Raw genomic sequence first — 288,358 nt, 5'->3', positions numbered from 1 at the left:
CACATTTAAAAGGGGAGACCAGGAGGTGGCTTTCCTTTTACGTCAGCCGCCTCAGATTATTTCTTTCTCTCTTCATGTTTCTTTGCCCATTTGCTCTCTAATTTCTCAAAGTAACTCTATTTACAAATACATTTTACTAATTCAGTAATATGTAAGCGCATTTCTGAACAACACATCGTCTCATTTGCTTCATTATCTAATTGTACCCTGAAACTTTTTTGAAATGGGACACTTTTGAAATATTGACTTCATATATACTGGTCAATTCAGTTAATTTATCACGTGTAGTTGCTGCACACCTAGTCATTTCTTTGTTCAAATAAATCAATTATTTTTCCTGGTATTGATTAACATGTTCAAGATCTAAACATCTTTTATAATCTAATTCCCCTCATATACCTTTCCTCCATCTCTGTTGTTGCTGATCCCATTCACATAATTTTTTACTTCTCTTTTTGTTTGTCTGTGAAATTTCTCTTTCTCTACAATGAGCCATTTTCTCCCAAGCACTTAGTGCTTCAAATTGTGTAGGTTTAGGAGGTGGCTTCATGTCACAAAGTTTGTTTCTTAATCTGTCAATAATTCTTAATTCAAACGTACCCCGTCTTGGAAAGCTCAATGTATCCTCTTTTTCAGTGATCCTGCACCATTGACAATGCAAATTCACATTTGTGAATTAGGTTCCACTAACATTAATCGACATTAGTACATTCACTTCAAATCATTATGGTATGTATCTCAAACATGCAGATGACGGTACCTCACGAACTGCACCACATATCTTTAGCAGACAAGAAAAACACAAATCAACTCTTCTTTACCTATGATTGGATCTTGGACTACTTCTTGGTTCGATAACCTCTTCAACATCTTGACAACAAGTGCATAAGCATCAGCATTTCATTTAACATACATTCACCAATACCAATACTTGAATAAAACCACAATAATCAAAGCAATTGTGAATGATAACCCTATTGATACTCACACCTCCAATTCTTCAGCTGCTTTATAAACTTAGAAACCACAATCCATCAATCTTCAAAGTTCGGGCTTTGGGCAATGGGACATGGGCTTCTCTCTATCTCAGGGCAATTAATTAAAGCTCCTCTATCTCATTACATAAAGAATCCTCTCGCTACCAACTTTGGTGGAGCAGCAATCTCAATTAATTATTGGTTTATGAAGTAAGGCTTACCAACAACTCATCAGGGTAGAAATTCTCACGTCACAGGCAGACCGACTTTAGACATAGGTTGAGATTAACCAGGAGCTACACATCAATTGAACAATTATTACAATTTCAATTATTATTCTCAGTCAAAGATGACAGTTCTTGTTAGTTCAAAAGCTTTATTTATGTCTTTTTAATTGCTCAAATCTTTATTGAAATCACCATATAGTGTCATCAGTATCAGTCAATAATTGTGTGCCAGGAAGGAAAGAATCCCTAATCTAAAATGAAGAATGATTTTGGGAAGGACGAGAAAAGGTGTCAGTCAGAACCTGTAAAAAGCTCCAAATAGAGAGGTTAAAGCATAAAGCCTAAGAATCAAATATAATTTATCAAAGACGAACTTCGCATAAAGAGCTGTTTACAAAACTCAGTAGAGCCTCAGAGCAGCACAGATTCAGGCAAAAGGCTGTGTGACATGGAATGAGCATAGAGAGAGTCTCCTACAGAGAGACTCTAGGGAAGAATGTCCTAACCTTTGTCTAGAGCTGACCTTCCTATCACCTGCACTGAGGCCTATGTCTCTCAGGTCTGTCCTACTAACATGGCAGAGCACAGTCCTCATAGATAATTTAAACTGCCCCTCTACATATCATGGCCTGACCTGTTTTTAAGGGTGAGTTAGAAAACAAAAAGTACTTTATTTGGTGTGACACACGTTGCTCCTGCTGCACACATATGGAAGAGTGTGTGAAGTAACAAGCTATGTTGAAAGGGTTCTGTATGTAGTTCATAAGGTTCCAGATAAACCTACATGCAGACTGCACAATAGATGTGAAAGCGAGCCAGCAGTGGGGCTAAAGGGGAAGAGTGCTGGGGCCACGTTCAACCAGCTCAGCTCCAAATCTCCTGGGAGTTCCCCAGCTCAGATATAAATCTCCACTGGTTTTCATTCTGTCAGAAAAGGTTTTCTGTCAGTGCTTCGAGGGGGGTAAAAAAAAGTGAAATAAAAACATCAACAATAATCCTTTACAAAATACATGAACTGTTTAATTAAGGGTGTGGGATAAAATATATGAACTGGAGGCGTGTGACTGGCACAGCATGCCACCGGACCAATATTTGGATGCTTCTATGAGTTTTCTGTTAGTACACTTTAAAGCACATTGGCAACTCCTGCTATAAGAGATGCAAAATGAAGAGGGACTCCAAGGCCCAGTGCACCTTACTGCTATCCGTGAGGCAGGGCCTGCAGTACTTTAAAGGGAATCAACAACTCCTGCAGCATGGGACATATTCGGGATCCACCCAGGCTGTGCTCATCATCTCCCGGTAGAGGCTGGACTGGGCCACCCCCTTTGGTGTCAAGGGCAAAGCATCATTTGCGAATGGTGGTCTAACATTGGTCCCTTGTAAAGGTACTGATCTCTAATGACTGTTAATTTCCCCACGACTTTGTATTTTCATACATTTAGATTTGCCTTTATCCATCTGCTGATTTTTATGTTTTTCCCTGTTTGCTTTGCATGGAATCTTGATTGTTTTACCAGGGATATTAGCAGGCTGTGGTGGGCTAGTAGGTCTACAGCTGATGGGCGATGGGAAAGAGCAAGATGTCCGGGGCAGGTATGAAGCTAAAACCCCAAGTGAGCCGCAGGGTTCCACGTTGGATTCCTTTTTAAAGAGCTATGGGGATCATCTCTAAAGAGATTGACCTGGCTGAAAGATGATTATCTTTGGTTCTTGGTGAGCACTTGATCATTTCTCCAACTAATCACCTACTACCTGCTGTGCTCGGTGAACCTTTGAATATTTGCAATGCACCGACAGAGGAAGCTGCCACCTTGACCACGTGCTGTTAAGAGGAGACTTAAACAACTTGACCCTTTCAAATACCAGTGAGGAGGGGTCCCTCATGTAAAAATAAAAAGGCAGTCAAAGCGCATCTGTAGCACAAAAACTCATGCTACTAAAAGTATAGGCAAGAGTCTCTCGGTCCATGAACAGAATGAATCCCTCTTGAGTTCAGCGGAAGAAGGTACCAACTTTTATTGGGACCAGGCCTTGGGAAAATAAAGGCCCCTATTGACAGCTGTGTTACTCCCTTGGTGGAGAAAATAATGAGTTTGGAGAGTGCAATCTTAAAAATACCTAAAGCCCATAAAGAGGAGCCAGGGAAAATCAAAACTGACCATGTAGGGTCAACAAACACCTCAACTTCCACAGAAGGGACTGTATCAACACCGTATCAAGGGCCTTCTGTTGCTAAAACGCATAAATGCTTGATTGATTGTATCTCCACTTTAAGGGAAGATGGGGAATAAAAACAATGGTGCATGGAGGATTAGGGTATTCCTCCAAAGAGTGGCTTAGAAGGGAAGAACTCGCAAGAAGACGCCACTGATCAGCAATGCCTTAATCTCACCCCTGAATATTGTCCCTATGTAGCAGTTATGTTTAATGTCCCACTCCTGTCTCAATCTGCAGTGGAAACAGCCTTCCAAGTTAAAAACAAGGTGTAATTGGTTAACCTGAAACTCAGATTTTCATATTTCGAAGGATAAAGGCATTTTTGTTTGTCAAGAGAGTAGAATCGACTGCTCCTTCCACTAACCAATTCAAGGGGTACTGCATAGTCATCAACTGTAAGAATTTGAATGTAACCTGCTGTTTGATTTCATCTAACAATCAAAGCGTTCACCTGAATTCTTTGAATAAACATATCAATATCTGGCTGCTAGGTTATTTCTGCAGTTACGTATTGGGCAGGTTGGAACAGTGCACTGGCTGCACCACGCACACACACGCACACATTCCTGCAGAACTGTCAATTTTCACATTTCCACTGGAAATAGATTACCCCCCTGTTGGATATGGTGGTCTTAGATTGACAGCCACTAGACTTTATCCAGTTCAAGGTAAAAAATATACCTACCTAAAGATTGCACTAACCCTGAGGGGTTGTCCCATGGTGTGGCCCACCAAACAACCCTTAGTCATATCTAGTTTGCAGGAACATCTCTGGTTATAGTACAAAGCATCTGGATCCCAGCTGCCTGGATGATATTTTGAAATTTTACGTTATAATGGTGCAAGAAACCTGGGGCTACATGTATCAAAGTTTTTGTTTGCGACTCGCAATTTGTGAGTCGCAAAACCGTATGTAGTATAGTGTCATTGACACTATTTGCGACTCGCAAGGGGGTCGCAAATCCCTACCTCATGATTATTCATGAGGTAGATCGCAATTTGCGACCTCCCTTGGGAACGGCGGCCCTCACAGGGAAGGTGACGTGCTGGAGATGGAAGACCACCATGTCTGTGACTGCTTTTAAATAAAGCAGTTTTTTTTTTAATGCAGCCCGTTTTCCTTGAAGGAAAACGAGATGCATTACAAAAACAAAAAAAATAAACGTTTTTGTTTCATTTTTCTCTGAAAAAGTGTTTTCAGTGACATTCACAATGGGGAAGGGGTCCCATGGGCACCCCTTCCCGTTTGCGAATGTGTTAGCACCAGTGTGACACATTTGCAGTCCCAAAACAATCATACATGGGACTGCGAGTCGCAATTAGGAAGGAAACACCCCTTCCTAATTGCGAGTCGCAATCCCGTTTTGCGATTCGGTAAAAAGTTTACCGAATTGCAAAGCTGGGTTTGTGCATCGGGAGGTGCATTTTTGCACGTCGCAAACAGACAGATTAGCTGTTTGCGACGTGCAAAATCGTTCGTACATGTGGCCCCTGGTTCCTGGAGGATATTGCCTGGGATGAGTTAGAACGTTTTTCTGTATTTGCCACTGCCTTTGCTGGGTGTGGAACACAGCGGCGTTTAGCCACAATGATTTGTTTTTCAAAACTTTTTAAGGTTGTCCTAATTATTTGTAACCATTCTGGAATACAAATCTTATGGGTTGTTTTTCCAAATAAGTTTAATTTTTTCCTATAAACTTTTACATCTCATTTCAAGATTAGGGCTGGTGGATTGACACGTCATTTGGTGTACTAGCCATTTTAGGGTTCAGATCAGGTAGGTTACTAAATTACTTTCATGTTTTGTGATTTTAATGCAAAACTGGGTAACAATACCATGTTATATGATCTCTTTCTGGTTGCTAGTAACACATCACACACTCAAAGAGCAGATAGCATGGGTCAGGAATTATTGCACGCCCTCCTTAACTTTGACCTACACAACATAGTTGGAATTGTGGGTGATCTTTCTAAACTTATTCTCACCTTTGTCGGTTCGTGCCAAGGTACAATAATTGATTAATTGATTATATTTTCATCTCGAAGTGTATGGACTAGTACGTGCATTGGGGGGCACGACCGAAAACGGTCATAGTGATTATAATTCCAACTAGTTAGTGCTTTGTTTGATGGCTAGTTCACGACCCTCTATGCTCAAAGGTGTCTCAGATCTGGTTCAAACAGATAAGGGGCTTAGGCTAAGATGGCGGGCAGTGCATATTACAAATGTGTTAATCAAAACTGTTTGGAGGAACTTTGAGCTACTCTCGACCGTTTGCTGATAGTTAATCCTCTGGCATTAGATACGATTGAGGCGTTTGCTGAATTAAACAAATTCACCAAAAACTCCATAGTAGGACCCCCCGCATTTGTATGGCGCTCACAGCCGGGGCGGTGGCATTAAGTCCCCCGAGATTTGTATGGTGCTCACAGCCAGGTGGTTGGATAATATGTGTAGGGTCGCAAATCAACACCTGAGTACTTCCCTTAATAGCAGGCCCATGATTAAGCTTCTTATTGCAGAAGCAAGGTCAGGCTACAAACAGGCTGTAAGAAAAGAAGTTGTCAATTAAGGAACAATCATGGGAATGTTTAATACAAAGATGCAACAACAAGGGTACCCTGGGTTTCTGGAAAATTGTAAATGGAAGGCAGCTAATATAGTAAAGTTTGAAGAGTGAGGGACTTATATCAAACCAGACAGATGGGTAGATAATTTTAAACACAAGTGACTCATTGTTTCTTCTTGAGATCAAATTTAAACTTGAGGAAGTTATTGCAGCTATCCCTCCAAGTCCATCCAAAAAGGCACGCAGTTATGACGGGGCCTCTATGGACCTCTACGAGGATAATATTGCTCTGTGGGTTCCTATAATTACTAATGTTTTGAATGCTGCATTAACTGCTAACATTCCTGCCTCTTGGCAGACCGCTTGCATGGTTCCAGTTTTTAAGAAATGTAACAGGCAGGACTCTTGCTGGTATAGACTCATACCACTGTTAGACTCAGGAGTAAAAGTAGTGAAACATATTATCCTCCGTGGGAGAGAGGAATGGGTGCAGCTAACTGGTCCTCTTTAGGGATGCAAGAACCGTGTTTGAATCTCCACCGAACATAGGGAACCACACAATTGCTAAAAAGGGATCACTCTACCTTGCTTTCATGAAGCTAAGCAGCATTTCATACCATGTAAATCGCTCTAAATTATGGAATATCCTAAACAATATATTGTTTACTCCAGCCCTCAGTAGAATTCTTGCGTGCACTGCACCATGGGGTTACCATGTCAGTTAAATATAGTGTGGGGGTAGGATGTACTGAACCTTTTGGTCTATCCTGAGGCATAAGTCAGGTCTGTGGATGGCCCTGTCCTACATTTCCTGTATATAAATGGCCTAAACTCTTTTTTCAATATTACAAGGGAAGTATTTGTCCAGGGTGAAATCTGATTTTTTTCCCTGCCTTGCTCTTTTCTGACAATGCTGTCCTGCTCTCACTTACACCAAACAGCTTTCGAGGCCTCATAGATAACTTTGTTATGTTGATGCATAACCTGGAACATGAGACCAATATTGTAAAAACACACTAAATTGCATGTGGTCAGCAAAGCTGCAAAATTAGACCTATCACAATCAAGGGGAAAAACATCACAAGAATCAATGAATTTTCCTATTCTGGGGTAACATTTGATTCCCCCATCAGTTGACTCCCCTGCATTTCTGATCAGTGCCTTGTTTTAATCACTCTCTTGGGACCGTATTAAGATTGGCTTCTATTGTTGGCAGTAAGCCTATACTGCTATGCTGGATGATTATAGGCTCCAGTCGTGACATTTGGGGCTACTATGTGGGGGTTACCGCAATTTCTCTAAATCACAGCAGGCGGTTGCTAGGTCTAGACCCACGCATCCCTATTACATTCTTCATGAGGAACTGGGCTTAACCTATGAGGAAGATCATATAAAACGTGTGCCACGTCTTTTTTTGATTGCACTATGGGGGAAATCAGCACACCTCACTTAACTGTGGTGTTATTACTGATTGTCTTACTTGTGATTTTGGGTATAAAATTCTGTGGCTGAGTTGTATCATGAGAACTTCCTAAATGCTAGGTAGAGCCGACCTGTACACATCCCCTCATATGGTGGACAAGGGGGAAGATGCTGGATTAAAGGAGCTCTTTATGAAGTCTGCATCTGATGCTGGAGAGAGCATGGATTTGGAAAACACGTCTCTTAGAGATTACTTCGCCTTCAAAACATGTGTGGGGCTGAGCCCTATCTATCTTGGTGAAAAAAATGTTCTATCAGAACCAGCCTTTGCTTTTTATCTTTTTCTGTAAATTTTATGAGCATTTTAGATGTAGATATTTATTACCTGTTCTTAAAACATATGATATTGTCAATATGAACCTGCATTTTGTTTCTTCCATATGCTATCTGACCCAGCTGTGTTCCACTCTGTGAGGGGCGTCTTAAAAAATGCACCATGCTGGCACAATGCAATAGACTTCTAGCTTCTGCTAACACAACGTTATGCACTTTATGCCTTGTGTTTACTGTGTATTTTGTTAGTGGAAGAATTTCCCAGGGTGTGACTTCATATTTAACATTATGGTGGTTTTAAAATTGCTAGGTATTGCTTATAAATCGATTTGTATTACTTTGCTTTGTATTTTATTGTTGTTTTATGATAATGGTTTTAATAATTCAATAAAGATGTGTTAATTGAGAGTTGTTAGTAATCATTTTATTTGAAATCAGATAAAAGAGTAACAACTGCATTTTTTATTTAAAATCACTTTCTTCTGCAATCTCTCTCTTTCTCTCTCTCTCGCTCTCTCATAGGCACGTACACCCACTTCTCTCCACACATCTATGAAGTGGCGACTTCTGCATGTGTCACACTCCATCTCCTTTCACACATTCTTGTTCTTTCACTCTCTCCTCCCACATGTAATAATTTTCATCTCTTCGACTTCATCACCAACTTTTTCACACACACACACATGATATACCTATAATTATGAGGACCGGCCATCGACCATAATGAAGTATGGATTTACTATTATAACTCTGTGCACGCTTTGATAGTAGGCGCTAGACCTGACAGCCTTAGGGTGGTCATCCCCCAACTTTTTGCCTGCCATCTCCACTTTTCAGACACCGTTTTTGCTAGTTTTAGGACTCTGCGCACTTTACCATGGCTAATCCGTGGTAAAGTGCATATGCTCTCTCCCTTTAAACATGGTAACATAGGTTCATACCTAATTAGCATATTATATCTACTTGTAAGTCCTTAGTAATGTGCACTATATGTGCCCAGGGCCTTTAGACTGAATGCTACTAGTGGGCCCGCACCACTGGTTGTGCCACCCACTTAAGTAGCACCTAAACCATGTCTCAGGCCTGCCATTGCAAGGCCTTTGTGTTTCACTGCCACTTGCATATAGAAGTATTTGCCAGGCCTTAAACTGCCCTTTTACTACATATAAGTCACCACAAAGGTAGGCCCTAGGTAACCCAGAAGGCAGGGTGCTGTGTAGGTAAAAGGCAGGACATATACCTATGTGTTTTATATGTCCTGGTAGTGGAAAACTCCTAAATTAGTTTTCCACTATTGTGAGGCCTGCTCCTTTCATAGGCTAACTTTAGGGCTACCCTCATATCCTGTTTGAGTGGTAGATTCTGATCAGAAATGGGTAAACAGGTAATGTTTAGTATGGAAAGAATGGTAATACAAAATCCTGCTTATTGGTGAGGTTGGAATTTAAATTACATTTTTAGGAATGCTACTTTTAGAAAGTGAGCATTTCCCTGCACTTAAGATCCATCTGTGCCTTACAGCCTGTCTCCAATCCACGTCTGGGTTGGGCCGGTTGACAGCTCTCTTGTACATTTCACCCAGACAAACACAGGATACACCTGCACTCATCTGCATATTGAATGGGTCTTCCTGGGCTGGAAGGATGGAGGGGCCTAACACTTACATTTCAAAAGCTAGTGGCTTGCCCTCACACAATGAACTGCCAAACCCCCTACTGGGACCCTGGCAGACAGACCTGTACTGAAAGGGGACCTTGGGCACTTCAAACCCACTATTTGAAGTCTCCCCCACTTCAATGGCACTTTTTGGGTGTATAACCTGGGTCCCTGACCCCACAAACTCAGACACTTCCTCGGACAGACACTCTGAACCAGATCATGCAACCTGCCAAGAGGAGCTGCCTGGCTGCACAAAGGACTCACGTGGACTGCTTTGCTGTGAAGGACTGGTGCCTTGCTGTTGCCCTGCTGCCTTGCTGGCCTCTGGCTCTGCTGAAATGTGCTCTCAAATGGCTTGGATTGAGCTTGCCTCCTGTTTCTGATGTCTCAGGGCCAAAAAGACTTCTCCTCTTCAAGGAAACGCCTTGTGCAGCAAAAATCGATGCACGGCTTGCCAGAAACGACACACGGCCTGCCCTGCGGTGAAAGAATTGCTGCATCGCCGAACCGGAATGACGCAGCCCGGCTCCCTGAGTGGAGATCGATGCAGTGCCTGCGTTGTGACCGGAACTGAGCCGCACAGCCGCACTGGGTTGACGCATCGCTGCGCTTGAATGACACAGCCAGACTTCCTGCATGAGCAATCGATGGAACACCTACTGTGTGACAGACACTTCGACGAATCGCCATACTAGATCGACACATCTCCTGTGACTTTGTCCCACACACCCAGGATTTCCACGCATCGTCCCTGGGTGTCAAAAGAACCCGCTTCGCAGTGAGGATCTAAGACTGCGTGCCGGAAATAGACGCAAAGCCTTGCAGCGCTGAAAGAATCGAGGCATCGTCTGTGCCCCACCTGAAAATCCAACGCACACATTCCTTTTTCCATGCATCTCCTCCTCTGCGGTCTTTGTGGGTGTAATTTTGACGCATAACAGGTACTTTGTGCACACAAGAGGCATTTGTTGATTTATAAAGACTTAAGACTCTTCTTATCATTGCAAAAGTGATATTTCAAATTGTGCTTATCAAATCTTGATCGTTTTGACCTTAATTTACTCAGGTAAATATCTTATGTTTGTCTAAACCTGTGTGGTGTATTATTGTGGTGTTTTCACTGTGTTATTGCATGATTTATTGCACAACTACTTTACAGATTGCCTTCTAAGTTAAGCCTGACTGCTCAGTGCGAAGCTACCAGAGGGTGGGCAGAGGATAATTGTGATTGTGTGTGACTTACCCTGACTAGGATTGTGGTCCCTACTTGGACAAGGGTGAATACCTCTGCCAACTAGAGACCCCATTTCTGACAGTAGGGAAGGTTATAAAGCAGACCAAGGCAAATATAACTGCACTTTTAGTTTTTGGATGCACTCGCTAGAAACTACCTAAACACACTAGGGGGACAGGTCCTGAAAACGCAATGGTCCTCACAAGGATAGTGTTTGTCTGAAACTGACAGTGTTTACCCACGTTATGAGGACGAAACAAGTCCTCACAGTGTGGGCAATACATACCCACACCCAGACACACACACACACACACATGCACACACACACACACACACACACACAGTCTCTGCAATTTTTTTTGCTGTCTAGAGCTGACAGGGTTCTGCCGGTGCTGAGCACTGGATGTTTTAGACATAGGACATCCAAACACGTCCCTATCAGGCTCTATTTTTAAGCCCTGACCTATTTGTGCCATGCCCTGGCAACACAAACTGGTGAGGGCAGGCTTAACAGAGATGGCACATGCATCATCACCTGAGTTATATGTAATACTTCCATCATGAACCTGGAACGGGAAAGGTAACCATAAGAGGAGGGATGTTGTTTGAAGGGTATCCTTGCCTGCTGTGCTTCTTTTCTCTGCTAGAAACCAGCAGCATGGTAACTTTACATTGGAGCCTCGTGCAGCTGGCCTGTGTGACTGTGTTGGCCAGAAATCTCCTGCTACAAGCTATGACCTTTGCTTTGCAGCTGGATGTGGTGGTGTTCAGAACTGAAAGGGAATCATTCCCTCGACAGACACAGTATTAAAACAAGAATTGGAATAGCCAATAGGTTTTCCCTTTGCGATAAGTATTTAGCCATTCAGCACATTAAACCTTTATCAGAAATAAACTGCGTTTGTGCATTACTTTATAGACTTGGCATTATACTGTAATGGTCAGAACATCGCCTAGAGGGCACCATAATGAAAATAGCATTAGAAAGAAACATGTTCATGTAACCATATAGTCAGCCGGTAGAGGGCATAACTACATGAAACGAGAAGAGCAGAGAGTACTTTAGTGTAACCCTATTTTCAGCCTCTAAGGACCATAGTGCATTACACATTTTCAGGCCTCCTAGAATATTATTACAAACAAGGCCCTTAGAACACAAACTACTTTCTGCTGTAAAGCGAAAGCTCCAACTATGAGAGAGCTTAAAAAGACATTGAATGGTGGGAGAGGTTACGATTTTGCCCTCCCCAGCTTAGTGTGGGGACCCAGAAGAACTGGACAGAAAGAACATTTTGTGATGAACATTTTGGTAGTGTTCCCATTGTCCTAGGACCACCACAGGCTGAGTTATGGGCAACAATGTGTTGTAAAAGGAATGCCCCACATAGCATTATGGAGCAAGTTTCCCAAGTGCGGTAAATATTGTAGTATCAGCTCTCACTCTGTGCAGGAAGAGCCATGCTGAGGGTTTCCTTGTGGTTTTTTTCTATTTAAAAGTGTCCAGTTTGTAAATTTTTCAACTGCTGAACTTGGGAAGAATTTAGGGATGGGGCTGCAAATTTAAGCAGAGCTCATGTAAAGCGCTCCAATCTTCTGGTCGAGTTTGTGCTATAGAAATAAATGTTTAAAATCCCCCTCCAGCTTGCAGCCTTGTCAGGTGCAGACACGCAAAGAAACAGTGAGATGCCAGAGGAAGAAGCAACAGACTGCCACAAGAGCTATGCGGAGAGGCAAAAGAAAAAAGTGGTGAACTGACACTAAGGTATGTGGCTGATCGTGCAATAATCCATGTAATAGGGTCAGTCTACAAGGCGGTAACAAAACAGCATCAAGGTGGGACAAACCTGAAGCATTTACCTAACAATCCAAAGGAATTTTGAAAGGCAGACCATGGAATGAATGAAAGTGATGGGCGTGTAATGAGTGTGGTTAAAGCCCACAGAAGTAGATTACAGCATGTCAAGAGATAGCACATGTTTGCTGCCTAGGCTCAAACTCAAAATGTGAGTTACAGGTTGCACTTGGCTGGAACTAACCTAATTATGTAATGCTTTCAGGACCCTGCATATCCCCTTTTTGTCACACCTTCTGTTCTCCAGCACAACTGGTATTGCTGGAACACAAATGCAGTTGCAGTTTAGCCTTAGGCTGAGGTGGAGCTGTGAATGACTAACCTGCCAAGATTCAGCCATAAGAAACCAAGCTAGGCAGGGCATGAGCTGGGATTCTGGACGTTTACCAGATTGTATTGTAATGTACATGATATGGAGGAGAGACTTGTCTGAGGAAATTCATTGTCAATGTGTCATGCTTATTTATTCATTGCTCAAAGACAGGATGGTAACCTTAGAGTGTGTCAGGTCCCACCACCACACAATCAACAATGAGATGGAGGCTTGCTTTCAGCACAGAGCACACTGATGCTGGCGTGCTAGTTATAGCTATTGCACATGTTGTTAAGTACATATCGGAATTTACGGCATTACAGAGATGGCTAAGCTTTCCCTGGGGTCCCTTTGCTTTCTGCATGCATGTCCAGGGAGGATGTGTACTTGTTATCTGCTTTAGTCAGGATCAGAATGTAAATGAAAACCCTGCAACAAACATGTTTGAAAACGATAATTAAAACATTGCATTTCTTTAAAACAGAGTAGTGTCTCTTTAAAAGGCTGCCATGCTACAGCCATTTAACCTCTGTAGCCTATGATATTCTTTCCCTCTACATCTGCCTCGCTGCAGCCACTTGTTAAATAAAGATGCATAGCTTCCATTGGTGCAAGAGGTGCAGTGCAGTGGCATGGACCCCATCCAAAGATCTGAGGGGCCCACTGAACCTTTTTACTGGATTTTGCAGTTCAAACAGCAACTTGTATGCCCACACCCTTCCTTCCACTAGGGCCCATTACCCAATACCTACACCATTATTGTTTTAAACATAATTTGTGTCTCTTGCCTGGCTGTACTGTGCACAGGCCTCATTTAACGTTTACTATTGTATTACCCTTTGTTGAATGCGAATTCATTAGTTTTTTAAGCACACGATTCCAGTTCTCATAATTTAGGCCATGCTCCTAATGGTGTTGGCCTCACCCCTTCAGCAGGTTTACCACTCACCTTTTAGAGACCCCCAGTGGCATATTTAAGAAAAGTAGCACTGCAAACAGTGCAGCGCCACTTTTCTTGCGCCCGTTAGTGCCCCCTTAATGCCACCATGTCTGCGCCATATTTAAAATATGACGCACCATGCCGGTAGTTAGGGGACTAGTGTCAGAATTTTTTACACTAGTCCAGTGCTTTGCAGGATTAATGTAAAAAATGTTGACGCTAATCCTGCAAAGCATCCAGAGGCCTATTGTAACCAATAGAAGCCTCCTTTTATCGCCTGCTCTTAGCAGGTCGTTAAAAGTGCCAAAACAAATGACGCAAAGAAATCTCTTAGATTTCTTCGCACCATTTGTTTGCCCCCCCTCCCCTAACGGGGGAACACCCCCTTTGCATACATTATGCCTGTTGCAGGCATAATGTAGCGCAAAGGGTTACAAAGTGGCGCAATGCATGCATTGCACCACTTTGTAAATATGGAGTGGCATTTTTTACCTTCTAACGCCACATTAGCGTAACAAAAATGGCACTAATGTGGCATTAGACTGGCACTAGAGGCTCCTAAACATGCCCCCCAGTTTCTTCATCCCACTTAAAGCACTGATGCTGTCATTATACCTACAGCTGTGTACCTCCTCCATACATTTTCCCACAGAATCAGAAATTCCAGTGCACATGTTTGCTCTGTGGGCTATGCAGAAAGGCCAAGGTTTGAATGAAAATGTAATCTGAACACCTTTATGATGCAGTGTCATGGCACATTAAGACATCCACACTGCTTGCAGCCTTAGCTCCGGATCTCTTAATCATCTGGGTTGTGATTCCCATCCATAATACCCTGAGAGCTAGCTGTATGTGTTGAGTGCCTATACATTTGATCTTCACAACGCTTGCTTGAACTCAGGCAGAGTCATCTCTGCCTTTCATATCTGGTCCAAAAAGAAGCATCCCTGAGTTGGCTAATGATGCCCACTATCAACCACTGAAATATTTTAACTTTGGGGAGTGAGCTGCTCTGGTGTAGTATCTCAGAATGGCAGTGGCTATTGATTAGCATTGTTCACCTAAGCACAACACTCCCATTATGATAACAGCCCTGGCCAACACTCAGGGATCAAATCACAAAGCTTAAGTAGGTTTGTTTTACTCCGGTTTTAGGTTTCTCATAGGTGTGACATGCCCTTGAGTTTTAAGGAGTGAGGCTTGCTTATTCATGGTTTCCATGAGTAAGCAGGTCCTACCACTGAAAACTACTCTCAGAATTTATTTTGTATCTAGGTTGGGATATTCAGGTGTAACTTACACCTACGACAGGAGTAAGACAGGACTATTCATACAAATACAGTTTTGAATTCAGCCCTGGACCTGCACTCTGATAACCGGCAAATACACAGCACCCAAAATTACTTCAATTCGCATGCCTATTTGAGTCCGTTGATGTCCATGAAGGAACTCAATACCAGCAGTGGCAGATCATGGGTGACATCGGACCTAATGCAAGCAAGGAAACTAAGGCCCTGATTTATGAAAAGTTAGCACCGCCTTTGCGTCATTTTTTTATGCAGAAGCAGCGTAAATTTACAAAATATAATGATATTTTGTAAGTTTAGGCCACTTTTGAGTAAAAAAAAACGCACAAGCGGCACTAACATTTCATAAATCCGGCCCCAAATCTCTTGTTAGCAAAAGTCAAAAATATTTTGGGTACATTGGGCCCCACACACCTCTGGCCCCAGTGCATCTTCATCCTCTTCACTAACGATAGCTGCACTACTAACTAACCACATTTTTGTGACATCAGTTGGCAAGAGCACACATGGCATAACGAATGCAATGCAAGAATGTATGTGCCCCTTCACATTCTTGAGGTTTCAGTCTTGTGCATATGTACTGCATTTTTCCACTCCTTCATTTATTGGCTAATTATTCAATGAATGTCAAAACTATTTGCTACAATGAAATATCCCTCATATATTTAGTTTTGCTTAATGACTCTAATCCATGAAAAAAATCCTTCATTAATGGCAATCTGGGCAAGGGATTTAAAGCTCGTAATAAACCTGTGTGGATTAGGTTGGAGTGCTGGTGCGCCAACTGTCTACACTGCTGGTGCACATCTCATCTCCCCTTGTCCATTATGAAGAATTTATATATGGATTACTCTCATTTGGCCGGGAAGGAGCTTCTTCCATTATCCATTACTGGTTTTGCATGATTATCTTTGCAGGTCTGGCTTGACAACACAGCTAGCTGTTAGCAGACTTTATGTGATCACCTAAAAAAGAGCTTTAAGATGCACTACAGAGAGTGGGCTTTACATGTTGGTTGATCTGAGAACACAATTTTATTGGGGAGACTTTGAATACTTGCGCTGCAAAAGAGCACATGCTGGACTCATACTGGTTTCAGACCTAATATGGCTGCCACATTCAAACGTGATTATGTGACCATTTTAGATCCACTGTACAAGGACAGTCCTGGATGTAATTTTACTCTCTCCTTTGTATCCCCAAACTGTTGTTTGCTTGTTCTCTAGGTTTTCATGGACCAGGTAGTGCTCTCTGTGGTGTCTTATCAACATTGTTTTACGTATAGGGTTCAATATTCTGTGCTGTGGTACGCTGCAATGATGTGAAGTCCACAATTAACACAAATGAGCACTTTTCTCTAAGGAGAAATAAGAAATGGGCAATAAGGAAATGTAATTGGCGAGATGCTTTCTGAGCATTGATGGTCTGAGTCACTTTTAGTGTATGGTATGGACTCCAGGACAACGTGCCAGGGCTCATAATACAGAGGTGCACAGAGGCCAAAGCCTCTTTTCTGACAGTGCATAGAATCTTTAGTGATCTGTCCTGAGGCATGCGAGTGTAGTGTCTTTAAAGCTGCATTCTCACCTCCTTCTGTCCCTCTGCCTCCACTTGTGTGTGTGTGTGACCCTAGTACCTCAACTAACATGCCCATTTGCCACTCTTGAGAACCAGTTTACCCAAGTAGCACTCCAGATGTATGAGGTGGGAGAGATGAGCATGGGCAGACCATATTGCCGAGCCCTGGGAAGCATGAAGGGCCAGGTAAATGCTGACAGGAAAGCAAAGGAGGAGAAGGACATAGACTGGGGAGACTAACATGACCCAGAATCTACGGAATGGCTTCTGGAGGGACTGAAGCTGTTGCCTGGGATTGGCGACCCCATGTTCCACCTCTTTATGGCTTTGCTGCTCCATACCCCTGGACCACTGAACCCATAACAGTAGACTGCTCTGTCTTATGCATGTCAACTTGACCAATACTTCTGTGTGTCACTTGTATTCCTGTCTTAACGTATTGATCACTTATGTTTGGTTCTCTGGCCTGACTGTCACCTTCATCAGGTTTATCCCTCTTTTGCCAAGGTTCATATGCTGCTTCCATATCTTTATCGCTTTGAGCTATGTATGCTGAATGACTTTCACCTGTGCTCCTGTGTCCTATACTGTACCCTTGTCTTGTATGTTAAAGGCTTCACATGTATGCAAGATGTCTCCAGCCATATTTACCAGTACATTGCCCATGTAGTCTTTCCATATATCTTTGGTGCCTTGGCCCACCCTCTTCAAATTCTGCAGTCTTGTGCAGTCTTGTGCACCTCTGTTATTTTGACAGACAGTATCCCCTTTTCTGATGTCCTTCCAGGCACGTCGCGCTACAGCTCTTACGGCAAGTCATCACTACTGCCCACTCATCATCTCCCTCAGTCCGCAGGTGTTCTACTCCCTTCTGCTATCTCTTCATCCTGTGCACTCCTGCCAGGCCGCCACATTTCCACCATTAACTATACAAAAAGTGAAGGATTGAATGCTTGAATTAATCTCAGCTGCTGGTAATTACTTGTGCCACACCCCAAGCCATTGTTATTTTGTACACCATACCACTTCAGTTTGGACCCAGACATGTGCAAATCAGTTTTAACCCTGCTTCAGTGGGAACAGCCAAGCCTGAAACACCAAACCAGATCCTCCCTGAACCATAACACAAGCTACCTAAGATCGGTTTGCCCTAGTATTGGTCAAGTTGACATAAATGAGACAAGAGCAGTCCACTGTCAGAGACTCAGTGGTGTAGCGGTATGGCGCAGCAAAATCCTGAAGAGGGGAAACATGGGGTCGACAAGTACTCCATCCATCACCTTTTGCATATGGAGTTAGGAATAGTAATACTATACTCCCATAAATGCCCTTACCTTACGGTTGGACCTGGCTTTTTGACAGGGTCATCCCCAAACTTTTTGCCTCCTTCCTCCTATTTTTTCTGACCTGTTGTTGTTGGCTTTTGACCTCCGGGCACTTTACCACTGCTAACCAGTGCTAAAGTGAATATGCTCTCTGTGTAAATGGTACTATTGATTGGTTTATCCATGATTGGCTATTTAATGTACTTATAAGTCCCTAGTAGAATGCACTATATGTGCCTAGGGCCTGTAGATTAAATGCTGCTAGTGGGCCTGCAGCACTGGTTGTGCCACCCACTTCAGTAGCCCCTTAACCCTGTCTCAGGCCTGCCATTGCAAGGCCTGTGTGTGCAGTTTCACTGCCACTTCGACTTGGCATTTAAAAGTACTTGCCAAGCCTAGAACTCCCCTTTTTCTACATATAAGTCATCCCTAATGTGTGCCCTAGGTAACCCCTAGAGCAGGGTGCTGCGTAGGTAAAAGGCAGGACATGTACCTGTGTAGTTATATGTCCTGGTAGTGTAAAACTCCTAAATTCGTTTTTACACTACTGTGAGGCCTGCTCCCTTCATAGGCTAACATTGGGGCTGCCCTCATACACTGTTGAAGTGGCAGCTGCTGATCTGAAAGGAGCAGGAAGGTCATATTTAGTATGGCCAGAATGGTAATATAAAGTCCTGCTGACTGGTGAAGTCGGATTTAATATTACTATTCTAGAAATGCCACTTTTAGAAAGTGAGCATTTCTTTGCACTAAAATCTTGTTGTGCCCTTCAATCCACGTCTGGCTAGGTTTAGTTGACAGCTCCTTGTGCATTCACTCAGACACACCCCAAACACAGGGTACTCAGCCTCACTTGCATACATCTGCATTTTGAATGGGTCTTCCTGGGCTGGGAGGGTGGAGGGCCTGCCCTCACACAAAGGACTGCCACACCCCCTACTGGGACTCTGGCAGACAGGATTGAACTGAAAGGGGGCTTGGTGCATTTCTTAGACACTCTTTGAAGTCACCCCCACTTCAAAGGCACAACTTAGTATAAAACAGGGCCTCTGCCCTACCTCATCAGACACTTGCTGGAGAAGAAACCTGAACCAGAAACCACATCCTGCCAAGAAGAACTGCCTGGCTGCTCAAAGGACTCACCTGTCTACTTTTCTACAAAGGACTGCTGCCTTGCTGTTGGCCTGCTGCCTTGCTGAACTCTTGTCTGGCTGTAAAAGTGCTCTCCAAGGGCTTGGATAGAGCTTGCCTCCTGTTCCCTGAAGTCTCAGGACCAAAAAGACTTCTCTCTTCCACTTGGACGCTCCGTGCGCGAAATTTTCGACGCACAGCTTGTTCCGCGGCAAGAAAAACGCCGCACATCGACGCTGATCGACGCGACGCCTTCGGGACGACCGAAACTTTGACGCACGGCCTCGCAAGGACAACGCCGCCCGACTTCCCAGGAGAAATCAATGCGACGCCTGCCGTGAGATCAAAACTTTGACGCACGGCCTCGCAAGGACAGCGCCGCCCGACTTCCAAGGAGAAATCGACGCAACGCCTGCCGTGAGATCAAAACTTTGACGCACGGCCTCGCAAGGACAACGCCGCCTGACTCCGAAAGAGAAATCGACGCGACGCCTGCCGTGAGATCGAAACTTCAACGCGCAGCCCCGCAGAACGACGCGCAGCCGGAAAACAAGCAGGAAAATCCACGCACAGACCCGGGACATCTGGTACTCCCCGCGATCCACAGAAAGAGACTGTCCGCGCGGCGTAAAACGACGCACGACTTCCCGCGTGGAAAATAACGACGCAAGTCCGTGTGTGCTGAGGAGAAATCGACGCACACACCAGTTTTCCACATATCTCTTCTCCTGTGGCCCTCTGAGGAGATTTTCCACCAGAAACCAGGTACTTTGTGTTTGAAAGAGACTTTGTTTGCTTTCTAAAGACTTAAGACACTTTGGCCCTCATTCTGACCTTGGCGGGCGGCGGAGGCCGCCCGCCAAAGTCCCGCCGGCAGAATACCGCTGCGCGGTCAAAAGACCGCCGCGGTTATTCTGAGTTTCCCGCTGGGCTGGCGGGCGACCGCCAGAAGGCCGCCCGCCAGCCCAGCAGGAAACACCCTTCCATGAGGATGCTGGTTCCGAATGGAGCCGGCGGAGTGGAAGGGGTGCGACGGGTGCAGTTGCACCCGTCGCGATTTTCAGTGTCTGCATGGCAGACACTGAAAATCTTTGTGGGGCCCTGTTACGGGGGCCCCTGCAGTGCCCATGCCATTGGCATGGGCACTGCAGGGGCCCCCAGGGGCCCCACGACACCCCATACCGCCATCCTCTTCCTGGCGGCCAAAACCGCCAGGAACAGGATGGCAGTATGGGGCTCGGAATCCCCATGGCGGCGCAGCAAGCTGCGCCGCCATGGAGGATTCCCCAGGGCAGCGGAGAACCGGCGGTACACCGCCGGTTTTCCATTTCTGACCGCGGCTGTACCGTCGCGGTCAGAATGCCCAAGGGAGCACCGCCAGCCTGTTGGCGGTGCTCCCGCTGTCGTTGGCCCTGGCGGTAAAAACAGAATGACCCCCTTTATATCACTTTTCAGTGATATCTTTACAAATTCATATTGCAACTTTGATCGCTTTGACCTGAAAATACCCAGATAAATATTATACATTTTTCTAAACACTGTGTGGTGTATTTCTGTGGTGTTATACTATGGTGTTGTATGATTTATTGCACAAATGCTTTACACATTGCCTTCTAAGTTAAGCCTGACTGCTCGTGCCAAGCTACCAGAGGGTGGGCACAGGCTGATTTTGGATTGTGTGTGACTTACCCTGACTAGAGTGAGGGTTCTTGCTTGGACAGAGGGCAACCTCACTGCCAACCAAAAACCCCATTTCTAACACTTACGATATTTTTTTACTCGATAATCTATCCACGACGCTCTTGCATGTCGATATTCTTGGGCTCGATTTTCAGTGGTGCAACCAAAACAGAACCGGGGCTTAGATAGAGAGACCTGGACACAAACATTGATAAAGGAAGATGCTTATGAAGACTTGACAAGGAGAAACTAGCGTTTGGAACATTACATCCACAGTACTGGATTTAGGGAAGCTTGCAAGCCCTAACTACTACCATGTGAGTTCGACCTACAGGCAGTGTAAGTGTCAATAGTGCATACAACAAAATGCCTATAACAAAATAATTCTAGCACCTCCTTTTTAAGTGATGACTCATTCCAGGGTTTTAAACATCTTTCTGCTATTGGCTGCACGCTAGATACATTTAAATCAATAATTTCAGCTTTTTTTATTTTTGCGTTTTGAGATCGGGCATCTACAATTATTGCACGTAGAGGCTGTTGGGATATCTAAAGAGTCCATGAACGCACTTCTACTGCAAAAAGTAAACAACAGTTCAGGGTGTATAGTGTATGATGTTTATGTTGGTTGTTTACTTTTGTTCCGGCAGCAAGATGATGATGCGGATATGGTTTACCCACATGTGATTCTCTGCCCTCCTCAAAAAGTGCTTTAATATCACTGGCAGCCACCGATATTCTGCCTTTAATACGGTCTTTAACAACGTTCACGTTCTACTATGGTTAATTTGGGTTACATTTCCTATTTACATACTTTCGGGACCAAAATTAGTATTATGCTTTAGCTGTGCCATTTAATACTGCAGTACTACATCACAAAAAATAATCTTTCTACTTTAGGTTATTATTTTCTCATTTAAGACTTCATACTTTTTTAAACTAGCAGCTCTCATGGGGCCATAAACCTGGCTTTCAGTAAACTAACATCGCACAAAATATGTTCACAGCGTTACACCCCTCATAGGATTATGATTTGACAGTTCAGTCTGTGATGGTTTTCCCATTCTAGGAAAAAGAGACCTGAAGTTAATTACCAGTAGCTTGTTTGCGTTATTAGATTCTCAGTTCTCTTGACTGCAAATGTTCGGATGGAGCCTAAACACTATCTCCATTTACATCTATGCATTTTTGTCTAGCCTAGATCTAGTGGGACCAACTGTAAATTTACAAGTCATGACATTAAATTGAAAGATGAAGATAAATCATTTTCCTCATTGGGGGTTGTGTTCTTTTGCATTAATCATAATGGCTGGGCTAGTCGCTAGACGCCTATCCTAATCTTTCTTATTTTTAGAAATGGCCAAGAGACAGCTTGAGGCCAAACATACTGGCTTTGTCAAGGCTTGTTTATATTCATATCACCTAATCAGTGACCATATAAAGGGGCATGATTCATAGTCTCATTAGCCAGACAAAATGGGAATTTCTTTGGTTCTGGCGAAAATTCAAAAGTCCTCTGTAGGGCATACAAGTGGGGTGACACATGTTGAGCTGCACTGTAGAGATAGTAAACAATACAATGTTCCCTTTTTCTTTTAGTGTTTAACTTTTAATAAAGACCTACATGTAGTTCTTATTTTTTGGTAATTTTCCCTCACACCTTTAGAATCACAGGATGACCTCTGTGGTACTGTATTCAACAATTGTTCATACCATCCCCTTCTCAAGTACTTCCTTTGGAGGATTAACTCAAATGTGTTCAGTACAAGAGTAAGGAGAGAACCATATCCAGGAGAAGAGGGCCATATCACGAAGGATGCTACATAGTGTAGGTAAGGACGTAGCATTACTGTATGAGAAGTGGGGCACCTTTCAATAGTGACCTTCTGAGAGATTCATTACTATCCTGTATAAGGATGTTCACATGACATTCCTTATCAGTGCTCGAGAGTTCTTGTGGTTCACTGATGTTTATCTTAGAGGGATGTACTCTTTATGATGAGTACCTTTCTCTCGTAGTGCTCGTGGATTACCCCTAAAACCCGGGTGTAAGCCAACAGTGTCCCTGGTTTACTCCTGAAATTCAGGTGTAAGTCAGTTATAAAAGAGTAAATAACTCCAAAGCATGTGTGAATTAGGCCAAATATCTTCCTTAAAAGTATGGAACTTTTTTACCACAGGAGACGGACGCGTTCCTCCGCGTCTTGACATTTTCATTAAGATTAGGAATTTATTCAATTATGTATACAACAACTGCCTTACACTGCTGAATTTTGTCTCAAGGCCTTGAAAAAGCTCCGGCTAACGCGCCTGGTGGGGCGAAACACGTGTTGGCTGACCCTCATGTTTCTTTTTGGATGTACTTCTGATATATCTTGCTTTGGAAATTCCTTTGTTTTGGAAATCATTTGATCTCTCCACACAAAATAAACCAATCTATTTGGATCAATTACAACGTTCTCTGTAATCTTGTCCATTTGAACTTACTGCATTCATGATATCTGGACTTTAAATATAGACTTTATTTATGTAGTGGGACTTTACCACTTTCCTTTGATAATTTATCTCGTCTTTGAAGGACTTGGGTCCTTGTCCGCCGGCAAAGTTCCAACACGAACTCAATGAACCAGGCACTTTTTACAGGAAGTTAGTGTTTTTGGACCCTCTCCATCTCCTGGAGTTTGTTAAGTCAGTATTAAAAGTATGGAACTGCAATCCTGCAGCATTTCACCTAACTCATTCTCTCCTCGTGCAGCAGCAATCTGCAGTTTGCAGTGTCCTTGCACTGCCTTTTTCCTTATTAGTGATTACTCCCTCTCTTCAGTGCAGAAAGAGATGTTATTTAGTAGCTGACCTTTGCGGATTAATTTAAATGCTGGGTTAGCAGAAACCCTTCATTTTAACCCTGGATTTCCCACTGAGTGCATAGAGTAATCTTAGGCTCAGTGAATACACAGTGGTGTCATTTTAGACCTCGAAATCTTCGTGGTCCGGGGAACCCTGAGTTCCAGGGGGCCCCTAGCACAGCCGGCACTGTGCACGAGCGGTAGGCCCCTGGCCTAAAAGCTCCTGAGTGGGCGGGGACTCATCCGTGTACTTTGCGGAGAGGGACATCAAGTTTCGTTAGACTACTCAATGCATACGTCTTCCGTGTACCTTAGATTCCTCATCTAAGGCAACTGACAGCGTTTAGAGGTCATCTGTTTTAAAGCAGAAACGGCACATATACACACTTCTGGACTTTACTGGATGCATCACCATATTCTCCTCAGTCCTCTCACCATGCCCTACACATTTAGGGTCGACTGCCATTGCACGATGATCAATGCTTTAAATGGACAGTTTCTCACAGACACTGAATACCTGCATTTCCTAAATTTGAAAAAGGAGTGTACCAGTAGTTTTCAGATTGCACTATTTGTAATAGGAGAGTACTAGCACTTCCCAGCAGACAACACATAATCTGTCATACTGAGTACCTGTACTTCTATAGTTTAAATTCAAGCAATGATGAGAATTTATCCTTGCTAGTGCACACGCAGATACTGACCCTTGTGTTTTTCTCCCAGTACGCTCGTAAAGGGGAGGGTGGTGTTGGGTTTTCGTGCTAAGATACTTCAAGCAAATAAGCATGAAAAACAACTTTATAGGGCAATTCCAGCATCCTCATCCTGGGCAGATATAAGAATCTTCAGCCTGAACAAGGTGTGCTAGTTCTTCAGCTTCCAACATTGTTTACCCTTTGTGGCACAGCACTGCCTGCTGATGCACCTTTGGCAGCATTATTGGCTCCCTCCTTATAAAGTAAACTAACTCTCTAGGAATAGTTAAAAGGAAAATTCCTCTACAAGGATTATGAGACAAAAGCAGCAAAATGTGCAATGACTTCTGGCCACCACACACCACAAAAGACATCCGTACCCATATTCCATGGAAAGGCTTTATATTGAACCTACCATTATAACCAACAATACCATTTTTGTTTGCTTACCATTCTTGGTGGAAGTTGTTGAGGTTGTTGGGGGGGGTGGAATTCAGCTCTGCTGGTGAAGTTCGCGGGTTTTGCCCACTCAGCGCTCTGCTTGCAGTGCGCAGTGTTGGGAAAACTCTATCAGCCACCATGTGGTGGAGTTTTTTCTCGCTTGTGGCTCGCCAATGCTAAGCTGGCAAGTGCGAGCGAGTTTGCGTTTCCTAGCATGATTTCCGAGATTTCGCAATGCAGGTGGTCACGGCAGGTCAGGACCGATTGCACTGAGAAACCTGCAGCTTGAGTAGAAAATCTACTCAAGCAGCAGAAAGAAGCAGTGTTCTGTGGTGCACTGCTTGGTGCCATTCGCACTGACTTTATAGTGCAAACAAGCTGCAGGCACTAAAAATCATTATGAGCAGTGGAACGTGACCGAATTCCATCCACTAATGGAATCTTGCAGAGTTTTCATATAACTATATGGAATTTTGTGGAGTAAAACTCTACAAGTTCCTCCCAGGCCTAATATATATCTCTATCTATATCACTTAAAAGACCAAAGGTTACAGGGACTTTATAGTTAGGTTCACATTTTACTCGCACCCCCGTTATGCACAGTTTTCTAATCAATAATTTTACTGCAAATATTGCAGGGATATTTTAAATGATGACATAGATGCTTTGAGTGATCTCATGTGGGGTAGTTAGCAGAGCATGGTGAGGGCGTGACTTATAGTTATTTGAGCTAATAATAACCATTACTGCTGAATTTCTTTGGTTTCGTGTGAGTAAAATGTGAACTTAACTATTACACCCCGCAACCTTTGTTTTTTTAAGTACATTTTTAAGTTTTTCAAACTTTTTTAAATTCTATTTCCTAACTATAACATACCTGTAACCTTTAGTTGTTTTCAGTGTATTTCTATGTTTTTTTTACTGTTAAGTCATTTTAATTGCTTTATGCTAATCCAACAACTGCTTTTTGTCGTGCGCGGTGGGGGTTGGACACAGGGCCTGGCTGCGGTCAACGCCTGTAAGCACCAAACTCCATGCCAAGCATGGCCTTTGGCTGTACCCAGGGGGGATTGATTAGAGGGCCTGGCCCAGGCCAGGCCTTGCAGCCTATACCCTATATGCACCCAACACCGTGACATACACAGCCTTTGGCTGTGCACAGTGGGAGTTGGCTGCAGGGCTTGGCCTGCGGGGACGCCCTTCTGGCACCCAATCTTACATGGCCTTTGGTGCATGGCGGGGCTAGTCCGCAGGGCCTGGTCTGTGGCCAGGCTCTGCAGCCATAATCCCATTAAGCAGTCATCCCCACACCATGCACAGCCTTAGGAAACAAAAGAAAAGGGGGCAGTGTAGGAATACCCTAACACCCTAGCCTTGGTGCTTGGGTCTCTAGGGACCCCGCCAGGGCACAGACTCATTTTTATTAAAAAATCTTTGAAATGAAATTGTGGTGGATTCGTGATCTGTGACAATAAAAAAAAAAAAAAAAAGAACAGTGTGGTCTCCCCTGCATACAAACAAAGCCATGGGGGCCTGAGGGTTCTAATAATAAATGCTAGAGTAGGGCGTACAGTGCCCCCTCCATGGACTCTTTTTAGCCCAGGGGACCACCACCTCCTCTGGGCTTTATTATCAAATTGGATGAGGGACGCGCAGACCCTCTCCATTTTGCTAACAGTGTCCCAGGGACCACCACCTTCCTGGGGTTTTCTTTAATAAAGGAGGTGGGCCTCCTCCCTCTTTAAATCATTCAACTGGCCCCAGGAAGGTGGTGGTCCCCGGGGCCCAGAGGGTCTGCATGGCCACCCGCTTCAATGTTTAGTCCCGGAGAGGTGGTGGTCACTGAGGTTCAAAGAGCCCAATGGAGGGGGGTCTGCCGCCCCCCTCCTTTATAATAAACAAACCCTGGAGAAGTGGTGGTCCCCAGGGATCATATGAGCCTCAGGAGGGGGCCCCTTTTGCCCCCTCCATTATTTTTGTATCCAATGTAATGACTTCAGGACCTGGCCTACCCAGGGGCTTTGCAGTAAACAAGTGTGAGAGCCCATGCTTGGTTTTGAAAATATTTTTGCCACAGGGCCCCAGCACCAAGGTTAGGGGAACTGGGTGTTTATACCCTGCCCCCTTTTCTTTATATTATATTTTTGTTTGGGTGTTGGCTGAGTTTTAGTCCCAAAATGGCTGGCAACACTTCCTGATTGAAGTGCTGGCAGCCTATCAGATCTCTGCACCTTGATACATGAATTTGTTTTTCCTTTAGTATCCCAAAAACTACTGAATGGATTTACACAAAATGACAAAATGGTCGCTTTGTAGGCAAAGACTATTCTGCCATGGCAGTAGCCATGTTCAAAATCCCTATGGGAATTAACATGGGAAGCACACCTTTTGACCCTGAAACTTTCGATGCACAACAAGATCCAACTTGACACTTTTTTGGAAAAGATTTGTGAAACAGCACCAAAGATATAGCCAAGTCAAAACACGGTTTTCAAAGAAAACTAGGACCTAAATATAACTACCTACTGGCGACTGGCAGTAAGTGATATATACAGATCTATCTATCTATCTATCTATCTATCTATCTATCTATCTATCTATCTATCTATCTATCTATCTATCTATCTATCTATCTATATATATATATATATATATATATACACACACACATATATATTCACTAAAAAAAAACAAAGGTTACAGGTTCGTTATATTTAGGTTCAGATTTTAGAAAAAAAACATACAAATTCAGCTATTATAGTTGGAGTTATTCCAAGTAACTATAACTCATGCTATAAGGTAACCATTACTCGCGCCTTTGCTATGCACTGCTAATTATCCCAGCTATTACATCAGCAGCAGCTCGGTGAAGTCGTCTGATGAAGGCGTCGGTGAGACCAGGGTCGTGGCAAACTTCAAAGCAAAGTCTCAAGTGTTTGCAAGATTCTTCCTTGTCCAGGCCAGGCTCAAGACGCACACCAGGGGGTTGGAGACTGCATTGTGTGAGGGCTGGCACAGTCCTTTCAGGTGCAAGCAACTATTCCTCCCTCCACTCTAGCTGAGATAGCTCATCAAGATATGCAGGCTACACCCCAGCTCCCTTTGTGTCACTGTCTAGAGGAGAGGTGTGAACAGCCCAACTGTCAAACTGACCCAGACAGGGAATCCACAAACAGGCAGAGTCACAGAATGGTTTAAGCAAGAAAATGCCTACTTTCTAAAAGTGGCATTTCCAAACTAGCAATCTAAAAGATGTATTTTTAAATTGTGAGTTCAGACACCCCAAACTCCAAATTTCTATCTGCCCTCAAAGGGAATCTGCACTTTGAAGTTATTTAAAGGCAGACCCCATTTTAACCTATGAAGGAGATAGGCCTTGCAACTGTGAAACCCGAATTTGGCAGTATTTCACTGTTAGGACATGTAAAACACACCAGTATATGTCCTACCTTTTGAATTCACTGCACCATGCCCATGAGGCTACCTAGGGCCTACCTTAGGGGTGCCTTACATGTACCAAAAGGGAAGGTTTGGGCCTGGCAAGTGGGTATAATTGCCAGATCGAATTGGCAGTTTAAAACTGCACACACAGACCCTGCAGTGACAGGTCTAAGCCATGTTTACAGGGCAACTAATGTGGGTGGCACAACCAGTGCTGCAGGCCCAATACTAGCATTTTATTCACAGGCCATAGGCACCTCAAGTGTACTTTACTAGGGGCTTACTAGTAAATCAAATATGCCAATAAGGAATAAACCAATCAACAATACAATTTACACAGAGTCCATATGCACTTAAGCACTGATTAGCAATGGTAATGTGCCCAGAGTCCTAAAGCCAACAGAAACTGGTCAGAAAAATGAGGAGGAAGGAGGCAAAAAGATTCGGGATAACCCTGCAAAAAGGTCCAGGAGGCAATATATATATATATATATATATATATATATATATATATGTATATATATATATATATATATTGCAAAACAAGGTTGTCCTCTGTGAAAGCCCACTCCCAACATGTTATGTAATCAGGAAAATAGCAAAGTGAGCAACTCACATTGAATTCTTTAAGCATTTTCATTATTCCAGGCCTTGTGTTGTTAATTAATCTCTGGACACGTGTTTTTGGGTTAATCCCTTCATCAGCAGAGAAAAACTAAAAAGTATGTCGCCCTCGTAGGTGCAGCCATTGCTGGAGGTGTCCCAGACATCTCTTTACTTGTTCAAAGACCGAGTGCATGGCTCTTCAGCTGGTTTCATTGCAGCCACCTGATTAGTCTGGTTAAATATCAGCCTTGTCCCAGTGAGCCTCTGAAGTGAGTTACAAAGTGCACACTGGTTACAGTAGTCCTGCATATTATCCCATATTACCCCAACTGGGTTGCTGGAGCGAAACGAAATAATGAAAACAAAGTGCATGACCTATGTAGGCAAATTCAAAGTAAAATTGTCAGAATTGCTGTAAATGTACCGACCTGATGCTTGAAATGTGACAATCCATTTGAGTCACACAGTTTCCCTGAAAAAACTAAAGGTTACAGAGACGTTATAGTTAGGAAATAGAATTTAAAAAAGCATAGAAATTCAGCAAAAAGAAAACCCCAAAGGTTAGAGGGACGTTATAGTTAGGCCCACATTTTAAACGTACAAAACCATAGAAATTCAACAGTTATAGTTAGTTATCTCAAGTAAGTATAACTCATGCCCTAAGGTAACTATAACTTGCGCCCCCGCCATCACTGTTTTTTGTCAAAAATGCTGCTGTAAATATTACAGTTATATTATCAATTATGTTTTCAAAGATGCCATGAGTGCAGTAATTTGTGGGGTAATTACAGTACACTGACGCGCTGTTAGCTATAGAACATTCACAGCAAGAGCTGTAAAACAAAGGCTTCGAAGTCTGAGGGGGATTTCAACCCCGTTGGTCTCCGACCGGCATTTATGTTTTTTAATTAGAAAATTCTGCCCTCATGGGGTGGAATGTTTTAATATCCTAATAGTCTGCTGTTGATGGCTATATGGCCAATAAATGCCTACTCCCTTGTTAAAGGCTCAAGCCCAGACCTTCTGATATTAGAACATCAGAATGTTGAGAGCTCCTTTCAAGACAATGGAGCAGCAGCAGCCTATAATCACTGTGTAAGAAAACCAGACTTCTGCAGATGCCCCCTACTTGCCCCCATTTGGAATACCAGATGCCAGTTTCTCAAATCCGACTGTGTACTGGAACCTGGTAACCAGGTCCCAGTGCCAGTGTTCTCTCCCTAAATTGATTGTCGACTTAGTCATTCCCTGATTGGCTAAGACTTTACCCCCCTATTAGCCCCAAATAAATGGTACCCAGAGTAACCGGGGCATAGGTGGCAAAGGGGTCCCCAGGGCTGCAGCATGAGCTTGTGCCACCCTAGGTGACTCACACAAATTGCTGATTGCAAGCCTGCTATTGCAGATTGCAAGGGGGGCACAAATTGCTTGAGTTCAATTGTGCCCTCACCATGAGTGGCACAGTCCCATATACTGCCTTGCAGATATATCAGTCACCCCTAAGGAAGGTCTCTGTAGCCCAAGATGAAGGGTGCATTATATTCAAGATCCAGGCATTTAGATATAAGTGTATATGTCTCTATAGTGTCCTTTTCATTAAAGTACACTATAAGTGCAGTCTGGTCCATAGGGTAACATGTGACTTAAGCCCAAGCAGACCTGGGTTGCTAGTTCCATTATGGTACCGCCTAGATATGTAGGGTGTGGTGTCAAACAATGTGCATTCTTTCCCACAACACAAATCTGGTGTTGAGGGATGGCTGGCACGCACCCAGGTAGCAAAGTAGAGGTTTCCCATCTGTTTGCCACCCTTCTTTTTGCTCTGGCCATCCACCCTGTGCTTTTTCCTGTGCTTGCTGCTGCCACAACAGGTTTTTGACCTCCTGCCTGGTAGTGTGGGCACTCGCAGGAGTCAGGGACAAAGGCTGAGACAGGAAGGAGGTCACAACTCCCGCGCCCCCAGCCGGGCTAGTAAAAAGAGCCATCCGGTAGTGAGGTTCAAAGACTTCACCACCCCTGGTAGCCATCTGCGCTGTCCCCCAGCAGAGGAAACAGACTCTCCCTGCCCCCAGGCACCTTTGCTCATGGACAGGCAGGAAATTAGGTATGCAGGATAGTGAACACCCCCAGCAGGCTGACCACATTTCCAGGGTGAGCAGCCTGGTCTGTGCACAAAACTTTGATTTCTGCCATTTTAGGAGTTGCAGAATAGAGGACTGTGGGTTGCTAAAGTTGACCTACCCCACCAGTTGTGGTCACCTCAGCGATGGATTGGCTATAGGAGCTAGTTGCCTATTGACCACTAGTTTAAACACCCCTAACTCTCCTAAGTTCAGGATTTAAGGGACAACCCTGACAGCAGAGCCTTAGTTCTGATTGACTTAGTTTGAAAAAGGACAAGGAAGAGCTCTGCATCCCCGACGACCAGACTTTGCCCACTGCACCAAGGCAGAAGAGGGATACTCTGTCCATGAGGCAACAGACTGGGAACTGTGTGAACGACCCTTGTCCTTTCCTGAAACTTGACACTCCCAACCAAAGGGATCCTTGTGGAGACCAGGAGCTCCCTCAGACTCCCCTGGATTAGTGACACTAGTCTCCTGCAAACTGCAAGAAAAAACACTTGCAGTATCTGAAGTTTTACCGGCCATCAGGCCCATGGTGGGATCAACAAAAGTCAGGTGGTCCGATGTCTGCTGGGAGTTTTAATCTTGCCTGCCTCCAAGTTTCAGGCCTCTACATTGCTTCCCCAGACCCTGTGAAGTTGTCAAATGATTTCTGTACCTCTACCACTGCCAAGGCTTGTTGGTTACCAGTCCAGTAATTAACTCCCCACACTTGACACTGCAAGTGCTGTGTACATCGTGCTGCCGGCACTTGGCATCTGCAACCCAGCCTCAGCTGAGATTTTGCATCCCTCTGCTAGCTCTGTCATGTAAGAGGTAAAACTGCACCAGAGTGAGTCCTGTACAGCACCATGGACAGCCAGGACACCCGATGGCCTGGACCATGTGGAAGTGAACTGATTGTTGTGGCCTAGTCTCAGTACCTACATATCCTTAACCTTGTAAGGGTTCCCTCCAACTTGACCTCCCATTGATCTTATGTCGCTGGTTTCTCCCCCATTGACTTCAACATGAGTCCCGTTCAGCAGCACGGACAGCCAGGAAAACTCTGAAACCGGATGCCATGGGCCAGGTAAAACTGAACTGACTGTCATAATCTGGTCCTAGGGACTGCATAACCTTAACCCTGTAAGGGGTTCATGCAACTCGCTTTCTAAGTACTGTTTTACCACCAGTGATTTTTTCTCCATAGTCTTCAATGCAAACTTTAAATGCCAGCCCTGCTGTGATTTAATTTTGTTTTAAAAATCTATACACCTGGTTATACTGATTAAATTCTGTTTGTTTCAGTTTCTAAATTAAGTTAAAAATAAGTTTTATTTTCATAGTTTAGTGTCAGATTTATTTTGAGTTTTGTATGTTACTCATCATCCAATTTGGTGCTCGGAAATACTTAAGACATGCTCCTCAAAGTAAAGCCTGACTGCTCTTTGCCACACTACCAAGACTGAGCTAAGGATCTGCTAATGTGAATCCAAGGACCATCTTTGGGGTGTTGTGAGAATATTACATGCTGAGGACCAACCGCCATGCCACATAAATACTCCACATTCTTACACATTGGCTGTGAGAAAGTAGCCTCTTTCTAGCATGGTTACCCCCATTTGTGGCCTGTTTGTGAGTGTTTGTCAGTGTGTTTTTACTGTCTCACTGGGATCCTGCTAGCCAGGACCCCAGTGCTCATACTTTAAAACCTATTTGTCAGTGTGTTTTGCCTGTCTCACTGGGATCCTGCTAGCCAGGACCCCAGTGTTCATAGTGTGTGGCCTATATGTGTTGTCAGTATGCTTGACTGTGTCACTGAAGTTCTGCTAACCAGAACTCCAGTGCTTATGCTCTCTCTACTTACCAAATTTGTCCCTATAGTTTAATGACTCCAGATTCCAATTCTGATTGGCACACTGGACCCCCTTATAAGTCCCTAGAATATGGTACCTAAGTACCTAGGGCATTGGGGTTCCAGGGGATCCTTTTGGGCTGCAGCATTTCTTTTGCCACCCACAAGGAGCTCATACAAACCTTTCTTTAGAACTGTCACTGCAGCCTGAGTGAAATAGTGTACACACTATTTCACAGCCATGTTCACTGCACTTAAGTAACTTATAAGGCATCTTATTCACTGAAGGCTTGGTGCAAAGTTACTGTGTGTGAGGGCACCCTTGCACTAGCAAAGGTGCCCCCACATTGTCCAGGGCCAATTCCCCGGACTTCGTGAGTGCGGGTACACCCTTATAAGCGTGCACTACATATATCTCAATACATATATGTAGCTTCACAATGGTAACTCTGAATATGGCCATGTGAGGTGTCTAACATCAAGGAATTGACCCACGATCCAAATCTGGTATCGGGGGGACAATCCCATGCACCCTTGGGGCTCCACCATGGACCCCCAGTACTGCCAAACCAGCTCTCTGAGGCTTCCACTGCAGCCCCAGCTGCTGCCACCTCACAGACTGGTGTATGCTCTTGGGATTGAGCAGCTCAATCCCGGAAGGCAGAACAATGCATTTCCTTTAGGAGGGGGGTGTTACACACTCTCCCATTGGAAATAGGTGTTTCAGGCATGGGAGGGGTAGCCCCCCAGAGCCTCTGGAAATACTTTGAAGGGCACAAATGGTGCCCTCCTTGCATAATTCAGTCTACACCAGTTCAGGGACCCACAGTCCCTGCTCTGGTGCGAAATTGGATAAAGGAAAGGAGAGTGACCACTCCCCTGTCCATCACCACCCCAGGGGTGGTGCCCAGAGCTCCTCCAGAGTGTCCCTGGCTTTAGCCATCTTGGATTCCAAGGTGGGGGACCCTCTGGAGACCTCTGAGTGGCCAGTGCCAGCCGGTGATGTCAGAGACCCCTCCTGATAGGTGCATACCTGGGTAGGTAGCCAATCCCCTTCTCAGGGCGTTTCCTCAGATTCGGTTTGCAAGACTTCTCCAGGACTCCTCTGCTTCCTCTGATTCAGCTTCTGACCGTCGGATCAACGGCAGACTGCTCCAGGAACCGCTGTAACAGCAACAAAGTATTCAGGAAAGCTACTATGACCTGCAACTTCAGCTCCAGCCAGCAATTGCAACAGTTTCCAAGGTGTGCACACTCTGAGGACCGCCTGTCTTCATCCTGCTCCAGAAGAAGTGAAGGAATCTCTCATGGAGTGACGGAGTCACTTCCCTGCTTCAGCAGGCACCCTTCTGCGATGACAACCGGTACTCTGGGACTCTTCTCCTGGTGACGAACGTGATCCCTGGAAAACAGTTGGTGGACTGAAGTGACCCAGACTGTCCAAAGGTCCAGCTGTCCAAATTTGGTGGAGGTAAGAGCTTGCCTCCCTGTGCTGCGACAGTACCCCTGTGCACTGCGTCTTCTGCAGCTCAGTGGGCTTCTGTGCACTTCTTCCAAACGTCCTTGGTGCACAATGTAGCCCAGGTTCCTAGCAGTCTATTCTGCGATGCTCAGCTCCCTGAGTTGTTCTCCGGCGGCGTGGGACCCTCTAGTGCAGTGCTGCAGTGACCACACTTTGCATCTTATTTGTCCCTGTGTCCCGTGGGTGCTGCTTGGTCTTCTGAGGGCTCTCTACAGTGCTGAGAGCCCCCTCTGTCTCTTCAGTCCGAGTTGAGACCCCCAGGTCCTTCCTGGGTCCGGGGAGCTCCTCTTTGATGCAAACTGTGTATTGCCTTGAACCAAGGCTTGTTTGTGGAATCCAGTGACGCAAGCTGCATCCAACAACTCGACGTGGGACGTCTCCTGCACCAAGCAGGAACCCTCAGCTATCTTCTTTGGTGCATTTCTGTACTTTTTTTCCAACCGGAGAATCCACTTTTGCACCTTCTTCCAGGTCAGCAGGGACTCCAGTTCTTTCTGGACTCCTCTTCTACTTCTGGACTTGTGCTCCTCTCTCCACTGGTCTTCAGGTCCAAGAATCCATCATTTGTTGCTTGCAGTCTTGCTTTGTTATTGCACAATTCTTCATCACCACTTGTAGTGTATTCTGAGGAAACTTGCTGTACTTTACTCCTGCTTTCCTGGGCCGTGGGGTGGGGTATTTTGCTTACCTTTGGTGTTTCCCTTCACTCCCAGCACCCCTCTACACAGTACATTTGCCTAGGGGGGAATTCGACATTCGCATTCCACTATTTTAGTATATGGTTTGTGTTACCCCTAGGACCATTGCAATCTACTGTATTTTCAACTGTTTGCACTATTCTATGACTGTTTACTTACCTGATTTTGGTTACTAGTGTATATATTGTGTATAATACTTACCTTCAGGAGTATTGACTCTAAGATATTTTTGGCCTTGTGCCACTAAAATAAGGTACCTTTATTTTTGGTAACACTGAGTATTTCATTTTATTGTGTATAAGTACTGTGTAACTATAGTGTTACTGCAGGAGCTTTGCATGTCCCCTAGTTCACCCTTGGCCGCTCTGCTACAGCTACCCCTAGACAGCCTAAGTTGCTAGAACACTGCCTACATTTCTTTAATAAGGGATAACTGGACCTGGTATAAGGTGTAAGTACCTTAGGTACCCACTACAAACCAGACCAGACTCCTACATTGGCAATGTCCACTGATCTAAACATTACAATTTCCTAATACACAGATTCTGCCTCTTTCTTTTCTAGGGGTGGGCGGAACTCACAGAATTTACCTCCGCAGAATTCTGTGGACTTAAGTAAAAACTTTGTGAGATTCCACAGAGTTCCATCAATGGGCAGAAATAGGCACATCACGCTGCTCGTGCTGTGATTTATCGCCAGTCAGCCGGTAGTAAATCGGTGCAAATGGCACCACTCGATAAGGTGGAGGGCACAGCTACTCAAGCTGATTTTACTGCTGTTCAAGTAGATTTGCTACTCAAGCAGCAGCCTTCTGACCACGAATGCTCCCAACTGCCTGTGACTATTCATGTTAGATAACTCTTGCTGGATGTCCTCTTACTAACTGCAAATGGCTCTAGCGGGTGCTGAATCTCCCCAACTCTCACCAACTTACTGTTCTGCATCCTTGCAAAAAAAATAAAAAATTCCGCCACACACTGATTGCTAAATTTGGCTGGAGCTCTGCATTACAAGAGTAATGTGAGTTGCCAAAGTCCGCCAACTTCACTGGCGTAGTGGAATATAAACCTACTCTTTTCCCTTCCTCTGCAAAGTATGTTGGATGGGCAGGGGAAAAAGAGACTGTGGAACAGATAATACAGACGCTTTCCCCCTTATTCCTCACATAGCTCACAGTGTCGATGGAGCTTTGGGGAGAGTGAGGAATTCTGCTCAGGTTCTTGGTTTCCCTTGCTTGACTGAACAAGGAACAGCAGGTGGTTCTGAAAATAACCTTGTTTTATAGGGTTTGTTTAAACTTTTTTATTTTTTTAGTACTTCTTTTTTTTGGAGGAAAAACAGGGAAGAATTTGTGTATGAAAATGCCCTTTTCTGAGTGATCATCCACATTTTATTGCTAGATTTTGTTGCTGGTTTTTTGGCTGGGCCCACTGGGACCCTGCAGCCCAGTGCCCAGTGTATGTGCTCTGACCCCTAAAAACATGTCCATTTGGTATACATCAATTTAGCATATTTCACTTACCTATACACACCTAGTATATCATACCAAAGTGTAGCCAGTGACTATAAGTTAAATGTAGGGGTATGCAGGCAGCTATGCTTTGCTGACGGAGCTAATGGAGTTTTTGGAGCTCCATGCTACACTTGGAGGGCGGAGTTAGTCAAAAAGTGTACAAGCTCCGCAAGCGAAGCAGAGCTCACCCCGTGCACTGCTGTTGTCCAGTTATGGGCTGCACAGCACAAGTGCAGCCAGTCTGGGCTGCAGAACACACTAGAGCCCGAGAGCAGAGGCCAGAGGGAGGCAGTCGCTGTGGACTCATTGCCATCGGATGAGGAGGAGAGGGGGACTCGCTGGAAGATCCAGGTAAGTCCTTGTCTCTTTCTGTTGCTGTTGTTTGTGCACACTGCTGCACAAACAAGGAATGAGTTGGCAGCTTTGCCTGCCTACGGCCCTGATCCAGGGCCGTAGGCAGAGAAAACTGCCATTTCAGGCTTCTTGTGAACCAGCCTGTCCCATGTGTAATGCACAAGGGGCAGGCGGGTGCACAGCAGGCCTGGCAGCTTTCTTTTAGAATGTTAAGTAACACCAATGACAATGTTCCTTAGCATTCTAAAAGAAATATGGAAACCTTAAGCTAGTGCTGGAAGTCAACTCCTTTTGTGCTGCTGGCTGCCTGATGAATGACACTCAGACAGGGGTGGGGGGGAAGGATCAGAAAGGACAGGCAGTCCGGCAAGTTGCTTGTGACACCCACCTCTGTGACGGCGACAGACAGCACACTAACCCTAGCCTCATCTCAGTTAACCGCAGGACAGACTGGGACAGAACCTCTCCAACATTCTTGCTAGGTAAATTTAAAACTGTAAATATTTTATTTTACTGATCTTTTTTCTTAAGCACATTACAGATTCAGAAGGCAAGCTGTACAAAAACATGGTGTGTTTGATTTAATAGACTGTAATGTTGCTCAGCTATAGGACTGTAGCCCACATACAAAATTCACATGACAGTTGTCTTGCCTCATTGTGCACTGATGCTACTGTCACCAGGGTGGGGCAGAATGATTCTACGTTCTAGTGTAAGCACTGTTATTGTAATTAAATAATTAGTCTTCTCAGTCCGGTGCTATAATGTGAAATGATAATGTCAAAGCTTCTACAAGTTACAGAAATACATTTTGAAGAGAGTGCACTCTCCACCTTTGCAGTCCTGGCAAGTCGTATGCATCAGGGGTCAGACTAATGCTGGAATCCTCATCACCACACCAGAATGCATTATTCATTCAAAGTATAGCACCCCTGGCTCCCCACACCCTGAATGTTGCTGTTGTGAAACCTAAAGCTACCATCCCTCCTCTGGTCAGATGAGGCAGTCCTCCTCCTCTGCTCCCTACACCTCCAGGATTCTAGAGTTCGGGACCAGCTACGATTTAGGTATGGCCCACATTTTCCTTAATTTACAACTTTTAGGGGCATATTTTATGCACAAAGTGCGATGCCACTTTTCTTACGTACCTTAGCACTCCCCTAACACTACCATGTGTGCGCTGTATTTAAAATACGGCGCACCATGGCTGTAGTTAGGGGACTAGCTTCAGAATTTTTTACACTAGTCCAGCACTTCTCAGGATTAGAGGCAAAAATTCTGATACTAATCCAGCAAAGCACCAGAAGGCCCATTGTAAGTAATGGAAGCCTCCTTTTAATGCCTGCTCTGAGCTGGTGTTAAAAGTCCTAAAAAAAAGTGGTGCAAGGAACTCTCTTAGATGTCTTTGCACCATTTTTTATGCCCCCCTAACAGGGGAATGCCCCCTCTGTATACATTATGCCTGGTGCAGGCATAATATAGAGCAAAGGGCTACAAAGTTTTGCAATGCATGCATTGTGCCACTTTGTAAATATGGTGCAGCGTTTTTGGTCTTCTAACGCCACATTAACGTAAAAAAAATTATGCTAATGTGGTTTTGGAATGTCTCCAGAGGTTCTTAAATATTCCCCTTAGTTCTTTAGTTTTCCTTTATAAACGCATATAAGAACTTTAATTTTGGGCCATTTATCACAGAAATAGTGCTGAAAACTTCACTATAAAAACCAAGTTTGAAAAATTTTCTTGTGGGAGAACCTCCAAACTCCCCTTATAAACGTCAGGTCCGCACGTTTCACTCACTTGCTAGCAATACGCTTCACCACTTTAAAATTCCACCAGCCGCCACTGCAACCAAGTACCATTTTAGCACTTGACTATTTCACCATAGAGAAGAAGAGCTGTTCAAGGCTTACTAAGGGTAAACACAATGGGGCATATTTATACTCCGTTTGCGCCGAATTAGCGTCGTTTTTTTTTACCCAAATTCGGCGCAAAACTAACGCCATATTTATACTTTGGCGTTAGACGCGTCTAGCGCCAAAGTATGAGGAAAGAGCGTCATTTTTTTGCGTGAACGCCTTCCTTGCGTTAATGAGATGCAAGGTAGGCGTTCCCGTCCCAAAAAATGACTGCGACACAAATGCGTCGTATTTATACTCCCGGGCAAAAATCACGCCCGGGAGTAGGCGGGGCAAAAAACCCCGCATTTGCGCCTCTTTTTAACGCCTGGGTCAGGGCAGGCGTTAAGGGACCTGTGGGCTCAAAATGAGCCCACAGCTGCCCTCCCATGCCCCCAGGGACCACCCCTGCCACCCTTGCCCACCCCAGGAGGACACCCAAGGATGGAGGGACCCATCCCAGGGACATTCAGGTAAGTTCAGGTAAGTATAATTTTTTATTTTTTTTATATATTTTTTTGGCATAGGGGGGCCTGATTTGTGCCCCCCTACATGCCTCAATGCCCAATGACCATGCCCAGGGGACATAAGTCCCCTGGGCATGGCCATTGGGCAAGGGGGCATGACTCCTGTCTTTACTAAGACAGGAGTCATGTAAATGGCGTCTGGGCGTCGTTAAAAATGGCGCAAATCAGGTGGAGGCGATTTTTTAGCGTCAACCTGACTTGCACCATTTTTAAGACGCCCTAACGCCATTTTCCCCAACGCCGGCGCTGCCTGGTGTACGTGGTTTTTTTCCACGCACACCAGGCAGCGCCGGTCTGCTAGCGCCGGCTAACGCCATTCAATAAATACGGCGCCCGCATGGCGCTTCAGAATGGCGTTAGCCGGCGCTAAACTTTTTGACGCTAAACTGCGTTAGCGCAGTTTAACGTCAAAAAGTATAAATACGGGCCAATATGAGGAAAACACTGGAGCACTCAAATAGCAAATATTGCAAAAAAAGGGTTATAAAGATGTAGGTATTACATAAGTATATATTTGAAATTACAATATCCAAACAGCCAACACATGTTCCATCTTAAGGGTCTTTTTCAAGCCTACAACAAAATACAGTAAAAATATTACTAAGATATTGTTGAGATAATTATAATAAAATGTGGAAAGTGATGATGGAGACGATCCAAGTATAGGCACGATGTCTACATATACTAAACCAAATAAGTAGAGTAGCTAGATACTGGTGGTAGAAGAAATAGCCTGTTGACCCGAATAGTATTAACCACTTAACCTAAAACATTCTGAAAGACAAATATCCAAGAAACTATACCCATCCCAACCAAAAGTAGCGAGGTGGATAAAATGTATAGAGAGCAAACACCCAGTGAGGCAGTATGTCTCCTAATTTTGTGAGTATGTGGAAGAAGCCCAAAAAATATATAAATATAGAATGGACCTATCTTATTTTGTGAGTCCTGGAAAAATATAGTACTATCATAATCAAACCAAAATGCTGCAAGAAAAAAATACAGGTAAACTATATATAAATAAATAATGAGACCAGCGTGCTCTAAAAAAGTGGGGAGCAGAGAGAATACAAAAATGTATGTGGTAATTTGATGTATCATACCGTGCAATTATACTCTTTATTTCTTTTCTTTCTTTAAAGACTTTATTTTGGTCTAAGTAAACAATAAAACCACGTGTTAAAAATAGTATTCAAATATAGACATGCAAAAACTTCAAATATTCAGTACAATACAAATATTAAAAACTTAACAATCACAGCAAAAAATATTCTGAATCAAATCTAAAAACAGCCATTCGTCGAGGTCCAAGAACCATAATAGATGCCCATATAATGTACCCTCAGTATTTCATTAAATTACTAGAGGGGGGTGGAACTCATGGAGTATCACTCTGCTGAATTCCGCTGAGTTACTTAAAAACTCCATGAGATTCCACTGAGTTCCGCCAGCCCCTGCATAAGGCACTGTAAGACTTAAGAAGCAGACATGGGCCCTTAACAGAGGCTCTCATCTCTCCTTTCTAGCAGCAGGCTGTCAGTTGTCACAGGTCCGTATCCCTGAGGGTCAAGCACCTCTCACCCGTGCAGCAACACCCTTGTCAGCCCTCCCGCTCATGGATTTCAGACTTTTGAGTCTAAGAGGAGATGTCTGACCATGGTGGAGGTTAGGGCAGGAGGGAATCCTGTGAACTCCTACCAGAGTTCATGGCCCGAAAGCTTCAACCACAGCAATGAGGCCATCCTTGAGGAGGGGCTCCAGGGGAGGAGTTTAGTTGACAGCGAGAAAAGTGATGCAGCTTCGACCTGCAACATGATGGAGCTAGTGAGGAATTTCAGTGAAGCATGATAGCAGCCTGATTCAGGGAAGATGAGCAAAGTCTTTAATAGTTCTGCTCCATAAGTCCTGGATATTTATCGGCCACGGAGAAAATGTCACCCACGGTTGCCCCCGTCTCTGAAGCTGCTCTTGCTTGGAACTGTGGGTGGCATAAACAATGCCCCAGTCCACTCTCATTTAACCCAAGTTTTGCCTCTCGTCCTGTGGCCGCTAACGACTTGTACTGCACGGGGGATCAGGTTGGGTGCCAGCACCAGATGCCAGCTTTTTTAAATTCATGGTGCTGGAGTGTGTACACCGCATGCTGGGGGGTGGCTCTTCCTGCTGTGGAAGAGACCAGTTCCCATTACAGAAACTACAGAAAGAGCCACTGGCAATGGTGTAGCGAAGCCTGACAAGAACGTTAACTCAACTTGTATTTCCGTACGTCAAACCGAGAGCTGCTTACACCCCTGGAGCTGGGATGAAGACAGAAGAAGACTGCAGTTGCAGTTGCGATTGCTTGGCATGTAGATAAGTGAGGATCTATGTGAAAGCAGAGTTTAACGTTCTTGAATATACATCGAATGAATGGATGAGGAGAGAATGTGACCTGCTAGGGGTGAACACCAATAAACTCTGCCACGTGGCAGATGGAGGAGTTTTTGTCAAACTCCTTGCTCCAATCGGAGCTCAGAGTGGCAAAACTCCGTGAACGCCGCAGGTGGAGTGGAGTTTACCACTCATCCCTAGAAATTGCACCCAAAAAATGTCACACAAAAGCACCAGAAACATAAATTAGAACAACAGTGAATTAAACAGGGTTATGGCAGATTTTAAGAAATAACCAACCCTAATGCATACTTCCTCAGTGTGTAAGGAAACCAGCACTGCTCTGCATTTTTTTTAATCTGTACCCTTCTGTAAGACTGGAATCAAAAGACCCTTCATCAGGTGTTTATAATATCTACAAAAGAATACAAAATGCAGCGGCGGTACATCACTACCCATATTATGACCCACACATAGCAATCAGTCACTATACGGACACACACAGAAGTCCGCCAGCCCAAAGGACAGTGATAAACTGGTGATACCAAAGCCCTCACCGTTACGGCAACAGAACTACGCCCACAGCATTATGACCCATGAATCACCGTGGACATTCAACCGCAGTAAACCATTGGCAGTACATACCGCTGTGCTCAAAATACACAGTAACAAAATAATACTACATTGGTCCATTCAAACAACACACACCTGACACACATACACACACCACACCCACACACACCCACACCACTATAAAAGACACACCCACATTACCCACATCCCTTTATGACTAACAGTAATTGCCACTAGAGAGAGATACAGCAAGAGCACCCACACAACCAGAGCTACAGAACACCATCAGCCATACACCAACCACGTACCTCACAGCACACACCCCAACACATCACCCCACACACCGCCACACACACCACTCACACTACACCCATGGCACCACAAAGACACCCCAGGTTCTCAGAGGAGGAGCTAAGGGTCATGGTGGAGGAAATCATCCAGGTAGAGCCACAGCTATTCGGATCACAGGTGCAGCAGACATCCATTGCTAGGAAGGTGGAGCTATGGCGGAGAATCGTGGACAGGGTCAATGCCGTGGGACAGCAACCAAGAACAAGGGATGACATCAGGAAGAGGTGGAATGACCTACGGGGAAGGTGCATTCCGTGGTAGCAAGACACCAGATAGCAGTACAGAGGACTGGCAGTGGACCCCCACCTCCTCCCCCACAACTAACAACATGGTAGGAGCAAGTCTTGGCAATACTGCATCCTGAGGGCCTGGCAGGAGTAGCAGGAGGACTGGACTCTGGTAAGTCAAATCTCTATTACTATCACCCCCCTACCTGCATGCCATCACCTACCCCAACCCCTATCCTCACCCTCACCCCCATCACCCCACCACCTCACATACACCCCACCATCACAACCCACCCATCCCAGTACCCAGCACTGGATGCAACAACAATGCATGGACACCACTCACAGCCCAGCCTTGCATGGACACCCATCACCACAGTATGCACACTAGAGAGAATCACCTAGCCCACAAAATAACTACTCACATCAGGCAAAGCTTACAGGGCATTCACAAATATAGAGGACAAAACACCCATGCACAAGATGTCACACGCACAAACAATAGGAGGTGCAAGCAACATCCAGTCCCCCACACAGACGAGGCCCATAGTGATGACAGCAGCTCTGCTCGCCTGGATCAGGATGACCAACCTGGCCCATCAGGGACCTCCAGATAGTCAGTTACCCAGGCACAGTTCCATACCACCACAGAGCCTCCCCCCTCAGGAAACACCACCACAGCACCCACCCAGCGGGCCCATACCTCTGTCCCCAGGACATGACAATCAGCAGTGTGTCCACCACTACAGGTACCCCAGGCAACCCCACAAACACAGGATGATCAGGGACCTAGGGTCAGTGGCAGTGGGCACACGGTTCAGGGGACAGAGGCACAGGACAACAGGGAAAGTGGGAGGATTGCTGTACAACCGGGGGAGGACAGGCCCAGGGAACTGAGTCTCCAAGAGGCACTCAGCAACATCCTGGGAGCATACCACGATTCCCAGGAGACGATGGGCCAGATACAGGCCAAGTTGCAGGAGACCCAGCGGCTGTAGGAGGAACAATACCTGGGGATCAGGGAAGACCTGAGAGACATCTACACCACCCTGGTTACCATTGCAGGGGTGCTGGCAGACATGGCCCACACCATGAGGGAGGCAGTGGCACACCAACAGGCCCCTGACACTAGCCACACCGAAGAACAGCCCTCCACCTCCGCTGATGCTAGTGGACAGAAGGCCCAGCCACAGGAACAACAGGCCACCAGCACCCCACCCCCTGCAGAAAGAAACTCCACCACGCAAACGGTCCCTGCAATCCAGACAGAAGCCAGAAAACATTGCAAAGACCCCAGCCAGGAAATAAGACTCTCCTGATTGTCGCCCTTGTGTCCCACTCTGTCACCCTGTCCACCTTGAACTGCCATTGCTCCACTTCCTATGCCCCCTTGGACAATGCACCTGTGATACAAATAGACTAGACTCTATCCTGGACTCTCCTCATCACCCCACCAGCCTATAGCAATACCCCATCCACTTATTAGCACATGAATAAACATCCTTGTAAAAAAGCATTGAGTCCGTCAACTGATTGAACTATGTATTCATTTCACAATCTGTAGACATTGCAATTCAACTGTACAGTTATGTATACTTAGGTATGACCTGTAGTTTGCTGCAGTCAATACACCAGGAGCCAGAGTGGGGCACACATATCTATGAATAGACATGCCAAAGGGTACAGTAAGTGGCCATAGTAGTGGGAACATCAGCCTGCCAGTGAAAATTTACAACACAAAATTGCAATGGTAGGTGAAGTTACAGTGTCTTACCTGTGTGTCACTGGAAGTACTGTCAATTGATTACTGTTCTGTTGTCCACATCCTCATCCTCTGCCTCATTTTCGTCACTGTCCACAGTCTCCACCGCTGCCACACGCCCATCTCCAGCCTCATCCTCCTGCAGAAAAGGCACCTGACGACGTAAGGCAAGGTTGTGCAACATGCCACGATGATCTGGCACACCTTCTTGGGTGAGTAGCACAAGGAACCACCTGTTAGATGGAGGCACCGAAACCTGGCCTTCAGGAGGCCAGAGGTTCGCTCTATAATTCTTCTTGTTCTCCCATGTGCCTCATTGTAACGTTCTTCTGCCCTTGTCCTGGGATTCCTTACTGGGGTCAGTAGCCATGAGAGGTTGGGGTAACCAGAGTCACCTGCAAATACCGAGGGATACCAGTTAGTTAGACACTAACCCTTAGGGCCAACCTCACACCCATATACCAACATCCACTGGGCGGGGACCATGGGCTCACCTATTAGCCACACCGGGTGCCTCTGGAGTTGAGCCATCACATATGGGATGCTGCTATTCCTCACGATAAGGGCATCATGCACAGACCCAGGATACTTTGCATTCACATAGGAGATGTACTGGTCCGCCAGGCACACTATCTGCACATTCATCGTGTGAAAGCTCTTTCGATTTCTGACACCTGTGCATTTCTCCGAGGGGGGGGGACAAAGGCAATATGTGTACCATCTATTGCCCCAATAATGTTGGGGATATGTCCCATTGCATAGAAATCAACTTTCACTGTGGCCAAATCCTCCATCTGGGGGAAAACGATGTAGCTGTGCATGTGTTTCATCAGGGCAGACAACACTCTGGTCTGCACGTTTGAGAACATTGGCTGTGACATTCCTGCTGTCAAGCGCACTTTCACTTGGATGGAGCCAGTTGCCAAGAAATGAAGCACAGATAGGACTTGCACAAGAGGGGGGATCCCAGTGGGGTAACGGATAGCTGAGATCAGGTCGGGCTCCAATTGGGCACACAGCTCTTGGATTGTGACCCTATCAAGTCTGTAGGTGAGGATAATGTGCCTGTTCTCCATTGTTGCCAAGTCCACCAGGGGCCTGTACACGGGGGGATGTCTCCATCTCCTATTCATCCTCAGCGGTTGTAATCTAGGGGGCAAAACGATGAGCATCTGGTCAGTTTACAACATTTCCTAAATGCACAGTGCATTGCATGTTGTGACAGAAACAGTATGTTGATGTTTAGCCCCAAACTGTGCCTATGTGTGCTGTGAGGCAGTTAGGTGCCATGGCCTGCCCCCCCTGAAATGTCGGCCGCCTGTCCTGTGTGGATGAACAGGTGGAAATGAGGTAATGTCGCTGACATTTTGCACCATTGCGGGAGGCAGTCGAGAACCGCCGTTCAACTCCTCATTGGTTAACATTGGGCCCTATGGGTTACAGTAGCCAATGGTGATGTACGCCGGCGGTGACAGTACGCACCGCTGTGGACGTGACTGCCATTTCTATCTGTTCACTCACTTGCTACCTGACCTTCAAGAGGAGAGGACCAACACTGCAAGTGCTGCTGTGACCTGTGTCTGGAACCGACCATGGCTCGTGTCACTGGGGAAAGGGCCCCTGCCTTCACCGCTGCAGAGTTGGAGAGACTAGTGGATGGGGTCCTACCCCAGGACCAAATGCTGTATGGGCCTCCAGACCAAAAGGTGAGTACACTGTGAGCACGAAGCATGGGGCATGAATGCATGGAGTGCTGTATGTGAGGGCCTCGTGCAAGTGGGGGTGGTTGAGGGGTCCTGGGCAGCGTACTGTATGTATGGTGGGCAATGTATGTGCATAAGGGGATTAGAGGGATATGGTGGGCCATGAGTGTAACAGGTCAGACAGTATGACTGATACCTTTTTCTATGTTTATTTTTCTGCAGGTCAGCACCCATCAGAAAAAGGGTATACGGTGTGCCATTGGCAAGGACGTGCGGACCCAGGGGGTCTACGGCAGGCGGAGCACCCACTGTCGCAAATAGTGAGAGGACATGAGACGCTGGGCAAGGAAGACGGTGGAGGCCTAGCTGGGGATGGCCTCCCAACGAGGAAGGAGTGCCCGACGAACCCTGACCCCCCTGATGTTCTGCATACTGGCGGTGACCTATCCAGAGCTGGATGGACACTTGAGGGCATCACAGCAGCCACAAGGGGGTGAGTACAGTTCCCAATATACTACTTGCGCATGGTGGGGTGGTCTCTGGGCGGGGGATGTGCACCTGTTGGTGCCCCTAGGCCAGGCCGGACATTGTAGGGTAGGTTCCATGTTGGGCAGGGGCTGATGAACTCCACCTCCAAACCAGCTAGTGGACATCCACTACTGGGCAGTGCTCTGTGGGTCTCAGATATGCTGCAACTTGCGTTAGGTATTACTGCCCATGGCCTGATGACTAGCATTGTGACTGGTAGTGCATTGCCTAGTGCGTAGGGCTGTCCCCTGTGTGTTGTGTACGCCAACTGTGGTGTTGTTGCTGCCATTGACCAAGTGTATCCTCTGTCTCTTCCCCCCTTTTTGTTTTGTCATCCTGTCCTTCTGTGCATTAGCATCATCTGGCGGAGAAGCAGAGGCACCAGCGACAGAAGGAGCTGCATCCCACAGGACCCATGAGGCCGAATCCACCGACGGTGAGGGCACCAGTGGGACGGAGGGCGAGGGGAGCAGCACGGCGGAGACAGGAGGGGACAGTTCTGAAAGTGATACCTTCTCTGATGGAAGCTCCCTAGTGGTGGCGGACAGCTCTGTGGCCACCCCAACTACAGGTACAGATGCCACCCCGTACCAGCACCACCCTCCCAGCAGCCCCTCAGTGAGTTTCCCGTGCCCGCTCACACAGGAGGGTGGGCATCTCCTTTGCCCCAGGCACCTCAGGCCCTGCCCCAGTTAGCCCTGCTGCCCTGAGTGAGGAGGCTCTTGACCTCCTGCGATCCATCTCTATTGGGCAGTCAACCATTGTGAATGCCATCCAGGGCCTGGCAAGGCATTTGGAACATACAAATGCATTCCTGGAGGGCATTCACTCTGGCGTGGCGGCCCAACAGAGATCATTCCAGGCTCTGGCCCCCTCCCTCATGGCAGCCATTGTTCCTGTCTCTAGCCTCCCCCCCTCCAACTTCCTCTGCCCAGTACCATTCCCCTCAACCCCAACCTATCCCAAGCACACATTCAGACCAGCATGTACCCAAGACAACACACAGGAGTGGCTCAGGCAAACACAAGCACCACACATCATCCTACAGGCACTCACACAAACACCATCCAGATGTTGACATAACAACATCCACTGACTCCACAGTGTCCCCCTCCTCCTCCTCGTCCACCTCCCTCCCAGTAGCATCTCCACTCACACCTGCATGCACTAAATCCACATCCACTGCCTCCATCACCATCACGCCTATCACTACACGCCCCTCACTGACAGAATCCACCCCCCCATCCATGCACATGTCCCCTGTGTCCTCTCCCACTGTGCCTGTGCCCCCTACTTCCAAAGTACACAAAGGCAAGCACTCAGACACCCAACAGCCATCCACCTCACAACAGCATCCAGCCCATGCACCTGCACCCAAACACAGCAGACAGACACCTCCAACAACCAGTCCCTCTTCCTCCACGCCCAAACCTCTTCCCGTACCAGTGTCCCTAAGAAGCTTTTCCTCTCTGCCGTTGTCCTCTTCCCTACCCCTCCCCCTGTCCTTCATGTTGGGCTCGGGTGGGCAGAACCCAGGCCAGCACCTCAGCCACCCAGTCCACAGCCACTGTAGTTTCAGCAGCTACTGCAGGTATGAGAGGCTCCAAGGAGTCACCCATCAACACTGGCAGTGTGCCTGCACCAACTGCCAAGGGGAAGGGCAAGGATGTACCACCAGCTGCCAAGGGGAAGGGCAAGGATGTACCACCAGCTGTCAAGGGCAAGGAGGCACCACCAGCTTACAAGAGGAAGGGCAAGGTGGCACCACCAGCTTACAAGGGGAAGGGCAAGGAGGCACCACCAGACAGCAAGGGCTAGGGCAAGGAGGCACCACCAGAAGGCAAGGAGGTACCACCAGACGGCAAGGGCAAAGGGCCTGCCCCTGCAGGCAGGAGGGACAGGAGGCTTGGTGCTGTGACAGAATCTGAGCCCCCAACACCAACCATGGCGCTTCAGCCATCCGAGGCTGCAGGGGAAGGGCTGGAGCCTCCACCCACCACTGCCAGCACCACCACCTGCACTGTCATCAGCACTGTCACCTGCACCGCCACCTGCACGGCCACCAGCACCAGCACCTCCCCTGTGTGCTAGGCGGCAGTATTCACTGTGGTCGTCGTCACCGGCGTTGGAATTCCTGGTGCAGGAGGAGATAGATCAGCATGGGGAAGATCTGCAGTTCAGGCTCCATGGCGTCGTGGTAGTTCCCTGAGTCTCTAGAGGTGAGTCCTTTGACTTCTGAGATCTGTTTCCACCGTGCTTTGGTTGTTGTTGGTACTGCCCCGGAAAAGCTGGTGGATAGGCCTCTTGTAATACAGTGGGCGGAACCTTGTCTTTCACCTGACTGTTGGCGGTTACCGCTGCAGTGCTTGTTGCTACCGCCGTGGCGGTCCGTGTGTTGAAGTGGCTGTCTGTGTTGACGGTTTCCGCCGTGGTCATAATTCCATTTTGTTTTAACGCCAGCTTGTTGGCGGTATTACCTCTGCTTTAACACCAACTGCCAGGGCTGTAATGAGGGCCATAATCTCTTATGGAGCATTGGCCTCTGCCACCAAACATAGCTACTGCAGAGGTGCTGGGATCTAAAGATTCAAGGGTTTTACATAGATCATAGCTGGCTAGCAGGGGAAAGGTCCATAGACCCCTTAGCATTGTGGCTCTGGCAAAGATGTACATTGCTGGCACATCAAAGGATCACACCTCTGATAAAATGAATTATCACCCAATTTAACATTAAAATCTTCAGCTAGCAACAGATTAAAACCTCCTCCCTTAAGGAGTGGACTATTATACAACGTATCAGTGAAGAGTGAGCTGTAATTATTATTGTTATTAACAGAAAAGTCATCATTGTAAAAATTTACTATAATAACCCAAATTTTGAGGACCATTTTTAGTAAAATGGCTTGGTATAACATACTACCAGTATCTATATGAACAATTACACATTCTAAAGTAAACTTAAACCAGGCTAGAAGCTCAGCTCTAGCATTTCCAGAAGATGATGGTAGGGCATGTTGCGTGAAACTCACAAAGCAATCAGAAAACATGTCTTCTACAGCCCAGGTTTCCTGTAGCAGGACAATGTTATAACGCATAATAAAATACAGCCATTCCTGGGACCCCAGCTCAGCCCTAACCCCTGTTATATTCCAACGAAAAAGTTCAATGCTATGTTTGATTAACAGGGAATTATCAGCAAGATTTGCATTGTCTACATCTCTCATAATAGTTGAAGGGAGAATTGTACCAATTGTAATAACAAACAAAGATACTCCTGGAGTAAAGAAATTACTCTGGTTGTGAGATATTACCCTCAACGTGGCTACTCTAAGTGCCAGCTCCACAAGTTAATCCACCTCAGTCAAGTCTTAGAGTACCTCAAAATGATTCAACATGGGGATCCCCACTCCTTGTACTCTACTAGTTGGACCTATCCCCATAGCAATATGGCCACCCAAAGCTGGATTAAAATTTGTATAAAAGAAGGATAGTAACAAGAGCTTCTTCATATATGACTTAATCAGGCCTGAATTGGCCTGGTGAATTAAGCCATCCACTGCCTTTGGCTGATTAAAATTGACAATAATGCATTCACCTTCCAAACCTTTTCAACGGGTACCTACCCAACTGCCTCTGAGAACCATTATGATATTGTTTGGTGAACAGGTAATAAAGCTGACATTATGACTAACCCAATAGGTAAATTTGTTTTTCTGTTGTGTTTTGGGCTTAACTATCTTTTTATGCCAGTACTGGTGCATTAGATAAAGCAACCACATATGGACAGGAGGTGGATGACAGATGCAAGCTAGGTTTCCTCTTCTCAAGGGTTAAGCACTCCACAGCAACTGTTGTATGTGATTGGTCTCTATCCAAAGTGACACCCTTCCTTGATAAGGCAGTGCTCCCTCCCTTTCAGTGTCTCCACACATCTGATACCTCAGGAGTGAAGGCTTCCTCAGGACTGGGGACGTTAAGATTTAGCAGATAGAATACAATCTCCCCCATTAGCATTAACATTGTTGCAATTCCAGAAAGCCAGGATTCCAAGTTCTCGTGGCTCCGCCTGGACAGGTCAAGTACATCTCATAACATTGCACTCAAGTAATTTACCTAGGCTAAGTTCGAAAGGCCTCAGCCTAGTATTAAAGATTTAAAATTATCACCCAAAAGAGTGTTGAACTTAGCACTAAATAGTTTACAAGTTCATTGATGTGGCTCTGGTCGATACACTGTGAGCCACTTGTATGGTTCTCAGTCTTACCAGTAGACACTTTTCTTTTTGCCTTAATGGGTTTCTGTAGGAGGCTGGCCTGGCTTATAGTGGGTTCCTGATGGTACTTACACCTTGTGCCAGGTCCAGTTATCCCTTATTAGTAGATTAGTAGTGTTCTAGCAGCTTAGGCTGATAGAGGTAGCTATAGCAGAGCGGCTTAGGCTGGACTAGGAGACATGCAAAGCTCCTACTATACCACTTATATCATATAGTACTATACCATAAGAATCACAATACTCAGAGTTATTAAATATAAAGGTACTTTATTTTAGTGACAATGTGCCAAAAATATCACAGAGGATATACTCCCTTAGGAGGTAAGTAAAATACACAAAATATACACACAAACCAAAATCAGGTAACTAAACAGTTAGAAAAGTAGTGCAAACGCTGTAGAATACAATAGGATGCAGTAGTCCTAAGGGAAACACAAACCATATACTCTGAAAGTGGAATGCAAACAACGAAGGGACCCCAGGTCTAGTGTAGTGTGTAGAGGGTCACTGGGAGTGTAAGAAAACACTATGGGTGTCCAAGATACCCCACCCCAAGACCCTGAAAAGTAGGAGTAAAGTTGCCCTCCTCCCCAGAAACACACTAAAGTTGTGATAGGAGATTCTGCAAAGAACCACAACTGACTGCAAAGCACTAAAAATAGATTCCTGGACCTGATGCCCTGTAAAGGAAGGGGACCAAGTCCAAGAGTCACAAAAGTGTCCAGGGGGGACAGGAGCCCATTAAACCTCGGATGAAGGTGCAAAATGGCTGCCTCCGGGTGGAAGAAGCTGAAGATTCTGCAACAACAGAAGACGCCAGAAACCTCTCCTTTGCACAGAAGATGTCCCATAGCGTGCTGGAGGATGCAGAGTTGTTTCCATGCAGAAAGACCGCACTCAAGCCTTGCTAGTGGCAAAGGTTGCAGTTGAAGAAAAAGGGTGCTGCCCAGGCCCAGAAAGGGCCACTTGGACAAGGAGACAGAGGGGGCACTAAGCAACACAGAGAGCCAATGCAGAAGCAGGCAGCACCCGCAGAAGTACTTGAACACGGGTTCAAGAAAACTGAGCACGGCGGTCATCTCAACACTACAAAGTAGGGTCCCACGAAGCCGGAGATCAACTCAGTGAGATGAGCAATGCAGGATGGAGTGCTGGGGACCTGGGCTGTGCTGTGCTCGAAGGAATCCTTGCAAGAGTGCACAGAAGCCCTAGCAGCTGCAGTTCACGCAGTACACAGGATTACTGTCTGGCGTTGGGAGGCAAGGACTTACCTACACCAAATTTGGACCGAAGGACCACTGGACTGTTGGGGTCACTTGGACCCAGCTCCTGTGTTCCAGGGACCACGCTCGTCACGATGAGAGGTGACCCAGAAGACCGGTGAAGCAGAAGTTTGGTGCCTGCCGTAGCAGGGGGAAGACTCTGTCAACCCACAGGAGATTTCTTCTTGGCTTCCAGTGCAGGGTGAAGGCAGACAGCCCCCAGAGCATGCACCACCAGAAAACAGTCGAGAAAGCTGGCAGGCTTAGGCGCTACAATGTCGCTGGTAGTCTTCTTGCTACTTTGAGCTCTGGGCACCACCCCTGGGGTGGTAATGGACAGGGGAGTGATCACTCCCCTTTCCTTTGTCCAGTTTCGCACCAGAGCAGGGGCTGGGGGATCCCTGAACCGGTGTAGACTGGCTTATGTAAAGAGGGCACCATCTGTGCCCTTCAAAGCATTTCCAGAGGCTGGGGGAGGCTACTCCTCCCCAGCCCTTCACACCTATTTCCAAAGGGAGAGGGTGTGACACCCTCTCTCAGAGGAAATTCTTTGTTCTGCTTTCCTGGGACTGGGCAGAAGCCTGTCTGTGGGTTGGCAGCAGCGGTAGATGCAGTGAAAACCCCTGAGATCTGGTTTGGCAGTACCTGGGGTCCATGTTGGAGCCTCTTGGATGCATGGGATCGGCACCCCAATACCAGATTTGGCTTGGGGGGACAATTCCATGATCTTAAACATGTTACATGGCCATATTCGGAGTTACCATTGTGAAGCTACATATAGGTATTGACCTTTGTGTAGTGCACGCATGTAATGGTGTCCCTGCACTCACAATGTCCTGGGAAATTGCCCTGAAGTATGTGGGGGCACCTTGGCTAGTGCCAGGGTGCCTCACACTTAGTAACTTTGCACCTAACCTTCACCAAGTGAGGGTTAGACATACAGGTGGCTTATAAGTTACTTAAGTGCAGTGTAAAATGACTGTGAAATAATGTGGACGTTATTTCACTCAGGCTGCAGTGGCAGTCCTGTGTAAGAATTGTCTGAGCTCCCTATGGGTGGCAAAAGAAATGCTGCAGCCCATAGGGATCTCCTGGAACCCCAATACCCTAGGTACCTAGGTACCATATATTAGGGATTTATAAGGGGGTTCCAGTGTGCCAATTAGAATTGGTGAAAATGGTCACTAGCCTGCAGTGACAATTTTAAAGGCAGAGAGAGTATAAGCACTGAGGTTCTGATTAGCAGAGCCTCAGTGACCCAGTTAGGCACCACACAGGGAACACACATTCAGGCCACAATTATGAACACTGGGGTCCTTGCTAGCAGGATCCCAGTGAGACAAGCAAAAACAAACTGACACTCAAGTAAAAATGGGGGGTGGGGTAACATGCCAGGCAAGATGGTACTTTCCTACACAACGCCCCACCCCCAAACGAGCGACAATAATGCTGACCTTGCCCAGATGAGTCTTCATTGTCTAAGTGGAAATATCTGGTGAGTCCATCTGCATTGGAGTGGGTACTCCCAGGTCTATGTTCCACTGTATAGTCCATTTCCTGTAGAGAGATGGACCACCTCAACAATTTAGGGTTATCCCCTTTCATTTGTTTAAGCCATAATAGAGGTTTGTGGTCTGTCCGGTCAATTAAGTGAGTACCAAACAGGTATGGTCTCAACTTCTTTAGAGCCCAGACCACAGCAAAGGCTTCCCTCTCTATGGCAGACCAACGCTTTTCTCTAGGGGTCAACCTTCTGCTGATAAAACCAACAGGTTGATCCTGGCCCTCAGTGTTAAGCTGTGATAATACTTCCCCTACCCCTAATTCAGAAGCATCAGTCTGTACTATGAATTTTTTGAGTAACAAGGGCTTTTTAGGACAGGTGCAGGGCACATGGCCTGTTTTAGCTCATCAAAAGCCTTTTGACATTTACCTGTCCACAATACCTTTTTAGGCATCTTCTTACTAGTGAGGTCATTAAGAGGAGCTGCAATGGAGCCATCATTTTTAATGAGCCTCCTATAGTACCCTGTGAGGTCTAAGAAGGCTCTCACCTGGTTTGACTTGTAGGGGGAGTCCATTCCATAATGGTTTGGATCTTCCCCTGCAGTGGTGCAATCTGTTCCCCACCTACCAGGTGGCCCAGATAAACCACTTTCCCCTGCCTTATCTGGCACTTTGAAGCCTTGATAGTGAGGCCTGCCTTTTGCAGGGCCTCCAAACCTTTCCATAGGTGGACCAGGTGCTCATCCCAGGTGGAGCTAAAGACAGCTATATCATCTAGATATGCTGCACTAAAAGCTTCCAAACCTTGCAGGACTGTGTTCACCAACCTCTGAAAATTGGCAGGTGCATTCTTCAAACCAAAGGGCATAACAGTGAACTGATAGTGCCATCCAATGGTGGAAAATGCAGTTTTAGGTTTAGCATCTTCTGATAATTTAATATGCCAATACCCTGCAGTTAAATCAAAAGTGCTCAGATACTTGGCAGAAGCCAGCGTATCTATTAGCTCATCTGCCCTGGGTATAGGGTAAGCATCAGTTTTGGTTACTTGATTGAGACCTCTGTAGTCAACACAAAACCTAATTTCTCTTTTGCCATCTTTACTGTAAGGTTTAGGGACAGCACCACTGGGCTAGCCCATGGGCTTTCTGAAGGCTCAATCACTCCTAAGTCCAGCATTTTCTGTACCTCTTGTTTTATGCAATCTCTTACATGGTCAGGCTGCCTATAAATCTTACTTTTGACAGGTGAACTGTCTCCAGTATTGATTGTGTGCTCACACCAGGTAGTGGTACCTGGTAGAAGTGAGAAGAGGTCAGAGAACTGGCCTAGGAGACTTACACAGTTGTCCTTCTGCTCAGCAGTAAGGCAATCTGCAAGCACCACTCCCTCCACTAAGCCATCAGCTCCAGTGGTGGAGAAGAGGTCAGGGAGAGGGTCACTCTCTTCTTCCTGCCCCTCATCAGTTGCCATGAGCAGGGTTAGATTAGCCCTGTCATAGTAGGGTTTTAGACGATTAACATGGAGCACCCTACGTGGACTCCTGGCAGTGCCCAGGCCTACCAAATAGGTAACCTCACCCTTCTTTTCAACAATGAGATGGGGTCCACTCCTTTTGTCCTGGAGTGCTCTTGGGACCACAGGCTCCAATACCCACACCTTCTGTCCTAGGTGGTATTGGGTCAGGACAGCCTTCTGGTAATGCCATTGCTTTTGGAGCTCTTGGCTGGCCTGAAGGTTTTTACTGGCCTTTTTCATGTACTCAGCCATTCTGGATCTTAGGCCAAATACATAGTCCACAATTCTTGTTTTGGAGCTTTTAAAGGTTGTTCCCAACCCTGCTTTACAAGTGCAAGAGGACCTCTCACAGGGTGCCCAAAGAGGAGTTCAAAGGGGCTAAAGCCCACTCCTTTTTGGGGTACCTCCCTGCAAGCAAAAAGGAGGCATGGCAACAGAACATCCCATCTCCTTCTGAATGTTTCAGGGAGTCCCATAATCATACCTTTGAGAGTTTTATTAAACCTCTCAACCAGACCATTTGTCTGTGGATGATAAGGAGTAGTGAACTTATCAGTTACACCACACTCTTTCCACACAGCTTTGAGGTATGCAGACATGAAGTTACTACCTCTGTCTGACACCACTTCCTTAGGGAAACCCACTCTGGAAAATATTCCCAGGAGGGCTTTTGCCACTGCAGGAGCTGTAGTGGTCCTTAAGGGAATTGCTTAAGGATACCTAGTGGCATGGTCCACTACCACAAGGATGAATCTATTGCCTGAAGCTGTTGGAGGGTCAAGTGGCCATCTATGTCAACCCCTACCCTTTCAAAGTGCACCTCAAACACTGGAAGTGGAATTAAGGGGGTGTTAGGTGTGCCACCAGTCTTGCCACGGGCTTGGCAGGTCACACAGGAGCGAAAAAACTCCTTAGTGTCCTCTGACATGTCAGGCCAGTGAAACAATGGAACAATTCTGTCCCAAGTTTTGCTTTGGCCCAAATGCCCAGCCAAAGGAATGTCATGTGCCAAGGTTAGAAGAAACTCCCTATACTGCAAAGGGATGACCAATCTCCTGGCAGCTCCAGGTTTAGGGTCCCTTGACTCATTATAAAGGAGGTTGTCTTCCCAATACAGCTTATGGCTATCAGTGACATCCCCATTCTGCTGTTTGACAGCTTGCTGTCTTTAACCCTCTGGTGTGGGACAGGTCTGCTGTGCCATACTCAGCTCTTCCCTAGCAGGCCCCCCTGCGCCCAAAAGCTCATCAGTGTCTGCTGCCAGCTCAACTGGTGTAGGTTCTGCACAGGGAGAGGATTCCTCTTCCTCAAAAGGAGAATCTTCTGGACAGGGGGGATAGTAAGCAAGGATTTACCCTTTCTACCCCTAGCTTTTGGGAGCACTTCGTCCATTGTTCCAGGATCCAAGCTTCCCTGTCCTCTTTGCTTCTGGGCCTGAGCCCTTGTCAAAGCAAAGATATGCCCTGGAATGCCCAGCACTGCTGCATGAGCCTCCAACTCCACTTCAGCCCAAGCTGATGTCTCCGAATCATTGCCTAGTAAGCAGTCTACAGGTAAATCAGTGGCTACCACAACTTTCTTTGGAACAGTAACCCCCCACGTTGAGATTCACAACAGCCATGGGGTGGCTAAGAGTGTTGTTATGAGCATCAGTCAGTTGGTACTGCTGACCAAGTAGGTGTTGATCAGGGTGAACCAGTTTCTCAATCACGATAGTAACACTGGCTTCTGTATCCCTGTAGGCCTCAACCTCAACACCATTTATTAGGAAAAGGTGCTTGTACCTACCCATATAAAGGGAACAAGCAACCAAGGTGGCAAAGTCAATACCACCATCAGATACTAAAACAGCCTCTGTGGTCTCCCTAACAAGACCAACCCCAACTACATTACCAATGGTGAGCCCAGCGACACCCTTTGACTGGCTATTTGTAGTAGACTTCCCACCACCACTGCTATTACTAGGGGCACTAAAGGGCGCAGTTGTGGTTGTGGTAGTGGGAGCCTTGGTGTTTTTCTTTGGACAAGTAGAATCACTTGCCCAATGGCCTTTACTTTTACATAAATAACACGATGGCCTTTTGAGATTGTTTGAAGAGGATTTGGACCCACCTCCCCCAGAGGATTTTTGTGGGCCTGATGAAGACTCAGAATGCTTTTTATCTTTGTCCCCACCCTTCTTACCCAGACTTACCGTCCTTCTTCTTGCCATCCTTGTATAAACATTTCTGTTCACTCTTGTTCTGACCCATTTGTCTGCCTTCTTTCCCAATTCCTGGGGAGAGGTCAGATCTGAGTCTACCAAGTACTGATGCAACAAGTCAGACACACAATTATTCAAAACATTCTCTCTCAGGATTAGATTATACAGGCTTTCATAGTCAGTCACCTTACTGCCATGTAACCATCCCTCCAAGGCCTTCACTGAACAGTCTACAAAGTCTGTCCAGTCTTGAGAGGACTCTTTTCTAATATCTCTGAACTTTATCCTGTATTGTTCAGTGGTTAAGCCAAATCCATCTAAGAGTGCATCCTTCAAAACTTTGTAATTATTAGCATCACTTTCTCTGACAGTAAGGAGCCTATCCCTACCCTTACCAGTGAAAGATAGCCACAAGATAGCAACCCACTGCCTTTGAGGGGCCAACTGTACCATACAGGCCCTCTCAAGTGCAGCAAACCACTTGTTAATGTCATCCCCCTCCTTGTAAGGGGGGACTATCTTATGCAGGTTTCTGGAATCTTGTTCTCTTACAGGATTACTATCAAAAACACTGCTGCTGTCACCATGGGAAACTAACCCCAACTTCTGTCTTTCCCTCTCTACATCTAGAGATTCCCTGTCTAAGGCCAACTGCTGCTGTCTTAGCTTCAGTCTGGCCTCTTCCAAACTCAGCTTTCTGAGTTCCCTGTCTAGGGTGTTATCCTCAGGGTGGGAGGCTTGGGAATTCTAAGACACAGAGGAAATGTGGGAATGTGCAGAAGTGGACCTGTCTCTAACTACCTGAACCCTAGTTACCTGGCCTTTTGGAGTGAAAGGTGTCCTATTAGTGTGTGATCCCTCCCACTACCAGTGTCACTAGGGGGTTTGTCAGCTGACAGGTCTTTGGATGGACCCTCCCAGAGTCCTCAGGGCCCCCCCTGATTCTTGCTGGGTACCCTCCCCCTCTACCTCCCGATCCTTGGATGGGCCAGACTGATTCTGGTCACTTTCTAGGAGAAGGCTAAGGAGAAGATCTTTGGTAGGGTTCTTTCCATTGCTTAAACTTCTTTCTATGCAGAGACCCCTCAAACTTTTAAAGTTTAAACTACCATAGGTTGTCTGAACAATTGTGGGAGTGAGCGCTACTGCAGACATAGTTGTAAGAAAGAGTTTTAAGATAGAGAGCAAAATGTTTGGGAAACTTTTGAAGAAAAGAGAAACTTTTCAAAACTTTTGAAAACTTTTTAGAAACTTTTAAGAACGTTTTTAGAAAGAAAATTTAACTGTTTAAGTTAACTTTGTATATTTTAAAGTATTTGGAATATGTTTTTCTTATGAAAAGCACCAATGACAAAGTGGTAAAGCAGTTACAAGTACCTATTCCACCGCTGCCACCAATTTAGGCAGCTGGCCTGGCTTATAGTGGGTTCCTTATGGTACTTACACCTTGTGCCAGGTCCAGTTATCTCTTATTAGTAGATTAGTAGTGTTCTAGCAGCTTAGGCTGATAGAGGTAACTATAGCAGATGAGCTTAGGCTGAACTAGGAGACATGCAAAGCTTCTACTATACCACTTATATCATATAGTACTATACCATATGAATCACAATACTCAGAATTACTAAAAATAAAGGTACTTTATTTTAGTGACAATGTGCCAAAAATATCACAGAGGATACACTCCCTTAGGAGGTAAGTAAAATACACAAAATATACGCACAAACCAAAATCAGGTAAGTAAACAGTTAGAAAAATGGTGCAAACACTGTAGAATACAATAGGATGCACTAGTCCTAGGGGCAACACAAACCATATACTCTGAAAGTGGAATGTGAACCAGGCCTAGTGTAGTGTGTAGAGGGTCGCTGGGAGTGTAAGAAAACACTAAGGGTGTCCAAGATACCCCACCCCAAGACCCTGAAAAGTAGGAGTAAATTTACCCTACTTCCCCAGAAACACATAAAAGTTGTGATAGGAGATTCTGCAAAGACCACAACTAACTGCAAATCACTGAAGACGGAGTCCTGGACCTGAGGACCTGTAAAGGAAGGGGACCAAGTCCAACAGTCACAAAAGTGTCCAGGGGGGGCAGGAGCCCACTAAACCCCAGATGAAGGTGCAAAATGGCTGCCTCTAGTTGGAAGAAGCTGAAGATTCTGCAACAACTGAGGATGCCAGGAACTTCTCCTTTGCACAGAAGATGCCCACGGCGTGCTGGAGGATTCAGAGTTGTTTCCACACAGAAGACCGCATACAAGCCTTGCTAGTGGCAAAGGTCACAGTTGAAGAAAAAGGGTGCTGACCGGGCCCAGGACAGACCAGGAGGTTGCCACTTGGACGAGGAGACAGAGGGAGCACTCAGCAACACAGAGAGCCCATGCAGAAGCAGGCAGCACCTGCAGAAGTACTTGAACACAGGTTCAAGAAAACTGAGTTTGAGTTGAGCAATGCAGGACGGAGTGCTGGGGACATGGGCTGTGCTGTGCATGAAGGAATCCTTGCTATAGTGCACAGAAGCCCTAGCAGATGCAGTTCACGCAGTACACAGGATTACTGTCTGGCATGGGGAGGCAAGGACTTACCTCCACCAAATTTGGACAGAAGGACCACTGGACTGTCAGCTCCTGTGTTCCAGAGACCACGCTCGTCACAATGAGAGGGAACCCAGAAGACCAGTGAAGCAGAAGTTTGGTGCCTGCAGCAGCAGGGGGAAGACTCCGTCAACCCACAGGAGATTTCTTCTTGGCCTCCATTGCAGGGTGAAGGCAGACAGCCCCCAGAGCATGCACCACCAGGAAACAGTTGAGAAAGCTAGCAGGATTAGGCGCTACAATGTCGCTGGTAGTCTTCTTGCTACTTTGTTGCAGTTTTGCAGGCGTCCTGGAGCAATCAGCAGTCAATCCTTGGCAGAAGTCAAAGAGGGAGATGCAGAGGAACTCTGGTGAGCTCTTGCATTCGTTATCTGATGAGAAGCCCACAGGAGAGACCCTAAATAGCCCTCAGAGGAGGATTGGCCACCTAGAGAGGTAAGCACCTATCAGGGGGGGTCTCTGACATCACCTGCTGGCACTGACCACTCAGAGGACTCCATTGTGCCCTCACACCTCTGCATTCAAGATGGCAGAGGTCTGGGACACACTGGAGGAGCTCTGGGCACCACCCCTGGGGTGGAGATGGACAGAGGAGTGGTTGCTCCCTTTTCCTTCGTCCAGTTTTGCACCAGAGCAGGGGCTGGGGATCCCTGAACTGGTGTAGACTGGCTTATGCAAGCAGGGCACCATCTGTGCCCTTCAAAGCATTTCCAGAGGCTGGGGGAGGCTACTCCTCCCCAGCTCTTCACACCTATTTCCAAAGGGAGAGGGTGTAACACCCTCTCTCAGAGGAAATTCTTTGTTCTGCCTTCCTGGGACTGGGCTGCCCAGACCCCAGGAGGGCAGAAGCCTGTCTGTGGGTTGGTAGCAGCGGTAGCTGCAGTGAAAACCCCAGAGAGCTGGTTTGGCAGTACCAGGAGTCTATGCTGGATACCCGGGGATGCATGGGTATGGCACCCCAATACCAGATTTGGCATGGAGGGATAATTCCATGATCTTAAACGTGTTACATGGCCATATTCAGAGTTACCATTGTGAAGCTACATATAGGTATTGACCTAAATGTAGTGCACGCGTGTAATGGTGTCCCCGCACTCACAAAGTCCGGGGAAATTGCCCTGAACTATGTGGGGGCACCTTGGCTAGTGCCAGGGTGCCCTCAAACTTAGTAACTTTGCACCTAACCTTCACCAAGTGAGGGTTAGACATATAGGTGGCTTATAAGTTACTTAAGTGCAGTGTAAAATGGCTGTGAAATAACGTGAACGTTATTTCACTCAGGCTGCAGTGGCAGTCCTGTGTAAGAATTGTCTGAGGGTGGCAAAAGAAATGCTGCAGCCCATAGGATCTCTTGGAACCCCAATACCCTGGGTACCTAGGTACCATATATTAGGGATTTATAAGGGGGTTCCAGTGTGCCAATGAGAATTGGTAAAATTAGTCACTAGCCTGCAGTGACAATTTTAAAAGCAGAGAGAGCATAAACACTGAGGTTCTGGTTAGCAAAGCCTCAGTGATACAATTAGGCACCACACAGGGCACACATACAGGGTATACTTTTTTTTTATTTATTTTTTTAATATTTATTTATAGATTTATATAAATAACATACAACAAAAATATAAGGTTCCCTGTTCTGCCCTTACAGTTATAACTCAAAGCAGTTACTTTATAGCGAATCTTCGGCACTCCAAGCATTCTCCACGTCACACGTCTCAAGAATTCTCGACCATCAAGCAGAGGAAGACCGAAGAAGGGTGTCCAATGTCTGTATACCAGCAGTCCCCTGCCGAGTAGACTCAGCAGGCCGTCAAGCCCAATGGCAGGTCTCTAAACACATGTGGCAGAGAAGAAGAAACAGAAACCCCAAACGAGTAAAAGAGAAAAAAAACGGGAGGAGCAAGCAACTCTCTCAACAGCCGTTCCACATGGCTGCAGCCTATAGAAGCGGGAACAGCCCTCGATATATCAAGATACACATCCGCAACAGACTCTTCAGACAGACACAGATTCAAGGTAGGATCGAAGAGGCGTCCAGATGTCCCACAGCCTAGAGCCAACCGGTGTCAGCTCCCAGTAATTTGTTAATTGCTCCTGGCAGAACGCAGCATCCCGCAGCCAATCCGAGATCTGAGGAGACCGAGCCCGGCCCCAACAAATTGCCACCCTGCGCTTATCCAGCAGAAACATCATGCCAACCAAAGGCCGCACTGTAGTCTGCAGTCCATTCACCCCGCCCAGCAGCGCCATCAAGGGAGACGGAGGAATCTCCCGTCCAGTCATCTCAGAGAGTGCACAAAAAACCTTCCTCCAGTAGGCATACACTTCCGGACAGGTCCACGCCAAGTGCAGAAAATCAGCAGCAGGAGCCCGACATCTCGCACATGTGTCATCCGCTCGCAGCCCCATAACGCACAAACTTCGAGGGGTATAATATAAACGGTGCAAAAACTTCAAGTGTATAAGGCGCAGCCTTTAGTTAGGTGAGAACTCCTTCATATGCGCACAGCACACCCTCCAGGCATCCTCTGCAATGTTCTCCCCCACATCCTCCTCCCACTTCACCCTTACAGACAGCCCTGTCTCCTCCCCCTGATCCTGTACACAACTATACAGCTTTGTGATAAGCCTCTAAGGCGATCGCGCACTCCACAACACTTCCAGCACGCGGCAGGACGTCGGGGTTGCAGGCAAGCCGGGGTAGCAAGCACGCAGCATAGCGCATATCCGCAATACATAAAAATGGAGAAGCGCAGTGGCAGGTCTATCGCCCAGGATCTCGTCCGGGGACACCAATCTGCCATCAACAAACCAATCATCTAGAGTTGTCAAATCGAAGGCCCGAAGGAAATTCCAGAGCTGCGAGTCCTGAAACATCACCTCGTCCCCAGCAGCCGCCACATGCATAGACGGCGCAAATGGCACATTCGTTCCAGAACGCTTCAGTAAGGTCGACCAGGCCCGGACCGTAGAAGCCACCGTATCTATGCCTCGAGGGCGAGCCCTATCCAAGCTGCCCAGCACTCGCTCAAGTCCGTCCGGCCACACCGCATCGCTTTCGGGAGCTAGGTGCGGTAAATAACGGAACGGACTGATCAAATAGTACGCAAACAGGGCCTGCGCGCAGAGATAATAGAGCTCTAAATCAGGGGCCGTGAGTCCTCCCAACTCAAATGGCAACACTAGTGTTTTCCAGGCTATGCGAGGCTGACCCCCCACCCATACCAGTCGAATCAGCGCGGAACGAAGACGCTGCAAAAAACTAACCGTAAGCACCAGCGAGAGGTTAATGAACAAATACAACATACAGGGTATACTTTATGAGCACTGGGGTCCTGACTAGCAGGATACCAGTGACACATATGCAAAAACAAACAACATACAGTAAAAATGGGGATAACATGCCACGCAAGATGGTACTTTCCTACATCTATGCTCAGGGTGACATCTTCCCCACGGGGGCCAGCCCTGAGTAGGCCTTCTGCTACTCCTAGAGCATGCCGCAGAGGGTGGAATAGGTGGTAGGTGGAAGGCAGGTCAAGGACACAAGGGTGCCCTTGCCCTGGTAGGGGAGAACCTCCACGTGGGTTTCCCTGCTGCGGAGATTGCTTCTTCCTGGAGGGTTTTGCTGATCCCTTCTTAGTGGCATAGGGCCTTGGGTACTTTCCACTGTAGTTACAGTACGAAAGTGCACGCACGCCCTCTCTACATAAGCTAGGAAGGGGTATCTACCAGTATGGAAAGACTTGCACTTTGGTGTTTTTATGACATATACTGATCCTGCCACGACTTGCCTATATGTGCACACTTGCACATTGGTGTCTCCATGCGTATACTGATCATGGCATGGCTTGCCTGTATGTGCACACTTGCACACTTGCACATTGGTGTTTTCATATAAATACTGAGCGTAGCATGGCCTGCCAGTATGTGCACACTTGCACATTGGTATTTTCATATGCATACTGAGCCTGGCACAACTTGACAGTATGTGCACACTTACCCATTAGGGTACTTATATATGTACTGAGCCTGACACAGCAGGCCTGTATGGGCACATATGCCCCCTTGTGTGTTCTCAAAGCCTGTGTCCAACCTGCCCCTACATGTTTATGCGTGAGCCAGAGTACATGTGCCCATGGAGTGAAGAATGCCCATGTGTCTTTCCACTGCCACTGAGAGCTGCTCTGCCCATAGATTAATATATGATAAACTTTATAATTAATCCTAGCTGCAATAGTGGATTGTACTGGAGCAGCCTTATCATGGTTACTATCATTAGATTCCCAATGACAAACCATTTTTAATGGTAAAGGTGGTTTTGTCAGTAATACATTGGAATTGCCACTTCCAGAAAGAGGACATTTCTATGTTCTGAAATACTGTTTGTGTGCCTTTTCACTTCAAGCTTCATTTTACTGGGGGCTGGGGGAAAACACATCTGTGCATTCCCCAGCAACAGCTATAAAACTTGGACAACAGAAACAACAGACCTCTGAATCTGAGGGCCTGGCTGGATAGATTAGAGGGAGAGGTCTTGACATTTGGCCTCTCAGAGACAGATCATGGCACCACTAAAGAAAAGGATCTATATTCCAGGGCCCAATGACAGACAGGGCTGAAATTTAGGGGATACATCTGTGGTTCAAAGGGGAACTGTTTGATCCATCCCCAACTTCAAAGGCTCACTTTAGTATAAATATAGGGGCCACACTTCAGCAATTTAAAAATATACTTGCTGGAGCTCAGGACAGAGTCCCTGTACTGTGTGATGCACACTGGTAGAGAAATCTGTTGTGAACAGGAGTATTTACTTTCCTGGGAAGGGATAGCACACCCTTCCTGCATCATGGCTAGCCCGGGCACCCTGCTTGCTGCAGTGTGACACTCTGAAGTGTTCCCTCCAAGAGCTTGTAGCTTGCCTCCTGTTCTGTGTGGAAGTCTCAGGGACATCGAATCTCTCCTGCAAGGGACCTACACCATCAACTGTGTTAACTGGAAAGCGGTGCCCTCCTACACGTCTACATGATCTGCTGGATTCCACTCAGTAGCTGCGGTGTGTGCATTGAACTAATCATTGGACCTGGAGACAAGAATGGCCTCATATGGAACCTACAAAGTACTGCCCGCGTTTGAGGAGTGTGGCCCTTCATCGCGGGGCCACGTCATGCATAAGTGCTTGGTTAGTAGTGAACGGATTACAAGTTAAGGGACCCCGCAAGACCCGTTGTTGTCAAGTGTGCCGTATTTCTCTTGTACGAGCACCAACTGCACACTCATTGCATGCGGTGTCCATGTCACCGGTTGCGACCCTCGGAGGTCGGGGGATACTCAAAGCAGTGCCGCATTGTACCTCGTGTGGTACTTCTGAACTGGCACCTCTGTGTATTTGACCGGAATTGTCTGGTACGACTCAAGTCATTATGCACCAGAAGTTGTGCCTCATTCCACGGAGGTACGGAATGGGAACTGATTGTTTGTTCAGGAGTGCCTGATGCGACTCAATGTAGTTGCCAAGTGGGGTGACTCATTCCAGGGAGATTCTGCACCGGTAACTTTTCACGTACAGCGGGATTGTCTGGTGCAACTCAAGTCACCCCACGCCAAGCGTGATGCCTCATTTCAGGGAGGCACTGCATTGGTAACTTGTCGTAGAAGCTGGATTCTCTGGTGCAACTTAAATCATTGTGCACCAGACGTTGGGCCTCATCTGAGTTAGGCCTTGCATTGAGCACTTTGCATCTGTGTTTGGAAGTGTCTGGTGTGACTCAGGGCATTGTGCTCCAGACCTTGTGCCTAGGAAGGCATGGGATTGGTAAATTCTTTGTGTGCAACCTGGGACGCTTGGGGCAGTCCAAGTCATCATGCCCCAGACGTTGTGCCTCCTGTCCAAGAAGGTACAGGATTTGTAACTCTGTGAAGTGGTGCATCTGGCTTGGCTGGGCGCTACTGTGAACACTATGTCCCACTGCCACCCCCACTGTTCTTTGCAGGCCAGTGCTCTGCGCTGTAAGGCTAATGTGGGGACCCCTGAGTAAACTTCCTGAGTGGAGACCAAAGCTCCATTTGCAGTCTGCTGCCTGCTGCCTGCTGCCTGATCAGCCATTGTCTCCTGCCCTCATAGCTTTGCCCCGGGATCTTGACTAAGTGGCCTAGTATCTGGGGAAAGGTGGCTTCACTTGTAACTTTGGGGGGGTGAGGGGGGGGGGGTGCAGGAAGTGGTTGAAAGGTGGAAGAAGGTTTGGGTTCAAGAGGTGCCCGGGAACTCATTTATACTTCACCTGCCAGTTGTGAGAGCACCACGTTAGGATGCTGGAGGTGAATGTGTGCGAGTGCTTGTAGGTGAGCGTAGCTGACATCAGTGGCACCGTATAGCGGTGCAGAGTGAGTGTGTGGGAGTGAGTGTCCGAGCTTGATTTCACCACACAGCCTCATTGCCATGCGCTTTGTTTACTATCATGGTTGATAGTGACGTTTACTGGTGTGGCCTCGGCTGCAGAGCTATTTCAAAAGTTCTATCGTTCTTTGTATTTATACATTGCTGCTATTGTTGGGAACCGGGATGCATCCTACAAATGTTTTATATTGAATTTTGGTGATCGTTGGGGAGGGTCTTGTGCTGCCAAAGCAGTAGTAACGCATGTGGGTGCAGGGAAGGAAAGTATTCATTTTCTCACGTGCACATACTACTGTCTTTGTATTAACCCCTTCGCTGCCAGGCCTTTTCCCCTCCTGTGCCAAGCCCTTTTTTGGCTATTTGGAGTAGTTTGCGCTTAGGCCCTCAAAACCTTTTGTACACATAAGCTATCCACGTCAAATTTGCATCGTTTTTTTCCAACATCCTAGGGATTCTAAACGTACCCAGAGTTTGTGGGTTCCCCTGGAGCAGACCAAAAACTTAGCAAAAATAAAGTTAAAATGTGCTTTTTTTTAGAAAAATTGGAAAAGAGGGCTCCAGAAGAAAGCGTGTAAGCTTGTAAATGGCATCAACAAAGGGTTTGTGGTGATATAATCACCATCTTACAGCTTTCAGGAACAGGCAGACCTCGATCAGAAAATTTAACTTTTCAACACAATTTTGGCATTTTACTGGGATATACCTGAGTTTTACAATTTTGTGTGCTTTCAGCATCCTTCCAGTTAGTGACAGAAATGGGTGTGAAACCAATGCTGGATCACGGACAGCTAAACATTTCTGAAAAGTAGATAAAATTCTGAATTTTGCAAGGCGTCATTTGTGTAGATCCTTCAAGGTTTTACTGCAGAAAGCAACTGCTAAAATAAAAACAATATTGAAATCTCTTCTAGAACTTTTTCCAGCTATGGCAGATTTTTTAAAGCAATATACCGTTACCTCTGCTGGACTCTTCTGGTTGTGGGCATATTTGGGCTTATAGGTTCATCAAGAACCCTAGGTAGCCTAGGTACCTAGAGCCAATAAATGAGGTGCACCTTGTAATGGGTTTTCATTGTATACTGGGTATACAGCAATTCATTTGGTGAAATATAAAGAGTGAAAAATAGGTATCAAGGAAACCTTTGTATTTCCAAAATGGGCACACAATAAGGTGGTAAGAAGCCGTGTTTATTTGCACATTTCTGAATTCCGGGTCCCCCATACTAGCATGTGAATTACTGGGCATTTTTTTTTTACACACTGGCATACATTTGGAAGGAAAAAACGTAGAGAAAGACAAGAGACAATAACTCTTGTTCTTCTATTCTGTGTTCGCTCAAGTCTCCCGATAAAAATGGTACTCCACTTGTGTGGGTAGGCCTAGTGCCTGCGACAGGAAACTCAAAATGGACAAATCACATTTTTACATTGAAATCTGATGTGTTTTTTGGAAAGTGCCTAGCTGTGGATTTCGGCCTCTAGCTCAGCCGGCACGTAGGGAAACCTAGCAATCCTGTGCATTTTTTAAAACTAGTGACCTAGGAAAATCCAGGATGGGGTGACTTGTGGGGCTCTCACCAGGTTCTGTTACCCAGAGTCCTTTGCGAACTTCAAAATTTGGCAAAAAAATGCTTTTCCCTCATATTTCGGTTTTGCAAAGTTGTGGAATCTGAGATCAGCCACAAACTTCCTTCCACCCAGCATTCCTCCAAGGCTCCCGATAAAAATGGTACCTCACTTGTGTGGGTAGGTCTAGTGCCTGCGACAGGAAATGCCCCCAAAACACAATGTGGACACTTCACATTTTCCTAAAGAAAACTGGCCTGTTTTTTTAAAAGTGCCTAGCTGTGGATTTTGGCTTCTAGCTCAGCCGGCACCTAGGGAAATATATCAAACCTATAAGTTTTTGAAAACTAGACACCTAGGGTAATTCAGAATGGGGTGACTTATGGGTCTCTCGCCATGTTCTGGCCCCCAGAATCATTTGCAAACCTCAAAATTTGTCTAAAAAATGCTTTTCCCTCATATTTCGGTTTTGCAAAATTGTGGAATCTGAGATCAGCCACAAACTTCCTTCCACCCAGCATTCCCCCAAGGCTCCCGATAAAAATGGTACCTCACTTGTGTGGGTAGGCCTAGGGCCTGCGACAGGAAGTGCCCCAAAACACAACAATGACACATCACATTTTCCCAAAGAAAACTGCCCTGTTTTTTGCAAATTGCCTAGCTGCGGATTCTGGCCTCTAACTCATCCGGCACCAAGGAAAACCTAGCACACATGGACATTTCTAAAAAACTAGACACCTAGAGGAACCCAGGATGGGGTAACTTGTGGCACTGTCACCAAGTTCTGTAACCCAGAATCTTCAGCAAACCTCCAAACTTGGCAAAAAAACACTTGTTCCTCTCATTTCGGTGATGCAATGTTCTGGAATCTGAGTGGAGCCACAAACTTCCTTCTACCCAGCATTCCCGTAGGTCTCCTGATACAATTTGTACCTCACTTGTGTGGGTAGGCTTAGTGCCCGCGACAGGAAATGCCCTAAAACACTACGTGGACACATCAAAATGATCAAATACAAAACTACCTGTTTTTGAGGGGGGGGCACCAGCGTTTTTGGTCCTCGGCTCAGCAACCTTCAATGGAAACCTACCAACCTCAGACATTTCTGAAAACTAGATACCCAAGGGAGTCCAGGGAGGTGTGGCTTGCGTGGATCGCCCAGTGTTTTCTTACCAGAATCCTCATCGAACCTATAATTTAGCTAAAACATCATATTTTCTCCACATTTCTGTGTGGGATCACTGCACCGGCACAAATGTCATACCACTCAACGTTCCCCTCAGTCTCCCGATAAAAATGATACCTCTCTTGTGTAGGTGGGCCAAGTGCTTGTGACAGGGAAGGGCTAAAAAATGTCGAAATTGAGAAGGCACCAAAGCGAGCCCAAAAGGGCAGTTTGAAACAAATGTTTTTGGGCTGACAAGCGGGGCACAATTCTTATCAGTATAGATGCAACTATGTTGTGAGGTAGGAATTTTGTGGATTCCTGAAGATTCTGGAAGGCTCCATCACAAAAATGTCCGGAAAATGTGTGATTTCAAGCAAAGTTGGAGGTTTGCAGGGCATTGTGGGTAAGAAAATGGTGTGGGGTGCATGTGGAGCACACCACCATGGACTCACCCAGATGTTTAGTTTTCAGATGTGTGTCAGTCTGGTAGATTTTTCTAGGTGGCAGCGTCCCAAAGTCCAAAAAGTGCAGCTGCTCACCATTCTAAGTGGGACGATATTTAGAGTTAGCCATGCTCTCTTGGCGCAAATGTAAAATCAAAATTCGAAATAATCAAATGTCTTCTTGCTTGCCATTAGGATAAGTTCCTTTAGTTTGCAGGGGGGGCTGAAAGATTGTTACCCCCTTCAGTTGGGGTGCATAACCATGCCCATACTGGATGGCAGCTCACTCTCCTCTAATTTTTTTTAATTCCCTGGCATCTAGTAGCCCCCCGGGGAGTGGATTGGGGTAATTGCCCCATCCGCTCACCGGTGTGCAGACAACTTTGCCCACATTTTTTTGTGGTGGAGCATGGCCATGCCCCCACCCTCTTTTTTAAAATAAAAACATCCCTGGTGTCCAGTGGGCTTGGGGGCTGAACGGCCTAAAGAAAATAGGCCAATATGCCTCCAATGGGGGCAGAAAGGGCCCCCAAAACAAAACACATACCTTTAACCTTTGTGTTTTTTCAGTGAATTTCCAAGTTTTTTAAAAACAGAATCAGATCTTTTTATTACAGCTAAGTATAACATCACCAACCATAACGTTTGGTTTCCTCAATTAATATATCTATATATATATATATATATATATATATATATATATATATATATATATATATATATATATATATTTATATATTGTTCTCTCCCAGGAAGCCTGCCCCAATCTGCACATTGTTCTTCTGCCAATTCTGAGAGATGGCTCAAATCTGGTTAAACTAGTTGCTTTTCAAAAGGGATTTCATTCAATAAAGGGCAAATAGCGCTGTGCCACAAAGAAAACCTGGCCTACGCATTTCTGCAAAAAGCCTTTGACTGGGCCATCCATTTTAATATATGTATATGCATATATATATATATATATATATATAAAACCTAGTAGCGGTCGCCACTAGGTTGTTATAATTAGTACCTAGTTTCTATAGAAAAAGTGTTTTTTACTTGCCTATATTTTTTACGCCAGTTGACGAATCTTCACAACATTTTCCAAAAAGATTCAACACTCATGTTCTGCTGCTTTCTGGAAAGTTTTGAAGTGATCCATCGAGAAAAAGAGGAGGTACCAAAATGTGTTTTCTGCATTTTAATTTTCATAGGGATTTTGAACAGCTATGCAGGCCGAACCACTGGACGGAATTGCACCAAATTTGGCAGAAGGGTAGCTCTTCATCCAGAAAGAGCCCTTTTTGCTATTTGGTGTAAATCTGTTGAGTAGTTTTTGTGATATTAAAGAAAATTCTAACTTGTTTATATAGGGACGCGGATCATTCCGCAGATCCTCCTCGGAAATGAGAATCCACATACCAACAGCAATGTTGTGCTTGGCTGGCCACAACCTGAGAGGATGTTGCCGGTGCCATTTTGTTCATTGGGAGTTGTTCCCAGTAGGGAAAATAAACATAAAAAGTGATAGAAGGGTTCGGGATAGGGATACCCTGACCCCATGGGACTAATGGAGGCATCTATTAGGGACACCTCATGGGCAAGAAATTGTCCAAAAACCTTTATTTTTACCACGCAAGGAGCTGTGGATCCTCCACGGATCCTCATGGATTCGGGTAGATTTGGGTGGATTCAGAAAGGATTTGGGGATCCAGATTCCAATTTAAAAGAAACATACAGTCACTTAGAGATCCACGCACCTACTCATACACTTACTCACAGACCCACAAAACCCCTCATGCACCCACTCACAGACTCACACAGCCACTCACACAGACACCTACACATCTACACACCCACTCACACACCCCTACAGCCACACACACACACTCACACACCCATGCAGCCACTCACACAGCCACTCACAGACCATCAAAACGATTCCCTCTCACAGACCTACACAGCTTTCGCATATCCACTTAAACACCCATACAACCACTCACACACCTATTCACACACCCATACAGCCACTCACACACCCATTCACAGACCCTCAAATCCACTCACATACCCACTCCCAAAGGCCACACAGCTTTTACGCACCCACCCACACATCCACTTACATAACCACACAACCACTCACTCAGCCACTCACACACCCAAAAAGCCACTCGCAGACTCACACAGTCAGTGACACAAATACTCACACACCCACTCACAGACCCACAAAACAACTCACAAACCCACACAGCCACTGACACGCCTACTAACCCACCCACACAGCCATTTTCACACACACTCACAGGCCCACACAACTACTTACACACCCAGTCATCTCCCCTCACAAATCCAGGTTGCAGGGACATTACAGTTAGGAAATATATTTTTTTAAAACCTATGTAATTTACTGAAGAAATAAAGGTTACAAGGATGTTATAGTTAGGCTCAGATTTCACTTCTACAAAACCACTGAATTCAGCAGTTAATGTTAATGTTATTTCAAGTAACTATAACTTGCAGCCTAACTATAAGGTCATTGTAACCTCTTTGGTTTTTAATGGTAAATATATATATATATATATATATATATATATATATATATATATATATATATATATATATATCCAAGAAAGAAGTGACTCAAACAGATGATCTCATTAAAGAACAAAAATATATTTCTACTACAACGTTTCAGCTTCCACCTTCCTCAGGTAGTACAAGATGGTTTGCTCAGTGGCTGCATTTTCTTGTGGCTCTTTGTATCCTTTGGGATCCAGATTTTTGCCCTGGCTGGCTGTTGTTTTCTTGTGATCCTGCATCTTCCAGTATATATATATATATATATATATATATATATATATATATATATATATATATATATATATATATATATATATATATAATTTGCACTTTAAAAAAACATAGGTTACAGGGATGTTATAGTTAGGCTAACATTTTAACCGTACAAAACCATAGGAGTTCACCTGTCATAGTTATAGTTATCTCAAGTAACTATAACTCATGCCCTAAGGTAACTATAATTTGTGCTCCCACCATGCAGTTTTTTTGTCAAAACTTTTACTGCAAATATTACATTGATACTCTCAATGATGTTATCAAAGATAGAATGAGTGCCGTAATTTGTGTGGGTAATTAGCAGTGCATGGCAAGAGCGCGAGTTATTGTTACCTTAGGGCGCGAGTTATAGTTATAGATTCTGCACGTTTGAAATGTTAGCCTAACTATAATGCCCCAGTAACCTTTGTTTTTTAAGTTAATTTCTATTGTTTGTTTAATAGGATTTCCTAACTATAACATACCTGTAACCTTTCTTTTTTATGAGTTTTTTTTCAAGCAAAGTAATTTTCATTACTTCCGCCTTCCACCCTGCACAGTGGCGGTTGGCTACATCCAGTCCTTTATAAACACTTAACTTTGCCCCAAGCGTGACATTCGGCCATACGCAGTGGTGTTGCCCACACGGCCTGGCCTGTGGCCAGATCCTGTGGCCAACACCCCTAACGCTCATCCCCATGCTGCTCACAGCCTTTGGCCATGTGCAGTGGCAGCTGGCCACAGGTCCTCAAGGCCCCTCTCCCCCAGCAAATTGTGGCCCCAGGGACTCCATCCCCCGGGGTCCAGCCTTCTAAAACTAAATTTCAGCCCCACTACCCCAGCTGATTTTGACCTTGGGACCCAGGGAAATGACCACAGATACACATGCACTTGAACCCTCAACCTTCAGTGTACGGGTCTGAGACCTTAACCACAAGGCCAAAAGAGACTTCTTATCATGTGGTGTCCAGACTTAGCTATGGCAGTGAACCCAAAGATTTTGAGTGGAAAAAGGCTTCAATGTTACATCACTAGGAATGTTTAACAGTAAAAACAGTGAAAACTAAACAGACACACTGCTGTGAGATAAAGTGATTGGAACCTTCAGCATACTGAGTGACAGTCCAAGAGCTTTACTATTAGGCCAGAAGTTACCATGGTCTGCTGTCTATCAAGAACTCCCTCTGGTGTAGGTCTTACCAAGAGGTTGAGTCTGCCCTGGTGGTATTTGGTTCTACCAGGGTGGGGAGAGGTGGTCAAGGATTAAGCATGACACTATTAGCGTATGAGACCACCTCTTCAAAAGTAGACAAAATGTCATACTTTGAGTCCTATGCCACCACACCGTTTTTGATTATAGAATTTTTAGGGAGGACTTGTGGTGTCAAGTGTTTTCCTCTCTTTCTCTCTTTGTGTGTTACTGCTGTCCATCAATATATAACTATAACATACTTACCAAACATCTCACTAGTATGACTCTTTCAAATCATTGTATGGAGAGACCACTGCAATAACAATCTCTCTCTCTCTCTTCCAACCCATTATCGGATGGAAGAGAGAGAGGGAGAGAGAGTGACAAGACAGCGGGGGAGCCTCACCGCGTCCTGTGGGTGCCGGCATTGCTCCCACAAGCAGGGATCTGCTTGAAATAGCTGCTCCCTGCTTGGGGGAGCTATGTTTTAATCTGTTTCCTTGCACACATATGTGCATGCAGAAAAACAGATGAAAACTCTGCTTTCTGCCAGCAGGAGCTGTTTGACAGCTCCAGCTGGCGGAAAGCCAACTTTGTTTGCTCTTGCTTGATGGGAGCTGTCAGCTCCCACCAAGCAAAAGTAAACAGCTATGTCCCCGGGGGTGGGCACCCCTGAACAAAGCATGAGCCGGCCCTGGGGCGTGGCAGTCCGCAGAGCCATCATTGGCTCCTCGATGGGGGGCACGCAGCCCCCTCCAATGTGTATTGCCACATGGAGGTGGTCATCCCCAGGGGTGGGGGCCCAAAATGAACCCACTCATTGTTTTAATTTAACCCCAGGAGGTGGTGGTCCCAGGGGCTCTGTGCCCACCACATTGATTCAGTTTAGAGGGTCGCAGGAGCCCACACTTGTTTTTTTTACATTTTCAGTGGCTCACTATGCCACTGGATTCAAGCTAGTCTGACTGATGAAGGGTGAAACCCTGAAACCGGTCCCAGGATGCTTGTTTCGGGTCCAGGGAGGACCTGGCCTGGCAGTTTGGGCTGGACTGTTCCCATGAGGAACAGGGTCAAGACTGATTTGCATATGGCTGGGTCTAAACTGGGGTGACATGGTGAGCAAAAGAACAATGGATTATACCCAGATCTGTGACTGGGGGTGAATGTTTGATTGGTTCCTCATTCTGTCCATCATTTGTGTTTTGCTCTGCTTTTGCTGCCATAAGTGCACCGGGTATGCCCAGACGTGGGTCCCGGGCTCACTATGCCACTGGTTTCAAGCTAGCCTGGCTGATGAAGGGTGAAACCCTGAAACCGGTCCCAGGATGCTTGTTTCCGGTCCAGGGAGGACCTGGCCTGGCAGTTTGGGCTAGACTGTTCCCATGAGGAGCAGGGTCAAGACTGATTTGCATATGGCTGGGTCTAAACTGGGGTGGCATGGTGAGCAAAAGAACAATGGATTATACCCAGATCTGTGACTGGGGGTGAATGTTTGATTGGTTCCTCATTCTGTCCATCATTTGTGTTTTGCTTTGCTTTTGCTGCCATAAGTGCGCCGGGTATACCCAGACGTGGGTCCCGGGCTCACTATGCCACTGGATTCAAGCTAGCCTGGGTGATGAAGGGTGAAACCCTGAAACCGGTCCCAGGATGCTTGTTTCCGGTCCAGGGAGGACCTGGCCTGGCAGTTTGGGCTAGACTGTTCCCATGAGGAGCAGGGTCAAGACTGATTTGCATATGGCTGGGTCTAAACTGGGGTGGCATGGTGAGCAAAAGAACAATGGATTATACCCAGATCTGTGACTGGGGGTGAATGTTTGATTGGTTCCTCATTCTGTCCATCATTTGTGTTTTGCTTTGCTTTTGCTGCCATAAGTGCGCCGGGTATGCCCAGACGTGGGTCCCGGGCTCACTATGCCACTGGATTCAAGCTAGCCTGGGTGATGAAGGGTGAAACCCTGAAACCGGTCCCAGGATGCTTGTTTCCGGTCCAGGGAGGACCTGGCCTGGCAGTTTGGGCTAGACTGTTCCCATGAGGAGCAGGGTCAAGACTGATTTGCATATGGCTGGGTCTAAACTGGGGTGGCATGGTGAGCAAAAGAACAATGGATTATACCCAGATCTGTGACTGGGGGTGAATGTTTGATTGGTTCCTCATTCTGTCCATCATTTGTGTTTTGCTTTGCTTTTGCTGCCATAAGTGCGCCGGGTATGCCCAGACGTGGGTCCCGGGCTCACTATGCCACTGGATTCAAGCTAGCCTGGCTGATGAAGGGTGAAACCCTGAAACCGGTCCCAGGATGCTTGTTTCCAGTCCAGGGAGGACCTGGCCTGGCAGTTCGGGCTGGACTGTTCCCATGAGGAACAGGGTCAAGACTGATTTGCATATGGCTGGGTCCAAACTGGGTTGGCATGGTAAGCAATAGTACAATGGATTATACCCAGATCTGTGACTGGGGGTGAATGTTTGATTGGTTCCTCATTCTGTCCATGATTTGTGTTTTGCTTTACATTTTCAGCCGATCCTTCATGCTTTTTTGATGTAGAAAGGTCCCTCTGGGACCCCAGCACCAGAGCTAAGGGGTCAGGGTGTCCGTACCCTGGCCCCTTTTCTTATTTCTCCCAAGATGGCTGCTAGCACTTCGTTGCTGAAGTGTTAGCAGCCAATTAGATCTCAGGGTGAGATCAGGAGAGTTTCCGGAGCCTTTGTGTCGCTATATATACAAGTTTGTTTTTTCTTTCATTTCTCAAAAACTACTGAATAGATTTACACCAAAAGGTTGCATTATGGACCAAAAGCTTCTGTCAAATTTGGTATCAATATTATTTATTCGGTCAAAGACAATAAATGCAAAATAAATACAGTAAAAACAGATACACATTTCACATAAAACCTATTAGCAAGAACCAAAATACAGTACTACAAGCAGAATTACAAAGACATCCACAGACATCTCATTTTACCCATATCTCTTCCTAATCATAATAGCACTCCTAACATATCCATGCCGAGAAACACACAATTCCAAAGAAGCTAAACTTTGTAATTACCTCAGACAATTTAAAATCCTTATTTATAAGGACCGGCTTTAGAAATTGAAATCGTAAGGAACAATATAACCTGCAGCAAAGCAAAAAATGAACAGTTGCTTGGCACGAAATACCATCACATGAGCAAGATGGCAAAGATAAAAACTAAGACCCTGATTCATACATTTTGGTGCAAAACTGCACTGACGCAGTTTTGCACCAAAATGTTTAGCAATGGCTTGCACCTTTTCTGTGCACCAACCGGGCACCATATTTATGGAATGGTGCAAGCCGGTGGAAAGGGTAAACTAGCATAAAAAATAATTACGTTAGGTGGGTGGGCCTGGCGGTATGGAAGTAGGGGGTTTTGCAACAAAAAACGACATTAGGCAGGTTAGAGTAAACAAAAAATACTCTAAGCTGCCTAGAGTCATTTTCTGACACAAAACCATCCATACCACATGACTCCTGTCTTAGAAAAGACAGGAGTGGGGCCCACCACCCCAATGGCCAGCACAGGGGATCAGGGTCCCCTGGGCATTGCCATTGCACCCAGTGCCACATAGGGAGGCCCATTTCAGGGCCCCCAATGGCACATAAAAAAAAACTTACCTGTACTTACCTATACTTACCTGGGATGGGGTCCCCCATCCTCCGCTGTCCCGCTGGTGTGGGTGGGGGTGTCCCTGGGGCCTGGGGAGGGCACCTGTCAGCTTATTCAATGGTGCTCCACCATGGAAATAGTCTCACATGTCCCCTAACGCCTGCCCTGACCCAGGCGTTAAAAAATGGTGCAAAGCTAGCTTTGCACCATTTCTTGAACCCCTCCTGTGCGTGATTTTCGCACGGGGAATAAATATGGTGCTAAGGTGTTATAGTTAGGCTCAGATTTCACTTCTACAAAACCACTGAATTCAGCAGTTAAAGTTAATGTTATTTCAAGTAACTATAACTTGCAGCCTAACTATAACGCCATTGTAACCTCTTTGGTTTTTAATGGTAAAAAAAAAAATATATATATATATATATATATATATATGTATAATTTGCACTTTAAAAAAACATAGGTTACAGGGATGTTATAGTTAGGCTAACATTTTAACCGTACAAAACCATAGGAGTTCACCTGTCATAGTTATAGTTATCTCAAGTAACTATAACTCATGCCCTAAGGTAACTATAACTTGTACCCCCACCATGCAGTTTTTTTGTCAAAACGTTTACTGCAAATATTACATTGATACTCTCAATGATGTTATCAAAGATAGAATGAGTGCCGTAATTTGTGTGGGTAATTAGCAGTGCATGGCAAGAGCGCGAGTTATTGTTACCTTAGGGCGCGAGTTATAGTTATAGATTCTGCACGTTTGAAATGTTAGCCTAACTATAATGCCCCAGTAACCTTTGTTTTTTAAGTTAATTTCTATTGTTTGTTTAATAGGATTTCCTAACTATAACATACCTGTAACCTTTCTTTTTTATGAGTTTTTTTTCAAGCAAAGTAATTTTCATTACTTCCGCCTTCCACCCTGCACAGTGGCGGTTGGCTACATCCAGTCCTTTATAAACACTTAACTTTGCCCCAAGCGTGACATTCGGCCATACGCAGTGGTGTTGCCCACACGGCCTGGCCTGTGGCCAGATCCTGTGGCCAACACCCCTAACGCTCATCCCCATGCTGCTCACAGCCTTTGGCCATGTGCAGTGGCAGCTGGCCACAGGTCCTCAAGGCCCCTCTCCCCCAGCAAATTGTGGCCCCAGGGACTCCATCCCCCGGGGTCCAGCCTTCTAAAACTAAATTTCAGCCCCACTACCCCAGCTGATTTTGACCTTGGGACCCAGGGAAATGACCACAGATACACATGCACTTGAACCCTCAACCTTCAGTGTACGGGTCTGAGACCTTAACCACAAGGCCAAAAGAGACTTCTTATCATGTGGTGTCCAGACTTAGCTATGGCAGTGAACCCAAATATTTTGAGTGGAAAAAGGCTTCAATGTTACATCACTAGGAATGTTTAACAGTAAAAACAGTGAAAACTAAACAGACACACTGCTGTGAGATAAAGTGATTGGAACCTTCAGCATACTGAGTGACAGTCCAAGAGCTTTACTATTAGGCCAGAAGTTACCATGGTCTGCTGTCTATCAAGAACTCCCTCTGGTGTAGGTCTTACCAAGAGGTTGAGTCTGCCCTGGTGGTATTTGGTTCTACCAGGGTGGGGAGAGGTGGTCAAGGATTAAGCATGACACTATTAGCGTATGAGACCACCTCTTCAAAAGTAGACAAAATGTCATACTTTGAGTCCTATGCCACCACACCGTTTTTGATTATAGAATTTTTAGGGAGGACTTGTGGTGTCAAGTGTTTTCCTCTCTTTCTCTCTTTGTGTGTTACTGCTGTCCATCAATATATAACTATAACATACTTACCAAACATCTCACTAGTATGACTCTTTCAAATCATTGTATGGAGAGACCACTGCAATAACAATCTCTCTCTCTCTCTTCCAACCCATTATCGGATGGAAGAGAGAGAGGGAGAGAGAGTGACAAGACAGCGGGGGAGCCTCACCGCGTCCTGTGGGAGCCGGCATTGCTCCCACAAGCAGGGATCTGCTTGAAATAGCTGCTCCCTGCTTGGGGGAGCTATGTTTTTATCTGTTTCCTTGCACACATATGTGCATGCAGAAAACCAGATGAAAACTCTGCTTTCTGCCAGCAGGAGCTGTTTGACAGCTCCAGCTGGCGGAAAGCCAACTTTGTTTGCTCTTGCTTGATGGGAGCTGTCAGCTCCCACCAAGCAAAAGTAAACAGCTATGTCCCCGGGGGTGGGCACCCCTGAACAAAGCATGAGCCGGCCCTGGGGCGTGGCAGTCCGCAGAGCCATCATTGGCTCCTCGATGGGGGGCACGCAGCCCCCTCCAATGTGTATTGCCACATGGAAGTGGTCATCCCCAGGGGTGGGGGCCCAAAATGAACCCACTCATTGTTTTAATTTAACCCCGGGATGTGGTGGTCCCAGGGGCTCTGTGCCCACCACATTGATTCCGTTTAGAGGGTCGCAGGAGCCCACACTTGTTTTTTTTACATTTTCAGTGGCTCACTATGCCACTGGGTTCAAGCTAGTCTGACTGATGAAGGGTGAAACCCTGAAACCGGTCCCAGGATGCTTGTTTCGGGTCCAGGGAGGACCTGGCCTGGCAGTTTGGGCTGGACTGTTCCCATGAGGAACAGGGTCAAGACTGATTTGCATATGGCTGGGTCTAAACTGGGGTGACATGGTGAGCAAAAGAACAATGGATTATTGTAGGAGGCTGGACTGGTTTGTAGTGAGTACCAAGGGGTACTTACACCTTGCACCAGGCCCAGTTATCCCTTATTAGTGTATAGGGTGTCTAGCAGCTAAGGCTGATAGATAATGGTAGCTTAGCAGAGCAGCTTAGGCTGAACTAGGAGACGAGTGAAGCTCCTACAGTACCACTAGTGTCATATGCACATTATCATAAGAAAACACAATACACAAATATACTAAAAATAAAGGTACTTTATTTTTATGACAATATGCCAAAAGTATCTCAGTGAGTACCCTCAGTATGAGGATAGCAAATATACACAAGATATATGTACACAATACCAAAATATGCAGTAATAGTATTAGAAAACAGTGCAAACAATGTATAGATACAATAGGATGCAATGGGGACACATAGGGATAGGGGCAACACAAACCATATACTCCAAAAGTGGAATGCGAACCACGAATGGACCCCAAACCTATGTGACCTTGTAGAGGGTCGCTGGGACTGTAAGAAAACAGTTAGGGTTAGAAAAATAGCCCACCCCAAGACCCTGAAAAGTGAGTGCAAAGTGCACTAAAGTTCCCCAAAGGTCATAGAAGTCGTGATAGGGGAATTCTGCAGGAAAGACACAAATCAGCAATGCAACAACGATGGATTTCCAAACGAGGGTACCTGTGGAACAAGGGGACCAAGTCCAAAAGTCACAAGCAAGTCGGAGATGGGCAGATGCCCAGGAAATGCCAGCTGTGGGTGCAAAGAAGCTGCTACTGGACAGTAGAAGCTGAAGATTCTGCACGAACAACAAGGGCTAGGAACTTCCCCTTTGGAGGACGAATCCCTCACGCCGTGGAGAGTCGTGCAGAAGTATTTTCCTGAAGAAAGACTGCCAACAAGCCTTGCTAGCTGCAAATCGTGCGGTTAAGGTTTTTGGATGCTGCTGTGGCCCAGGAGGGACCAGGATGTCGCCAATTGCGTCTGGAGGCAGAGGGGGCGTCGAGCAAGACAAAGAGCCCTCTCAGAAGCAGGCAGCACCCGCAGAAGTGCCAGAACAGGCACTACGAATTGGAGTGAAATGGTGCTCACCCGAAGTTGCACAAAGGAGTCCCACGCCGCCGGAGGACAACTTAGGAGGTCGTGCAATGCAGGTTAGAGTGCCGTGGACCCAGGCTGGAAAGTGCACAAAGGATTTCCGCCGGAAGTGCACGGAGGCCGGAGTAGCTGCAAAAGTTGCGGTTCCCAGCAATGCAGTCTGGCGTGGGGAGGCAAGGACTTACCTCCACCAAACTTGGACTGAAGAGTCACTGGACTGTGGGAGTCACTTGGACAGAGTTGCTGGATTCAAGGGACCTCGCTCGTCGTGCTGAGAGGAGACCCAGGGTACCAGTGATGCAGTTCTTTGGTGCCTGCGGTTGCAGGGGGACAATTCCGTCGACCCACGGGAGATTTCTACAGAGCTTCTAGTGCAGAGAGGAGGCAGACTACCCCCACAGCATGCACCACCAGGAAAACAGTCGAGAAGGCGGCAGGATCAGCGTTACAAAGTTGCAGTAGTCGTCTTCGCCACTTTGTTGCAGTTTTGCAGGCTTCCAGCGAGGTCAGCAGTCGATTCCTTGGCAGAAGGTGAAGAGAGAGATGCAGAGGAACTCGGATGAGCTCTTGCATTCGTTATCTAAGGAATCCCCAAAGACAGAGACCCTAAATAGCCAGAAAAGAGGGTTTGGCTACTTAGGAGAGAGGATAGGCTAGCAACACCTGAAGGAGCCTATCAGAAGGAGTCTCTGACGTCACCTGCTGGCACTGGCCACTCAGAGCAGTCCAGTGTGCCAGCAGCACCTCTGGTTCCAAGATGGCAGAGGTCTGGAGCACACTGGAGGAGCTCTGGGCACCTCCCAGGGGAGGTGCAGGTCAGGGGAGTGGTCACTCCCCTTTCCTTTGTCCAGTTTCGCGCCAGAGCAGGGCTGAGGGGTCCCTGAACCGGTGTAGACTGGCTTATGCAGAAATGGGCACCATGTGTGCCCATGAAAGCATTTCCAGAGGCTGGGGGAGGCTACTCCTCCCGTGCCTTCACACCATTTTCCAAAGGGAGAGGGTGTAACACCCTCTCTCAGAGGAAGTCCTTTGTTCTGCCATCCTGGGCCAAGCCTGGCTGGACCCCAGGAGGGCAGAAACCTGTCTGAGGGGTTGGCAGCAGCAGCAGCTGCAGTGAAACCCTGGGAAAGGCAGTTTGGCAGTACCCAGGTCAGAGCTACAGACCTGTGGGATCATGGGATTGTGCCAACTATGCCAGGATGGCATAGAGGGGGCAATTCCATGATCATAGACATGTTACATGGCCATATTCGGAGTTACCATTGTGAAGCTACATATAGGTAGTGACCTATATGTAGTGCACGCGTGTAATGGTGTCCCGCACTCACAAAGTCCGGGGAATTGGCCCTGAACAATGTGGGGGCACCTTGGCTAGTGCCAGGGTGCCCCCACATTAAGTAACTTAGCACCCAACCTTTACCAGGTAAAGGTTAGACATATAGGTGACTTATAAGTTACTTAAGTGCAGTGTAAAATGGCTGTGAAATAACGTGGACGTTATTTCACTCAGGCTGCAGTGGCAGACCTGTGTAAGAATTGTCAGAGCTCCCTATGGGTGGCAAAAGAAATGCTGCAGCCCATAGGGATCTCCTGGAACCCCAATACCCTGGGTACCTCAGTACCATATACTAGGGAATTATAAGGGTGTTCCAGTATGCCAATGTAAATTGGTAAAATTGGTCACTAGCCTGTTAGTGACAATTTGAAAGAAATGAGAGAGCATAACCACTGAGGTTCTGATTAGCAGAGCCTCAGTGAGACAGTTAGTCATAACACAGGTCACAAATTTAGGCACACTTATGAGCACTGGGGCCCTGGCTGGCAGGGTCCCAGTGACACATACAACTAAAACAACATATATACAGTGAAAAATGGGGGTAACATGCCAGGCAAGATGGTACTTTCCTACAATTATACCCAGATCTGTGACTGGGGGTGAATGTTTGATTGGTTCCTCATTCTGTCCATCATTTCTGTTTTGGTTTGCTTTTGCCGCCATAAGTGCGCCGGGTATGCCCAGACGTGGGTCCCAGGCTCACTATGCCACTGGATTCAAGCTAGCCTGGCTGATGAAGGGTGAAACCCTGAAACCGGTCCCAGGATGCTTGTTTCCGGTCCAGGGAGGACCTGGCCTGGCAGGTCGGGCTAGACTGTTCCCATGAGGAGCAGGGTCAAGACTGATTTGCATATGGCTGGGTCTAAACTGGGGTGGCATGGTGAGCAAAAGAACAATGGATTATCCCCAGATCTGTGACTGGGTGTGAATGTTTGATTGGTTCCTCATTCTGCCCATCATTTGTGTTTTGCTTTGCTTTTGCCGCCATAAGTGCGCCGGGTATGCTCAGACGTGGGTCCCGGGCTCACTATGCCACTGGATTCAAGCTAGCCTGGCTGATGAAGGGTGAAACCCTGAAACCGGTCCCAGGATGCTTGTTTCCGGTCCAGGGAGGACCTGGCCTGGCAGTTCGGGCTAGACTGTTCCTATGAGGAACAGGGTCAAGACTGATTTGCATATGGCTGGGTCTAAACTGGGGTGGCATGGTGAGCAAAAGAACAATGGATTATACCCAGATCTGTGACTGGGGGTGAATGTTTGATTGGTTCCTCATTCTGTCCATCATTTGTGCTTTGCTTTGCTTTTGCTGCCATAAGTGTGCCGGGTATGCCCAGATGTGGGTACCAGGCTGAAACCCTGAAACCGGTCCCAGGATGCTTGTTTCCGGTCCAGGGAGGACCTGGCCTGGCAGTTTGGGCTGGACTGTTCCCATGAGGAACAGGGTCAAGACTGATTTGCATATGGCTGGGTCTAAACTGGGGTGGCATGGTGAGCAAAAGAACAATGGATTACACCCAGATTTGTGACTGGGGGTAAATGTTTGATTGGTTCCTCATTCCGTCCATCATTTGTGTTTTGCTTTGCTTTTGCCGCCTGGCTGATGAAGGGTGAAACCCTGAAACCGGTCCCCGGATGCTTGTTTCCGGTCCAGGGAGGAGCTGTCCTGGCAGTTCGGGCTGGACTGTTCCCATGAGGAACAGGGTCAAGACTGATTTGCATATGGCTGGGTCCAAACTGGGGTGGCATGGTAAGCAAAAGTACGATGGATTATACCCAGATCTGTGACTGGGGGTGAATGTTTCATGTCTTCCACTGAATATTTTTTTTTAAATGCTTTTTTGCTGTAGAAAGGCCCCTCTGGGACCCCAGCACCAGAGCTAAGGGGTCAGGGTGTCCCTACCCTGGCCCCTTTTCTTATTTCTCCCAAGATGGCTGCTAGCACTTCGTTGCTGAAGTGTTAGCAGCCAATTAGATCTCAGTGTGAGATCAGGAGAGTTTCCGGAGCCTTTGTGTCACTATATATACAAGTTTGTTTTTTCTTTCATTTCTTAAAAACTACTGAACAGATTTACACCAAAAGGTTGCATTATGGACCAAAAGCTTCTGTCAAATTTGGTATCAATATTATTTATTCGGTCAAAGACAATAAATGCAAAATAAATACAGTAAAAACAGATACACATTTCACATAAAACCTATTAGCAAGAACCAAAATACAGTACTACAAGCAGAATTACAAAGACATCCACAGACATCTCATTTTACCCATATCTCTTACTAATCATAATAGCACTCCTAACATATCCATGCCGAGAAACACACAATTCCAAAGAAGCTAAACTTTGTAATTACCTCAGACAATTTAAAATCCTTATTTATAAGGACCGGCTTTAGAAATTGAAATCGTAAGGAACAATATAACCTGCAGCAAAGCAAAAAATGAACAGTTGATTGGGACGAAATACCATCACATGAGCAAGATGGCAAAGATAAAAACTAAGACCCTGATTCATACATTTTGGTGCAAAACTGCACTGACGCAGTTTTGCACCAAAAAGTTTAGCAATGGCTTGCACCTTTTCTGTGCACCAACCGGGCACCATATTTATTGAATGGTGCAAGCCAGTGGAAAGGGTAAACTAGCATAAAAAATAATTACGTTAGGTGGGTGGGCCTGGCGGTATGGAAGAAGGGGGTTTTGCACCAAAAAATGACATTAGGCAGGTTAGAGTAAAAAAAAAATACTCTAAGCTGCCTAGAGTCATTTTCTGACACAAAACCATCCATACCACATGACTCCTGTCTTAGAAAAGACAGGAGTCGGGCCCACCACCCCAATGGCCAGCACAGGGATCAGGGTCCCCTGGGCATTGCCATTGCACCCAGTGCCACATAGGAAGGCCCATTTCAGGGCCCCCAATGGCACATTAAAAGAAAACTTACCTGTACTTACCTATACTTACCTGGGATGGGATCCCCCATCCTCCGCTGTCCCTCTGGTGTGGGTGGGGGTGTCCCTGGGGCCTGGGGAGGGCACCTGTCAGCTTATTCCATGGTGCTCCACCATGGAAATAGGCTCACATGTCCCCTAACGCCTGCCCTGACCCAGGCGTTAAAAAATGGTGCAAAGCTTGCTTTGCACCATTTCTTGAACCCCTCCTGTGCGTGATTTTAGCACGGGGGATAAATATGGTGCTAAGGCCATAGAGTCATTTTTTCCACGGGAACACCTACTTTGCATCTCATTGATGCAAAGTGGGTTTCCAAGTCCAAAAAATTACTTTAACTCCATAAATTTGGTGCTAGACGGGTCTAGCGCCAAAGTATAAAGATGGAGTTAGTTTTGCACTGAATTTGCATTAAAAAAATGACGCAAATTTGGCGCAAAACAAGTATAAATATGCCCCTTAGTGCCCATAGTTGGAAAGGCAACTAGGTAATGAACTCTATTTATGCGCAATCTAGATTCTGAATTATCTATCCAATATAAGATAAATACGGTTCTATACCTGAAGTAATAATTAAAGGAAGATGGTATACACCAGAATTCATATTCAGTGCCTTTCTAATTCTTTCTTCTTTTCTATAGGACAGGTATTTCTTTATTGCCAGACTTTTAGTTTGTGGCCCAATAGTTTCTGGACAATCAAACAAAGATGTCATCCCCAATGCAGAAAAATATCTTTTCACATAGGCCATCCAGAGAATGCTACCCACTTTATCCAATTTTAGACAGTCAATCAAAATTTCCCTTGAGAGAACTGCCTCTAAAGTGTTCCAAATCTTGACACATTAGCAAGAGTGGGGCCATGGCTATTCAATCATTCAGAAAACCCATCCCTAGCTCTAGATGGGTAACAAAACTGGCAGTACTCTGAGGAACAGATAAAAGTTTATTCGAAAAAGTATTCTCAATCGTCTGCAACTTTCCTGTGTCTACACACCCCCATAAACTAGAACCATCACCATATACTCCCACCTACAAACCTTTACCCTTTACCGTTGTATATATATATATATATATATATATATATATATATATTGCCTACTGGTGGTCACCACTAGGTAGCTTTAGTTAAGACCTACTTTCTATTGAAAAAAGCATTTTTTACTAACCTATATCATTTTTCGCTGGTTGAAACATGTAGGCTGTCTTGGGGAAGGCACAACCTCTATTAATATTCTTCTATTCTGCTCAGCCGTACATGTAAAGATGAGACACTAAGCAATGTGAATAAGAATGACAAACAGAAACCTTAGCCAAGTAACTTGCAAATACTTCCCCAGATAGCAAAGTTAAGGAAGTCTGAATAAGGCGGTTGAAGAATGCAAAGACTAAATTAAATACAATCCAAAAACATCAAAACATTGTGAGGGTAGTATAGGAAAATGGCTCTTTTTGCATTTGTTTTGGACTGATGCAGCTTTTTGTTGACTCTCTGTACTGGGACTTTGCTAACCACACCCCAGTGCATGTGCTATGACCCTAAAACAAGTTGAAATTGACTATACTCCTAATTGGCATATTTATCTTACCTATAAGTCCTTAGTGTATGTACAAAGTGTACCCATAGCCTGTAAGTTAAGTGTCATTCACTACAGTGACAATGCAAACATCACTCCAGGCCTACCACTATAGCCTCTCTGTGCAGTTTTAAAACTGCCATTTTGACGTGTCAAAATAACCCCTTTTGCGAGGCCTACCCCTTCTTTTAAAAATTAATAAATCACCCTTAACAAAGCCTTAATGCCCATAAGGAAGGGTGGATGGGGTTTAAAAGCAGAGCATGCTAAAGTGAATGTTACAGTGCAAAGGCCTCAAAAGCTGTTTTCACTATAGCATGGTTAGCTGTTCGAAAGGAAAGCACTGGAATACAATATTAAATTTAATAATGTTATCTCTGCCTGTTCTTTCGTGAACTTTCAAAAATATTTATTACAATGCCAATTCACTGGAAAAGTCTGATTTGTAATAAATAATGTATAGCTGGGACTTTCAGAAAGTCACCTGTTTCTTGTCTTAATTCTCTTGATGTTAATTTGCATGAACTTAAACTGTTATCTAGAAGCTGAACAGTCCCTTGATGAGGTATAAACTTGCTCCCAGAGCTGAATCAAAGGCTTTGGGTGGGGGGAGGTGTTCAGTCCTGCTTGAAGGATGGGCATCTGGGCAGTGCCCTGGAAATTAATATACTTCAAATAGGTCTACCCTGTCACAGCCATATGTATCTTACACTTGGGCCTGTCCCCTCCTTTATCCCTCAAATTAGCCAGACAGCAATCCCACTAGATGAGGAACGGCCTTCAGAACTGGTTTTGAGTGACCATAGAGGTGGGGTTGCTCGTTTCTGTGGCCACACCTCTGAGGTGGACATGGGAGCTCTGCACAGGAGAAGAAAGTTTCTGTTGTGTTGGAGTTAGGTAGAGAGGGTCACTAAGGGAGTATATGCAGTAGGGCACACAGGACCTCCTGTAAAAGGGGGTAGTGCGAGGCATTAGGGATGATGAGCAGAGGGGAGTGCACAGTGCGCTCCCCTCAGAGCGCATATGTGTTTGGCTGGCCGTCTCGGGTTCAGGTTCTCTTCTCCAGGAAGTGTTTGAGTTGGTAGGGGCAGAGGTCCTGTTTAAATAGCCAAATGTGCCTTTGAAGTTGGGGAGACTTCAAAGAGTGGCTTAGAAGTGCTCAAGGTCCCCTTTCATTTCCATCCTGTCTGCTAGGGTCGCAGTAGGGGGTGTGGCAGTCCTTTGTGTGAGGGCAGGCTACTGTCCTTTGACATGTAAGTGTCAGGCCCTCCACCCTCCCAGCCCAGGAAGACCCATTCAGTATGCAGATGTATGCATGTGTGACTGAGCATCCTGTGTTTGGGGTTTGTCTGAGTGAATGAACAAGGGTGCTGTCAACTAAACCTAGTCAGATGTGGATTGTAAGGCACAGAAGGATTTAAGTGCAGAGAAATGCTCACTTTCTAAAAGTGGCATTTCTAAAATAGTAATATTAACTCCAACTTCACCAGCTAGCAGGATTTTGTATTACCATTCTGGCCATACTAAATATGACATTGTTACTCCTTTCAGATCAGAAGCTACCACTCAAACAGTATATGAGGGTAGCCGTAATGTTAGCCTATGAAAGGAGCAGGCCTAACAGCAGTGCAAAATGAATTTAGGAGTTTTACACTACCACGACATTTAAACTACACAGGTACATGTGTTGCCTTTTGTCTACAGAGCACCCTGGCCTATTTGGGTACCTAGGTCCTAACTTAGGGGTGACTTAAATGTAGAAAAAGGAGAGTTTTAGGCTTGGCAAGTACTTTTAAATGCCAAGTTGAATTGGCAGTGAAACTGCACACAGGCCTTGCAATGGCAGGCCTGAGACATGGTCAAGGGACTACTTAAGTGGGTGGCACAATCAGTGCTGCAGGCCCTCTAGTAGCATTTAATCTACAGGTCCTGGGCCCATATAGTGCACTTTACTAGGGACTTCTAATTGGAAAGAGCATATGCACTTTAGCCCTGGTTAGCAGTGGTAAAGTGCGCAGAGTCCTAAAACCAGCAAAAACAGTGTCCAAAAAGTGGAGGGAGGCAGGCAGAAAGTTAGGGGTGATCACCCTAAGGCTGTCAGGCCTAACATGTCCCCCCCCCCAGCTGAAAATGGGGAGAGCTACCCAACCTCCTGGGAGCTCTCATCGCTAAGGCGGAAGTATCTGGACAGACCATCAGCATTGGCGGGTCAATCCACAGGCGATGCTCCACCGTAAAGTTCATCCCCTGTAGGGAAATGGACCACCTCAAGAGTTTAGGATTCTCACCCCTCATCTGCATGAGCCATCTGAGGGGCCAGTGGTCTGTCTGAACCCGGAAGTGAGCCCGAAACAGGTATGGTCTCAGCTTCTTCAGTGCCCAGACCACAGCAAAAGCTTCTCTCTCAATAGCACTCCACCTCTGTTCCTATAGTAATAGTATTCTGCTAATAAAGACTACTGGTTGATCTAGGCCCTCCTCATTTAGCTGTGCTAGAACAGCCCCTATCCCATGCACTGAAGCATCTGTCTGCCCAATAAATTCTTGGGAGTACTCAGGGGCCTTGAGCACGGGGGCCGTGCACATGACTTCCTTTAGGTAGTCAAAGGCTTTCTTACAAACCTCTGTCCAATTCATCAACTTAGGTTGCTTTTTGGAATTAAGGGGCAGATTTATACTCTGTCTGCACCAAATGTGCGTCAAAAATTTGGATCCACATTCGGCGCAAACCTTGCACCATATTCATACAATGATGCCTGAGCCGGCGAACGCCAAAATCCGCCGTATGCATCATTTTCTGGATGTGGGAAACCACCTTGCGTTAATAACATGCAAGGTAGGCGTTCCCGTCCAAAAAATGACTTAAACACCCGTGCGCCATATTTATGCTACCGTGCAAAAATCCCGCACGGCCGGGATGCAGAGTCGCAAAATGACGCACAGCCCAATTTGGTAAAAAAATAACGCTTGGGTCAGGGCAGTCGTTAAAAATGGGGCGAACACACCTGTACTTAAGGAAAACACACAGAAGCAACAGCAGAGCTCCAAAAGCAAGACATGGAGGTGCTTTTCATCCAGCATGCACGCAGACGCAGAGCACAGGTACAGACTCAACTGGCAAGATATTCAGCAGGTGCTGCACAACAGTGAGCCACAGTTGGCACCCAGCTTGCAGACACCCTGCCCTATTCCACCAGAAACCAAGCTGCTAGCTGTCCTCCACATGTTGGCAAGTGGCTCCTTTCAAACTACTGGTGCCCTGGTTGCCGGGATCTCACAGCCCTCATTCTCTGCCTTCCTACCCAAGGTATTGGATGCCATCATCTCCCTCACACCCCGCCACATCAGCTACCCCAACACACAGCAGAAGCAGCAGGAGACCAAACAGGGCTTCTACCAAATCAACGGCTTCCCACACGTGCTTGGTGCCATTGACTGCACACATGTATGCATTGTGCCACCTGCTGCAACTGAACATCTATGCCGCAACAGGAAGCACACACACTTCTTCAATGTGCAGGCCATTGTGGATCACTGTGGATTGATCACCAACATCGTGGCAAAGTATCCTGGAAGTGTACATGATTCATTCATCTCTGCCACTGCACCATCAATAAACACTTCCAGGATGGATGATATGGAAATGGCCTACTTGTTGGTAAGTACAGAAACCCAGTTATATACACACTACACAGCAACCCTGTAGGACACACAACACACACACCACTACATTGACACATGGCCAGGAAGACACTGAGGTTGTGACACTACTAGGCATGTTTGATATCCTCGCCCAATGGGATACACACCTATGGACAAATGATAGTTCCAAATAACAACAGATGCAACTCCACAGACACAAGGGAACAATGTAAAAGTAACACAACAACAAGGACATGTCCTTAACTTTCAATCTTTCAATATCACATCAATAAGACTAAAACAACCACCCTTCCAAGCAATAAGCAAGTGGGCTGTGCTAAGAACATATATGTGACAACATTGAAAGTGTACATTCCTACACATACGGATTGAGACAATTTCACACACACACAACAGATGTACAGGCATATGGAGCTTCTGACACTCAAAACGACAACCTCACAACCAAGTTAGCCAGCTGGACCAGGTTCAGTAGTATAAGTACACATTTGAACATGAGTCAACTCGGCAAGGGCAGAGAAATAGGTCTGCAGAGAACTTGTCACACATGGGATATTTGTGCATTGTCAATTGTCAACAATTCAGTGCTGACAACTTCTGGAGATGTGTTGTACATTGTCACCTAGCCAAATCAAAGGGCCTCACTGATGTTTAACTAATTCTACTGCATATGTTGAATTGGTTGGGATCTCCAGGCCATATAGATGCAACCGTGTTACCACCACTGTGGAATTGATTCTGTGTATGGAAGTATCATGTCACCCTCAGTTAAGACACATGGACACCTCTTTCACATGACATAATGCAAGGGAGTACACAATGTACTGCAAATCTACAAAAATACCGCAGACATCCGGTCAATCAGCCAAACACCAGTTCAGATAATGAAACAACCCAATGCTGATGGTACATCCTAGAAGGCTAGGATTCTACACAATAACACAAACACAGATGAGACACAGACAACACAAGAGAACAACTGCCATGCAAAGTGATAATCATGGTGCTAGCAACATCTACATTTTCTCACTCATTTTCTCTTTCAGCTGATCAGGGGTAAGGGATCCAGCCATGGATCATGACCCCATTCGCAAACCCAAGCACAGCATCAGAGCGTGCCTATAATGAAGCACATCGGAGGACACGCACCATAGTCGAGAGGACTTTTGGCATCCTGAAGTCAAGTTTCAGGTGCCTCGACATCATCAGAGGCAGCCTCCTATTCTCACCAGAAATGGTCTGCAAGATCATTTTGACCTGTGCCATCCTGCACAACATTTGTATGAGGAGGAACATTCCCCTCAATGAACCAGACCCACAAGTGGCTGAAGAGGAGGAAGAGGAGGACGTTGTCCATCAACATTAGGGGGACCATCCAAACACAGCAGCAGGATTGCGTCGGAGACAACACATTGCCCAAAACCTATTTTAACTATAGTCACCATCACCACTGTCTTACCATATGTCATTAAACACCTATTCTAATCACTATATAATGGTCTGGGTAATCATTTTTGCATCACAATATCTCTAAGATTCATAATCAGAGTGTAGCCTCATGGAGCATTGCAGAAATACATATTAGGATACTGAAAAATCCACTTCACGTTTGATGGGTATGAATGTACTGCGAACTTCACATACACTGTAAATGACATATATCCTGTCCATTTCACATTTGATGGGCAATAGCAGAGGACCACAGCTATTTCACACATTCATGTTGGCAACATGGTTCATTGCAGCATATGGCACACAACTAAGACACCATCATTCACTAAGGAAAAAAATGCCTCATACATGAGGCAGTGGATGTGCTATAGCACTGCTAACAGAAAGGTATGACCAGACCCTTGACAGCAGTAAGTGTGACATCAGCTATCTTTGCAAGGAGTATGTGTGACAAGAAATCCATGTAAGTAGCAAATGGGTAGCACGAGTGCCCAAGGTATGACTAGCATTGCTCACAAGACATCCCCTGCACTTGCCATCCCAGGTCATAAGTCCTGCCACTGCCATGTTCTCTGTCTCTCCCCACCCTTCTCGAGGGGGCCCTGGAAATGGACTATTTGTACCAAGATAATCCCTCATCTACACACATCCAGACTCGCAATCTGACCCCAGTGTCCCTATTGTCTTTTGGTGTTTCCTAAGTGTGAGAAATTAGCCTCTTTCTAGCCTTGTTACCCCCACTTTTGGCCTGGTTGTGAGTATATGTCAGGGTGTTTTCACTGTCTCACTGGGATCCTGCTAGCCAGGGCCCAGTGCTCATAGTGAAAACCCTATGTTGTCAGTATGTTTGTTATGTGTCACTGGGACCCTGCTAGCCAGAACTCCAGTGCTCATAAGTTTGTGGCCTATATGTATGTGTTCCCTGTGTGATGCCTAACTGTCTCACTGAGGCTCTGCTAATCAGAACCTCAGTGGTTATGCTCTCTCTGCTTTCTAAATTGTCACTAACAGGCTAGTGACCAATTTCACCAATTCACATTGGCATACTGGAACACCCTTATAATTCCCTAGTATATGGTACTGAGGTACCCAGGGTATTGGGGTTCCAGGATATCCCTATGGGCTGCAGCATTTCTTTTGCCACCCATAGGGAGATCTGACAATTCTTACACAGGCCTGCCAGTGCAGCCTGAGTGAAATAACGTCCACGTTATTTCACAGCCATTTACCACTGACTTATAAGTCCCCTATATGTCTAACCTTCACCTGGTGAAGGTTGGGTGCAAAGTTACTTAGTGTGTGGGCACCCTGGCACTAGCCAAGGTGCCCCCACATTGTTCAGGGCAAATTCCCCGGACTTTGTGAGTGCGGGGACACCATTTCACGCGTGCACTCTACATAGGTCACTATCTATGTATAGCGTCACAATGGTAACTCCGAACATGGCCATGTAACATGTCTAAGATCATGGAATTGTCACCCCAATACTATTCTGGCATTGGGGGGACAATTCCATGATCCCCTGGGTCTCTAGCACAGAACCCGGGTACTGCCAAACTGCCTTTCCCGGGGTTTCACTGCAGCTGCTGCTGCTGCCAACCCCTCAGACAGGTTTCTGCCCTCCTGGGGTCCAGCCAGGCTTGGCCCAGGAAGGCAGAACAAAGGACTTCCTCAGAGAGAGGGTGTTACACCCTCTCCCTTTGGAAAAAGGTGTCAGGGCTGGGAGGAGTAGCCTCCCCCAGCCTCTGGAAATGCTTTGATGGGCACAGATGGTGCCCATCTCTGCATAAGCCAGTCTACACCGGTTCAGGAATCCCCCAGCCCTGCTCTGGCGCGAAACTGGACAAAGGAAAGGGGAGTGACCACTCCCCTGACCTGCACCCCCCCTGGGAGGTGGCCAGAGCTCCTCCAGTGTGCTCCAGACCTCTGCCATCTTGGAGACAGAGGTGTTGCTGGCACACTGGACTGCTCTGAGTAGCCAGTGCCATCAGGTGACGTCAGAGACTCCTTCTGATAGGCTCTTACCTTTCTTACTAGCCTATACTCGTTCCTAGGTAGCCAAACCTCCTTTTCTGGCTATTTAGGGTCTCTGCTTTGGGGAATTCTTCAGATACCGAATGCAAGAGCTCATCAGAGTTCCTCTGCATCCCCCTCTTCACCTTCTGCCAAAGGATCGACCGCTGACTGCTCAGGACGCCTGCAAAACCGCAACAAAGTAGCAAAGACGACTACTGCAACCTTGTATCGCTTCATCCTGCTGGCTTTCTTGCCTGTTTCCTGGTGGTGCATGCTCTGGGGGTAGCCTGCCTCCTTCTTGCACCAGGAGCTCTGAAGAAATCTCCTGTGGGTCAACGGAATCTTCCCCCTGCAACTGCAAGCAACAAAAGACTGCATCACCAGTCCTCTGGGTCCCCTCTCAGCACGACGAGCGTGGTCCCTGGAACTCAGCAACTCTGTCCAAGTGACTCCCACAGTCCAGTGACTCTTCAGTCCAAGTTTGGTGGAGGTAAGTCCTTGCCTCCCCACGCTAGACTGCATTGCTGGGTACCGCGTGATTTGCAGCTGCTCCGGCTCCTGTGCACTCTTCCAGGATTTCCTTTGTGCACAGCCAAGCCTGGGTCCCCGACACTCTAACCTGCAGTGCACAACCTTCTGAGTTGTCCTCCGGCGTCGTGGGACTCCCTTTTCTGACTTCGGGTGGACTCCGGTTCACTCCTCTTCTAAGTGCCTGATCCGGTACTTCTGCGGGTGCTGCCTGCTTCTGTGAGGGTTCCCTGACTTGCTGGGTGCCCCCTCTGTCTCTTCATCCAAGTGGCGACATCCTGGTCCCTCCTGGGCCACAGCAGCATCCAAAAACCCTAACCGCAACCCTTGCAGCTAGCAAGGCTTGTTTGCCGTCTTTCTGCGTGGGAACACCTCTGCAAGCGTCTTCACGACATGGGACATCCATCCTCTAAAGGGAAGTTCCTAGTCCTCTTCGTTCTTGCAGAACACAAAGCTTCTTCAATCCGGTGGCAGCTTCTTTGTACCCTCAGCTGGCATTTCCTGGGCATCTGCCCACTCTCGACACTGTTGCGACTCTTGGACTTGGTCCCCTTCTCTTACAGGTACTCAGGTCCAGAAATCCACTGTTGTTGCTTTGCTGGTGTTGGTTTTCCTTGCAGAATCCCCCAATCACGACTTCTGGGGGTTGTAGGTACATTTTACACCTACCTTACAGGGTCTTGGGGTGGGCTATTTTTCTAACCCTCACTGTTTTCTTACTGCCCCAGCGACCCTCTACAAGCTCACATAGGTTTGGGTTCTATTCATGGTTCGCATTCCACTTTTGGAGTATATGGTTTGTGTTGCCCCTATACCTATGTGCTCCTATTGCTCTCTATTGTAACTTTACACTGCTTGCATTACTTCCTTTTGCTATTACTGCATATTTTTGGTATCGTGTACATATATCTTGTGTATGTTTGGCATCCTCATACTGAGGGTACTCACTGAGATACTTTTGGCATATTGTCATAAAAATAAAGTACCTTTATTTTTAGTATATCTGTGTATTGTGTTTTCTTATGATATTGTGCATATGACACCAGTGGTATAGTAGGAACTTTGCATGTCTCCTAGTTCAGCCTAAGCTTCTCTGCTATAGCTACCTTCTATCAGCCTAAGCTGCTAGAAACACCTTTTCTACACTAATAAGGCATAACTGGACCTGGTAGAAGGTGTAAGTACCCCTTGGTACCCACTACAAGCCAGGCCAGCCTCCTATACTAAGTGTCTGTAGTATCCTGTGTAAGTGTATTTTTGTCATTTCCGGTGTCTAATTGTGTATTTGTACTGTTGGGAGTCTGTTGTGGGTAGTGTTAGTTTGGGGATAGTTGGGCTGTTGTAGTGTTATTAACTTTTCAATTCCCTCTCCTCCTTTCCCTTCATTATCCTCTGTACCCCTTAATTTTTTTTTTTTCAAGCATGTTGCGTAGGCCACGTCTTGGTAGAATGGGAGAGGAGGAGCTGAGGGAATTTATTTGTCTGGTGTTGGACTTTTGCTTATGCAGGGTCTTTTTGCCTCCTGCCTCCTATTTTTTTCTGACCTGTTGCTGTTGGCTTTTCAACTCTGAGCACTTTACCACTGCTAACCAGTGCTAAAGTGCATATGCTCTCCGTGTAAATTGTATGTAATTGGTTTATCCATGATTGGCATATTTGATTTACTAGTAAGTCCCTAGTAAGGTGCACTAGAAGTGCCAGGGCCTGTAAATCAAATGCTACTAGTGGGCCTGCAGCACTGGTTGTGCCACCCACATAAGTAGCTCTAACCAATCCCAGACCTGCCACTGTGGTTTGTGGTTTATATGCCCTGACAGTGAAATACTGGCAACTTCGTTTTTCACTGTTGCAAGGCCTGTCTCTCTCATAGGATAATATGGGGGCTACCTTTAAATATGATTAAAGTGTAGATTCCCCTAGAGAGTAGATGTACATGTGGAGTTTGGGGTCCCTGAACTCACAATTAAAAAATACATCTTTTAGTAAAGTTGATTTTAAGATTGTGCGTTTGAAAATGCCACTTTTAGAAAGTGAGCATTTTCTTGCTTAAACCATTCTGTGACTCTGCCTTGTTTGTGGATTCCCTGTCTGGGTCAGTTTGACAGTTGGGTTGTTTTTCACCTCACACCAGACAGTGACACAAAGGGAGCTGGGGTGTAACCTGCATTTCCTGATTAGCCATCTCTGCTAGGAGGGAGGGGTGGAGTGGTCACTCTCATCTGAAAGGTCTGTGCCTGCCTCTGACAATGCCGGCTCCAACACCCTGGTGTGTGTGTGAGGCCTTGCCTGGGCAAGGCAGGATTTCACAAGTAGGTGTGAGTCCCCTTTGAAGAAAGGTGACTTCAAAGACTAAAATGAGTATAAGAAGGGCACCCAAATCTACAGACTTTAGAAACACTTCTGGAACCAAGAGGAACCTCTGCCTGGAGAAGAGCTGATAGCTGAGGAAGAAGTGCTGCCCTGCCTGTGACTGTGCTTTGTGGAGCTTTCCTGCAGTGCTGCTTCTGCCAGAGTAAGAGGGCAAAGACTGGACTTTGTGTGCCTTCCATCTTGTGAAGAAATCTCCAAGGGCTTGAGTTAGAGCTTGCCTCCTGTTGTTTGAAGTCTCAGGGACAGCAAAGACTTCTCTCTGCCAGCACCTGGAGTCTCTGGAGAGACTCCTGCCCCGACAAGTGGTGCCCTATCCAGTCCCTGGGCCCTTGAAAGGAAAGCTGGTGGAATCCAAGGAAATCGACTTCGGACGACTTCAGACCGACGCTGCTGCTGAATCCGGTAACGCCACCTGCACCTGACGCCGTGACCTTCGCTGGAACGCGATGCTCTTCGCAGGCCCGACGCCGCAGCAGCCCCGCTGAAGTCCGCGACTCCGTGGAAGTCGCCGCACCACGTCTTGACCGACGCCGCTCGAAGTGCACGGATTCAACGTTTCGCACAGACGCCGCGATTCCCGACTTCGCGCATCGTCTTGTTTTCACTTTTCACCAAAGGTACTGTACTTGGGGGTCTACACGACTCCGTGTCCGGCGCCGCTGGTGTCGGCTTGTTGGGAACGACTCCTTCACGACGCCATGTTAACATCTCATCGAAGCATTTTTGTTTCTAAGCGCTATTTTTGAGTTTAATCTTTAAAAATTCATAACTTGACTTGTGTATGTCGGATTTTTGTCGTTTTGGTCTTGTTTTGTTTAGATAAATATTCCCTATTTTCTATAAACCGGTGTTGTGTCATTTTGTAGTGTTTTCATTGAGATACTGTGTGTGTTGGTACAAATACTTTACACCTAGCGCTCTGAAGTTAAGTCTACTGCTCTGCCAAGCTACCAAGGGGGTAAGCAGGGGTTAGCTGAGGGTGATTCTCTTTTACCCTGACTAGAGTGAGGGTCCTTGCTTGAACAGGGGGCAACCTGGCTGTCAACCAAAGACCCCATTTCTAACATTGGTGACAGCAGTGGGATTTGGACTTGTATTTGTACTTGACATACAGTGATTAAGTGTGCACTACTGTTTTGAGTTCAGACCACTACGTGACCACATACTACTTGTCTTGTGATTCTGCTTTTTGTTCTCTGATGTCCTCCTGGAAGTATTGCTAATATTTTTGGACTTTTGTTTTTGGTTGTGATGCCTTTGCAGAATGGAAGTCAATTTCTGGCACCTATTTATGTATAAAAAGTGGCAGCTTAAAGCATTCTGCATGGAAAGGTGACTGGCTGTGAACAAGAAATCCAGAAGGGAGGATCTTGAGTCAGCCCTGTTTCAGTATGAATTGAAACGTTGTCAGGCAACACCACCAAATGAGTCTGAGGAGGATAACTACTCTGAGGAGGAGGACTACTCTGAGGAGGAGGGCAGTGGCCCTGAGGAGGGAACAGAAAGAGATGATTGGCTCCTAGCTCGAATCCGGAGTCTGGAAGAGCTAGATGCAGAGCTTGAAAGGGCTGAGGAGAAGAGATCCTTAGTCCTGGAAAAAGAAAGGATTACAGCTCAAGAGCTGAGCTGTGAAGAGCTGAAGCTGGAGGCCATGAGGGCTGAGTCCAGTTCAGATGGTGGCAGCAAAAATCTTGTATCCAGTACTGCTGAAGGAGTGCACATGTCCAGAGATGTGGTGCCCTATTTGAAGGAGGGAGTTAACACACGCCAGGAGGTTCAGGGGTATGAGGTAGCTCCAGTGATGCACAGGGTCCCTGAGGTGGATTGGGGAACTGGCATGGGGAGTCATATTCCTACTGGTGGGAGGGACACTCTACTGACTCTAGGTGAGAGTGACAGGGAGAGGGGTTCCCCCAAGGTAGAAGTCCTGGTTATGGAGTGTGAAGACATCCCAGAAGAGTGTGGGTTGAGTGTCAGGGACAGTCAGGTACTGTCTCACCAGTCTCAGGAGGGTGATGTGGGGTGCTTTTCCAAAGCAGAGTCACTGGATGGTTGGGTAAAGGGTACTTTGGTTAATTCATGTAAGGGGCTGAGTGATGTAATTGCTGGAGAGCATATGTCTAGTCCTTATTTTCCAGAGCTACGCCAACACCAGGAGGAGTGTGAGTTCTCTGACCCCAGGGAGCTTACAATGGAGGCAGACCTCTTGGTGAGTACCAGAGAGTCTGAAGAGGCATTTGGGGGGGCTCCTGAGAGGAGTGGTCTAGGTATTTCCCAACCAGGTGAGGTAGGGAAGGATTGTAGTGTCCCAGGTAGGTCCCAGTGTAGTGGGATGGGTGACGGACCCCATGTCCAGTCTCTGAGGAGAGGGAATGGGGATGGGCTGAGGTCCAAGGTGCCCGAGATCCAGTCCCAGGTCCTGGAGGGTCCATGAGGGAACACCAGGAGGGGAGCCTAGCCTGTACCATAGGGCCATCTGTTGAGGGAGATCCCACAGTGTCAGGAGAACTTGGGGGGGGCGGCTGTAGCCAGCGTCCCACCAGTTCTGGTGTCTGGCAGTACCACTCCTAGTGAGGTGGTGCAGGAGTCCAGACAGAGGGTTGAGAGGGGGTTGCGGACCCCAGTGGAGAACCTGGAGGGTCAGGGGTCAGCTCTGAGAGCAGAGCCCCCCAGGAATGACCTTGGTGAGACCATTTCTGGATTGGGGGGGAATCCAGATTCTGTCAGATGGGCAGAGGTCAGGAGACCTGCACCAGCCAGACTCTTGTGTGGCCCTTGGGGACAGTGGGTCCCTTGAGGGGGGTAAGTGTGCCCCCCTGGAAGTCCTGGTGTGCCAGGCAGTGGTTCAACCGCAGGGTGGTGACCCTGGGTTGGATGACCAAGTTCAGAGGGTAAACTCTGACCTGGTGGGGGGTATGTGTGCTCCCAAGGAAGTCCTGGTGCGCCAGGCAGTGGTTCAACCGCAGGGTGGTGACCCTGGGTTGGATGACCAGGTTCAGAGGATAAACTCTGACCTGGTGGGGGCTAGGTATGCCCCCAGGAATTCCTGGTTTGCCAGGCAGTGGTCCAGTCTGTGGGTACAGACCCTGGACTGGAGGATCAGGTGCAGGGGATAAACCCTGACCTGAAGGGGGGGGGGGGGCGGTTTGCCCAATCACCCCCCCTGGTGTGATTTCAAGGGGTACTCTCCCTGAGGGGTGGGTGCAGAACCCTGAGAGTAGGGGAAGGGGAGAGAAAGACCCATCCCTGACCCCAGAGCAATCTAAGGGTACAGACCCTGGATTGGAAGGCCAGGTTCAGGGTGTCCCCCCTGACCTGGAGGAAGGGGCTACTGCTAACAGTGCCCCTACCATGTTGTCTTCTGGGGGGGCCACACCTAGTTGGGTGGTTCAGGACCCCAGAAGAGAGGGCAGGGGGAGGGAAGCCTCACCCCTGGCCCAACCTGAAGGTACAGACCCCAGGTTAAAGGATCAGCTGCAGGTTAACATCCCTGCACTGGTGGAAGAATTGTGCAGGACTGCTTCTACAAGCACCCTGACAATTTTTTACTCTGGGGGTGCCGCTCCTGAAGGGAGGGTACAGAGCCCCAGAGGGGAGGACCAGGGTCAGGTTATCTTCTCTGACCTGGTGGAAGGGAGAGTGGTCAAAGGGTGTCAGGCACCTGGGGCTACTGCCCCCCACTCTCCGCAGTCACAGTGCTTGGTGAGGCCGGAGGTCGGGCTCTCATCCCTGACAGTTGTCTGGGGCCACTGTGGCTTGCTGTCCTGGTGGACAGAGTTGCCCCTAGGGGGGGACGAGAGTCACACCCCGGGGGTGGAGTGGGCAACACCACTGTGTTGGCCCTGGTGGTACTATCTGCCCATTGCAATACATCTGTGAGCAAAGTAAAGTTAGGTGCTGCACAGATGGTGTCTGTAGATGTGGAGAAGGGTTCCCCATGGGTTAGCTTAGTGGGCCCTGAGAGTATGGACAGAGGGATCCAACTGGAGTCAGGAAGGCGCAGAACTGGAACATGCCCCTGCTGTTGTGGGCCTGGGTCCTTGTTCTATCGCCCCAATCAGGGAAGTACATCAAAGTATTGATTGTTCTCCCCTGGCTTTAGGCTGGTAGGGGGTCGTGTTGGACTTTTGCTTATGCAGGGTCATCCCCAGTCTTTTTGCCTCCTGCCTCCTATTTTTTTCTGACCTGTTGCTGTTGGCTTTTCAACTCTGAGCACTTTACCACTGCTAACCAGTGCTAAAGTGCATATGCTCTCCGTGTAAATTGTATGTAATTGGTTTATCCATGATTGGCATATTTGATTTACTAGTAAGTCCCTAGTAAGGTGCACTAGAAGTGCCAGGGCCTGTAAATCAAATGCTACTAGTGGGCCTGCAGCACTGGTTGTGCCACCCACATAAGTAGCTCTGTAACCATTCCCAGACCTGCCACTGCACTGCAGTGTCTGTGTGTGTATTTTTACACTGAAAATTCGACTTGGCAAGTGTACCCACTTGCCAGGCCTAAACCTTCCCTTTTCTTACATGCAAGGCACCCCTAAGGTAGGCCCTAGGTAGCCCCAAGGGCAGGGTGCAGTGTATGGATAAGGTAGGACATATAGTAATGTGGTTTATATGCCCTGACAGTGAAATACTGGCAACTTCGTTTTTCACTGTTGCAAGGCCTGTCTCTCTCATAGGATAATATGGGGGCTACCTTTAAATATGATTAAAGTGTAGATTCCCCTAGAGAGTAGATGTACATGTGGAGTTTGGGGTCCCTGAACTCACAATTAAAAAATACATCTTTTAGTAAAGTTGATTTTAAGATTGTGCGTTTGAAAATGCCACTTTTAGAAAGTGAGCATTTTCTTGCTTAAACCATTCTGTGACTCTGCCTTGTTTGTGGGTTCCCTGTCTGGGTCAGTTTGACAGTTGGGTTGTTTTTCACCTCACACCAGACAGTGACACAAAGGGAGCTGGGGTGTAACCTGCATTTCCTGATTAGCCATCTCTGCTAGGAGGGAGGGGTGGAGTGGTCACTCTCATCTGAAAGGACTGTGCCTGCCTCTGACAATGCCGGCTCCAACCCCCTGGTGTGTGTCTGGGGCCTTGCCTGGGCAAGGCAGGATTTCACAAGTAGGTGTGAGTCCCCTTTGAAAAAAGGTGACTTCAAAGACTAAAATGGGTATAAGAAGGGCACCCAAATCTACAGACTTTAGAAACACTTCTGGAACCAAGAGGAACCTCTGCCTGGAGAAGAGCTGATTGCTGAGGAAGAAGTGCTGCCCTGCCTGTGACTGTGCTTTGTGGAGCTTTCCTGCAGTGCTGCTTCTGCCAGAGCAAGAGGGCAAAGACTGGACTTTGTGTGCCTTCCATCTTGTGAAGAAATCTCCAAGGGCTTGAGTTAGAGTTTGCCTCCTGCTGTTTGAAGTCTCAGGGACAGCAAAGACTTCTCTCTGCCAGCACCTGGAGTCTCTGGAGAGACTCCTGCCCCGACAAGTGGTGCCCTATCCAGTCCCTGGGCCCTTGAAAGGAAAGCTCGTGGAATCCAAGGAAATCGACTTCGGACGACTTCGGACCGACGCTGCTGCTGAATCCGGTAACGCCACCTGCACCTGACGCCGTGACCTTCGCTGGAAAGCGACGCTCTTCACAGGCCCGACGCCGCAGCAGCCGCGCTGAAGTCCGCGACTCCGTGGAAGTTGCCGCACCACGTCGTGAGCGACGCCGCTCGAAGTGCACGGATTCAACTTTTCGCACAGACGCCGCGATTCCCGACTTCGCGCATCAGCTTGTTTTCACTCTTCACCAAAAGTACTGTACTTGGGGGTCTACCCGACTCCGTGTCCGGTGCCGCTGGTGTCGGCTTGTTGGGAACGACTCCTTCACGATGCCGTGTTAACATCTCATCGAAGCATTTTTGTTTCTAAGCGCTATTTTTGAGTTTAATCTTTAAAAATTCATAACTTGACTTGTGTATGTCGGATTTTTGTCGTTTTGGTCTTGTTTTGTTTAGATAAATATTCCCTATTTTCTATAAACCGGTGTTGTGTCATTTTGTAGTGTTTTCATTGAGATACTGTGTGTGTTGGTACAAATACTTTACACCTAGCGCTCTGAAGTTAAGCCTACTGCTCTGCCAAGCTACCAAGGGGGTAAGCAGGGGTTAGCTGAGGGTGATTCTCTTTTACCCTGAGTAGAGTGAGGGTCCTTGCTTGAACAGGGGGTAACCTGGCTGTCAACCAAAGACCCCATTTCTAACAGCTGGTGTGCCACTTCCTCCCATTGTTGATAGAAGCAGGTGGCCGGGTGATACAGGGGTATCACACAGAGGCAAGGAGGCTCTGGTGGGCAAAGGTCCCGTTCCATCTTCAAAGAATATACAACATACCGCGCAACGACCACCAGCTAAAACACCTTTGGGCTGACCTGGTTGCCAGGTAGCAAGACCTGCTGGACCACCTGGGGATTGTGATTGGTGGCCCTGTTGGTGAGTACAATTCAGAGTAATGTGCACATTTAAATGCAATGTAGTGACAGTAGCAGATTTTTTCATGTGCTGCAGGCAATGTTTTAGGACATGTGGAATGCAAGTCAAACATACAGTGGCTGTGAGTTATACAATAATTCCTACACATTACCGCCATTTGTTGACACAACAGCTGCACTGGGTTACAAAACACAACTGGAGCCTGTAAATTTGTGTGGCCTTCACATCAAAAGATGAAACAAATGTGGCTCTAACATATGTTTTAGGCATGATCTGTGTGTGTACCAGGAAAGACATGTTTTTAATCCAGATATTTTCAAGAATTAATGTGTCTCCCAAGAATTTCTGAAACATGTCTGAACTGGATTCTGACACATACGTTATTTCTGACCTCAGGTAACATCTTAGGATGATAGTTTGACTTGGTTATGCCGCAATTAAATTATGGATGGATGCCAAAAGTAATGCACACAGGTTCATATCTAAATGTTTGGTGCTACTTTCCATAGCTGTGCCACATAAAATGAAGCAAATTATACAAATTGAGGGGCAACAACTGTCCATGGCCCTCTGTTCATTGTACCTGTGTGTTTTACATTGGTCTTAGTCACAATAGCTGGAACAGAGCTAATGCATTTGCCATCTGTGTTACTCTATTGCCATGAACTTCTCATACGTTATGGGATCATCATGGGATACCTGACGTTGGGGAATGCATGATCACAATGTATTAAGTGCATGATGTTGTGCAAGGGACCCCTGACCAATTCCATCATACATCTAAAGTTCACTAATACTTTGCTAGTTTAGTTTGGCACACCCATGCTGATCTAGTGCAGCATATGTTTAATAACTAACTTCCCAGTATGGAGGCTATCACTGACATGGGTGTATGCTAAGATCAGAAGACCAGCATTCCTGTGACTGCTGTCATTCCGAAGGTACATACAAATTGAAACCTACATCATCATGATTGACACAGTGGTACAGTTGCTAAACCATGTGTTAATAATATCACAGTGTCAGTTTGCTGCATATCCGCTGATCAACCAACTTGGCAAATGTAAGTTGATGAATGTGGCTCATCTGTGTTTCCCTAAACCCATAATGGTTAAACAGGGCAATGAGTGACACATTTTAGATGCAATGACTACACCTGTGCCTATGCAGTCTGTCATGGATGTGTATATCACTGTCAACATATATCTCCTTGTTGTATCCAAATATTAAAACTGGTCAATCCATGGCTAGCCTCAAACTGTCACCAAATAATGCACAGGATCCCTGCCATTATGGTGTTATAGGGGGCATGTGTGGCTCAGGGTACCCTGTTAATGTAGCATATGCAACATAGACACAACACAGGCACTGCATATGAGGGACCATAGAAAGCTTGGTAAATCATGACCTTCCATCAACCCACAGGTGCGTCGCACAGTAAATGATTATCCTTTGATGCCCAAGCCACGATACCTGAGTGACTGGTATTGCAGTGCTCCAGGAAAGTGGCTTTGCATGTCTCTCATTACTACAAATGATGAGAGGAGTATACTCCATAAATGAGTCTGCAAACAATTGATGGAGCATGTTTGCCACCACATGATAGTTAGGGCCACTGCATGTGTGCATATATGTGTGTATCACTCACTGGAGTGACTGGGTCTGTACATGTTTGCAGTGGTATGTCTGTTGCAGTATCATCATGCCTGAGAGGCTGGACTTTGAGATTTAATGTTACACACAGTAATTTTATTTGGAAGTGTTGTACAGTGCACAGACATTGAGCACATTTCTCCCTTCCATGCTTTACAGGTGGACCTGCCCTCTACACAATCGGAGAGGTGGCTCGATTTCTCCAGTAAGTGTTGATATTTCTGTTCTGTGTTGTGTTTGCAGCTGTTGTGTGATTGACTCCTGTGTGTTGGACACAAAGCAAGATGTGATGTGCTGGGAAATGATCGGATATGTTACTTGAGTGGAGTATCACTTTTTTCCATCTATGAGTTAGACAATCATTAGCGTATAGTCATATTTTGGGATTGTAGTGCAGCCCTGTAGGCATGGCCATGTGAATAGGGTGACATTTGTTGATAAAACTTTTATTAAGAAAATTTAGCAGAGGGCCATATTTATGATTTAGTCAGCAAGTCAGACCCTGAATCTCACAGAATAGGGATGCCAAAGTCTTACCCACAATCTTGAGCCTCCCTGTTCACTAATGAACATGTTCGACTGTATGTTTGACTTCCTAGCAGCATGTAGCCCCACCTGTTGTGCTACGTGTATGTGGCACTTGAGTACAATGTCATAGGTGTGCATGCAGCTCATGGCCAGATGTGTGCTTGCATCTATCTGTTTGTGGTCAAACATGTATTAGTGGTATTAAATGATGCTGACAATTGTCTGCATTTCCAAACATAAATGTGGATGGGATTGTCCAGGGTTTGGGTGTATCCTAGTTGGACATCCTCCTTACCTGTGGTGGACTGCCCAAATCCATGTACAGCTGTTCAAAGCTTCCTGGGTGTCCTAGATGTTGGAAGGTATTTGTTGCTTGTCCATACCCTTTTAGGCACAGGCTTAGGGTTATGAAATGTGTACCTAGAAGTGATGATCCAAGTTTAGTACACAGACATGGGACTCTGTAAATCACTTGCCCAAAACTAGGATACCCACTCATGATTAGCAACTGCATTCCATCCTGGCAAATCCATTTACAAATCACAGATCTTGTAGCCCTTGATTGTCATCCAGAAGATAGTCATTAGTTTGCCTGTCACATGGAGGACTTGCAGCATTTTTTACGTGACAAATGGCTGAACTATGATGCATAGGTCATTTAAGTTGTTACACATCTTTTAGAGCATTGCTGTGCTGTTAGATAGGACATGTGCAGGCTGCATTGGCATGTACTTCTTCAGGGACAATCTGTGATCTGTATGATGATATGGCCTGTTTCTGCTACATTAGATGTATTGTCTCATTTACTTCAGTAGCTATATCACACAATGAAGTACCTAATGTTTGGTTTTATCTTTTTTTAACAGCAGCCAATATGAATGACATCCAGATTCGGGATTTTGAGCGCCGGGCGATGCGTTACCGCCACATTCTGGATGTGGAGTCTGGGTTCCGCCACATGGCACAGCGTTATTGCCATGAAAGAGCCTCCGGAGTGTGGAGGGCATTTGCCCAAGGCGGCCCTTCGGTGTCCACCACAGCCGCCACCACCAGCACCAACACTACCACCCAGGTGGCACCAACCATAGCAGGCACCACTGCAGGACCATCAACCTCCACTGCTCCCGAACCTATGACAGCACCACCTGCACCTCCTCCTAGAAGCATGACACCGACAACCTGGCAAACATCTTCAACTGGCACCCAGACTAACCCTGCTGCAGTCATTGACCCTGCAGATTTCCAACAGATGCAACGTGACATTGAACGTATGTTGAGGAAAATGAACAGGCTGCAGCAGGAGGTGGCACAAGTTAATAAGAGGGTGCATGCCATCAACAAGACCCTGCAGAAGGCGAACTTGTGAACAATGTACCCTCAGCCATGATTCCCTCCCCTACCTCCTCTTTCCTGGTTCTTTAAATTAGTGGGTTTAGGGGGCTTATTGTTAGGTTAGAATAGGTTGTTAGTTTAGTTAGTAGTAGTGGGTTGGGGGTTTGGCGTATGATAATTGAAATATTTATTTTATTATGTGTGGGGGTGTCTATGTGTGATGATGATGTTGGGATTTTGGTGTTTTAATAAAAAAAAGAAAAAATATAAAATATAAAATTTAAAAATACAAAAAAAATATATATTTGTTTAGTATAAGATAGTATGTGTTTAGGTTAGTATATGTTGTCCTCCATGTGTCCCGTCTTATAAGTGGGGTGATGGGTTGATGTTTAGAGTGTTGAGTTAAATGTGACAAGTAAGTTTAGCTTAGGTCAGTTAGGGCCAGTTGTGGGTAATGTGTAGTTAGGATAGGTTAGGTTAGGTAAGGTGTTTCCCCAGGTTGTATCTTCCTTTTTTACTATTAAATAAATATTTAGGTACTCCTTTACAGTATGTGTCACATGCTTGGGGATCAGGACCTTGCCATGGCTGAACAGTGTCTCTTTAGTATTTGCTTTTGTGTCCCATCCAGCAACCAATTCCCAATTGAGCTGTTACATTGACAGCTACACCAGAGCTGCTTTGCTAAGATTCTGCCATCCATTGCACCCACCACTCAAGGTTACTATGGATCCCAAAGTGCTGTTCATTTTTGATGTATGTTTTAAATCTCACATACTTTGGGACCAGATTTGGTATTGAGGACACTGTGTTACGTCTGCCTGCAGCCTGATGTTCAAGTGAAGCCTTATAAGGTGAGTGGTGGTATGATATCATGTAGTATGGAATACATAACTCATACCTATCATTTGTTACATTGTTCAGTCAGGTTACTTATTTGTACGTACACTCATACACATCTATTCCTGCTGTATGGTGTCTGTTAGGAAAATTGTGGGTCAAATGTCACATATGTAAAGATTGGCTTGAAGAAAAATTTGATGGCAATCATTTTTGGCTTAGATATCCCTTAAGGAAGACTTATTCTGTCCAACACATCATTATACTGTTTAGTTTCTATTTCCCTCAGAATTAACCCTCAGGAAGGGCAGATGATGGTACAATCCAGACCACAGTGCATAGTTATCAGCCCACATTCTTTCAAGGCAGTTGTATTGACATTCGATAATCATTGACATGAGGCAAACATCACTGATCTCCCTCACGGTTGATGTGTCACATTACACAGAGACAAGGAGGTTGTGTAAGTGCTATTTATTTTAAAGTGCTGTGGTGCTATATTTACATTGTCCATGATTGTGAGTCCATTAGTGTGACACCTTCCATTGTGATCCTACACAAGTGCAAAAGGACATGTCATTGGACATGCTGGGGTGAAGTGTTAGACAGTGCAGAGGGGCAGGATTTGCCAACAAGGTAGTGAGAGACAATCACAGGGCAGAGTGACAAGATAAACAGTGGGCTGTAGAACAGTGCTTGAGAGCGGCTGTTGCAAGACTGGCATGTTACAAAGCACAGGACCTTGGTTATAAGTGGCCAGGTGGCAGGGACTAGTGCTACTGGGTACTCTTACGGGTGAAGGTGATCTGTTCCATGTGTTCATCTTCTGATGTGTGTGTTGTCTCCTCTGCCCTTGGTGGTTGTGGTTGTAAAGGGGCAACACACACCTCAGTGTTTGAAGACGTGGAGCCAGACATCCCGGTAGCTGCCAACTGTGGGGCTATTAATGGCAGTACTGCAGCAAGGAGGAGCTGCTGGTTCTTAAGAATAGCAGCCACGTTACTGTGGTAGGCTGCCAGGTCAGACCTGAGTGGGTCAATATTACATTTGTGCACGCTTTGAAAAGTTTGTTGTTGGAGGTGTTGTGTCAACTCTCTTACAGCTGTGCTGATTTCCTTCACACTTTTTTTTAAGTTCATGCAAAATTGATGTTCACACTTGCATGGCTGCTGCCTGTTCTGCAGTTGACATCATGCACGAACGCACCCCCTCTAGGATGGCTGCCATATTTCCCATCCCCACCCGCACCTCCTTGGCCAGCTCCCACTGTACTCCAACTTCAGTTCGCTCAAAGCTGGTGTCAGTGTTGTCAGAGTCCTCAGCTGGGTTGGAGCTGGCAGGTCGTACAATTGGGGTGGTGGGTGGGTCCTCTGTGTTGGCTGCAGTATCTGGGCTCCTCCTTGCGACTGAAGGTGGGGTCTGGAGGGTCCTAAGGACATCTTGGAGGGTCTGCTGGCTGATGTTTGTCAACTCGTCATCCATGTCATCAGGGTAGTCCAGGACAGGCATATCCCCAGGAGAGCCATCGTCCTCTGCAATGAGATATTGTGTGTGTGTCAACAGAAGCTTTATTCGATCAATGATCATCAAAGCAGTACATAATCAATATCATCATAAATAAAAATATAAAATACAATTCCATCCCAAAGCATAAAACCACATGGTAACACCATCTAAAATATATATATATATATATATATATATATATATATATATATATATATATATATATATATATATATATATTGTACAATTAGTGTCTGTGTTGTGGGATTTGTAATGTGACGTGCCTGCCTTCCTATTTGTTGCACATTGTGATCTTGGTTTCTGTTCATTACTCCTGTCTTTAATATTATCATCTCCCTGGCCTATGCCCCACCTGCATGTCACATGTATTGTGGTCAGTTTGGGGACTTGTCAGCATCACATCCTCTAGGTGTTAGTTCCGGCCAAATTGTATATTGCCACCTTCTTGTCTTACTCAACCCTCCGTCTACTTCCATTCTCATGGTGAGGCCTTGCACTGGCTGTGGTTGTTCTGATGGCACTTGCACCACACTTAACAATGCGGAACTGCCCCAGTCTCAGATATTTCACATCCAGCTTTATGTTGCTGAGATCTATCATATACTATGTATAGCATTGGCATGGCACACTACAGATGTCAGCATTGGTAGTGTGTCATGTTTATGTTGGGGAATGTGTGCTACATTGGATTGCACTGATGGTCCGAGCAGTGTTCCATTTCCTCTTCTGACTGTGAGGGTGAATTTCACTAGCCGGTGACATAAGTCCTCCCCCTCAATGCTGTTGTCTGAGCAGTATGACATTTGGGATGTTGCATGGTGTCATTGAAGCTATTGTGACCCAGACACAGGGTGGACCCTGACATATGCAGCATGGGTATGACATTAGTGCTGTGTACCTCATAATGTTTATGACAATGGCTGATGTTTGTAGCAACTATGGACAATCACATTTGACAGGACTAGAATTTTTTTTTGATTACAGGTGATTGATAACGTTGTCATCCTGAACCCTCTAATTTGGGTGTGTTTGATCCATGGGGACGTTACTGCCATTAGCTACTTGACCTGCACACACAGCAGAGGTGGTAGTGGCAACTGTTGTCAATGTTAAATTCCACTTGCAGATATGGCCTGAGACTGTTAATTGAGCCCTAGTTCATGTAGGGAGAATCCCATCTGTCGTGTGACAGCAGGCCAGTTTTACGTTGTACCCTACCCTCCTGGACTGGCTTTACCTTTCCAACATCCTTGACATGGCAGCATACCCCCAGGCAAAGGTTGTTGGTGTAGTGTAGTACTGTGCCCCAGGTTTCCTCTGAACGGGCCATGCCCCCGTGCCGTGCCCCTTTACCCATTCCACTCCCTGAATATCATGACTTACATGCATTGTGTAGTAGGTATGTCCTCCCCCTGCTTGCAGTTAACAATTAGGCATTATAATTCCCCATACAACTTACCCTGCATCTGTGTTGTCTCCTAGTAGTCTGCGCTGTCCTGTCCTTGAATCTCTATGACGATCTCCTCAGGGATGACGGCTGCCACCATCTCCTCCTTGTGGTCCAGGGCATTCTTCGGTGCAGGACTCCCACCTCCAGTCTGCAGTGCTGCCTTACTGTTCCTGGCCATCTTTTCCTTTGTGCTGCGCTTGCAGTCATGCCCGCGTTTCTTGCACTCGATGACTGTTCTCCGTACTTCTGCCAAACTGTTTATCTTGTCAACAATTTGTTGCCATATTGACTCTCTCCTACGGATTTGCAACTTTGAGGTGACAAAAAGTTGGTGCTGGTGTTCCGTCACCTCTTTCACCAGAATTTCCTGCTCATCTGCACTGAAGCAACACTTTCTTTTCTTCTTCTCCCTCTCCTGGGTCTTGTGTGGGTCCTCCTGGCTGGTTCCTGGTCTGTTGTCATCTTCCTAGGGTCTGTCCAAGCATCTAGGATCCATTTTGGCTCTCCTTAGCACATTTTGCAGTGTTTGCGCCGCATTTTGACACTATTGCGTCAAAAAACAGCGCGTATCCGGTTTGCAACGTCGTAAACTGGCTCACAGTCATTTTCGCCGCGTTAACGTCATATTTCTTTACAACGCAGGTAACCACTAGGGAAAAACAGTGCTGGAAAGAGGACATTGTCCCTTTTGCTAATGCTGTCTCTCCTGTGTTCATTGGTTCTCAGGGCAGAGTTACGACCCCCAGCACTGATCAATTATGAAACAGCCTGTGCCATTTATGCAGTCTGTTTTTACTTTTATTTTATTGTTACGTCAGCACGCCATTTCGAATGTTTGTCACAGCAAAAAATAAAAAATAATCAATCTATGATTGCTTTGTGCCTTGCACAGTTATTTATTACCGTGGTGGTTCATGACGGACTTCCATGAGTTATGCTGGTTTGAAATGATGAGCTTTGGTTTCACAAAAAGGCACCAGGCAGCTGCTATATGGTATGCATAAATAGTGATAGTGTAGAGTTTGCATGAGAGGGCATAGTGAAGACTGAACAACAGCTCCACGGAATTTTCCAGTATTCAAGTTTGCATTTGAATGAAGTTTGCATTTGAATGAAATGTGCTTGGATTTGCCATGCCTGTATACTTATGTTTCTATTATGTTGCAAGTGCAAACTATTAAATAAGTACATTGGGTTGGCTTTTGGAATGAGCATGTTTCCTTTACTTTGTTTGTAGAAATTGGGTTATTAGTTGAGAGAAGTGGAAGCATCACTGAAATAAGAAACACAGTCCTTGTCAAGGTGAACCTCAAAAGTTCACTAAATTAACCTGTGTTTAATCCTCTGATAATTTGGCACAAAAGCAGCCAGGCTTAGCTTAGAGGCAATGTGTAAATGATTTATGGAGCACACAAACAGTACTACAGTGAAAACACAGCACAAGCAAAAATTCCAAACAAATTTGGAAAATAGTGTACATTTTAATAAATAACATGGCACCAATACAAATTAGATGCATCAGTAGAAACAGTTATCAATTGTAAATGATTTTGTGAATTCTTGAACCTAAAATAATCAAAGCACCAACCATAGGTATCGTGTCAAATGAGACTGGGCCAAAGTAAAAAATTAAGGCCAACCAAGCTAGATTGGGCCCGGTCTTGGCTTACCCTCGTACTTACAAAAAATATTGAAAAAGTTCTTGAGAAGGTAGCGTCTGGGGCAATGCACCAGACTGTGTCTGAGAATGAGTTGTCACTGATGATGGAGAACTACTGGATGAGGTCTCTGTGAAGCCATTGACAAAGATGGGAAAAGCTCAGAGCAGGAGAAGCTGGATTTTGAGACTGAGGAGGTCATCATTGTGGATGGGGTGCTGGTCATCTTCAAGCCCGGAGAAGTTATCTACCTTCGTACTTGGACATTCTCTGAAGCTTATATTCACCCAATGGGGTAAGGCTGTAGCCGAAGAGGGTTCTACAAGGTCAGATACCATTGTTGGGAGGTGCTGGAAAAGAGAATTGTCTGCTGCGAAGAACAACGTAACTGCAGTTGCAGCAAAGTTTATCTCATGATGCATCTCGGTCAGATTGGCTTCCAGGTAGGTCCTGGTCTGTCCTGGTCTCCTTTGGGTTCTTAGAACAGTTTTTACTGAAAAATGCTTTGTCACATGTTTTGTAGGCTAATTTAACACCACACCAAGGATCCAGGACCAGGGGTGCCACCACTTGGGGGCTAGCAATCACTCCAGCAGGGACCAGCAGCAGCAGACAGGTACGTTGCAGGGACTCTGGAGCTTTGTGTGCCCCTGTAGCTCACAAAAAGAGGTGAGCCAGCTATCCATTGGAATCACTCTGATGGTCCTGGGTTCAAGGTGCACGTCCAATTGTCCTTCCTCAGACAGCAGGGCAGCAAGTCAGACCTTCCAACATCAGGACAGCAGCAGGACAGTCCTTTCAATAGCAAAGCATCAGGGCAGTCCTTCTTCTGAGTCTACCACAGGTCCAGACATGATCTGAAGAGTGGTTTTGAATGGGTTAAAATTTTGTACCTGGTGTCACCCTTTGGCTGTGGGGACTCCCTGTCCTACTCTCACATTTGGCTCAAAAAAGTTCTTCATTCCCCAGTCAATGGTCTGAACTGTTTGGGGTGACACAAGGCTAGTGCTAGGTTCCTTTGCGAGAACTGGAGGCAAAGCCCCTTGAACTGAAAGTGGGGCAAGGTACAGTTCTGTCCCCACCCATCCTGGCAGGATGACCTATCCTGCCCACACTAGTCCTTTTGTGTCACTGTCTGGGAGGAATATGCAGGTCCCAACAGTAGAGCCATTCATAGTCATGTGACCCAAGATACTGGCAGTAGGCACAAATGATTGGGACAAGAAAATGCCATTTTGGCCTTAGACATGTATTAAAGTGTTACTTTATTGGGTGGCACAATGAGTGCTGCAGGCCCCAAAACAGCATTTAATTTAGAGACCCTGGGTGCATGTAGTACCATTTACCAGATTCTTAAAAGTACATTAAATGTGCCGATTAGGTGTAGGTCACATTCAGAAACATTTACAGAAGGAGCACAAAACTGGAAGTTTAAAATATTCCTGGGTTTTAGAGTCTCAAATGAGGACAAACCCCAACTGTGAGAAGGCTTTGTTAGTAGTCCATAGGGGCCTGAGTAATTCCCTGTTTCTCAGTTACTTAATATCATTCTACATTTAAGTGTGAGGCTTGGATCTGATGTCTCTCCTTGCACATCCTTGAAGGACCCTGACAGTGAGATGGCCTGTGTGAGCCTAGCTCAGTACTCTACCATAAGACTGCATTTTTTAAAATAATGCTGTGCCACAATATTGTGTCTAAAAAATTGACTACCACAGTATTTTGAAAGTAAAAATATATAAATGTATCCTGACAATGTATATATATCAAAGTACATTATGTGAAGTTAAGAAGAGAGTCTTACTTTTATATACCTATATTCATAATGGTATGGTAGTAATTTTCAAGGCAACAACATTTTGTCAGAATGATACATTTCTCCTCAAAATTCTGACAGTTTTTGTATTGCATTCCTTATTAACCATTCTCCAGTTTTGCTACATTCTATGGTGGGGCCTTGTTTGAAAAAGACAAATTAATGAAATACTACTGCAATACTCGATTTTCTAAGCAATGTGTAGCAATACAAAACTGATATTGCAAGAGATGAAGTGTTCTTTAAAGAGGTGCATCTTCATCTTTTTCCTGAACTGGAGCAGTGTTGGGGTGGTTCTGATGGGTGTAGGAATGATTTTCCAGATCCGGGACGCATTGGTAAAAAAAGGCCTGGGCTGGTGGGGTTGAGCTTCAGGGTGGTGCTGGACACCCAGGTTTGGATATGGTGCAGGTAGTGTTTGAAGCATTAGCTGAGGAGAGCGAAGGACACTTTCAGGTTGTATATTGCCAGCATGTCTTGCTTCTGATTTTGATGCTGTTATCTGTGAGTAGAGCCCGAAGGGACTGTATGTAGAGATATTTAGATTATTTTTTCTGTCTTTCAATATTGATGTTAAAAATACAGTATAGCACACTAAAATAATGCAATATTTAATATAGTTTCCATTCATTTTGTATTTTACATGTTTACTATTGTATTTTTTTATATAAAAATGTATTTTGGGGGTTGTGGGATATTTCTGGGGTTTGGTAGGCATGTTACATTATTATATTTTTAGTGAGCAATTCTATCCTTGTTTAGTTAAATTGAATGTAATTATTTGTAATGTTTTTTAATTACAGGAGTTTGCATATTTTGCAGAGTTTTGTTTTTACAGATTTAGGGGCTAAATGGGGGAGTTGGTGGGAAGGGTTTCATATTAGGACAATTTAAATGTTTTCACGGTTGAAGAGTAAGTTATGTGTTTGTTATTTATACTTCTTTTTTTTTTTTTTGATAATTCTCTTCAAGAGAAATTTTGGGGATCAGTTCATAAATTAATTATTACAATTTTGTTTTACTTAAGTTGTTTGTGAAGACTGTGATTCATGTGTTTTGGTGTTTAATATCATTTAAACTTATAGGGCCTCATTACGAGTTTGGCGGTCCTGTGACCACAATGTTGGCAGTTGCAGTCAGACCACCTACAGAGTGGCAGAGAAGACCGCCAAATTATTACCATGGCAGTATACTGCCAAAGCACCTCCGGCACCACCATGGACAACATTTGCCACCTGCAGGCCGGCAGAGACCACGTTTCCGGCAGACTGATTAAGTCTGCACCACCACGGAAACCCAGGCGGAAACCAACTGAATAAAAATGAAAGGAGACACTCACCTTCAGGAAGCCATTCTCGACCTGAACTACAGGTCTTCCCGCTGCTCATGCTCGCCCAAAGACTCTGGAATCTGCAATGACGGCGACAACAGCAACCGTAAGTACACACTCTTACCTGGTACTGTTGTAGATTGGCAAATTTAGCAGACTCACACAACAGACAATTGGGAAGAAAGAGTAAGGGCGACACACATGGGTAACTGCACACCTACATGCTCACTCACATACAGTCACACACACACTTGCACTTACAAATCAAACACGCCACGGCCACCAAATACACACACATATACACACATCACTAACACACACAGGCATACATGGAAACACTGCAAAGGCCCACACTCACACAGTATCACAAAACAACACAACATGTCACAAACACAACACAACTGCACCATCTCCAATCACTTGACAAGAACTCACAGTGGACACATCACACATACATCACAAGCCAACACCAACAGACAAAAAATATTCCAAGTACACAATTACACGACTTACAGACTGACTTACCAAGAACACTGTATCTAACCTTTCATGCACAAAACACGTCCACAAATCTTAAAGTCTGTATGCACACAGTGCACAGATGTGTACCCGAAGTTGACCCCTGACTGCCCTGTAACCTCCACAGGTAGGGGCATCTATGGGGCAGGCAGACACCTCAGAGGTTATCTGGTGGGGGGGTAAAGGTGGGGTTGAGTTTAGGTCTTGGAGGGGGGCCTTTGGGAGGGGGGTTGGTCTTAGATTTAGGGGAGGGCTTAGGTTTAGGGGAGGGTTTGGTTTTAATTGGAGGGGTAGACTTCGTGGCAGGGAGAGAGGCATGGAAACCTGCTGGGGTCAGGGGAGGACTTGGAGGTGGAAGGGCTAGACTTGGGGAGAGCCACAGCACATTTAGGGTTACCACAGGGTGGGATAGGAGTAAGGAAAAGGGCAAACTCTGAAAGGAAACCTTTCTTAGACACACGGAGATGGTCATAGCAAAACGGTTTGTGTGTGGAGGTTGAGAGGGAGTAGTTGTAAGAGGTATCGTTGTGAATGCCTTGGATGCATGATTGTGCTAGGTATGCTTTTGGGTGGTGGGTGCCTGTTGGGTGGGTGAATGAGGGCCTTTATGTGTCTTGGGAGAAGAGGGGTGGAGATGTTGGGGGATACCATGGTGGGTGGGTCAGTGTCTGTTTGGGTGGTGACTGCAGGTACGGTGGATGTGCTGCATGTAGGAGTGTCTGTGGTTGCGGTGTCTGTGGGTGTAGTGACTGGGGTGGATGTCTGAGGGTCTGCTCTGGTGCTGTCTGTGGGTAAGATAGGTGTAGTGGATTGTTCAGTGAATGTTGGTGTGGTGTGTGCAGGTGTCACAGGTGTGCCGTCTGTTATGCTGGGAGTGGTGGGGGTGTCAGAGCAGGTTGTCACTGTTGCTGTGTGTACAGGTGCATGTTGCTTGTGTGCATGCTGGTGGTGTGTCTTGTGGTGCTTATGTTTGTCTGAGCTACCCTTGAATGTTGAGGTGGATCCATGCTTGTCTGTGTGCTTTGGCTGGGTTGGGGAAGAGAGGTGACTGGCTGCCATCAGTGTGGAGGCCAGCGCCTGAAAGGATCTCTGTAGGTCAGCCAGTGCACCATGAATGCCCTCCTGGAACGCATTACTCTGTTGGGTCTGAGTTGCCTGTCCCTGGATGGAATACACAATGGTCAACTGACCCACAGAGACCGACTTCTGGAGGTCAATTGCCTCCTCACTGAGGGCAGCATGGCTGGCAGGGGCAGAGCTGCCTGTGGCAAAGGTGATGCCCATCCTCTTGGGTGAGTGGGCACAGCCAACTGGGTAGGGAGCTGTAGAGAGGGTGGTGGTAGTAAGGGGGTTGGCAGACAGTGATGGTGCTGGGTGGACTCAGATGGGTCCACCACCACCAGAGAGTGTCCAGTGGAGGAGGGTTCCGAAGATAAAGACATGGCACTCACCTTGCCCTCTGGGCCCCTTAGTGTTGATGGTATCAGCACTCTGCTTCCTCTGGTCAGCAGTGTCGCCACTCGGCTGTGCCCTGCCTCCTTCGCCTGATGTTGCTGGTGCAGAGAAACAGAGAGAGGGAGAGAGAGGGTCATCACATTTTTAATATACACATATGTTACACAATACACAACATTCACAACCCATCTATGTCTAAAAAGCCCATTATAAGACGATTGGAGCCCACATTATGCCACAACTACATACTTCCAACTATCCAATATGAGAACAGTATCACCACAACATATGGTAACCATCTGACCATTACAACACCATCCCATCAATAAGCTGTAACATATACTATGCATGTACAAGATGAATTGGTTGCATTAAAAGTCACTTCCTACACAGATCACACTGTGCATCAACAACTCACCCTTAAAAAATGCTGTTAAATGACAAACAATATCATGCCTTACCCTAATCCACACTTGCCCAGTCCTTCACCAGTATTCATGTAACATGAAATTAAGCTCATTTCACTTCTAATACTACACAGCATGAAGCTTTGCAATCACATTCTGAACATGTGGCACAGTCCATAATGTTCACAATGTCAAATACCTCAGATGAAATCACTACATGTGGCATACCCAAATTGTGAGCCTCATAGTATAACATAGCATGTCATACAATATCTATCAAAAGTTAATTTAAAAGCATTATAAAGAGTTTGGCAACACACTAATGTTACTCATTGACACATAGGCAAAAATGACATGTCCAGCAACAGGAGCCTACTTAGATCACAGGATACACCCATAGGGAGCATACCAACACCTTCAATACAATGGACACTAATCATGTGGATAAAAGACACTTACTATTCCTGTGTTCATGACTTTAACATGAATACATCACAATACCTACATCACTAACAAATGTGCATGTGTAACCTAACACCTCAGGACTGAAGTCACACTGACATAATCCACTACAAATGTAACCATGATTGAAACATACACCTAGAGTGCAGCAAATTGACTGACAACATATTCCATTGTATCCAACATGTGTTTCTCAAAAGGAACCCCAGCTACACTATTAAGTGAGTCAGAAATTAGCTGATCAATTACAAAATCTGTCTCAGCTACCTCCGATTTGCAAAGGTAACTCAGGCAAAGTCAAGGCCTCAGCATAACAATAGGTAAAAAGTTACAATTGGCACTTGATGTAGGTACACAATAGTGTATATTGCAACAATATAGGTATGGTACAGCCCTATGTAGCATGGACAAAATACATGGCCTAAGGGATCAGCAGGCTAGCCACTTACCTTCTCTACACCATATACATGGTACACATTGTTTGTAAACACATGTCAATGATATGTCTAGTACTGTTAATGCTTGATTACCACTATGCTTTTCACGATGTAGGATGTCCACCCTGATCTAACATCACAAATGCCAATGTATAGTTCAAACATAACAATGGGGACATCTCCTTACACCTCAGAGGTAGTGTAGGAAGTATGCCATGTGACAATCCTGTTTGGGATGACAGCCTCACCTGAAGTTCCCAATGAGATCAGGACACACAATAGCTTGCCCTGTTACTCATCTATCAGACAGTATGTTGCACATAGAGCTAGAGGCAGACTGGTCAGAGACCAAAGAGCTGGACAACTTATCAATTGGATATATGCACTGTGGAACAATAGGTGGGAAGGATCACACTGGCGGTTACACATATGTATAGCAGTGTAGAGGTACACATATGACACTGTCACATGTGCATCACCACATGCAGTCATACTATGTGGTTGACATTGGTGAGTAACATGTCCCTATACACAATACTATGTCCACATCTGTATATCAAAGTTGGCAACTGTAGTACTATGTCTCCCTAGGTGACCCTTGTACTACTTACCACATTGTCACAGCTGAGCTACTCAGACATCAAACACCTAACTGGCATAGGCAGAAACATACGTTAAGTCAGTACTTACACCCTTGTGGCTGCTATGCTGCTCGCAAATGTGCATCCACCGCAGGGTAGGCCACTGCCAAAATGTGGGCCATTAGGGAGGCCAGGGTCCGATGGGCACCCCTTTCTCATTGGGAGGACAGCCCCAGCTGGGCCTCCACGGTCTTTTGAGCCCAGCGTCTCGGGTCCTCCCACCACTTCCTGCTCTGCCGGCTGTGGACCCCCAGGGTCCGCACTTGCTTGGCGATGGCATGCCACATTCCCTTTTTTTGATGGGCATTGACCTGCAAGGACAACACAGAAAAAAACAAAAATTCAGGTCCACATGCACCATATCAACACCCACCAGACAGAACATTTAAGTGACAGCAAGTAGGCAAACATTACCATCCTCTCAGTTCACACTCATGAACAATTGATCATCTCCATGCATCAACACCTACACAACTACACATTTCAGGTACACCATCATTTACCCCAACTCACACACATTGGTATACCTTTGGACTCACCTGCTCCTCTGGTGCACCATATAGCTGTTTAGACAGGGGCAGGACCTCCTCCACAAGCTTGTCCTCCTCTTCAGGGGTGAAGGCTGGTGCCCTATCACCTGCAGGACGTGGCATGATAGCTCCTAGAGGCAGTACACAGCAGTTCAGTTGGTAAAGGTCTTGCTGGCAGCAGTGTCAGGAGTCAAGTTAGCAATTCTGCAGAAGATGGCGGTCACCTCCTCCACGTACAGTATCATCACCGCCGGTGCACTTTAACATTGGCTCAAGTTCGCCACGGGCAGCGATGTGTTCCAATGGCAATTTAGACTGTGGTTGTGACCGCCTACCACCATGACAACATCCCCTGGTAGAGTTAGGTCACTTCCACATGTCTAGTTCAGTAGGTCAGGCGGGTGCCATTTTGAGCAAATTTGATGTATGGATAAGCTTTTGAATCTGCGTCATTAACAAATCTCTATATTGTGCTAATTATCAGTAAGTAATATCTTCAGATTTCTTGGTCTATTTGTGCATGTGAGTATTAAATCAGTGGGATATGTGCTGATATAAAGGTATACCTATTCTCAACATACTATGTGCCTTGCTAATGTAGATAATGTAAGAACAATGTGTTTCACATAATGTCAGTTGGACCAACAAACACTGATATTAACAGATTACTATGCATGTACATTACGTTAGATAATTCGGAAAATGTACACCAAGGTGAGTGTTATAGGATGCATAGCAATTTGTGGTCCTGCATATGACAGATGTTGTAACAAAGCTCAATTACAGATCTGTGTGAATTATATATGTAAATGTTAACTATGTGTGCATTGTTCATGTTACATACAATATTCATTTGTTTCCCTGGCATGAGGAGAGGAAGACAACCTCCAGAGTACTGCCCACTAGTAGACCTGCAGACCATTGAAGAGACATACTATCCAGACATTTCGGCTGAATAAGCAAATAATCATGGATCTTTGTGATCAGTTGAAGCCTGATGTGATACCTGCCATTCCCAATCCCTATAGCATAGCTCCCTTCATTCTACACTTCCTGGCCACTGGGTCATTTCAGAATAATGTGGCCCTAACCGCAGGGATGTCTCAGCCAATGTTCAGTCTGGTTTTGAAGGATGTTTTGTCAGCATTGTTGAAACACCTGGACAGCTACATCAGGTTACCCCAACGTGCGGATTTGGCCTATGTGAAAGCAGAATTTTATGCAATGGGATGCATTGCACCCGTGTAGCGTTGGTTCCCCCCAGTGCCAATGAACAGGTATATAGGAACAGGAAAAACTATCATTCCATTAACGTTCAAGTTGTGTGTTTGGCAGACCAGTACATTTTACAAGTCAGTTCAAAGTTTCCAGGATCAGCCCATGATTTCTTCATCATGCCAAACAGCAATATCGTACTGCTGATGACACAAATCAACACAGAGAAGGCCTGGCTGGTTAGTAAGTCTGATTTTACATGTGTTTTCCAAACCTATCTCCTGCTATCACAAAAGTGCAAGTCCTCGTATATCTTTGTGTATTCTGACCTATTTGCTTACAGGTGACTCTGGCTATCCTAACCGTCCTTGGTTGTTGACACCAGTGAGGTACCTAACCACACCAGGGGAAACCTGCTACAATGAGGCCCACAGAAGGACAAGGCGTGTCATGGAGCAGACTTTTGGGCTCCTGAAGGCAAGATCTTGATGCCTGGATAGATCAGGAAGAGCCCTCCTCTACTCACCCAACAAGGTATATCAAATGATGTTGCCTGCTGCATGCTCCACAAGCTTGCCCTGAGACGTCAGATAGCGTTCCTACCAGATGAAGGGGAGCCAGCAGTACCTGTGGGTGAAAATGCTGATTTGCCAAGTGATGATGAGCCAGATGAGGATGAAGTAGGAAACTCCAGGGCAGATCTCATCAATAAGTACTTCAACTGACTCAAGTTATGGGATGTATTCCTGATGCTGTGATTTAAAATGTTCACCTAGGGTTGATGTGTAGAATATCACCTCCTCGTTACCATCAGCTATGAGGTATTAGGTAGCAGAAATGCTAATGAGTCAGTTGTTCATGCAAACTGTAATGTGGCATTGTGGAAAGAATAGTTTGGTATACAGTCTCATGCATTATTAATGCACATGCAAAGTCACTCTTGTGAACATGACTTGCCTGAATTGTGGAATGTTTTCTGCTATGTCCTATGTGTCATCTATGTCAATCACAGATTTGGCAAGTTCCAGTTTGGCTCATCATTATTGATAAGTTACAGACAGTGCCAAAAGCAGATGGGAATTGCAGGCACACACAAGAAGGAGACATGGCTGAAACCAGGTAATGATTGCGATGAGTATGTGGAGTGTAAGTAACATGGCCAGACTATCAGGACATTGGGGTGGAATTGTGTTTACCCATCAGGATTACCTGTAGGGTACTGGAGGTGGTCAAATGGTGCAATTGGTGTGTCCATTTGTGTCTGGCACATGTGAAAATATTGAAACATAGCCTCTACCATCACAATGATTTTTGTTGTATGTAACCTACCCAGGACCTAGTTGCAGTGTGGTTCTATTTTGCAGACCAATGTGCATGTCTCTGCTGGCTGACATAGGTGAGTGGCAAGCCTACAGGTATGTGACCAATGTAAGTGAAAGATCCCTGGACTGGGAAAATCAGTACTCATATCTGTCTTTTCCATGGGGTATCTGTAGTAGGAAGCTAAGGCATGGTCAGGTAATAAGGCTTTACCAGGTGATACAAAGGACCAATCTGCATGCCTTCTGGCTAGAAGCAAAACTGATATGTCCCTAACATCTGGATCCTGTGGATTAACAGTGTCTACCACCTCAGCAAACATCTTGATGTTACTATCTGTTATTCTCTATGTGCTGTTTGTATGTCTACCAATAAATGTGTGTTGATGTAGCATACAACAGTTTTTGAATCTGTCCATGTTTGAATCCTAATGTAATGAGTCTTATGCTGATAGAGTCCACGTGTGATGTCCATAACATAGGTTATACAATGCAGAGGGACATATTGGCAGCAGAGTTGGCATGCATCACAATTGTACATGGTTGATAAATGACAATTACATAGGACCTTTGTTAAAATTATGATTTATTGTGGACAGTTGAACATTATGTGTGACTAGAAACTTACACAAACACAATATAAACAGTGAAGGGTTCACTCATGGTGGCTGGAATCAGGAGGGTAGCTGCTACACCATTTGGATTCACAAGTCCAGTGTCCTTCTACAATGGAAAAATTTAGTTTGACATCAAGATTTCCACCCTAGGAGAGTAAATTTCAATCTTAGGAATCTTTATTCTATGAGCATTGTGATAGGGCACTCAGCTATAGCTCTGTTCTGTTAGTGATGATAGTGGGAGTGGGCCATTGCAATGCTGTCATTCCCATTCACCGTTTCATACTTGCATAATCAAGATGCCTTATATTGGTAGTTAGATTCACAAGCATGACATCTCACATTTTATGCACTGTTTTGATTTTCACAATAGTGGGATTTTGCAATCTGGGAATGGTAGTGCTACGCGTTCCCAGTATTTCACATGCCATTTCCAAAGGCTGTGGAGCCATGTGTGTTTAGTGGGAAAGTGCATTGGCAGAGAGGGGGATTGGAACATTGGGACAGAGGTGTATTGGCTGGTATGTGAACTGGGGTGGGTTAAGGTGGTGAGGGAGCATGCAGGACATGACAGTTGGATGGCATGCATTTTGTGGAGACTTAACAGACTCCACTCCCCAGGTATTCCTGTCATGCCCTCAGGATGCAATATGTCCAAGACCTTCTCCTCCCAAGATGTAAAAGTAGGGGGAGGAAATGGGGGACACCAGCTGGTGCCTGGATGCAATGGAATTTACCTTCCCCCTGCGGTCGTTCCACCTCTTCCTGATGTCCTTCATTTTGCATGAATAGCTGCTTACAGAATTGACCCTGTTGACTGTACTTTGCCACATTTCCATTTTCCTGGCAATTGATGTTTGCTGGACCTGTGTTCCAAACAGGTGTGGCTCTACCCTGACAGTTTTGTCCACCATGACCTTCAACTCCTCATCCATGAAATGGTGGTTTTTTTGTGGGAACACGGTAGTAGTGGTGAAGACAGTGTGGTTGTGTTCAAAGATAAAAGGCTGGAGTAAAAGGTAAGTGGTGGGCTACAGGTGCTGTGATATGAGTGGGTGATAGTTGTTGTGGATGTTGTGTGGTAATAAAATGTGTGTTGTGTATGTTGTGCAGGTGTGTGATGTGTGCATAGTGCAATGTATGTGGATGCCTAATGTTGATTTTCCTAGTTCTGTGAACAGTTTTGCTTGTCTGTGGCTGCGTGTGTCATTCAGGTTGCAAAGGATTGTGGACTGTGTAGGGGTCTGTTATAGAGTGCAGTGTGTAGGTATGTTGTGTTTATGGATGTGTGTCAGGTGTCAGGTATTCAAACTATCCAATGTGGTGCTGTGTTCATTGTGCTGTGAGTTGAGACCGCCATGGTTCACACCGCCAATGGTTTTCTACCATGGAAGGACCGCTGTTGTGATTTGTGGATCGTGATCTAATGGGTGGACTTCTGTCAGGCTGGTGGTGGAACCACCTCTTTTCCGTTCAATTAGGGGCATATTTATACTCCGTTTGCGCCGAATTAGCGTCGTTTTTTTCTACGCAAATTCGGCGCAAAACTAACGCCATATTTATACTTTGGCGTTAGACGCGTCTAGCGCCAAAGTATGAGTAAAGAGCGTCATTTTTTTGCGTGAACGCCTTCCTTGCGTTAATGAGATGCAAGGAAGGCGTTCCCGTCTAAAAAAATGACGGCGACGCAAATGCGTCGTATTTATACTCCCGGGCAAAAATCACGCCCGGGAGTGGTCGGGTCAAAAAACCCCGCATTTGCGCCACTTTTTAACGCCTGGGTCAGGGTAGGCGTTAAGGGGCCTGTGGGCTCAAAATGAGCCCACAGGTGCCCTCCCCTGCCCCCAGGGACCCCCCCTGCCACCCTTGCCCACCCCAGGAGGACACCCAAGGATGGAGGGACCCATCCCAGGGACATTCAGGTAAGTTCAGGTAAGTATAAATTATTATTTTTTTATATTTATTTTTTGGCATAGGGGGGCCTGATTTGTGCCCCCCTACATGCCACAATGCCCAATGACCATGCCCAGGGGACATAAGTCCCCTGGGCATGGCCATTGGGCAAGGGGGCATGACTCCTGTCTTTACTAAGACAGGAGTCATGTAAATGGCGTCTGGGCGTCGTTTCAAATGGCGCAAATCGGGTTAAGACGATTTTTTAGCGTCAACCTGACTTGCGCCATTTTAAGACGCCCTAACGCCATTTTTCCCAACGCCGGCGCTGCCTGGTGTACGTGGTTTTTTTCCACGCACACCAGGCAGCGCTGGTCTGCTTGCGCCGGCTAACGCCATTCAATAAATACGGCGCCCGCATGGCGCTTCAGAATGGCGTTAGCTGGCGCTAAATTTTTGGACGCTAAACTGCGTTAGCGCAGTTTAGCGTCAAAAAGTATAAATACGGGCCTTAATGTTCTAGCGGTCTCAGAAATTTGGCTGTTTTTTGGCGGACTTCTCAGTGTGTCTCTTAATACGGCGGTCGGGTTACCACCAACATGGCGATCTTTTGGTGGCTGCCACTGCGGTGGCCTTACTGTCAGACTGCCAAAGTCATAATGAGGTCCATACTTTGGTGTTCTGCTTTTGTTTTGAAGAATATTAAATCTGATCCCTAAATGTGTTTTTCAATTCAAAACATGTATTTTGTCATTGAGTTAAGGTAGTAACTTTGAAGCAACATGTTTCAATTTAACAAATATTTGTAGAAGAATATATTTTGCATTCCTCTTTTTATTCACTTTCCTATTGGTTGAGAGAATGGAGTTAGAATAGTAATTAGAGTGTAAATCTCTCTTCTCCATTTCTGCACTTTCCCCACTGGTAGTGGGGCCGAACAGTAGGCATCATAACCCCAGTTTAAGCACTTTTTAAAGATTTCTGGATTTCAGACGCAAGACATATTAGTTAAATAAGGATTCCCAATAATTAAAAATGAAACATAATTTTTTATTCATTTAGAAGTAAGTAAAACTATAATAAAAATTGATTATTTTAAAATGTTTTTTACATATAAATGTGCCAGTGCTGATAAAATAACATTTAATTTCTGAACAAAATAAAACAAACACATTGGATAATTATAAAAAATGATAGCATTAGAACAACCTTTTTCCAATCAAATCTACTTTGCCCAATCACTGATACATTTCAGTCCCCGAATCAAGACCTACATATTTTAACTCACAAACCCAAAATCCATATATATATATACACATCCATCTAAAACGTATGCTACTCTGTGACCCACTGCAATATGCCCATGTGTATATTATTCATTAGACAAAAACAACCCCTACTGGGCGTAATGAATATTCATGAAATTTTATGCACTATGTACTGGGTCCTGACTGTTGTAACCACAGTGGCTGTCTTAAGACATAGGGGAGCATTTTGTGCTCCCTGAGGCACGTAAGGGATTGGGCAGGATTTGGCAGCTAGGGAACCTGCAGCCCAAACCTTGATCGATTTTAAGCACCAGTTTTTCCAGCCATAAAATCAGGTTCTGAGTTCTCACACCCAGTAAATTTGGATGCATGAGTACAAGACCTCTAATAATCGTGATGAGCAGAATTCCACATAGGATTCCTCGTTACAGAACTAACTTATAATCAAAGCCCTGTTCGCATAAGTGCCTGTTCCTTACCTTGCTGACACAGGACTCATCCAATGTAACAAAAACTGGTCAATTCAGCATCAATAAATTACATTTTGCATGGTGTCTAATTAGAAGCGGATAAATGAGCCCTTAAAAGCTGGAGCGACCTGCCCAGCTCTGGCTCAGCCTTGGGTCCTCATTGACCTGGGAGCCCAACATGATCAGAGCCTGACCCCTCCCTCCTAATAATGATCTGTATCTGCGAAAAACAAAATAGCATTAAACCTGGTAGAAACACAAACAAAGGAGCATTGCCTTTTTTCATTTCAGTCCAATAAATAATGCATAACTGTTGAATTTCTCTTTCTTAGGCCCATATTTATGAAAAATGACAAAAAACTGCACTGACGCACTTTTGCGTCATTTTTCCTAACACCGGCTAACACCACTCATTAGAGCCATCTTTGCGCCATAATTTTTAAATGACGCACAATGGCGCTAATGAATGGCTAGCATCTAAAAAAAGGTGCTAGCCGGTCAGGGATGGCGTAAGGGAAAATGGCGCTAGTGGGTCTGAAATGACGTTAGGCTGGTTAGCAGCAAACAATATACTGCTAACCAGCCTAGCGTAATTTTTTGATGCCCAAGCTGCCAAAAAATTACTCCCGTCTAAGTGTAGAGAGGAGTCATGCCCACCACCCCAATGCCCACAACAGGAGACTAGTGTCCCCTGGGCAAGCCCAACATACCCAGTGCCCGGCAGGGGGCCCCATGAATGGGCCCCCAATGGCACTTACACAAATAAAATTATACTTATCTCAAATTACCCGTGATGGGGTCCCCCTCCTGTAGTGTCCCTGTGGTGTGGAAGGTGGTGTTCCTGGGGGCTTGGGGTGGACATATTTGTGCCCTTTCCATGGTGTTCCACCATAGAAATGGGCCTATGTGCTCCCTAATGCCTGGTCTGACCCAGGCATTAAATAATGGCACTAAGCAGGCTTAGCACCATTATTAAGGCCTGCGTCCTCCTTGCGCATCGTTTCTTGGCCTGTAGATAAATATGGCACTAGAGGGTTAACCTCATATTTAGGACGGGAGTGCCTACCTTGCATCTCACGCTAACGCCAATATATTGACACTACATGGGTTTAGCATCAAAATATAAATTTGAAGTTATGTTAGCGGCATTTTAGCGCCAAAATAAATGGGGCTAAAGCAACGCTAACCATCCAAAAATATGGGCCTTAGAGTTTTAACACAATGTTGATATTTACAGGCTGTGAAAACCAGCATTGTGTTAAAATTCTAGAAAACAGTAAAATGAACACATTGACTTTTGGCATCAATGTGTTCATGTCGGGCTTTACCCCATACAGGATGGCCCCTTACATTCAGTTTAAAATTGTACTTTAGCAGATCTTTACCAGAATAAAAACTATTGGTGTCACCGACCAACAGCCCAATGTGATATTTATGTGCCCCATAGATCACACATTCAAATCTCAGAAAAAGAAGTAAAGTAAGCGAAAACAAAAAGGTCATGTTACAAATGAACGCAGGTAACATTATATGAAGTTTTCTTCGAGTGTCACGCCCACCGGCCCATTGGTTTAAGAAGCTGGATGGTCTGAAGGGAAATGGCCTCCCTGGAGTTCAGGTGTGAAAGGACAATATCACCTCAGCTGGAGGCTGGCAGTGCCATTTGACTGACCCCTGGCCCCTCTGATGGTGGTGGTGAGTAGGGGGAGATGTTTGAGCGGCTTCAAGTACTCCCATTCCGTGCATGAGAAGGTCAACTAGTAAAGGTTTTACCTCTGAATTCAAAAAGTTGTGGCCCTGCTGATCCTATTATACAATCAGGGCTACAATTCCTAGAATGAAAAGAATAAACCTTAACTGGATGAGGTATTCATGGACTAGCCAGGAAACTAGAGAACTCTGGAAGTGGCATTCAGAAGTAGGATGCTCTCTTACTTGCTAAAGACAACTATAAGTGTATCCTGTGTCAGAAACTCCTCACTCATATTCAGGTGTGATTTGCTTTTGTAAGCTAGGAGCAAATATGAGTACTGTATTTTTTGTATCTCAGTGAAGTTAAGAAAACAAATGTTATGCATCAACAGGGGCTTGGGTCATAGGATCAGTTCAGTTTATATATAATTATAATAATGTTAACTACAGTCACAAGCACCAAGTCCCATGTGCAGGTGATGAGGTCTTTTGGCAACATTATTTTTCTGCTAGGATTTTGATACTGCATCAGAAGGGTTAAAGAGAGCTTTGATTACAGCTTCCTCACTGATTATAGCCATAGCCCCCGGAGTTATGAGATTGTGCAGCCACTGCGATTTTTACATAAATATAAATTTGCTGCATTTGCCACATAATACATAATCTGCCACATAATCTGTAGAGTTTAACAAAAAAAATGTTTCCAGCTCAAACTGTTCAAAAGTTACTAAAAATGAAGCAACATGTGTTGCCAAGCAGTAGAAGGCCATTTGCAAAACTGTACTGGTCAACTTTCTGTTGCTTATGTTAAACTGGTACTAAGGAGGTGCAACCAAAGGCGAGTGTTAACCAACTTAAAAAATTATGAAATACTGAATTAATACTTTTACAAAATGTGCCTCATTATGCAGCATAATCTGTCTGTTCTTGCTGCATAATCTACTCAATTCTGCTGCATAATTTGTCTCTCTCCTGCTGCATAATTTCAGTAGCCCTGATTATCGCTTGCCTAATTAATATATTTTTATTGGTTTCTCACTGATCTTGTAATGGTGCACTTGGGAACACTGCCTGGATCCAATAACAGAACATTTACAGTGTGCACCCCTAATAATGGTCAGGCACAGGAATTTAGGGACATATTTATACTTGTTTTGCGCCAAATTTGCATCATTTTCTTAATGCAAATTTGGTGCGAAACTAATTCCATATTTATACTTTGGGGCTAGACCTATCTAGCGGGAAATTTATGGAGTTAAAGTAATTTTTTTGACGTGGAAACCTACTTTGCGTCACTGAGATGCAAAGTAGGTGTTCCCGTGCAAAAAATCTGAGGTAAGTATAGGTAAGCACAGGTAAGTATTTTGTTTTAAGTGCCATTGGGGGCCTTGAAATGGGCCCCCCTACATGGCACTGGGTTCAATGGCCATACCCAGGAGACCCTGGTCCCCTGTGCTGGCCATTGGCGTGGTGGGCATGACTCCTGTCTTTTCTAAGACAGGAGTCATGTAGTATGGATGGATTCGCATCCGAAAATGACTCTAGGCAGGTTAGAGTCATTTTGTTTACTCTAACCTGTCTAATGTCATTTTTTGGTGCACAACCCCCTTCTTCGACACCGCCAGCCCCACCCGACTAACATCACTTTTTTTTACGCTAGCCTACCCTTTGCACTGGCTTGCACCATTCCATAAATATGGTGCCCGGCTGGTGCACAGAAATAGTGCAAGCCGGTGCTAAACATTTTGGTGCAAAAACTGCATTAGTGCAGTTTTGCACCAAAAAGTATAAATCAGGGCCCTTAGTTCACATGTTTAAATCACACCCTTAATTACAAACACAATGCTTCCTTGTAATGATTCAGTAACTTTTTGCAACACCTCTTTCATGGGATCCCCCTCTACCATGTCATACCACTTAAAAAATATGAAGCAAATCTGCCCCGCCCTACTTTCAATCCCCACCCAACCCGGACTTCCGGGCCTCTCTGGGCTCTTTCAACATGGACAAATGGCCAGTATTTTTCTTTTGGAAAGGTGATCATCCTTAGTTGCACAGGCTGTTTGAATTTATGGGTCTCGTGCTGATGTTTTTGCGGTCCTGCCTTGTTGTTAAGCTCTTAGGCCCATATTTATACTCCCTTTGCGCTGAATTAGCGTCATTTTGTTTACGCTAATCCGGCACAAACTTTACACCATATTTATATTTTGACGCTAGACCCGTCAAAGCGTGAACATTTCAGAGTTTGCGTCATTTTCTGGATGCATGAAACCACCTTGTGTCAATAAGATGTAGGGTAGGTGTTCCCGTCCAAAAAATGTCTCAGACACCCGTGTGCCATATTTATCCAACCGGGCAAAAATGACACACAGCTGGGAAGTGAACCCGAAATATGATGCAAAGCCCGATTTGCGTCAAATTTTAACGCCTGGGTCAGGGTAGGCATTAAAATGGAGCAAACACACCACTACTTAAGGAACTCTCATACATGCAACATCATTGCTCAAGAAGGTCGACATGGAGGTGCTACTCATGCAGCATGCCAGATGACGCAGAGCACAGGACCAACAGCAGCAACTACCACCACACCAACGTGGACCCCAAAGGCAACGCAGAAGGCTGGAGAGGTTATTCAGGACCAGGACAACCCTCCTGGGCCTCAGGGAACAGGATATCATCCAGAGGTACAGACTCAACTGGCAAGCCATACAGCAGCTGCTGCGCCAAATTGAGCCACAGTTAACAGCCAGCCTGCAGACACCCCACATTATTCCACTGGAGACCAAGCTGCTAGCTGTCCTGCACATGTTGGCAAGTGGCTCATTTCAAACTACCAGTGCCCTGGTTGCTGGGCTCTCACAGCCCTCATTCTCCGCCTTCCTTCCCAAGGTTCTTGATGCCCTCATCTCCCTCACACCCAGACACATCAGCTTCCCCAACACATAGCAAAAGCAGCAAGAGACCAAACAGGGGTTTTACCAAATAAATGGCTTCCTGCATGTGCTTGGTGCCATTGACTGCACACATGTCCGGATTGTACCACCTGCTGCAACCGAGCACCTATACCGCAACAGAGAGCACACCCACTCCTTCAATGTGCAGGCCATTGTTGATCACCATGGATTGTTCTCCAACATCGTGGCAAAGTATCCTGGGAGTGTACATGATTCCTTCATCTTCCGCCACAGCACCATCAATCAGCACTTCCGGGATGGACTATATGGCAATGGCCTTCTTGTCGGTAAGTCCAGAAACCTAGTAATATCCACACAGCACAGCAACCCTGTAGGACACTCAAGACATACACCACTACATTGCCATGTGCCCAGGAAGACACTGAGGTGTGCCACTGGTAGTTATGTTTGATATCCTGACCCAATGGGATTCACCTATGGACAAATGACGGCTGCCAATAACAATAGATGCCACTCTAGAGTCACAAGGGACCAATTTAAAACCACACAGTGACAATGACATGGCCTGCACTGACAGTACAACTTGGAAGATTAACCATTCAATATCACATAAGACCACATAGTCAATCCCACACCCTTCCAAGCAATATGTACTGTGTAAGGGGTGTCCAATGTGTGTTGCTGCAGGTCAAACACCATGAGACCCATAGCATGATGACGCTGACTCAAATGAAGGTGACATGGAATTACTGAGGCAGTACCAACATCTCACATCACTCCTGGTGTGACATTGCCAGCTTGCAATAAGGAAGTGGACTGTGCTATGAAAGCATGTTAATGTGACACTAATGCAAAGTGCACACTGTTGCACATACTGAAAGAGACAATTCTCCATCTACATAACAGATGTACAAGTAGATGGATCTTCCTACATAAATACATCCACCTCCACAACCAACTTAGCTAGCTCACCTGGAGCAAGTATAGTAGTGTAGGTGCATGGTTGCAAATCAGCCAACTGGCAGAGGGAACAAAAAAGGTTTGCATAGAACTGTCACACATGGGACAATTGTGCATTGTCAATACTGAACACCTCAGTGGTGCCAACTTATGGAGATGTGTTGTGCATTGTCAACCAGCCTAATCAAAGGGCATCACTGTTGCATTTCATCTGCAATGACATGTGTCTAATTGTGTGGAATGTCCAGGCTATGTAGTGCAACCATGTTACCACCACATTGGAATCTATTGTGTGTGTGGAAGCATCATGTCACCTCCAGTGAACGCACAGTAAAACATCTAGCTCACTACATAACGCATGGGAGATACACACTGAACTGCAAGTTTGAAAATATGCCAGAGATATCAGGTCAATTAGCCAAACACAACTTTTTCAAGTCAAACAACCCAATGCAGAAAGAACCTCACAGAAGCCCAGGATCCCACACAATACCACAAACACATATGAGTCACATATGAGTCACAGACGACACAAGATAACAACTGCCATGGAAAATGACATTCCTGGTGCAAGCAACAACAAAATACTTACCCCTATTTTCTCTTTCAGCTGATCAGGGTTACGGGATCCAGCCATGGATCATGACCCCATTTGCCTACCCAAGCACAGTAGCAGAGCGAGCCTATAATGTGGCACATCAGACACACACCATAGTTGAATGGACTTTTGGCATCCTGAAGTCCAGATTCAGGTGCCTGGACATCATCGGAGGCAGCCTCCTATATTCCCCAGAAATGGGCTGCAAGATCATTTTGACCTGTGCCATCCTGTACAACATTTGTGTTAGGAGGAACATTCCCCTATATGAACCTGAACAACAACTGCCTGAAGAGGAGGAGAAGGTGGATGCTGTCCGGGAAAATGAGGGGGAACATCCTAACACAGCAGCAGGAATGGGACAGATGGTACAAAACCTTTTTCAACAATAGTCACTATCAACACTTTGTTACGGTATGGAATTAAACACTTCATTTTATCACTCAATCATGCTCTGGGTAATTATTTATGCATCACATGTTCTCTAGGAATCAGAGTATTACCTTAGGGAGCATTGCAGAAAGACAAATTTGACTACTTCTGATGGCACCTCACATTTGATGGGTATGAATGTACAGCAAACATCTCACAGTTTGTATGAAAACCATCTTGTCTATTTCACATTTGAAGGGCAAATTCATGGGACCACAGCTATGACAGACATCCATGTTGCCAACATGGTCTATTGCAGCATATGACACTCAACTATGGCACCATCAATCATAAAAAAGCGCATCATACATGAGGCAGTGGATGTGAAATAGCATTGGTAACAGGAATGTATGACCAGACCCTTGACATCAGCTATTTCTGCAAGGAGCATGTGTGACAAGAAGTGCATCAATCCTGAAAATGGATAGCACGAGTGTCCCAGGTATGACAAGCAATGCTCACAAGACATGCCCTGCGCAGTCCATCCCAGGGAATAAGTCCTGACACTGCCATGTTTTAAGTCTCTATCTGTATCATCATCTACACTCACCCAGACTCCCATTCTGACTCCTGTGTGCTTCCCTTTTCAGTATGGCATGCCATAGTTCAACTTCATCAGCCTGCATGGACTTCAGGTCCCATAATGCACTGCCTGGTAGTTGGTAAGACCTGTAATCTTCTGTCCATTGCTTCCCATGGGAAAAGCCTGGTTGGCCCTTTATACTGGATTCTCTACTCCAGGACTTGTGAGAGACTGAGGCTGCACACACCTGTGAGCTCTCTCATGCAGCCCGAGCCATTTGACTCTGCCCTGCCCTTGCTGCTGCCTGGAACTGCTTAGAAGCTGCCATTCCCTGAAGCTCCTTGTTGTGCATTGGACTACAATTAATTTATGTACCAGAGCCCTTGTTGGATTGTGTTACAGTGCTGAGTACACCTCAAACCGCCCTTTGTTTCCAAAGTGTTGTTCCTGCTTGTTCCAGTTAAACTCTGCTCCTTGTTTTTCTGCCTTGTTCATGTTTGTTCCTGACAGAGCCTGCTTCCTGTTAGCCAGACTGGTTCCAGGCTTTGCCTTAACAAGAGCCGTTCCCTGTGCCTACATTTGCCTCATAGTAGGTTTACATGCCCTACATTTCCTCTTGGGGTATTGTGTCTGGTAAGTCTACGAACAGTCCTCAACTGTATAGAATAGTTTAATTTGCTTTTTTTTATGTACAGGGACATGTTTTCCAGGGGGCGAATCCAGCCCCCATCCTTTGTTTGGGTTTGCATGTATTCATTAGTGCCAAACAGTGACATTGTGCTATGGCTGTATTCCTGGATTTGGTACTGTGCCTCCAGCCCAACAAACAAGGGCTGGTAATGTGTATGTAAGGAAAATACATGTTTGTGCCCTGACGGTCCAGACACAGATTCACTTCAGCCACCACCTTTAGATGGGGCTTGTGTGGTGACTAGCTGTGAGATAAATCTGCAAAGAGACACTGATGTTCCCTGTTGCTGTGGGAAGTTCAGAGCCCTACCCTGTGTACATATGTAGTGATGAAACCTGCATGTTTGTCTATTACTGATCCATAACATATTTGACCACAACAAGGTTGCTCTGTCGTCACTCTTCTGTAATTTCTGCTGTACCATAGCTGCCCTATCCCCTTGTATGCTGTTAGCTGATCTTTGGCTTTAGGTCAAATCTGCTTTGAAAGATACTCTGTTAACTCAATGTTTGGCTCCACAGACTCCTGACTAGACCTGCTCGTAACCGTTACACCAGTAGTTCCCAACGTGTGGTCCGGGGACCCCCGGGGGTCTGCGACTGCTTAGAAAATTAAGTATTATTACCAGATTAGATCCCTACCTTTCAATAATGACTCAGTGGGGGGTCCCTGGGGTTCAGTAACGATAAAGTGGGGGTCCACAGAAGTCAAAAGGTTGGGAACCACTGTGTTAAACCATGGAGGCCAATACTGACACAGGGTACATATGGTCACACACATGAACGCGACACTTTTGTGCAATGAACTACTGGAAATATGTGAACACATGCAGCCTGGGCTGCTGGTCCACCACAACCACAGGAGGAGCATAGGTAATTTGCATTAGTCAAACTGTGGTGTACATTACAATGTTATGATTGGATTTGAGGCTCTGTGTCGCAAACACTGTACCTACCAAACATGTTCAAATGCCTGACTCATAGGTAGTATACACACAAGTGACCATGGAGGGGTAGCCAACAATTCATGACATGTGAGGGGTAACATATAAGACATAGCCCTCTTCAGCCATCCTCGATCTTTCCTGCGTATTGTTTGTCATTGAAAATGTACTGTCCACAAAGTCAAGCAATGACACACAGCAAAAGATGCAACAGATATTACAAACACATCTCATGACTGTTGTACCTCATTGATTGGCATCTGATGGTGATACCCATTTGTAACACATTCATACATGAACATTATGGCAAATGTATTGCATGGTGTTCCAACAGAAGCACACAAATAGTTTTAACAGTCAATTCACACACAAAACACAGAGACCATGATTCATATTTTTGTAGCATAGCCTTGCTGTCCTCTATTGACGCAACAACTGCGCAAACTTAAAATTTCCATTTTAATTTCCAAAGTTTGCACTGCTGTTGCGTCAGTTAAGAAAGCTAATCCTTCACAAAAGAATTGAGTACTCTGGGTCACAGTAGCATGGTCTGCCATATGTGGCCAAACACTAGAACACACACTGCAGGTCATACCATACTATCTTTGTCTAGTTATAGTCTGCATGTATGTTAAAATATGAAAAATGACACACACACAGTTTGAGTCAGAAATATTGATGCAAACACGTAAAAAAATGACGCAAACGCACAATATACATCAATGGGTCTCTAGCATTAATTCCACCAGCGCACCCCAGGCATGTGGATACCACTTGAAAATGTATTGATCCATGAAGGCGTGGGTTTTTGATGCATATGCGTAAAAACAATTACGCAAACTACGTAAGTGTCAAAAATGTACACGCAAGACAAAAAACAGCCCGCAAATGAGACACGATGTGATGTAATAGAATATCATGTTTACAGAAATGGTACAGCGGGTGTACTTTCACTTTCACTTTGCAGTCTGTGATTTTTCTAGACTGTGTGGCTGTGTGTTGGATTGTTTCTCTGTGGATTTTGCAATTTTGTCTCCTGTGTGGTCTATATTTTGTCTTTTGGTGATTACTAACTGTTTTTTGTACCTTTGTAAGTGTTTTTGTGTCTTTTCTTTGAGTTAGATTTGTATTTGTACTGTTAGGGGTCTGTTTGTGTGGGATTAGTTGGGGTAGTTTGGGGCTTTAATTTGGTTATATAAGTTTCCTTTTTTCTACCTTCTTTCCCTGTTTTTCCCTGTTTTTCCCTATTTACTTTAATAAATAGTGTTTTGTATGATGTTGGGAAATGCACCGCTGTGGCACATAGGTGAGGAGGAGCTTGGGGCATTTGTGTGGCTGGTGTGCCACTTCCTTCCCATGATGTTGGAGGCTGGGGGCCATGCGAAAAAGGGTATCACACGGAGGCAAGACAGCTGTGGTGGGCAAAGGTGCTGTTCCACCTGACGAGGATTTTTAACACCGCACGCAATAAGCACCAGCTGAAGTATCGCTGGGTTGACCTGGTGGCCTGAGAGCAGGACCTGCTGGACCACCTGGGTGTGGTGATCGGTGGCCCTGTTGGGTAGTACCAAATTGACAAATGTGTACAATTCAATGCTCTGGAGTGACAGTAGCAGATGTTGTGACATGCTGCAAACAATGTTTGTGGGCATGTGGAATGCTAGTTGAACAAACTGTAAGTGTACCAGGAATGTAATGTATTACACATGGTAATACATGGTAACAATGCAGTCCACATTTTTGTTGAGCCATGTCCGAACAGGATTCAGGGCCATATCTACCATGCTCTTCATAACCTTCACTATTGACTTAGGCCTATATTTCTACTTTTTTAGCACTGCATTTGGGTCATTTCTTGATGCAAAAGTAGCGCAATCTTGCAGCATACAAATATTTTTTGCAAATTTCCACAGCTTTTGCATAAAAAAATTATGCAAATGCGGCACTAAAAAAAATATGCATCTGGGCCTAAGTTCACTGTATCCGTGTGTTTATGTCAGGACAAATAATCATTTACATGGACAAACCAAAATGGGCCAGCTACCAAATTGCACTATCACAAAACAGGGTCTTCTAGTGGCATTTAGGATTAGGTGTTGAAATCCTATCATTGAGTATCAGGCCCTTACGACATTTATTTCTTGGGCACAATTGCCGGGACTGAGCTATTGCAGTTACCATCTGTGTCATATTGGTGCCAACCCATTTTCAAAAGGGAAAGGGTCAGCATGGGATCCCTCCTCTTTGTGAATGCATAGTTACAAATTATTTATGAGCATGAGGTTGTGCAAGGGACCACTGACTGCTTCCATAATACAATTTTAGTGATGAAATAGGTTGTTAAATTACTTTCTGTACACCCCTGCTGAAATATTGCTGCATTTCAACAAATGTAAACATCTCAATATGAAGGCAGTCACAGACATGTTGGTCTGCTGAGCTCAGCAGGCCAGCATTCCTGTGAGTGGCATCATTCCCAAGGGGTTTTCAAATAGAGACCTACCTTATCATGATTGAAGAGGTAGGTAATTTGCTACCCCATTTTTTATTTACAAACAGTGTCATTTTTGGGTGTTCTACCTCTGATCATCTAACTTGCTAATTGATAGTTGCTGAATCTTGCAATGTGTGATTCACAATACATAATATAGGTACACATGGCCCTGAGTGACACATTTCAGGTGCAATGACTACACCTGTGCCCATGCATTCTGTCAATGATGATCAAGTAAGACACTGCCAGCATACATTATTTTGCAGTTTTGGAACAGGAAAGTGGCCAATCCATGTTTAGCACTACATTGTCATCATTTCACACACAGGATCCCTGCCATCATGTTGTCATAGGGGGCATATACAGCTTAGGGGACACTGCCAATGGGGCATATGTAACCTACATACAACACTGGCACACCTATTATGGGCCACTGAAAGCACAATAATTCCTGAAAGCAAATCAACCCACGTGTCCATCACACAGTTACTCATTGTCCCTTGATGCAAAAGCCACAATACCTGAGTCACTGGTATTGCAGTGCACCAGGAATGTGGCATTGCATTTGTCACCCAATAACAAATGATGAAATGGAGTAACATCTGGAATGTATTAGCCACAAAAGTGTGTAGTCAGGTTTGGCACCACATGATTGTTAGGGCCAGTGCATATGTGCATATGTGTGTCTATCACTCACTGGAGTGACAGTGTCAATGCAAGTTTGCAGTGGTATGTCTGTTGGAGTGTCTACATGCCTGATGTGCAGCTATATCATATAAAATGTCACACACTGTGATTTGTTGTTCCCATGTTTGTACAGTGATCAGACACTGAGCATATATCTCTCTTCCATGGTTTACATGTGGACTAGCACTCTACACCACTGGTCTAGTGGCTCGATTCAAGACCCAGACGTATCCAGTAAGTGTGAAAATGTTTGTCCTGTGTTGTGTGTGCAGCTGTTGTGTGATTGACTCTTGTGTGTTGGAGTCATTGCAAGATATGATGATCTGGCACGTGATCTGATATGTGACTTGACTAGAGGTTGACATAGTGTTCCATGGAAGAGTTAGACATTCACTGCCAGAGAGTCATATATTGGGACTCTAGTGCTGTGCAATAGGCATGGGCAGGTGAACAAGGTGATTTGTAGCCACATGTATGCCCACAATTGCTTTGGAGGTGGCCAGTGTCATAATTTAGTCAGCAGGTCATACCCTAATTCTCACAAAACAGTGATGCATCAGTTTTACATACAAACTTGTGAATCCCTGTAATGTAATGAACATGTAGGACTGTATGGGTGACTGTCCCCCAGCATCTAGCCCCACATGTTGTACTCCATTTACGTGGCATTTAAGTGGTATGTTATAGGCGTGCATGCAGGTCAAGGCCAGATGTGTGATTGCATCAATGTGGTCGATTTAGGAAATGTGTCAGTGAGATCTGATGTTGATGGTTGTCCACAAATGGAAACATGCATGTAGATGTGATTGGCCAAAGGTTGACTCACTCATAGTTGGCAGGCCTCCTTACCTGTGTTGCACTGACTAAATCCATGTATAGCTGGGCAAAGCTTTGTGGTTGTCCTTGACATTTGAAAAAAATTATTGCATGCCTCTCCAAATATATGTAGCTGGGTGTGATGGTCACAGTGTAGATGACAGACATGTAATTCAAGCATTCATGTGTGCCAAACTACACTGACCCCTTATGATTAGCAACTGCATACCATCCTGCCAGTTCCATATACAAATCGCAGGTCTTGTGTGCCTTGAAGTTGATCCAGATGATAGGGATTAGTTGACCTGGCACATGTTGAGTACTTGCAGCATTTGTAATTTGACCAATTGCACTACATATATGCACAGATCAGTTAATTTGGTACACACGTTGTTGTGCATTGCTGTGCTGTTAGTTAGTTGATGGGTAGGCTGCGTTGGCATGTCATTCTTCAGGGACATTCTATCATCTGTACTGTGATTTGGACTGCATGTGCTATTTGTGAGGAAGTGTTAGGTTATCATCTGTACATGCATCACACAATGATGACACTAATGTTTGCCTGTCTCTTTTTGACAGCTGCCCACATGATTGCCTAGGAAATCCATGAGTTTCAGAGGCGGGCAGTGCTGTACAGGCACATCCTCGATGTGGAGGCTGGATATTGCATGATGAGAAGGCGCTATCGACAAGAAAGAGCCAAAGGAACATGGAGGGCTTTTAGCCAAGGGGGACCAGCATTGGCCACAACAGGTACCACCACCACCCTGACTGCAGGCACAGTGGACACTGGAATCTCAGCCACTCGAGCTGGACTGTCTACATCTGCAGCACAAGGCACAACAGCTGCACCATCTATGCCACCACCACTAACCACTGCACCAGCACCTGGAACATCCAGCGTGACACAAACCACGACAGCAGGTGGTATGAACATGGCTGCATTGTGCATGGACAGTCTCCAGCAAGAGGTGGCCCGCTACAGCAGGAGACTGAAGTCTATAAAAAAAACTCTGAGGAGGGCATACCTCTGAGTACAGTTTCTCCTCACCCCTAATTCCCTCCCCTCCCTCCTCTTTCCTCATACTGTTTTTAAGTGTGTTTAGGGGGTTTAGTGATAGGTTAGAGTAGGCTATTAGTTTAGCATGGATAAGTTTGTTTTGGGGGGTGGGGGGAGTTATATTATTACATATTGGTTTGTGGGTGGGTGGGTGGGGGTTGATGTTGGGGTTTATGTGTATTCCAGAATAAAAAATTAAAAAATTAAAAAAATTAAAAAATATATATTTGTTTAATATTAGTTAGTATGTGTTTAGGATAGTATATGTTGTCCTACAAGTGTCCCATCATGTAAGGGGGTTGGAGGGTTGATGTTTAGAGTGTTTAGTTACATGTGGTAAGTAAGGTTAGCATAGGGTAGTTAGGGCCAGTTGTGGATAATTATAGTTAAGATAGGTTAGGTTAGTATAGGTGTTTGGCATAGTTTAAGTTCATACAAACGTAATAAAGTTTTATGTACTCCTTTACGGTATGTGTCATATTCTTGGGGATCCGGGCCTTTGCATGAGTGTACAGTGGCAAATTTGTGTTTGCCTGTGTGTTCCATCCTGCATCCACATCCAATTCTTGACATGTTTATTCCCACTTCCAAATGAGCTGTCACATTGGCAGCTACAACAAAGCTACATGTCTTTGTATCTGCCATCCATTGAACCCACCACTCAAGATGACTAAGGTTTCCATGTATTGTAGAGGTAGGTGTGATTTTAAAGCTGTCATCGTTTAGGTCCTGTGTTGGAATCTTAGGCACTGTGGGACATCTGCCTGCAGCCTGATGTTCATGTGAACCCTGATAAACAGAGTGGTGTCATAATCTTATGAAGTTCAGTATACATAAATCACACCTATGAGTTTTTTCATTGTACTTCCAGGTTACGTTATTGTCCAAACACTCTTACGCATCCATTCCTGCTGTATGGTGTGGTTGTGGAATTTACGTTTAGAGTCAAATGTCACATAAAAAATGATTGTCTTGTAGGGGATGTGGACAACATTGTGTTTCATCTTGTAGATACCTTGGGCCTGACCTATACAATTTTTACACAGCATTATACTGTTAGTGATGCTTTACCTTCAGAAATGAGCCACAAGTAGCACAGATGATTGTAAAATCCAGATCTTTGTGCATAGATATCAGACCACATTCTTTCTACACTATTGTATTGACATTCTGTGGCAATTGACATGTTACATGCATCACAAAAATCCTACACAGTAGATGTGTCACATTACACAGAGACAAAGTGGTTGTGTAGGTGCTGTTTGTTTTAAAGTGCTATAGTGCAATATTTACTTAGTCCAGGATTGTAAGTCCATTAGTGTGACGCATTCTATTGTGATGCAACACAAGTGCAATGTTGAGGGACATGTCATTGGACATGCTGCGATGGAGTGTCATTCAGTGCAGAGGAATATGAATTGCCAATTAAGTAGTGAGAGCCAATTGCAGTCCATAGTGGTATGGTAAACTGTGTGTTGGAGAGCAGTGCATGTTACCAGCTGTAGCAAGACTGGCTTGTTGTCAAGCACAGGACATAGCAATATCACTGCTCACGTGGCATGAGCTGGTGCTACCGGGTACTCCTGCAGGTGAAGGTGATCTGTTCCACGTCTTCATCTTCTGATGTGTGTGTACTCTCCTCTGCACTTGGTGGTGATGGGTTTGAGGGGGCAACACACACTTCAGTGTTTGGAGAAGTGGACTCTGAATTCCCGGTAGCTGCCAACTGTGGAACTTTTGAGGGCATAACTGCAGCAAGGAGGAGCTGCTGGTTATTGAGTATAGCAGCAACATCCCTGTGGTAGGCAGCCAGGACAGCTCTGAGGGGGGTCATGATTGTAGTCATGCATGCAGGGAAAAGTTTGGGAGGCCAGGTGTTGTGGCAACTCCCTCACTGCAGTGGTGAAGTACCTCACACACTGTTGTAGTCCTTGCAGTAGTGATTGTTGGACTTGCAGGGCTGCTGACTGTTCTGCGGATGTCATCATGCACATGCTCATCCCCTCAAGGCTGGCTGTCATATTTTGCATCCCCACACGCACCTCCTTGGCCAGCTCCCGCTGGACTCCCACAACTGTCCTCTCAAAGGTGGTCCCAGTGTCATCAGAGTCCGTAGCTATGTTTGAGATGGCAGGTCGTACTATTGAGGTGGTGGGTGTGTCCTCTGTGATGGCTGCTACATCTGTGGTCCTCCTTGCTACTGAAGGAGGGGTCTGGAGGGTTCCCAGAACATCTTGGAGGGTTTCCTGGCTAATGGTTGTCAGCTCGTCATCCATGTCATCAGGGTAGTCCAGGACAGGCATATCCACAGGAGAGCCATTGTCCTCTGCAATGAGATATTGTACAATTAGTATGTCTGTGTTGTGGCAGTTGTAATGTGACTTCACTGACTTCCTATTAGTGGAACATTGTAATCTGGGTTCCTGTTCATTGTTCCTGTCATTAATATTAGCATTCTCACAGGCCTTTGCCCCACCTGCCTGTCACATTTCGTGTGGGCAGTTTGGGGAATTGTCTGCATCACATCCTCTAGGTGTAGGTTCTGTCCAAATTATGTTTTGCCACCTTCTTGTCCTACTCAACCCTCCCTCTACTACCATTAGCATGGTGAGGCCTTGAAATGCCTGTTGGTGTTCTGATGCCACTTGCACCACACATAACAATATGGGACTGACCTAGTCTATGATATTTCACATCCACCTATATGTTGCTGAGACCTAGCACATACCATGTACTGCATTGGCATGACACGATACAGGTGTCAGCATTGGTAGTGTGTCATGCTGATGTTTGTGAATGTGTACTACATTGCATTGTACTGATGGGCCTGGCAGAGTTCCATTTCCTCTTATGACTTTGCGGGTGTGTTTCACTAGATACACACATATGTCCTCCCCCTCAATGCTGTTGTCTAGGCGGTATGACAGTTGAGATGTTGCAAGGTGGCATTGCAGCTATTGTAACGCAGGCACGGGGTAGACCCTGGAATGGTCAGCATGGGTATGACATTACTGCTGTGTACTTCATAATGTAAGTAACAATACTTGCTGTATATTACGCCTATAGACATGAGCATTTGACAGGAGTTACAGTTGGTTAGGAATTGAAGGGGATTGATCACGTAGTCATCCTGAACCCTCATTTTGAGTGTGTTTGTTGCATGGGCACCTAACTGCCATTTCCTAATTGACCAGCACACACAGCACAGGTAGTAGTGGCAAATGTTGACAATGGTAAATGCTGCTTGAGGCAATGGCCTGAGACTGGGCATTGTCCCCTAGTCCACATTCTGACAATATCAGCTGTCCTGTGATAGCAGCCCAGTTTTACTTTGTACCCTACCCTCCTGGTCTGCTACAGCAGCCTTGGCATGGCGGTGTACCCCCATGCAAAGGTTGTTGGTGTTGTGTTGTGCTGTGTCCTGGATGGCCTTGCACAGCCCATGCACCCGTGCCGTGCCCCTTTCCCCTTTCCACTGCCTGATTTCCATGGCTGACATGCATTGTTTAGTAGGTATGTACCTCCCCCTGCTTGCAATTAACATTTAGGCATTTTGGTCCCCCATGCAACTTACCCTGCATATGTGTTTGTTTCCTGGTAATCTGCGCTGTCCTGTCCTGCGATTCCTGTGAAGATCTCCTCCGGGAGGACAACTGCAACCATCTCCTCCATCTCGTCCAGGGCCTCCTGCGGTGCTGGACTCCCACCTCCAGTCTGTAGTGCTGCCTTCCTTGCCATTTTTTCCTTTGTCCTGCGCTTGCAGTCATGCCAGCGTTTCTTGCACTCCGTGACAGTTCTCCTGCCCTCTGCCACACTGTTTATGTTGTTGACAATTTGTTGCCAAATTGCCTCTCTCCTCCATCACCTCTCTGACCAGTATTTCATACTCCTCTGCGCTGAAACAACACTTCCTTTTGTTATTGTCTCTCCCCTGGGTCTTGTCTGTGTCCTCCTGGCTGGATCCTGGTAGACTGAGGTCTCCCTGGGGTCTCTCCTGGCTTCTGGGATCCATTTTGGCACTCCTTAGCACTGTTTGCTGCGTTTGCACCGCTTTTTGAAGCTAGTGCGGTGGAAAATGGCGCATATCCGGTTTGCGATGCAGCTAAACAGATTAGAGTCATTTTTCCTGCGTTAACGTAGTTTTGCTTTACAATGCGGCGCAATGGTTAGGATAAAAAAAATGACTCTAACCCGTGCTTAGCGCCACCGTGCGGCAAAGTATAAATTTGATGGACGGGTGGCGCTAAGAAATGGTGTTAGCCTGCATTGGTATTTTTTTACGCAAAACTGCGTTACTGCAGTTTTGTGTCAAAAAGTATAAATATGGCCCTTAGAGTCAAGCTAGAGCCTGGACTTGGCTCTGGCTTATCTTGTCTAGCTCACACACCTCTATGCACAATGCAAGTACAATAAACCAAAAGAAAAACATTTTGTAGCAGTGTATGCACAAAGTGGCTTCTCTAATAAGGTAGGCATTGTTTAAATCCTTATGACTTTCTTATTACAAAGGTCTGTACAATGATATGGTGTGCAATCTGTCAAAGCATACTTAGCTCCTCAGTTGTATACTTTCTGTAAGTATTTGATTAGGTGTTTTAGTGGGGGCATGTATTGCAAGTAGATGTTAGTGTCAGGGGACCAGGGACTGTGTTACACTAAGTGCCCAAGGGGCACCATGAGAATGTGCACCCACTTTTTGTGCCCCCAGGGAACTTCAGTATTACAGAAGGGACAACAACTACTTCTGCGACCCCTTCTATAATAAAGATAACACCAGCACATATATATATAGCTCAGGTGCATCTTAGGCTTCAAATAGCTGCTCCACTTTTCACTAAGGGGATCCCCCACCACAACCATGACTTTTTGGATGCTGTGGCGTTAGTACATTGATTGTAATAGGGCGCATTGCTCTGATCTAGGCCTGGCACACTTTGTTAAATGTGTGCCACTGACAGACTGGGCCAGCACGCCTTTTTTTTTAACACTGCCCGGTTGCCTTCCATAATGAAGAAATTGATATTGGACAGGAGGGTCACCATGGGGCCTCTTTGAACTAGAGCTGAGAGGGCTCCAGACACTGTGCATGTTTATGACAGGGGGAGTGGCAGCTCATAATTATGTAGGGATGGCCAAGGAGCAAGCTTATGGTAAATTGAGACATAGGGGGTCATTCCAACCCTGGCGGTCGGTGTTAAAGCGGCGGCCAACCCGCCAACAGGCAGGCGGTGCAAAAAATGGAATTCTGACCCTGGCGGGAACCGCCAACACAGACCGCCACTTTAACACTCCGACCGCCACGGCGGGACAAACAAACAGCGCGGCGGTCACCGCCAACAGACAGGCGGCAGACAATGTACCGCCCACCCTATCACAACTCACCAATCCGCCACCTTTCCCGGGGTGGGAGCCCCACCGATAAAAACACAGCGGAAACAGACTACGAACGGGAAAACGCTCACCCTACACACTCCACAAGGAATCTGGACAGCATGGAACCAGAACTACCATCCTACCAGCAATTGTCTACCTGCTCCTCTACCAGGAGCACGAACGCCGGCGCAGAAGACAACGGTGAGTACTGCACCTACAACACAGGGGAGGGGGGAGGAGAAAAGAATACGGGCACACACATACGCAACACCCCCCCCCACCCAACTACCTACACACCAATGCAGAGCAACAACTCAGAGTGACACCCCCCAAACCCCCCGGAAGAATGCAAAGACAAAATAATATGTTATTGGAATTCAAATATATTGTAAGGCTAAGTAAATAAGTTAGTCGAACATCCCATAACTATATACACATATGTAAATTGTCCCGTCAAAATTGGCTTTCTGTCATTGTACGTGGGCCAATGGTCCTCCACACATGGGCAAAGCCCACACATGAGACCCGAATCCATTGGAGAGAACACTGCAGGGGCATCAGATAGGAAAACTACAGGCACCTCAGGGGGAAGGGAAGGGGGGGCACCTCAGCCACATGAGTCCACGACGCCAGATCCACGAGGGGCCTCCATGCCCACTGTCCCATCCTGGGGAGTGCAAAGCCACAGTCTCACAAGTCCCTACAGTGGGTGGCTTGCCCACTGTGCCATCCGGGGGGAGTGCAAAGCCACAGTCTCACAAGTTCCTACAGTGGGTGGCTTGCCCACTGTGCCATCCTGGGGAGTGCAAAGCCACAGTCTCACAAGTCCCTACAGTGGGTGGCTTGCCCACTGTGCCATCCTGGGGAGTGCAAAGCCACAGTCTCACAAGTCTTTTCAGTGGGTGGTTTGCCCACTGTGCCATCCTGGGGAGTGCAAAGCCACAGTCTCACAAGTGGATGACAGACTCCAGCGGTACTGGAGGAGTCTTGGTGCCCAGAGTGTATCGTGCAGCCCTGTCCGACACGGATCCGGGCCTTCCCCTTCTGCCAATGTCTCAGCGGTGCTTGAGTTGAAGGGCCCAGCGGAGCGGTGCAGAGACGGCGGTGCCCAGCGGAGCGGTGCTTGAGAGGAAGGGCCCAGCGGAGCAGTGCTTGAGTTGAAGGGCCAAGCGGAGCGGTGCTTGAGAGGAAGGGCCCAGCGGAACGGTGCAGAGACGGCGGTGCCCAGCGGAGCGGTGCTTGAGAGGAAGGGCCCAGCGGAGCGGTGCTTGAGTTGAAGGGCCCAGCGGAGTGGTGCTTGAGAGGAAGGGCCCAGCGGAGCGGTGCTTGAGAGGATGGACCCAGTGGAGCTGTGCAGAGACGGCGGTGCCCAGCGGAGCGGTGCTTGAGAGGAAGGGCCCAGCGGAGCGGTGCTTGAGTTGAAGGGCCCAGCGGAGCGGTGCTTAAGTTGAAGGGCCCAGCGGAGCGGTGCTTGAGAGGAAGGGCCCAGCGGAGCGGTGCAGAGACGGCGGTGCCCAGCGGAGCGGTGCTTGAGAGGAAGGGCCCAGCGGAGTGGTGCTTGAGTTGAAGGGCCCAGCGGAGCGGTGCTTGAGAGGAAGGGCCCAGCGGAGCGGTGCAGAGACGGCGGTGCCCAGCGGAGCGGTGCTTGAGAGGAAGGGCCCAGCGGAGCAGTGCTTAAGTTGAAGGGCCCAGCGGAGCGGTGCTTGAGAGGAAGGGCCCAGTGGAGCGGTGCAGAGACGGCAGTGCCCAGCGGAGCGGTGCTTGAGAGGAAGGGCCCAGCGGAGCGGTGCTTGAGAGGAAGGGCCCAGCGGAACGGTGCTTGAGTTGAAGGGCCCAGCGGAGCGGTGCTTGAGAGGAAGGTACCAGCGGAGCGGTGCTTGAGAGGAAGGGCCCAGCGGAGCAGTGCAGAGACGGCGGGCCCTGTTCAGCGGTGCTTGTCTTGAAGGGCCCTGTTCAGCGGTGCTGGTCTTGAAGGGCCCTGTTCAGCGGTTCTTGAGACGGCGGTGCCCTGTTCAGCTGTGCTTGTCTTGAAGGGCCCTGTTCAGCGGTTCTTGAGACGGCGGGGCCCTGTTCAGCGGTTCTTGAGACGGCAGGGCCCTGTTCAGCGGTGCTTGTCATGAAGGGCCCTGTTCAGCGGTTCTTCACATGTGTCTCCAGGGCACCAGATCTGGCCAATATATGGTGTTCACTCGCCATCCGACTTCTCGCTTGCGGGGCCCTCCTGTGCTGGTGTCCCGTACCCGTGGGTGTCCTCCTTCACCCCCGGAATGGGTCTGGTGGGGCCCTCCTGGGCAGCTCGCCTGCTGCCGGACTTGTCGGCTGTGCTGCCCTTGCCATCCTTGCCTGATCCTCTGTGTCCCTTGCCTCACTTTGGAGATGTGCCAGGTGGCACCCCACTTCCTGACGGTGCCAGGGTGGTGCCTGTGGAGGCTGCCGTCTCTGTCCTCTCGCGCCGGCCCTTGCCTTTTTTGGATTTCTTCCCAGGGGGTGGGCTGGCTGTCCCTTTGCTGCTGGCCGATGTAGCTGCCCTCGAAGGTGGTGGACTCCAATATCCCTGGACTATGGTCCTTGTAGGTCCAGGGCTTGTGGTGGCTGAGGTGCTGATTGGACTTTTACGAGATGGAGTGGGTGGGTCAGGTGATGGAAAGAGGTTAAGTTTGGAGAGGAAAAACTTTTTAGGAGCAATGGGAAGGGTAGGTGCAGTGGGTATGGGAGTGGAGGAAGAGGATGTGGTTGTAGGAGAGTCAAGTGTGCTGTCGTTGGGTGCAGGTGCTTGTGACGGAGGCTGTCGTGAGGTGGATGGCTGTTGGGTGGGTGGCTGCCTGCGTTTGTGTGGTTTGGAGGAGGGGGTGACAGACACACTGGGAGAGGACACAGGGGACGTGTAAATGGCAGTGGTGGTGGTGACTGCACGTGTGCGGAGTGTTCTGGTGGGTGTGCTGGTGATGGACGTAGTGGCTGATGAAGTGGTGCATGCACGTGTGAGTGGAGACGTCACAGGGAGGGAGGAGGGAGACGAGGAGGAGGGGGACACAGAGGAGGCAGTGGCTGTTGGCATGTCTGCATGTGGATGTTGCTTGTGTGAATGCTTGTGGGATGTGTGGTGCTTATGTTTGGATGAGCTGACCTTGGGTGTTGAGGTGTGTACAGGCTGGTCTGTAGGTGTGTCTGGGATAGGCAGAGGAACAGGGGAGTGGGACTGGGTGGAGGGAGTTGGAGGAGGGAGGCAGGAGACAGGGACAATGGCTGCCATCAGTGCTGAGGCCAGAGCGTTGAACGATCGCTGATGGGCAGCTTGACCCGAATGAATGCCCTCCAGCTATGCATTGCTCCGATGCACCTCCCTTTCCACCCCCTGGATGGCATTCAAAAGGATAGGCTGCCCAACAATGAGCGTCCGGAGGTGGTCAATGACCTCCTCACTGAAGGCAGCAGGGGTAACTGGTGCAGGGCCTGAGGTGCCTGGGGCGAAGGAGATGCCCGCCTTGGTGTGCGAGCGGGCACGGGACGAACGCTGAGGGGCTGCTTGGAGGGCGGAGCTGGTGCGCTGGGTGGCGGCTGTACCTGTTGTTGCGGTGGGCACGGATGTTGCTGCCACCACAAGGGAGCTCCCTTCCGAGGACGTGTCGGTGTCGCTGATGTCTCCACGTGTCCCCGTTGTGGAGCCCCTCTCGCCCTCCGTCTCACTGGTGAAATCAGAGTCTGTTGCATGGCCCTCCGGGGCCATGTGAGATGCAGCTCCCTCGTGCTCCAATGCCACTTCTCCTCCGCCAGATGATGCTAATGCACACATGAACAGGAAGAGCAGACAAAAAAAGGGGGGGGAGAAATAAAGACATGTTGAGTGCATGCATTGGCAACACAGTTGGCGGAGAGGACAGACACAGAAGCCCCCTGCGCTACGCCGCGCACTTGGGGTAAACTACTCAATCAGTGAGACTTGGCCTACAAGCCAATGGACGACATCTGTACACATAGGTGACACAAGGCCATGGATAGCTGTACTTGGCACCCTACAGAGGTGGAGGGCGGGGGCACAGGGCCATGCCTTACGGAGGGGACTAGCCTACAGAAATCGCCCTGGCCTAGGGATACCCCCATCCCTCCTCCCCCACCCAGACACCTCCACTGCGCGCTAAGATAGCAGAATGTGCTTGTACTCACCCCCTTGTGTCTGCTGTGATGTCCCCACGCGCCCATCCAAATCTGGGTAGGCCACCGCCAGGATCCGAGACATCAGGGGGGTCAATAGACGAGTGGCACCCCTCCTACGTTGGGAGGCCATCCCCAGCAGAGCCTCCGCAGTCTTTCTGCTCCCGCAGCGGATGTCCTCCCACCTCTTGCGGCAGTGGGTGCCCCGTCTGTTGTGGACCCCCAGGGTCCGGACGTCCTTGGCGATGGCACGCCAAATGTCGACTTTCTGATGGGCGCTGACCTATGTGACACGTACAGGGAGAGAAAACAAAATATCAACATTTTCTGCATGCTCGATGTGAGTGTCCCCCCATCCCCACCCTTGCCATGTGGCACATGCTCTCATCTGTCGTTTTATGCATGCCTCACACGCTCCCCTCCGCACCTTCGTTCATTCACCTCACTCAACCCAGGCATTGCCCACAAAGCATGGTCCCAGTGTACTAACCTGTTGGTCTGGAGGACCGCAGAGTAGCGCATACTGGGGGAGGACCCCATCCACGAGTTTCTCCAATTCTTCAGAAGTGAAGGCAGGGGCCCTTTCCCCAGTCGCAGCAGCCATTGTCTCTTCCAGACCGAGGTCACAGCAGCACTTGCAGTATAGGTCCTCTCCTGTGGATGGTCAGGTCTCGAGTGATTAAGCTGAGAGAAAATGGCGGTCACGCCTGCGGGCGCACTTCGTCATTGGCTCCTGAAACCCATAGGGTTCTATGTTAACCAATGCGGCTTTGCACCGCGGTCTTCGACCGCCTACCGCCACGGTGTGCCACACCAGCGCATTGACCTCACATCCCATTCTCACAGTTCACAGGTCAGGCAGCCGCTATTTCAAGGGCCCACATGGCTTAATTTCTACTGCGTCACACAGGCCTAGGCCTTGCATTGCCACTCATACAAGCCATTCAATGCATATCGAATCGTTTACTGTGCAAGCTGTGGGAACGTACCTGTGGTTTGCTTGACTCTGTGCTCCATGTTGTCCTTCCTAGGCACCGTCCGCTGGGACTTGCGAGGAGATGGAGGAATGTTCCTGTGTACAGACCGCTGGTGGACCTGTCGACAATGGAAGAAAGACATGTCATACTGACATACAGACTTGACCGAGCCACTATACAGGAACTGTGTGCCCAGCTGGAGCCAGACCTGATGTCACCCATTCTCCAACCCACAGGGATTCCCCCTCTGGTGCAGGTTCTGTCAGTACTCCATTTTTTGGCAAGTGGATCATTCCAAACAACAGTGGCCATTTCATCAGGGATGTCTATGTTTTCTAAGGTTTTATCCAGAGTGTTGTCTGCCCTGATGAAATATATGTGGAGCTACATTGTTTTCCCTGAGGTGGGCGATTTGGCTACAGTGAAGGGTGATTTCTATGCCCTTGGACATATTCCCAACATCATTGGTGCCATTGATGGGACCCATGTGGCTTTGGTTCCCCCCAGTGAAAGTGAACAGGTGTACAGGAACAGAAAAAGTTATCATTCTATGAATGTCCAGGTGGTCTGTTTGGCTGACCAGTACATCTCCCATGTAAATGCCAAGTTCCTTGGGTCAGTGCATGACGCGTACATCATGCGAAATAGCAGCATCCCTTATGTGATGGAACAGCTACAGAGACACTGTGTGTGGCTAATTGGTGACTCTGGTTACCCCAACCTGTCGTGGCTACTGACCCCAGTGAGGAATCCCCGGACCAGGGCAGAGGAACGTTACAATGAGGACCATGGGCGGACTAGGAGGGTGATCGAGCGGACCTTCGGCCTCCTGAAGGCCAGGTTTAGGTGCATGCATATGACAGGTGGATCCCTAATGTACTCACCGAAGAAGGTGTGCCAGATCATCGTGGCCTGCTGTATGCTTCACAACCTGGCTTTGCGACGCCAGGTGCCTTTCCTACAGGAGGATGGTCCAGAGGGTGGTGTTGTGGCAGCTGTGGAGCCTGTGGAGAGTGAAGAGGAGGAAGACGACGGGGACGACACAGACAACAGGGACACAGTGATACAACAGTATTTTCAATAACAAACAGGTACGAATCAACACCGCCATTTTACATGTACTTACAGTCTCCTGCCTCTCTACTGTCTGAGTTTCCCCCAGTTTATGTTAACTGAGTTGTGACTTTCCCTTCCGTTTTCAGAGATGTGGGCCCCACTGCGTGACCTCTGCTTTGTTTGCCCATGGACTACAGCTGTGTGACAGTGGTATGTTGTCATCACAATGTAACTGAACATTTTGGCACCATTATGTCTAATACATTTGTTCAAAATACAAGCAGACTCCAGATAATTTTAGTGCAATAAGTGATTTTATTTAAGTGCTAAATTTAGGGAGATGGTTGAAAAACGGTGATGGGTGATAGTGGAGTAATGTCCATGGCAGAGTCCAGATTTTCAGTCTCACAGGTGCATTGTCCATATGCCTGTGGAAGGATGGAGCAGGGGCAGTTCAAGGTTGGACAGGGTGACAATGTGGGACAGTGGGATGACATCAGGGGGTATCCTTTGCTGGCGGGGGTCTTGGCATCCTACTCTGTCTTCTTCCTAGATCTCAGGTACCGCTTGCGGGGTGGTTCTTCTTCTGCAGGAGGTGGGGTTCTGGTGGCCTGTTGTTGTGTGGGGGCCTCCTGTCCACTAGCGCCGGCGGAGGTGGTAGGCTGTTCCTGGTCCATGCTAGTGACAGGGGCCCTTTGTGGTGCCAGATGGTCCCGCAATGTGGTGACAATCTGGTTAAGAGCCACGACGATGGTCCCCATTGCGGAACTAATGGCTCGGAGTTCTTCCCTGAACCCCATGTACTGTTCCTCCTGCAGTACCTGGATCTCCTGGAACCTGGCCAGTACCATAGCCATCGTCTTCTGGGAGCGGTGGTATGCTCCCATGATGGAGGAGAGGGCCTCGTGGAGAGCTGGTTCCCTGGGCCTGTCCCCCCCCTGTCGCACAGCAGCCCTCCCAGTTCCCCTGTTTCCCTGGGCCTCTGTCCACTGGACCGTGTGCCCACTACCACTGCCCCCAGGTCCCTGCTGTTGTTGGGGTGGTGGGTCAACCTGGGTGCCCTGTAGTGGTGGACACACCGCTGATTGACGTGTCCTGGAGACAGAGGCATGGGCCCGTTGGGTGGGAGCTGTGCTGGTGTTCCCAGAGGGGGGTAGGTCTGCTGTGGCCTGTGGCTGAGTGAGGGGAACCGACTGTCCCGAGGTCCCCGATGGGCCGGGCTGGTCATCTGGGTCCAGGGAGACAGAGCTGCTGTCATCACTGGGGGCCTCTTCTGGGGGTGGGATGGACATTTCTGGACCCTCCTGGGCGGTGTGGTGGCGTTCGGGTCCTGCAGGGGTATAAGAGTATGGTTTTTGCTTCTGTGTGTGCCATAGTGTGCAATGGGTGGGTGGCCGTGTACCCCAGTGCTGGCATTCCCTTGTGGGGGCTGTTGTGACGGTGGCTTGTGGGGGAGATGGGTATGTGCAGTGGGCATGCTTTGGTGATGGGTGTCCATGCTTTGTGGACGCATGCAGGGCTAGGTGTTGGGATGGGTGGGTTTTGATGGTGAGCCATTTGCAATGAGTTGGTGTGATGGGGGTGGGGGTGAGGGTGGGGGTATCATTTGGCATGCAGGTGGGGTGGGGGGAATGAAGTAGTGAAGATTTGACTTACCAGAGTCCATTCCTCCAGCTACTCCTGCGAGGCCCTCAGGATGCAGGATGTGCAAGACTTGCTCCTCCCATGCTGTAAATTCTGGGGGAGTAGGTGGTGGTCCGCCGCCAGTCTTCTGCACCACGATGTTGTGCCTTGATACCATGGAACGCACCTTCCCCCGTAGGTCGTTCCACCGCTTCCTGATATCATCCCGATTTCGTGGATGCTGTCCCACAGCGTTGACCCTGTCCACTATTCTTTGCCATAGCTCCATCTTCCTGGCAATGGTGGTGTGCTACACCTGTGTCCCGAAGAGCTGGGGCTCTACCCGAACTATTTCCTCCACCATGACCCTGAGTTCTGCGTCAGAAAACCTGGGGTGTCTTTGGGGTGCCATGGGGTGGTGTGGATGAGGTGTGGGGTGGTGTATGTGTTGTAGAGTGTGGTGAGTGTGTTGGTGTATGGTGTTTTGTGCGTGGATATTGTGTGGGTGATGTTGTGATTTGCCTCTGTGTGATGGTGTACTCTATTCTGTGCTGTCTCTGTCTGGCCTTCAGTCGCAATTGTGGTCGTAAGGGTTTGTGGGTGATGTGGGTGTGTGTATTATATTGTAATGGGTGTGTGGGAGTGGTGTGTGTATGTGTCTCAGGTGTGTGTATTTTGAATTGTCCAATGTGGCTGTGTTTTGTAAAGGTGTGTGTATTTTGAGCCGGTTGTGTGTACCGCCAATGGAATACCGCAGTTGAAAGACCTCTGCGGGGATTTGTGGGTCGGAATAGCATGGGCGTATTTCTGTTGGCGTGACGGTGGAGGTTTGGTCATCGCCAGTTTTTCGCTGGCCGTTGGTGTGGCGGACTTTTGTTGTCGGGTTTTTGGCGGTTTGCCAGTTGCGGGTCAGAATGACCGTGGCGGTTTACCGCGACCGCGGCGGTGTTATGGCGGTCTTCTGACCGGCGGTAAGCGCCTTTTACCGCCGAGGTCAGAATGACCCCCATAATCTGTTAAAAGCAGCAGACAGAAGAGAGTTCTTACAGCAATGATTATGACTATGTGCAAGTGTGATGCCGGTGCAGATATTGCTTAATGCAATCAGATGCTGACAGCATGACACAGAAAGATTGAGTCATCAGGTCATTGAATGTGATAGGTTTAGAAAACAAGAGATGTGCTATCACTTTCACGGATCAAGAAGGGTGAGGCTGCTTCATCCCCAAAGATCCTGTGCCTAAATGGTAACCATACTCACCACAGCCCCAACCTCAGAGGAACCCCACACCCCAGTTGGATTTGTACGATACAGGCATGCTTGAAACAGTATTGTGTGAGCTGACTACTGTTTCATTTGGCCTCCAACCAAAAGTAAAGGGACCATTTGAACCATTAAATTGCCACTGAACACCAGTAAATTGGATTGTTTCCCCAACCGGACACCAGTGACTGAAAAATAGATGACCTGAGTGTTTCAGGGAGAACCTATGATTTTGTGGATTAGGATCTATGTTGTTTCGGTAGTAGGTTTTCAGCAAGAGCTATATATTTTTCTATTTCTATATACTGAGTATTGATTATTGTTCTTTTAGTGTCATAAGGGAAATACATCAGAGTGCACCTGGGAATCAGTACCCATGGCTGTTAGTCACTTAGAAAAATAAAAAGACCTTAATGCTGCTGATGATCTACCAGCCATCTTCAACAAAGAGCTGTAGGCCTCCTTTATCCATACTGAAATTTTTAAATACAGGCTTTACTAAATTATGCTGCAAGGAGCAACAAAATCTCATCAGCACTGCCTATGTCAATTTTGCCTGGGCATTTTCACATTTGAGCCCACATTAGTACCAGAGATTGAATGGGTTTCTAAAGGAAGAACCCCCCGGATTGATCGAACCATTACCCGCTGATGATCTATGGGTATGTCTTACATGGAAGTAGTTGGCTACCATTGTGATGCTGTCTACCTCCAAGAAAAAAAATATTTGTGATAAAAAGTAGATGGAGCACTGAAATCAAGCAGTCATGTACATACTTGTAATAAAATGTGGGCCTTTTTCATTATGCACAGTTAAATTATGCTTTAAACCTTCTTTCAATTTTAGATTTTCCTTGCGTTTGCACTACTGGGCCACTTTCCATTAAAGAAAATATCCTGAGAATAGTAGCTGATTTTCACAGACATTATTTTTGTTTAGGAAGCACTTTGGCATCCACTGTAAAATACAAAAATATTAAGGAACTTTCTGCCCAGTTTTAAGAAGCTACTTTTAAGCAACAGGATTTCATATACAAAGAACTGATTCCCAAATTGTGAACTGAATTTTTGCAAATAGATTTTGATTTTGCAACCCATACTATGTGCTAATACATCAGTTCACAAAATCACCATTTACAATGGGATGCAAGTAGACCTACCTCATTACTATTCACAAAGAAGGTCACAAACTATGACTCACTCCAATTGGATGCCATCACAGTGGTGTTGGTCTGCTGGAATCACTATGTCTGTGATCACATTTACAATCAGTTTGCAAATGGGTTATAATGACCTTTGATGATACGTTGACCTATCAGTGGTTTGTGACCAAAATTGTGATAGTGAACTATTGATATATGACATTGCGAATCAGAATTTGGAAGGATGCCATAAATGTGCACCTTCTGAAATGCGATTTGCAATGCATTTCTAAACACACTTTTCAAATTGGTAAACAGGCATTTCATCCTGCTCCTTCATTACCCCTCCGCTCTTCCTGAAAGACAGGTAAGCTCAACTAAAGTGCGATGTGCAAGAGTCCAAATCAGCTGAGCTGGAGCTGTGAGCTCCAACAAGGTCAAAACTCTTTCTGTGTAAAAAAGATGAATACATCTAGAGCTCTATCCACAAAGGTATTTTTGTTCATAAATGTAAGTTTGCAGCCACAAAAACTCATTCAAGCATGCCAGTAATTCGAAATGGGATTTGATTTATGGCAGCTGTAAATGTACTTATTACTATGGTTTCCTCCACCACGAATGCTGAGAAATTTACAATAGTATTCCCACTCAAGACATGGGAAGCGGGTTTTCCAAGTCGTGGTTTGAGTGGGATGCTGGTGGGCATTCACAAACTCAGGTGGTCATTCCGACCTCGGCGGTCTTTTCTTCAGACCGCCGAGGCCGGGGGAGACAGAATACCGCCATTGCCGGCGGTATTCATGCCTCCCTATTCCGACATTTCCGCTGGCCCAGCGGAACTGACACATCAACATTGCCGCCGGCTCGTAATAGAGCCGGCGGCAATGTTGATGTGCAGCGGGTGCAGTAGCACCCGTCGCGCATTTCACTGCCCAAAATTCGGGCAGTGAAATGCGCGATGGGGCTATGCCTGGGGGCCCCTGCACTGCCCATGCCAAGTGCATGGGCAGTGCAGGGGCCCCCAGGGGCACCCCCAGTCCCCTTACCGCCAGCCTTTCAATGGCGGTGTTTACCGCCACAGAGAGGCTGGCGGTCGGGGACTCATAATCCCCAGGGCAGCGGTGTTACCGCCAACATACTGCCGGCCGCCAGGGTCGGAATGACCCCCTCAGTCTCTTCACACCTAGGAAGAGGTCAGATGTTCAGTCCTTCCAAGAATTGTGCTAGCACACCTGGTCCTTAGTAAGTAAACTTACAAGGGGACGCATACAGGCCGATGAACCTTTTGGATCACATGGAGTATCCTAGTCATGTAGTGACCCATGTTATCAAATTCAATATAACCAATCAATAACTACTAAGAGAATCATTTATTATTAGACAATTGTATCAACATTTCATGAATAACCGCAACTCAATACACGTTTTAACAATTGTTATTTCCCTATTAGTTATGATTCTAGTGCAAAGTGTTAACTCAATACTTTATTCAATCCGGTCAGAATTAGTTTATTAGCGACCACCAATAACACAATATAATCAGAACTTGAGAAAACATGTGCTCAAATGCCTCAGCATAAACCAACAAAGAAGAATATATCGACATTAATAGCAAAGTTCAGCAATCAGTTTGTCAATCATTTGTCACTGTCAACGTCACCCAAAGAAACCCTACCTAACCCAGATTAGCATCAGCATGCTAGGACATCATGCGAAAAGAATTTCGAAAAAGTGATTTTAGAAAAAGTACATTTAATTCTACAAATCTATGAGTTGTAGTATTTCATTATTCTCAGTTCATTGATTGGATCACTGTACGATTGCCTCATCATCCGGCTCTCCAGGTATCGAAAATGTTGCATCTTCCTCTCCAGTCAGTGTCTCTATTGTTCATGTCCTGGGAAAGAACATCTCGTCTACTCTACACATAATTGTAGCATTTGATTCCATCATCTCCTGTCCGTCGGTACATTGCAGAAAATTCTAGCTAAGCAAACTTTAACATTGGGTGGTTCAGGGTCAAGTTAGCATTTCAACTTCACTCCAACACGCTCTAATAATTCAGCTTCTGCATGAGGCCTGACAAAGCTTGGCCACAACTTCGGCTAAGTTAGCTCTATGATATAATGCAAAAGTGTCAGTGCGTGATTTTGGCCTATATATACAAAGCTTCCCTACATGTAGTGCATCAAAGGCTAATTTTCCTTGCATTTGTATAGCAGTGTAAGCATAGTCATTCTTGTAAGTCCTTTTCTATAAACCTTTTTCTAATTTTTCTTTTAATGCTTTTCTCCTATCATCAGTATGCCCTATGAAGCTCTTTTCTAAAGGCGAAAGCAAGCATGTGAGGTTATTCTTATGTGCGTATGCGGCTCCATATGTTAGTGTTGGGCTCAAAGAATCCTCTAACTAGCACTATAGCATGATCTCTAGCTATTTTACTCAGATATCTAATGATAGAAACAAACTAAAACACAACATCATAATTGGAATAAAAATACTGTATATACTCTTGGTTATAGAACCTTGTTAGTTGCAAACTACAGCTTATTCCGTAAGTTAGTGGAAGACTATGGTACCTAACTCCTTCCTCTACTGATGAAGGAATTTGCGTACACACAAGACAATTCCTCGCATCCATTGTCTCAACATACTCACCCAACAAGCGATAGAAGACAATGGCGGAAAGCTCCCCTTGAGCATTGGTATAGTCATGCAAGTACCTCTCATCTAACTTAAACCTCTCTAAAGCTGTTAGAGTAGTAGTCTCAGGAGCAGAAGTAAAAGTAGATATTTTCATATCATGAACAGACATTCCCACAATCATCGCTATAAACATTATTCCACACATAATTGCCAATCCAACACTCATGTATCTACAGCGCCTAGCAATTCTACCTTGATTATTTCGCTCAGCCATGATCTGTAGAGAATCAGAAAGCAGAAGTAACTTTTAAATAAAGTGCAGTAAAAAGAAAAAAGAAAGAAAAATATTCTTATCTAACAGTTCAGTTTCACATCCAGGAACCCTTTTTCCTTTGTTAAAATCGATTAGCAGCTTATCACATCCAGTTTTCAGTGTCAAATCAGGTTATCAATGTCTCTTTCAGTTTTTATTTTCAAACAGTCTCTTTAAGATTTCTCCAGATCAGCTCAACAAATCAACTTCTTGTTTACCTTCAGGTTACATCAAAGTACTGACTCGGAACGTATCTATCAAAACAAAAAGACATAAACTCGTGTTGCCATTCATTGGTAGTTGCATACGCCCAACAGGACCTGCGTAGCGCCGACTTGCTATTCTTTTTCTTTTCAACTTTTGATCACCACTTAGTTCTCCTTCACTCAATTCTTCTTTTCTCGTAGTATTCACTTCTTCCTCTATTGTTTCATTTATGACCAGTTCCTTTTTCTTCCCTATCTGCAATTCAGGCCAATTATCTCCTTTTCTTGTTCCTTCTGTCAATATTCTTCTCAGGATTGGACTCTTCTCCTTCTCTTTCTCTATGGTGTTGTCTCTTGATGGACCAGCAACAGGCTCATGAGGAGTCGGATCACCTTGACTTTGATCTGTCTCAACTCTTTCCCCCTCTTGGTCTGGCACTTGCTCTATCAGCTTCTCAGCACCGTCTGCTTCTGGGAGAACCTCTGCTGCGCTAGGCTCTCCTGCTGTATCTGTTGAGATTGGTTCTTGCGCACCCTCCCGTAATTCTTCACTTTTGTCTCTTACAGGGGTAATAGAACCATCTTCTATAAGCTCTGGTTCAACTTCAGGCTCTGCTAGCTATTTTTCTGGTTCAGGTGCGGCGACCTGTTTCCATGTTGTTGGTGCTATGAACAACATTTTTTCATGATCTGGTGGACATACCACTCTCTTTGTATGGCTAGTGTGTATCCAGTTCGGGAGTCCTGCACACTTCACAGCTGTCGTAGTTGTTAACACCACCTGAGAAGGACCCCTCCAACGCGGTTCCAAATAGGTCTTGCGAACATGCTTTCTGACATGACCCAGTCACCGGCTCTCAAATTGTGCCCTGGATCGTGGATGCACCTGCTGAGAAAAAGAGCGAACCATATCAGCCAGACTCTTGCAGTAGTCCAACACCATATCATCTGTAATGTTTACAAGTGCATTGGCTGGAACTGCTGGTAATATCATTGCTCTGCCCATGAGGATCTCATGGGGCGACAGCCCAGTCTTCCTGTCAGGTGTGTTTCTCATCGACATCGACACCAAAGGCAATGCATCTGGCCATTTCAGATTTGTAGCTACACACATCTTTGCAATTCTTGATTTCAAGGTACCATTAATTTGTTCCACCAGTCCTCATGCTTCAGGGCGATAGCTACAATGCAACTTTTGCTCAATATTTAATGCTGCACATAAGAGTTTAATCACCTCGTTATTGAAGTGAGTTCCCCTATCTGATTTTAAAGAGATAGGAAACCCGAAACGTGGTATCAATTCTCTAAGTAACAGCTTTGCTACTATGAGACTGTCATTCCTTCTGGTAGGGTATGCTTCAATCCAGTGACTAAAAACACACACAATCACCAATACATACTTCAAACCTCCGCATGCAGGCATCTCAATGAAATCCAATTGCATTCTGCTGAATGGACCTCCTGCTCTTCCAATTTGGCTCAAATTCACCACTCTCCCTTTTCCCACATTTAGCTGCTGACAAATTATACAGCGATGACATACTGCTTCTGCTGCCTGCCTGAACTTAGGGTTAAACCAGTCGATCTTGAACAATCTAACCATGGGATCACTCTCAATGTGTGCCTGTCCGTGGTAATATCTGGCCATTTGGGACAATAAACTATTGGGCAGGACCATCTGACCCTCCTCAGAAACCCAAATCTCATCAGGTCGTTGGACAATATTTCAATTTGGACCAGAGTCTTTTCTCTTCCTTGTCAAAGTTAGCTTGCAATATTTTCAACTCTTCCAGAGTATCAATCACTTTCAATGCAAAACTTGTTCATGTATTGTCTTCTTCCGACATTAATTCCCACTTGTCCTTGAATGATATACTGTTCATTGTGCAAAACCTTGCGACTTGTTCCGCATATCCATTTCCCAGTGAGATGTAATCCTGTGCCTTTTGATGTGCACTGCATTTCACCACAGCAATTTCTTCAGGTAACAGTATCGCATACAACAACTCTTTTATCTTGTCGCCATTTCTTACTGGTGTACCAGTAGAGGTCAGGAAACCTCTTTGCGACCACAATTGACCAAAATTATGAACAATTCTAAATCCATATTAGCTGTCAGTATAGGTTCTGACTCTCCGTCTCGCAGACACATGGCATGCTCTAGTAAGAGCTACCAATTCTGCCAGTTGTGCAGAATATACACCTCAATGCCAAGAAGCTTATAATGTACCTGTGATTGTGCATACAGCATATCCTGCTCTCAATGTCCCTGTACCATCTCTGAGACATGAGCCATCAACAAAGACAATTTGGTCATTTTCTTCCAATCGAGTATCTCTGATATCAGGCCATGGTTTTGTACACAGTTCAGTTACCTCAAGACAATCATGCTCAATGTCTTCCTCCTTTTCAATTCCAACAGTATCACTTGGAAGTAATGTTGCCGGGTTCAACACTGTACATCTTTTCAATGTTACATTTGGAGCACCTAGAATACTTGTCTCATACCTTGTTAATCTTTCACCAGTCAAATATTATTTTCTTCCTTGTCAGTAAAATCTCAAAAGAGTGAGGAACCATTACCGTCAAAGGGTATCCCATCACCACTCCCTCACATTGAGAAAGGCTTTGACCAACTGCGGCAACCGCAAGCAGACAACCTGGTAAAGCTGCTGTGACTGGGTCCAAGGTAGCTGAAAATAGGCTACTGGGCAATAAGCACCTCCATGGACTTGTGTTAAGACAAAAAAAGAACAAGCATCATGTTCATGGCAAAGCAATGTGAATGGCTTTGTGTAATCAGGCATTCCCAACGCTGGAGCTCTGCACAAACTCTCCCCCAACTCAGTGAATGCTTTCATCTGATCCTCATCTAAAATTATGAGATCTGTAACTTCCTTATGTGTCAGCAGCTGCAATGGTTTGGCAATCTCAGCAAAATGTGGAATTCACTGACGACAATAACCTACCATTCCCAGAAACATTCTGACATCTCTCTGTGAGGTCGGAGGACTTCTCTGCAGTATCATTATAATCCTCTCTCTGGAGATTCTCCTTGACCATTTTTCAATCTGGTGTCCCAAGTATTTCACTGACTTCTGACAGTACTGCAATTTCAAAGGTGACACTTTGGCCCTCATTACAACCCTGGCGGTCGGTGTTAAAGCGGCGGTAAGACCGCCAACAGGCCGGCGGTAAAAAAAATTGATTCACGACCATGGCAGAAACCGCTAACATAGACAGCCACTTTAACACTCCGACTGCCACGGCGGTAGAAACAAACACTGCGGCGGTCACCGCCAACAGACAGGCGGAAGACAATGTACCACCCACCCTATCACAAGATGCCAATCCGCCACCTTTTCCGGGGCGGAACCAACGCGAACAAAAACACGGCGGAAACAGGACTTGGAAGGGAAAACACTCACCTCTCCACACCCCACGAGGAACCAGGACGCCATGGAGCCAGAACTCCAGATACTCCCTGCGATGGTCTTCCTGCTCCTCTATCAGGAGCACCAAAGACAGTGGCGACGACCACGGTGAGTACTGCACCTACAACACAGTGGAGTGGGGCGGGAAAAGAGAGTGACACACACATGCAACACCCCCACCCCCACCCTCACCCACTACAACATACACAGAAATACATGGCGCAACATTACATATACACCCCCCCAAACCCTCCTGGAAGAACGCAAGGACAAAAGGAAATGAGTTGAATGATTGTAATCATGAAAAATCCAGTAGTCAAAACTCGAAATACAGTATATACAATTATGTACACCAACTACACAAGTCCGGATAGTGCACCAATTATTGTCCGTGGACCACTGGGCCCAAAATGCATGGGCGAGGCCCACACATGATACCAGACTTCAAACAGAGAGAACACTGCAGGGGCATCAGATCGAGATGAAACAGGCACCTCAGGGGGAGGGGGGCACCTCAGCCTGATAAATGCACAACGCCACTGCTCCACGAGGGGGCTCCATACCCACTGCTTTATCCTGGGGAGTGCAAAGCCACAGTCTCTCAAGTCCCTCTAGTGGGTGCTTTGCCCACTGATTTATCCTGGGGAGTGCAAAGCCACAGTCTCTCAAGTCTCTCCAGTGGGTGGTTTGCCCACTGCTTTATCCTGGGGAGTGCAAAGCCACAGTCTCTCAAGTGGATAACAGTCTCCACTGGTTCTGGAGGGGGCCTGGTGCCCAGAGTGCTTCATACTGCCAAGGACTGAGGTAGTGGATGTGATACTCCACTGGTTCTGGAGGGGGCTTTGTGCCCAGAGTGCTTCCTCCTGCCAAGGACTGAGGTAGTGGATGTCTTTCTCCACTGGTTCTGGAGGGGGCTTTGTGCCCAGAGTGCTTCATCCTGCCAAGAACTGAGGTAGTGGATGCCTTTCTCCACTGGTTCTGGAGGGGGCTTTGTGCCCAGAGTGCTTCATCCTGCCAAGGACTGAGTTAGTGGATGTGATACTCCACTGGTTCTGGAGGGGGCTTTGCGACCAGAGTGCTTCATCCTGCCAAGGACTGAGGTAGTGGATGTCTTTCTCCACTGGTTCTGGAGGGGGATTTGTGCCCAGAGTGCTTCATCCTGCCAAGGACTGAGGTAGTGGATGCCTTTCTCCACTGGTTCTGGAGGGGGCTTTGTGCCCAGAGTGCTTCATCCTGCCAAGGACTAGGGGAAGTGGATGTCTTTCTCCACTGGTTCTGGAGGGGGCCTGGTGCCCAGAGTGGTTCATCCTGACAAGGGCAGAGGTAGTGGATGCCATTCTCCACTGGTTCTGGAGGGGACTTTGTGCCCAGAGTGCTTCATCCTGCCAAGGACTGAGGTAGTGGATGTGATACTCCACTGGTTCTGGAGGGGGCTTTGTGCCCAGAGTGCTTCCTCCTGCCACGGACTGAGGTAGTGGATGTCTTTCTCCACTGGTTCTAGAGGGGGCTTTGTGCCCAGAGTGCTTCATCCTGCCAAGGACTGAGGTAGTGGATGCCTTTCTCCACTGGTTCTGGAGGGGGCTTTGTGCCCAGAGTGCTTCATCCTGCCAAGGACTGAGGTAGTGGATGCCTTTCTCCACTGGTTCTTGAGGGGGCTTTGTGCCCAGAGTGCTTCATCCTGCCAAGGACTGAGGTAGTGTATGTCTTTCTTCACTGGTTCTGGAGGGGGCTTTATGCCCAGAGTGCTTCCTCCTGCCAAGGACTGAGATAGTGGATGTCTTTCTCCACTGGTTCTGGAGGGGGCTTTGTGCCCAGAGTGCTTCATCCTGCCAAGAACTGAGGTAGTGGATGCCTTTCTCCACTGGTTCTGGAGGGGGCTTTGTGCCCAGAGTGCTTCATCCTGCCAAGGACTGAGTTAGTGGATGTGATACTCCACTGGTTCTGGAGGGGGCTTTGCGACCAGAGTGCTTCATCCTGCCAAGGACTGAGGTAGTGGATGTCTTTCTCCACTGGTTCTGGAGGGGGATTTGTGCCCAGAGTGCTTCATCCTGCCAAGGACTGAGGTAGTGGATGCCTTTCTCCACTGGTTCTGGAGGGGGCTTTGTGCCCAGAGTGCTTCATCCTGCCAAGGACTAGGGGAAGTGGATGTCTTTCTCCACTGGTTCTGGAGGGGGCCTGGTGCCCAGAGTGGTTCATCCTGACAAGGGCAGAGGTAGTGGATGCCATTCTCCACTGGTTCTGGAGGGGACTTTGTGCCCAGAGTGCTTCATCCTGCCAAGGACTGAGGTAGTGGATGTGATACTCCACTGGTTCTGGAGGGGGCTTTGTGCCCAGAGTGCTTCCTCCTGCCACGGACTGAGGTAGTGGATGTCTTTCTCCACTGGTTCTAGAGGGGGCTTTGTGCCCAGAGTGCTTCATCCTGCCAAGGACTGAGGTAGTGGATGCCTTTCTCCACTGGTTCTGGAGGGGGCTTTGTGCCCAGAGTGCTTCATCCTGCCAAGGACTGAGGTAGTGGATGCCTTTCTCCACTGGTTCTTGAGGGGGCTTTGTGCCCAGAGTGCTTCATCCTGCCAAGGACTGAGGTAGTGTATGTCTTTCTTCACTGGTTCTGGAGGGGGCTTTGTGCCCAGAGTGCTTCATCCTGCCAAGGACTGAGATAGTGGATGTCTTCCCCCACTGGTTCTGGAGAAGGCTTTGTGCCCAGAGTGCTTCATCCTGACATGGACTGAGGTAGTGGATGCATTTCTCCACTGGTTCTGGAGGGGACTTTGTGCCCAGAATGCTTCATCCTGCCAAGGACTGAGATAGTGGATGTCTTCCCCCACTGGTTCTGGAGAAGGCTTTGTGCCCAGAGTGCTTCATCCTGACATGGACTGAGGTAGTGGATGCATTTCTCCACTGGTTCTGGAGGGGACTTTGTGCCCAGAATGCTTCATCCTGCCAAGGACTGAGATAGTGGATGTCTTCCCCCACTGGTTCTGGAGAAGGCTTTGTGCCCAGAGTGCTTCATCCTGACATGGACTGAGGTAGTGGATGCATTTCTCCACTGAAAGTGGTGCATCATGGAAGCTTCCCAGGCTCCTGGCACTGATCACCAGCTTCGGATGACTGACCACTGGGGATGGCAGCATGCCACTGGCTCAGGATGTTGCGGGGCTGCTGGCGGTGCTTGCGGCGGGGTCAGTCGTGGCGGTGCTGGCGGTGGCCTCTGTGGCAGTGGTGCGTGCAGCGGGCTCTGTGGCAGCGGTGCTGGTGACGGGCTCTGTGGCAGCCGTGCTTGCCGTGGGCTCTGTGGCATCGGTGCTGGTGGCGGGCTGTGTGGCGGCGGTGCTGGTGGAGGGCTCTGTGGCGGTGGTGCTGGTGGCGGGCTCAGTGGCGGTGGTGCTGATGGTGGGCTCAGTGACTGCGGTGCTGGTGGTGGGCTCTGTGGCGGCGGTGCTGTGGTGGCCTCAGTGACTGCGCTGCTGGTGGCGGCCTCAATGACAGCGGTGCTGGTGGCGGTGCTGGTGGCGGTTCAGGTGGCGGTGCAGATGGCGGTGTTCTCCGCCGTACAGGTTGGCGTCGACATGGACAGAAGGTGTGACACTGGTCCCATTGACGGTGCCACCACGCCCTCTGCTGACCTGCCCTTTATTTTCTGGCACTTCCCCACCTTGGATGGTGGTGCAACTGTCTTGCCACTATCCCCTTTTGTTTTCCCTGAGCCCTTGGTGGCAGGTGTTTTCTGCTTCTCCCTCCGGAATGTGGGCAGATTTTTAACTTTTGCAGGTGGCGGAATGTCCTTGCCCTCGCTCCGTGGCACACTGGAAGCCCTGTTTGTTGGCGCACTCCAATTGCCCACAGTTGCTTGCACCACTGTGCCTGACGATGTGGTGGCTGAGGTGCTGGGTTGGCACCTTGAAAGCCTGGCCCTAGGGAAAGGACGGGGAGAGGTGTAGGGAAGAGGTCAATATTAGCCAGGAAAAGTTTTTTAGACACAATGGGAAGGGTAGATGTAGTGGGTTTGGGAGTGGAGGAAGAGGTAGTGGTTTTAGGAGGTGACCATTTGCTGAATTTGGGTGAAAGGTCATGGGCTGGAGGCTGTTGTGAGGTGGATGGCTGTTGGATGGGTGTGTGCCTCCGTTTGTGTACTTTGGGAGGAGGGCTCACAGACACACTGGGAGAGGACACAAGGAATGTGTGAATGGTAGTGGGGTGGTGAGTGCACGTGAGCGGTGTGTGGTGATGGGCGTGCTGGTGATGGAGGTAGTGGCTGAAGATGTAGTGCATGCAGGTGTGAGTGGAGACGAGACAGGGAGGGAGGAGGAGGACGTGGAGGAGGGGAACACAGTGGAAGCAGTGGATGTTGGTATGTTTGCATGGGTATGATGCTTCTGCTAGTGCCTGTGGGATGTGTGGTGCTTGTTTGCCAGAGCTACACTTGTGTGTTGAGGTGTGTGCATGCTGGTCTGATGGTGTGCTTGGGGTAGGCTGAGGTACAGGGAGTTGGGTCTGGGTGGAGGAAGATGGAGGGGGAGGCTGGACACAGGGACAATGGCTGCCATCAGTGCTGAGGCCAGAGCCTGAAATGCTCTCAGTTGGGCTGCCTGGCCAGAATGAATGCCCTCCAGGTATGCATTTGTTTGTTGCAAATGCCTCTCGACACCCTGGAGGGCATTCAGAATGGTAGATTGTCCAACAGTTAGGGATCTCAGGAGGTCAATAGCCTCCTCACTGAGGGCTGCAGGGCTGACTGGGGCAGGGCCTGAGGTGCCTGGGGTGAAGGAGATGCCCACCCTCCTGGGTGAGCGGCCACGGGACACACGCTGAGGGGCTGCTGGGAGAGCGGTGCTGGTACAGGGGGTGGCGGTTGTACCTGTTGATGCGGGGGGCACAGAGGGGCCCGCCACCGCAAGGGAGCTCCCATCAGAGGAGGAGTCGCTGTCTCTGCTGTCACCTCCTGTCCCCGCCGTGGAACTCCGCTCGCCCGCCGTCCCACTGGTGGCTTCAGACTCCATTGTCTCGTCCTCCAGGGCCAAGTGGGATGAAGATCACTCCTGCTCTGGTGCCACTGCTCCTCCTGCTATTGCAGACAAGAACAGGGAGACCACAAAAAGGGGGGGGGGGAGATAGAAGAAAGACATGTTCAGTGCATGCAATACCACTACCGTTGGCGGACACTACAGACACAGCAGCTCTCTGCACTACGCCATGCACGTATAGTTCCTAGATTATTCACAGGGCCATGGGGTACAAGGCCTATGCCCGATTGCTGCACACATGGAAGTCACAGGAGCCAGACTAGGTGTAGATGGCTCTTACCACTGGTGGGTTTGGGGTGCCACATAGCCTGCCTCACAGAGGGACCTTACCTACAAAGCTCGCCCTGGCCTAGGGCAACCCACTGCCCACCTCCCTCACCCAGACACCGCGTAATGCACGCAGAGTCAGATGGATGTGACTGTACTCACCCCCTTGTGGCTGCTGTGATGCCTTCAAGCGCCCATCCAACTCCGGATGCGCCACCGCCAGGATCCGGAACATCAGGGGGGTCATGGTGCGACGGGCACCCCTCCCACGTTGGGAGGCCATCCCCAGCTGGGCCTCCATCGTCTTCTTGCTCCAGCGCCGAATGTCCTCCCATCTTTTCCGGCAGTGGGTGCTCTGTCTGTGGTGGACCCCAGGGTCCAGACATCCTTGGCGATGGCATGCCAAATATCCTTCTTCTGGTGGGCGCTGACCTACAGGAATAGTACAGGGGAAAAGGAAAAACCTTAACCGTCCGGACCGTCACAGTCATTGGCCCATGTTCTCACCCTTTCCCTGATGCACATACACTCACTGTCCGCTCATGCTGGGCTCAGTCACCCCCCCCCATGCATCTTCCATCCACACCACTCCAAACAGGCATTGCCCATGCAGCATGCTCACAGTGTACTCACCTGTTTGTCTGGAGGACCGTAGTGTAGCGTGTACTGGGGGCGGACCCCATCCACTAACTTCTCCAACTCCTCCGAAGTGAAGGCAGGGGCCCTTTCCCCAGACACATGAGCCATTGTCACTTCCAGACTGAAGTCATGTAGGAGGCTGGACTGGCTTGTAGTGAGTACCTAGGGGTACTTACACCTTGCACCAGGCCCAGTTATCCCTTATTAGTGTATAGGGTGTCTAGCAGCTTAGGCTGATAGATAATGGTAGCTTAGCAGAGCATCTTAGGCTGAACTAGGAGACGAGTGAAGCTCCTAAAGTACCACTAGTGTCATATGCACAATATCATAAGAAAACACAATACACAGATATACTAAAAATAAAGGTACTTTATTTTTATGACAATATGCCAAAAGTATCTCAGTGAGTACCCTCAGTATGAGGATAGCAAATATACACAAGATATATGTACACAATACCAAAAATATGCAGTATAGTATTAGAAAACAGTGCAAACAATGTATAGTTACAATAGGATGCAATGGGGACACATAGGGATAGGGGCAACACAAACCATATACTCCAAAAGTGGAATGCGAACCACGAATGGACCCCAAACCTATGTGACCTTCTAGAGGGTCGCTGGGACTGTACGAAAACAGTTAGGGTTAGAAAAATAGCCCACCCCAAGACCCTGAAAAGTGAGTGCAAAGTGCACTAAAGTTCCCCAAAGAGCACAGAAGTCGTGATAGGGGAATTCTGCAGGAAAGACACAAATCAGCAATGCAACAACAATGGATTTCCAAACGAGGGTACCTGTGGAACAAGGGGACCAAGTCCAAAAGTCACAAGCAAGTCGGAGATGGGAAGATGCCCAGGAAATGCCAGCTGTGGGTTCAAAGAAGCTGCTACTGGACAGTAGAAGCTGAAGATTCTGCAGGAACGACAAGGGCTAGAGACTTTCCCTTTGGAGGATAGATGCCCCACGCCGTGGAGAGTTGTGTAAAAGTGTTTTCCTGAAGAAAGACCGCAAACAAGCTTTGCTAGCTGCAAGTCATGCAGTTAAGGTTTTTGGATGCTGCTGTGGGCCAGGAGGGACCAGGATGTCGCCAATTGCGTCAGGGGACAGAAGAGGTGCCCAGCAAGACAAGGAGCCCTCTCAGAAGCAGGCAGCACCCACAGAAGCACTGGAACAGGCACTACGAAGAGGAGTGAAACAGTGCTCACCCAAAGTCGCACAAAGGAGTCCCACGTCGCCGGAGGACAACTTAGAAAGTCGTGCAATGCAGGTTAAAGTGCCGTGGACCCAGGCTTGGCTCTGCACAAAGGATTTCTGCCGGAAGTGCACAGAGGCTGGAGTAGCTGCAAAAGTTGTGGTTCCCAGCAATACAGTCTGGCGTGGGGAGGCAAGGACTTACCTCCACCAAACTTGGACTGAAGAGTCACTGGACTGAGGGAGTCACTTGGACAGAGTTGCTGGATTCAAGGGACCTCGCTCGTCATGCTGAGAGGAGACCCAGGGTACCGGTGATGCAGTTCTTTGGTGCCTGCGGTTGCAGGGGGAAGATTCCGTCGACCCACGGGAGATTTCTTCGGAGCTTCTAGTGCAGAGAGGAGGCAGACTACCCCCACAGCATGCACCACCAGGAAAATAGTCGAGAAGGCGGCAGGATCAGCGTTACAGAGTTGCAGTAGTCGTCTTCGCAACTTTGTTGTAGTTTTGCAGGCTTCCAGCGCGGTCAGCAGTCGATTCCTTGGCAGAAGGTGAAGAGAGAGATGCAGAGGAACTCTGATGAGTTCTTGCATTTGTTATCTAAGGAAATCCCCAAAGCAGAGACCCTAAATAGCCAGAAAAGAGGGTTTGGCTACTTAGGAGAGAAGATAGGCTAGCAACACCTGAAGGAGCCTATCAGAAGGAGTCTCTGACGTCACCTGCTGGCCCTGGCCACTCAGAGCAGTCCAGTGTGCCAGCAGCACCTCTGTTTCCAAGATGGCAGAGGTCTGGAGCACACTGGAGGAGCTCTGGGCACCTCCCAGGGGAAGTGCAGATCAGGGGAGTGGTCACTCCCCTTTCCTTTGTCCAGTTTCGCGCCAGAGCAGGGCTGAGGGGTCCCTGAACCGGTGTAGACTGGCTTATGCAGAAATGGGCACCATGTGTGCCCATGAAAGCATTTCCAGAGGCTGGGGGAGGCTACTCGTCCCCTGCCTTAACACCATTTTCCAAAGGGAGAGGGTGTAACACCCTCTCTCTGAGGAAGTCCTTTGTTCTGCCTTCCTGGGCCAAGCCTGGCTGGACCCCAGGAGGGCAGAAACCTGTCTGAGGGGTTGGCAGCAGCAGCAGCTGCAGTGAAACCCCTGAAAAGGCAGTTTGGCAGTACCCGGGTCTGTGCTAGAGACCCGTGGGATCATGGGATTGTGCCAACAATGCCAGGATGGCATAGAGGGGGCAATTCCATGATCTTAGACATGTTACATGGCCATATTCGGAGTTACCATTGTGAAGCTACAGATAGGTAGTGACCTATATGTAGTGCACGCGTGTAATGGTGTCCCCGCACTCACAAAGTCCGGGGAATTGGCCCTGGACAATGTGGGGGCACCTTGGCTAGTGCCAGGGTGCCCACACACTAAGTAACTTAGCACCCAACCTTTACCAGGTAAAGGTTAGACATATAGGTGACTTATAAGTTACTTAAGTGCAGTGTAAAATGGCTGTGAAATAACGTGGACGTTATTTCACTCAGGCTGCAGTGGCAGGCCTGTGTAAGAATTGTCAGAGCTCCCTATGGGTGGCAAAAGAAATGCTGCAGCTCATAGGGATCTCCTGGAACCCCAATACCCTGGGTACCTCAGTACCATATACTAGGGAATTATAAGGGTATTCCAGTATGCCAATGTAAATTGTTAAAATTGGTCACTAGCCTGTTAGTGACAATTTGAAAGAAATGAGAGAGCATAACCACTGAGGTTCTGGTTAGCAGAGCCTCAGTGAGACAGTTAGGCATCACACAGGGAACACATACATATAGGCCACAAACCTATGAGCACTGGGGTCCTGGCTAGCAAGGTCCCAGTGACACATAACAAACATACTAAAAACATAGGGTTTTCACTATGAGCACTGGGCCCTGGCTAGCAGGATCCCAGTGAGACAGTGAAAACACCCTGACATACACTCACAAACAGGCCAAAAGTGGGGGTAACAAGGCTAGAAAGAGGCTACTTTCTCACAGGTCACAGCAGCACTTGCAGTGTAGGTCCTTTCCTGTTGAAGGTCAGGTATGAAGTGAGTGTACAGATAGAAAATGGCGGTCACGTCCACGGCGGTGCGTACCGTCACTGCTGGTGTACATCGTCATTGGCTCCTGGGACCCACAGGGTCCAATGTTAACCAATGCAGGATTGCACCGCGGTCTTCGACCGCCTACCGCGACGGTGTAGAACGCCACATTTCAGGGGGCCACATGGCATTAATAATAACTGTGTCACACCTATCTGGGCCTTGCATACACACAGTAACAGGCACATTGCGGGTTAACAATGTGTGCAAATGACATTTTGTAATACCTCAGTGTTGGCTGACTCTCTGCTCGCTGTTCTCTTCTATCGGGCACGTCCGCTGGGGCAGGTGATGAGATGGCGGCATCCTCCGGTGTACGGACCGCTGGTGGACCTGTCGACAATGGAAGAGAGACACGTAATAGTCACCTACAGACTTGATCGTGCAACAATGCATGAACTGTGTGCCCAGTTGGAGCCAGACCTGATGTCAGCAATCCGCCATCCCACAGGGATACCCCATCCAGTGCAGGTCCTGTCAGTACTCCATTTCCTGGCAAGTGGGTCTTTTCAAAACTACAGTGGCCATTGCATCAGGGATGTCCCAGCCAATGTTCTCAAACGTGTTGTCCAGAGTGTTGTCTGCCCTGCTGAAACACATGCGCAGCTACGTTGTTTTCCCTCAGGTGGAGGATTTGCCTACAGTGAAAGGTGGCTTCTATGCCTTGGGACATATCCCCAACATCATAGGTGCCATTGATGGGACACATGTGGCCTTGGTACCCCCCGCAGGAGTGCACAGGTGTACAGAAACCGGAAGAGCTACTATTCTATGAATGTGCAGAAGGTGTGTTTGGCCGACCAGTACATCTCCCATGTGAATGCCAAATTTCCTGGCTCAGTGCATGACGCTTACATTCTGAGGAATAGCAGCATCCCTTATGTGACACCAGAGGCACTGTGTGTGGCTAATAGGTGAGGACAAGGACCCTATACCCTGTGAATAGTTGTCTGGGTCTGGGATTGTCCCTACGGGTTAGTGTGTGTCTAACAGTTGTCCCTCGACATTTGCAGGTGACTCTGGGTACCCCAACCTGTCATGGCTACTGACCCCAGTGAGAAATTCCAGGACAAGGGCAGAGGAACGCTACAATGAGGCACATGGGCGAACTAGGAGGGTGATCGAACGGACCTTTGGCCTCCTGAAGGCCAGGTTCCGGTGCCTCCATATGACAGGTGGTTCTCTCTACTACTCACCAAAGAAGGTGTGCCAGATCATCGTGGCCTGCTGTATGCTGCACAACCTGGCTTTGCGACAAAAGGTGCCTTTTCTGCAGGAGGATGGTCCAGATGGAGGTCTTGTGACAGCTGTGGAGCCGGTGAACAGTGAAGAAGAGGAGGAGGCAGAAGAAGAGGATATCAACAACAGAAACAACGTTATCCAGCAATACTTCCAGTGAGGCACAGGTAAGAAGATCTCACTGCCTCACACATCTCATACAAATGTTTGACCTATCATAAGTCTGTCACTTTCACCCAGTGTATGGACCCTGACTTGTCACTTTGCCTTTCCATTTAACAGATGTGGGTCCCACTGTGTGACCTCTGCTATATTACCTCATGGAATAGAGCTGTGTTACATCGGTATGTTGACAAGAAAATTGAGATTGCTATATTCCATGGTTATTGCAAATACACATTTATGAAAACACAGACTGACTCCAGATTGTTTTGTGATTCAAGGGTGTTTATTTCTGTGCAAGTAAGTGGAGGGGGTTGTAAAATGGGCTGGGGTGATGGTGGAGGAATGTCCATGGCAGAGTCCAGTCTATTTGTTTCACAGGTGCATTGTCCAAAGGGGCATAGGAAGTGGAGCTATGGCAGTTTAAGGATGGACAGGGTGACAAAGTGGGACAGAAAGATGACATTCTGGGGGGTCTCATTTTCTGGCGGGGTCTTGGCATTGTTCTCTGTCTTGTTCCTGGACCGCAGGGACCATATGCGGGGTGGTTCTCCATCTGCAGGGGGTGAGGTGCTGGTGTCGTGGTCCTGCGGCGGTGCCTCCTGTCCACTAGCACTGGCGTAGGGGGTGGGCTGTTCATCATCCAGGCTAGTGTCAGGGGCCCCTTGTTGTGCCATAGTGTCCCTCCTGGTGTTGACAAGGTCCTTCAGCACCCCTACAATGGTGACCAGGGTGTTGATGGACTTGAGTTCCTCCCTGATCCCAAGATAGTGTTCCTCCTGCAGCCGCTGGGTCTCCTGAAAGTTGGCCAGTACCGTTGCCATCGTCTCCTGGGAATGATGGTACGCTCCCATGATGTTGGAGAGGGCCTTGTGGAGAGTGGGTTCCCTGGGCCTGTCCTCCTCCTGTCGCACAGCTGTCCTCCCAGTTCCCCTGTTTTCCTGTGCCTCTGTCCCCTGAACTGTGTGCCCACTGCCACTGCCCCCAGGTCCCTGATTTTCTTGGGGTGGTGGGTTTGCCTGGGTTCCCTGTAGTGGTGGACACACTGCTGCTTGAAGTGTCCTGGGGACAGAGGGATGGGCCCGCTGGGTGGGTGCTGTGCTGGTGTTTCCTAAGGGGGGAGGCTCTATGGTGGCATGTACCAGTCTCAGGGGAACCAACTGTCCTGAGGTCCCAGATGGGCCGGGCTGGTCATCTTGATCCAGTTGGACAGAGTTGATGTCATCACTGTGGGCCTCTTCTGTGGGGGGAGTGGACATGTCTGGAACCTCCTGTCTGGTGACGTTGGGTAGGGGTCCTGCAGGGGTGTAAAGACATGATTATTGCATCTGTGTGTGCCATTGTGTGCAATGGGTGAGTGACCCTGTACTCCAGTGCTTGCATTCTTGTCTAGGACCTTGTGTGATAATTGGTTTGGGGTCTGTGTGGGTATCTGTTGTGGGCATGCTTTGGTGATGGGTGTCCATGCTTTGGTGTTGCATGCAGGGCTTGGTGTTGGGATGGGTGGGTTGTGATAGTGGGATATTTGTGAGGTGTTGGAGTGATGGGGGTGAGGGTGGGGGTATGTGATAGCATGCAGGTAGGGTGGGGGATGTAATAGTTAAGAGTTGACTTACCAGAGTCCATTCCTCCTGCTACTCTTGCGAGGCCCTCAGGATGCAGTATAGCCAAGACTTGCTCCTCCCATGTTGTTAGTTGTGGGGGAGGAGGTGGGGGTCCGCCGCCAGTCTTCTGTACAGCAATCTGGTGTCTTGAGACAACGGAACGCACCTTCCCCCGTAGGGCGTTCCACCTCTTCCTGATGTCATCCTGTGTTCTTGGATGCTGTCCCACTGCGTTGACCCTGTCGATGATCCTGCGCCATAGCTCCATCTTCCTAGCAATGGAGGTGTGCTGCACCTGTGATCCGAATAGCTTTGGCTCTACCCGGACGATTTCCACCATGACCCTGAGCTCCTCCTCAGAGAACCTGGGGTGTCGTTGAGGTACCATGATGTGGTGTGGGTGATGTGTGAGGTGGTGTCAGTTGTGATGTTTGAGTGGATGTGTTTGTGTGTGTTGTCTGAGGTGCCTGGATGGTGTTTGAGTGATGGTGTTGTGTGCCTGTGGATGCTAGTGTTGTTTCTGGTGGTGTTTCTCTCTGGCCTTCTTTCTCAATTTTGGTAGTAAGGGTTTGTGGGTGATGTGGGTGTGTGTTTTATATTGGATTGGGTGTGTGGGAGTGGTATGTGTATGTGTATCAGGTGTGTGTATTTCGATTTGTCCAATGTGGTTGTGTTTTGTAAATGTGTGTGTATTTTGATCGCAGCGGTGTGTACCGCCAAAGGAATACCGCGGGTGGAAGACCGCCATGTGGTTTTGTGGGTCGTGATAGTGTGGGCGTATTCCTTTTGGCGTGACAGTGGAGGTTTTGTTCTTGCCAGTTTATCACTGACCTTTGGTGTGGCGGACTTGTGTGGGTGTCTGGATTTTGGCGGATTCCGAGCTGTGGGTCGTAATAGCTGTAGCGGAATTCCGCCACCGCAGCAGTGTGTTGGCAGTCTTCTGCATGGCGGTAAGCGGGATTTACCTCCAATGTTGTAATGAGGGCCCTTATGTCTTTCCCAAGTGAATCAACAGGGCAATCGAGTCGTACTTACACTCATCCCTTGTCTTGGATGCAATCAGCAAATCATCAACGTACTGCACTAGAGTAGATTGGTACGGTAGTTCCAATGACTCCAGATTCTTTTTCAGGATCTGATTGAACAGAGACGGTGACTCAGTATACCCTTGTGGAAGTCTGCACCAGCTGTAGACTCTGTCTAGGAATTTGAAAATTAAAAGAAACTGACTATCCTCATGAAGAGGCACAGAAAAGAATGCTTGTAACAAATCAACCACTGTGAACCACTCTGTATCACATAGAATCTGAAACAGTATCACTGCTGGGTTCGTCACTACAGGACAACACTTGACCACCATGTCATTCACTTTTCGCAAGCCCTGCACACTGCGCACTTTGCCACACGGCTTCTTCAAGCCCATTATTGGTGAATTACATGGACTGCTCAACACTTCTTTCAAAACTCCCTGTTTTAGAAAATCTCCAATTATCTGCACCACTTTCATCAGGACTTCACTCCCTTGATCAAACCCACTTCTTTACCTGTCAGATCCCATACATTTTCCTGTACTGTTCCCTGCAAGTCTGCATGCAGTTCCTTCACAGTAAACATGGGGAAAAACTCAATCAACGGGTATTCTTCGTTAACATTTTCATTCTCCGTTTCAGGTGCCTGATCTTCCTCATCATCACTATTAGTCTGAACCTCTATTCCAGCATTCAAACAACTAATGGAACATTTGGTCTCTCACAGTAAGTACCTTCCCAATAGAGATACTGGACTGGAGTCGCAAACTACAAACTTATGCAGTCCCTGGAAGTTGCCAATCTCAACCTGTACTGGTTCTGTGATCGGATTTGTCAACTGTCTGTTTGCTATCCCCACAACTTGAACTGTTCTGCCTGAAAGAGGTAAGTTCGGAACTTCTACACATTTCACTGTAGAGCGTGTAGCTCCCGTGTCCACTAGAAATGAGACTCTGTGACCCATCACCTTTCATTTCACAAAAGGTACTCTCCAATCTACTTCTAAGGATGCTGCAAGCATACATGGCTCTTCATCCGAACTAACACTCATCCATTCATCGTTTATTTCATTCTCACGATGTAATGGGAATTGGTGCACTGTGTCACTACTTCTGTCTTGTCTCTGACCTGTGACCTGCTGAATAAGAATCATCTGTCGCTGTTCCATCAGTGCTTGAGGTATCTGCATTTGAAGTCTAGGTACCATAGGAACCTACAGTTGCATTGGTTGTAACTGTGTCACTTGTGCACGCGTCACTTGCACCTGCTGCATGGGTTGAACATTCTTCACTCGATTCTGCTAATTCAGATTAAGTCCTCTCATTCTAGGGACTTTCACAGTTTGAAATGTATTGACATCACCACTTTGCTGAACAACACCATCCTGCACCATCAAAAGACACTCCCGCTTCCAGTGTCCCACGTTTCCACACAGATGACACTGTATCATCTGTTTCATCCCTTGCACATCATTCTGAACCAGTACAGTACTCAAATCCGGATCATGAGCCATATTGACATATCAACCCCTACCTCTCACTTGAGGTTGGAACATGACAGTTCGCTGCTACTGTGGCATCTGTTGCACTAAAGCCCCCTGCACTCCTGTCTGCGCTGCCTTGATTTGCATCACGATCGCCTTCTCCTTCAACTTTTTTTGCTTCAACTTAATATCATCACTACAGTATTTTGCATACTGCAACACCTCATCAATCGGCTTTGCTTACCAACAGATAAAATGACTCATAATCATCTGCCCTATTTCAGGTCTCAATCCTTCAAGGAATCTGAAAACAAAGTTCAACATGTCTTTCGGCTCAATTGCTTCCTTACCACTGTATTCCTTGAATGCTTTCAACAATCTCACATAGTACATGTGTATTAACTCTTTTGCGTCCTGCACTGTACTGTCAATCTTCTGCCAATCAATATTTTTAGGCGAAGTTCTTGTTAACAGGAACTCAATCACCTTATAATAATGTTTCATCACTTCAGGTGATGGTGCACTTGTAACTCTAATCCCTTTCCGGTTCACTCGTCAGCCAATCCACTGCTCTCTTACATTGAACCCACAAGTCAGCTGGAACCACTATTTCCAACAGAGTATTCAAGTCTTCCCACAGACATTTAGAAAGCTTCACAAATCTATCTGTCTGCTGGTACCACTCAACCGGTTTCTCTCTCAATTTTGTGTAATCATTTGTGAATGACAGAATATCACTCCTGTGCCATGGAACATGAACAAACTGCCCTCCTGGAATTTCCCTCATCGGTAACATTTTTACTGGATCCTTTTCTTTCTGAGCACCTCCAGGCCCTTCTTGTGAATCTAGTTTCCATTTATCCTTCTTCTCTGCCCATCTCACTTCCCACTTCTCTAATGCTCCCCAGATCTGAGCACTCTGTAATAGTTCTTTAAGGTGTGTCTTCATCCCTGCTGACTTCATGTGTTCAAAATCTTTTGCCTCGAAATCTAACCTGTAGTTTCATTTCAAGTGCTTTGTTTTCTCAATTTCTATGTCATGTTTATCTACCAAGTCTGCCAATTTCTGATGTATCTTGCTCACTTCTCTCTTAATCCTCAGACACAAATACATCAGCTCTTCTTCTGTATCGGATTCTAATCTAGTCACTCTCATCGTTCCCTCGACTAGCTCAGTTATCTCAGTAGGCAACCTTACACATTTTATGTGCTCTTCACCCTTGGAAGTGTTTCGAGGAGTATTCAAACTATCCAACCACTCATTCAATTGTTGTGCTGTCAATCCCTGTAATGAGATGTTACTCCATTTGGCAATGGTAGCTGCTGTACTACTGCACCTGAAGTCTGCGGCTTCAAAAGCTTGAAGCTCTGATTTGCCCTCGGGCCATTTACCGCATCTGGAACTGCAACAAGTGGACTGAGATCCATTAATGGTCTAGATCCATCAAAGGTCTTACCCATAGATATCACTTGCACATGATCACTCATCCCCCTCCTCACGAGGCTCTGTGACACTTCACCCTGTTCTCCTGCAGTCGTCTTCTTTTGTGCAAACAATGGTACCCCTGGTCCAACAGTAATCGGCAGCGATATTGCATCTGATGCTGCTCTGACACTCGCATTTTGTGGAAGGGCTACTCCCATACTCTGATCCATCACCAGTGTCACATCTGACTGTGTCCCTGTTATTGGCGTGAACTTCAGCAAACCCTGTGTCTGTGCCTGAGGCAACAACATTGGAGTCGGCTCAGTCTGAACTAGCATTGGCCGCAGGAGCACTTACTCTGACGGCACCACTAAGTTCGAAGTTGTCTCAAGAATTGGTACATCTCGATAAATTCTCTGCACTACCCCTTGTATCTGTCCATTATCGTCTGCACTAGTTCCACTCTTCCCGTCACTTGAGCTGGAGCAATCAGAACAGAACTAGTACTTGGACCCCCTTTATGCACTGCATATGGCGGAGGTCGATCCCTCAATATCTGTGTGATAAGATCCTCAACATCTGAATCGTCTTCGCCTACATAGGTTTTTTTCTTCTTCTTACACCCTGAACTTTTATCACTCTTGTCAGTATCCTCTTTTTCTTCTGACTCATCTTCGTCTGCAATAGCAGGAAATAGTCTAACACCCAGTAATGTTGTCATTCTCCACTTCTTGTGTTCCCAATCCCATCTTGCTTCTGCTAGAGACTTCTCTACCTTCCTTACTCTCCTTTGGAACTTCATCTCTTGCTGCTGTCTGGCTCCAAGCTCCCAAACCGCTAAAGCCTCAAACTGGGCTGGTCTCGGAAGTGGCTTTGTCTCATATAATGTCATTCGCAACTGATCCAAAATTCTCAAATTGAACGTTCCATGCTCTGGAAACGTCAAAGCTCCCTGTTTCTCTGTCAATTTGCACCACTGTTTTAACCAAGGACATGGTGCGACACCTCCCTCCTCCATCACAATAAATGCCGGAGAATTTCCCGGTGGGGTAGGCTCCCCAACTGTCACCTTAATGTAAGAATCACCCTTCATGGCACTTCTGAACGCTGTGAAAAACTTCATCTTTGCTGTCCTTTGTGTATTCGATTCAATAAGGAAATTACTTTTACTCCCAAGATTTCCTTCACCCGCCTTCTTAAGCAATTGCCTCTTGCGGACGACTGACAATCCGCTTGTGACTCTTCTTTCTAACCAACGTATCCCAGCTCAGCTCACTCTGATGTCACACTCCCACACTGCAGCTGACAAAGTCTTGCGGCTTGTCCTCCTAAACTCTGATTCACACAAAGCGAATGCAAAATTATTGCAAGCACTAACCAAAATCCAATAACCCAAGACAAACCTGCTGGTTTACTACAGGAAGGTACACAATCGCTTCAGAGACCTTACGGATTTTCACTGATGGCACTTTCGCTCATGCAGCTATTCCTCTTTCTCAGTCTCCCACATTCGCAAGTAAAATTCGATACGCGAATTTCACTCTCAACTGATCAATGGGTCTGTCCTGGTGCACATAGGACTCGCTAAATCTCATTCGAAAATTTCTCTTACTCACTTAACTCACAAACCGACTTTTTGACCACCCTGATCAACCTACTAAACCAGACAGATTACAACATATAACCAAGTGCCTCCTACACTTGTCCATATACTCCAGAGTCTTAGACCACGCAGGGTCCGTACATCACCAACAACCATGTGGACAATTTTTTAGCACAAAGCGCCACACACATATGAAGTTCGATGACATCCCTACTCTCATACTGCGGCGTATGCACACTCCTACTAAACCTTAACTGGAGTACACAAACTCCCTACTTGACCTCTCATACATCACAATTCACCTGCAATTTGCTTAAGCCTTTGCAAGTGCAATCTACCACTTTCACACTATCACTAAAACACTGAGAACATACCCAACCTTACTAGCGGGATTCAGGATCTGGGAAAGTCATTTTTGGGCTTAAGGGGACATAATCTTTGCTACAATTGCCATTTCAGAAACAACTAATTTTAAACCTCATAAAATGAACAACTGTTCCTAACTTAAACTACCACCATAACCATTAATCACCACATAACTAGTTCTCCATGGAAACCAACCCCCAAGCTGCTACCAAAAACTGCTAGCACGCCTGGTCCTTTGTAAATAAATTTACAAGGGGACGCGTATAGGCCAATGAACCTTTTGGATCGCATGGAGTATCCTAGTCATGTAGTGACCCATGTTATCAAACTCAATATAACCAATCAAAAACCACTAAGAGAATCATTTATTATTAGACAATTATATCAACATTTCATGAATAATCGAAACTCAACAGACGTTTTAACAATTTTTATTTCCCTATTAGTTATAATTCTAGTGCATTAGGTTAACTCGATACATTATTCAATCAGCTCAGAATTAGTTTATTAACGACTACCAATAACACAATCTAATCAGAACTTAAGAAAACATGTGCTCAAAAGCCTCAGCATAAGCCAACAAAGAAGAATATATAGAAATTAATAGCAAAGTTTAGCAATCAGTTTGTCAATCATTTGTCACTGTCAGTGTCACCCAAAGAAACCCTACCTAACCCAGATTAACATCAGCATGTTGGGACTTCATGTGAAAACAATTTAGAAAAACGTGAATCTAGAAAACATCTAGCTAGAAGAAAAAAACTATAAAACAGCGCAGTTGGTACCTAGAAGAAAAGGCACAAAAGTTAATCAGTCACATTGTCATAGCTACATATCCACAGGATGGAACAGTCAGTCTTCGTCTTCAGGTCATCAATAAATCAGCAACGCATCAGGTTCTAAGAGCAAGAGCCCAATTACAGAATCTCGAACTGCGTATCTTGACGCCGTCAGCATTCACCCCTCGAAGTTTTAGCCCCTTGTCATGACTTTTTATTAGAGATTTTCAGTCCATCCCCATAATTACTACCTGGCTAATTAATCATCATATGTGACGCTACCCAATACATTTAATTCTACAAATCTATGAGTTCTAGTATTTTGTCGTTCTCAGTTCATTGATTGGTTCACTGTACGATGTCCTCATCATCCAGCTCTTCAGATATCAAAAATTTTGCATCCTCCTCTCCAGTCAGTGTCTCTATTGTTCAAGTCCTGGGAAAGTACATCTCGATTGTCTACACATAATTGTAGCAATTTGATTCCATCATCTCCTGTCTGTCGGTACATTGCAGAAAATTCTAGCTAAGCAAACTTTAACATTGGGTGGTTCAGGGTCAGGTTAGCATTTCAACTTCACTCCAACATGTTCTAATAATTCAGCTTCTGCATGAGGCCTGGCAAAGCTAGGTTACAACTTCGGATAAGTTAACTCTACGATATAATGCAAAACATAGGTTATACATCTCGTTATGGCACATTACTAAATTGTTATTAGACATTTTCATTATTTTAAGCATTTTTTATAATTTTAGTAAACATTCGTATAAGTGGCGGCCATTCCCCGTGGGAACATTTCCAGACATACACATTAATTTTTCTCTACAATTAGTTTCTCTATGAACTTTTGTTTATGAAAACACTTAAACATTCATTAATAATTTGTAATTAGCATATCTGCGTCAACAATGGTAACAGGATGGGATCACCCAAGTATTTGCGGGAGGTGGGGTTGTAGTTGAAGAGACTTATCTTGCTGAAAAATATTTTTCCCATGGGGGAAATAATTGTCCATTTGCACCAGAGGCTCTATTTCCCCTGTGCGGAATTCTACAGTATGTAACAACCTTAAAAGAGGAGACTAGGACCCCTTGAAACGTGTCACTTGACATTTCCATAGGATGCCTGGAAACCTACAGCTTGACATGTGCACTACTGGAAATCTTTTGGGATTGAAAAAATGTTAATATATGTTCAGGGAGAGAAGTAAATCTCAGCTCATATTTTTACGTTTTTTACCTGACTATCCCAATTATATTTGATAGAAACTAGAACTGTCTTTCATGTTGTGAGTAGGAAAGAAAATGTGCAAAATACAAGCCTTAGGAAAATACAGTTGACTTCTGATGTCCCTTGTAGACATATCACTTTACAAGGTTATCAAAAACTGCACCCTTTACCTCTAATTGGCATGTTGTCGCTTAATACTACACTATTTTTTGTTAAGTCAAAACTGAGACCTCCACAAAGCTATTTCAAACTGTCTCAATATTAGCTACTATATTGACGAACATTTCAGTAAGTGCCATCTACTTAATTTTTTAAAATGCATTTCTATGGTGATGTACTGTGTGATAAAACAATCCCAAAACAAGACATCTGCAACGTTTTTAAAGTGCATTTCTGATGTGAAGTGGTCCAGTGCCTCACTAGTGACACACTTCCAGAACACCTGCTACATACATTAGCCAGTGTTGATCAATTTCCCTTCCCTTGAATTAAATGACCTTTCCATTACTTCAGGCAAGGAGAACGGGGTAGTGTCCTGCTGCCCATACCATACCAAATCCACAAAATATCAAGGCCCGTATTTATACTTTTTGATGCTAAACTGCACTAACGCAGTTTAGCGTCAAAAAATTTTGCGCCGGCTAACGCCATTCTGAAGCACCATGCGGGCGCCGTATTTATTGAATGGCGTTAGCCGGCGCAAGCAGACCGGCGCTGCCTGGTGTGCGTGGAAAAAAACCACGTACACCAGGCAGCGCCGGCGTTGGGAAAAATGGCGTTAGGGCGTCTTAAAATGGCGCAAGTCAGGTTGACGCAAAAAAATCGTCTTAACCCGATTTGCGCCATTTGAAACGACGCCCAGACGCCATTTACATGACTCCTGTCTTAGTAAAGACAGGAGTCATGCCCCCTTGCCCAATGGCCATGCCCAGGGGACTTATGTCCCCTGGGCATGGTCATTGGGCATTGTGGCATGTAGGGGGGCACAAATCAGGCCCCCCTATGCCAAAAAAAAAATATTAAAAAAAAAAAATGTATACTTACCTGGACTTACCTGAATGTCCCTGGGATGGGTCCCTCCATCCTTGGGTGTCCTCCTGGGGTGGGCAAGGGTGGCAGGGGGGGTCCCTGGGTCAGGGGAGGGCACCTGTGGGCTCATTTTGAGCCCACAGGCCCCTTAACGCCTACCCTGACCCAGGCGTTAAAAAGTGGCGCAAATGCGGGTTTTTTTGACCCGACCACTCCCGGGCGTGATTTTTGCCCGGGAGTATAAATACGACGCATTTGCGTCGCCGTCATTTTTTGAGACGGGAACGCCTTCCTTGCATCTCATTAACGCAAGGAAGGCGTTCACGCCAAAAAATGACGCTATTTGCCCATACTTTGGCGCTAGACGCGTCTAACGCCAAAGTATAAATATGGCGTTAGTTTTGTGCCGAATTTGTGTCGAAAAAAACGACGCTAATTCGGCGCAAACGGAGTATAAATATGCCCCCAAATATGCATCAATGTGTGTTATATTTCAAACGGTAACAAAATGTGTGATTCTAATATATTGCTCTAAATTATGAAAAGTCACTTTTTAATTAGAACATACCTGAGCAAGAACTTATAATTTGCTGATTGTTTAAGTAGTCAGGGCTTTGCACTTTTAATAGAAATTAATGTATTTTACCCTGCTTTCTCTTCCTTTCTCTCAAAACGTTAAACACTGTGGCCCATATGTATACTTTTTAGGGCCGCATTTGCGTCATTTTTTGACGCAAAAGCGGCGTAAACTTACAAAATACAATTGTATTTTGTAAGTTTGCGCCGCTTTTGCGTTTAAAAGGGGCGCAAATGCGGAGCTAAAAAAGTATAAATATGGGCCTGTGTGTGCTCATTCTAAGGAAAGTGTTTGAAAGGCCATTTAGATTTCAGCTGCTCTTCTCCCAATACAGCAAAGAAAGCTTGTCACAATTTTCATTAAAGCAAGATTTCCAAAAGTGAACATATTGAAACTCCACCTTCATCTCAGCCCAGGCAAGCAGTAGGCGTTAACAAAAGAAGAGAACTTTAATGAGCAAGCACTAAGGGGCATATTTATACTCTGTTTGAGCGAATGTGGGTAAAACATTTTGACGCATATTCGGTGCAAACCGTGCACCATATTTAAACCTTGACACCAGAGCCCGCGGACGACAAAATTCCTCTGTGTGCGTCATTTTTTGGATGTGGGAAACTGCCTTGTGTTAATGACATGCAAGGTAGGTGTTCCCTCCCAAAAAATGACTTTAAGGCATGTGTGCCTTATTTATACTCCTGCGTCATTTTGACGCATAGGAGGTGGCAAGCCTTAAAAAGCAGCGCACAGCCTGATGTGCGCCGTTTTTTAACGCCTGGGTGAGGGCAGGCATTAAGGGACCTGTGGGCTCACTTCCATGGTCTCTGACCATGGAAGCAGTCCACAGGTCCCCTTCCCTGCCCCCAGGGACAGCCCCTGCCACCCTCGCCCACCCCTGGAGGACACCCATGGATGGGGGGACCCATCCAAGGTAAGTACAGGTAAGTTGAGGTAAGTATTTTTTTTACTTATTTTTAAAGAGTGGCATGGAGGGCCTAATTTGCCCCCCCCCCCTACATGCCACTGTGCCCAATGACCATGCTCAGGAGACAGAAGTCCCCTGGGCATGGCCATTGGGCAAGGGGGCATGACTCCTGTCTTTGCTAAGACAGGAGTCATTTCAATGGGGGTTGTGCGTCAAAAAATGGCGCAAGTCCGTTTTGAGGCATGATTTTTGCCTCAAACCTGACTTGCACCATTTTTTACACACAACGCCTATTTTCCCCTATGCCGGCGCTGCCTGGTTTGAGTTATTTTTTTTTACTCTGACCAGTCCGCAGTGCCGGCTAACGTCATTCCTTAAATAAGGTGCCCGCATGGTGCATAGGAATGGCGTTAGCCGGCAGTAAAAAGTTTGACACAAACCAGCGCCGGCGCTAGTTTGCATCAAAAAGTATAAATATGAGCCTAAGATGTTAAGGTATGCAAATGGCCTTTGTATTTTACTTTCAATTTTGGAGACAGAGGTCAAAGTCTGAACACCGAGCCCTCTTTTTCCTGATGGAAGAGCCCCTGTCTTTCTTCCAGTGCCTTCAAGCACATTTTGGTCTGAGCTGAGAGCTCTTTAAACTTCCGTTGAGAAAAACAGAGAATGAAAATGTGAGCACATACATTTCAATCGCTATCTGGGAAGTTACAGTTTAAACAAACATGTAACTTGTATAAGTAGCTAGTTATAGTAAGGACCTAGTTTCTATTAGAAAACAGCATTTTTTGACTTGCCTATATTTTTGGTACCGGTTGATGAATCTTCACAAATTTTCCCAACAAACATTTGAGGCTCACTTCAGCTGCTGTCTGGAAAGTATTGGGGTGATCCATCCAGCAGGGGCTGAGAAAAAGGGGACGTCCAAAAGCACATTTTCCCCCTGCGTTTTTCCATAACAATTTCAAACACGACTGCAGCTTGAACCGCTCAACAGAATAACACCAAATTTGGCGGGAACATAATTCTTGGTCCAGAAAGAACCCTTTTTATGTCGAGCCGAGACAGCGCGCACACGCTGTTTAGAAGACCTGTTGTTAGGGGTATAGGCATTTGGTCCCACCTGCCGCTGCCTGTCACTTTCAATAGGTTGAAGGCAGTGTTGCTCTTGTAGTGCTGCCTCCTAAGTGGTTTGGCAGCCAATACGTCACTTCCTGTACTTGGCCGAGAAGCACCGGGCAAGTACAGTTTACTTATGCCTTAAATGTTTTTCTGTTGTTTGGACTGACTATTTTTCTTGGTTTCCTCTGTCTTGTGTTTGTCAGTGAGCACTTGTGTTCACGCGCAAGGTTTGTTTTCCGGCTTAACCTATCGCTTGGTCCTTAGTTTACATAAGCAGGAATTACAAATAGTTCTTTTGTACCTGTGTTTTGTACTTTTTTGGTTGCTTTATATGGCATGAAATTGACATAGGAATAAATCCTCAACAGTAGCTCTCCTGGCACAGCGGGAGAACCAATACTACAATATTCAATGCACTCGGGGAAACTCACCCCATAATGCTTTGCAGGCATTCATTTAGCAATACATTTGTGCCCATAATTCAGCCTGTGGTGGTCCTAGGGCAATGGGACCACCCCCAAAACGCTTATAATGATGTGCGCTTTCTGTTCAGGCAATCTTCTAGGTCACACTAGGGGCCCAAATAGAGAGGGGGCCCAAATATCATAACCTCTTCCTCCATTAAGTGTATATTTAACTTCTCTTGGAGCTGAAACTTTTGTTTTTGTAGCTGAGAGGAGTTTGTGTTTGAAGGGCCTGGTTAGTGTTCTGATATTCTTGCTTGGCTGACAGATATATAATGCTCGCTATGTGATCCCAATATGGGAAAGGTAATGGTAATTGTTTTAGACTGCTACTAACTTAGTTGGCTTGACAGGGCATCTAGCCACCATCAGTTGTAATGCACATTCTGCTAATGAATGAACAAACACACTTTATTTCTGTTAAAGGTTTTTATGTATTCACTGAAACTCAGCCCAAAATGCTTTGCAAGCACTCATTTTCACATTTGTGCCCCTAACTCAGCCTGTGGTGGCCCTAGAGCAATGGGACCACCACCAGTACATTCAGAACAATGCGCTCTTTCGGTTCAGGTCCTCTTGTGGGTCATTCTAGGTGAGAGGAGGCCCAAAAATCATAACCTCTTCCACCATTCATCATATATTTAAATTGTCTCTTAGCTGAAACTTTTGTTTCTATAGCTGAGAGAAGTTTGTGTTATAAGTGTCTTGTTTGTAATTGTGTTTTGATAGCTGTATTTGGCCTGCAAATACTCAATGAGGTACTGCTAGCTTAGGTTGCTTGATAGGGATTTCTAGTCACCACCAGTGATACTGCACTTTCTGTTAATGAATGAACACAGTATATTTCTGATAAAGGTTGAATGTATTCACAGAAACTCAGCCCGTAATGCTTGTAGGCATTTGCTTGACAACACATTTGTGCCCATAACAGCCTATGGTGGTCCTAGGGCAATGGGACCATCCCCAAAACATTCAGAACAATATGCACTTTCTGTTTAGGCCATCTTGTGAGTCACACTAGGTGAGAGGGAGCCCAAAAATCATAACCTCTTCCACCATTTAATGTGAAGTTAAATTTCCTCTTAGTTACAATTTTTGTTTTTATAGCTGAGAAAAGTTTCTGTTATAAGGGCCTTATTTGTAAGAGTGTTCTGATAGCCCTGCTTGCTTTGCAAATATATTAGGATATATTTATACTCTGTTTGCACTGAAATAGCGTCATTCTTTTTATGCTATTTCAGCACAAACTTAACTCCATATTTATGTTTTGATGCTAGACCTGTCTATTTTAAAAATATTGGACTTAGAGTATTTTTTGCTTGCGGAAAACTACCTTACGTCAATGAGATGCAATGAGAAAGAAGTTTCTGGGCAAAAAATGACACTAAGGCCCATACGCCTTATTTATCCTCCCATACAAAAATGGTGCACGGGAGGGAAGCAGGCCTAAATAATGGCACTAAGGCCCATATTTATACTTTTATAGCGCCGTATTTGCGTCAAAAAGCGTCGCAAATGCGGCGCTAAAAAAAGTATAAATATGGGCCTAAGTTTGCTTAGTGCCATTATATAACGCCTGGGTCAGGGTGGGCGTTAGGGGACCTGTGGGTGAATTTCCATTGTGGAACAATACAACCTCTAACATTGTGGCCCATATTTATACTTTTTGACGCTAAACTGCGCTAACGCAGTTTAGCGTCAAAAAATTTAGCGCCGTCTAACGCCATTCTGAAGCACCATGCGGGCGCCGTATTTATGGAATGGCGTTAGCCGGCGCAAGCAGACCGGCGCTGCCTGGTTTGCGTGGAAAAAAACCACGTACACCAGACAGCGCCGGCGTAGGGGGAAAATGGCGTATGGGCGTCTTAAAATGGGGCAAGTCAGGTTACGTCGAAAAAATCGTCGTAACCCGACTTGCGCCATTTTATTTTGACGCCCATCCCCCATCAACATGACTCCTATCATTGTAAAGATAGGAGTCATGCCCCCTTGCCCAATGGCCATGCCCAGGGGACTTCTGTCCCCTGGGCATGGTCATTGGGCATAGTGGCATGTAGGGGGGCACAAATCAGGCCCCCCTATGCCACAAAAAATAAAAAATAAAATACTTACCTGAACTTACCTTAATGTCCATGGGATGGGTCCCTCCGTCCTTGGGTGTCCTCCTGGGGTGGGCAAGGGTGGCAGGGGGGGTCCCTGGGGGCAGGGGAGGGCACTCTGGGCTCATTTTGAGCCCACTTGTCCCTTAACGCCATCCCTGACCCAGGCGTTAAAAAGCGGCGCAAATGCGCCGTTTTTGGCCACGCCCACTCCCGGGCGTCTCTTTTGCCCGGGAGTATAAATACCACGTAAAGGCCCGGGAGTCATTTTTTAAGACGGGAACGCCTCCCTTGCATATCATTAACGCAAGGAAGGGGTTCACGCTAAAAAATGACGCACACTCCGGGCACTTTGGCGCCCGAAGCGTCTAACGCCAGAGTATAAATATGGCGTTAGTTGGCGTTAGTTTAGCGTCGAATTTGCGTCGAAAAAAACGACGCAAATTCGGCGCAACCAGAGTATAAATACGGCCCTGTATCTCTCACATCAACAGGTCTGGCTGCCACTGCAACTACTGAGCCCACTGAAGAGACTGCCACTACCCCATGGATGAAGCCCTCTGTGTGGACACCACTCCAGGATGTCTGTACATTGAGGACTGTTCTAGCTCATCCGGGCAAATGGTTAGTAAAAGCTTGTTCCAGGTAGTATGGGCAAGATAGGAAAAAGAGCAACTCCCATATCTGGAATGGTAGATACATGGCGTATGGAGAGACAGAGGAAAGATGAACACAGTGTGAAAGTGTATTTTCTAGCTGAGGGAGGATGGGCCTCAATTGTGAAGAGCTCTGTAAGTGTGACAGAGGAGATTAAGGGGCATATTTATACTCCGTTTGCGCCGAATTTGCGTCGTTTTTTTCGACGCAAATTCGACGCAAAACTAACTCCATATTTATACTTTGGCGTTAGACGCGTCTAGCGCCAAAGTTCATGGAGTTAGCGTCATTTTTTTGCGTGAACACCTTCCTTGCGTTAATGAGATGCAAGGTAGGCGTTCCCGTCTTAAAAAATGACTCCCAGGCATGTGCGTGGTATTTATACTCCCGGGCAAAAATCATGCCCGGGAGTGGGCGGGGCAAAAAACCCCGCATTTGCGCCTCTTTTTAACGCCTGGGTCCGGGCAGGCGTTAAGGGACCTGTGGGCTCAGAATGAGCCCAGAGGTGCCCTCCCCTGCCCCCAGGGACACCCCCTGCCACCCTTGCCCACCCCAGGAGGACACCCAAGGATGGAGGAACCATCCCAGGGAAGAAAAGGTAAGTTGTGGTAAGTATTTTTTTTAAAACAAATTGTGGCATAGGGGGGCCTGATTTGTGTCCCCCTACATGCCACTATGCCCAATGACCATGCCCAGGGGACATAAGTCACCTTGGCATGGCCATTGGGCAAGGGGGCATGACTCCTGTCTTTGCTAAGACAGAAGTCATGTTAATGGCGTCTGGGCGCCCAAAAAAAATGGCGCAAATCGGGTTAAGACTATTTTTTTGCCTCAGCCTGACTTGCCCCATTTTGGGACGCCCAAACGCCATTTTTCCTTACGCCGGCGCTGCCTGGTGTACGTCGTTTTTTTTCACGCACACCTGGCAGCGCCGGTCGGCTAACGCCGGCTAACGCCATTCAATAAATAAGGCGCCCGCATGGCGCTTCAGAATGGCGTTAGCCGGCGCTAATTTTTTTGGCGCAAAACTGCGTTAGCGCAGTTTTGCGTCAAAAAGTATAAATATGGGCCTAAAGGTCACAACCCAAAGAAGGATTCAGAGGTGGATGGAGACTGAAGCACAGTGAGTAAGATTCAACACTAGCCTGGCAGCTCTGTTTGGAACACATGAGGAAGTGGGAAAAGATGCCTACATATAGTGCGTTTACATTGTCTAGCCCAATGAGTCTTAAACGTCTGATGTCTGTGGACCGCCAACAAATCATTACTAGAACTAAAGGACACCACCTGAATCAATATTGGCATCCAGGGACCACCGCACACTGTGTCATCACAGGAAGATTGGGACCCTGGCCTAAGCATTTTCGAAGATTTGAACCACAAAACAATACACAAACAAACAGAAGCACGCATTCATTCAACAAATACACAAACTATTAAATATTTTATTTAATTCACAAACAACCATAAAAAAATCTACATTTTAGTTTTAATGGGAAGATTGGAGCTTTTCTAAATTCAATTGAGGTCACTCATTGTCTATGCTACGTTCTTTTAGATAAACTTGTGCTGCTCCCACAAATCAATCTGAGGATGCAAACTCAAATTTTAGCCCCCTATGTCAAATTTCTTCGAATTTGCAAAACTTTTAAGAATGTTTAATTTGACATTTTGCTTCATTTATATTCACTTTAATTATCTATTACAATTATTTAGTTTTCTAGGCAGGCACAGGCCTCCTTCAAGTCCCCCAAGGGTCACCGGACCATGGGTTATGAATCACAGGTCTAGCCTGCTAGTGATGAGGGCTTAGGTGACAATTTTTCTGGATTCAGGGGAAGTTATATGAATATTTTTCTGAGCATCCTAAGGATGACAAAGCATTAAGGCAGCAATGATGTCAACTGATTGGTCAATATGTGCCAGCTGTTGAAGATGTTGCCTAAATTCTTGGTGGATTACGTTGAATTAGACAGGGCCCTAGATCTGTTGGCCACTAGGCACTGGTGCGAATCAACAGTCTTTGCTGAATATGACTGGTTCTGTAATAGACGTTCTGTAGTTCTGTATTATCACCACGGAGTCTGAGGGAATTGTTGCTCATCCACTTGGCTACCAGTGAGATGCACTTGGAAAATGTGATGTCCTCTGAAAGGGAAAGAATCAGATGTGCGTTACTGGAATATGATTTTATGATGAATCTGAGGGATCTGATTATGACTGCAAGAGGCTCCATATAAATACTGAGGCCCATATTTATACTTTTTGACGCAAAACTGCACCGGCGCAGTTTTGCATCAAAAGTTTTACCGCCGGCTAACGATATTTTGGTGCACCATGCGGGCGTCATATTTATACTTTAACGCACGGCGGCGCAAACCACAGGTGGGAGTCATTATTTTTGACACACACCGCAGCGGCAAGTCGTAAAGCAAAACGACGTTAACGCAGCGGAAATGACTGTGGGTCGATTTACGACCCCGCAAACCGGATATGTGCTGTTTTTTGATGCAATAGCGTCAAAAAAAGCCGCGAACACCGCCATTACACCAGAGGAGAGCCAAAATGGATCCCAGATGCCACTACAGACCCCAGGAAGATGACAGCAGACCAGGAACCAGCCAGGAGGACCCACACAAGAACCAGGACACTTTTAAGAAGAAAAGAAAGTGTTGCTTTAGTGCAGAGGAACAGGAAATTCTGGTTAAAGAGGTGACGGAACACCAGCACCAACTGTTTGTCCCCTCAAAGTTGCCAATCAGTAGGAGAGAGGCAATATGGCAATAAATTGTCGACAAGATTAACACTGTGGCTGAAGTACGCAGAACAGTCATCGAGTACAAGAAACGCTGGCATGACTGCAAGCGCAGGACCAAGGACAAGATGGCCAGGAACAGGAAGGCAGCACTGCAGACTGGAGGTGGGAGTCCAGCACACCAGGACGCCCTGGACCACATGGAGGAGATGGTCGCAGCCGTCATCCCTGAGGAGATCGTCACAGGGATTCAAGGACAGGACAGCGCAGACTACCAGGAGACAACGCACATGCAGGGTAAGTCGCATGGTGAATTATAATGCAATAATGTCAACTGTGAGCAGGGGGTGATACCGACCACTAAATGCATGGAAGTCATCTAATACATGGAGTGGCATGGGTAAAGGGGCACGGCATGGGGGCATGGCCCGTTCTGAGAAGACCTGGGGCACACCATTACACAACACCAACAACAGTCCCATGGGGGAATGCTGTCATGCCAATGATGGAGCAAAGGGAAAGCCACGCCAGGAGGGAAGGCCACAACGTCAAACTGACATCCCGGCACATATCAGCCACCATACCCCCTACATTAACTAGGGCCCTCTTAACAACCTCTAGCCATACCGACAACTGGAATGTAACTGCGACAACAGTTGCCACTACCACCTCTGCTCTGTGTGCAGCTCAAGTAGCCAATGGCAGTAACCTCCCCATGGATCATACACACCTAAATTAGGGGGTGAGGATGACAACTTCAACAATCCCCAGAAACAAGACAAAGGCCCCAGTACTCTCAAATGTCAATGCCCATAGTTGTTGCAAACATCAGCCAATGTAAACAACAATAGGAGCTACACAGCACTAAGGACACACCCATGCTGCATATGTCTGGGTCCATCCTGTGCCTGGGTAACAAGGCAACATCCCAAATGTCGTACTGCTCAGACAACAGCATTGAGGGGGGGACACATGTAACTGGTCACTGAAATACACCTGCACAGTCAGAGGAGGAAATAGGACACTGATACAATTATCAGGGCAATCCAATGTAACACACATTCCCCAACATCAGCAGGACACATTACCAATGTCAACATCCATATTGGATCATAACATTGCCATGCATAGGATATGCCACATGTCAATTACATTTAAGTGGATGTGAAAGATCAGAGATTGGGGCAGGTCCAGATTGTTAAGTGTGCTGCCAGGGCCATCAGTATACCCACAGCCAGTGAAAGGTCTCACCATGAGAATGGATGTAGATGGGTGCTTGAGTAGGAAAAGAAGGTGGCAATTCTCTATTTGGCATAAACCAACACCTAGAGGCAATGAGGCTGACAAGTCTGATAACTCAATAACATACATGTGACACACAGGTGGGCCATAGGCCTGGAAGAATGCATATCTGAAGGACTGGAGAAATTATCACAAAACAAGATCACAAAGTGAATTCATCAAAAGGCAGGCACGTCACATCAGAATTGCCACAACACAGACACACTAATTGTACCCTGTTTCATTGCAGAGGAAGATGGATCTCCTGCGGATATGCCTGTCCCAGATTTCCCTGATGACATGGATGACGAGCCGATAAACATTCCCCAGGAGACTATCCAAAAGGTCCTTCACACCCTCTAGACCTCACCTTCAGTCACAAGGAGGAGCACAGAACAAGCAGCCATCGCAGAGGATCCACCCACCACCCCAATTGTAAGACCTGCCAGCTCCAATACAGCTGAGGACTCAGACGACACTGGCACCAGCTTTGAGAGAACTGTAGTTGGAGTACAGCGGGAGCTGGCCAAGGAGGTGCGGGTGGGGATGCAAAATATGGCAGCCAGCCTTGAGGGGATGCGTTTGTGCATGATGTCATCTGCAGATCAGGCAGCAGCTATGCAAGCCCTAACATCCATACTGCAAGGACTACAAGAAACTGTCAAGGAATTCACCACTGCAGTAAAGTAGTTGCCACAACACCTCGCACCCCAAACCTTCCACTGCATGAACGAATGCAATCATGACCCCCTCAGGGCCGACCTGGCTGCCTACCATCGTGATGTGGCTGCTATTCTCAAGAACCAGCAGACCCTCCTTGTGCAGTACTGCCCTTAAGACCTTCACAGGGAGCAGCGACTGGGATGTCTGACTCCATGTCTTCTAACACTGAGGTGTGTGTTGCCCCTTCACAACTAACAACAACAAGGACAGAGGAGGCAACACACACATCAGAAGAAGAAGACATGGAACAGATCACATTCACAAGGAAAATGACCCGGAAGCACTAGTCCCTGCCACATGGCCCAGATTTACCAAGGTCCTGTGCTTTGTAACTTGCCAGTCTTGCAACAACTTTACTCAAGCACTGTTCTGCAAACCACTGTATATCTTGTCACCCAGCCCAGTGATTGTCTCTCTCCTACTCATTGGCAAATCCTGTCCCTCTGCACTGTCTGAAACATCAACCCCAGCATGTCAAAAGCATTTCCGTAACCCCTTGTGTTGGATCACAATGTAAGATGTCACTATAATGGACTCACAATCATGGACAATGTACAGATAGCACTACAGCACTTTTCAATAAATAGCACTTACACAAAAAATCTGTCTCTGGGTAATGTGACATATCAACTGTGCAGTAGATAACTGAAATGTGCCTACTGTCAAATTAAGTAGCTTGTCAATACAACTGTCCTGATAATATGTAGTCAGAGAAATCTGCACAGTGCCCATGATTGCATCATACTCTGCCCATCCTGAGGGACAAATCTGATGCTGTGAGAAACCATACACCATCATGCTGTGTTGGACAGAAGAATGCTTCCTCAGGGGATAACTAAGTCATCAAATAGTGGCCTCAAAATGTTGTAAACATGCAAAAATAACACAATAAACATGCCACACTAATCTAAGTAAACACTAAAAAACTGCACAAATGAAGGTGTCTGAGTTAACATACAAATAGGTAATCATGCCGAACTGTGTCACAAATGATGTATGAGGGTCATGAAGACAAGAATACAAGATTGCTAATGAGAACTCATTTTATAAGGGTGTGCATGATCGTCACACTGCAGTCAGACCTAAAACTGTTTCCCCAATACAATGTCTGCAATCACTGTTTGTGACTTTGAAAACACACTTATCAACAGAAACACATTGTCATCCATATTAACTGTGATTGCTGGTTGCAACAAAGGGTCGACACTTTGCAAGGTAGCTCTGGGCTAGCTGCCAATCGTACAGCTCAGTTGGGATTTGTTTGTAGCACAGGACACAGATGTTGTACAAAATTGATGTACACTGAATCCAAACCCATGATCAAGCACTCAACACATACTATTAACGGTTAACCAAATATTTATTACATGCTAATCACAGATGAGGAAACTGAGGGAAAAATCTTACCTACCCTAATCTACCCTGACTACTCATTACCCACCAACCACCCACCAACAACTGTCCCTAACTAACCTAAGCTACAATTACTTATCACATGCAACAAAACATTCTAAACATCTACCCCCACCCCCTTGTGAGACGGGACACATGGAGGACAACACATACTAACCTAAACACATTCTATACTATCCTATACAAATATATATTTTTTTGTATTTGTTTTTTTTTTAAACACACAAGAACCCCAATATAGCCACCCCACCCACCCACACATGTAATAAGTAAAAATAGAAACAATCAGGACCCCCCCACATACTAACACTAACTAAACTAACAGCCTATACTAACCTAACACTAAGCCCCCTAAGCACACTAAGGCCCATATTTATACTTTTTGACGCTAAACTGCGCTAACGCAGTTTAGCGTCAAAAAGTTTTGCGCCGGCTAACGCCATTCTGAAGCGCCATGCGGGCGGCGTATTTATTGAATGGCGTTAGCCGGCGCAAGCAGACCGGCGCTGCCTGGTGTGCGCGAGAAAAACCACGTACACCAGACAGCGCCGGCGTAGGGGGAAAATGGCGCATGGGCGTCTTAAAATGGGGCAAGTCAGGTTACGTCGAAAAAATCATCGTAACCCGACTTGCGCCATTTATTTTCGACGCCCATCCCCCATCAACATGACTCCTATCATTGTAAAGATAGGAGTCATGCCCCCTTGCCCAATGGCCATGCCCAGGGGACTTCTGTCCCCTGGGCATGGTCATTGGGCATAGTGGCATGTAGGGGGGCACAAATCAGGCCCCCCTATGCCAAAAAAAATTATAAAAAAAAAATAAAAAAATACTTACCTGAACTTACCTGAATGTCCCTGGGGTGGGTCCCTCCAGCCTTGGGTGTCCTCCTGGGGTGGGCAAGGGTGGCAGGGGGGGTCCCTGGGGGCAGGGGAGGGCACTCTGGGCTCATTTTGAGCCCACTTGTCCCTTAGCGCCATGCCTGACCCAGGCGTTAAAAAGCGGCGCAAATGCGCCGTTTTTAGCCACGCCCACTCCCGGGCGTCTCTTTTGCCCGGGAGTATAAATACCACGTAAAGGCCTGGGAGTCACTTTTTAGACGGGAACGCCTCCCTTGCATATCATTAACGCAAGGAAGGGGTTCACGCTAAAAAATGACGCACATTCCGGGAACTTTGGCGCTATTCGCCTCTAACGCCATAGTATAAATATGGCGTTAGTTGGCGTTAGTTTAGCGTCGAATTTGCGTCGAAAAAAACGACGCAAATTCGGCGCAAACGGAGTATAAATACGGCCCTAATTATTATAAGAACAAAGAAAGAGGAGGGAGGGGAGGGAATCATGTCCATATCAAAAAGTCTAGAGGTTGGCCCTCCGGAGGGTCCTCTTAATGGACTTAACACGCCGGTTCAGGTGGCTCAACTTGCGCAGCACTTTGTCCATCTTACGGTCCATTTGGTTGAAGGCTGCAGGGTCAACAGACGGAGCAGTGGCAGTCTGGGTACCAGTGGAGGAGGTCTGTGTGGGTGTGGTGCCAGGCCTAGTGGGCTGTCCTGCATCGGTGGCAATGCTGGGGCCTGGAAATCCAGCAGATGTTGGACCAACACAAGCAGCTGTGGGTGGGGCCACCTAGCTCGGATTGGTGGTTGTGCTGGTGGTGGCTGTGGTGGGCAAAGAAGGCCCACCCTGTGGGAAGGCTCTCCATGCCCCGGAGGCCCGTTCATGGTGATATCGCCGGGCCATCCTCCGGAACCCCAAATCCACCAGCAGGATGTGCTGGTATCGCATGGCCCGTGCTGAACTTCACAGACCTGGTCTGGAGTCATGTTAGCAGCTGTGAAGACAAATGCAGAGATTCTACATTAGTAACTGCATTGTGTGAAATGGCACAGGAAGTTAATCAGACAATACATCTACTGTACTTGTTACAGATCATTGAATGTCCCTGAGGAAGTACATGGCAGGCCAGACTACAAAGGTCACATCACACATAGCACATCCATAACCTACAAGATGGGTAACAACTGGCTTTGACTTGCAATCTGAGTTCTGGCAGTTATCAGCTAAGAATCATGCTGCATATCCTCCGCCAAGACCTGGGCTACAAATGTTAGAGTACGGAAAGCAAAACTAAAGCCACATGGTCTGCAAGTTGTGACTGGACTTGCCAGTATAGTACCAAGTGCCAAACCTGAGTGTGTATACTAGTTTGCAACCAAACCGTCACTTATTCACATGTATGTGTAACATACTGGTAGCATCAGTACTAGGTACCTCATTCACAAAACCATGCCCGTGTTTGAGGGGGGGTGGATAAACAACTATAATTTGCCAACAACATATACACCGAGGAGTGTATCGAAAACTCCACACATGTTTGTCTCTACAGACACACCACAGGTAAGGTCTATCAACAATTAGGAGTCAGCAAAGCGTAGAGCACTCATAGGGCCACGCATGTCAGGAAATGCAGAACTTGGTACACAACATATACTTCCAGTGAGGCCTGACTTACATCAGACACAGAGTTGCTAGAACAACCATGATCATGAATTGCATGCACACCTAGGCCATTGCACTCAAGTTCCACATACTTGTAGCACTACATGTGGAAGTACATGCTGCTAGGAGGTTCTACCTACTGTTTCAAAACTACATATGGTAAATAGGGAAGCAGATGTCTATTGGAAAGCAATTTGCTGTACCAATCTTAGAGAATGTGGGTCTGACCGGCTGACTAAATCGGAGCTGACTTCCAGTGCGACTCTTGGTGATACAAGTGTCATCCACATGACTAACCTCTGTACTCACAGTGGGGCCTACAGGAATGGCCTACGATCCCTACATGATACCATTGGATACGCATTGGCCAACTCTAATAATGTGAGAAACTGAATTCCCACTCATGGAACAAGAGAAAAGCTTGCCCAACGCATCACACATTGCTATGCGTCCAACTCACACGAGTCCATAACCAGCAAACACAACACATAACAGACATATCAACACTTACTTGAGTGGTCGGGTTCCTCAAATGTCGCCACCTCTCCCACAGTGTAGAGTGCCTGTCCACCTGTAAGGTATGGAAGGAAGAAATGTGCTCAAAATCTGTGCACAGCGCAACAATTTCATAAACATATACAATGTGTAGGCTGAATAAGGAACTGGCAGCCATTCAGAAATGATGTACTGCATCTGATATATCACGGCCAACTTGTACGTAGCATGGGTCTCCTGTGACAGTTACACACATAACTGCACACATACATTGGCCCTAACTCTCATGTGGTTGCAAACATACCCCGTAATTGGTGACCAGAAAAATATATGGAGTGTAATCGTCTCATCATGTGCATCCAAGAGAGACATCCAAAGCCTGGTTACTTGAGGACTGCATTACCAGTCAAACATGCCTTGTGGCCATGACACATTTATTACACATAGGTCCAATGTACAGAGGGAGGGGCAGGGACTTTTGTAAGCCATCCTGTTGTTACAGTTTATTCAATTGCTGTGGCCCAGCTATGGTGATTTGCACCAACCATGGAGATGTGAAGCCATGTGCATACACTTGGACTGCCAACCATATTTGGAATGTGGCACAACTAACTTCAACAAACATTCTAAGATGTTAGCTGAGGACACCTTACACCTTTTCACAATGTTTTCAAATCCAGAACTGACATGTATCCAAAAAGATCAAGGAACACAATAATCCCACACATTCATAGTACTTCCGTGAACGCTTTCCTTCCACACTCACCCTCACATGAGACATTTGTCTGAGCCACTTTGCTATTATCAATTGACGTGAAGGCAGCACTCTTTTTCTGCATCATGTAGTGATTCTAAAGTCAATCTAGCAATTGCGTCAACAAAGTTGGTCTAAATGTTGTTACACCTGTACTTCTCTGTCAATAGTACCCTATATAGACATGATTGGCTCCTATTTTGTTTGCTTTTCTGACAAAAAGGCCGCACCAATTTCCTTCATGGAAAAGTAACCTGTAAGTTTGCTGAGCACGTGCTACCTGACAGCTAGCAATTGTGATCCTTGCCATAGTGCATCAATGATCCCTTTATATTTCCCCAGCATTACACACAGTCAGCAAGTTAGCTGGCAGACATTGTACTAATACCCTTATGTCACTACAGAGCAGTTAATTGTGCACATTAACATGATTCGTACTCCCCAACAGTGACACCAATCATGATTCCCAGGTGGTCCAAGAGATCCTGCTCCCTGGTGATGAGGTCAGCCCACCGGTGCTTCAGCTGGTGGTCACTCCTCTGGCTGGCATACACACGCTGCAGGTGATGCAGCACCTTTCCCCACTGGATTCTGCGCGCCTCTGTTGGATACCCCTGTATCACCCTGCCCCCTGCCTGGATCATGAGCGGCAAGAAATGTGTCACAAGCCAGATGAACCCCCCCAACTCCTCTTCCCCCATCCTGCCAAGACGTGGCCTACCGGACATACTTGGAAGTGAAAGGGAATAGGGGTAAAAGAAATGGAAAGGGGAAAAGGGGGAAGGTAGGGGTACAAAGACAGATGAAAAGTAAACCTAACCACTAAAAAAGCCCAACTATCCCCAAACGAACACTACCCACAACAGACTCCCACAAACAACAAAAACACAAGATAAATGGACAAATGTAGACAAAACACAGTAGTACAGTATACAGCAACAATATTTATTTCACAAATTGACAATACAGATACAGGACAAAAAAGCACAAAATCTCAGGACAACACTCTCTACACAACCACACAGTCTAGAAGGATCATAGACTGCAAAGTGAAAGTGAAAGTACACCCACTGTACATGATCTGTAAACAGGATATCCTAGTACATCACTTCCTGTATTCAAAATCCCGCCTTTTTCGCGTTATGAGTCATTTTTTGTTTACCAAAACTGTGTTTGCGTCATTTTTTTTGACGCGCAGAAGTGAAAATGAGCCCGCATCCACATAATAGTACATGGCCTGTACAAATACCTGAATGCGGGCTAAATTTCACTCCTGTCCGTCAAAAAAAATGACACAAATACAGTTTTGGTAGACAAAAAATGACGCATAACTCTAGGGACGTCAAAATGACTTAACTGGTTTTGGGCAATTTTACTTGTTTTTTGGTTATGTTACATTTGGGACACATCAGAGATAGGCTGATTGAAGACAGTACGGTGTGGATGTTGTATGTTCACATGTGTGACATCATACTGCAGTGGACCATGATCCGCTACTCCTTTCACAGTATTTTTTACGGTTGGCTGACGCAATAGTTGGTTATAAATGTGGCCGACATATATGTGTTGCAGAAATTGTGCATGTTTGCCATAAGGAGAGGATAGCAATGTGACGCACATATGTACAAAACCTAAATGCCTTTGGCTCAAAGTGTGTGCTTTGGCAAATAATGTATTTGTTGACCAAGTGTGTGTGTATCACATGAAACATATTTGTACATATGCTTGTATGAATGTGACGTCCATGTGTCATTGTGGAAATGAGCGAGGGCATGTGTTAGTCATACATGTAACAACACCCGTAAAGTGGACTTCCAAGTTTTAGGGTCACATAGACACCACATGTGACATAGCATGCACCAGATGGATGGCAGACGCTTGTTCATGTCAATGGTCCACATTTTCTACATTCTATGTCCTAGAGTATTGAAAAGAGCTTCCTAGGCGCTAGTTGGTGAATCACACAGTGAGTCATACACATGCATTGAGGAAGTGGGTACCATGTTGTTTGCACAGACAGACAAGGGTGAATCTCAAATGTATGATGACACCATAGTTGAGGCCATAGAAGTGAGCCCCAACTATCAAGTGGCTGTGGTGGACCAGCATACAAGACAGCAAGTGTCCACATATTTCCAGTGATCAATTGCACATAGGTGTCTTGTTCATGTGTGTGGTCCAATGATGATCCTGTATATTGTTTGGGGTGTAATTTGTCACAGTTCGATCCAGGACTCATCATGAGTCAGTGGAAGTTATTCCTGTATCTACTGAGTATCCTTTGTTGATCAATGTGAGTAAAGTGGATGTGGACATGTGAACCAACATGTGGATGGTCCCACCCTGTCACTAAAGACGTGTAATGAGACAGTCAACAGGGCAACCTTGGTGTGCTGAGTGAGATAATGTCTCAGGTGTCATGTTTCGGCAGGTGTCATTACAACATTTGTACACAGTTTGGCCTCTGCACTTCCCAATGCATCTGGGAACATCATAGCCTCTGTGCTGATTATTCTCGCAGCTATTCACCACACACGGCCCATCACTATGTTGTGAGCACTGTGATTCTGTGTGTGAACTGTCATGGGCCTGACATTTGTGTATTATTCATGGACATTATCAGAGGTTGCTGGTTGTGCTGAAAGCCCCGTACCCAATCCCTGCCTACGGCCCTGGGACACTGTCACACTTTGCCATTCATGCATAAATGCAACCCAGACAAGGGATGGGCCATGAATTTTGCTTTTCCAAGAGGATGTAACTCAAATGGTACAGTTAAAAGGCAGATGATGCTATACAAGGTATTGAAGAAGCCCATGCCCAATACCCCCTGATGAATGAGAGGTTTGCTAAAGCAAGTGTGGTACATATGTAGACACAGGGATACTTTAGTGTGATGCACAGACAGTGGCCAGTCAGGCTGACAGAATGCAAGGTGATTCAGGATCCAGCTACTTGACAAGTTACATAATCATTGGTCTAACTAAGACTGTTTGGAGGACAAACTAGAGAGCTGACATGTCAAACTGTGTATGTCCTGTGTTTTTGAAGGTGACAAATGAACCCAGTGGCTGTGTTACACGACTTAATTAGTATCAATGCTTAACGGTGTATTTGACATAATGGCAACTCCTATGCTGTTCCAGGCATCAGCAGGGGCAGTGCTTTTTGAAATGGGTGGTGTGCATGGAGGTGATCACAGGTGTGGGCTGCATCTGTTTCTCACCAGTCCTGTAGGTGAGACTTGCATTCTAAGGGCCAACAGACATTTTCACAGGGGAAGCAATCTACATGTGCTAACAGGGCTTTGAAACTAGAAAACAGTGTATAAATTAACCTGACGTCCTTGCAGTCAGATGTTCTATGACAATGGCATACCATAGGAAAGGGTGTAGCACACTGGTTTGCTAATGTTGGTCTGTGTGTGTAGAGGAGGGAATATCAGGGTACACATCTTAGTATTTCAGGGACCTCTTCCGACAGGTGGGTTGTGACCAGGTGCATTGATGTGTCAGGAGTTATGAAATGCGCTGACATGTACATGGAATGTTATGTGTGCAACGCTGTCTATGTTCTGCTTCTCTGGGACTCTGGTCACAGATATTCCTTGCAAATATTGGATGCAGTTGGACTTACTGCTGTCAAGGGTCTGATCAGGCATTCCTGTTACTGATGCCAAAGCTCATTGACTGCCTCATGTATGAGGCTTGTTTTCCCCTTATTGAGTGATAGTCTCTTAGTTGTGTGCCATATGCTGTGTTGGACCTTGATTTCAACATGTATGTGTGAAATAGTTGTGGTCCTCTGCTATTGGTCTTCAAAGGAGAAATGTACATGATATATGCCATTAAGAGTGTGTGTGTGTATGTCACCATTGTATGTTAGGCATCACATTAGCTCTGGGATGTTCTGTGTCCTACTCAGTATATCAGCAATGCTCCATGAGGCAACACTCTTATTCTGATAAGTAGAGATGAAGGTGTGCAAAAAGGAATAGCCAGACCATTATATGGTGATTAGAATAGGTGTTTATTTAAAAGAAATTGTTGATGATCTGTTGCCGCCCGCGTATACCAGCGGCCGTGTTCTGTAGTTCCCCCTCATGTTGCAGGCCAGCATCCTCCTCTTCCTCCTCTTCAGGCATGTGTGGCTCTGGTTCCAGGAGGGGAATGTTTCTTTTGATGCAAATGTTGTGCAATATTGCACATGTTAGGATGATCCTACAGACCATTTCCGGGGAATATAGGAGGCTATCACCAGTGATGTTGAGGCACCGGAACCTTGACTTGAGGATGCCAAAGGTCCTCTCGACAATGCTGCATGTCCTACTATGTGCGTCGTTGTAGGCACCCTCTGCAGCAGTACTTGGGTTGCCAAATGATTTCATAATCTATGGTTGGATGCCATACCCCTGATCAGCTGCAAGAGAAAATGATTGGGATCATGTTGATGTTGCTGGCATTATTGAAATGACCTTTCATGACAGTAGTTGTCTTGTGTTGTCTGTGACTCTTTTGTGTTATAATGTAGCATCCTAGGCTTGTAGGATGTACCATCAGCATTTTGTTGTTTCCTTGGCTGAACGAGTGTTTGTCTGCTAACCGTTTGTCAGCAGCATGTTTTGGGATTTGCAGTACAGTGTGCCCTCCCTAGCATTGTGACTTGTGATACAGGTGTCCGTGTGTCTTCACTGGGGGTGAGATGATAGTTCCATACACAGTTAAAATTGACAGTGTTGTTAACACGTTCATATCAATGTACCCTGGACATCCCATACCTTTAGACTTAGGCAATGGATTAATGTAAAGGTCATTGGGACACTTTCATTTTTCAATGTGACATTTGGGCAACCCACTCCGCACGTTGTGATCTTTGACGTCTTAACGTTGGGCTGTACAGTAATTTCCGATGTGTGACAGGTTCAATGGTGACCTAAGAAACATGGCTAGCGATGTCACGTCCTCAGTATGTTCCTGTTCACATGTTGCTGTGGTGGTGTATGTGTTGTGTGTCCTAGAGGGTTGCTGTGCAGTGTGTATATAAGTAGGTTTTTGTACTTACCAACAAGTAGTCAATTGCCATACCGTCCATCCTGGAAGTGTTTATTGATGGTGCAGTGATGGAAGATGTATGAGTCATGTACACTCCCAGGTTATTTAGCCACAATGTTGGTGATCAATCCCTGGTGATCGACTATGGCCTGCACGTTGATGGAATGTGTGTGCTTCCTGTTGCGGTAGAGGTGTTCAGTTGCAGCAGGTGGCACAAGGCGTACATGTGTGCAGTCGATGGCACCAAGGACATGTGGGATGCCACTGATGAGGTAGAACCCCTTTTTCATTTCCTGCTGCTTCTGCAGTGTGTTAGGGAAGCAGATGTGGCGGAGTGTCAGTCCAATGATGGCATCCAGTACTTTGGGCAAAAAGGCGGAGAATGATGGTTGTGATATTCCGCCAAGCAGGGCACCAGTTGTTTGGAAAGAGCCACTTGCCAGCATATGAAGTACGGCAAGCAGCTTGGTTTCTGTTGGGATGGTGCGGGTGTCACCAAAGTGGGGGCCAACTGCGGTTCAATGTTGCGCAGAAGCTGCTGAATGGCCTGCCAGTTCAACCGGTACCTCTGGATGATGTCGTGTTCCCTGAGGCCCTGAAGGGTGGTTCTGGAGCGGAATATCCTCTCCTGCCTTCTGCGCTGCCTTTGGGGTCCCTGCTGGTGTTGTTGTAGCTGCTGTTGTTGCTGCTGGGCTCTGCGTCTGCATGCACGCTGGATTAGAATCACCTCCATGGCTCCCTGTTGCTGCTCTGCTGCTCTGCTGTTTGTTCTGTGTGTTCTGATTAAATACAGGTGTATTTGCCCCATTGTAACGCCTGCCCTGACCCAGGCATTCATTTTCTGGCTCCACCTCCCGGCCATGCGTCATTTTTGCCCGAAAGCATAAATACGACGCACGGCCGTTTAAGCCATTTTTTGGACTGGAACGCCTACCTTGCATATAATTAAGGCAAGGCAGGTTGCGGCATCCAAAAAATTACACACATGGCAGAATTTTGTCATCCACGAGAGTCAAAGTTTAAATACTGGGCAACGTTTGCGCGGATTGTGCATCAAAATTCTTGACGCACAATCGGCGCAGACGGAGTATAAATATGCCCCTGAATACTAAAGAAGGTGGGGCTGAGGGAACAACTGTGTGGGTCACCACACAGGATGTTGATGGGGCCTGAAAGAAATGAAGGGAGAAAAACTGACTGAGTGGCATGGGAAATAAAACATTGGAACGAGTAAAGGGCCCAGAGGCAGATTCACACATCATGGAGGAATTTGTAGAGATTCACATGAGATACCAAGATGGAATGCACCAATAGGTCCAGGAGGGTGAGAGCAGTGATGGCTCTCCTAACAGTAATAAGATGGATGACATTTGCGGCTGTGATGAGGGCCATTTCAGTACTGTGAAAGGCTCTAAAGCATGATTCAGAGGCATTTGGAAGATTGTGGGCTTCAAGGTAGCAGATGACTTGGTGATCGAACTGTATTTGTAATACTTTGGTCAGATAAGAAAGGAGCTAGGTGGGTCCAAAGATGGCCATGCTATGGGGGTCAGGTGAGGGACTCTTGCCAGGGGGCTAGACCATGGTGTGTTTGCATTTCTTATAGTAGGGAGTCAAGAGTAGAGACAAGTTAAACAGGGAAAGTGAAGCCATCCCCTATGAATTTGTATTCTGGAGAAAAATGTGGCCTGTAAAGGGATTGTTAAATGAGACTTGCTTAACTGAAAGCACAGTCCAACAAACATGGCCAACCTATAGCGGTGATAGAGTAAACAAGAAAGCCCTGGTAGGGCTAGTGGAAGCCAGGTTGATGAAGTAAAGGTGGTCCAGGGAAGGCTAAGGCTCAAATTTTCAAGAGGTAGGTTTGGTCTTGTCATGATAGTAATTGGAAAAGTCAGTACAGAGGACAAGGGTGGGAGTGATGGTTTTTGATGAGGCAAGAGGTTGTAAGAATTATTTTTTAAATATTGAAGATTCCTTTTGAAGAGTTGCCACTCACCTCTATATGAGAAGCTAAGGAAAGGCTTTATAATTCTCACATGTGGGATAGGTAGTTGTGGAGTGCTGATTTGAATGTAGGCCTGTCATGAGGGGAGTGTGTGCATCTCTAACAATGCTCCATTTACAGTGACATTTGCGCTGCCTAAGTTAAAACAGCTGGCGTGAGCCTGCGGGCCAGGCATGTTTTTAGAGGGGCAAGATTGTCAGCCACATCAAATATACAAGTTGAGATTGGCAGTGGTTGTATTCATGTCCATATTCAGACGTTGGGGGATATTTGAAGAGCTCAGAGTTCCATCTGCCTCTAGTGGCTGTGTTCCAGTTTTGTGTCATAATGCAGTGAGATACTGCGTCATTGGGTAAAGAGAGGTGGATATGAAATGCTAATGATTGGAGGTCAGACCAAGGCATGGGGACAGGATTTTCTGTTAAAATGTTAAGCTTGTTCATGAAGCTTGGATCTAATAGATGACCAACTTGCTGGCTGATCCTCTGTACTTGTTGGGAGAGGCCTAGCACTCTTATGGCGTTCTTGAGGTTACTTGGGTTAGTGTTGGTAGTGTCATCTAGAGGAAAGTTCAGGTCCCCTAAGAAGATAAAATACTGTAAGGATTGTACAAATGGGGAGATAAGCTCTATGAGGTTGGTACTGAAGTTTTTCCTGGAACCGAGGAGATAGTAGATTAGAATCCCACTGTAAGAAACTGGGTAGATAGCTGAGAGGAGTGGAAGCCCTCTTGAGCAACAACCACAATACTTGTCAGGGTGTACCACAAAAGTCACTTAGGGCCTGATTTAGAATTTGGCGTGACTCCAGTCATCCCTCCGTGGTGGCATTTCAAGTACTCTATGAAGCTGACAGATTCCTGCCTGCCCTATTAAGATGTGGCAATTGGTTAGTCTCAGCAGTGTTTTTTTCATGAGGGCGTGGGAGCATTGCCCCCACCCGCTACAAGCTGTGCTAAATGTGAACAATAAAATGGCCATGAAATTATTTCATTGCCTTTTTATTTTTCAATGAGGTGCGCCACAGCGACCAGCCTGACCCTAGCTGAGAAAAATGTGGAGCATGTCTTCTGCTGCTGTTTGGCAGCAAGGAAAACTGGAGCAGTGGCTAGCCAAACACTGCAAAGTGCACGAGTCAGTGGCCAGCCTGACATCCACACTTTGCAGCTCTCCAGCCCATCTTTCTTAAGCAGCTGGGTGGAGAACCAGCATAGGCCTCCAGGGCCTGAAGCAGCATCTAGCCAGCCCGCTCCATCAATTGCTGGTGCTTCTTTCATGCTGGTTAACAGTATAAGAGCAGCATCTGTATTGCTTATGGAATTTTGATCTTTAACTCTTGCTTGGAGCCACAGATTGCAGAAGAACAAAGAGGAAACAGCCCTGGTAAGTAACATTTATTTTATTTAAAATGTTAGTGTAATGCATTCCAGTGATTTAGGGCCTCATTACTACTTTGGTGGTCTATTGGCAAGACCACTGTGGTGGCAGCCACCAAAAGACCGCCATGTTGGCGGTCACACAGGCAGCTGTATTATAAGCCACGCGCCAGGACTGCCAAAACCCAGCCAAAATCTCGAGACCGCCAGGACTCACGAGGGGGGGAAAGAGGCAGTTCCACCACAAGCGCTGTCAGCCTACCCCAGATCCTCCAAACCAATTCCGACCCACAAATCACAATAGCAGTTCTTCCATGGTGGAAAATCAATCGAAGTATGAACCAAGGTAGTCACTACAGTAAAACACTACACCACATTGGAAAGTTTGAATTTGACACACCTGACACACATCCATACATCCGACACCTACATACTGCACTATAAATCACACTCCTTCACACACCACAATCCTTAGCAACCAGAACACCACACACAGAGGACAGAGGCACCATTTAAAAATACAGCACCTTAGAATAGGCACCCCTCCAAATTTAAAATGCCACTCCTCCCACACCCGCACATCATACACATCACACAAATTGTTATCCACACATCAGACACCACCTGTCACCGACTCAAAATACAGCACCCACACCTTATTACCCATTTGTTTTTACCTTTTCGTGTCATCCACCACTGCCATGTCCCCACAAAAACATCCCCACTTCACAGACGATGAGTTGAGGGTCATGCTGGACGAAATCATCAGAGTACAACCACACCTATTTGGAGCCCAAGTCCAACAAGCCTCTATTGCCAGGAAAATGGAGATGTGGCAAAGAATAGTCGACAGGGTGAATTCTGTAGTCAACTATCCACGCACAATGGAGGGCATCAGGAAGAGGTGGAACAACCTCAGGGGAAAGGTACGTTTCATGGCTGCCAGGCACCTACGAGCAGTAGGGGTGGGCCCCCACCTCCTCCCCCAATGTTCACATCATGGGAGGAGCAGAACTTTGACATCCTGTATCCTGAGGACCTGACAGGAATACCTGGGGGAGTGGAGTGGGGTAAGTCACAACACTGAAAATGTCACCTTAAAGTTCTGTCTTGCATGGTCACTGCTTACCTTTTGACATCCAACATACTCACCACCCCTGTGCAAACGGTCCAAATACCCCTCCCTGGCATTCAGCATCTAAAGTAAACTCAGCTAGGGACACAGTGTCTGTGTATGGTGTGGGTAGTATAGGGACTGACAGCACTGCAACTCCCAGCAGGCACTGTTCTATCAATAAGAAAACCAGAACAGTGTACCATGATGAAAATAGCCTTGCATGTCAACTACATAATCGACGAAACCCACCTGAATGATCCCCAATTGTACGGTCAAGGGCAATGACAGCAAAGCAATAGGCATCTGCCATTACAATGCTACCAACACACAGCTACAGCTGTGTCCTCTACTAAAATGGCCCATTTAACCTCCCATTACCCATTGAAATATACTAACCTGGGGAGAATACACACATCTGCAGTGTGCTGTACTAGGTGTAACCTGACAAATATGGCCAGGTAGAATGGTCACTCCTAAGCTGATGGACAAGTCAGTTTCCACTTCACATCCTGCAGCTATCTGGTGACTCAATACTGAACTAATGTTAACTGGGAGGTAACGTGAACAATATAAAGCTACATGGCCGACAAGATATGTGTCTATCAACAGACATCCAAATGTCAAGCCAATCTGATATCTTGTAGCAAGGTGTATGATATAGGAAACGTCTGTATCCCATATAGCTGTGGCACATATTTGAAAGCAGGTGCTGAGAGACATTAATACAATCCTGAGTAGGTTATGTCCACAACAGCAGACTCCTTCCATTGGCCATTTTACATCAGCCCCTTCTACATCTGTGGCAGATAGTGGAATGGAGGCCTCTGCAGCTAAAGAACCCTCCCACAAACGTGGATGTCCACCAAAACATCCAGGAGGAGCAGACTCCAAGACTTCAACCACTGCCAGGAAGTGATCCTCTACTCATCAGTTCCTCTTGTGTGTCACAGATACACCCTGTTTACTGTCTTACAACCACGTCTCAATTTCCAATGGTACAAGGACACTGTTCATGTGGCTCCAGTTGTTGTAGCAGCTACCCTGATGATTACATCCAAAAGGACTGAACCCTTCACTGTACGCAGTGTATGATTAGATTCCAATCCTAGTAATTCCCTGTCCATTTGCTAATAAACACAACTAAATCACATATCAAGTTTGGAATCATTATTCAGCTATGGTGAACAGTTAACTCAATGTTTTGCTAACACATGATTTAGACCTATGTACCAATTCTGTGGAGTCCCATCTCACAGATACTGTAGATTCTGGCTTAGATTAATGTACAATGAAACAAATGGACACACTCTTATTGCCATTTATTGCACCTTCCTTTACAAAGGTTGATAACATTCCAAAGATCACACATTTCAGTACAGCTACACAATTCAATACTTCAGCATAGTTGTTAAAAACATCCACAGACTAATGAAGTTAGGGACATGTCAGTCTTTGTCTATCCAAGTGGGCAAACAGATTGGTTCAATGTGTCTTCAGCTGAAGCTTTATCACATACCCATAACATACCTCCAAAATTACCGTAACTCATTTTGCAGACAGAGGTCACTAAAACTGTCCCCAGTCATGGAACCTTACATGGGCAGAGACCTGTAGGTATGCTACTCACTTATGTCAGTCTTGACCCACATGCACAGTGACCTGCAATGAGGTGACCGGCTACATAGCAGTTAAATAGTATCATTGTCATACCAATGAGGTGGTTGAAGTTATGGATTGCACAGGATGACCTGTATCATAGACACAAGATCACACCCATGACATCATTGCACCCACATAACATGGCCCCCAGGACTATTGTGTGGAACAGAACACAACCATTCCACTGTCCTGAAAGTCTGGGTATGGAACTCAGACACCACCAAAATGATGCCATACACTAGCTGGATCTATCCATGTTCACATCACATATCAGACCTGCAAATCCCACCTGCCTGTGACACAACTCATAATTGACCACTTGACGATGACCTAGTGAAATAGTCTGCAAAGGAAAAATGTTATACAAAAGGTTTAGGCAGGTAATGGTAATTAAGACATATCAAGTCATGTCCCAAATACAATGCTAATACTGATTGTGCAATGTAACAAACATTAACAAAGGAGATCATTACAATAGTCACAACTCCATGTACAAATTTCGCATGCACACCTGAGAAATGTCCTGCTAAGCAACTGATGAGCTGTCTGGTGGTCGTACAAAGACCCTTCTCAGACATCTCTAAGCCCCCCAATAGCCCACTGAGTCTAGTTTTTTAAACAGACAACACATACCTACAATCAGTTGAAGTACTGATTTATGAGATCTGCCCGGATGTCTCCACCTTCATACTCATCTCTGTCATCCTCACTTGGCAATATTGCATTTTCACCCACTGGAACTGCTGGCTCCCCCTCATCTGATATATCTGGTATCTGATGTCTCAAGGGTGTGGAGTATACAGCAGGCAACAATGATTTGAGACACATTGGTGGGTGAGTAGATGAGGGCCCCAACAGACTTATCAATCGAATAAAATTTAGCCTTTATAACCTCAAAAATCCGTTCCACTAAACCTTTTGTCCTTCCCTGGGCATCATTGAAGCAAACTTCCCGAGGTGTGGTTGGGTACCTCATTGGTATCAACACCCAGGAACAGTTTGGATAGCCAGAATCCCCTGTAAGGAATTGTTAAATGTCAGCAAACATCAATCTTTGACATCCTTATATTTAGCAGCAGACATAGGATACTGACACACGTCACATGTATGACTTATCAACCATCCAGGCCCTCTCTGTGTACTGTCATGTCGTTAGCAGTAGGATATTGCTGTTCTGCATGATGAAGTCCTCATGAACTGAACCAGGGGACTTTGTACATACTTGGGAAATGTATAGGTCCACCAAACAGACTACTTAGATATTAATGGAGTGAAAGTATTTCCTGTTCTGATACCCCTGTTCATTGTCTTTTTGGGGAACCAATGCTATATAGGTACCATCAATGGCTCCCACCACATGTGGTATATGTGTCAAAGCATAAAAATCAGCCTTCACATGAGCCAAATTTTGACGTTGTGGAAATTGGATGTAGCTGTCCAGGTGTTTCAACAGGGCAGAGAGGACATCCTTCAAGACCAAACTGAACATAGGCTGGGGCATCCCTACAGTTAGGGCCACAGTCTTTTTGGCAGGCATCAGATCTGGCTCCAACTGGCAACAGATATCCATGATTGTCTGCTTATTCAGGCGGTAGATCTGGATGACATGTTGGCCCGTATTTATACTTTTTGACGCTAAACTAGGCTAACGCAGTTTAGCGTCAAAAAGTTTAGCGCCGGCTAACGCCATTCTGAAGCGCCATGCGGGCGCCGTATTCATTGAATGGCGTTAGCCGGCGCTAGCAGACCGGCGCTGCCTGGTGTGCGTGGAAAAAAAACACGTACACCAGGCAGCGCTGGCGTTGGGGAAAATGGCGTTAGGGCGTCTTAAAAATGGTGCAAGTCAGGTTGACGCTAAAAAATCGCCTCCACCCGATTTGCGCCATTTTTAACGACGCCCAGACGCCATTTACATGACTCCTGTCTTAGTAAAGACAGGAGTCATGCCCCTTTGCCCAATGGCCATGCCCAGGGGACTTATGTCCCCTGGGCATGGTCATTGGGCATTGAGGCATGTAGGGGGGCACAAATCAGGCCCCCCTATGCCAAAAAAAAATATAAAAAAAATAAATGTATACTTACCTGAACTTACCTGAATGTCCCTGGGATGGGTCCCTCCATCCTTGGGTGTCCTCCTGGGGTGGGCAAGGGTGGCAGGGGGGTCCCTGGGGGCATGGGAGGGCAGCTGTGGGCTCATTTTGAGCCCACAGGGCCCTTAACGCCTGCCCTGACCCAGGCGTTAAAAAGAGGCGCAAATGCGGGGTTTTTTGCCCCGCCCACTCCCGGGCGTGATTTTTGCCCGGGAGTATAAATACAACGCATTTGTGTCGCAGTCATTTTTTTGGACGGGAACGCCTACCTTGCATCTCATTAACGCAAGGAAGGCGTTCACACAAAAAAATGACGCTCTTTCCTCATACTTTGGCACTAGACGCGTCTAACGCCAAAGTATAAATATGGCGTTAGTTTTGCGCCGAATTTGCGTCGAAAAAAACGACGCTAATTCGGCGCAAACGGAGTATAAATATGCCCCGTTGTGCCTTCATGGTCTGCAGGTCTGCTAGCGGGTGGTACACTGGAGGTTGTCGGACCCTTATTATTTCAGGGTAACTTGATGAAGGTATTTAAGAAGGTATGTCTATCAGGCCTTGTGTCTATTGTAAGTATAAACATACACATCACACATAATACTTGAACATACCATATCCAAAAGATTACATATGGAACACAGGACATAACTAGAGAAACAATGGCTTCTTGTTGCAATGTCATTCCCTTACATCTATTATGACTTGGAAGTGGATACGCATTTCACTGAAAGTCTCTGTGATAATGACATGCTTACCATGCTTCACATATAATGGGCTCGACTGCCATCTATCCAGTTGCCATGAGGGTGCAGAATATGCCGCTAATGATGCATTACTCACATATCATCACTATTATAGCATGTCTCTCAATATGGATTTTAGTACATGGTTGCTGGAAGCAAGCACTGAAACCATTGGCGTTTAAAGTTTCTGACCTCAAGACGCATCTTTAAATAAACTTTTCTGAACATTTAAGGCCCTTAAAATGGCAGCCGCCTGACCTACTATACTGGACATCAGTAAACTACCTACAACACGCTGGTGGAAGTCGTTGGCAGTAGCCAGATACTACCACAGGTAGACATTGCCATCGGAACACTTTGCTGCCTTTGGCGGTCTTGGGCCAATGGTGAGCTCTTCCGGTAGAGATGGTCTCTTACGTGAGGGTTGTGACCACCATTTCATACTTCAAATCTCACTTGACTCCTGACACTGCTGCCAGCAAGACCTCCACAACCTGAGCTGCTGGGTACTGCCTCTGGGAGCAATCATGACATGTCCTACAGGTGAAAAGGTCCCTGCCACCTTACCAGAGGAGCTGGAGAAGCTGGTTGAGGAGGTCCTACCCCTGTATGAACAGCTCTATGGTGCACCAGAGAAGCAGGTAAGTGCACCATGTGAACAAATATGTCATTAGCACGACTATAGTCTGTCATACTAGGCAAAGGTTGATGGGCAATGTTACCAATTGTGTCCTAAAGGCTTGTAGGGTGCCACATTTGTGATAGAATGGGATGAGTTCCTGGTCATGTACTTATGTTGGGTGACAGATATTGAGTCCTGAGACATTGTGGAGAGAATTTGATGCAGGACTGGGTGAAAAACTCTGCTACACTTACGGAGTTTGCGGAATTCGGCAACTCTGTGTTCCGGGGAGAACACAGAGTTACCGTTAGACTCCACACTCTGCAACATAGCGGAGTTTTTTTCTGTTTTACCCCTAATGGCGCGTGCTCTCTGTCATTTCGCGCTTGCGAGAAGTGCACACACAAGGGCCCGTATTTATACTCCGTTTGCGCCGAATTTGCGTCGTTTTTTTCGACGCAAATTCGGCGCAAAACTAACGCCATATTTATACTTTGGCGTTAGACGCGTCTAGCGCCAAAGTATGAAGAAAGAGCGTCATTTTTTTGCGTGAACGCCTTCCTTGCGTTAATGAGATGCAAGGAAGGCGTTCCCGTCTAAAAAAATGACGGCGACGCAAATGCGTCGTATTTATACTTCCGGGCAAAAATCACGCCCGGGAGGTGGCGGGTCAAAAAAACCCGCATTTGCGCCTGAATTTAACGCCTGGGTCAGGGTAGGCGTTAAGGGACCTGTGGGCTCAGAATGAGCCCACAGGTGCCCTCCCCTGCCCCCTGGGACATCCCCTGCCACCCCTGCCCACCCCAGGAGGACACCCAAGGATGGAGGGACCCATCCCAGTGAAGTACAGGTAAGTTCAGGTAAGTATAACTTTTTTATTTTTTTTATTTTTTTTGTGGCATAGGGGGGCCTTATTTGTGCCCCCCTACATGCCACTATGCCCAATGACCATGCCCAGGGGACACAAGTCCCCTGGGCATGGCCATTGGGCAAGGGGGCATGACTCCTGTCTTTACTAAGACAGGAGTCATGAAATGGCGTCTGGGCGTCGAAAAAATGGCGCAAATCGGGTTAAGACGATTTTTTAGCATCAACCTGACTTGCGCCATTTTAAGACGCCCTAACGTCATTTTTTCCCAACGCCGGCGCTGCCTGGTCTACGTGGTTTTTTTCCACGCACACCAGGCAGCGCCGGTCTGATTGCGCCGTCTAACGCCATTCCATAAATACGGCGCCCGCATGGCGCTTCAGAATGGCGTTAGACGGCGCAAAATTTTTTGACGCTAAACTGCGTTAGCGCAGTTTAGCGTCAAAAAGTATAAATATGGGCCAAAATTTTTTACCCCTTCACAAGAGTTAGCACTGCACCAGCAACTTCCGGCACATCTTTTGTGATGTAGGCGAGTGCTAGTGAGCGTGATCGACTGCTGCTGCAACCTGGTGAAGCTGAAGCAACAAAAATCTACAACTTTGAGTGAAAAATCTTTTCTAAATGACCATTCGTTGATATTGTTATACAAGGAGTACTTTTTTTTTTCTCCCCAAAAACACAAAGTGCCCCTGAGACTCCAACTTCCTGTTCCTGTCCAGCAGGCTCCTCTCTTGGATTTCAAGCTGGAAGGATCACTTTTTTGTCTCCTGGGTATATCATTGGATCTGAGTTAAAAACACTTGTATAAGGGTGTACAAGGTGATTGTTTGCTAGGGGGCATGCACCAGGATTTATCTGTACTTTTATTCAATTTTTTAAATTTATTGTGGTGGGTGAACTGCATTTTGAGCCTAGTTATAGTTTTACTAGTAATTTTTGTTCTACAGAAGAAAACGTTTTACAGTTCACTACATTTTCTCCATTTTTTTTTTATAAATGTGCAATATTCATTAAACTGAATGTTAATGTTAAGTGGCCTAGCCAAACAATGGAATAGGCCTTCCAACAAAGATAACAAAATGTTGTTTTGCGGTATCTGGCATTTTCATTCTGCAAACAGTGTACGGTGCGGTTATAGTACTTGGGCTCATATTTATACTTTTTGACGCTAAACTGCGCTAACGCAGTTTAGCGTAAAAAAAATTTGCGCCGTCTAACGCCATTCTGAAGCGCCATGCGGGCGCCGTATTTATGGAATGGCGTTAGAAGGCGCAATCAGACCGGCGCTGCCTGGTGTGCGTGGAAAAAAAACACGTAGACCAGGCAGCGCCAGCGTTGGGAAAAAATGACGTTAGGGCGTCTTAAAATGGCGCAAGTCAGGTTGACGCTAAAAAATCGTCTTAACCCGATTTGCGCAATTTTTTCGACGCCCAGACGCCATTTCATGACTCCTGTCTTAGTAAAGACAGGAGTCATGCCCCCTTGCCCAATGGCCATGCCCAGGGGACTTGTGTCCCCTGGGCATGGTCATTGGGCATAGTGGCATGTAGGGGGGCACAAATAAGGCCCCCCTATGCCACAAAAAAAATAAAAAAATAAAACAAATTATACTTACCTGAACTTACCTGTACTTCACTGGGATGGGTCCCTCCATCCTTGGGTGTCCTCCTGGGGTGGGCAGGGGTGGCAGGGGGGGTCCCTGGGGGCAGGGGAGGGCACCTGTGGGCTCATTTTGAGCCCACCGGCCCCTTAACGCCTACCCTGACCCAGGCGTTAAATAGTGGCGCAAATGCGGGGTTTTTTGACCCGCCACCTCCCGGGCGTGATTTTTGCCCGGGAGTATAAATACGACGCATTTGCGTTGCCGTCATTTTTTTAGACGGGAACGCCTTCCTTGCATCTCATTAACGCAAGGAAGGCGTTCACGCAAAAAAATGACGCTCTTTCTTCATACTTTGGCGCTAGACGCGTCTAACGCCAAAGTATAAATATGGCGTTAGTTTTGCGCCGAATTTGCGTCGAATTTGTGTCGAAAAAAACGACGCAAATTCGGCGCAAACGGAGTATAAATACGGGCCTTGATGCCTTTATATGATGTGTTGTTGTTGAATATTTAGCCCCATTAATTTTAGATTTTGGAATTACTGACTTAGGCCCTCATTACAACCCTGGTGGTCGGTGATAAAGTGGCAGTAATACTGCCAACAGGCTGGCGGTAAGAAACATTGAATTATGACCACAGCAGAAAAAGCCAACACATACAGCCACTTTAACACTCCGACCGCCACAGCGGTAGCAACAAACACCGCAGCGGTAACTGCCAACAGCCAGGCGGAAGACAATGTACCACCCACTGTATTATGACACACCAATCCGCCACCTTTTCTGGGGAGGTACCAACGCCATCAAAAGCACGGCGGAAACAGTACACAGAAGGAAAATTACTCACCTCTCGACGCCGCACAAGGAAGAATCACGACGCCATGGAGCCCGAACTGCACATATTTCCAATGCTGGTCTACCTCCTCCTACACCAGGAACAAGAACGGTGGTGAAGATGACCACGGTGAGTACTGCACTTAGCACACAAGGGAGGGCGGAGGAAAAGGAGAGTGACACACACACACGCAACACACAACACCCACACTCCCAAAACCATACACTTAAACAGATGCAACGACATCACATATACACCCAGGAATATACAGGAATAATGCAAGGACAAAAGGAATTGATTAAAGTGAGTGTAATATTAAAAATTTAGATAAATACATCCTTAAAGCACTAAACAGTATGTACAATATATACAAATGGAGGGGCAATGCTCAAACAAAAATGTCCGTGGCCAACTGGGCCATAACACATAGGCCAAGGCCACACTTGACTCCTGCCTCAATACAGAAAGAACACTGCAGGGGTATCAAGTTGTAAACACATAGGCACCTCAGGGGGACGGGGAATGGGGGGCATCTCAGTCAGAAGATGGTACAACGCCACTGCTCCTGCGGGGGCTACATGTCCTCTGTGATGTACTGGGGAGTGCAAAGCCACAGTATCTCAAGTGGGTGGTTTGCCCACTGCTTTGTCCTGGGGAGTGTAAAGCCACAGTCTCTCAAGTGGGTGGTATGCCCACTGCTTGGCCCTGGGAGTGCAAAGCCACAGTCTCTCTAGTGGGTGGGTTGCCCACTGCTTGGTCTTGGGGAGTGCAAAGCCACAGTCTCTCAAGTGGGTGGTTTTCCCACTGCTTGGTCTTGGGGAGTGCAAAGCCACAGTCTCTCAAGTGGGTGTATTGCCCACTGCTTGGTCCTGGGGAGTGCAAAGCCACAGTCTCTCAAGTGCGTGGGTTGCCCAGTACTTGGTCCTGGGAAGTGCAATGCCACAGTCTCTTAAGTGGATGGCTTCTCCACTGGTTCTGGAGGGGGCTTTGTGCCCAGTGTGCTTCATCCTGTCAAGGAGGGGGTGAATGGATAAAGCAAACACAACAAGTGATGGACGGAATGCTGAACATTGTCAAACATTCACCCCCAGTACAGTGATCTTGGCCTAAATCCTTTGTTTTTTTGCTGCCCATGCTATTCCAGTTTGGACCCAGCCATATGCAAATCAGTCTTGACCCTGTACCCCATGGGAACAGTCCAGCCCGAACTGCTAGGCCAGGACTTCCCTGGACTGGAAACAAGCATCCTGGGACCGGTTTCGGGGTTTCACCCCTCATCAGCCAGGCTAGCTTGAATCCAGTGGCATGGGAACCACGGGACCCACGTCTGGGCATACCTTTCCCACTGAGAGCGACAAAGCAAACACAAAAAGTGATGGACAGAATGCTGAACATTGCCAAACATTCACCCCCCGTACAGTGATCTGGGCGTAAATCCATTGTTTTTTTGCTGCCCATGCCATTCCAGTTTGGACCCAGCCATATGCAAATCAGTCTTGACCCTGTTCCCCATGGGAACAGTCCAGCCTGAACTGCTAGGCCAGGTCTTCCCTGGACTGGAAACAAGCATCCTGGGACCGGTTTCAGGGTTTCACCCCTCATCAGCCAGGCTAGCTTGAATCCAGTGGCATGGGGAAGCACAGGACCCACGTCTGGGCATACCCTTCCCACTTAGGGCGACAAAGCAAACACAACAAGTGATGGACAGAATGCTGAACATTGTCAAACATTCACCCCCAGTACAGTGATCTGGGCCTAAATCCTTCATTTTTTTGCTGCCCATGCCATTCTAGTTTGGACACAGCCATATGCAAATCAGTCTTGACCCTGTTCCCCATGGGAACAGTCCAGCCCGAACTGCTAAGCCAGGTCTTCCCTGGACTGGACTGGAAACAAGCATCCTGGGACCGGTTTCGGGGTTTCACCCCTCATCAGCCTGGCTAGCTTGAATCCAGTGGCATGGGAAGCACAGGACCCATGTCTGGGCATACTCTTCCCACTTAGGGCGACAAAGCAAACACAACAAGTGATGGACAGAATGCTGAACATTGTCAAACATTCAACCCCAGTACAGTGATCTGGGCCTAAATCCTTCGTTTTTTTGCTGCCCATGCCATTCTAGTTTGGACACAGCCATATGCAAATCAGTCTTGACCCTGTTCCCCAGGGGAACAGTCCAGCCTGAACTGCTAGGCTAGGTCTTCCCTGGACTAGAAACAAGCATCCTGGGACCGGTTTCACCCCTCATCAGCCAGGCTAGCTTGAATCCAGTGGCATGGGAAGCACAGGAACCACGTCTGGGAATACCCTTCCCACTTAGGGCGACAAATCAAACACAACAAGTGATGGACGGAATGGTGAACATTGTCAAACATTCACCCCCAGTACAGTGATCTGGGCCTAAATCCATCGTTTTTTTGCTGCCCATGCCATTCCAGTTTGGACCCAGCCATATGCAAATCAGTCTTGACCCTGAATGGATGCCTTCCTCCACTGGTTCTGGAGCGGGCTTTGTGCCCAGTGTGCTTCGTCCTGGCAAGGAGGGGGTGAGTGGATGCTTTCTTCCATGGGATCTGGAGGGGGCCTTGTGCCCAGTGTGCTTCCTCCTGGCAAGGAGGGGGTGAATGGATGCCTTCCTCCACTGGTTCTGGAGGGGGCTTTGTGCCCAGTGTGCTTCGTCCTGGCAAGGAGGGGGTGAGTGGATGCCTTCTTCCACTGGTTCTGGAGGGGGACTTGTGCCCAGGGTGCTTAATCCTGGCTAGGAGGGGGTGAGTGGATGCCTTCTTCCACTGGTTCTGGCGGGGGCCTTGTGCCCTGTGATGCTGATCCTGGATGGTGCAAGGTGACAGTCTCTCACCTAGGTGTCACACCTACAGGTGTTGCAGGGGCCAGGACGCACTACAGCCCATGTAGTCACGACTACCCACTGCTTGCCGGCGGTGATAGCTGCTCAGTGGATGGCAGTTGCAGGGCTGGCGGCGGTGTTGTCAGTGGTGGGGGGAGGCTCTAGCCCTTCCCCTGCAGCCTCAGATGGCTGCCCACTGGGGCTGCTGCTGCTGGCAGTGGTGCTGCTGGCGGAGCAGGTGGCGGTGCTGTCAGTGTTGGGGGGAGGCTCCAGCCCTTCCCCTGCAGCCTCAGACGGCTGAAGTGCCATGGCTGGTGTTGTTTGCCCAGATGCTGCTCCAGCCCCAGGCACCAGATCCATCCTGCCTGCAGCGTCAGTTCCCTTTACATTGGCCTTGGCAGCTGTTGCCCCCTTGTGCCCTTGGCAGGTGGTGGTGCCTCCTTGCTTCTGACAGCTGGTGTTCCCTTGCTGACTGGTGTTCCCTCCTTCCCCTTGCTGGCTGGTGGTGCCTCCTCCCCCTTGCTGGCTGGTGTCCCCTTCTTGCCCTTGCTAGCTGGCAGCCCCTTCTTGCCCTTGGCAGGTGGTGCAGGCACACTGGCTGTGCTGACGGGTGCCTCCTTGGAGCCTCTCACACTTGCAGTAGCTGCAGAAACTACAGTGGCCGGGTGGAGAGGAAAAGCCTTTTAGGGGCACTGGGGCTGGAAGAGGGTGAAGGTTTGGGAGTGGAGGAAGAGGGAGTGGTGGCAGAAGGTGTCAGTCTGGTGTGTTTGGGTGCAGGTGCATGGGCTGGATGCTGTTGTGAGGTGGATGGCTGTTGGGTGTCTGAGTGCTTGCGTTTGTGTACTTTGGGAGGAGGGGGCACAGAAACAGTGGGAGAGGACACAGGGGACGTGTGCATAGATGTGGGAGTGGTGACTGCCAGTGAGGGGCGTGTTGTGAAAGATGTGCTGGTGATGGAGGTTGTGGATGTAATGCATGAAGGTGTGAGTGGAGACGCAACTCGGAGGAAGGTGGACGAGGAGGAGGAGGGGGACACAGTGGAGGCATTGGATGTTGGTGTATCTGCATCTGGATGGTGCTTGTGTGAGTGCCTGGGGATGAAGTGTGGTGCTTGTTTTTGCCTGAGCCACTTTTGTGTGTTGATTTGGAAGCATGCAGGTCTCAAGGTGTGCTTGAGATAGGCTGGGGTTGAGGGGAATGGGACTGGGTAGAGGATGTTGGAGGGGGGAGGCTAGAGACAGGGACAATGGCTGCCATCAGTGAGTTGGCCAGAGCCTGGAATGCTCTCTGTTGGGCCGCCACGCCAGAGTGAATGTCCTCCAGGTATGCATTTGTTTGTTGCAAATGCCCTGCTAGACCCTTGATGGCATTCAGGGGGTCATTCTGACCCTGGTGGTCGAGACCGCCAGGGCCGCGAATGACGGAAGCACCGCCAACAGGCTGGCGGTGCTTCCATGCCCATTCTGCCGCCGCGGTCAGAAAACCGGGGCCAGCGGTTTCCCGCCAGTTTAACCCCGGCTGGGTGAATCCGCCAGGGCAGCGCTGCAAGCAGCGCTGCCTTGGGGTTTCTGACCCCCTTCCCGCCAGCCTGTTTCTGGCGGTTTTCACCCCCAGGAAGAGGCTGGCGGGAACGGGTGTCCTGGGGCCCCTGGGGGCCCCTGCACTGCCCATGCCACTGGCATGGGCAGTGCAGGGGTCCCCTAACAGGGCCCAGGGCGGCTTTTCACTGTCTGCCTAGCATGGGAAACACGCTGAGGGGCTGCTGGGAGGGCGGTGCTGGTATGGGGGGTGGTGGCTGTACCTATAGTTGGGGTGTCCGCCACCGCCAGGGAGCTTCCATCGGAGGAGGTGTCACTGTCAGGACTCTCCCCTCCTGTCTCCGTCATGGTGCTCCCCTCGCCCTCCGTTCCACTGGTGCCCTCACCGTTGGTGGATTCGGCCTCCAGGCCCATGTGGGATGCAGCTCCCTCCGTCGCCGGTGCCTCTGCACCTCCGCCAGATGATGCTAATTCACACAAGGACTGGGTGACAAAACAAAAAGGAGGGGGAGAGACAGAGGATACACTTGGTCAATGCCAGCAACAACACTACCGTTGGCGTACACAACTCACAGGGAACAGGCCATGCACTACCAGTTACAATGCTAGTCCCCAAGCCATGGGGTACAATGCCTAATGCCATTAGCTGCACACCTGAAACCCACAAGACCCTGCCCAGTAGTAGATGCCCACTAGCATTATTGGGGTTCGGTGCATCTGAGCTTCCCCATCATGGAACCTACCCTGCCATGTTCACCCTGGCCTAGGAGCACCCACAGACCCACATCCCCCACCCAGGTAACACCTTAACGCGTGCAAATTCATGATTCTGAATCTGTACTCACCCCCTTGTGGCTGCTGTGATGCCTTCAAGCGCCCATCCAACTCTGGACAGGCTACTGCCAGGATGCGGAACATCATGGTGTTCAGGGTACGACGGGCACCCCTTCCTCATTGGGAGTCCAGCCCCAGCTGGGCCTCTGCCGTCTTCCTTGCCCAGCGGCGCAGGTCCTCCCATCGTTTACGACAGTGGGTGCTCCGCCTGTCAAAGACCCCCAGGGTCTTTTTGTTTTCCAGGAACGCGACCTCGGGCAGGTTCAAGACGGACCTCGGGGAGAAGTGGAAAATACTCTCCTTGGGTAAGAGGTTTACGCGTCCCTATCATGCCCGTTACCTACATGGGATGGGCGACTTATCATTTGACTGACATACACAATAGATCGGCAGACTGTAAGTGACCTTCCAGCATTTATTGTCTTGTTTTTACAAGGAGAAGTAAAATGTTATCGGTCCTGATGAAGCGCCAGTGGATCCATGTGTGACCGTGTGGGCACGAAACATGTCAACCATATGTTAGGAGCAAACAATTTGCCTCCTCTCTAGTTCTGAAGGAGTATTGGGAACATTGTTTTCCTGTATACTCTGAGTTGTGTTTTTAACCTTGGCCTAATCCTTATTGAAAGTATTAAAATTATTATGAGGTTTAGAGCCAATTTTAGATTCTTGTCTCTCCTTTCTTTCCCCTGTCAATATGGGCTGCAGCCTTTGATTAAACATCTTCTTGGTTGAAGAGCCCCCATCCTTCGGTTGGAGGCCCGTCGGACATTGCAGTGCCAGTCTGGCGAGGGGTTAGCCCGATGATGATGCTTGACATCCTAATGTGATGCTTGAGGGCACTCCTACAACGATTTCACTGCAGTCCTCTCCAGTCCCCTGTGTTCACCTTGTCTGGAACAGTGTACTTATTTGGTTTATAGTTTCATGTTAAGGGAGATAGTACACTGGACCATTAAACTCCCTGTCCCTCCTGTCTTTTGAAGTTAAAGACCCCCAGGGTCCACACCTCCTTGGTGATGGCACTCCAAATACCCTTTTTCTGATGGGCGCTGACCTGCAGAAAAAGATACAGAAGAAAAGGTATTATTCATACCGTCCGGACTAATATACTCATGGCCCACCATATCCCTCCCATCCCCTTATGCACAGACATTGCTCAACGAACATGCAGCACTCTCCCAGGACCCATCATCCCCCCACACGAGGCTTACACACACAGCACTCCATTAATTGATGCCCCACTCATCGTGCTCACAGTGTACTCACCTGTTTTTAACTGGAGGACCATAAAGTAAAGGGTACTGGGGTAGGAGCCCATCCACTAGTCTCTCCAACTGCTCAGTGAAGGCAGGGGCAGCAGGGCCCTTCCCCAGACACTCGAGCCATGGTTGCTCCCAGACACGGGTCACAGCAGCACTTGCTGTATAGGTCCTCTCCTGTTGAAGATCAGGTAGCAAGTGAGTGAACAGATAGAAAATGTCGGTCACGTCCACGGCGGTGCGTACCGTCACCGCTGGCGGACATCACCATTGGCTCCTGGAATCCGTAGGCCCCAATGATAACCAATGATGTGTTGCACAGCAGTCGTCGACCGCCTCCCACAACGGCCCACAACGTCAGCAGAATTACCTTATTTCCACTTGTCCCTCCTCACAGGCCAGACGGCCGCCATTTCAGGGGGGCACAGGCCACGGCACCTAACTGCATCACAGCAGACATAGGCACATCAACGGACCTACACGTTCACATACTGTTTCCGTAAAGAACGCAAGGCATATTAATCTGAGTATATGTTTGAATATACCATCTGCTCACCGTTTTTCACCCTAGAGTTCAACCGCTGAGGATGAATAGGAGATGGAGACATACCCCCATGAACAGACCCCTGGTGGACCTGGCGACAATGGAGGATAGGCACATTATCCTCACCTACAGACTTAATAGGGCCACAATCCAAGAGCTGTGTACCCAATTGGAGCCAGACTTGATTTCAGCTATCTGCCACCCCACAGGTATCCCCTCTCTAGTGCAGGTCCTGTCAGTGCTCCATTTCTTGGCAAGTGGTTCCTTCCAAACGACAGTGGCCGTGGCATCATGGATGTCACAGCCTACGTTTTCAAACGTGCTGACCAGAGTGTTGTCTGCCCTAATGAAACACATGCGCAGCTACATCGTATTCCCCCAGGTGGAGGATTTGGCCACAGTGAAGGCTGACTTCTATGCAATGGGACATATCCCCAACATCATTGGTGCTATTGATGGTACACATATTGCCTTTGTCCCACCCTGGAGAAATGAACAGGTGTTCAGAAATCGAAAGAGCTTTCACTCTCTGAATGTGCAGATAGTGTGCCTGGCGGACTAGTACATCTCCCATGTCAATGCAAAGTATCCTGGCTCTGTGTATGATGCCTTCATCTTGAGAAATAGCAGCATCCCATATGTGATGTCTCAACTCCAGAGGCACAGGGTGTGGCTAATAGGTGAGCCTATGGCCCCCACCCAGTTGATGTAGGTATATGGGTGTGGGATTGGCCCTAAGGGTGAGTGTCTGGCTAACAAGTATCCCTCGATATTTAGGGGTGACTCTGGTTACCCCAACCTCTCATGGCTACTGACCCCAGTGAGGAATGGCAGGACAAGGGCAGAGGAACGTTACAATGAGGCACATGGGTGAACAAGGAGGATCATTGAGCACACCTTTGGCCTCCTGAAGGCCAGATTCCGGTGACTCCATCTGACAGGTGGATCCCTGTACTACTCACCCAAGAAGGTGTGCCTGATCATCATTGCATGTTGCATGTTGCACAACCTGGCCTTGAGACGCCAGGTGCCTTTTCTGCAGGAGGATGAGGCTGGAGATGGGCGTGTGGCAGCAGTGGAGCCTGTGGACAGTGATGAAGAGGAGGCACAGGAAGAGGATGTGGACAACAGAACTACTATAATTCAACAGTACTTCCAGTGACACAAGGGTAAGACACTGTAACTTCACCTTCCATTGCAGTTTTGTGTTGGACATTGTACATGGCAGCCTTATTTTAAAAATTCTATGGCCACTTACTGTACCCTTCGGCATCTCTATTTTCAGATATCTGTGCCCCACTCTGGCTCCTGGTGTGTTTACTGCTGCCCACTACAGGTCATACCTATGTATATATAGCTGTACATTTGAATTGCAATGTTTACAGCTTGTTAAACTAATACATTTTTCAATCAATTGACAGATACTTGTATTAGTTCTAAGGGTGTTTATTTCTGTGATAATAAGTGTAGGGGGCATTGCAATAGGCTGGGTTGATGGTGGAGGAATGTCCAGGATAGAGTCCAGTCTATTGGTATCACAGATGCATTGTCCAATGGGGCACAGGGAGTGGGGCAGGGTGACAGAGTGGGACACAAAGGTGACATTCAGGAGAGTCTTATTTCCTGGAGGGGGTCTTGGCAATATTCTATGGCTTCTGCCTGGATTGCAGGGACCTTTTGCGTGGTGGTTCTCCTTCTGCAGGAGGAGGGGTGCTGGTGGCCTGTTGTTCCTGTGGTGGGCCTCCTGTCCACTACCGTCGGTGGAGGTGGAGGGCTGTCCTTCGGTGTGGCTAGTGTCAGGGGCCCGTTGGTGTGCCACTGCCTCCCTCATGGTGTTGGCCATGTCTGCCAGCACCCCTGTAGTGGTGACCAGGATGGTGTGGATGTCCCTCAGGTCCTCCCTGATCCCCAGGTACTGAGCTTCCTGCAGCCACTGGGTCTCCTGCAACTTGGCCAGTATCTGGCTCATGGTCTCCTGGGAATGGAGGTATGCTCCCAGGATGTTGGTGAGTGCCTCGTGGAGAGTCGGCTCCCTTGGCCTGTCCTCCCCGTTGCACAGCAGTCCTCCCAGCTTCCGTGTTGTCCTGTGCCTCTGTCCCCTGAACCGTGTGCCCACTGCCACTGACCCCAGGTCCCTGATCGTCCTGTGTTTGTGGGGTTGCCTGGGGTCCCTGTAGTGGTGGACACACTGCTTATTGACGTGTCCGGGGGCAGAGGGATGGGCCCCCTGGGTGGGTGCTGTGGTGGTGTTTCCTGAGGGGGGAGGCTCTGTGGTGGTTTGGGACTGTGGCTGGGTCATCTACTGTCCAAAGGTCCCTAATGGGCCAGGTTGGTCATCCTGATCTAGGCGTGCAGAGCTGCTGTCATCACTGTGGGCCTTTTCTGGGGGGGGGTCTGGATGTTGCTGGCACCTCCTCTCCGGTGACGTTGTGTGGGGGTCCTGTGGGATGTAAATGCTGTGTTATTGTTTCTGCGTATGACATCTTGTGCATGGATATGTTTCCCTCTATGGATGTTAATACCAAGGCAGCTTTGGCTTGTGTGGGTTGTGATTTTGTTGACTAAGTGATTGTCACTAGTGTGCATGCTGTGGTGATGCGTGTCCATGCAGGTCTGTGATGGGGTTCCATGCATTGGTGTTGCATGCAGGGCTTGGTATTGGGATGGGTGAGTTGTGATGGTGGGGTATATGTGAGGTGGTAGAGTGTTGGGGTGAGGGTAGGGGTAGGAGTTTGTGATGGTATGCAGGTAAGGGGGGTGAAAGTAGTAAAGGTTTGACTTACCAGAGTCCAGTCCTCCAGCTACTCCTGCCAGGCCCTCAGGATGCATGATCGCCAAGACTTGTTCCTCCCATGTTGTTAGTTATGGGGGAGGAGGTGGGGGTCCACTGCCAGTCCTCTGTACAGCTATCTGGTGTCTTGCAACCATGGAACGCACCTTCCCCCGTAGGTCATTCCACCTCTTCTTGATATCATCCCTTGTTCTGAGGTGCTGTCCCACGGTGTTGACCCTGTCCACAACTCTCCGCCATAGCTCCATCTTCCTAGCAATGGACGTCTGCTGCACCTGTGATCCAATTAGCTGTGGCTCTACCCGGATGATTTCCTCCACCATGACCCTTAGCTCCTCCTCAGACAACCTGGGGTGTCTTTGTGGTGTCATAGGTGTAGTGTGTGTGGTGTGTGTGAGGGTGTGTGGGGTGATGTGTTGGGGTGTGTGCTGTGAGGTGCGTGGATGGTGTAAAGGGGATGGTGTTTTGTGGCTCTGATTCAGTGGGTGCTCCTGGCGTGTCTTTCTCTCAGTTGTCAATTTTGTTTGTCGTAAAGGGTTGTGGGTAGTGTGGGTGGGTGTTTTATAGTGGTGTGGGTGTGAGGGTGTGATGTGTGTATGTGTGTCAGGTGTGTTTAGTTTGAATTGTCCAATGTGGTATTATTTTGTTAAGTTGTGTGTATTTTGAACGCGGCGGTATGTACCGCCAATGGTTTACAGCGGTTGAATGTCCGCCGCAGTGATTCCTGAGTCATAATGCTGTGGGCGTATTTCTGTTGGCATAACGGTGTGGGTTTTGGTACCGCCATTTTATCACTGACCTTTGGGCTGGCGAACTTGTGTGTGTGTCTGTATAGTGGCAGATTTCTATGTGTGGGTCATAATACGTGTAGCGGTATACCGCAGAGGTCGCGGTATGTTGGTGGCAGTCAGCATGGCGGTAAGCAGCACTTAACGCCAATGTCATAAAGAGGGCCTTAATGCTGTTTTTTTCTCCTGAACCAATACCTTCTTTGTCAGGCCAGTGTGTGAAAATGCTTGTCATAGGCCACCATTTGTCTTTGTTTCCCCATGCCATGTGGCCAGGGGCCTTTTTTGTATAGTCAATTATAGTCCTATATGTGTTTTTTGTTTTCTATCCATTCTCCTTGTTGTTTGACCATGTGGCTAGTGGCCATTTTGTTTAGGCAGCCAGTAGTCCTGCATTTGTTCTTTTTGTTGTGGTGGCCATGCCTCCTTGATGGTTGTTGTTTGACCATGTGGCTGGTGGCCTTTTTGTGTAGGCAGCCAGTGTGCTTTGAGCCTGCATGTCTTCTTCTTTGTTGTGGTGGCCATGATGCCTTGCTGGTTGTTGTTTACCAATGTGGCTGGTGACCATTTTGGGTATGCAGCCAGTGTGCTTTAGGCCTGCATGTGTTCTTTGTTGTCGTGGCCATGCACCTTGATAGTTGTTGTTTGACCATGTAGCTGGAGGCCATTTTGTGTGTTATTCAGGCCTAGTAGGTCAATGCTTATTACCAAATGTACTGTATTACCAGTTTTTTATATTTTATTATATACCTTTTTTTGCATTTTTCACCTCCATTATTTCTTGCCTCCAACATTCCTGTGGTTTTTTCATGCTAGTCCCCTTCCCCTAGTACATCCGCAGTTGAAATCTAGTTTTTTTTAAATGTTACCCTTTTTTCTAATTTGTTTCACAAACTTTATTTTTTTGTAAATTTATGACAGTCAACTAATAATAATATATATTTTTTAAACTTTGTTCTTGCTTTTTAAAACTAAATTACCATTTAAAAAAACACATATTTTTTTCCTATTTTCCCCATTAGCCCCTTGACTGCCATAGACCTACAGTTGCACTACATAACCTAACATTACATTATTTAAGGATTATTATTCCATTTGCCACCAACATGTCCCTGAAGCCACATGCTGACTTGATGCAAACAGATAAAGCTAACATATACATTTTGTATGTTGTAGTTGTTGCTCTTTCTTATCCTTCATGACTGTACATGATAATTAAAGTTAATGTTCGTGTGGTGGTTTTAAGAATGGATACATTGTATTTCATATTTATTTATAAGTCTATTTAAGTAACCATTAAATTATATTGTTTGTTCCTACAACTAATGCAACTGCAAGAATGCCATGTTTCACTGACCCTTCGTGCATGTTTGCTTTTAGGTGCATTAAGAGAAAGATACATCACCCACAGAATTGCCGGACAGAAGGCCTGTGCACAATTTTATGCGTGACCACACTGACGACCTCACAGACATCTCTTCAGCTTGTGAAGCTAAGTGTTACTGCCAAATGACAGCTTCAAGATGACCCCAAAGAAAGCTGCTACCAAGAAAGTGGCCAGTGATAAGAAAGAGTATGGTATGTTGCCCCAGAATGTTTTTGGGCAAAGACGTGTGCCTGCCACACCAGCCTGTGGGGAGCAGGCTGGGAGCACTACTCCCACAGCAGTGGCCCAATTCCAAACTAGGCCCATGTCTGGCACAGAAGCAGACTCTCTAATCACAGGAATGCCAACGAACAGTGATGTTGAATTAGACTTATCTCTTTCTCAAAGTAGTACCCAATCGTTGCCAGAAACTCAGGCCAGTGGAAAACTACAATCGCAGCCAGCAATAGCAGTTCCTCTTGAAGTAGGAGCACATCAGGATTTTGAGCTTCATGCAGAGGAAGCCAAAGAAGCCCCTCTTTCACAAGATCCACTGTCTTCCAGATCTCTGCCATCTTCCTCAAGCCCACCTTCTGATGATCAAGACTCCACTTAGATGCCACCTCAGTCTGAGACATGCCAGGAGAGGCAAGGAGAGAAAAGGAAGGTTCCTGAAAGCCTTAGAGTTATGGGTGAAGAAGAGGAGGATGGCGAGTCTGATGGTAAGCCAGTCATCATGGATGTTAGCCCACCCCAAGTAGAGTCAAACATAACCCCATCTTCTCAACCTGCTCCAAGGGATGCAGCACTGATACCACCACCTCTACCTCCACCAATTTCCATATTTACAAGGCCCCGGTGCGACCTACATCCACAGCCACCTCAGTAGTAGAAGGCACTGCAGAGAGGCAAACGTCATCAAAACAACATCCACCTACCACCACTTCTTCAGACATTGGCAATGGCACCAGTGTTAGAAAGCTGACCGCCCCAGTTTGGGACTTCTTTACGGTTAGTGAAAAGGAGCCAAACATTGCCATATGCTCTCTTTGCTGAGCAAGTGTTAGTCGGGGTAAGCTTGGTACAATCTATGGAACCGGAGGCCAAACAACTCATTTGAGAAAACACAAGCAGGGAATCTCATCCGATCATAGTGGAAAGAGAAGGTGAAGAAGAGGGTGACATTTTTGTTACACAAATCAGCCCCATCCCCAGTAGTACAGTAGTATCATCGCCCACATCAGCAACATAGCAATGGCACAGGAAGACTTAGTCAGGTCGAAACACCAAGGCAAGAACCTACAGTGGCTGCCCCCCTGGGAAGCACATTGAGCCTACCACCACCTTCTAAGTCACCTGCATCAGTGGCACCAGCAAAGAAATAAATCCAGGCTACTTTTTTGCCTTGCCATGTTTAGGCTGGAGGGGTAGTACGAACGCAACCACCCAATGGCATGTGTGTACAACAGGAAGCTGGCTCAAATGCTAGCGTTGGAACTCCTCCCTTTTTCTTTTATGGAAGGAGAGGGTTTTCTAGTTTTTGTGGCTGTTATCTGCCTGAAATGGAAGGTTCTCAGCCTGACCTATTTAGCTAGAGTTGCTGATCCTGCGCTACATCACGATGTGCTGGAACCGGTTGGACAAGCTTTGCATCAGAGTGCTGCTCACATAATCTACCTGATGACAGACATGTAGACCAGTTGCCAAGCCACTGATTGCATGTGCATCACTGCACACTTGATCTCTTTTGTGGGGGTTAGAGAAATTATATCTGCAGGTGTTGACACAGCTAAAATTGTTAATGGTGCTCGGAAGCATGCAACAATAGCTATGTACGCCTTGGAGAAATCCCATACAGCTTCAAACATCTTAGATGACTTTAACAACAAGGTGTTTGAATGGCTCCACCCCAGAGGGCTTAACATTGGATTTGGTGCCACAGACAATGGCAGTAATACTGGTTAAGGCCATGTCAGAGGGGGCTATTTCAGTGTCCTGTATTTAGCACACTGCATAAACATCATTGTACAGGACTTCCTCCAAAAAGAATCCTGAGTCAGCAATTTACTGTCACATGCAGAAGAATCTGCACTCATTTTAGCCATTCTTTTAAATCCCACAAGCAGTTGGGGATTATGCAGCATGATAATAGAATGTCAGTTAAAGCTCTCATACAGGAGGTGACAACATGTTGGAATTCTACTTATTACATGTCACAATACCAGTTTGAGCAGTACAGACCAATCAATGAATATGTCATGCAAAGAGGGGATGCAACTGTAAAAGGCATGATCATTGAAATGGACCAATGGGGCCTGGTCAAATGCCTGACAGAGATGCTGCTTCCGTTTTGAAATTTTCACATGGGAAGTCAGCAAGGAGGACTATATCATGGGCCAAGCTATCCCATTGTTGCATATGCTGCAGAAGCAGCTAAAGGAGGTGTCTGAAACGTACGTAGGTGTAGATGAAAAAACAGATGCGCAGGAGTTGGCGGAGAGCTTAATCCTTTGCTTATGTGTTAATGCAAAGCTTCAAAGAGACATTGTGTCATCCAAACATTACATCTGTGCCACAATTCTTGACCCACAGTACAAACAATTACTGGCCACTTTGATTCCTTTTTCAGATGGGGAAGCTTAAATCTACAAGACATGGATTTCTGAGCAATCCAGAGACCTACAAACAGAATGGCTGAAAATTAGAGACCCACTCATGGGCAGAAGTTCTGGGGTACAGCCTACAACTTCCATAAAGCCTGCGGAGAACACTGTTGGCTCACAGCAGCCAAAATCAACACCAGCAACAACAACAGGAACAGGAGTAGCAGCCTCAAAATTTGCATTTGATTGGTTTCTAAAGGCAGGGCTTAAGTCCACTGCAGAGGCAAATGCAAAAGAACTCGAGCAAGGTGGAGCACCAATGACTATTGAGAGGATGGTACAGGCCTACCTGGATGACCCAATAGATGTCTATCTGGATCAAAACCCATTGGTGTATTGGTATGGGAAGAGTGCTCAGTGGGCTGACAAATAAAGTATCTTACTTGCCCTGTAGCCAGTGTGTCTGCTGAGTGTGTGTTCAGTGCAGCTGGTGCAGTTGTGACAATGAGAAAGACCAGTTCCTCACCCCAAAACGTCGAGAGATTGACCATGATCAAAATGAATCAGCACTATATACCACTGAATTACAGCATACCTTAAGTACAGCAGGCGGTGGATGAAGGTGATGATTGGTCGGACTCAGGTCATGGTAGTGTGTTAGCTGAGTAACCTATGGGTGAACCACCTGAGTTTGAGACGAGCTCTGCTTCCCTCAAAAGACCTGGGGCACCATAGAAATTTTCACTTTCTACTATTGATGACTTGCTTTGAGAAAAAAATAGCTAGCTGGGAGAACCTTATTGTTTTATATTGTTTCTGTCTAAATGACTAAGGAACTGCAACTGTTTTAGGCATTTGTATGGCCAACTTGGAGTTGGACCAGTATGCATTGAAGAAGCCCCCAAAATCACTTCAAGGAGATTTGAGTGACAATGCCTGCCTCCATTGTGTGCCTATCCTTTCTTTTGTCCAGTAGCAGGACTGCCCCAGATATTTGATTTAAAACTTACTGGCCAATGTATGTTTCGTTTCCTGAATCGAAGAGATTCAGAAATGTGCAACTATGCTTGATGGGAACAGGTTAGTAGTAATGTTATATGCCTCAATAATTGACATGAGGGATACTTGTTTCAATGTTGAGATGGTTCATGTGACTCATCTCTAGAGGTGGCAGATAGTGAGAGTGTTTTTTTATTTATATTGTTTACCTACATGGATACACTGGCTTGTGTTTGTGTCGTGATCAATTTACAATGTTGGGGGCATAATAATAATGTGTGATACTTTTTTTCTGAAGGTGTTTTTCCTCATTTGACACTTAGCTAAATTTATTTGCCTGCAATTTCACACTTCTTTGTTTTCTGGTGCTTTGTTTTCTAGTTCACATTTGTCAAAGAAGACCTGGCCAGTCCATTTAGCTAACAAACAAAATTCTAGTCCAGAAAAAAAACTACTCAATGGTTTTCTTGTTGTTAAACATAGCTATGCGCTACAGGTCACTGTATCTCAGTTGGGTTGGGAGACTGTGACTCTCTGGAGCAGTTGGTATGTAGCTGTACATAGTATTCTTTAATCAGAGTCTTGACTATGATGGAAGGAATCAGAGTGTGATTTGACAACTTAAACAACTGCCAGAAGAAGGAATTTATCAACTTCATGGAAATCAACATGGATGATGTGAGGATGAGTCTAAGAGTCTTACTCCAATCTGTGGACTGGTGGTAAGAGGTGGGGCGATTACTTGATTTGGGAAATGCAATGCTGCTGTGTGTGTGTCTGCTGGCTGGCTCTAACTTGAAACTATGTTGTGGTCCGGTGGGGGGCCTGTTGTAGGAAACTGGAGGAGACAGACATGTGATGGATGATAATGTCACATTATGCATGTGCTCTACGCTAAATGTTATTTATGATGTTCATGACAGTTGGGAGTTTGATCATCCCTATACATACTGCCACTTATTTGTGATTGTTGATTGGTGTAATTGCTCTCACTTAATTGATTGTACATCAGTCATAAAATGAATGATCACAGAGGGCTTTGTCCTTGCTCTGCCACCTCTTCTTGGTAAACTACTCCTCATGAAGCTTAGCTTTCATTCCATCCTTCTGGATTCTATAATGTCATGATAATAATTTCTGTTTACAATCCGCAGGCCTTCTCTTCTCCTATACCATAACACTCATGCTTACCTTATAAGACCGCTTAAGGTAGACACCGCGAAGATTGACGGGCCAAACCAAGAAGATGCACCGACCAATTTGGCAAGACAGACTAGTATCACTTTTCTTTCCATAGTCTTTTTTTTAAGAACGCTGTGTGTTAGCTTCACCCCAAGATTAATTATATGTACAATGTTGCAAACGTAGGTGGCAGAACAATTTTAGATATATGCAGCTTGTGTCTCACTGTGCTGACAGAATGTAAAAGTTATCTTTGTGACATACATAGTCATGTTTTTCTATTCCTCCCACAACAGGCTGCTGATCATCCTTTCCCAGATGAATAATGTGTTTGTATAGTGTTTGACTTACTGTCACACCTTTCACAAAACCCCTTTCCCACCCATTCATCAAATCCCTAACCCTCTTCCCTCAGGCTGTGTGATTTATTGCAGTGTTAATTAATAATTTACACCATTGAATGATCACACACTTGGTGGAGCAGTTGTGGTAGAAGCAACCTCAAATCAGAGTGCAGGACCTTCATTTGAGTTCACCTACAAAGAGTATGACCTTGTTTCCGATGCCTTCACTGTTAGTGCACTAGCATGCTACTACTACACCACCATGTTACCTTTAGAAACCACGTTGCCCTCGCTTTATCCATTCAGGTAAGTGAATTATGGAGTATTGTTGTACTTTTAGTTTAGGTAATATAATTGACAATGACAAATCTGTCCTCCCCACTCCTATGGGTCAAATTTTGCAGAATGCACTTCAGAGACTAGAAGAGTATTAGGACAAGGTTACCCATACTTAACTGCATAAACAATTGTTATACACTATCAGCAGATTTGTAAAACATGCTGCGCTAAAAGTAACACACTACCAGAAGATTTGGATAACACGCTGCGTAAAGGCTGAAATGCGAAGTTAATCACCCCAAAAAAGATTTTAGGCACAAAGAACTGTAAAAAACAATTTATTTTCCCAGTCCCTAACAAAAAGAATAAATACTCACCCCTTCCACCCACAACTGGCCCACCTCATCCCCAAATGAATGTCCCTTTCCCCAATCAATGTTCCAAAAAAACTGTCCATTTGTCTATAGTGAATACAAAAAAAGTCCCACAAAAACCCATTCCCACCCTTTTCACCCACAACAAGTCCCATCCACCAAACTAAAAGGTTAAAAAAGGGGCAGATGAGGGTACTTGACTAAAGGTGGGCCAGGATTCTTCTGAGGAGCCCTTCAATCCGTGCCTGACGGGCCTTGATTAATGCCAGCCTCCGAAGGATGCAGCGTTGGAACAGGGTGCCAAAGAGGGAGAGCAGCAGGGTTGATGTGACGGCAGGTGGCTGTCCTGGCACTGCAGCAAAGGTGTTGCTGGGCTGGAGGTTCTGGGGCCTGGCTGGGACCCTGAGTACTGCCAGCAACTGTTGCCACCTCCTCCTCCAATTCCTCAAGGATCACCAGCCGCTGGCACTCGGCCCGTATGGCCTCCAGCTTTGTCCACTACAGACATGCTGCTATTTCCTGCTGTGATAATGGACCAGCAGGAATAGCTATATCAAGAAAGAAAAAAGAGACATTGTAAACAATGCTCTGAGCAAAACACTTGTTTAAAATTATATAGTGTGATGGCACAGTAGAAGTACATTTGGTGGTCACCTCAGGCGATTCAATTTTAAGGTGATATCTGTCACAGCCATAATATCCAGTTTGGAGTTGAAAGTATTCTTCTCACTCCTGTTGTGCTAAATTATTGATGGCATTGCTAGCTTGGATGGTGCCCTAGTCGTACTCATTACTGTCTGCAGCTGTGGCAGCTGTACTAAAAAAATAATTTATTCCAATGGCTCTGTTCTTCTTTTTACCTGGACTACAAGGCCGATAAATACTAAGAATGAAATACGCCATGCAGTATAATATAATCAATCATGCAGACATCCTGTCTGCCATAAGGAGGTGTGGGAAAAGTGATGTACTGCAGTATAGGAAAAGAATTAAGGAATGGGATACAGGTTGTATTTGGCATATTCACATTGTCACAGACTATCCCATTCAGGAAAATCAAGGCACTTACTGATGGACCACTTTACTCACTGTCCACATGCCCTTCCTTCACCACACTGTAATAACTACTTTTTTCCAAAAAAATACATTTGCTTTGCAGTAAGGAAAGGGATCCTCTTAACATACTCAACTGCATGGTAAGGTAGAGGGGATTCGGATGGGTAGGTAGAGTACACATTCTTCTGAGCAATCAATTCCTCATCATCCTGTGCCTGAGGTTTGTCTGGTAGTGTGACTCACTGTGGTTGACAAATGTTGAAAGGGAAAAACTAGAACAGAAGTAAATCCGTTATGGAAGCCATAATGAATTATATTTATCACTTGGCTTGAAAAATGTGGTGCAAGCAAAGATTGGATTTTTCAAGTTATTCAGAAGTCTGTGACAGAACTTAAGAAAGATTAAAGGAGTGAAGGGCTAGGATGTGACTGACACAGTGGGCACTGGGAGGAAAGGGAAACACACCTTGTTTTTGCATTGCCATGCATTGAAAAATGTGTTTGACACTTTAGCTAAACTTAAGGTGACAGATGCACATTGCACAGCCAACATTGCAGTGCCGATTCTGCTGAATTGAACCATGCAGCTGTTAGGTCATCATGGGTGGCACTGGTGAAAGGCCGTAGCAAGGGAGGGAGGCAATGGTAAAAGGATGCTGTCTTGAGACACATATTACCTGCCTCACTTGAAAAATACTGTGAGTCAAGGGAATATTCTGAAATACCATCCAAACCTTTGCATCAAATCTTTGATAAAAACATCCCAAGCAAGTAAAGTAGATGAGAAGAACACCTCTACCCAGACGAGCTTCCTTGTTTCTTCATTCAAAGCATTTACCTATTCATCATTCCAAATGTGTTCTTCTAGTACTCTTATTCTTCACCCCTGGCTTTGATACACACCATTTAATCTAAGATTTACATTCTTTCATCCAGTCCTTTGCCATTTAAAACCATCCAAATTCCAAACATGGTTCTCTATTAAACTTTCACCAACACTTATTTATCCAATATCCATCCATGCATCCTTTCACCCATTCACAGAGATCTAACCCACCCGAGGAGTCAGTTCACCCATCCAGGCATGGAATCATTTCACCCATACCCTTTCACCCACCTGGGCTGGCATTTTTTCACTTGTATACCCTTTCATCTATCCTTCACCCACCCATGAATCCCATCATCCTCCTCATCACCCACCTATATGATTATTATGCACCCTTTCATCCACACACACATCCTTTCACTCATATTGTGGTTCACCCATCCATTCTACTTCCATTCTTCTTTCAATTTTCCAAACCACATCATAGTTCAAGTTCATTTTATGACCCTTAGTCTGCTGAGTTGCATATAGAAGAGGCCATTAATACTTACTTAACTTCCGCTGCATGTGAGTCAACAACAACACTACTACACCCTTGTAGTGACTTTATTGCTAATTATCAATAAGCAAGCAATAGGACTTACCACTCCAAGTCTGCCACTCCACCACGGAGACTCCCCCCTCACCTGCTCCTGCAGCCACATCAGTGCTGGGGCTGTTGCTGCTAGCACCAGCACTGGTGGCTGGTGTGGCTGGAAACAAAATCACACATTTTAAATGCCACACACGCCTCCCCCTATTGTTTTTTTGTAATAGCAAAATACAACCGCAATACATCACTATATTTCGGTTACAGACTTCTCTTCTATCAAAATATCAGGTAGGCACTTTGTTGGTTGACAATTGTTTAAAAGCCGGGCAGTCAAGTAGAAAAAAAATTGGTAATGGAGAGACAGAACTAGCTATTGATGAATCTGAGTTTTTCAAGAGAAATAAAAGGGGGCAAGAATTGGTTAATGAAAGACATATGGCCTTGGTTAGCTAATGCAATGGGCCATCCTCCTCATACTTCCAACCATGGTGCACAGTCATCATCTGCTAGTGTACCAATAATACATACACAACATTGGAGGGTACAAACAGTTACATGACCATGTTCAAAAACACATTTTTTCCCTTTATTTAATGATTGAGCTGCAGCAAGAAAAGGAAAGCTTTCTCACAAAACATGTGCAGACTACCTTACATGAGCATGCAATCTTCAGTACATGTGTTCTCTGAGCCTTAACACTACACTACAAGATAGTACACATAAGGGGAGAGGGAAAGCTCACTGACAAAGCAGAAGAAAGGAAGATACACTCCGACTAGTACAGCAAGACAGTTTGAAATAAAGAAATTTGAAATATAGAAAATAAGTACATAGGATAATGCAGGGATAAGAATCATTTATGAAACAGATAAATCAAAGTGGAGTTGGAAAAAAATGAGAAGACAGGCACAGTAAAAGGTAAAAAATAATTCTAAGTGTGTAGCCGCAAAAGTTAGGGAAATGAATATTAATATTAACAACAACAGGGGGACTTAGTGGGGCCAGCAGAGCCGTCTGCCCTGACACTTGTGGATGGGCCACCTTCATCTGCTTCGCCGCCTTGTCACCATCCTGCCCCGGGATGCTGGATAATATAAGAAAAAAAATAGAAAAGATTAGTGGTAATGTTGATAAATATTCTCTCCTATAATATTTTTTTAAAGAAAAAGGCAAACGCAGTAACATTTCTACATCAGAGGTTCAGAGAGCCGGCAAAATAATAATAATACTAGTATCTTGGACATCCTATTCCAAATTTCCTAGCCCTATTCCAAATTTCCTAAACTACATATTGGAATTACTAATAAATTGCAACAAATGATTTCTACAGTTCTCGTCTCATTCGGAATCTCTCAATGCATAATTTGGATACATGCAAATCTACTACACATCACTGGGAAATTGCTTGCCAGTTGGCACTGTATGAACTGCAAATAAAAAAATAAAGGCACAGAGAAGTGAGAGAACATGCAAACTCACTAATATTAATGTAAACAATGACTATCTTAGACAGGGCACAGGAGGAGTCTCTGCAATACTTCTTAATCAGCCCATGCAAGCACCAAAAACAAGTACAATAAGGTAGCGCCCAGCACTTGTCTAGATGACAATCACATAATATAATATTTGTAACATAAAGTTAACTTACTTGCGTGAGAACAGCATGCTTACTATTTGGGAAGAAACTATTAGCATGACAGAACACAACTAATAACTAATTACTCACCGAGCCTCGCAACCTTGAAGTCTAGCAGGTCAAGCAGGTCCATTTCCTGGGCCAGGATATCGACCCACCGGTGCATGAGTTGTTGCTGGGTGCGCCGGACCCCAGAGCTGCAGTGCACAACCTGGCGTACCCTCTCCCAGTGTTGCAGGTGCTCCTAGAAGCCGTACTCAGGCCGGGCCTGCCCCCTACTGCCAAGGTGGAGAGGAGGTGGCACTGCAAGTAGAACACCAAGGGAGCCACCTCAGAAAATATGGGGTGGGCTGCACGGCAAGTAAGGCATCTGGAGCTTGCAGTTGGCGGCCCGGCGCTGCCGCTCCCCTGCTTTCCCATGGCACTGTGGACTTGGGGGGAAGAGATAAGGAAGGATCAGGAAGAAGGAAGGGGAAAAAAGTAAAGCAGAAAAAAAGAAAAAGTAAAAAAGTCGCAAAAAAACACAAAATTTAGGAGAAAAGTTAAAATATAAAAAGAGAAAGAGAAAAATTAATATAATAAAAATGAAATAAAATAGGGGGAAATAGGTTTTAAATGTAGGGGATGGGAGAGATATAGAGAGGATATAACTAGGCCCCAGCACCATAACAAGCAAAAAAAACAAGTTGGTTGAGCCCATGCGAACTGCGTGGTGCTGTTCATGCAAGAATTCAAACGTGAGGACGTAGTTCGCATTGCCAGTGACCTTAAACCTGCGGCAAGAAACTCCACCCACTAGCGGAATTCTGTTTAGCACGACACTGTTTTTTTGCGACTTCGCAGAGTTCCGCATAGAGCGGCTATGTGAACAACCCCAGGCCTAGTTTAATGTATTTTTCCTGAGCCACCTTGTGACTGTTCCACAAAGTTAGTGGAGTTGGTATACCAGATTCCTCCTGAAATACCATATTTGCATATGTTTGGTGTCTGGTCATATGTAATGCCATGAAAGCTGGCACTGGAGATGCATGTCGTCTGCCTGTGTGCACCTCACATATGGCCTGACCGCATATGCTCATCTATCAGTGGAGGGGATGTTCAAGACAGTCTGTGTTTGGCTGTTATATTAAATAGTTAATAACCCTGCCTGCTTTGTAATGGTACATATGGACAATACAATCTTTTTTATGGGCGAGCTCAAAGCGCTCCATCCATAAAGTAATCTCTCTTTGGGCTTCAAACCACGCCCAGGTCACGTCAGTCTCTTTCATTGGTTCCTGGGCTTGCTCTTTAAAATCTACTTGCTTTCATCATTGTTGGAAAATGGGTTGCTGGTAAGGGCAGGTAGGTACCTACACCTAGCAACAAGCCACTAACCTCCACTTAGGTCCAGTTAGGTCTCAGTAAATTAACCCCAGCTCAACCCTTGGTAGCTTGGCAACAAGCGTCAAGGCTTAACTTAGGAGACAGTGTGTAAAGCATTCAAATATCACAAAACAGTAATTAAATAAAACACAGGAAACAGTTTAAAAATCCAAAACCAATTTATAAAAATAGTTTATATTTTTATCTTTAAAATGACACAAAAACGAATAAAATCGGATAAAGGGAACCGGAATTATGATTTTTTAAAGAATTATTATTTTTCTAGCGCTTAGAAACAAAAAGCGCCAATCGGGTCATCTGGTTGCACCTCGACCGGGGCAAAGTCAAAGTTTCAGGCCGACCGCGATGGAGCCCTGCTCGGCTACAGGTCGCGGGAGGCCTCGGTTAAAAGTTTACCTTCACACTTAGTCTTTATTTTGAAGATTTTCATCAGCGGGACGAACCTGCCAGTCCTATCCGACCTCCTGGAGCCCTTCTCCGGATACGCGATGCTGGAATCCTCGGTGGAGATTTTTACCTTCGGACTTAGTGGTTTTTTCGAGGTGAAAATCCTTCGACCGGGGTAAACCTGGATCTTGATCTGACGTCCATGGAGCCCTTCTCGGATACGATGGCTGGGAGGTCCCGGTCAACTTTTTACCTTCGGACTTAGTCTCTTTTTCGGAGATTTTTCTTTACCGGGACGAACCAGCAAATCAGGCCGGGTCGCGGTTGAGGCAAGCCGGCTAGAGTTGCCGCGGCGGGTTGATCCCTCTATGGAGCTTTTTTACAAAAATTCTCCAAACTATCCAAACTTCTGGGGCTTCACCCAGATGTCCTTTTAAGGTTCTTTTGGGGTCCACAGCTCACCCCAAGGGTCCAGAAGTTCTGAGATGGTCCTTGGGGGGTGCGGACTACAACTCCCAGAATGCACCTGGCGCAAACTCCTTTTTGGCCACTGGGCAGTGGTCAGCTGGTCGCTTTCTTCAGGAGTTGGTGCAGGGGACTCTGGTTAGCAATTTTTCACCTGTAGCAAACAGTGAGTCCCTCCTTGAAGCAGTTGAAGCCAGGCAAAGTCCTTCTTGTTGTGAAGCCCAAGTGTGCAGCTGGTGCAGTCCTTCTGAGTGCAGGTTCCAGGTGCAGGCCAGGGGTCCAGCAGGGCAGTCCTTCTTCTCCTTTGGTTCTTCCTTGTTGGAATCTGATGGGGATCTGAGGTGTGGGTGCAGGTCTGCCAGTTTTATCCTTGCTCCTGGGTGAAAAGCAGGGGGGTCCTGGTTCTCCAATCAGGGGCAGGGTCCTTCCCCCTGCGATGACCACTTCCTGGGAAGTGTGGCAAAAATCCATCCCAGTGGGCAACATTCTCTAAAAATCCATCATGGCTTAATCTGATTTTTGGAGGTTACATCTGGCTGAGCCCACCCACTGGTGTGGCTAAAAATCATAAACACACCCCTCTCCTGCCCTCTCCTAATCTAATCAAGGGGGCACCTAGTTGTCTGGGGTTGCAGGATGTGGGGGTGTTGCTGGTTGCTCCAAATGTCCTTCTCTGCCTTTGAAGACCAGTTTGGCAGCCCTCCCCCTTCCTGCCTCACCATCTGCTGAGGGGAGATTCCCTCCCACAGGCACATTCCTTTGTGTGAAGCCAGGCCACTTCACACCTCATCAAGGCAGCTTGGCTAAGCTGCTACAGGCTGGCCAATCAGAGCACAGCAGCAAAAACAATGCAGGGCTAAAATTGGCAACTTTTTAGGTAAAGTCTAAAACTCTTTACCTGAACAAGTTATATTAAATCCAACAACTGGAAGTTGTGGGATTTATTACAACAATTAATTTGATACCAAATTCTTGGTATGCATCATTTAAGGAGACTTTAAAATTTAAAACAAAGTCTCCCCATTCTAGCCTATGAAGGCCATTTACTACAATGAGGAAAAAACGAATTTGGCTGTTGTTACCTCACCAGGGCTTATAAAACTATTTTTATAAAGTCCCTGCTTATAGTTACATGGCACCCAGCCCTAGGGGCACATAGGGCACACCTTAGGGGTGACTTATATGTAAAAATAAGGTAGTTTAAGACTTTGGAACTACTTTTAATTTCAAAGTCGAATTTGCATATAGCTTTAATTTAAAAGCAGCCAGCAAGGCAGGCCTGCCTTTAAAATGACACTGGGCACCTCAGCAGTGCACCTATGGGTGCACCACCTATGCTGTGGTCCCTAAACCTACATGCCCTACCATATACTAGGGACATATAGGTAGGTTAACTTAGCCAATTATAATTAGCCTAATTTGCATATCCATTTTACACAGAGCACTGGCCCTGGGACTGGTAAGCAGTACCCAGGGCACAGCCAAGAGTCAGTAACCACCAGTACCTGTCCAAAAAGTGTGGGGGTGATCAGGGCAAAAAGGAGGACTTTCCTACAATCATCATCAGCTTTATTCGATCAATTGACCATAAAAGCAACAAAAACAATAAATAGTAAATAAAATGAATAATCACTTTTAAATACAGCATCTATAACATCAATAAGTTAACATGAAATCATTAAACATACGATAAGATCAAATGTACACATAAAACTCAAAAGCTTGCCTAAATCGATTGTATGGGACCTTGTGTTACTTTTGGGAAGCGGCAACAAATGCGCCATGCTGCCACTAAGTACTTGCTTACTGCAAGAGTTACATCAACTGAATTATGACTTTTTAAAACCTGTATAGCCGAGGAGCAGTTTTTAACTCCCGTAGCCCTACAAGTATTGCAAATCCATTTTGATCGTGGAATCACATATGCTGGGCAAAAGAACATTAAGTGTTCGATGGTTTCAGAAGTATAACCACAAGCAGGACATATGTCAGGGAGACTAATCTGCCCCCAACTATGGATCAATGACATCAGGGGCAGAGAACCAAACCGAAACTTTGTGTATAAACTTTTACCCTGCAAATCCGGTATGATATCCAGATAGGGTTCAAACTTTGAAAACCATTTAAAATCGATAAAAGAATTGGTTAAACGACCATGTGTTTTACAGGTTATTTGATTATCCCTGACATAAGACCAGTAGGTTGACTTTAAAACATTTTTGTGTCATCTCTCTAGGTTATGGGAATTTTTCCAATAATCACCCAGACCCAACATACGAAACCAGTGAGATACGTGTCGGATCCAGGGGAGGGTATTAACATTTTGGCATTTCAGTAAATCGAGTAAGGAAGTCTTGTATATATCTAATTCAGGAGTAGTCCATATCCTGATCCAATAAAGAAGGGGTCTTAGGATAACTAAATCTGCTACTCGACTTAACCCCAAGTCAGAAAATAATGGGAACAGGGGTGTGGTGCGTGGACACGCAATCAAGGCCCTTGCAAAATTATTTTCCCCCACTGATATCTTATTGCAATTGGAAAATCCCCATACTTCCGCTCCATACAATGCTGCTCCTTGTGCCTTGGCTATTTAGATTTTGATTGCTGGGGATACAACTTTTGTAAAAGAACTTTGATAAAAGTGCAGTATAGATGAAGCTCTATGTTGTAGCAGCCCTGCGCTCCTTATGATCTGCTCTTCCAATGTTAATTTACTAGCTAGCCTGACTCCCAGGTAGTCTATCTATCTAAAGTCCTTCAGGGGAACTCAATCAATATAGATCGAGCATCTTTTGCTAAGATGTTTGGATAGCACCATTAGTTTAGTTTTGTTAATGTTGACCTCCAACCCATGATCACTGCAAAATAGATTAAATCGGTCAACAAGATTTTGCAGCCCCATTGGTGTCTTTGAAATAAGGAGTGAGTCATCTGCGAAGAGAAGAATGGGAATTTTTTGTGCATTCAAGGAAGGGGCGTCATTCTGACAAGTAGTCACAGCCTTCACCACTTCATTAATAAATAAAGTAAATAGTAAGGGGGCTAGCACACAACCTTGGCGAACTCCCCTTCTAATTAGGATCTGTTCAGTAAGTTCGCCTTGTTCGCCCCACCTCACTTGGGCGTAGGTATTTTCGTGTAATCGTTTTAGCAGGAGTAATAAATCCTCTGGAACTCCCAATCTACCCAACACTTCCCATAATTTAGCTCTTGGGACCAGGTCAAAGGCGGAGAGCAGATCTATAAATACTACATATAAACGCTGCTTAGTGATAAGTACTTATTTCCAATGCAATATGGCCAATCTGAAGACCTGGTCTACCGTGCTGGTTTTCACACGAAATCCTGTCTGTAGTGAGGAGAGGATTTGGTGATCCTCAACCCAGCTAGTTAGCCTCTGTAAGATTTGTTTGACAAAAATCTTTTGTAAGTTATCTATAAGGCTATTTGGCCTATAGTTAGCTGGGATATTAGCATTTCCTTTCTTATAGATTGGTATGATTTCAGCCCCCTTCCATGTACCTGGGATTTGTCCCCCTGCAGCAATGCTATTTGAGATAGCATTAATGTACCAGGACCAAATATTTGGTTCCGATCTGTAAAGATCTCCAGGGAGTTTATCCGGTCCGGGTGCTTTGCCGGGTTTTAAACTGTTTATGGCCTCAGCGGTTTCTTCAATTGTAAAAATAAGACGACCCTTGAAGGCACACTGGACCCCCTCTCGGGGGGGCAAGCTAGGGTTTGGATCCAATGGCGTTGGTGGAGGGTGGACTACGTTAATGTCCGTTGGGTCCTCTGGTAGGGCATAAAGACTGGAAAAATGCTCTACCCAGCTTTCAGGTTGTATGTGGTTGCTCGGGCAATTTCTGCCTCCATTTTCTCTTTTGGACAAAAGTTCTCAGAAATGCTTGTTATTCTTCTCTCTAGAGGCATCTAATAGTTCCTGCCACAGGGAATCCTCCCACTGCTCTTTCGCATTGGACAGGGTTCCTTTATATGTACCCCTGGCTTGTTTGGTCTCCTCCCGAGAACCAGACATTACTGCTGCTTTTAGCCCAGACTTTGCCCTCGAGCACCTCTCACCAAACCATCCCTTTGCGTGCCCTTTTCCATTCGCTGGGCTTTGACCGACCCACTTTGTAGAAAAAACCCTGTAGCTGAATAGCCAGGCTGTCATGTATTTTGAGAATCAGAATATTTTCCACAGCCTGGTCTTCATACTCAAACTATCTAAAAAGGTTTGATATATTGCTCTAATCAAGTATGGGTTGGATATCACTTTTGGCCAGGTAACCTTGGTAAAATTATTGTTCCAGCATAATTGTGAAACCATTGTGGCATGATTATTTAGGGGGTCATTCTGACCCTGGCGGTAATTACCGCCATGGCGGAGGTCGGCGGTAGCACCGCCAACAGACTGGCGGTGCACCGCTGGGCATTCTGACTGCGGCGGTTCAGCCGCGGCCAGAAACGGAAAGTCGGCGGTGTCCCGCCGACTTTCCGCTGCCCTTGAGAATCCTCCATGGCGGCGGAGCGCGCTCCGCCGCCATGGGGATTCTGACACCCCCTACCGCCATCCAGTTCCTGGCGGTTCTCCAGCCGGGAACAGGATGGCGGTAGGGGGTGCCGCGGGGCCCCTGGGGGCCCCAAAAAGAATTTCAGTGTCTGCCTAGCAGACACTGAAATTCGCGACGGGTGCAACTGCACCCGTCGCACCTTCCCACACCGCTGGCTCAATTCTGAGCCGGCGTCCTCGTGGGAAGGGTGTTTCCCGCTGGGCTGGCGGGCGGACTTTCGGCGGTCGCCCGCGAGCCCAGTGGGAAAGCCAGAATGACCCCCTTAGTGTTCTCCTAAACATTTCCCCACAGGTTAGAAGCAAGGAAAAGTGATCACTATCACATCTCACTTCTACTTTCATATCTTCCAAATAAGGCCACAGCCTGACGTCAACCAAAAAACAAAATCAATATTACTTATGGACATACCTCTTTTAAACGTTGGTGCAATATTCAAATCAGATAGTGTTCTACCGTTGCAAGCCCTGAGGCCATGTTTTAAACATAGGGGTTATTCTAACTTTGGAGGAGTGTTAATCCGTCCCAAAAGTGACGGTAAAGTGACGGATATACCACCAGCCGTATTACGAGTTCCATAGGATATAATGGTCTCGTAATACGGCTGGTGGTAAATCCGTCACTTTTCCGTCACTTTTGGGACGGATTAACACCTCCTCCAAAGTTAGAATAACCCCCATAGTGTAGCTAGTTGCATGGCCACACAAGAACGTTTACAGGGCCGAGTAGTAGATAACTGTGGGATCCCCCAGAGTTCGTCTTCTTCATCAGTTAGGCCACTAAAAAGGGTAGAGGGTTCAAATGTACAATTGAAATTTCCAGCTATGATTAAAATAGTTGAAGGGTGGAGGCTTTCTACGAATTCAGAAAAAAAAACCAGAGTGTGGGACTCAGACCTGCATGAAACCGATCGTATATAAGCATTAACAACAACAATTGATAAACCCTGTTTGAACGTGATACACATAGCTTTTACATCAACAGAATCAATTTCCAAAAGCTTATAGTCACATTGCAGGTTCTTGTTTAAAAGCAGTAGCAGCCCACCTTTAGCCCGACCCAATCCCTTCTCTGGAGGTACCTCAGGAATACTAAATGAGAGAAATCCATCTATATTGATAACATCCTCTGCCCAGGTTTCCTGGAACAGGAAGATGTCTATATCTTTAATAAAAATAGCCCATTCACTATCGTCCAATTTCTTAGCCAAACCTGCAATGTTCCAGGACATGAGTTCCAGCGTACATTTGTCTTGATTAATCGCCGAAGTTAAACAGCCTTCATCCACCAGAACCAGATTGTTGCTACAGGTGTCTAATGATGGTATCCTGTCACACCCCTTGGAATATGGGTCCTTAGGGCAGGCCACCATATGTGTCACTGGTTCAATAACCAGTTATACAGGATAGGGCATCGCCCGGAGGTCGGTAGCTGCCATACATGGAGCACCTCCACAGAGACTAATTAAGCCATCTGATCCATCTGATCCCACATCTGGTCTAGGATTGAATGGGTCCAGTGTGAGTCTTATCCCCCCCCCCCGGTTGTCACCTTGTTCAAGCGGGTACGAGAGTCAAAGTCCATTAGTTGGGTCACCAAGGTCTTATCTTCAAAGTAAATGGTAATTGTATCAACGTTGGTTCCTGGGATTCTACTTCTCTCGGCCGATATCATGTCAGAACGAATAACAGAAAGGCAATTTTGTAGGGAGCGTATCCAGTGTATAACTTTGTTAGTCAAGGAAGCTTGGTTCTCAACCGACCCTGGCGACAATTTAGGAACATCAGTCAAATCAATTTTGTTTGACCCACAGCTCGTGCCCAAATCCTGTTCTTTTTTGGCTATGTTCCCAGTGTTGTTACAGGAGGAGAATTTGTTGTTATAAGAAGTTTTATATGGCCTGATAGAGGATTGCGTGGAACTATCCTCATGATCAATTTCCGGGAGGTCAGACCCGATAATCCTACCTCTGGCTTTGTCATCATTTGAATAGTCAAAATTGCTTGCCCAATTTTTTGGGCGATCTCTGCATCTGGGTACATTTTCAGGCTTCCCTTTGTGTCTCAGATTATCTTTCATGGGGTTGAAAGGGTGTTCCTCTCTCCCTGATGAAATTAGCCCCCCTCTATTGGGGAGATCAAGATCAAGATTACCCCTTATCCCAACCCCCATAGTTGGGACAGTAGAGGAAAATGCTTCTTTTCCCCTGGCCTCCCTACAATCCCCACGAGCCCCTTGACATGCACAATTGTTTCCACGCTGGTGCACAAGATTACTTTTCATAAGATCTATTAATACTTGAAACAGCCCCTTGACTTCATCCACTCTCTGGAGGACTGTAGCCAGGTTGTCGCTACTGTCTACTCGATCAGTGCTTTCCAGGTCAAGCTGGGGAATCAGTGTGGTGGCACTGGGATTGGATATTCCGGCTACAGTCTTGGGCACACTCATAGGCGCGGGTAATTCCTCTATTGCAGACAATGGTTCGAAACGATTGGTACACAATAAACTTGGAACCACCTTAATCACTGGACTTAACGGGAGGAAAGGAGGTATATGCAGCGCAAGTGGGGAGCCCCTCTGAGGTACTGGAGAACTTATTGTGCTACGTGTAGAGCTTGTAGTGGGGTTCCTACAAGTATGCAGGTCTCCATTTCCATCGACCTCTGTTGTTACATCTGGAGGGATCCTCTTCCCCTTCTTATTAAATATTTCCGGGATTTTCCTATCCTTAGGAGGACCTTTCTTCGGATGGTTTACCCCCTTCGGTTGTGTACCTAATATAGATTCGACTTCTTCGAGTAGAAGGTCTATTTCATCAAGTGGGTTTGGCCTGTTCAGGGGTCCCAGGTTCAGAGATCTACATGGGCGATTTTTCGCTATTTTGGTCCCCTTGGTTTACACAGGTATGTCTACGGCCTTTCTTTTCCCCATAGTAAGCAGGTAATCTTAAAGTCAATAAAACAGAATACAAGGAAAAAGAAAAGGTTCCCTTACTTGTTTGTTGAATGTCCTGTGGCTGAGGTATCTGTCCCTGCCTGCCAAACGTCTACTGGATGGTAGCAGGCGTCCCACTCGTCAGCGAGGTGTTTGCTTGAATACAGCCCTCAGATGGTAACCACCAGGTAAAACAGCAGGGGGGGCTTGTGGGAGCAGCCTGTTATTAATAGCAACCGTAGGAGGATGAACAATACTGCTCAGGTTAAATGATAACCGTGTATAGCCATATGTTGTGCTTCAATGTAGAATGGTTCTGGGGCCTCGTAAATGACAGTGGGCAGGTCTCTTTTACTGCAGGCTTAAGAGGGGGGGCCCAGCCCGGCCACCTCCGGTCCCCGACGGGCACAGTACGGACCCGCCCTTGGCCCGGGCTTCGCCCGTGCGCGCCCACGTGCGTCCCACGCAGCGGGAGTCAGCAGAGCGCTTTACGCACTTGATCAGAGGGCCCCGCCCCTCCTCTCGCGATCCTCAGGTGGACGGAAGTTGCAGGTCCCCGGCAGCTTTCATTTGTGAAAGGCATGCATACGTCATGCCTTTTCCGGTGTTTAGCCCACCTACACATCACTGGTGAACTACTAGAAACATACGAGGCTCGATGTTTTGAGCCTGGTTTCTGGACTACTTTATCTGTTAATTTTCCCCGCAGCGCAATCGCGCTGGGGTTTGCATAGCGCGAGCGCGCTCCGTTTTTTCATTTTCAATTTCAGCGCAATCGTGCTGCAATTTACATAGCATGATCGCGCTCCGTTTTGTTTCTTTTAATTTGTGTGGCAAGAAAAGTTAGGTTAGGAGTTTACAACACAAATAGCTCCAAATCGAGAAAATGCGAGCCCCGTTGCATTGAAAATGCTTGTTTTTCAATGTCATCCATGCAGGTCAATACCCATAAGAAGAAAGGGATCTGTGTGCCATCGACAAGAAAGTGCTGATCCTTGCGGTACATAGCCAGTGGAGCACCCACTGTTGCAAGAGGTGGGAAGACCTGAGACGCTTGGCCAAGAAAACAGCAGAGGCCCAGCTGGGGATGACCTCCAACGGGGATGGGGTACCCGTTGGACCCTGACATCCTGTAATGGCTCGTATTTTGGTAGTGGCCTACCCTGAGTTGGATGAGCATTTAAAGGCAGCACAGCAGCCACAAGGAGGTGAGTATAGACCTAACTAATGTTTGTCCCTTTACCAGGTGATTGAGTTAGGGAACAGTATGTCAGCTCTGACAATGTGGTAAGTGAAAAGTGTCACAGATCTGCTTTGTACACATTGATGTACTGTAGCCATCTATAGCACTCAGATGTACAGATGCTGATGTATTTTGAGGCATGTGACTCTACTACGTAGTCGCGCGGGAAAATGGCATACTTTGGTGTACATATGTCTGTGTCGTATGTGTACCATAATACTGCATTTCCTACAGTGGTGATTGTACATACCCACTAAAAGTTCAATCCCCCCTATGCCATGGTGCTAAGTTGTGTAGATCCTTGAATTCTATCTTCTGCAATGTCTCAAGATTTCTGTCCATGTGCAACATAGAGTCAGACCGAATCAAGTCATCTCTAATTTTCTAATGTTTTCTGATAAGTGGCAGCAGCATGTGAGGCAGTGATGGTATGGTCAGTGTGACTGGTCAGCTTTGTTCATGGTATTTTAGGTGTCAGTTAGCCAGCTTAGCTGGTATATAACAAAGTTTATATTGAGGTACCTACGTCATACTTTGTTGTGGCATGATGTTGGCATTTAACTGGCACTATCTGGGGGTGTTGGTGAACAGGATATAATGAGACTTGTGTTAACTGTATGATAGAAGTGTTTTCTTGTTAATGTGATGACCATACATGACCTTCTGTTTTTCAGCATCAGCACCGGCAGGTGAAGGGGATGAGGCACAGATGAGTGGGGAAGCTACTGGCCACGCGTCCTCCATCACGGAAACACTGACAACGAGGGACCCAGGGGCCAGGAGGGCGAGAGGAGTGCCGGGGGGAGACTGGATCGACTGCAACTTCTTCAGAATCCTCCTCCAGTGGCCACTCCCTAGTGGTGGCAGACCCATCTGAGACCAACCCAGTACCATCTCTGTCCACCACCTCCCATTCTATCACGGCCCTCGCTGTAGCTCCCCACCCAGTTGGCCATGCCCACCCACCCAAGAGGGTGGACATCTCCTTTGCTGCAGACACCACTGCCTCAGCCCCTGTTAGCCCTGCTGCCCTTAGTGAGGAGGCTATTTACCTCCTGAGGTTGATCTCTGTGGGTCAGTCGACCATTGTGAATACCATCCAGGGCCTGGCAACTCAAATACAACAGAGTAATGCATTTCTGGAGGACATTCATAGTGCATTGGCTGGCCTATAGAGATCTTTTCAGGCTCTGCCCCCACCATGACAGCAGCCATTCACCCCTTCTCTACCGTCCCCCTCCACCTTCCTCTTCCCAATCCCAACCCCCACGACCCAGCCAAAGCACACAGATAGACAGGCATGCATCTACCTCAACATCAAAGGATTGCGCAGACAAACAGAAGCACCACAAGACACACCACTGGTACACACACAGACAACATCCACCTGCAGACACAGCAACAGTCACAATCTGCCCTGACACCCCAACACCCCCAGCATCATAGACACAACACTTGACACACCTACAGACACCACACCAGCATTCACAGATTCATCCACCACAACCATCCTACCCTCAGACATCCACCCCAGTCACCACACCCGCGGACACCACAACCACTGACACTCCTACATGCAGCACATCAACCATATCTGCAGGCACCACCCCAACAGACAGCCACCCACCCACCATGGAATCCCCCGGGCACCTCCAACCCCCCTCAGCCCAAGACACATAAAAGCCCTCACTCACCCACCACTCACAAGCATACCTCCCACAAACACACACCCAAGATATCCAACCTAAACATCATGAAACCACTCAATCTCCCTCCACACCCCCTTCTGATGACCGCCCTGTGTGTCTAAGAAACCTTTCCTATGTGAACTTGGCCTTTCCCCTGCTCCAACCCCTGTGACACCACTAAATGTTCTGTGTCCCTCCACAAGGCCATCCCTTCAACCTCCAAAGCCGCCCCTACCTCCCTGCCCGAACCCATGCCCCTCCCCCACCAAAACTGAAGTCCACCTGTCCCAAAAAAGGTCCAACCCCCTCCCAAGCCCAAACCTAAACACCCCCTCCCAAGCCTAAGCCCAACCCCCCACTCACCACCCTCTCCCTGGAATCCCTGAGGTACCTGCCTCCCCCTTGATCCCCTTACCGGTGGAGGTTCTGGCAGTCGGGAGTCAAGTAGGGGCTGCCTTTGGTGCTGTTTTTGTGGGAACAATTGACTGGCCTATCGACTTTGACAATCTTATTTGAATAGCTATATTTTAGCTAAGATTAAACAAACGTGTTTTTGGTATTTCTGGTTACATCTTTGTGCTTCGTTTCCTTTCCAAGGTTATAGTTGTTCCTGGCAGACATTGGTTGCGTGCCAGTATTTGTGTGTGTGTGTGTGTGCTCCTTGATGCTTCTGGTATTGTCTGAGCAGTCTGTGAGGTTGAGTGCAGTGCGTTGATCCCTCAGGGATGGCGTGTGTTTTTTGTGATGGGTATGTGTGTGTAGCTGAAATATTGTTGTCATGGTTGTGTGTTGTGTTAGTGATGATATGTGTTTGTTGTAGTGCTGTGTGGGTTTGTGTTTTTAGACTATTTGAGTCTGCATGTATTGTGCACAGCATAATAGGTTTAGTGTACTGTGTGTGTGATGTGTGTGTCGACTGCTAAGGTTGTGTGATGATGTACTTGTATGTGCTCATCACAGATGATTGTACATTATGTTGTATGTGTGTAAAGTCCCTGGCCAGTGTAGGAAGTGAGTGTTTGACATGTGTTTCTATTTGTGCTGTTGTAGTGTTGTTTTTATAAGTTTGTATGTTGTTTGTGTATATGTGATCCTGGGCCTGGGCTGTGTTGCTGTGCTTAACTGTGTGTTCTTGATGTTTGGTGTGTGCTGGCTGCAGTGTGTGTGCTGTGTATGTGTGGGTGTATTTGTTGCTGTGTGTGAGTGTGTGTGTCACCATACTGTTACGTGTGAGTGTAGCTCTCAAACCCTGTTCCCTATTGTTTCTTATGATACAGTTCAAATTCATACATTTTATAATTGTACCAGGTGAGTGTGTGTACTTATGATTCTTGTTGTCCTCATTGGCGGTGATTCCGTTGTCTTTCTGTGAGTAGGAGCAGCGGGATGACGTCTAGTTGTGGTTCCATGGCAGCTCTGGACGAGCATGGCTTCTTGGAGGTGAGCGACTCCTTTTTTTACTGTTCGTTTCTGCCTGGTGTTCTGTGGTGGTTTGACCGCGGCAGAAATGCTGGTGGTGTGCAACGTCATAAATAGTCTGGAGGATACATGACCTCCGCCAGACTGGTGGTGGCTCTAACTATCCACAGCGGTCTGACTGCACTGGTGGTGCCAGTGGTACTTTGGCAGTCTTCTGTGTGCACCACCGCCATACTCATAATTTGGAGGTCTTTTCCACCAGCCTGTTGGCGGTCAGACTGCCAACATGGTGGTCCTTGGACTGCCAAAGTTGTAATGAGGCCCTTAGTGTGTCTTCGTATTACATGATTGTTTAATTTGGGTGTTTTGGGATGCAGTGGGTCACTTTGCTTGTCCCACCACTTTCATATGTTACAAACCATCCCTGAGACCCACTGAAGTGTCGCCATCTCAAGTTTTGCAAAAAGTTCAGTTCGCATTGGGGGAGGCTGCGGTGAGGATGTTTCAGCACAAAGTGCAGGTCGAATGTGGCAGAATGTCGCTGCTCTAGCACAAAGATCCGGTTGTTGCTTGAGCTTCATGGTGGTGGCTTGTTACGATGGTTACTGTTGGCGTGTAGTGCAGGTCTCACATTGCTCATCATCACGGATGGTCATTATTAGCACAAACAGCAGGTCTCGTTGGACCTTCACATTGGTGGTTGCCATGGGCGGCAGAGTCTTAGCTCAAACAGAGTCACGGCCTCGAAGAGCTCAAACTTCAGTAGTTTTACCTTTACTTCCAAAGAAGTTCACCCTGATGCCAACCAAGGGTCCAGGACCTGAGAGGCATCTCATCAGGTAGAGGCCAGAAGCAGGGCTCGGGCAGGTCCAGGCAAGTCTAGGTGGTGCTGGTCAGCTTGTCAGTTGCAGGGAGGCCTTGGAAACTCAATGTGTCCCTGTAGCTCAGCTCTTGGAGTCATTCTGGTGGCCCTGGGTTCAAGCAGCAGGTCCAATCTTCCTTGCTCAGGTAGTAGGGCAGAAGGTGGTCCTTCCAATAGTAGGGCAGTAGGGCAGTCCTTCTTCTGAGTCTTCACAGGTCCAGAAGTGATTTTATTTGGGGTCTGAGAGTCCCACCTTTTATCCCCAGTGCCAGCCTGTAGGTGAGAGGTGCCTCCTTTGTCTCCCCTACTCCCTTCCTGAGTTTGACTCCAAACTGTCTAGGGTGGCAATAGCAAAGGCAGGCCTGGTGTCAGGTTCCTTTGTGCACACAGGATGCAAAGCCTTTTCAAGTGCAAGTGGGGCTGGTACAGTCCACCCTCAATCCATCTGGTCAGGATGACCCATTCTGTCCACACCTAAGCCACTTTGTCCCTGTGTCTGATAAAAACCAATAACCCATTACAGCATAGAGAGCCACAGTCATGGGACCCTGGCTACTGGCACAAAGGCACTAGCTAGTTGGGCACAAAAATGTCACATTTCTAAAAGTGCAATTTTCAGAAATGTAACTTAAAATCTGACTTTACTATTTAAGAGGGTTTTAAAATATATTTGAAAAGAGTCCAATAAGTATTTCTCCACATGCTCCCAATCAAAATGTAGCATGTATTAAATGTAATAAGGCAATCAATGTAATTCTATGGAGAGATAGGCTTTACAACAGTGAAAAACTGCTTTAGGAGTTTTTCACAGACAAGGAATGTATGACTTAAGCTTGGTTGTCCTATGTTTTAAATACCATGCAGCTTGCTGTACGGCCTACCAGAGGACTGACGTATAAGTATTAAATTGGAAGGTTTATTTGGCCAGCTCGAATTGGCATTACAGGCTGCAGTAACAGGCCTGAGACATGTTTTAAAGTGCTTCTTCATAGGGTGACACACTGGGTGCTGCAGGCCTGCTAGTAGAATTTCATTTATGGGTCCTGTGTACATGTAGTACATTTACTAGGCACTTACAATTAAATTGAATGTGCCAAGTAAACTAAATGTGCCATTTAGTTGTAGGTCAATTTTACTATGTTTTAAAGAGTGAGCAGAATGACTTTAGCACTAGTTAGCAGTGGTAAAGCCAATGAAAATAAATTCATTAAACATGACGAGTGAAGGCAAAACGTTTGGTGGATTTCCACCCTACAGTGTCAGGTCTAACACCCACCAAATGAAGGATGATTAGGAGGAGTGACTTTGAAAATAATACATTCAATCAAGTCAAGGGTATCTAAACAAAGGGTGGTGCAGCTTAAAGAAGAGTAATGAATTGGGCCCGGGGATAATTTTAATAATGTTGGAGTAATCAGAGTAATTTTGGTAACACAGAAATATTCTTAGAGGCAGAATTACTGATAATAACATGGTTAAGGGGGTCATTCTGACCCCGGCGGTCTAAGACCGCCGGGGCCAGGGTCGGCGGGAGCACCGCCGACAGGCCGGCGGTGCCCCGCAGGGCATTCTGACCGCGGCGGTTCAGCCGTGGCCAGAAAGGGTAAACCGGCGGTCTCCCGCCGGTTTACCGCTGCCCTTAGAATCCCCCATGGCGGCGCAGCTTGCTGCGCCACCATGGGGGATTCTGACACCCCCTACCGCCATCCTGTTCCTGGCGGTTCGCCCGCCAGGAACAGGATGGCGGTAGGGGGTGCTGCGGGGCCCCTGGGGGCCCCTGCCGTGCCCATGCCAATGGCATGGGCACGGCAGGGGCCCCCGTAAGAGGGCCCCACAAAGTATTTCAGTGTCTGCCTAGCAGACACTGAAATACGCGACGGGTGCAACTGCACCCGTCGCACCTTCCCACTCCGCCGGCTCAATTCTGAGCCGGCATCCTAGTGGGAAGGTTGATTTGCCCTGGGCTGGCGGGCGGCCTTTTGGCGGCCACCCGCCAGCCCAGGGCAAATGTCAGAATCACCGCAGCGGTCTTTCGACCGCGGTGCGGTGTTCTGACGGCGGTACCTTGGCGGACGGCCTCCGCCGTCCGCCAAGGTTAGAATTAGGGCCTAAGTCTGCTCCTGTAATTAAGAGTCATTTGGGGCGGCAACAATCCTACCACAAGAGCACATTTACCTACTGCGAGGGTTCACTTGTGCTCGCTATTCGTGTTCTGCTGCATTTAGCACTATTTCTTAACACAAAAGGCATCCTTGCATCCATTTTGAATGGGAGGTTGCATTTTGCACAATGAAAATAGTGTTAGATGTCAGAAGTAAGTTGGAGAGAAAATTGTACCCCTTAGCACTATTTCTTAGCACAAAATGCCTTCTCATGCCCATTTTGGTTGCAAGGTGGGGTTTTACGATGAGAAAATAGTGCTAAATGCCAGGGGTAAGCTGGGTGAAGATCCTACTCCAAGAGCACACTTAGCAAGTGAAAGTGGCCGCTCAGGCTTGCTATTTATGTTTAGCACTATTTTTTAGGGCAAAATGCATTCTCGCAGCCATTTTGGACACAAGGGGGCATTTTTGCATTAAGAAATAGCGCTAACGCAGAATTGCTCTCCTTGTGTGATTATAATTTCGTGGAACCTTTAAGTCACTCCCCGTGACTATGCTGCACTGAATTACTCGAGTTACGCCCACCCCTGCAATAAATGAGGGCACCTCTACCACCACGTTTGTGTGTTCTGTCCTGCTTGAGAATACTGAATCCTAGCAGTAGCTATGTCGGGATCGGAAGAAAGGTTAAGCCATGTCTCTGTCATTCAGAGCATGTCAATGGCCCGAGTATCAATGAGATCCTCTATTTCTAGAATGTATTTCGACAAAGAACAGGAGTTGATATGGAGGATGTTTTGACTGGCTCCAGTGTCCAAAATGTATGGTTCTTCTAGTTTGTAATTATCTGAATTTCAAGACTACATAAAATGCATATAAAGAGCTTTTATGTGCAATTAAGCACCACCCTAACAGTTTTTGTTAATCATTGTAAAGCAGATATGTGCATACAATTGCATCAGTCCTGATATTCAGCTGTGTAGATATGTGTTATCAAGAACCTTCCATTCCTACTTTGGCAGCCACTCTTTATTAGTTGTCACTTTTGGTTGAAGATATGTAAGTAAGGATTGGCATTTATAAAGTGCAAACATAGCTAGGAAGAAAAATACCTCATTATATTACATGGGAAAGGGGTGTTGGAAGACAATCTAAAATATTGTGTGCATCAAGTGGGGATTACGTAAAAACATTTCACAAAATGTAGGCACAAAGAGACAAAGGGCGTGATTTAATTCCTGGCAGATGGAGTATTCTGATTCTCGCTTGGCCTGGTGGAGGACTTTACATCCGAAAGGTCAAGATTACTCTGTCACATTTTCAAATAACCACCTAGCTAGCCGTCATTCATAAAGGCATTGACAGGAGCCACCTTCGTGGCGGTTCCAGTCAATGCATTTTACTGTTTCCTGCAGGGCTGCGTCAGAAGGATGCAGCCCTTAAGACAACAGTATTCTTTTCTTCTTTTCAAAAAGATAATCCCAAAAGGTAATACTCTCCTCACCATGGGAGGCTTCTTCTATGTTGAGAGGAGCATTAGAGTGGTTTTACTGTTCTTTACTTCCAGGTTTACTCTTTCAGTAAGGAACAGAAAAAAATGACTACATGTCTGCCCATCTAGATTGGGTGGCCAGACATGTAGCCATTTCTCTGACTGCCCTGACTCCCCAGGGCCATCAGGGGATACATCACATTGGATCACCATATTGGCAGGGAGGGAACTCAATTATCATTGCGACTGAGTACCCTCTCTCCCAATTTATGAATCAAGCCCTAACTTATTTTCCCAGAATCACATGGTGGCAAGTCAAGTGCCAAGGCCAAGATTCAAACCCCTTTTCCCACATCTTCTACATATGCTGGGCTCCAAAATGGTTGCTCGCCCAGGCAAAGGTGCTGACCGGCATTACATCTGGAATGCATACATGACGATGACTGACATGAAAATGGCCCTCAGAAAAATTTGATCATGGAGGAATGGGAAAAGCAAGGGAATGCATTCTTCATTTTGTTAAAGCACATGTTGTCAATTTATATTAATCATGAAATTAAAGAAGGCCTACTTTCACTGAAATGTTTTTTACCACAAGCCCTCACACCTATTTTGGAAATATTTTAGCTTCTTCTTTTTCTAATCTAAATTGTTTCTTAATTTTTCCTTGTCTTCATCTAAAAGTGCTTCACTAGGATTTGTTTTCTTGGATGACCACTGACAGGTTAAAATAGCAGGTCAAAATATGGCATAAATGGTTTCCTTTCTATGATCTGGCATGAGAGTGCGGCTGTCAGCAGACAATTGTATGAGAATCAACAGGATCTGGGCTGTGGCTCTGTCCACATGATAGGAGCCAGGAGTATATGGTTTGATTGGACAAAAATTGTGTGCTTCCACAAAAAAGTGTTTGCCTTCCACACAGCTGTGACATTTTGTTTATTTATCCAGCTGCTTGAGCTTGAATTTTAAGGTGCACACATATACAACTGAATGTTATTTAAGTGTCTTAGCTATATGGCGCAGATGGCTTTGAAGCAGACAAAAGGATGACATGCTGCAATATTTGGAGACCTCTGAGACTGCACACAACTGATGCGATGAAGTGTCTCATTCTGAAGCAGCTCCGGGTGTGAACACAATCAGCCTAAACTCTAGGAGCTGCTTGTCAGTCACTTAAGGCTTCCTCACCACCCCTCCCATTCCCTATACACAAGAGCAATATCCTACATAAAAAGTACACAAACACATCATCTTGAACTAGCTAATACTTAGGACACGCAGATTAAGTAAGTGAAAATTGCACAAAATACACCATTTTGTAATAACTTTCTGGCGGGAGAACCCCATCAATCCTGCTGATGAAAACATCAGGCTCCCTCGCTTCGCCCTGCGTGCAAACATGTATCTATTGGCCATACTCCACACCACTTTCAAATTCCACCACCTGCCACTGGGGGATGCAGTCAGTAAAACACCTCGCCTTTTAGGTCTAGTTTCACAGTGCATTCCTAAAACAGATTTATTGGCATTCCCAATGCTTGTTTAATTTTTCATAGAATATTATTTTGTCATGAGAAATATTTGTAAGGAGCAAGAGAGCATGAGAGCATATTAAACAGGTGGCCCCATCCGACGTTTATCATAGGACATGTTTCAGAGTTGGGGGTGGGGGGGGTCACAAAATAGCCTCTGAGTAAAGTGCTAAATCCAGTGAAAAATCTGCAGTAGGGGGATTTCCATCTCTTTAAGGAATATAAATCGGAAGGGGTACTGCACTTAGGTTCTTCTCTGCAAATGCAAATTGGCGGATTCCCCCGAATATTGAGAACTAGCACTGTTCTAGGCCAGCCCTTTCCCTTCATTTGACCCAATTCAGAGCTAATTGTCTTTGCACTTGTATTATTTGTGCTGAACTTCTTCAGCAAGAATAGGAAGCCTGACCTGCTCCTTCTGGCTGTGTCTCCACAGTGTATATGATAAAAACTGAGAACATTGCTTACCTCTCTGCCTTGTGCAGCAGGTTAGTGGGTGATATTTCAGGATGTGGTCTCATGCATCCCAATACGTATTCAGGGCTGGACTGTGGACCCAAAAGCAGCCATGGCAAAAAAGCTCAAACCAGCCCCACTCTTGTCTCCTCATGCAGTCTCCCTATTTCCATCCATCCTCCCTCTCTCTTCCTCTCATCTCTCTTGTCTCCCTCTCTGATCGCTTTCTCTCTATCTCCCCCCTCCATCTTTTTCTCTTGAGCCTTCCATGCATGCAGCATCTAACCTCAGGGAGCTGGGGAAAGAGACAGAGGCACCAGAGGCGGCCCTGGCACTGAACTCCAAGAGCTGAAGCCCACCGGTGGCCCAGTGGAATAAAAGCCCCGTCCAGCCTTATACTCACATTAGACAGGAAAAGTCTAAAATGTTAAGGCCAAATGCTATTATTGTATCTTTCTGAGTATATTCATCCTATATATATATAAAGAACACTGGGCTTTGCTAAAGATTGCGTTGATGGGTTACTTATTGTACTCACTGAAAGTAACAAAGAAACATCAATGCTAGTGCAATGCTGTGTTTTTTCAAAGGAGGCCAGCTACTACTGTCATGCCTGACCTAGTTTGTGTTGCACTTATCTCTCGACTGTTTCAGATAGCAGTCTGCCCAAAGCACTCTGATCAGGGTCACAGCCTCGGAAATGCAGCCACAAACTGCTTAAAGAATGATCCAAAATATTATTTAAAGATGCTCCTATTGTAGTAGTGTGATTTCATTCAATTTTTATTTGATAACAATTCATCAACATGGTTACAGCCAATGCCTTCCACTCTTTACAAAGAGAGCTTCTTCAGGGCTTCAGTCACTTCTACTGAGGGGCACATTTACTAAACGTTCATGCAGTTTAGGGCAGCAAGCAAAGTTGCTGCACTGCGTGAAAGGGAACAGACAGAAATGCTCCATATTCTAAAAACGTATGGAGCATTTCTGCTTATTCCTTATGCAGTGCACCGTGTGCAGCCTAGTACCAACCCAGGTACCCTTCCACATAGTTCAACGGTGTCTTTTGTAACAGGCAGGGCTATTTTTGTGGAGGAAAGGGACACATTAAATACATTTTCCTCTTTCTACATGTGCTGCAGAATGCAAAATATAGCACATGTGGAAAGAGGAAATAAAGAGGAGAAATAAAGATATTTCTCCTGGTTAGCCCTCAGTTGGCAAAGCATAGCATTTTGATTCTTTCCAAGGTTTACAAGTCTTTGTAAATCTCTGACTGTGCCAAAATCCATTGGTGGATGCATGGGAACACCCATTCTCTACTTATGGAACGCTTCCCAAGTTAAAATGATTTGTAACACATAGCAAGCAACTGCCTTGCATTATATATATATTTTCTTTTTCACAAAGCCACTCAAGGCTACGCAAATCAAGCCTGGTTGTATAACGCATATGTGTGGGAGCACTCAGCCATTCCTAGGCATCTTCCTCGGAATCCCACAGTTTCAATGCTTTGTTTTCACACATGACCAAAACAAAAACAAATTATCTTCATAACCTTGTCTTTTTTTCTCATTCCAGGTTCTAATTTTCAACACTCCAAAACACAACTCCTAAGAATACAGGTGGTCAGAGGCTGCGAAGAAAGCTGTCTGAGTCCTAACAACGAGATTGAAGAATTTTCAGATTTCTTCATTCTACCTGTGACAGAAACTAGCTTACCTAGCTCAGGGTCTTCTACATAATGTGATACTTGTAGACTAGAATGTATACTGGGATAAATAGGATCAAGTATATCAGATTGCAAAGAAAAAGCTTGCACTTGATGAGCTGCATATTCATGGAATTGGGAAACTCAGGCCCATAGTTATACTTTTTAGCACCGCATTTGAATATTTTTTTATGCAAAAGTGGAGTAAACTTACAAAATAACATAAGGCCCTGATTTATACTTTTTTGCGTAGCATTTACGTCATTTTTTGACGCCAAAGCGGTGCAAACTTACAAAATATAATGATATTTTGAAAGTTTGTGCCCCTTTTGTGTCCAAAATTTACCCAAATGCAGCGCAAAAAAGTATAAATCAGGGCCTTAGATTTTGTACGTTTGTGCTGCTTTTGCGTCAAAAAAATGACGCAAATGCAGCGCTAAAAAAGTATAAATATGGGCCTCAGAGTCGTACTGCACTCTATAAACGATGTGATCATTGACATGGCTGCTTCTACATCTCCCTGGGAGCTGCTCTAGTAATCTGCTCCTGTCAATAATCTACGACCTTTGTTGACGGAGGTGAGACTTCACTTCTCATGAGGCATGAACCCTATCCACACTCAACCATAGAAATAAATATCATATTGTATCTGTGTACTCTCTGCATCGACATATATATTAAGATTAATCATCCCCAGCCCGCACTACCCAATACGGATGAAGAAATTCACAGCGAGGGTGCAACACACACATTCTGTAGGCAGAGAGAGAGAGAAACATGACCGCAAGATGGAATAGAACGAAATAGGGCGTTGGCATTCTTGTATATGATCCGCTAAAGGATTATGTTGATTGGATCGTCGCCAAACACGTAGTCTAGTAGGTCAACTGAAAGAATAATGGATGGTCCCAGAGTTGGCCTTTTGTGATAGACTAGCTGTTATACATCAGTGCCAGGTCGTATCAGTTTTAATGAGAATGCATGGAAAGAGAACGTTCCTGCCGAGACTTGTCTGCTCCACCAGGAATGTGAGAAGTGTTTGTGCAAACGTAATTGGTCTGCTTGGCTCAGAGAAATAATGACGAGGCAAAAATATTATTAGAGGGCGAGGAATCGTAGTTGAAGAAAAAACAACGAGAAAACCGGTTGCATAACTGCAACACCTGATTATTACAGACAAAATACCTAGTTCAATTACATCAGACTTATATAAAATACGTTCTGCGAAGCGTTTACGCGGCTCGTTCAACACATAAACAGAGTGTACTGCAGAAGGGTACAGGTTCAGACTTTTCTTGAATTTTCTCAGAAACAAACGTCAGAATGGCAAATTCAAGGATTACACAGTTTAAAATCAAACAAGGATTAACTAACTGTACGAACGTGAAAATGGTTTTCAAGGTATTTATTTGGGAGTGGCTTATTGTCCACTCAGAATATACTTATACATGCTTACTACACATTGTTAAGCGTATTTGTTTCAACAGCAGGTGCAAAATAGTCAAACATAAGAGCAGGCTTCCAGCACATTTGTAGGCATTGAGGGTCAGATGTACAAAGCATTTATGCGACCGGAAAAATGCTTTTTCTAATGTACAAATGGCAAAATGTGATTCGGTAACTTGTTATGGATTCGCATTTTTCATTTGTGATTGGATGTTTGGAAAAGGCTTGTTTAGGTGTCCCTGGGGCCTATTTAGGTGTCCCTTCCAAATACAATTGGATATGGTATGTGTTACTGTTTGATGACTGAATTATGGTTGCAAAACAGTAATACTTTACCACCAGTTTAAAATTGGTAGTAAACCAGTCACAAAGGGGAAGGGCACCCAAGAGACCACCTTCCCCTTTGTGAATGTAAATATTCATAATTGTTAAGGTCAGGCAGTGCTTTTATGGACCAGTGCCTACTCGTATAAAATTAAAGTGCAAACGTTCATTCTTTTCTTTTTATATACATCCTTTTTTCCTTTAAGGTAAATGGGCAGCATTTAAAAAAAAAAGATTGCTTTATTAAAAAGCAATCACAGACATGGTGGTCTACGGACCCCTCTACAGATGCCTACAAGCTACCATCCCTGTGGTTCCTGCGATTCCTATTTGGTCTCGAATTGCGACCTACCTAATTAATATACATGATTCAGGTCTATTTGCAATGAACGAGTAATCACTAATGAAACTCAAAAGTTTAATGCTTTCGGAGTATCTTTTCCTAATTGCAATTCCAAGAGAATCACGATTAGATAATCGGTATCCGTAATGTTAATACATCTGGCCTCAAATTCCTAATACTTAGGCTAAGTAGCTCTGGTGTCATATTCATGTCCCAGTAGACTCCTTTTCACAGCCAACGCCATCATCATCCTATATTCCTAGATCATGAATTCATGTTCTGCTTTTGTATGGTCAATCCCAGTAGTTCTTAAACTTTTGACTTCTGTGGATCCCCACTTAATCATTACTGGAACATCGGGACCCCCTCTGAATCATTGCCAGAACGAGGGGACCTCTACATAGGGAATACTGTAAGCCAGGGACACCTACTTAAGCATTTTTGATTACTTGAACCACAAAACAATACACAAAAATACAGAAACAATCATTCTTCAAACAAATACACAACAAAGTATTTTATTTAATTCGCAAACAAATATAAAAACAAAACTACAATTTAATTTAAATTGGAATGTTGGAGCTCTTCTAAGTTAATTTGGGGCCACTCGTTGTCCATACTATATTCTGTTTAATGCGCTTGCACTGCTCTCATGAATCAATCAATGGATACAAATTTTTAGCCTCCAGCTTCAAATTCCTTCACATTTAGAAAACATTAAAAACAATTTTGTTTTACACTTTGCTTCTTCATTTATATACACTTTATTAATCCGTTCAATTTATTTAATTTTCTAAGCAGTCACTGACCCTCTGGGCAGGCTTCACGGACCCTCAGGCGTCCCCAATCCATGGGTTAAGGTTCACTCTGTCCTACTGTGGTTCTCAATTCCACCTGTCAGAGTAAGTGGTGTAACAAGAGGGCAATAGGTCCTGATTCAGGCAAGTATAATGCTCCCACCTCCTAGTTTGGTAGTAAAAAAACAGTATTAATTGATGTTCAGTAGGCATTTTAGGTCCCTGGTACCTGGTGCCCCTGCACTTGCTACACTATTCATAGCTACTCCCCAGCATACAGTGTGTAGTCATATAACATAGAGACATTGTTCAATGTGGCCTTGTGTAGGAGGCTGGCCTGGCATGTAGTGGGTATCTGATGGTACTTACACCTTGTGCCAGGTCCAGTTATCCCTTATTATTAGTAGATTAGTAGTGTTCTAGCAGCTTAGAATGATAAAGGTAGCTATAGCAGAGCAGTTTAGGCTGAACTAGGAGACATGCAAAGCTCCTACTATACCACTTATATCATATAGCACTATATCATAAGAATCACAATACTCAGAGTTACGACAAATAAAGGTACTTTATTTTAGTGACAATGTGCCAAAAATATCACAGAGGATATACTCCCTTAGGAGGTAAGTAAAATACACAAAATATACAAACAAACAAAATCAGTTAAGTAAACAGTTAGAAAAGTAGTGCAAACACCTAGCATACAATAGGATGCAATAGGCCTAGGGGCAACATAAACCATATACTCTGAAAGTGGAATGCGAACCACAAAGGGACCCCAGGCCTAGTGTAGTGTGTAGGGGGTCGCTGGGAGTGTAAGAAAACACTAAGGGTGTCCAAGATACCGCTCCCCAAAGGCCCTGAAAAGTAGGAGTAAAGTGACCCTACTTCCCCAGAAACACACTAAAGTCGAGATAGGAGATTCTGCAAAGACAACAACTGACTGCAAAGCACTGAAGATGGATTCCTGGACCTGAGGACCTGTAAAGGAAGGGGACCAAGTCCAAGAGTCACAAAAGTGTCCAGGGGTGGGCAGGAGCCCACTAAACCCCGGATTGAGGTGCAAAATGGCTGCCTCTGGGTGGAAGAAGCTGAAGATTCTCTGCAACAACAAAAGGTGCCAGGAACTTCTCATTTGCACAGAAGATGTCCCATGGCATGCTGGAGGAAGCAGAGTTGTTTCCATGCAGAAAGACCGCAAACAAGCCTTGCTAGCTGCAAAGGTCACGGTTGAAGAAAAAGGGTGCTGCCCGGGCCCAGGAAGGACCAGGAGGTCGCCACTTGGAGGAGGAGACAGAGGGGGGGCTCAGCAACACAGAGAGCCCATGAAAAAGCAGGCAGCACCCGCAGAAGTTCTTGAACATGGGTTCAAGAAAACTGAGCATGGCAGTCATCTCAGCACTACAAAGGAGGGTCCTACGAAGCCGGAGATCAACTCAGCAAGTTGAGCAATACAGGACGGAGTGCTGGGGATGTGGGCTGTGCTGTGCATGAAGGAATCCTTCCACGAGTGCACAGAAGCCCTAGCAGCTGCAGTTCATGCAGTACACAGGATTACTGTCTGGCATGGGGTGGCAAGGACTTACCTCCACCAAATTTGGATAGAAGGACCACTGGACTGTCGGGGTCACCTGGATCCAGCTCCTGTGTTCCAGGGACCATGCTCGTCACGATGAGAGGGGACCCAGAGGACCGGTGAAGCAGAAGTTTGGTGCCTGTGGTAGCAGGGGGAAGCCTCTGTCAACCCATGGGATATCTTTTCTTGGCTTCCAGTGCAGGGTGAAGGAAGACAGCCTCCAGAGCATGCACCACCAGGAAACAGTCGAGAAAGCTGGCAGGATTAGGCACTACAATGTCGCTGGTAGTCTTCTTGCTACTTTGTTGCAGTTTTGAAGGCGTCCTGGAGCAGTCAGCGGTCGATCCTTGGCAGAAGTTGAAGAGTGAGATGCAGAGGAACTCTGGTGAGCTCTTGCATTCGTTATCTGAAGAGAAACCCACAGGAGAGACCCTAAATAGCCCTCAGAGGAGGATTGGCCACCTAGAGAGGTAAGCACCTATCAGGAGGGGTCTCTGACGTCACCTGCTGGCACTGGCCACTCAGAGGCCTCCATTGTGCCCTCACACCTCTGCATTCAGGATGGCAGAGGTCTGGGACACACTGAAGGAGCTCTGGGCACCACCCCCGGGGTGGTGATGGACATGGGAGTGGTCACTCCCTTTTCCTTTGCCCAGTTTTGCGCCAGAGCAGGGGCTGGGGGATCCCTAAACTGGTGTAGACTGGCTTATGCAACGAGGGCACCATCTGTGCCCTTCAAAGCATTTCCAGAGGGCTGGGGGAGGCTACTCCTCCCCAGCCCTTCACACCTATTTCCAAAGGGAGAGGGTGTAACACCCTCTTTCAGAGGAAAGTCTTTGTTCTGCCTTCCTGGGACCGGGCTGCCCAGACCCCAGGAGGGCAAAAGCCTGTCTGTGGGTTGGTTGTAGCGGTAGCTGCAGTGAAAACCCCAGAGAGCTGGTTTGGCAGTATCCGGGGTCCATGCTGGAGCCCCGGGGATGCATGGGATTGGCACCCCAATACCAGATTTGGCATGGGGGGACAATTCCATGATCTTAGACATGTTACATGGCCATATTCAGAGTTACCATTGTGAAGCTACATATAGGTATTGACTTATATGTAGTGCACACGTGTAATGGTGTCCCCACACTCAAAAAATCCGGGGAAATTGCCCTGAACTATGTGGGGGCACCTTGGCTAGTGCCAGGGTGCCCTCACACTTAGGAACTTTGCACCTAACCTTCACTAAGTGAGGGTTAGACACATAGGTGACTTATAGGTTACTTAAGTGCAGTGTAAAATGATTGTGAAATAACGGGGACGTTATTTCACTCAGGCTGCAGTGGCAGTCCTGTGTAAGAATTGTCTGAGCTCCCTATGGGTGAAAAAAGAAATGCTGCAGCCCATAGGGATCTCCTGGAACCCCAATACCCTGGGTACCTAGGTACCATATACTAGGGAATTATAAGGGTGTTCCAGTGTGCCAATTAGAATTGGTGAAAATAGTCACTAGCCTGCAGTGACAATTTTAAAGGCAGAGAGAGCATAAGCAGTGAGGTTCTGATTAGCAGAGCCTCAGTGACACAGTTAGGCACCACACAGGGAACACATACAGGCCACAAACTATGAGCACTGGGGTCCTGGCTAGCAGGGTCCCAGTGAGACATATAAAACACACTGACAAATAGGATTTTCATTATGAGCACTGGGGTCCTGGCGAGCAGGATCCCAGTGAGACAGTAAAAACACACTGACATATGCTCACAAACAGGCCAAAAGTGGGGGTAACAATGCTAGATGGAGGCTACCTTCCTACACCTTGTATGATGATTCCAGTAGCTTGCTCAACAACATTCGATAAGATAGTATGCTAATTTTTCGTTCCGTCTAGTCCAATCACCTACAAACATGGAAATTAGACAATTTGTGTCAGACAACCCATTCAATGTTTTCTGCCATGCTGAGCAGTGCAACAAAGATCATTTGTTTTATTGGTCAGAGCCCAACGAGACTCAAAATAAGCCCTGGCAAAAATGCTCAAGCAACCGCAGGAGGACCAAACTTGAATGTGGCCAGGGAGGCATGCCTGAAATGCGGTAGGTCGCCCTGTTATGACACCAGGAAAATGCTAGAGTGCAGAATGGCCAGTTCAACCCTGTTCCTGGATAATTTGTATGCTGTATTGTTCTCTCTCTGCACAATTTCTCTTGGTGTATTCTCTCTCTGTCTCTCTCTCTCTGCCTTTGGGTGATCACTTGCAGCATCGTCGTAGTGAAGTTTTTTTCAGCAAAGGAAGAAAGTTTGTTTTCACTTACTAGTAGCGGTTGATTTACTGCACTTACAAATGGAAATAGTGCAATATAAAGGACTTTTTTTGAAAAGCAAACTACTATTTTAAGCCTAGGATGGGGGGAGTTGTAGACATCTGTCTTGCTAGTTGTGGCATCTGGTACCGGAACCTGGAAGTTCCTGCTAAGTCATTAACAGGATGACCAAAAGAATTAGGTTGAGAACAACTGGGAATAATACATACATAGTACATCAGGAGTAACCCTAAATAAATACAAATCCACAGGCAACATCTCCAAATGGTCACATCATAAAATGGAATTACACACAAACAGGCATACATTGGCTAATTATCATATTCATAATGAGGGCACCATGGACCTAGGACCTTCAACCTATATTCAGTTGAACATCATGATTATATTCCTACAAAAGAACATGTGGCTAAAGCTACATAAGCTAACAATGGTCAACTATATACTCACAATCACATCAACATAAGATACTCAGGTGACACCCATGAAAGCAATGTGCAACTATAGGATGGTTACTGTGCAAAAGAGTCCTTGTTAGAAATGGGGTGTTTGGTTGGCAGTCAGGTCACCCCTGTCCAAGCAAGGACCCTCACTCTGGTAAGGGTAAAGGAGAATTACACTTATTTAACCCCGATCACCCTCTTGGTAGCTTGGCACGAGCAAGCAGGCTTAACTTCAGAAGCAATGTGTAAAGTATTTGTACCAACACACAAAGTAATACAGTGAAAACACTACAAAATGGACACCACACTAGTTTAGAAAAATAGGTAATATTCATCTAAATCAAACAAGACTAGAATGACAAAAATTTAACATACACAAGTTAAAATATACATTTTCAAAAGAATAAGAGTCTTACTTCATACAAAACAATGGAATCGAAAATTTTGCACAAAGTACCTGGTTAGCATCAAAATAAAGCCGCAAGGGCACGTCGGAAAAGGCAGCAATCCGTTAATTCCTTCCTCGCCAGGGATGCCGTGTGTCATTTCTTCTCCGGTCGGAAATGCATTGTTTTTCTCCCTCACAAGACAGCGATGCATTGATTTCCGGATGGGGCACGTCGGATCTGCGCAGGTTCATGATGACTTTAAGGCCCAGGGACAATGCATGGAAAATCTGGTTGCACAGTGTAAGAAAACCACGCTGCGTGGGGTAGGCGTTGTTATCAGCAGCCGCAAGCGGGTGTTGCTCACCGTTTCTCCAGCAGCGATGCGTCGATCTCCCAGCCGCGATGCAAGTGCAGTATCGATTTTAGCTATGAAGCCGGTTGCGCATCGTTTATCAACCACGTTGCAGATGGTGCTTCGTAAATTTCACTGCACAGCGTTCTGTGCGTGGATTTTCAGCTCCTGGTCTGCCAACTTCACCTTTCAAGGGCCCAGGGACTGGATAGGGCACCACTTGGCTGGGCAGGAGTCTCAGCAGAGAGTCCGGGTGCTGGCAGAGTAAGTCTTTGATGGCCCTAAGACTTCAAAACAGGAGGCAAGCTCAGTTCAAGCCCTTGGAGATTCTTCTCAAGCAGGAACGCACAACAAAGTCCAGTCTTTGTCACCTTTCAAGGGCAGAAGCAGCAACTGCAGGATAGCACAACAAAGCACAGTCACAGGCAGGGGCAGCACTTCTCCTCAGGTTTTCTGCTCTTCTCTTCGCAGAGGTTCCTCTTGAATCCAGAAGTGATCTTGAAGTAATCTAAAGTCTGGGGTTTTGGGTCCAATACTTATACCCCGTTCTGCCTTTGAAATAGGCGCACTTCAAAGGAAAGTGTCTGTTGTTCACAAGATTCTGCCTTGTCTAGGCCAAGTCCCAGACACACACCAGGGGGCTGGAAACTGCATTGTGAGCGGGCAGGCAGAACGCATTCAGGAGAAAGTGACCACTCCTCCCTCCATTCTAGTACAGATGGCTCATCAGGATATGCAGGCTACACCCCAGCTCCCTTTGTCTCACTGTCTACAGGGGATTCACAAACAGCCCAACTGTCAAACTGACCCAGACAGGCAATCCACAAACAGGATGGTTTACGTAAGAAAATGCCTACTTTCTAAAAGTGGCATTTTCAAGCTAACAATCTCAAAAACAACTTTACTAAAAGATGTATTTTTAAATTTTGATTTCAGAGACCCCAAACTCCACATTTCTATCTGCTCTCAAAGGGAATCTGCACTTTAATAATATTTAAAGGTAGCCCCCATTTTAACCTATGAGAGAGATAGGCCTTGCAATAGTAAAGACTGAACTTAGCAGTGTTTCACTGTTAAAGCATGTAACACACATCAGTACAGACCCACCCTTAACATACACTGCTCCCTTCCCATAGAGCTACCTAGGGCCTACCTTGGGGGTGCCTTACATATATGAAAAGGGAAGGTTTAGGCCTGGTACACTCACCAAGCCGAATTGGCAGTTTAAAACTGCACACACAGACACCACGGTGGCAGGTCTGAGCCATGTTTACAGGGCTACTAAGGTGGGTGGCACAACCAGTGCTGCAGGCCACTAGTACCATATGATTTACAGGCCCTGGGCACCTCTAGACCACTTGCCTAGGGACTTACAAGTAAATCAAATATGCCAATCATGGATAAACCAATCACCAATACAATTTACACAGAAAGCATATGCACTTTAGCACTGGTAAAATGCACAGAGTCCTAAAGCCAACAGGTCAGATAAAATAGGACAAAGGAAGCAAAACGTTTAGGCATGACCCTACAAAAAGGGCCATTTCCAACAGTCCTCTAGAGATAAAAGTGCCAATCAACATCCCATACTGCATCTCACTCACCAAGTTGAAAATCTCTCCTCCCCATACAGGAGGCAGTGTCTAAATTAGATGTAGGGGGGTATTTGAAAGCCAAAACAGTGTTATCATTACTCCTTGCAATGCAGGTACCTTTGTCCAGATGCAAGTCCTAAATGTTCCAATTAAAAGGATACATAGAACAGGAAGATAGCTGCTTGATGTCCTACACTGCATCTACCCCTGAGAACTACACTCCATCTATTATGCATCTTTATGTCACCACCACCAAGGCAAAGAATCTTAGTCCACCAAAATCTCAAGGAAAAAGCCTCCTTTATCACCCATGATAACCCAGACCCATGAAAACCCAGGATGGTTGAAGACAATCATGTGTTGGTGTGATGCAGTAGTTCCAAAATCATCCTAAGAAGTGAAGCACCTTCAGGAGTAGCACAGCCCTACCACTGCAAATGACTCAGTCAATCAAAAGTGGCTGCATACCTCTCTAGGAGGTAGCTTCACTGGTCTGTTATTGAAACATAAATCTGTTACCATCTATCCACCTCCACAATGCCAATACAGCATCAAGAAACTATAACCACAGACGATAATCCCACAATCAGTGAATAACTCATGACTGCCCTCAGCAAGGACCAAATAAGCAGGAGCTACTGAGCTGCATTACATTTTCAATAGTGAAATGCTGATATTGGCATGTGACATAAAGCAGAGTGTCCTCAGATAAGCTGTGCCATAACTGATGATCAACTGATAGAAGATAAGAACTCCAGTGAAAGAAAAGCTTTGTTCAGACACAGGTGCTGATGATGGCCATTTAGGCTGCACTACAACACTACTGAGATAACGGCAGAATGAGAAGATGCTGTCACATTTGGAATTATCAGGAAACAACACAGCCTTTACCACACATATCTTTATTACATAGATGCCTTTCACAAGCATGCTTTAATAACACATAGTAAGTATAATAAGGTAAGTAAAACCCCTTTTTGAATGTGTGTATGTTCAATTAAAAAAACAAAGGTTACAGGGATGTTATAGTTAGATTCAGATTGTACACACAGAAAACCAAAACAATTCAGTTGTTATAGTTAGGGTTATTTCAAATAACTATAGCTTGTGTCCTAATGTAACTATAACTTGTGCCCCCACCATGCACAGTTATCTCATCAATCATTTTACTACAGATGTTACATTGATGTTATCAATGATGTTGTAGAAGATGTCATGACCGATGTAATATCTGGGGTAATTAGCAGTGCACAGCTGGGGTTATCCTCCTTGAGGGACCCAAACACTAGGCCTAGGAGGTCAGGGTATTCCTACCCTGCCCTTTTTTCTATTTTTTTAAATCATTTTGTTTGGCTCATTATTGAGTCTGAGTCCAAAATAGCTGCAAACACTTCCTGGTTGAAGTGTTGGTAGCCAATCAGATCTCTATACTATTCGGCTAGATTTGCGAAGTGTTTAGCTTCTTAACATACAAATTTGTTTTTCTTTTAATATCTTGAAAACTACTGATTTGATTAACACCAAATCACAAAAGGGCTCTTTCTGGACCAGGAGCTATTTTTCTGCCACATTTGGTGTAATTTTGTCCAGCGGTTCGGACTGTAGTCGTATTCAAAATCCCTATGGGAAATTGCATGGGAAAAAGTGTTTGGGACCCCTCTTCTTCTCTGCCCCGTTTGGCGGATCACCCTGAAACTTTGAAAACAGCAGCTGAAGTGAGTGACAAACTCATGAAGATTAGTCAAACATCTCTACAGTTATTGACAAAACCAAAAAATCATTTTCTTCTGGAACTAGGTCCTAACTATAACTACCTACTGGTGACTGTCAGCAGGTAACATATGTGTCTGTGCATGTGTGTGTGTGTGTATAAAAGATTTGATTTGCGATGCCATGACTGTTTTTGTAAATACTAATATTCTAGGTAATACTAGTGAGATCATATAAAATGGTATAAGCAGTGCATTGAGAAGGCATGAGTTATAGTTAATGTAGTAGAGCTACTGATTTGATGGCACTGTGTATAGTGGTATGTGAGTTATAATAATTTGAAGACTGCGCGCAGTGCAGCACCTCTTTTCTTGCCCTTTAGCACCCCCTACCACCACCATGTGTGCGCATATAGAAAATACAGCACACCATTGCGCAAGGTAGGGGGCAATAGCGTCATTTTGTTTTTACGCTATTGATGTACTCTGCAGGAGTAGCACCAACATTTTGGAGCTACTCCTGCAGACTACATAGGGGCCCATTGTATTCTATGGCATGCCCATTTTTAACGCCTGCTCTGAGCAGGCGTTAAAAGTGCTAAAAAAAAAAATTACTTGCACCATTTTTTCAGTCCCCCTAACGGGGGGATGCCCCTTTTACATATATCATGCCTGGCACAGGCATAATGTAGCGCAAAGGGTTTCAAAGTGGTGAAATGCATGCATTGAGCCACTTTGTAAATATGGTGTGACGTTTTTGGCCTTCTAACGCCATATTAGCACCAAAAAATGACACTAATGTGGCGTTAGAATGCTGCTTGGGGCTCTTAAATATGCCCCATGATGTCCCCGTAATTCATGTATATTTTGTAGATAAAAAATAAATAAATGTATATTAATTTGAAGGTGGTGCATAAATTATAAATTTATGGTATAACTATAACTTAAGGATTTGTAAGGTCTGTGTATCTTAGGTTTTAGTTGTACAGAAAATAAACAGTTTTCCTTATTGTAACAAAGGTTTAACCTCTGCTTTTTCCATTAAATTTCAATTTTAAAAAAAAGTTAAAAAATGTGTTTTAAATCATAGAAATTGCAGTTGTTGTGTGGAGTGTTATTAAACAGAGTGTGATAGAGTAGAGTGGAGGAGAGTGTCATATAGAGTATTGTTGTAGAGTATAGTGTCATAGAGTACAGTAGAGTGGAATGGGGAAGAGTGAAATGTGGTACAGTGGAGTGGCATGCATTGAAATAGTATACAGTAGAATGGTGTATGTTCTGGTAAAGACTAATATTCTAGGTTGTATGAGTGAGATCATATAAAATGGTATAAGCAGTGCATGGAGAAGGCGCAGGTTATAGTTAATGTAGTAGGGCTACTGATTTGAATGCACTGTGCATAGTGGTAAGTGAGTTATAATAATTTGATGAGAAGTTTAAAAATGATTTTTTTTGTGTAATTCATGTACAGTTTGTAGATAAAGGATAAATACATGTAAATTAATTTGAAGGTGGTGCATCAATTTTAAATTTAAGGTATAACTATAACTTAAGGATTTGTAAGGTTTGTGTATTTTAGGTTTGAGTTGTAAAGAAATAATTAATACAGTTTTCCTATTTGTAACAAAGGTTTAACCTTTGCTTTTTCTATTAATTTTTTTTATTTTTTAAATAAAGGTTGTTTTATATAATACAGCTTGCTATTGTCAAGTAGAGTGTTTTTAAATAAAGTGTGATAGAGTAGAGTGGAGGAGAGTGTCATACAGAGTATTGACATAGAGTATAGTGTCATAGAGTAGAGCAGAATGGAATGGAGGAGAGTAAAATGTGGTACAGTGGAGTGGTGTGCATTGAAATAGTACACAGTGAAATAGTGTACATTGGAGTGGCATAAAGTGTAGTGTTGAACAGTGGAGTGAAATAGAGTGTAGTGTAGTAGACTGGAGCGGTTTAGTGTACTGTGTAGAAAATTGTTAAATAGTGTAATGTCATGTTGTACAGTACAGTGGTGGGGAGTGCACTAGAGTGGACAGGCCTTGTGTAGAATTGAGTAAATTATTAGATAGTGGAGTGACATTTCGCACAGTTTAGTGGACTGGTGTGTTGTAGAGCGTTGGAAAGTTGTAGAGTGGAGTGTTGTACACTTGGGTGGAGGGACATACAGTGGAGTAGAGGTTTGTACATGGTAGTGTCAGGGCATTGAGTGGAGAACACTGTGTTCTATAGTGGCACATAATGTATAGAGTCTTATAGAGGGACTTGTATAGAGTGGAGTAGAGTGTGGTAGAGTGGGGCTGTGCAGAGCAGAGTTTTGTACAGTGCCATAGAGTAGGATAAAGTCTTGTTTAGTGGAGTAGAGTGCAATGGAGTCCATTGGACTGGTGTAGCAATGAGCAGAGTAACATTCTGAACAGTAGAGTGGCAGGAGTCAAGTAGAATGGAGTGGAGTAGGATACTGTAGACTGGTGTGCTGTAGAGTGGTGGAAAATGTCATAGAGTGGAGTAGAGTAGATTGGATTAAACTATTATACAGTGGAGTAGCACGGAGTACAGTGTGGTACAGTATTATACAATGGAGTTGGATAGAGTGTAGCAGAGCGTAGTGGCACAGAGCAGCATACGATGAAGTGGTATTGAGTGCAATGGTGGAGTGGAGTGAATCACAGTGGTGTAGTATCTCATAGAATAAAGTACATTAACTGGGATGGAGTGCATAGAGGGAGTTGCACAGAGTGGTGTATAATAGAGTAGAATGTCATAACATGCTATAGAATAGAGAGCTGTACAGTGGCACCGAGAGGAGTAAATTGTTGTCGAGTGTAGTGCTTTACAGTGTTGTATAGTGTGGTACAGTGGAGGGGCATAGAGTGTTATTGTATGGAGTATAGTGTTGTTGAGCAGAACATAGTGGAGTGGGGTGAAGTGGATTTGGGTAAAGTGGAGTGGTGTGGAATGGAATAGCATACAGTGGAGTGGTGTACAGTGGAGCAGCCTACAGTTCAATAGCGTACACTGGACTAGTGAACAGTGGAGTAATGTGGAGTGGCATACACTGGAATAGTATAGAATGGAGTAGGGTAGAGTAGAGTTCTGTACAGTAGAATATAGTAGAGTACAGCGTTAGAGAATGGAGTGGTGTTAACTGCAGTGGAGTAGAGTGGAATAGCATACAGTGGAGTGCTGTAGAGTGGAGTGGGTTAGATTGGAGCGTGATACAGTGGAATAGCATAAAGTGGAGTGGAGTGGCGTGCAGGGCAGTGGCATACAGTGGATTGATATAGAGTGGAGTGAGGTAAAGTGGAGTGGCCAACAGTGGAACAGCACACAGTGAAGTGGTGTACAGGAGAGTGGCATACAATGAAGTGGAATGGAGTGGAATACAGTGAAATAGTGAACTTTATAGAAGCATACACTTAAATGGCATAGAGTGGAATAGCGTTAAGTGGAGTGGTGTACACAAGAATGCATTAGAGTGAAGTGGCGTAGATTTTGAATAAATTGCAGTGGTATGGCCTAGAACGGAGGGGGTATAGTGGAGTAGAACACAGAAGAATAGCGTACAATGGAGTGTGGTTGAGTGAAGTGCGAAAAAGTTGAATAGTGTAAAGTTGAGTAGCATAGGGTATAGTTGCGTACAGTGGAATAGTGTATAGTGGAGAGGCGTAGAGTGGAGGGGGGAACAGTGAAGTGGTGTAGAGTGAATGGCAAACAGTGGACTTTTGTAGAGGGGAGTGGCGTGCAGTGGGGTATAGTTACATAGCATACAGTGGAATAGGATACAGTAGAGTGGTGTACAGTGGAGTATGGTAGAGTGAAGTGGGATAAATCTGAATAGTGGAGAGTTGGGTGGCATAGAGTGCAGTTGTGTATGGTAGAATAGAGTATAGTGGAGTGGCTTAGAGTGGAGTGGGGTACAGGTGAGTGATGTACATGGGGATATTTTCACAGAACGTCAGTCGTTTTATATAAAAACACTTTTCTGTTCCATACACATTAGAGGGAGATTCCAGCCAGATGATCATGACTGCATGCTGATTGCCTACACTACAGCTGCTTGCTTAGACTATCGGGCCCTTGGCTTACATGGGGGTGGTATCTTCCTAGACAACAGGCTTCCTAGCTCAGGTATGGGGGATGATGTCTTTCCGGGGGAAACCTGAAGGGCAGATTAGGGCTTATTGTGCTGTGCTCTAACATAGCTTAGGTAGGAACCACATATTTTAAGCATAGTGACAGTATAGTGGGACTGTTGTTGTGTTTCACTCTTCTTGTCACCATTTTGCTTCTAGTGTGTTTTATGTTTTATCATTTTGTATTGCCATTTAATCTAAGATGCAGTTGATTCAATACACCTTATTGAACCATTCTCTGCCTCTGTTTGTCTTTGCTAATGTGAGACTAATGTAACTGAGAGAAAAGGATGAGATCTGATCGACCACGCTTCCTCTGAGGAGTCATTTCTGTCATGTACCCGACTGGCACAATCATCCCTGCCCTTGGACAGAGATGAGGTGTTGCTAGTTAGCTAAAAAGCCGGGATTAGGCCGACAGTTTTCAGATGATGTGTGATTGGACACAGTTCCCCATAATTCAGGTGAGTCTGCAACCAAATCCAGTAGCCTCATTAGGATAATGAGAGTCTACACAACAGTATGAACAGAGAAAAGTCCACTTTCTAAAAGTGGCATTTCTAAAATAGTAATGTTAAATCCAACTTTACCATTAATGAGGATTTATCATTACCATTCCAAAGATATGAAACATGATAAACTACTACTTTCCAATCATGAAATATATCCTAAAAGTGTATTCAGGAATTCCCATTGTTAACCTATGAGAGTAGTAGGCCTCACAGGAGTGAAAAAGATCCTTGGGAGGTTTTTGTAACACTCAAAAGTACATGTTCTACTTTTTAGTTAAAAGGCAACCTGCCCTATAGGCTACCCAGGGCCTACCTTAGTGGTGACATGTGTAATGAAAAGGGATTTGTAGGCTTGGCAAGGGGTTTTAAATGCCAATTTGAAGTGGCAGTCAAACTGTACACACAGGCTCTGCAATGGCAGGCTGAGACATGTATAAAGGACTTTTTCAGTGGGTGGCACAATCAGTGCTGCAGGCCCACTAGTAGCATTCAATTTACAGGCTCTGGGTATATGGTATACCACTTTCCAAGGGACTTACAAGTAGATTAAATATGCCATTTGTGTATAGATCAACACTACCATGTTTTAAGGAGAGAGCACGTGCACTTTAGCACTGGTCAGCTGTGGTAAAGTGCTCGGAGTCCTAAAGGCAAGTAAAATAAGGTCAGAAAAAGAAGAGGAGGAAGGCAAAAAGTTTGGAGTGACTCTTAAGAGATGGTCCTTTTCCAACAGGCATAGAGTGGAGTGGCCTAGAGAAGGGTAGAGTGGAGTTATGTACAGTGCAATAGCGTAGAGCACAGTTTTGTAGAGTATATTGGTGTACAGAGAAGTGGTGTTGTCTGGAGTGGTGGAGAGTGGAGTATGATAAAATGGAACAGCATGCAGTGTAGTGCTTAGAGTGGGGTAGGGTGGGGTAGAGTGGAGTGGTGTAAAGTGCAATAGCGTCTTCTTGAGGATTCATGTTGTCACTGTGTCTGTAAGAAGACACTCGAAGAACAATCAAATTGCCAAAATTGCACATACACAAGGTCACATACTCGTGGTCTTTTATGCAGCTCAAGTGTATGCATGCACTAGACGAAACCAATATTAAAGTATTATTATAGTTATGTGTGATACAAGATCTGTTTTTCGTTAAATTAGAAAAACCCTAGAAATTCACAAAAAGATAAAAGGTTGAAGTACCAATATAGTTTAGTGAATATGCCAGTGGCAACATTAACATTTTGAACTAGAAGGAAACACAGAAATTGAACAGTTATAGTTAGCAGAGCTAACTGTAACTTGTGCCCCATCATACACTGCTTATGACCTCATATAGTCATTCACTTATGACATGCTCTGTGACATAATTTATTACATCACTGGTGACATTGCGAATGACATCATTGAAGACATCACTGATGACATCATCCAGGCTTCTTTTGTACATATTACTCAATAAACTAGTATGGCATTAGAGGCCTGAAATGAAGTACAAAATAGCCCAGAGTAATATGAACCATCATTAATTCCATCACAGACACAACTATATTAGGTGTAGCAAACATGGGTTGCGTGCAGCGTTGACCCTATACCATACACTTCACGAGTAGCCTAGTTCACATTAACAATCAACCACTGATATATAATGGAAACCCTCGATGCACACTGTGTTCAATCTGTATACAACTGATCAGAAAACGCTGAGTTCCTCAAGATACTCAACGTCTGTTTCAAAATAAATACTCTACTATGGACAGCTGGTATCTGTATCAAACCCCTCACAGTCTCCGAACTTAGATTGAGAAATTAAGGTGATATTAGTGGAAAGGTGGGTACTGTAAACAGTGTTTACTCTATGGAAAGTATTTACTGTGTACTAAACTGTTTGCAGACAGTGACACTTTCATGAGAAACACACCACTGAGTATTAAAAACACCTACCTTAAACTAATGAGGGCCCCTGGGGATGAGATGTTTGGGTCCTTTATTAATTACTCTGCTCCATAGAGTAGGGTCCCTGGGGCCTAATGAGGCTGGGGGATGCAGACCCCCTCTCATTTTTTATTATATGTGGCCCCTGGAGATCAGGTCCCCGGGGCCAAAGAATGCTCATGGAGAGGGGCTCCACCCCCTCTCCCTTATTTAATTCTATTTGATATAGAATAGACCAACCAGGGCCTGGCACACAAGAGAACAGAGGAACTTAATAAGAAGAAATTAGGATTAATATAGACCTATCTGCCTCATTTATTGTTGGGCGGGAGCTGGTCCACCAGATCAATGGAAACCATGACATTTGCTCCTTTGGGAGAGATCCAGAAATATTTTGAAGTAAATTGGGCCCTCACTGCTTTTTGTGCATACTCTGGTATAGCAGCTGCACAGACAGCAGAAAAGGTTGCAGATTGGGCACTATGTTGTTTTGGACCTGCCTGGCATACTTTTTAGCTTTGCAGAACCAATCCTCTAAAGTTGGGGTTTGGTTCTGAAAAACAGAAACCAAATGGCTGTGACACATTTTTCCTAATTCAGTTAGTTGTATTTGTATTGTTTCCTGTTCAAGCCTGCCAGGCTTTTACTGGTGACCCAAGCCGAAAAATGTATGTGAGAGTGACTGCCCTAGGTAGGTCAGGCTTTCTGATTTACATTGAAATGTGGTCCTGTGGTAGTTGAGCCATCAGCCAAACCTTTCTGAAGGAAGAGCTGGCAGAAGTTTTCAAAGAGTTGGGGAACTGAAGTTTAGCCAGACTGGAGCATTTCGATTTACATTGGGTTGCTGGATCAGCCAATTTCTTGTTCCAGTTTTTGAAGATATGACTCAATCTCCTTAGGCATTTTCTAAATTTATTCTTGATCCTCCTCCTTAGCGAGCTTCTTTTTAATTTGATCGATCTCCTGCATTGCTTTTTTTCTTTATGAAGCTTGATTTACGGGGAGCTTACCATCTGGTATGTGTCCAAGAGGGTGATGAGTGGAAGACTGCATTCCCCCCCTAAATATTGCCTGTATGAGTATCTTGTTATATCTTTCAGGCTGTGCAATACTCCTGCCGCATTCCAGTGCTTGAATAATGAAGTGTTAAGGGAATTCCTGGAGTTATATGCAGTAGCCTACATAGATGATATTCCTATTTACACGGACAACCTCATTGAACATGAATAATGTGTGAAAAGAATCCTTCAGATATTCTGTGAGAAGAATCTATTTATCAAACTGGAGAAATGCGCATTTCATGTTCATCAGGTGAATTTCCTAGGCTATGTACTATCATCACGGGGTATCAAGATGGGCCCGCAAAAAATTACAGCTGTAGCACAGTGGACGTTACCCCAGAATGTAAAGGAAGTCCAACGTTTTTGGGGCTTCGCCAACTTTTATCAGAGATTTACTGATCATTTCTCCACTTTGGTTTCTCCCATCACTAAACTTTTGCAGGAGGTGTTAAGTTTCAGTGGAATATGGAGGCAGAAAAGGCTTTTCAACATCTGCAGTAAGGTTTTGTACAGGTTCCTATTTTACGACAGTCTGACCCTACATAATCCTACATTAAAGAGACAGTACTTCATAACTGGAGGTGGGAGGGGTGCTTTCACAAATGAACAGTGCTGCAGAGGAGCTACTCCCAGATGCTTACTAAATCCAGCAAAAATGAACCGTTGAGTGGGTGACACAGAACTGCTAGCAAAGAAGAAAGTCTTTGAAGAATGGTGGCATTCCTTGCTAGGGAATCTGCACACAGTTTTAATACTGACTGAATACAGGAAATAAACATTTTTAGAGTTTCCTCTGGCATTGTCCACACATCAGTAAGGTTGGACACAATTTTTCAATGATTATGACTTAGTAATCCAGTTTTGGCTTGGCTGGTGACAGGGTAAGGCAGATGCTTCTTCTTGTCTAGAACATGATTATATAGAACAGCCTAACAAGTCTCCTCGTATCCTCCCTTTAAAATGCTTTCAAGGAGCAATCTTCACAAGCAATGATTTTTTAACATATGTCACTATAACAAAAGGAAGAGGAGACTAGGGCTATTGCTCACACCCACCATGAGCAAACAATCAATCATATTGTGTACATAGTGGGCTTTTACTTTCCCACTGTCACGTTAGAGAAACAGGCATTGGAATGGTGTCGCTCACAGTCAAGGGCATCCTGGAGGAAAGAAATCTCTGCAATTGACCAAATTATACTTTTGGTGGCCGACCATTTCTGAAGACACAAAAAGAATTGTCTGGAATTGTGCCATTTGTGCTCAATCCAAAATGTCACATCAAGCCCCATATGTATTGCTAATCCTGTTACCTGCTCCTCCACATAGACTACCTAGATTTTGTGGTGGAATTCCTTAAGATGGAGAAAGGCTACACCACTGTTAGGAACAGTTGATCACCTTATCAAGACTGCCCATTTTACCCCCTTAAAAGCTCTACCAACATCTAAAGAATTAGCTGGGGTCTTCTCTCAAGCAGTGGTTTGTCTACACAGATTTCCATCTGTACTCATTTCAGATAGAGGCCCTCAATTTATAATGCAACTCTGGAACGCTCTTTGAAGTCTGTTGGAAATGGGCGACTGTTTATCCTCCAGTCATCATCCTCAAACAAATGGATTGACTGAAAGTATAAACCAATGTATGGAGCAGTTTTTAAGATGTTGGTTACTGCAAAATGTCTTAGACTGGGATGACTACCTTTAGATAGCAGAATTTGAATACAACAATGTTATAAACTGCTCAACTAGTTATACCCCATTTTACTGCAATTACGGTTATCATCCCAGGATGTTAGCAATCAACTTGAATTTTAATTCTTCTACACCTGCAGTGCATAGTTTCATAAAGCAACAAAAAAAAATACATTGCAAAGCACGGGGCAAACTGAATACTGCAAAGGCACCAATAGAGGACTCAAGCACACAAAATAGTTGACCAAGTCCAACACTACAATACTACAGGAAGGCCAAGAAATATGCCATTCTACTAAGAACATTTGTTTGAAAGATCCAAGGAAATTTCAACCTCCATGTTGTGTCTTGTTTGTATATATGATGGAACCTTTTTGGATCGAGAAAGACTCCATAAGATGATGACGTAAGTTTCAGTAAGTGATGAAGAGAATGCAGGTTTAGAACGTTGAGTTCATGGTTGCACGCTGCAGAATAAAGATCTGTAATACATAGCTCTGTGTATGGATGTATTCATTGGCGGGTACCCAACCTGGGGAAGACTCTACAATTGGTGATGAGATAGGGGATAAGTACCCCCAAGATTGACATTTCTCTACCAGGAAGTGTGCCGTAGTCCAAGCAAACTGCTTCTGTGTGCCACATGTGCTTTTGTCAAAGTGCTGAATCAATAGTTGGCATATGCTAGTCAAAGCGCAACTCCAGTCTCTATAAATATTTATAGATAAAGAAAGCTTCATGAAGAAGTATATGCATCATTGGTTAAGAAACTACAGTCAAGGCCATACAAAAAGGTACCACTCCACTACGTAATATAAAGTTTTACAGTATACTGAGCGCTACTGCTGAAGGCAGATACAACCAGATTTTGATTCAGATTTGGTGCAGCAAGCAGCAAAGGCAGACTACGCAATAATGCTGCAATAAGAAGCACTGCAAGGCAGGGATCAGCCAGTTGTTAAAAGCTCCCAAAAAAAAGCCTGAAAACATGACCACTCTGATACACAAAAAGGTCACCTGCTTACCAGAACTGAGTAAAGAGAGTCATCACACTGCGCCCGATCCTGACTTGACGAGAAGTGCCTGGGGCTGTGCGTATGGAGCCCCTTATACCTGCTGCGATGAGAGGCCTAGCAGGTATCTCTTCTGCCAATGGAGACCATTAAAAATGACCCGAGGCTGGAAGGTCACAGGGCCATGTTGCGGGTTTGAATGGAATGTTCCTGATTTCTGGCAGATGGAGTCAGAGAGATCTTTAGTCACAGTGTCAGCCAATGCCGTGAACAGTTATGATGCTACTGCCTTCCTGAAGTCACCAACACCCTTTGATACCGCCAAAAAGTAAAATATTGGCAATAGATGGACTGCTTGGATAGAGGCATTTGAAGATTTCATTGATGCACTAGAAGAGACAGATAACAAAAAGATGATCAAATACCTCAAGAATCTTGCTGGTTATGGTGTGAAAGAAGTCATAAGAAAATGTTGCGAGCTGGTGAATTTACATACTGCCCAATCAAAGAAGCCTTGCACCACAAGTTCAATCCAATGTCAAATGTAGATTATGAAAGGTACATTTTCAATGAAGAATAGCAAAGAGTTGGTGAAACTATAGATGAATGTGTTGAGAGACTGTATATGCTTATAAAACACTGCAGATTCCATTAATTTCATGACAAAGACACAATATGTCTCAGAGTTATCGACAGATGCTTGTCACATTCATTCACACAATGAAGGCTGAGAGAAACTTCTAGTCTGGAATGAGTTCTCATGGCTGCAAGAGCTGAATAACATGCTGATCGACAAGCTTCTGACATGGAGGCTGGAGGTGCCTAAAGTAAGTCAGTCATGAACATGAAAAGTAAACAGAAACACAAAGCTGAAAAACACAAGGTGATGTCTCCACGGGAAAAAAAAGTTGTGTTTCAGATCTGGATTGTTATTTCCACATGAAAGTAAATGTTCCACCATCGAACAGATAAGCAAAGGCTGAGCTAAAGAGAATCATTTTGTAACAGTCTGTAGGGTGAATGAAAAAGTAAGTGCGTCACGGCGAGTAGACAAAATGGCTGACTTAAGATTCTAGAAGTAACGTTCGACGCGTGCCCATAAGGCCAACTAGCAACATCAGTTCAGACAAATCAGTACCAAACGAAGTCAATCGTCATCTAAATCATCATCAAAAAGTTTGTCAGTATCAGTATCAAGTGAAAGTAAAGTATATGATTGTGCAAGGTTGATGTTTACCTCAGAGAAATGAACACATGTTAGAAGTGCCAAAATTGAAGAGAAAAAACAGACAAAGAAAAGTCGGCATGAAAAAGCACCTAAGTAATTCAACCATCATCTGAAGATTGCACAGAAAATAAATGGTTGTTCAATACCTTTCGTTATTGCTAGTGGTACATCAATAATTATTATGCCTGAGGAGAAATACAATGAACTATCTTTACTAGCAAAATTAATCCTGTCAAAGATAAAATTGTACACATGGACTGCGTTGACATCTTTGAAAAGTAAAGGTTCATTTGTAGTGACTAATGAACACAAGAAAACAAAAGTGGAAGTGCCTATTGAGGTACCTCAAGGTACGCCATCAAGTGCGTGTTCACTCAGCTTCAGCATAGCTGATAATATGGGATTGATCAGTGAACTAATAATACGAATGCTCATCACAAATTAGTAAGTCAGTTCCCTTCATTATTTCATGGGTTAGGAAAACTTAAGACTATGAAAGCAAAATTGGACATCAATTAGAATCTTCGTCTTATTGCTCACAGACACAGAAGAATTGCCTTTCTGTTGAAAAGGAACTCGAATCACTACATAAACATGATATCATTGAGTGTTCTACTGGTCCAACGCCATGGGTTTCTCCCATAGTGATAGTGACCAAAAATGACAGTGAAGGAGCTGTACACATCTGTGTGGATATGCATCAAGTGAACAAGGCAATTGAAAGGGAACGACATCCAGGTCCACACATTTCTGGCATGATAACACAATTGACCAAAGATCGACTAATTATAAAACTAAAGTATTCTTTTTATTTGGGGATTTTCCCTCTTTCATGTTCAACACCTTAATTTCAGTCTTAAACAGAAATAGCTGAACTACATTTTAATAGGGCAATAGTGGAAATGAATAGATTATTATTGAGCTGGTCACATCTACCATTAACACTATACTGTAGAACAAACCTAATAAAGATGTCTATCCTCCCAAAAAGTACCTTTATTTTTAATGCCATCCCCCTATACTTTAAGAAATTATGGTTAGAAAAATAAAATGGGAGAATACAATCCTTTATATGGGCTTCCAAAGGTTCAAGAATCTCAAGGAAAAAACTTCATAGAGAACACGACAAAGGAGGTGTTGTATTGACAGACTCTCAACTTTATGTTTGGGCCTTCAAGCTTAAAAACCCCAGGTCCTTAGTGACTGATTTGAGTGGCGCTGGGGGTAACCACTTGATTAAGGCAGCACTGAAAGAGGTGAAGGGGGAGAGTCTAAATTAATGTATGAGTTTGGTGACATGAGATACTTCAAAAAGGTGAGGTTAAAAGTACTACAAGAGTCTGCTTTACTGTGGGCACAGATTAAGTGAGCAACAAGTTTGCCATACCAGAATTGGTGTGCCCCAGTATGGGATTCCCCTGGCACCCATAAGTGTTTGGAAGATAGGATGGCAGTCGGGCTTAGAGAAGTTGGAATTTCGGATTGTGGGTCAGCTGCTCTACGTTGGGAAACTGTTCTTGGGAGGAGTTTCAAGCATTGACCAAGTGATCCATCCCCAAATTTAAGTTCTGTCTGTTCAATAGCCAGGCTCAGGCTCTGGGAGAGGAGAATAGTGGTACAAGTGAGCTGGAAGAGCGCTTGATGAATAGACCTCAGTGAAAGAAGATGATGTCAGTATGGCACTGGCTAATTCTGGATATCATGGATGAATACTTCTGCCTGCCCGTGACATGAGGGAAGAGCATTTGCTAAAGCCATGGATAAATAATGTCTGGTAAGTAACTATGGGGGTCATTCTGACCCCGGTGGGCGGCGGGAGCCGCACGCCTGGCGGGAACCGCCGAATGACCTTACGCGGTCAAAAGACCGTGGCGGCCATTCTGGCTTTCCCGCTGGGCCGGCGGGCGACCGCCAGAAGGCCGCCCGTCGGCCCAGCGGGAAACCCCCTGCAACAATGAAGCCGGCTCCGAATGGAGCCGGCGGAGTTGTAGGGGTGCGACGGGTGCAGTTGCACCCGTCGCGATTTTCAGTGTCTGCAAAGCAGACACTGAAAATCTTTATGGGGCCCTGTTAGGGGGCCCCTGCACTGCCCATTCCAGTGGCATGGGCAGTGCAGGGGCCCCCAGGGGCCCCACGACACCCGTTCCCGCCATCCTGTTCCTGGCGGTAAAAACCACCAGGAACAGGATGGCGGGAAGGGGGTCGGAATCCCCATGGCGGCGCTGCAAGAAGCGCCGCCATGGAGGATTCCCTGGGCCAGGGGTAAACCGGCGGGAAACCGCCGGCTGCCCTTTTCTGACCGCGGCTTTACCGCTGTGGTCAGAATGGCCCAAGAAGCACCGCCAGCCTGTTGGCGGTGCTTCCGCGGTCCCCGGCCCTGGCGGTCATGGACCTCCAGGGTCGGAATGACCCCCTATGTGTATTCTTTATAGCATCAGAAAACTCACCTTTTTGAGATGAAACCATCTGTTCTCCCTCCGCAGAGAGGTTTGGTCACCTAGGAGAATAGCCGAGTTGCAAAGTTGGAGGAGGCCCTTTACAGGAAGCGTGGGGTGCACGACATCAATGATTTTCATAGGTTTGTGAATTTTCACTGTATACAGCAGTTCTGGGGAGACGTCGGTAAGGTCCTGAGTGGCATATTCCAAAGCTGCATGGAGGTAAGTCCCGAATTGATTGTTTTTAGTCACTCACCAGAACTGATGTTGTCCCAGGACAACAGCAGCAAACTGTTGTTTTATTTAATTCTACTGAAGAGAAGATAAATCTGTAAGCAGTGGACATCTACCTCTGGTCCTTCTAAGACTGAATGGTTGAGCTCAGCCATATATGTATGTACGAAGGACACAAATTGTCCCCAAGCAAAAATAGCTAGAATGCAGGCCCCTTTGATAAAGAGGCTGGGAGAAGAGGGTGGGACGAGGAGCCCAAGGGTAAGTTTGATTGGCTTGTGAGATACTCTGCTCCCTCTTCAGTCTGATGATTATGCTGACTGGATTCTCAGACCCTGTGTCGGGCAAACTTTAGCCCTGGGAAGTGGGAACCTTCCCCCACAAATGTTAAACCTAGTTCTGTTCGAGGGTGAAACAAAGTGGCAGACGGAGATCTAGGTGGTCAGTCAGTTGTAAATGAGCATGGTAAATGAGGAAAAATAAAAAAAATGATAACACAGTTGAATGGTGCGAAAGTCTTCTCTCATCTTGATTTAAATAAAGGCTATCAACAGTTGGAACTCAAGGGTAACTGCAAGTACATTACAATCTTTTCTATACATATTGGTCTGTTTTGATACAAAAGACTAAGGTCCTGATTTACATGTTGGTGGTAACGGTCCCAAAATCAACTTTTGACAGGAAACCCACCCCCACCACCACAGTTTGCCCATTGTATTTAGATGTCAGCAGAAGCTTGGGCCAAAGATCGCCAAAGGATTGCCGTCACCGCCAAGAGACTACAGCTGCATCGATGGCGCAATAGGCAAAAGTGTCTGGCAGCAGGACACCAGCCTCTTTTCCCACTGATCCAATCATGATATCTATTCCCACGGATGCAACTGTGGCGGCTAAACCTCCACTCCTGAGTTGGCGGATTGGGAGCTATATAAAG

This window comes from Pleurodeles waltl, chromosome 5 (assembly GCF_031143425.1).
Source record: "Pleurodeles waltl isolate 20211129_DDA chromosome 5, aPleWal1.hap1.20221129, whole genome shotgun sequence".
Classification (NCBI taxonomy): domain Eukaryota; kingdom Metazoa; phylum Chordata; class Amphibia; order Caudata; family Salamandridae; genus Pleurodeles; species Pleurodeles waltl.
The sequence above is the reverse complement of the archived record's forward strand: the minus strand, read 5'-3'. Positions refer to the sequence as shown.